Here is a 247,479-nt window from a genome sequence, read left to right as displayed (position 1 = left end):
CTTTCCATCTAGAGCTGGTAGGCTTACAGCTGATGTGAGGAGCAACAGAGTGGCTAAAGGAGGAACTTTGTGGTGTTTCTTAAGTAAGTTCTAAAGAAGTGTGCAGAGGAAATCAATGTAGTGGAAAAATGGTAGAGTATTGGGTTTTATCTGGGTTTTTTTCATTGATTTTGCGTCACACTATTATAAAAAAAGTGCAGAGTGCTCATAAGTTTTCCATTTTTATGGTTCTAGCCATTTCAATGAGATGGTTTGCAAAGTTTGAAACACCATGTTAAACATGAGCTCCATATCAATGTCCAGTAATACAAATATGTGAGTAACTATTGCTTCGGTAACTCAAATGTAGTTCAAACAGCACTCTTGTTTTTCAGCTAGAACCCCAGACTGAGAGGCACTCAGTCATAGCACAGACTCTTTAAGGGACTGGCTTAACTGGAGCTGAGCCAAGTCACCAGCTGGTGGCTGCCAGCAGCCACAAGCTCCCACTCTTTGCATTGCTCACCTCCAACCCCAGCCAGGGCCTTTTCATGCCTGCTTCATTGCTGGTCCTTCTCAGCCTTAACCGCCTTCCAACAACAGTCTCTATTTTGTCCCAGCAAGTCATGAGAAATGTGCTGCACCTGCAGTTGACCACATGATCCTAAGTGCTGACAACATGTACAGCCAGGTGATGGCATCTTCGTGTTCAGGGGCAGCACCAAGCACTTGGTCAGCAGCTTTATCTCTAAATGCTTGTAAAACACTCCCTTAAAGTTGTTGTCCTTAAATTCTCTGTCACAGGAGCCAGGTTATTTATTCCAGTGAAGGTTGGGATCCTTTGAAAAACAAGAACATATGGTAGCATAACAAGGAACTAGTTCCTAATGCAAACATATCAGCAAAAACAAGTTTAAGAAAGGCAAATTGATTCTGATGTTTCTTAACTGTTGATTTTGACCTCAGTTTTTATGTTTAATGTTTTATGTTTGTGTCCCATTCGACTTAGGAGAGGCATCATTCCTGTGAGAATTAAGAATACACTGGTTCAGCTGCCTTTGGCTAGGCAGCTGTCACTGGATTTTAGATTGCTTATCTGAAGGGCATTAATTTACTACAAGGTAAGTTGCAAAACATCAGTAAGCATCAATAAAATTATGAGTTTTAAGCATAGTGCTTGGAAGACCCAATTAAGGAATCAATTAGGAGGGCAAAATATGTATAGCATTACATAATGGAACACACTTGAATATCTGTGCTCTTTCTATGCATACTAGAAATCAAGCTCTAGCCATCTATTTCAGACTGAATTTATGTCAAAGAGTACCTTTGTGATCTGGAGTATGTGCTAAATTACCCAAGATAACTATCAGTGATAGCAAAAAAATTAAGCCTTTAAGATGCAAAAAAATGAGTTGCATTGTTCCATGCAGGTATGGCTGTGCTGAAATTGCCTATTCTGAAAATTAGATTTTAGAAGATTCAGAAGATTTGACTCCCTGATACCTGCCCATATTTCTCAGATCTCCTCCTCCTCTTGCTTTGCATCCATATTGTAGCCCTATCTGTGTATCTCCACACAGTGCAAAGGTTATTAAACGCCTGCATTTACACTCAGAGACCAATCTGTGTTTAAGGGAATCCGTGGCCACCCACGTCATGGATGTTATCATCAGGCCTGTAGCATAACATTGCTAAGAGAGAAAAAAAATTATAAAGCTGCTTCAAGCAGTTATTATTCTCAAATGTCATTACCTTATTTGTTTTTTATTTATTTAAATTTGAGCATGAAGGAATAGTCTCGTCTTTTTTTCCCCTAACTCTAATTAGTTGTGCCAGGTGATATTTGTGTTCGTATGATTTTATTGGAATACAATGATCCCTTAGAATAACTTGCAAAAAGTTGAGGGATGTTCACCCCAGAAATGTACTTGCACGATATTTTCAATAGAAGTACATACACCTCCAGGAAATAGGCATTTCCGGGGTTTCTTTTTTTTCTTCTAGAAATGTTAGTAACAGCAGAGTTAGGTGCCAAAAATCTATATCGTACAAAAGTATAAAGTTTTGCCCACCTGTGGCGTTAAAATTGCCATCAGAAAACTAAACCAGTCTTCAATATCAGAAAGAGGAACTATTGTAAAAAAAAAAAAAAGTTGGTGTATCAATAAATCATATTTAAATACAGCAGGGCTATTAGAAACACAAAGAATAGGCTTATTACAATTATTCTTGATCCTATGCTATACTTTTTCCAGTGTGGGCCACTTTGTGTTTGCTGCTACAAGCACCATTATGCTAGGGAGATTTCTAAACTGAGGATTAGGTCTAGCCTAAAACTGAAGTATAAAATTAATTAAATGCAAAAGCTGGCATTCTCACTGTTCCTTTAGCCCCCTTCTCTGCATGTAGGAAGTATTTCTTGTTTTTCTTGCTGAACAAAATTTAATATACTTAAATTTTTTTTAAAGTACCTACAGTACTTTATAAATTGGGGTTGGGGGCACTACAAAAATCTGTGTTCACAGGTTTCGGCGAACCTGTTTCTGCAGGTTCAGCAGAAATCAGCGCCCAGGGCAAATAAGTCTTTCCTGGCACAAAGATGATGTCCTGGACCTGCACTCAGCTGCCATTTTGGGCTCTTCCTGTCCTCACCCAGGAGGCAGGACAGTGCCATTTTCCCATCAGCTAGCAAAACGGCGAGGGTGGTTTCTCACTGAGCTCCCACGACTGGGGTGTTAAACCAGAGAAATGAGCGCTGACATTTTGTACCATCATAATTTTTGAAGTAAACCCCAAATGCCTGGATGCTGAAGCTTCTGGGGGATCATTGTGCGCTGCCCTTAGCCTGCCTCACCAGCCTGAGCTCCGTGCTCTCCGGTAGCCTGGCAGCTCCTCTCCAGCAAATGTGCCTGCACCCAAGGGAAGTGAGAGAGGAAGTGAGAATTCTTCAGGAGAGGAGGAGCTGGAAGGCCTTATTTGAAGGGGTGTGTAAAACCGCAACATTAATCTTTCCTAGTATTGCACACACATGCTGGAGCTCTTGCCACAGATGCCTTTGGGGCACAGACAACCAGCCACGCCGGGCGGCTGGAGTCCAGCAATGTCTTACCTGCTCGTATATTCACTGGCAGTTGCACTAAAGGTTGTGTAAAGGCCATTCTTGGCATTTAAGTCAAGAAATAATGACAGAATACTAAATCAGCTCTTGCTAAAACTCAAGTTTATTGTTTTCTCCCTACTGTAACCTAAGTTAGCAAGCTTTTCAGGTAGGAGCAAAATAAAGCAGCAAAGTCAATGAGCTCCTTTGTACAAGACATGCATTCGCTGCAACATTTGTTCCTTAAGTACATATTTTGTCTCCAAGTATATATTTTAGTAAGTATATATTTACAACGTGAGTCATGTTACACAGGTGACAAAAAAGTATTAGTACAAATAGAGGTTTAATTCACGAATACTGGACACGACACCACTGTTGATGAATTTTATATGTGAATGGATATTGAGAAGAAAGTATTTTCAGCCATTTTCCTTCAGCTTTGATTCCAGATTTCAGTGCAGTTAGTCCTTCCACAACAGCATGGTTGGGGTCTCAATAGCAAATGATTTAAACCTATTATCCAGTCAATACGAGTGAGAACTGACATGTTGGTATATACAGGAGAAGCAGCTTGCAAGCTGAATTCAACATTAGTGATCTTCCTGGCAACACATACATCTGGGGGGAAAATTAAGTCTTTGTATCCTAGGCTGCATTTTGATGTCATACAAATGCCAGAAATTTTGGTTACTTGTAGGTAAACTTTTTTCATCTGAAGGTCACTGTGCAAAAAGATGGACACGATGTCCGGGAAAAGTGCTATATTGGGGCTCAAGTACCTGCATTTGATGCAGCGCTTGAGATGTGTCAGTACATTACACTGTAAAACAGGAAGGAAAAAAATCACAACAAAAAAGCATGTCAGCCCCAGATGATTTATGGCCTGATTCAGAGCACCCTGAATTCAACAGCGAGAGTCCTTCTCATGTTTTCAGCGGGGTTTGGCTCAGATGGGTGCACTTTAAACTTCCAAACCGCAGTCAGGACAGCAGTGAGCTGGGGCAGATGGAACATGCCCGTCACAGCCGGGATGATTCAGGGAACAGATGGGCTCTGCCACGCTCCCGCTTTGTTTTGAGAGGGGAGTGGGAGAATGCACAGCCAACATCGGGTGGGAGGCTGCCTTTGCTCTGCGTGGATGGCGATGGCATGAACGAAGATATTAAGGCGAGAACAAAAAGCGAGGAAGGGAGCAGTCGAGGGGAAGGCTGGGTGGAATGTGCGGAATTAGCATGGGGTGGAGCAAGAGGCAGGGTTAAAAACAGAGGCAGACTTGGGGTTATGCAACTTGGCAGGTCTTAAACCTGCTACTGGCAGGGGAGGAATCCATAAAAAGCTCTGAGGAGGAGATGTGGCAACGGGAATTGCCAAGAAAGGTAACACCAATGGGATGGAGCCCAGGTGGTCTGCACGGTGGAAAGATGACCTACAAAGAGAGACAGAAAAACTGAAAGAGAAAATGAGATAAGCAGTAAAACAAGAGTTGCTGAATTATCTTGAAGAGTTCTGGCTGCCTTGTCCGTTGTATCCATGGAGTTTCTTTTTCTGCAGGTTCATGCAACTGAAAGGTTTTCTGAGCTGCACTGTCTAGCTAGGATGTCCTGTATCCTGAGCACCCTGTCTTGCACACAAGGTACAACAGAGATGCAAAAACTGTCTTCTCTCTGCAAAATCCTAATGTTATAGGACCCTCTGAGTGTGTCTCTGTAGGCAACACACAGCAAAACCCTCCAAATAATGTGCAAGTAAGTAACTTTTCTGTCTACGTACACATACACAACCACAATACACACAACCATAATCTGAGCTAAACTAACGCGGTGCTGGGAGGCCAGCTAAAGAGGTCAGGGTACTGCTCCAGCAAAAAACCCCCACAGTTCAATAAGTCATTTTGTCTAATATTGGTGCTTCTCTCATGGAAATGCTTATTAGAAACCTGGACTGATCATCAGGTGGCTATTTCATAGTAACCAGAAGTAATGACACATGCAAAAAAGCCCCATCAGCAGTTTTAGCCTAAGAGCATGAACCCTTGCCTGCTACGAGCAGAAAATGGGAAGAGATCTAATTGTGCTATGTTGGAACAAACACTAATATAATTTAAAACTAGATTCTGTCGATTTTGAACTGAAATTTGATGACTCACTGGTGTTTTGGTGAGTTTCAACGTTTTTTGTAGGTAGAAGACTAATACTTTCTAAATCCAGGGAGCATGCAACCTGGCTTCTCCCTTCTCTGAAAGAAGCTCAAGGAAGAAGATAAGTGGATCACTTCATTCAAATGACAGTGTGTAACCACCTATGGTAAGAATTTAGGGCGAGGCCTGAGAAACACTTTATCGAGATGGAAAATTGTAAAGGGTGTGTGTCTTTCATCACATATTGTATTTCTTCATTTTGTCTTGCTGATATAGTAACAGCCAAGATGATCTCAGACATTGCCATAATTAACAAGGCATTGGCCTGGATTCAAGATAAGAGTGTTTCAGACCTTTAAGAAAAGAGCTGAGAACCAAATGGGTAGCAGACTACTCACGGCTGAATGAAGACCTTCAAGTATTTAATTAGAGTGTGGAAAAAAATCAGGTAGAATTTCACAGTGGGCAGAGGCAAAGGTGGAGATGCAGTATTCTCCCTTCTGGGCTGCCAAATCTAGCAGGAAAGCCACTACTCAGGAGGAACCAACAGACAATATTGTCAAAAGCCGGGTGCTAATATTGTCTTGGTAAGACCGCAGCACCCTGTCTGGCTTTCCCACAGATCTGAGGAATGAAGGAGATTTGAATATATTTACAAATAACAATTTACTCAAGAAAAAAAAAAAGTAAGTATGTTTGAAAGGAACTCTAGATTTTGGCCTGTCTAGTTGAGGAGATGATTAAACAACAGCTGTTCCCACCTCCTACAAAGGTGTATTGACCAATAACCCTACCCACTTAAATCACAGTGTACAAATGGGTGTCTGGTCTTTTGTTCACGGTATGATAAAAAAAGAGTAGTGTGTCTGCTAAATCACTTCTGTACCTAGGAATATTTGCTGACAGATGTACTGCTTTCATAACCAAACTGTCTCCTGACCCAGGAGGGATTATTTTCTCTCTTCCTTGTTGTGAGAGTGCTCATAATTTGATGGATGGATGGATTCTCCCACTGCCCAAGCATGAGGGAGCTGGCTGCTGTTACGGCTCTCCCACAGTTTTTTTGCACAGATACTTAGTTTTTCAATCAGCCATGCTGCTTTCTGCTTTAATTAAATTATGTGGGCTCAAAAGACTAAATGGAGGTGTGGCCTCATATGCTGTGTGACAAAAGTGCCAGGGGCCAAATGCCTAACCCGTCATCTTGTGACCTTTTCTGAAGGCTTACCTCTGTGCGGGAAGTCTGCTGCAATAGGTATGAGACACAATTGGAGTTTAATAACTATCTAATACCTACCCTTTGCATGGACTTTCCTATTTTGCAATAAAAGCTGTCTTGAGGTTTACTATAGCCCAACACAGAATAACTTTTGCACACAAAACACCAGCAAGAGACTCGATACTATCACTTGGTACACAGCATATTTCTAGCACTTTCAGTTTCAGAGTTTCAGACTCTTCTTTCATGTAAACATGTTTGGTGGAATTTTTCATAACTTGTGCTCACCAACCAGTAATATTTCTTTCAGACACTTGTCATCAAACCTAACTAGAATGTTTGCTGGGGCAGTGGATGAGCAGTCTCAAACAAATGATTTATAATCATTAGACCACTTGTAAACACAGAAGGACTTACAGAGGGATTCAGAAACAACAAATTCAAGAGTGACTGAATCAAGACTGTGATGTCCATTTTAGGAAGGATTTTGAGGTGTTACATCAATCAGGGATTTGGTATTCACCCAGATAAAAAAAGGGATCCAGAACGCTCACTGTTTTAAAGGACTTTTCCTTAGAAGAGGAAGAGTGCACAAACCCCAGTCAGCAGGGTTTTTAAGTGTCAAAGCTCAGACACCAGGAAAAAATGCCCCATATGAAGGGGGAATGGAAGCCTAAACAGAAGATGCGCTGTGCGTATGCTAGCTGACACATCAGCTCCTAGATAGTGCTGTTGTTACTTACAGGAATTACGGACAGAAAGTTGAGGTGTGTACAGACACGGATGCTGGCCAGTGCCATCTTGCAGCCACAGGTAGTAAAGAAACACAAGGGGCATCCAGGCATCTCTGCTCTCATCAAAAGAACATGCTGGGAACAAGGCAATGATGGTAAAAAGGCTGCTCCCCAGTGCTGGTTTACAAGTGGGAATTAAATGTCTCTCTCTCTAGCTGGGGCTTTGTCCAGGTGATTCAAGGGGCTAAAGTACTCACTCACCTACTCCACCATTCACCTTCATCAATACCACCTCCATGAGAAGCGTGGCGTTACATAAGAGAGGGACACTATGGTGCTGTACTGCTCAGCTATTTCATCTCTTTCACACACAGCCCTGAACACCCCCAACTCGTGAATGCAGCGCTCAGAAGGGGCTATTTCTGCGTACCCACTCAACAGCTCGGATGGCTCTATGGGAATTCTCTTCTGTAAACACCATGACTAGGTTATGTGCTGAATCGACTTGTTTCCTTTTCTGTTTTGACTGTTCCTTTAGTAGTCAAGTACTCAAAAATTATGCAAAGGTAAAGGTTTGATTCTCCTTTCACATTCATGTGAATTCAGACTCAAATTTTATATATACACACACACACACACACACATATATACACACACACGTGCGCGCATGTATTTTGCTCATCATGACTGACAGCCCTGGAGCATGGAATTATTTGTCTGGAGTACATGTACGAACAGGCTGGTAGCAGTGTGTGTTTCACTACCCACCTTTGCCATTTTGCCTCAGCACTGAAGAGGCTGCAAGATGAAAAGGTAGCCCAGATATATTACAGCATCCTGTAATTTTATTATGAGACTTACTATATTTTGTGGTCTTCTTTTAACCCCAGAGACTGAAATCCAGAGATTTCCTCAGAAGCTCTGCTTTGATTTTTCCAAAGGAAAAGCTTTGAGGTCTTGACATTGCAAAGAAAGATTTGAAAATTGTGATGCAAGTTTGCCAAAGAGATTCAGAAGGAAAACACCAAAAATCATAAAATGCACTTTATTATCCAGGGAGGCCAACTCACGTGTTTTGGGAAATGCAATCTGCAGCATTGTGTAGGGTCACTTCTGCCCTACTTCAGCTATGCAATCACTCACACCCCCCAAAATTATAAAGCATTACTACTATTATTTTGTAATATCCTCTGGTCCCTGGTTCGGATGAGCTATGCAAAGGATAGCGCAATGGTCCTGTTGGGTTTTCTTGAACTTCTTGGGCAAGCCTACCGGTGATCTTAAAACACAGCTAGCCAATGCAGCTCTTCTTTGGGGAGATCAGAAGGGGTCAGAGGGAGCAGGTCAGAATATTATTAATTTGAAGAAATGGATCGTGCCTGTATACATTCAAAATAGTTGAAAGCATACAGAAACTCTGTGCTTAGACCTCATGTTCACACCTTTAGGTATTTTGGGGAGTATCATCTAGCCAGTGTCTTGGCGTGCACAGCTGACATCGCTGTTGCTATTTGCCCCTTCTTCAAAAGAGACAGAGGCAGGAATTGTTCAGAAACAGTGAAGCAATTTGGGTTGGATAAAATGTCAAAAGGATGAGGTATTTTTAAACCCACCAACCTCAGATGATAAAATACTGCAAGACTGGAATAGAGAGCAGAATTATTAAATGACATGGAAAATGAAACAATACAACAAATCTAACAAAATTGGCCAACAGTTTGTGTAAGCAAGGTTGCTTTCAACGCAGCCATTCTCTCTCCCCGTCAAAATGAATTTCAGAGTTGAAAGTCTCATAAGTTTCATGGTTATAAGAAAAACTGATACAGATCCTTAGATGGATTAAGTCAATCTAGCTCCATCCATTCATTCCCTTGAACCAAAATCAGTTTGTTACCGTTGAGGATCTGGCTTCTTCCTCCTCCACAACTGAGCATCTCACTTACAAAATGTGTGAGTTTATTTTAACTGTGTTAAAGTTCATTTTCTTTAGGCATGCGGTTCTGTTGCCTGAACAGAATATACGCAGCTATAATTATTTTTGTGACTAGTTTGCCCTCATAGTTGTGGGTGATTAAAAAGGCTTTGCCATATTTGGTTGGCAGAGTGGTAAGCACCTTTAAAAATATTGTAATTGGGCTTTGGGTCTTTTTTTTTTTTGTCTAGCATTGTTAAAAGTTTAGTTAACACCTTTGTTGGAGCTGACTTCAGGAACACGCAAATGAAAACTTCTCTGAGTTGTTTTGTAAAGCACAGCTAATTACTACAGTGAAGTATGACTGTAGAAGTACAGTAGGAAGTAGGAGAATCATAGCTCATAAATAAAGATAAGAAAATTATAAAAGGTGTGACTGATATGTATGTAATTACCTGCTTGGGAGACAGCCTGATCTGGAAGAACCAGAAGAGGTTTGGGAGGCAGGAAATCCTGTGTCGTAATCCTCATTCCACCTATGGCTCGTGCTGCTGTAAGCAAGTTGCTCTGCCTCTCCTTCCCCAAACGGTAGTCACTCAATGAGAGTCACGTAAGGATTTATTAATAGAATAGGCAAAGCACATGAAACACTTAAAGTGTGATTTAGGTACTTAAGTATATTACATGGCACAGATATTGTCCCAAATGAGAATTCTCTTGCACCATTCTCCATATCCTGTTCAGAAGTGAGGAAATGGAGACTCATCACTTCTCAGTGGTTGCTCCTTGGAAATTAAGCAAATCTGATTTTTGTTACTTTAAAGTAATGGATTACAAAGCAGACTGCTAGAAGGGATTTATCCCAGTAAGGTGCATGATCATCAAAAGAGTGCTGCCAAAGGGCTGCTGATAGCACAGAATCGAGACTTTGTGTCTCCTTCAGCCAGGAACAAGAAATCAGTGTCAATCCTCAAAAAAAAAACCCAAAACCAAACCAAAAACCCAAACAATGAAGTCTCAGTTATTGACAATTAATAGCCAATAAATCTGAAACTCCATGTTAATCCAGAATTTTACTCAAAAGCAATATTTATAAAAGGATCTCCTGTTTTGTAACATCTCACTCCTACAATAGACAGAGGGAAAAAAATCTAAAGATGGGGAAATCCAAGAGGAAGTAAACTGGAGGTTGAGTCAACACTGTAACCGTGCAGTCAGAGGGCAGAGGTAAAATCCTGAAATGCACACATCTGCCTCAGTGAGCTTTGTTGAACCAGATCCAGACGCGTTCAGACAGAGGGGGGAGATTCCAGTCATCTCCATCGCATTCCTCAATATTCAGATGCCATTGTGTGTGAGGCATCTTACAAACACAGCTGGAACATCTGTGTTTTCCCATGTTACATGATGACTGCCAATTTTTAGTACTGCCTTGTTTATATTGTCTCATTGGTAACATATAAGCTGTACATTTGGAGTTGTTTACCCACCTCAAGCCAGAACAGATCACCTTTTTAACCTGTTAAGGGTTAGCATGGGTCTGGTGAAAGGATTCCTGCACGAGTTCCTTCCAGACTATTGCCACCAATGCACAGGCTTTTAGGGCACAGGAAGAGGAACAAACCCATTCAGGTTCCTCCTAGGACAGTCTGTAAATCCTTTCTCTTTTCAGTATATATAATTCAAGGAGGATTCTTACCTCCACTAAATTAATGTAATTAATTTAGGCAAAGTCACCTCACATACATGTCAGATAGGCCACAGCACCGTGGCTTCTCTAGCCCCTATACCTCTGTAACATCCATTCACAGAGAAGTCTTGTGTTTCGTGTTGGGGTGGATAACTGCACCCTTACAAGGTAGAGAGACTGAAATATGTTGACCTCTTTCATACTTCTCTGTTCTGAGTCATTGCTGAGCAAACACAAACTATTGTGAAGAAAAGAAACTAAGAAAATGTCTGAGCAGAGCAGTGGAGGTGCATGTGGGTCCACTGGTGCTAAAAACAGCTGGAAATGTAGAGGGTAAGTGGGGACATTTTTGACCTTCATCTGGGAGGTGAAATCAGAGTGGTGCCAGCAAAAAAGACAGGCTAATGAAAGGTATTTTGCCTTTTTTGTTACAAAATTTATTTTGCCTGGGTACTTGGAAGATAATGACTATAACAATACTACAACTGCAGCAAAATGGAAATCAGCCAGGTCATAGTTTTGTTTCTGGCAAGGAGCACTTAATGTCTTTGATAGTGTTTCATCAAACCAGGCAGATGAATTATGAAAGAGTAAGTGAATTGAGGCATGTGAGAAAGCTGTTTTCATCAGAAGGTAGACAAGAGGGTGAAATACTGAAGAAGGTTGACTGATTTAGGGCTGACCGTTTTAAACAGTTGACTTGGGCGAGGCAAGACTATTTGGAACATAACATTCAGAACTGGAAAGCTGGAAGACGTGGGTTAAACGTTAACAAAACAATTAGAATTTGAGAAACAGAGGAAGTTACCTAGCTCAGCTGGAACGTACAAGAGGAAGGACAATAGCCTTGCACAGATGCCAACACAGAGATTTCAGAGCTCTCCAACAGAAAAGCCCAGAAGCAGAAAGACAAGCATGGATCAAATTTCAAATCCTTTAAAAAAAAAAATTAAGGAGCTATACACATTGTAACAAACAACATGAGCCAACACAATGTCTGGCATGAGGATGGTGGTGTAAGATCTGCATAGGATTACGTCACTGCAAGAGCTTGCCAGCAGTAGCAGGTTGCGCACAACAGGCTCAGAGGGATGACAGCAGCCCCACCAGCTCAGAGGAATGCTTTGTACAAGCAAGCATTGACTCTACAGTGCGCCAGGGGAACGAGCAAGTGAGTGAAGAAAGGAAGGAAAGAAGGAAGCATTGTTCAGAGAACAAATGGGATATTTGCACTCAGGTGTGCAAGCCAGCGTGATGCCAAAGGCCACTGGTACTTGGGAATATCAGCAGCAGTAAAAGGGTGGCAAGGGAAAAAAACCCGTTCTCACTCTGGCTAGCTGATCATCAGTAACAAGGGTGCACTATCTAAAGAGAGTGATTTGGCAGAGCCTAAGGCAGGACTATGGGATGGTTGTGGGGATTCTGAAGTCCCTCTGTGCAACAAGGACCGCAAACACTGAAAGGCTTTAAGCGGGAGACTACAGGCATGTCTTTTGATTCTTGCTGTTTGCTCTATCTCCAGGTGAACTGGGAGCCAAGCTAATTGAAGGGAAATGTTCAGAGTCACCCTAGTAAGACTCTAGTCACAGATTCCTGAAGATAAGTATTTAACATTACTCACTGCAGGTGGCTTTGCAAGCATCCGGAAAGCTGGGGTTGACGAGAGGGCTGAATCAAAAAATTGTAAAACTACAGCATTACCTCTAGCAAGCAGGGAATGCAGAAAAACCTGCTATGAGAAAGGTGCCTTTGTGAAGGATTGTGAGGCTACAGAATCAGTGGCAGGCCCAAGCCCTCAGTGTGAGACTAATCAGCCAGGCCTAGGATTGCTGTGGAATGTACAGGACCTCTGGCATTCCCCTATACAAGATGTGGCTTTTCCTGTACTTTCATGGCAGCTGGTCACTCTTGGGGATCGTCAGTAAGCAGCTTCTGCACTTAAATGGATAAACTGTACACAAGCCATATCTCCAGTACTGCATTCAGCCGACCCTGTGCGTGTGAATTGCATATCTGACCCATGCAGGTGCTGCAGTTAGATGCACCGTGGCCACATGGAACAGCTCTCCATCCCATGGCACTCATTGGCCAGACTTGATCTTCACACATGCTGTGTAGACAATCCACATATGCTACAAGGCAGAGTAGAAGCCTTCACTATACTGCCTCAAGACTCCAAAATCTTTATGACATCCTTGAGTACAAGGCTCAGCTCACACTGTGTGCATGGTGGGGAAAAATAAGAGGTTTTCATCCAGTTCTGGAACCTTCACTTTCTAGTGAAAGCCAAGGCTTGTCCCTCAGGAAATGTAGTAGCCCGAGGGGCTGTGAAAACGTAACAGATGCCACTCAGCCTACATCATGTCTATTTTTCACTAGTTCTGGACTCCTTTCAACAGTTTTGAACACTGTTCTTTTGGGGCCTAAAGTGTGTTACTGGAAGAGTCAGCTCTTAATTTCAATAAAGGCTGCCCTCCTGGTAACCATTACATCGCCTTGGAGGGCAGAGAAGATCCAGGGTCTTGTGACAGCATTCGAGTATGCAATATTTGCAGTATTTCAGTCAATCCTTCTTCTCCCCATTTCCAACTGGCTTGAAGTTCTGTGGAAATCACTCCCATCTACACCTTGACTTCCTTTCCTAAACTTTGTCTCACCCCAGAAAAGTAAGACTTCAAATACCTGCTGTAAGGGTTTTCAGCTGAGGCAGAAGAAAAATAATTCAAGGATATGCCAGTAATATTCCCAGAAGGAGAGAAGGGGAAACTTTAAGAGGTTATCCATGATAACATGATGCTAACCTGAGGCATTTTATGGCTGATCCTCAGCTCATCCTCCTGGTGCACAGGCAGAGCTCTGTGTGCCCATCCAAGCTCTGCCACCAGCCTGCGTTTGCAGAGCAGGTAGGAGGACTTTTGACACCCACTTCCCAGACATTACTCTTCAGCGAAGCCTCTCATGTCAGAAGCCAGTGCTGCTTTGGGAACATCCTGCAGTCATTACGTAGGCTATCTGTGACTCAGCGACAAGCCATTAGATAACTGTGTGCTGCCACCACGAACAGAACATTTCTGTTAATGTTTCTTCTTAATGGAGAAAAAAGAAGCGGTAAAGTTTTGAAAAGTAACACCCATGCAAAGTTGAAAATCTCCATTTCTTTACAAGTGCCACAGATTCCTGTGGTTATGAGATCCTTTTCTGTAGGGGAAGCCAAATGATGATTCAGTCTGCTGTGTGTACTCATATTGTTCAGGGTGGGAGCGCAAGCCCCCACTGACACCACTGGTGAGTTCACGTGCGCCAGAATCTGTGGGAAGAGTCTTTCAAAGACCCACAGTTACTGCAAGAAAAACTAACTTTTTGCCCTGACCACATCTGGATATGGATGTGGATGTGGTCAGCCCTGGGTTCTGTCCTAGTGTCGCCTGAAGCAAAATTATTTGTCCCATGAAGCCCTGTCTAACCTCATGCTATGGCAAATATGACAGCAAATATTTTAAAACAGTTATTTTAATTTCTGTGACATGCCCTTGGACTGCTGGATCAACTGCTGACAGAGTTAAGAACCTGACACCAGCCTGGAGGTGGGCTTTCTAGGTTGTTTTTTTTTTTTTTTCTCTCTCTCTTTTTACCATTTTAGTCGCAAACCAAAGCAGACATGATTATCTCATCTGTCACTGGGAAGGAAGTGGCATTGTAAATAGATAGGATCCAGACCACATAGCACTTTAAAGATCCAATTGCAACACGCCGATACACAAATAGTGACAAATAGGAAACCACTGCAGCCTTTCAAGCATCAATGAAAAGCTTTCACGAGGACTATCGCCATTGTCAGCTATTTCATTCATACCTCCGAGGACCATCTTACGTAGAGTGTGCTGCAAAAGCTCCTTCTCAAAGCTGCATGTTCAGCTTTAATGAGGAAAGGAAGTGGTAGGCAGAAATAAAGTAATCGAACTGCCACAATTCTGGCAACCCTTAATGAGAATCAATGAGAAGTGAAAAGTACATTATGGGTGATGTAGACTTTTGAAAGGAAGAATGTTACCAAGAAGGGCAAGGTTAGAAGCTCAGCATTAAAACTAGGCTTAAAGATATAAGCAAAGACTCAGCCTGAAATAAATTATCCTCACGCAATCAAGCATATACTTAACTGTACTTCTCATACAACTTAGCTTAAACAGTCTTCCAGTACAAGTAGTAGTTGTTCTTATCACAGCAGGTGTTTTCTGAAATTTTGTGTCAGCATCCATTGCAGGTAAACCAACCTGTCTGTGGAAAACAGTTCCTTTTACAAAATCTTGGGGCTTTTGATATCTAGAAGAATTAAATAAAACACGTTGTTGCCCACCGTTCTGAATTTATAAGTGACTGATATCCACAGCATATCATCTGTTACTGCCTGAATGGTTAATAATTTTATATTTGTAGAAATACTATTAAGTCTGATTCTGCTAGCAATTCTAATACCCTAACTTTAATCTTTTTAGGATTATTACCCATATTTTCAAACAAATATTTATAGTTCAAAGGGGGCTTTTCAGGGAGCAAGGTGCTTCTTGGTGTGAACAGAACTGGCAACACTGTTAAGGTAGACTTTAATAGTAAACAAAGAACTTAATTTGCTAGATTTCTCTGAATATTATGTGTTTGATTTGTATATGTAATAACCTATAGGAGCTTATTTTTATGTGTTATGCTCAAAACTGTAAGCTTAAATTCTGCTAAGTCTTTGATATATGTATTAGAACCAGAAATAGTTATGAATAGGGATAAGTCATTCTTTGACGCTTCCAGTGAAAGCTTATCTGCACCAGACTGTATTATATAAATACCCAAGTTTCATTTTACCAGCCAAATAATTGAAGTACATGTAATATACTTCAGAGCCTAATGCTACTAAGCTGTGCAAAATCTGTTAACAATACAGAGAATACTATTAATGCAAATACTGCCATGGGTAATTTCCCTTCTCTTTTTTTTTTTCTTCTTTTTAAAAGTAAATGAAATACAGACACCTGACCTGAGGAAGCCCAAAGACTACATGGCGAGGGTGTTTTGCTCATGTGTATTTCTGAGTGAAAAACAGAATAAGGGTTATTCCATTCTGCATCTCTGAATGAAAAGTACAATCAAATACATTTTGAAGTGTCAAAGGATGTTGCTACTCAGGAAGAGTTCAGATCACAATCCTGTGTTTGTCTTGCAAGGGGCACAGGTTATGTGCATTGTGCTGACCTCATTGACACAACTGTATTGACCAGAGGAGCTCTATCCTGTAATTTTACAGTTAGTTTTGATTGCATGGTGCAGACATATCCCATCAGTATCCTTGTCAAAGTCCAGTTTCACACTTTCGTCCTCGCTCAGGCTGTAGCTTGAGAGAGAATCTCATGTGGAACAGCTGTGGAGACAAAAGTTAGATACCTAAAAGATGGATATCCATATCTGTACCAGTTGCATTATACTTCCTTTAGTGCTGGTGGTAGGAAAGAGGCACCTCCAGAGAGCAATTTGTCTTACTCTAAGGTAAGTAGCTGAAGTAGATCAAATGAACTGCCCTCTGGAGATACTTGTTGCTGTTCCTCATCCATATAGTGGGCTTTAGGCAACAATTTAGGTGGTGAGATGTACCCCAACTTCATTGTCTACGTGGTTTTGAAAACAGAACTGAGCTGTTTGAGACATTTAGGCCTTCCCCACGTGGGAGGCATATGCAAAGGCTTTGGTGGGATCCCACAGTTACTGGAAATTTGCAGCTTTCCTCAAGGCTGTAGTGGTACACCTCCAGGACCTAGTGTAAACCCAGACAGCCTGACACCCCCTCTAGAGTACGCTAGCCGGCTATTGCTGTAGCCAAAACAGTCTTCTGTGCTGCTGTCTTAGGGTATTCTGAAGGGGCACGATGGGGCATTCTGCCAACTCTATGCCACCCAAAAAATACCCTTATGATAACAAAAGTCACAGATATAAGGGGTTTTGTTGCCCACTTGTATGAAGGCAGCTCACATAGGCTGTGGTAGAAGCCAGAATCTGAGTTCAGATTTTGCAGTATCCAGCCATTTACAGCAGGCTTTTCCTCAACATTTTGCACTGAAATGCCGCATCTGGCACAGCCCAGTGCCTCTTCCATGGTGTGCTGCAGACCTCATGAACTATTCTGCACTGGAGCTTACACCACCATTGCCACACCTGGAGCTGATAAGAGGTGCAGCTTATTTGAAGCTCAGCCCATGGAAAGGCTATGGGGGCTGGAGATCTGGCTGGAAATGACATGCTGTGACAGCAGCTGGTGGTCAAGGAAAGCTGCTAGGAATGATGTCACTGCAGGGCAGCCATGTATTGGTGCTCACACCCATGTTTAGGGAACTGACTGTTTGGTTTCATTAGGTCCTCTGGCTGCTGGAACATAATACTCTTTTGAGTGGGAAGGCACAGCCTCAGTTTTCTAGGACACCTACTTACACTGCTCTCTACATCAGTTATGCACTCTTTTCAGTCTAGCCTGACATAGCCTTGTGGACAAGGGAACAGTCAATTTTTGAAGAAGGTGACATAGGACAGGAGTTTTTCACAGGCCTGACCTCAAACAAAATTATATTTTTTCCTGTTGGATGAATTTGCTCTGTTTTAAGCTCATAGTTATAGGTACTTTAACCATTTACATTGGTTCTCTGCAGATTTATAAAACCCAGTGTGATACACTTTAAAAAATGCACTAAATTCAGATTTCAAGTTCATTTTAGCAGCAAGTAAAATGTTTGGCTTGCAAAACATGCCTTTCAGTAGGCTGAATGTGTTTCCGTGCTAGGAGTTTCCAGGAAACTCTTAGGTTACAATTACGAGAAGTTAAAACTGCTGCAGTAGAATTGTTAACTGGAAGCCAGAATTTCCTTTACACCATTCCTCTTCTGCTTAGTCCTAACTGGACATCACTTAATGAGCTGGCTTAAATACTTTGTTTCTTTTCTTCTTCTGTTACATTGTTTTGGTATTTGTGTGATTTTTTTTTTTAAAATCCTAACCTCTATTTGTTCTTTGGTCTGGTTCTTCTACGTTATACTGGATTATCTACTTAAACCAGCAGTGTCTCACAACGCTTCCAGGTTATGGGACTCGCTCCTTTAAATTTATTAGGGATATGCCCGATTTTTAAAATAGGTTAAAGACATTTTTTATATTCCTTTCCAGGCTTTCTAATTACATGGTCAGTAATCCAAAGAAGAATGTAAGCAGGAAAGTCTGTGATAAGAACAATAAAAACAGTGTTTGCTCTAAGGAATGAAGCTGAAGCAGACTTCACAAACTAAAGGAAGAGAGGAAAGAAGGTAATGGGTGAATTCAGCTGGAAGGCACAGAGATTTTTCCTTAAAAACAATTTAGACGATGAGAAACTATGAGTGAAGATAACTAGAGCATAATATAAAACCCGAAGAAAGAAATGGAAACGTGATTTAATAAGGCTCAGCAAACAACAAATCTAGGGATGATACTGCAAGACAGATGGTATCCCAAATATATCCCTGCTCCACACACTCAGATGACCCCTTTTCTTAAAATTAAGATGCAAGGAGATGACCCTGAGAAAGTGAGAAAGCAAGGAAGGACACAGCTGGAATGCTGGCTGGGAGAGCCACAGGGACAGAGGACAGTTTGTTTGATCCTATCTGTCTGTTTGCTACTTGAACATAGATCTGAAAGATGATAAAGCCTACTTTTCAGCACCCAACATATTATGGAGTTCTTGCAAAATAAATGCAAGGCTTGTTAAAAGCAGTAGCATTTGTATTTAGTTGGTTTTTACTCACTATTACCATGGGACTGAGCAAACACACTGAGAAATGGAAACAAAATTACCATCAGAAGAAATGACACACATAGCTTTATGTTTGCTTACTTATTGTATACATAAAATACAAAAATAATAGATATGTTTATATGGTTGTTTGTATAGCAAATGTGAGGTTTACAGACAACTTGTCACTGCTGCAGCTGCTGGAATGCACCAGTACATCTGTGGCCACGCATCTCCTTACAGCTGCTTTTATATTTGGAGTATAAGCCATGTTAGCTTCTGAAGGATTTATCAGTCTAGAGGACAGCTGTGGTGTGTTTGGGAGAGAACCTAAGGACAGGATCACTCTAAAATAAAACTGTGTTTGGCTACTCAATCTTCCAACATGTGAGACTTCTACAGAGAAGACTGCCAGTGGAGGAGATAGAGCCTTCCAGAGATCTCCTGCAGTTAGTTCCCCGCTCTACACCACAGGCTTTGAAGGCTTCTTTCTGTGTATGTTTCTTGTCTAACAGGAAAAAAAAAAATGATAACATGTGGATGGATGAATGGATGGAATATGTACTACTAGAAAAAAAAATCAAAACATTCCAGCAACCACACTTTTTTCCATGAGAAAAACCCCACGTTAGTCTCAATGCTTATTAAGCTTCTGGAAGGCTCTTAGATGTTCTGGTTGCTACATATAATACTGCCAGAACAGGGTAGCTGTAGCTTGCAAATAGACAATAAGCTGACCATTTTGTTCACACATGCATTTAAAATTAAATATAAGGACTGTTTGGTAGCTTTTGGAAGACAGAAGAGTAAAATCTAAGTGATATAAATCTCCTGGAGCAAGCAACACCAGTTCTGAATGTAAATGACTTTTCCTTTTGTGTATTTTCTTTTGAAACAACATAAAAACACGCTAAACAGCGCATCAGGAAAACCTAGGAAATCAAGTCTAAAATGACCTTTTTTCTTTGTCCTTGCAAAGGAAAGCTGACAAATGCTCATGAGCATCCATTCATCATGTTTCATAGGAAAATAGGAGACAGTAGTCATCCTGAGCCAGTCTGTATTGATTCATGCGCAGGGATCCTCCTCCAAGACCATTGTGCGAAATAGCTAAGCACATTCCAGTTGCCCTTTTAAGAAATCTGAGTTTTACCCTAAGTCACATTCATCATTGGTCACATTTGAAAGGTTTCAAATACTAATTTGAATTATTATTTAGGTTAGGAGATATTACTTTTAGGAAGTCTTGCACCAGGTTATAAATTCCAAAGTCTGTTGTATAGTCCAGGATTGATTATGAATCTTTATTTCTTGGAAAGATGTCCGACTTTTGCCCTTTCATTTGGTACTAGTCGTGATAATTTCAGCATTCTGTTTTACGATTTTCTTATTTACACCACTTCCACAAATTCACTCCTGCAGCTGTTCCTCATGTGATTATTTCTAGTAGTTTCATTGTGGTTACCCATGTGAATAAGGCTTATTGTTGTGGTATACCATCGTAGGCTACAAATATGAGAAAATTATAAAGGGACAGGAAACTTTCAAACCCTTTAAATGATTTCTTTTGGTTTTGGATATATATTCTTTTTTTGGTTTTGCTTGGGTTTTTGTTGTGTGTTAAGATTGCCCTGCAGCTATTTAAAAATAGCTTTAAAAAGTTTAAAAACTGCTTCCACTGGTTTACTTTAAGCAAGTCAACCACAGGATAGCAAGCAGTTTCAAAATCTGCCAAACCTTAAGCTGGTAGAAATTAGGCAATTATGCAGTTATTTTTATTAGCTGCATTTTTATTACCTATACAGTAAAATATTGTATAGATTATTTTATGACAGTCTATGACATTTATTTGTGACAGTATAACTGCTATGATTATTATAAATGACAGTCAGATTAACTGGCAAGGAAGAAAGCATAGGAACCAAAGTCTAGTATTTTGGAGTATATACTTATACTGCAGAAACAGGCTTCTAAACACACTGATGTGATGGATACTGGACAAGCATGCACTATACAAAAACATTCTGTTTTCCCTTTTTGTGAACAGCATATGGTGAAAACTGTTCCCTGGTGCCAGCATAGATCTCCGCTGCATCGGTTACTCTGCCATGGAGATAAGAACTATGAGCTTTTGGACTCGCATACAGTGTAAACAATCACCGCTTATTCACTTTGCTGAATACAGCTCACATCTACTACTTATTTCTCAGCTTGTGTCTTGGAACTGTATCTAAACTGACCTTGAAACAAGAAACACTTATCCAAATTCTTCGTGTATGAAGAAGTTACCTACTCAGAATGAAAGAAACATGAGTGATGCCAAATTAAGGGAATGAGCAGCCAAGTCAATAATGGAGGATTTGTAGTCATAAAGACCTCTTTGAATTACAGTGTCTGCAGGAGACCTTGCCAGTACTGCTATGTGTTAGGTGGTTATCAGCCATCTTGTCCATGGTGCTTTTAGTTTAAAGTGGGTTAGGAGTCACAAATATTAGCACTGCAAGAAATATATTATTGGTTTGTGTAGAAAGGGATGTAGTTTTATAATAATAAATAGTGCACCTGAACACTGAAGAATTGAAGTACCAGAATCAGTTTTAATGGAAACGTCTTTGACAACATCAGGAAGGACTGATTACAGATAAGAAATCCGGGAATCAGCATATGGTCCAGCTTAGCTGGAAATCTCCATCACTACTGAGCAGAAAAATCCTCTTCTAAAGGCTACAACCACCCTTATGTTGATAACAAAAGAAAGGTGTCCCCCATGGTATGCACTCAAGCTGCTGCTGGTGGTCATGACATGAGGCCTCTTGTAAAAGTGCATAGGAACCCTAGACAGCAGTTTAATGAGAGCTGTCAAAATAAACACACATTTAAAATTGTAGAAGTTAAACCTTAAATAATTTTAAAATCTGAGTTAATTGGTACAAAATCTTATGCATCCATTTTTACTTTTGTTAAATGTAGCCTTCATTACCTCAGTTTAACACAAATTATCTAGACTGAGTTTAGACAAACAAATAATCTAAACCAAATTCAGAGTAGCTACTGAGAAGTTCTGCATCAATTTGCTGTCGGGTTTAAAATCATGCAGTTGTTGTACTCCATTGAAAATAGCAGAAAATTATGTGGAATTCTGCTCACATTACATGACTAACCCCCCAAAAGATGTTACTAATACTCACATGTAAGCTTTTACAACTAACACTGAAGAAGGAATATCATCCCTGAAGCCTGAATTAAACTGATTGACTGATAAACAGAAACAAGTGTCATAATTGACTTGAGTCAGTGGAAAAGACAGAAAGTGAATTATTCTGCATCCTGCTGAACTTGCATAAGAATTCATTTACGTAGAACTATAGTAACCCTAGTTGGAGTTTAACGAGGACATGAAAGGTAACACCACCTCTGCTTTTAAGAAAAAAGAAGCTATATTTATGCTGTGTGTCAGTGCAGAGAAAGACTTCATTGCTTATGTCAATCCTGCAATACCTCCACTGAACATGAGAAATACAATTGGAAAAAAAAGCTTTTCGAATTGCACCTGAACGGGTACAAAGATTACAGCACATGTACTTGGTCCTTCCTCAAGTTTCTATTGGCAGGGTTACAATAACCAAAACACAGAGTTACACTGAAACTGATTACATCATTCTGCAAAGCAGGTAACGCATGTAGTTTTTTGAACAGTAACACGCTGGAAGTTACTGAGAAACTTCAACTAAAATTTCCTTCCTGCCCTTCGCCACATGATACACCCAAATTTCCAGGTAAGGAATAAAGCAGAATATTTTTTGCATTTCCATTTATGAGCAACAGAGACACACATACATGCTCCTTCTTACTAATATAATTGAAGGAAACACCATCAAAGTAATTTATAATGTATCTGCTCAGTGGAAATACACATTTCCTCTACCTTACACTAAATAGCTGGTTTCAGGTATTTGAATTTAAGATGAATAAAAGACTTTGTAGAGCTGGCGACACTGTCTAATAAAAAGAATGCACATTATGGATTTCATGGGGTATATCAGTGTTGTACAATCAAAGTAATTTGCAAATGTTTTTACTTTTGGCACATTGTTATATTCCACTGGGGGGTTGCATAGGGAAAGAACTAAAAGCTGCTATTCAGAAATATCTGTGTGTGCTGCTCACATAATATTTGGAAGGAGAGATCAGCTGTATCTGGGAAAAAGCCAGTCTTAGCCAGATGCAGGAAAACCACTCTATTATTCCTTTTGGCCATTGGGAGATTTTTAAAAAGGAGCTCAAATGAACCTGGTCCAGCACATCACAGAATGGGTTAGTATGTCTGAAGATGATAAGAAAACCATCCATCAGTGGTATGGTTTTACTTTAATTTTTATAAGTGTACAGAACTAGTAGCTCATGTTAAATTAAAATACTGATAAAATGCTACCAGAATGTAGCTTTCTATGCTTCTGCCTTTCAGAGCACAAAAAACTGAATGCATCTTCTCTGGATTTTAAGATCCAGTTCTAAGTTGTTTATTATCTGTAAAATCTCCAGACTGCCTGCATATCTAATGCTTAGTGAGTACTCCCTTACTTCCTCTATTCTTTTAGCACTTACTCCGACCACATAATTTGTCATGATTTGGTGGCCATTAGCTCATCAGCTCTTTTCCTAACTGAATGGATTTGCAGACTAGAAAGGTGGGTGGTTATGATCATCTAGCTTGACCTCCATAGCAATATAAGCCAAGAAATTTTATAACGTGAATTTTGCTTTGAGTGCATAATTTGAGGGATGACTTAGAGCCCAGGGTTTATAAAAGATATTGAATCTTAATTTAGAATTTGGGAGATAGAGTTTAGTGGGTCCTTAGGGGTATTATACCAAGCAACTCCTCTTGTGGCTAAAAGAAAAGGATCTTATGCTTATTCTAAGTTAGCATAATTTTACCTGCCAGTTACTGATTCTCCCTGGCACCCTATCTGACAGATTAAAGAGCCTTTTAATATTTGAAATTTTCTTCTCTTGCAAATCCTAGTACGTTATGACCAAGCTTTTGTATAAGCTAAACAGATTCTTCTTGTCTCCTACTGAAAGGTGGATTCTCCTGGCTTTTCCAGTTTGTCAGTTATTTGTGTTAAAACGCAATACCAGTATTTCAGTAATAGTTTGATGAATGCCATATATAACAACATTATTACTACTTCTTAATATTCCTCTGATTTTACGTCCAAGATTTGTACCATAAGCATGAATCTTTGAGTTGTTCATAACCACACTGTAACACCTCTATAATTTGACTTCATATTCTTTGTATTTAGATGCCTTTTCCACTCATCTGTATTCAAATAGAGTTTAGCAAGCCCCATTCCACATGCACACTTCCCCAGCAAAAACGCAGGCTCCCCTTCAGAAGTAACATCTCCCTATAAATATTTATGTCTGCATCTGTGTTATAGGGTTGGAATAAAACCAAATCCTTCTTGTACTTTGCTGAACAGGTTCCATTCAATGATGATTTTCAAGACACAATTTCAGATCTGCTGGGTAGGTTTTTTTTGTTCAGATAAATATATGTTGCAAGTTTTGTATACAAATATTTAAAAATAGAATATTGCATAATGTCTTCACAGAAGCTCAAAATTATACCATTTCCTTTGCCAGGTGAAATACTAATCCCATTAAACAACAGGCCTAAATTCCAGCCAACCCTGCTTTTAGAAACTACACATGTTCTTACAGTTGATTTTCATGATTTTGCCGAAGGTTCTCGTCATGTTATTTTAGCTCAAATAACCTTTTGCTTTACGTTTCTAACGGGTACCAAATCCAATCCTCTCTTTCATTTCTGGAACAGACATAGACAGGTTGATTATCACCATGAATGGTCCAGAACCCATAGAATTCCAGGACATGACTTGGTCCCAAAAGTTTAAATGTTTTTACCTTTATCTGTTACTTTTTAGCATCCTTACTAAGTACTGATTGAATAAAACATGTGCAATTATATCCATAAAGTATTACTGCATTGACCAGGTTTCTATCAACTAAAGAAATGATGTTGTATATTGGCATTGTTACTGAAAATGGAAATATTTCCAAGTAGTAGGGAAACCATGCCACTGCCAAGATTTTTTCTTTCCTGATCCTGACATTTCAAAAAACCATATTCCCCTTGTCCTTTAGGCCACAGGCCAAGACTTTTCATTTATATATTTAGATATTATTCATTCTCATTGTTTCACAACTGCTAACTTATCATTTTAGCTTATCAGCTTCCATTTTACCGTTAACTGTATACACATTTTAATTGTCACTTTCATTTTCTTTCTTTAACTGAATGTGTTCAGCTGAAAAGAAGCTCTGATGATTGCAGTAATGTCATCTTTTGGGTATCATATACAGTCTTCCTAAATAAAATACCATTTACCTATTTGATGCGTTTTTCTTATGTCCCTCTACCTATACAAGTACCATTCAGAGTTTTTTCCAGACTTGGAACACTGTCCCTTTTCTAGCAAAGCTGCATAATATATATGAGAAATATTTATATATAGCAAATATATAATTAAATTATACCATTTTACATTTAAGCAACCATAAATTCAGTAGATTAGTCTTTTTGATTTGGTCAGAATTGTCAGAATTCAAAGCACTCGAGTGCCTTGAAAATAAGATGATTTTATTTTAGAAAATGGTCATGTATTATTTATACAAAATCTAGGGCATGTTTACTTGTGGAGGTTTGAGAGCTAGATGCACCCTACAGTTTGAGATAGAAAAATAAAAAAGATGATCCTAAGATAGTTCATTCTAGCTACCCTACCTAAATGTTTACATAGCTGCTCATCCAGTTCTGCATTCAGGTAATCTGTCTCACTAGCATCCAATGTTCTGATCTGGTAGCCTAAACATTGACTCATCAACATACCAGGGCTTAGATTTGTTAAATCAGGAACTCTAGGTGACTTTAATGAGCCTGACAATTCTACCTCTCTGGGCATTTTGTCTTTCTTAAGGTATAAAGCAATACAAATGCTCAAGTTGTAACAGATGTCCTACTAAAAAACCATTGGTCACGCACTTGAATAAATGAACCTTAGATACAGGTCTGCAAAGTATCGGGGGAAAGATCCTTCACCGACAAAAACTCTGTCGGTGTAATCTATGCATTTGTGTATTTGGGCTTTTTGTTTGCCATCTTTCTGAAAGAACTCCCTCAGTTATTTGGAATCTTATTAGTTACAGATGTGCTTGTGAAGCATCCAAGAAAGTAGGCCCCTTCTCTGGCAGGCATTTCTCAAGCGTGTAGCCCCAGATACAACCCCTTTATGACCTTTTTTCCCCCCCCCGACCTGAAATCCCCCCCGCCCCAACGCCCACCTCATCCTCAGCACTCAGTCACTCCCTCCCTCAGTGGTAAGCTCAGCGTCGAAGTGTTCTTAGTTTATATAGAAAGGTGCCTAAAAAGCCAAAGGCGTCCACGCCCTAGCGCTCTCCAGAGCTCCAAGCGCGGGAGCGCAGCCACGAGGCGCCCGATGCCCGCGCTCCCTCCGAGCTCAGCAGCACTACTGGGTGGTGCCCACTCGGTGCTCCGGGGACCCCAGGAGGGATTCGCGGCAGTTTAGAACGCCACAGCCACGCACGCTTGCGGGGTTATGAGCACACGCGTGCGACTTCACCGGCAAACAGAAACTCTCCGTGACAGGAAAACCGCCCGAAGCAAAAACCTCAAAACCGACGCTCCGCGAGGACGCGCGAGCCGCGCCGCCGGCAGCGAACGCGCTCCTTCCCGCCTGTGGCCGCCGTAGCGTCAGCAGCCACCTCGCTAACTTTTTGACTTTCTCGCTGCGTCACGTGCTTGGACAGACCCACGTTACCTACGTGCGTGCGTACACGGACAGAGGTACGAACACGAAGGGAAGCCGCCGGCGCGGAGCCCAGGCGGCAGCCCGTGGCCCTTCATACCCGTCGGCTACACCCGCTGCTCCAGCGGCGCGGGGCCGAGCAGAGCGGCGCCCATCGCCACAGCCCCCAGGCCTGGGCCCGCTACTGGGACCAGGACCGCGACCAGGACGCCGCCGGTACTCATCACATCCCGCCCCGCTGAGGGCGGGGCCGGCCCGGCAAGGGAGGGAACTTCCGGCTCCAACTGACCCCGCCCCTCTCCTTGGCCTCGGGTCCGCGCTAAGCCAATGAGGGTGGGGATTCGCAGCCGGGCAGGTAACCGGGCGCCCAATCGGCAAAGCGCCGCCGGAACAGGTGGGGGCGGGGCCTTGGCGTGCCGCGCCCGCGGCCCCGCCCCTTCGCCCCGCCAGCGGCGGCGCCAATCGGCCTCGGCGGCGGCGCCCTGCTCCCCCCGCCCGGCGGCGCGCGGCTGGGACTGGCGGCGGCGGTGGGGGGGCCGGCCTGCGCCGGCTCCGCGGGGGAGGGGCTACCTGCCGGGAGCGGCGAGCCGGCTGCCGCAGCCTCCCGACCGCCGCCACCCGCCACCGCCACCCGCTGCCGCCACCCAGTGAAGGGCCGCCCGGCGGCCGGGCCGTGAGGGCAGCGGGCGGCCCGGGCCGGAGGAGTCCGGAGGCGGCCATGGCACTAGTGGCGGCCCCGGAGACTCGGAAGTTTACGCGGGCGCTGAGCAAACCCGGTACGGCGGCCGAGCTGCGGCAGAGCGTCTCCGAGGTGGTGCGAGGTTCCGTCCTCCTGGTGAGTGCGGGGGCGGCCCGTGAGGGGCGAGGATGTGGGGCGGGGAGCCTCCGCCGGGGCCTCTCGGGGCTGCGGGGCAGGGGACGGGCCCGTTGATCCCTCCTGGGCCCGCCCGGGCTGTCGCGGCGGCGGGGGTGGGGTGGGGGTGGGGGTGGGGGGGTGAGGCCGGCGCGTCCCTGTACCGGGCTTGCGGCTCTTCGCCTCCCCGGCGGCTGCAGCGGGCGGGGCGGGGCGGGCTGAGGTGCGAAGGCTGCCCGCGGCAGCCGCGGGACCGGGATGCGGGGCACGGCACTCTCGCAAAACTGTCGGTCCGCTGCAAACTTCTCCCCGGCGTGAGGCGTTGCGGGGCGGCCGGGGAGCGGCGGGAGCCGCCCCGGGCCGGGCCGAGGGCCCTGCGCGCCCCCGCGACCCTCCACCTGTGGAGCGGGTGCAGCGGGCGCGCCTTGGCCTTGTTTGGCACACGCTTTCCTCTGCGTGTGCGAAAACGGCGGTGCAAAAAGGGAGCTTTCATCTCGCTGCCGTCCGCACGCTTTGCAACTCAACCACGGTTTTTTAATTTATTTTTTTTTTTTGTGGTGGCATGCATCGTTACAGAATGAAAGATGAGCGCTGGCGGGTCTGGCGGGAGTGTTTTGCCAGGTTATCTGGCGGTGCTGTGCCAGCACGTGGTGCCTGTTCGTGCCAGCTCACAATTGGGCACGTTAGTTTAATTGAGACTGCTGAAAGTGGATTTATGTGAAGGTGTTAGGTGGTGAGCTGAGGCAGCTGGGACCGGGAGAGAGGGAGAGAGAGAGTTGGCTTTTTGGCCTGGCTGTACCCAGGTGACAGCATCTTAAACAGCCTCAGCAAGGTTTTTCAGAGCTTCTCTTGGGGCTCTTATTCACGATATGCGTTTGTTTTCCATGTGGTTTTGGTATCTCCAAGGGGAATGTTTTAGTAAGCGCATAACCCTGTGTAAGTAGAGAGTTTTTGGTGCTGGGGGTTCCTGATACTGGAAGCTGATCTGTCATTTGGTTCTCACGCTTGCTAGTGTTAGGTATGGTCTCACCTAACTTTTTAAAACTGCTTGTCAGAACACTGTTTATCTTGTTACAGCTATGTGTTGTGGGAGTAACAAATGCTGTAGCTGTAATTCAAAGACAAATACCTTTCCTTCATAAAACGAGGGCTCTAAAATTAAATTGCTCTTTATTTAACTGGGTCATGGAATATATAATAGAAGACCTAACATGCTGAATAGTGACAGCTGTCCACAAGGCACTAGCACATATATGTGTAATGAACATTGAATATACATTAACACTTCTCCAGGGATCAAGTCTTTCCTAGGAAGAGTGGAAGGAGGTATATGTGTGTGTGTATATATATATATTTAAAAGTATTTTTCACATTGAGGGAGCATGAAAGGGATTTAGGTATTTTCATAACATAAACAAAAGTTTCTTTTGTAGTAATTGGCAACCCTGCCCTGCCCCCCTTCCTCTTTACAAGTTTTTTTTCCTTAATTCACTTATGACTAGTGTCATTGAGATGGAAAATGAGAGCTGGAAAATATTTATCTGATTCTTTGGTCAACCTGAATGAATTAAACACATAGCAGGATGGTATTCACTAATATTCCAGGTATCTTTGCCACAACAGCATATTCTGCAGAATTTTAAGGAGGTGGAAGAAGTGATGGTGTGAAGTGGTGTGATGGTGTGAAGTGGCATGCTGGCTCAATCTTATTCTGAATAAGGTCTTCGATCACTGTCTTGGAAAGCAAAAGTAGTGACTTACCACTCATGGCAACTTAACAGTCATGCCAGATTTGTGATCCTTCTCCATTAGCTTGACGCATGGGGCAGAATCCTCACCTCTCTCCCCTACAGTCTTGTGCTGAAGTTCACCTTCCTGTTGGAGCCAGATTTTGCCCCTGCTGCTACGTCCTTCCTAATGTCGTTAATGCTGTTCATTTTATCTCTGAACTGATGTGTTCCTGCTCACATACTGTTTAAATAATGAAATAAAAGGCTAATGATTGCAGGTTTACCTTTACCTTTTTACCTTTTCTTCTTCCTTTGAATGCACTGTAACTGGAGTTTTTTGAGCACTCTAATGTTTGGAATGAAATTGTCTTTCCTTTTTTTTTTTTTTTTTTTCCTTTCTTTTTTTTTTCCCCCTCTCCTGTAAAAGACTTTTAGAAAATACTTAGTTCTATAAGTTTGACAGGTTGACCTGGTTCTTAGCTGTTGGAGTTTCTGAGCTTCATTGTCTGAAAAATCTCTTAGCCTGATCTGGTGAATGAAGGATTCTTACCAGTGTTACAGTAGCGTGGAATACTCTATTCAGCTATGTGGCTTTAAAGAAAAGACGACCCACTTTGTTTCATAAGGTGCCTCTCAAAGCTCCTTGATAGAGCACCCACCAACATTTTTTGAACTGAGTTGTCACAAAATGTCTTGCTTAAAACATTGTTCAGCATTGGTAACTAATGTAACTTACCGTCTTCACTTGCTCATGAGCAAATACTGAAGTTTTCCAATACTGAAAAAATACTGCAGCTGTTTTCCATTGGCTAGGCTTGCAGTGTAGAACCTGGAGACAGGAAAGAATGAATTCAAACTAACAGTTTTTGTTGGGTGATCTGTCCAGATATATGCAACAAATATTGCTACTGACTGTACATCTCTGCAGCAGAACGTACTGAGCAGTGATGCAAATCACCCAGTCGTTTTTTGCAGTAGCAGATAAAAGCGAACTGCTGATATTTCTAAGGTGGTATAGATTCTCTGACTTGTTTTTGTGGCTACTGTTTAACAGTTCCATCCATTTTTACCATCAACAATGTATTGCTAGACTTAAAGGCATTTCCCATCTTTAAATGACATTTATTACCTCATATTTCTAAAATATGCTTGTCTTATCTGCTATATAAATGTTCTTAGGATTATACTGATGAAAGAGGACCCAAGCCAGTATGTTAGTAGGACAGCATGGTATGCCTTAAATTTTCAGATTGCTCTTCATTGGAACTAAAAGTCAGAGACTGGCAGCCAACTGACAGACTAAATAGCTTGGCTGAGTAGTAAAAAAACATTAAGCAGATGTGGTTAGCCAAGCTAGTTTTCGTCAAAGAATGAAGCAAGCTATTTTGTTAGTGTTTGACATCTCATGTGTTCTTTCTGTTAGACTCAGTTTGCTGGACCAACGAGCACAGTTTGGATGCTGAACTGAAAACTACTTATTTGGCAATCAGCTTTTCACCATGGTTATAAGGCACATAATATGTGTCTTGATTATTTGGGTTCAGTTTTTGGTATTTTCTGCATGACAGTAGCATCTGAGTTGAATATGGTCTTGTGCATTCTTGATGATGTTTTGACTTCAGACTAGCCACTCAACTTAGAATCATAGAGTCACAGAATCATTAAGGTTGGATCATCAAGTGCAACCGTCAACCCAACAGTACCATGTCTCCTAAAATTTAATGTGATGTCTTTGGTCACCCAAATACATTTATGTCTGGGGAGGAAGACTGTGGGGATGATAGGTGTGTCTCTTAAACCAGCAATCTTACCAAGAGCAGTTTTCAATGCAATTTTAGTATTACGTGTTGTTGGAAGCGGTCTCTTTAAGTGGTGATGAGTGACCCAAAGCATGTTGTATACAGATCAGTAGCACTGCTGGAGGTATATGTGGTGTCTTATTCAATGATATGTTAATGATAATTTATCTCAGTGACAAAACAATGCGTTCTGCCCTATGTTAAATTAAGCTGACACTTAATAAGCAATTACAAGAATGTTTGATGTACCAGAGTTTGTTTGCTATTGCCTAGATGTCAATAAAATGCCCTTATCAAATATGCAGGTAGTGGAAGTGTTTAAATATACCAAATAATGCAGCAAGAGTTGTTTCCCCTATGTTGAAATTAACATTGTGCAGAAGAAACTGGAGACGTGGAAAACCAGGATGAAATCAGAGTGATTCCCGGATTGTTCTGTGCAGTTCTGCTTTTTGATTTGGACATATAAAATAGCTTCCAGTACTTGAAGGCTAAAATCATCATATCTTAATATAGTCTTGGCTTTATATGTTAACTTCAGGTACCTGGTAGAGCTCTTGAGTTCTAAAACTCTTGCAGAAATTCAGCCTTTCGGATGTGGAGGAAAATCAGTATATCATGAAGACAATGCTTGGATCTCCTAACCAGTCTTTGATCTCAAATTCACTGATGTTCATTTTTTTTTTTTTTTTTTTTTAAGATTACTTATTCTTGCTTTTAACGTGATGTCAGCTTTGTCTTTCTCTTTGTCTGTCCTGATCTCTGCTTTCTGTGAATCCCAACTCCATAAGAAAGCTGGATAGGTGCACTTTATGCTGTATTATTACAGTGTTTTTAACATAGTGTTTTCCCAGGAGTACAGTTACTGGGAGGATTACATAATATTCATTTTGGTTTGGTATTTTCCTTTGATTCACCTATCCTTTTGTGCATCCTGTACATAGAGGGCTTGTGCGCTTTTCTGCAAAGTGGCTTCTCTGTATATGATGAATGGGGTATTTGGAACCTCATTGACCTTCACTTGCAGTGTTTGCATGGAAAGAGAGAGCTGATGGCTTGCTTTAGCAAGCAAGCAAAAGTAGGAATTAAAAAGTGGTATGTAATGCTGAAGGGATGAGTGAGGACTGGGATCTTTTAGAGCTGATGGGTGCAGAAAAGCTGAAAAACATGGATAAGGCTTGAGCTTTCCATTAAGGAATGTGAAATTGTATATATAAGGAATTTGGAAGAAACAAATTGTTATGAATGGATGAGTGAAAGCAGAGAGATGAGAATTGCTATTCAAGATTTAAAAGGAAAAATCATTCCTGACAACGAACGTCATCCTAACACAACTCATCTTGGAGGAACTCGATGCGAATGGTATTGCTTATTTAATCAGTCTCTGAACTGTTGACCTTTCTCTTTACATGAGGGAGAAAACCAGATACTCAGCCCTGAAGAAGTTACTTTAGTTTATGGTACGTACCACTTACCTTTCTTAAGGAAATAAAGGTTGGCAGAGAATACGATCTTTTTGACAAAGGTGCTAATTTTATTTCAGCAAAGTGCGTGTAAAAAACTTTCTGATTGGACACAAAACAATAGGAGGTAAAGAACAGTAAGAAAACAATGTGTTATTTCTGGCAAGTCTGACACTGCTAAGACTTACTGGATGTGATAGACATTTCTGTGGTGGTGGAGATTCAGAGATTATCGTACTAAAGTATTAATAAGTACCCTTAAATGTATTTGAATTTTAAATATCAGTAAACTTCTTGCTCAGAAAGAAAACATGAGGGGAAAAATACAGGGCAGCTGAATTTCTGTGTGAACAAAAACACATTTAACCGTTCAACAACATTAGATCATTCTTGTTAGGTGCACCTTATTTCCTCATCAGTTTCTGGAACTTTTTCTATCCCACTAGATAAGGATAATTATCTTTAAAATAGAGGAGTAAACGCTTTAAAAATAGTTGTTTCTAATACAGCAAATATCAGATATCGGATGATGCTGAATTGAGTTTTTTGTCTATGGTGGCATCAGCTCTTACAAAGCATGGAATACCACAGCATACCTTCTCTTTCCTCTCTTCTTCCTACGCATGCCCTTTAATACTCAGTCAGGATCACATATTTGTATCTCAGTGGAAGTAGAACTCATTACACCTGAATTTAAACTTGGGAATTTCACAACTCCGTATTTTTTTTCCCCCTCCATATTGAAGGTTGTGTGCAATAAACTTAAAACTGTATATCCCACTTAGTCATTTGGTTATGCTGCATTGAGCTTCTACGCAAATGTTTCAAAAGGGTCTGTAAATACTAATTTTGAAAACTAGATCTTTAACATCATCTGTTTTTTTCTATTGCATAGGTGTAAATGTTCAAGTTATTTTTAAGTACGTGTGGTTATTGGACTGAGTGGTCACTTGTGAGTGAGTAGCGTCTGCCTGAGATTAGGTAACCATCAGGTATATGCAAGCTCAACAATTTGTGGTTTTGGCAGTTTAACCAGGTAGCTGTATTTTTTGAGGTAGCTTTAAGATTCTGCTAAATTCATGCATGTTTGCTTTGAAAATAGTAAGGAAAAATTACTGGTAAGTCATTGAAGCAAATAAGGGGAGTTCAATTTTCCAGATAGCAAGAAGCTTGGTTGTGTCCTTCTGAGAAATGTATTGGCTATATTGCTTTTATTTAAGAATTTCTGTAACTGTTAGAGGTGATCTGGTGCCAGTGGCTCTTTATGGAGATAAAGAAAAGGTGTAACATCTTTAGTGCGGGTATCCAGGAAACTCTTATTCAGACCTCAAATTTCTGTTGGTGGTTGAAGAACTTACCTAGTGCAGTGATATTAAAAATACTATACATTAAAAATGTACATGAAACTGCCTTCCTTAGCTAGTGTTTGTCTTTGGTTTTGAGATTGAGTGATCTCAAGTACTTCACTTGACTTCGATACTGAAGGGAAAATTCCTTAACTTGGAAGAGGGTAAAGAGAAATTAATTCTCCCTTGCCCCCCACCTTAGGTTGTCTGTGCCCATGAAAAGCATTAATTATGCAAGGCAGAAGAGGCATAAAGTTGCACAAGCAGTCAATGTTTTACACAATGCCTTTCTCATTGAAATATTTTTGAAATAACTTATATCTAAGGATGAGAGGATACTCCAGTAATTCTGACCATCTAGCATTCTAGACTTTAATTTAGAGGATGGATAGGTTTCTGAAGGAAGGCTTATGTTCTGTCTTAGTCCAGAGGCACTGATGTACTTAGTATCTTAAATTTAATAATCTATAAAATAGTGGTATCACATCATGAGAAAGCAATGGGATTTTTTTTCCCTTTATTTTTCTGTAAGGATTCTTAAAGTCCTTTTAACGAGAATGGAAGTGAGCATGTGTTATCTCAAAATAGAGGCTTCCTGTAATATTAAACACCCAAGAAATAACAGTCTCAGAGGCCTTAAAAAGCAACCTGTTAACACTGTGGACAAGATTTCCTGTACTAAGCAATGGCCAGAATTGGTACAATGGACTCTGCTTTGGAAAAAAGTCTACTAGACATCTAAAGGCCTTCAGAAAGTTGAGCAGAAGCTCTGAAGGTGGTTTTATGAAGAAAGCTGTTCTGGAGCACAAAGGTTTGGTCAGAGAAATCCAATATCTGTAGCTGAGGTCACCTTCTACTGCACTCCCACTGTGACTGGTTGAGAGAAATAGCAGCTTTGCTGCAGAAACTTTAAGAAAATAGAAATCTTAATCTGACTGCAGGGGTTGGGGGATGGGATTCTTTGTTGAATTGCTGCATCTGTTAGAACAGTTTGTCATCTCCTCATCTGTGCCCAGTGAATCAGATATGAGAGGAAGAATGGGGAATCCAGATACTGTCTTCTTGCATTCTCCTTCTCCGTGCAGAGATTGCTGCCTGTTGGAGACACAGGCAGTTCAAGTGAGGGGAAAAATGAGAAAGAAGAAATCAAGACCCTTTGTTGGAAATTCTGTCTGGATCCAGCACCTCAGACTGGTGAAAGTAACCATGCCTTCCTGTGAGTAGTGCTCTGTTTAAGGTAGTGTTGTTGCCTTGGGGCTACTGGTGAATAATCAGAATAAATAAATAAAAATAAGCAGCAGGAAAGATGTCTCCAAGGCATGTGGTGTGAAGGGGTGCTGTGGTTCTCTCACACAATCACAGGGTGGCTGGGTCTGGAAGGGACCTCTACAGGTCATTTGGTCCAACCCTCTCCTCAAGCTGGGCCACCTAGAGCTGGTTGCCCAGGACCGTGTCCACGCGGCTTTTGAGTATCGCCAAGGATGGAGACTCTACAACCTCCCTGGGCAACCTGTGCCAGTGCTCGGTCACCCTCACTGTGACAAAGTGTTTCCTGAGGTTCAGAGGGAACCTCCTGTGTTTCAGCTTGTGCCCGTTGCCCCTTGTCCTGTCACCGGGCACCACTGAGAAGACCCTGGCTGGGTCTTCTTTGTACCGTCCATTCAGGAATTTGTGTACATTGATGAGGCTGAACGTTGTCTGAAAAATCTGATTCACAGGAATTCTGTGCGAAGGCTGAATGTACAGTGGACCTTGTTATGTACATATTGTCAGTGCTGGTGGTTCTGGAAGAGGCGTCAACTTTATAATTCTGAGCAAATCAAGGAAATGAGGTTTAGGCTGGCTTCACACACACACACCCCCACACCCCACACACCCCCACACACATCCACACCCACACACACCCCCACTTCTGTAGTTCTCTTGAAAAGTTCTTCTGGTGATAATTCTAGGAAGGAATACTAGAAATTAAAAAACATGGGGCACTAAATCAACAAAACCGTTTGCTTCTCAAAATGATACCTCACTCTTCTAAGCTTGTTTGGAACTTCCAGTGGTGAATGAGTTTGTGCATAAACAATGTTACTGTCCCTACAAGTTGAAATCAAATAGTTGCTTTTGAAGTTTCTTCTGCTAAGAAACATAGTTGCTCATGCAGTGGGAATATCAAGTGATGCCACCTAAAATTAACTAAGCAACCAAAATACACTTTGAAACACAACCCTCCCCTAAACCCAAACAAAACAAGAAAAACAACTCCAACCCCCCAAAAACCTATATATATATATATATATATATATATAAAAAGCCCAGTAAAGGTTTATGTTTAGTCACAGCAAAGCTGAGAAGGGCTAAGATGCAGAGCTGCCAGAATACAGAGAAGCCTGTAACAGATCATCAGTGCAAATAAATAGTCCTTAGCTGCTGCTTTGTGTAGTTCTGGGTGATTTCTTATATTCAGTTGTAACTATTGACTTAAAAGGATATAGCATGTTGACAGATACTGATCTAAGTTTGGAAATTTGAGGCACAAACTGAACTGCTTTTAGTACTGCCAGGTACTCTGTGGATGGGAAGGAGTTATTCGGTGAATTCGGATAAGACGAGGGTTGATGTTTTTACTACTACAAAATAAATCCCCCAACAAAGAGTGACTGCACATTATACTCAGAATGGATAATGCTTGCATAATTTTAAGTAGAGAAAGCATTTAATTCTGGTTACATTGGTGCAGGATGTAATACATTGTAATTTTTATGTTATTGTAAGTGAAATGTAGTTGATTTCAGGAGCCTGGGGTTTCATTGTACATGTGCTTGTAGGCATTTCATTTGGTTTCAGCTTGCAAGTTGAGAGCCTCTACTGCCTTTGGATGTTTGTGTTTTGACATTAAGTGATATGAGCTCGCTACCTTATTAGTTGCCCAAGGTACAACTGCCCTTCATATGCTGAAGGGAGTACTGAAACATACAAGAGTAAGAAAAACAGAAACTCCACAGAAAGAGCTGGGTGTTTTCAGTGGGAGAGGCAAAGGCTAGTAAGATAGCTCTCGGTCCTGTTTTAACATTGCCAATGCTATTTCATGCTCTTTGCTCTTTACTGTTGCATAATGGTTTTTATAGCTTTTGGTTTCAGAGGAAGTACTGTTCTTCACCAGGGCACTGATACTGGCAGAGAATCTGCTTGCACTTCCCTTGATGCCTTTCTAGGCTTGTTTGTAGGCATCGTTGTAAGTGACTACAACCAGGCAACAGAATAATACCGAACCAAGGCTTTGTGAAAATGAGATGGAAAATCACCTCATCTAGCCTGTTCCTCACTTGCCCCAGAACGGTGATGATGACAGGTGGTATTTCAGACCTCTTTCTGCCAAGCATATATGCACCCGCTTGCACTGGCACTGATTTCCTGTGTAGCGTAATGTCATCTGATTTAGTAGGTGGTTTAGCTGAAAATCATGGCGTTATGTTTGCCTTTAAGAATGTTCAGGGAGGCTTCATTCTCACTGTTTGCTAGTCCAAGAGGGTTTTTAAATTCACATTGGCCTTCAAACGTCAGTGAGTTTAAAAAGAGCATTCAGGTTAATGAAGAGATGACACACGTCATAATTATTTGAACCGTGCTATTCTAGTTTCCTTCAGAAATTGTCTTGGGATTCTTGTTTGCCAGGCTTGCTGTCACCTGAGAGTTATTTGCCTGGTATTGTATATGGACTTAGATGGACCAATAATGTTATACACTAATTTCTTTCTAGCCAGAGCATACAGCATGATCCAGTAAGTTTTTCCTCACATGAAATATGAGGTTTCTAATAGGAAGAAGAAAAAAAATCCTGCTGTATACAGTCTTGCTGGTAAAGGGACAATAATTCTAGCATAATATTCTGGCAGCTAATGGTCTGCTGGAGGGGAAGTTGGAATCTGTTCCTGACTAAACTAGGAACAAAGGAAAGGACAAAGACCTGAATCTGAATAACCTCCACAGAGGGATTAAAAGTATAAAAGGATGTATGGGGCCCAAAGTTCCTACTACTCTTTGCTGAACACAGTATGGTAGTCAAAAACTGGGTTTCAACATATTTTTCTTTTCCCCCTAGTCTACTGTCCTGTTGACCATTATTTATTCTAGCATGGTTTCATTAGTGTCTCTGTAAATAATACCCTATAATTAATGACTTGTTCTGTAGCTCTCTAATAATAATAATAGTAATAATAATAATAGTAGTAGTAGTAATAATAATAATAATAATAATAATAATAATAATAACAACAACTTTCTGTTGCAGTTATCTTGCCAGTTATTTAAGAGCCCAGAATAATCACTTCAACTTCAGAAAGTGGAAAGTTATGTGACCACTAGATGGAGTCCAGTGAGCATATTTCAATACCAGAAATCCTATGGTATGGCTTGAAATATAAAACAGTGAAAAGGCCTGGGTGTTTTTTGTCTCACACATAACAATAAATGTTCATTTGTTCAGTTTTGATTGACTTGGACAACTTCCTAAAGTTCTTTGGGTTATTCTTGGAATGTCTGTCCCCAAGGTGTACTTGAGATAAGTTTAAACTTAAGGCATGTGGTTTACTGTCAGCTCCCGCTGCTCATCTATGGATGAAAATGTATTGCTGTTTATGTAAGAACGGACTTGTGAGAAGACTGACCTTTCCGCAGCTTTCAACTATGTGATCTAAAACTGTTAGCTGAGATATTTAGCGTTTTGTAACTAGCAGGGTTTTAAATTTGTGTGGATCTCTCCATCAGCACATACATAATACTGTGTATGCAAGACTTGGAATAGCATTTCCTGGGTTGTATCGTTTATGCCTCCTTCCCACTTCGCTAACTGTATAAAAGGCATAATAGACACAAACATTCCCATGTTTTTTGATTAAAAGAAACTTGTCATGTTAGCCAGCTATGACAGCTTCCTTGACTAGATAGGACAGAACTAAATCTTGCTCCAATTTTCATAAGCATTATTTTTGACTTTTGATATGATCTTTGACATTAGAGACATCTCATACAAATAATAAACTGCTTCTGGTCTTCAGCCTGGTGGTATACTTAGTATTTCTAATGTAACAGTAGTTTTTTGTTTCTGTTCAGTGCAAATCTCTTCTTAAGGTCTTGCTGAGTGTGCAGATTCTTGTTCAAAATTACATGGGAATCCAAGCATGCTATTCTCAAGACTAACTCCTGGAATAATTATACCTGCTTTCTTCTGAAGGATGGAATTCTCTTGGATCTTTTCTCTGTCTCTGTGGTTAGTGTGTGGCTATCCAGCGTAATGCCACAGATTCACGAAAACTTACAGGTTGAAAGGAAAATCTCTGGAAGTTGCCTAGTGCAATCCATTGCTTAAAGCAAGTCTGGTTAGAGCAGGTTGCTCAGAGACTATGCCAGTCTGGTTTTAATATCCACGAAGATGGAAATAGTTTAACTTCAATAGCTGATGACCCTTGTGGTTAAAAAAAAAATAATCTTTTTATGCAAATGGAATATTCTGTGTCTGCTGCGTCTTGTCCTCTGAATTCAAGAAGAGCCTGGCTCTATCCTTTCTCTGCCTTCCCGTTAGGTAGTTGCAGGCAGCGATAATATCTCACTTTACCGTTTACTTAAGCCTGAACTGTCCAAGGTCTCTTAGATTTTTTTTTTTCAACGATCATATGCTGCAGCCCTAAACCATCATGATGGCCCTCCACTGGACTCATTCCAGTATTTCAATATCGTTCTTGTACTGAGAAGCCTGCTCAGTGTGTTCAACTTGCTGTCCACCAGGATGTCATCCTTATCATCCACTCACTCAGACCACATCTGCCTAATTTGGCTACAAGGATGCTATGGGAGACTTGTGTCAGAAGCCTTGTTTTACTAACATTATTCAACGTCCACTGCTGTCTCTGTGTCTGCAGAGCCAGCCATATCACCACAGAAGGCAAACAGGGTGGTCAGGCATAACTTTTATGTTAAAATCAGTAAATCTGTGTTGTCTACTTGGGAACTACACTCTTATTCTTTATATGTCCGGAAATGGCTTCCAGGAAGGTTTGTGTCATAATTTTCCCAGAGACTGGAGTGAATCTGACCAGCCTGTAGTTCCCAATAACATCCTTCTTGCCGTTCTTGTTAGCGGATATGAAGATTACTAAGAATAATCCATATCCAAGCAGATGCTCTGCACTAGTTTTGACAAATCGGGTGCTGAAGAGGTTTACTCTGAAGACAGAGTAAAACTCACTGTTGTGCCCACAGAGCAGCTTTTAGTAGTTCCTGCTTTCCAAAGAAACATGAATTCTTGAAGAGAGTTACCTGAAAAAGCTCTTCTATGAAATTTGCATGAAGCAGTCATTGCAGAAACAGTCCTTGCATCAGGAACCAGCACCTGAATTTCCTTGTTCCTCTCCTCTAGGAATGTTTCTAGTACATATGACCTGTTGTATGTACACTTCTTTTCCCTCTTGCAGGGCTATTGGATCTTCAAATCTTTCCTATGATATAGCTTTATCAGGCAAAAGTGAGTATGTTTTCTTTGCTGTACTATCATCTGGTTGTTAAGGCATTCCAAAGAGTGGTAAGTGATGTTGATTTTAATCTTTTTCGGCTAAGGAGGCTGTAGGCCCACATCTCTAGCATTCTGGGCTGATATACAGGCCCCTGCCAGATGGAGGGTAGTGCTCCACCTACAGATACTGTCATGTTTTGTGAAAAGCTGAATTCAGTCAGGATGTGTTAAGATCTCTAAGGAACCAGATGTTCACTGCTGTCAAGATGGCAGCAGTCTGGGCATTTTAAATACCAAGGACAACTTTGTAGGTAAAAATGTAAGTAGCTACTTCTAATGTTTTAAGAGATTAAGCTATTGTGGTTCCTGTGCTAGGACCTAGGTGCTTGAATCCTGCCTGAATTATGTTCTCTTGCAGATATGGGCCTGTGTCTTTATGAAGTGCTTTGCTATAGTGATGGCATGTCTGAAGACAGAATGTCCACATTGCTTTTAGTAACACATTTGATTGGAAGGTCTCCCTAGTTTGATAAGTACTCTCTCAACTATTCAATATCTGCCTAGTTGCCTCTATTAAATTCTCATTTTGTTAATAAGAATTTTATAGGATTCCCTGAAGGTTTTATATAAACCCAGGTAATTGTTCCCTAAAGTCTTCTACCTCTGTAAGTGTTAACCAATGTCAAACTGAAACTTGTACACATTGGTTAGAACTGTCCAATGTCTAGCACGTGTGTTTACTCTGTACCTATGTGATTACGCTTGCTGGAACTTATTTGGTTGTCAGAGAGTTGCTTAACAAGTTGATTTGAAGTCCTCCAGTTCCCAAGTGAAAAGTCATCATTAGGCATTTACTGTAATCTGAGGAGGACTGGTGGTTAGACCCTTAGAGCAATTGTCTAACTGTACTGTTAAACTGTTCCCAGCAATTTTTTGGAGAGGAACTAGAGCTTCTTTATTAAATATCAAAGAGAGCCCATCTCAAAAAGATATGATTGTGAACAAGTCGGAGCTAACACAACTAATTAATCTTTTTGTCTTGGGGAATCTCATAGTGCAATCAGTACAGATTCAATGTAGTATACAGCAAGGAGGAGCTTGTTGCTCCCTGCATAAGCAGGCGGTTCAGCTAAGGGACGTAGTATTTGCAAAATATACTAACTCAAATAACTCTTCATAGGTCTGCATGCTTTCTGGCGCAGACCCTTTTTCACAAACCAAGAGAAGACAGACATTAGTGATGTATCCTCTTTACGACCTTCCTCTCCTCCCCACCTACTCTTCCTTATGGAAAAAGACCTTCTCATAACCCAGGCTCAGCTAAAGGCAGTTTGCAATGTCTAGCCTGCTGCTCCTGTAATGTACAGTCTGGTCTTGTTCATATGTTGATTTTTTATTTATTTATTTGTGTTGTGTTTTTTTTTTTTAAATTGGATTAAGACTTTTAGCTACCTTAGGCTGCCATTTAGCTCTTTTCAATTGGTAGAAAAAGTTCTGTCAGACCTTTACAAGAATTTTTCCAGCCTCCCGTTTTACTTTGAGATGTAATACTGTAATGGATAACATTACGTTGTGTCACATTTCTGTCTGGATGTTCACTGGTTGTGGAGGGTGGTTGCTCATTACAATTGCAGGAGTCTGCTTAGTTAAGCTGGAAACTTACACTTTGCACCAAGTTAACATCTTAGGAAAAGGTCTGCTTGCTGGCAGACTGCTTTGCACACCATTGAGATATCTCATAATATTAATCTATAAGCGTCTGGTCAAGCTGCTCCTCCCCATGGTTTCTTCCCACCCCTTACGTCCCCGTATTTATCTCCCTTTCAGGCTCCATTTGGAATGCTTTTTATGTCATTGTTGTTACCACTGTGTTGATCCAAGTCAGTTTCAGTTGCCTTTTCTAAAATAGTGTAGAAACATGATGCTAAATTTACTGAAAACATAGTCGGAATTAAATTTGCTCTTAATTGGTTTTGAACTAGAACGCCTCCCAGGGACACTTCCAACCTGAATTAGTCTATGATTCCGTCATCTGTTTGTTTCCAAATTAAATAGTTTGTCTTCCTGTTTCTCCACGTCCTACCTGGTGCTTTAAATGTGAGGTCATTTTCTAGGCATTTGAAGGAAGCGTCTAGTACATGGTAATTTGTTGTAAACTGACTTATTTTTCTCATACTCTCTTGCATCACAAGCTACTTTTTCTACTTTTTGCTAGAAACATTTCCAGTTATTAAGTCTTTGAAATTGCACATTGCTTTCTTTTAATGATCTCTTAACTTTTGATATCACATATGGAACCTGAACTTTGTCAGGTCTCTGTAATCCTACCTCCCAGATGGGAATGAAGTGGGCTCCTGCACCAGAAACAGTTAACTCGAATGTACCTTTTGGGGGTGCCTTCCATGGTAATTCCCATGGCTATTTTGTCCTCACATGTTTGCAAGGATGTCTCTATCCAACCTCAGTGAATGGAGAAAAACATGGCGCTCGCTGCCCTGCTTCTTGTTTTCAAGGAGGGTAGGGTAGGTAGAGAGACAGAAGAAGATGTGGAGACATTGCTGTGCAAGGTTTATGGTTATGATTGAATTATCTTTGCCCTTCAGAGTAGAATTTATGCCAAATTCTTCACCATTGCCTTCTGTATTGTCCTCCCACAAAAGCTATTCCTTGCTAAGTAAACTACCTTAACACAATTTGTATTTCTTACAATATGTGGAATGTATTAGCTGCTGCCTTTGAGAATATGGGACTGGCAGGAACTACTTGGATCACTGTCAAATATTTTATTTTATTTTTTTTTTTAAACAATGTGTCTGCATGTTTTTAAACAATGTGTATGCAATTTGTATTTAGGTTATAAATGTAATGAGAAGCATACTGAGATGTATTAACTAGCCAGATGTCAGGGAAAAAATGCTAATAAATCTTAAAGATTTCTTCTAAATGTCTGATTATAGCATGCAAGTATTTCCTTGAGATAAGTTAATTTGCATGGGGGCAAATCTGTAGCTGACATTGTTAATCTGCTTATTCCAACCCTTCATGCTTCACTTAAGTCCGTTTAACTTAGCTTATTTTAACTCTGTTGCAACAACTTGAGTTTTTGAAGTTTACTTTTTCATCCAGTTTTACAATTTGGTAAGAAAATAGGTAAAAACATCTCAGTGCTTTCAGTTTAGAAGAAACATAAAACTAATTAGCAGTCTCTGAGAGGGTGATCGATACTGTTATGGTATGGATTGGGACAGTTATTTTTTATAAATTCCTTGCCTTTAATAGTAGTTTAAAAATTTGACACTTCTCAGTGTCAAAGATGTTTACATACTTGTGTGACAGATACCAGTACAGTATGTGGAGTAGAATCCTGTAGTGATAAATGCAATCAATACAGGTGTGATTCAATACAGCAAGAAATTTGTGGTTTAAATTTCATGCTGTATTTTTGTTCTGGATGTGGATGTTGACCTGAACTAGGTAGTCAGCTGTGTTCTTTTTTTCCTTTTTTAATGACTATTGGCTATTTGCAATCGAGGACTAGTAAAAAGTCTGTTTCTGGCAGGTGGGAATTGACTGATCCACTTTGCATGCAAGGAAGAAAGGAAAAAGTAAAGACAGCCTCCAGCTCCCTCGTGGTTTGTCTGAACTGATAATAGCATGCTGATAACTTACAGATTTGGTTGAAGTAGGTTTATATAACACGCTGGGTTTTTTCCCCATAGCAGCAGTGATTTAAGAATTCTCCCCTCATATTTTGAGTTTTTTATTTTGAAGTTTTTTGCTTTAAGCACTAAAAAGCACATATAGGTCAAGCAAAGAAATGTTTGCCAGTACGAACTCTGTGCTAAGCATTCTGGGAGAGTGCTTTCTTGCAGCAGATGAGGATTCTTTGTGGCTGGCAGCAGAAACTGCAGCAGTATCTTTGCAGTTTGCTTTCATCTTTGATTATGTTCTAAGGATGTCTGAAATATAGCAGCTCTTTCCCTGACCCTCTGGAATATCTTTTCATCTCTGCTGTGGAGTATACCCCATGCTGAAAGCCTCCTGTCTTCTACAGTTGAGGTATCCTTTGCTTTTCATCACCCTCTGATTTTTGTCTTCTGCGGCTGGATTTTTGGCAGGATTTGGCTTAAGCAAATAGGATTACATTTCAGTAGCTGATGGTTTCTCGTCAAGGAATATACTAAATGTCAGACGTAATGAAGACTGTGCAAAGAAATATTTCGGCGAAGCACAGGAAAATTATTCGAGTCGAGCAAAGGAAGAAGACATTCTGCAAATGCAATCAGGGCTGCTAGAAATGCAAAATTCAACAGATTTGGAATGGGTTGCACTACAAGTGTGGTTCTGTTTAAAGGCATTCGTACAGTTTTCGAGAGGAACTGTGGTTATATTTGCAAACAGCAAGGGGAAAACAATGCCCTTGAATACACAGCATTCAGCTTGCCAAATGAAGATTCAGGAATATTGATTCATTCATCCCTGGTAAATACAAACTTGTTTCATTAATAATTTTATCTGCTAATTGAAAGCTAAACTAAAACCACGATACTATGTTTATTTAACATCTGCTATGTACAGACATGAATATACCTTGTCCTGATACTATAGGATGTTAGTGTATGTATGTGACATATAATACACATGTGCATGCAGCTGTAATGCTAAAGCTTAGGATTAATATTGATTATATCATTTTGATTTGTATTGGTAGCTCTGAAGAATTTGCAGTCCATAAACATGATTGTTATAGAAGATCGTCTGCTGTTAGGTCTTTCTAAACATACTCTTGGAATGTATTTGGCACTTCAGTTGAAGGACAACAGATGATTACGGAATTTGGAAAAACTAAGCAATGCATTGTTGGGAAACAGTAACCCAGGATTTAAGGTTTATTTTTTTCAGATGGATTTGAGTACATTTTTTTTCTTTTTTTCTTTTTTTTAATTCTCTCTGAAACTGTTCTATTTCATTTAACTTACTGAAAGGGATACAGGAGCATTCCAGAAGAAAAAAATGGTTAAAGGGAGTAATAACTGTTTTCTGAACCTGCTTTGCTCTCAAAGGCTTTTTTAGGTGTTGCCTGATGCAAAGAAAACAGGCTTTAAAGTGAGACTGTCTTCTTTGTACCCCCCAGGTTAATGACGCATTTGTGCGTCAGATGTATTGCATTTAGGCTTGAGGGGGTGGAATTGCAATAGCTAATGTGCACTGCTTGCTTCAGAATTGGGCTAGTTAAGGATTTAAATATTTACATTAAATAATTTGGGGTTACTTGTTAATTGCTTTGTCACTGACTAGATAGTTGGAATAAGAGGGGTGTGGTACACTGAAATAACTGGACAGATTTTGACAAGCTTGTCATGCCTGCTGGTGTACCCATGCTGTGCAACTGCAGTTATGGAAAACCTTTAGAAATTTCACAAAGCTTTGTTGTCGTTATGTTGTTTAGATCCTTTCTTGCTGAACTCAAATATAAGGAAAAAAGGGGGGTGTGTGTGGGTACCTCTGTGTGTGTGTATATATGTGAATGCGTGTGCGTGTATATATATGAATGCATGTGTATGTATATTTATATGCACACACATGTATATGTATGTTTATATACATGGATACATGTACATAAGCTTCCAGGAAAGAAGACAGAATGATCTGAACTGTCTTCAGATGCTTAAAATAACTTACAGTATGTATGTTACCCTTCATGATAATATTGCATTTTATAAATTCTTAGTAAGGTTTGATATTAGAAATAAAATGGCTTCCTCTAGGTGTTAGAAGCCTTTTTACACTGTTAGCCATTTTTAAGTTAGCCTCATACAGGTGGTTTTTAGGCATTTGTTAAACTCTGGACAACGAATACTTTCAGTAACTTTTGCACTCCATTGACTTTACGACCTAACATCTTTACTGGCCTTTAATTCTACGTATAGTTAGATGAGTGAGTGAAGAAACACTTTTTAAAACATGTGATACAAATTATTGTAACTTGGAGGGTGCAGTGAAATTTTTTTATGTTGTGTAACATTTTTTTTCCTCCTTTGTTTCATGTGGTATTTTTTCAGCAATAATTTCTTTTTAATTTAGCCCTACAGAATTGGTTTGCAAACTGGCAAGATTAAGCACACAATATGCTTAGTCTGCTCTTTACGACCAAATTTCCACATTTGTCACTAAAGGGTTTGGGGTTTTTTTTTGTCTTTTTTTTAAAAAAAAACTCCAAAATTTCTAGATGTTTTAAAATAATGATACTGGGTTTTATGATTTTCCTGTATGGCTTTGCCAGCTTGGTTTAACTGGAAGTAGTGGATTGAGATAAGTCTCTTCCTGGGATAAATACTTGAAGGTTAATATGGAAGAGTGTGTGGGATTGAGGGGTCAGAATGGCTTCCTGCTCATTGTACTGCACTAGTGTAGTCCGAAAGAAAAAAAGTCAGAATTTACAAGAAAAAAAAAAAAGGGACTTCATGAAGAGGTCATGCTCTTGATAGTCACAGCTGTCACTGACTATTGCTTTCTGAGATGCTGTGTGAGGCTGGGGAGCAGTTGCTACTTACTGACTTATGCCCCTGAAGGGTGGAAAGCAAGATTCTCTGAAGAGTGGGAAAGGGGGAAAAATGCTGCAGTCCTGGCAACAGTGACAAGATATTTTATGAAATTCATCTAAGTGTATACATGGAACTCTTAAATGACTTAATTTTTGTACTCTTTGCTATAAAATCTTATTTGGCCAGTTCTTCCTCCTCTGAAAGGTGGCTTTCAGGAGGAGAAAGTACCTTGCTTCTCATTGAGAAGCTGTGCAGGGAGGTGAGGACTACAGGAATACTCTTCCTCTGAAGAGAAGCTGTACAGCCAAGACCAAAAGAGAGCGGTAGCGTGTCACTTCCCTCTGTTCTCTTTAATTTTGGTGGATGTTGCAACAGATGCAAGCGTGGGTGTATGGCTTCACCTGTTTGTTTGTCTGTGCTGCAACACATAGTCGAGCTGCAATTTCATACCTCTGCTTTCCTGGCTGTACCTGTTATCTGGTCTATTTAGATATTTTGGATCAAACATCTCCTGATAGAGAGTTGTCAGAACACCAGTTAATTTAGGGAGTCCTTTAATTTAAGAATACATTGATTTTCTTACAAAGCCAGTGTTGAATATCTGTGAAAATTTCCTGTGAACAGAAAGCTCTCGGGAAGCATTTCTCCTGGAAGGGAAATTCCCCTGTTCTGTGAAGAAAAAAGGAAGCAGAAGTAGTGGATGTAGGGTACAGGTTTTTTTAAAATGTAACCTGTAATCCAGAGGTCTGGAGGTTATATTTAAAGTCTTACTAAATCTAATTAAAATTTTATCTTAAGCAGGTCTGCTCTTTTGCATGAAATAAGTCAAAGATAAATTGAAGCTTGGGTGAGAATGTCTTCTCTGGAGTAAAGTTTATTTCTATCCATTTTTCTATCCATTTCATGTCATTCAAACTTACAATGAAAATGCTATTTCTTATCTTTGGGATGGGAACATTTTGAGCCTGTCACATAAACTTTACCTTGCTAAAAGACAGGTTCTCTAAGGTCTTTAGGCCCACATGGGTGTAAAAATCAATATTTTAGTAAAAGACTATAAATTTAGTTTGGGATGCTATTAAAAGTTGCATCAAAATTAATGGAAATATATTTTCCCAAAATGTCCATCTAGGGCATGTTTATTTTCTGCAGATATTGAGGAAACATTCTAATTTGCTAAGTTTTGTAGTAAATTGAAGGATACACTTTCAAAATATTAGCTTGTAATCTTGAACTACATTACTTAGTTTGATTTTCCGATGATTTTTTAAAAAATCATTTTCAGCATGATGTTACATGTTGTTTCTGCCGTGTTGTAGTAGCTTTGAGTTAGGAGGGTTTTGGTTCCCCTCCCCCCTGCCCCTTATTTTTATATTCAAATTCCATTTTATTGGTAATCATTGTATAACCAATGCGTATGAGTGAAGTGTTACTGTACAGTTTAGGGCCTAAACAGCTCTTTCAGATGGTAGACAAAGATGGAAAATGAGCAAAGGACAATGATGTGGTGGCAATAAAACTAAAGAGATTTAGAAGTTTGGGTTTTGCTAATAAGCCTGTTTGAAATATTCGATAAAGGAAGAGGCTAGCTGACTGTACTAGCAAGACCAGTGGAGGATCTAGAAAATTCTATAGTGGGACAAATGGGGCTGAAGGTCATTAACTTTTTTCTTTCTTTCTGTCTGAAAATTCCAGAAAGCAACATGCTTTTTGGCCATACTTGAAATGTTTTTTCCGCAGTTCGCTTCTTATGGCCTATTCAACACTGCTGTTTCTCTCATTAAACTCTATAACCTTGTAGTTTTGTAAAGCTACTTCAGGTAGTTTAGTAGCTGTAACATGTGCAAGATGTGGCCTAATAATTTTAAGTAGTCTTTTAGTAAGTCTAATGTGGAAAATATCCTTAATTTGAATAACTGTTACTTAATTTATACTTACACTATTTCCAAGAAGAAATGCAGGGCATTTTGAAATAGCGTATGTCTAGCTTTTAATAGGATAAATTTAGGTATTTGCTGGAAACGGAACCACCAACCTTATATTTTAGTAACTGCAGTTTCTTAGTTTGTGTAACCTGTTGACACCCGCGCCATTGCTGGTGTTTTTGTGTTTTTGTGTGACTGCTGTTTCTGTGCTGCTCATGAGTGATTTGGTTTATTAATAAACTGTGACATCTTTAAGATATACCAGAGTCTGTGCATGTAGGAAGATTGATTAATGACAGCAGTGAACTATGTCATTCTGGAAATAACTCCACAGTAGACATTCAAGTTGCAATATTTTGATTTCAGAATAATTTAAAATTATATGTGTATGATTTTCAGAAGATTGTTTTCTTGATTTAGCATGTGATGTGTTTAAGGTAAATCTTAACACATTAATTTATTAAAAGGCTTTATGTTAAGGCCTGTTATTGCTGTCTGAATTAACAAATTAATATCAACTTGCTTATTTAAATTAGAAAATTTTAATAGAAATAAAATAGAAATATATGAAGGAGAAAGTTCTAGGGAAATCATTCTGCTGAGTAAGTGGAAGTCTTTTTTTTTTTAATGGGCTTAAACAGCTTATGCAGCAATTCTCTAATGGTGTGCAGATAATTTGTATGGCTTAGTTTGTTATTTCATTCTCATAACTTGCTTGAACTTGTAACTGTATTACAAGTGGCTTTTATTCTTCAGCTAGTGGAGCATTAGACCTCATTAGGCTACTTAATAAGGAAGAAAGAGACATGTTTGAGTACAACATCTAACTGTCGCATAGCTTTTCATGGATCACTTGCATGAGAGCACTTCTTTTATCTCCTTTCATCTTACCGCTTTGGGTGAATAAAAACCTGGTGTCTTATGTGCTGGCGTATAGTTTTGGCTAAATCTCCTGCTGGTTTCTGTATAATTTTTTTTGTTTTGACCTTTCATTAGACTCCTTTGTGAAGAATGCTCGAATGTCCATCTCTGGTATCCCTCTGCCCTCTTGGCAGGGGAAATTGCAGCACAAATTCACGAAACATGTTGTTCCTGCAGCAAATAAACTTATTGGAAAGATGCACATGAGAGGATCACCAGACATAGGTTGGCAGACACTGAGTGCACTGGCATGCAAAGGATAAGATTACATGTTGTATCTTCAGGAAAAATTATTTAAGACCGAAGGTGAAACCTGAGGATAGTTGGTCAAGCCAATATGCATAAGCCATTGTTCATCTATGACAAGATAAGTTGGACTAGCACAGAAAAACATCCGGGCCAAACAATATGGCATTAGGTTGCACCCAGGTAGAAAACATGTTCCCTTTGAATGTAGCAGCAGGGGCTCTTGGGGGAGCTGGATATTCTGCTTTGAAAGCAAGCAAGGTGTCTGGAGTTAAAAAAAAAAGCAAACCAAAAAAAACCCCAACCCAACACACAAACCACCAAACAAGCAACTTTGAAGTCTTATATGATCTTGAGGAATGGGAAGACTTCTGTGGTGGAGAAGCTGTGTGGGTGGTGCTTTCAAGACTAGAGTCTAGGCTTAGTGAACACACAGAAAGGAGCTGACTTCTCTGCTCCTTCCTAACACTTCCTTCTACCTGCTTTAGGAACAGCCTGAAACACTCATTTGAACCATTTGCAGATGCAGGTATCCTGTTCTGGCATGAAATTAAATGCAATTAAAGTAAAGCTGGTAGCCAACTGCTAACTCTTGCAATGTTCTTGTTTCTTAGAACTCTAGATTGTGAAGTCTGAGGCAGGTTTGTGTTTCAGTTTAGAGGCAAACCAAGATGCACTCTTACTTCAGGCCAAGGAGCAAATTGCTGCTGGAGAAAGTCCTGTAAGATTGGAGTTACACGGTGGGAAGAACCTTACCTTAGGCTTGCTTGGTGCAGAACCGCTTCAGTTTGAGACTTGGGGTTTTGATGTACTTTTTGTCTTTGGTTTAGTGTCAGTGCTGTCCTATTTGTTTCTGATAATTGTAAGGTTGTCTGGGTAGGAAAAAACCCCAAACATTTTTAGTCTAATACTGTTCTCACAGTCAGTCTGCTTGTTCATGTCCTATCTATAAGGAAGCATGTCAGAAAACCAGTTAAATCCTTTAGCAGAAGTGCAGTTTTAATCTTGAAGTCTTCTATCCTGACTACATTCTACTCTTTTTCTTTTTTTTCCCGTATTCTTTTCGTTCCCCTGGGACCATAAGGAGGTCAGTTTTTTCCTGAAAACAGAAAGTTATCTGTTTGAAATTAATTATCTGTATGAAATTAATTCCCAGTGAGTCAAGCAAGCGCACTTTAAGTCGATACTTCATAGATAACAGTATGCAAAAGTGTGACATGGGCAAGACTTAAGTTAATCTACATTTTGCTTAGCTCCACTGTGACTTCAAACTTATTTTAGTTTTGTATTTGTCACAGAGTAAGGGTGTCCAAAACAAGGTACTGTATCTTATCTGACAGATAGTAATGTCTAGCTGAGGGATATTAATGAGATATGCCATGTTGGTGTTAACAACTTTAGCCAAATTCTTATTCCATGAAATAGAGCTATTAAAAAAATGCATTGTACAAATACATTATGGACCCAATAGAGGCACTGACTGGGAGAATCCTTTACCGTTATGCTGCCACTAAAACAGGCAGATCAGTTTTTTATTCCAGCTTCTTGAGTAGTAATACAGACCTGTACGGTAGTGGTATCTTATTTCATCAATGCAACCTACTTATGATAGAGACCTCTTCTATGTGATATCTCAGCATCTTTGTCCTGCCCAGGCTACTTGACTGTATCCTTAAAAACAATGTTTTGAGAGTAATTTTAACTGTAAACCAAAATTTGAGATTTGTATGATGCATTTTAATATAAAGAGATGTCCCTCCAAAGAGGGCTTGTGATTGTACCGGTTCCAGAATGGGCTTAATTCTTGTTTTTACCAAGGCAAGTCAGTGAAATGGGAGTATTTTAGTTATAGTGTTGACAACATGAAAAGTTACATAATATGTAGTACACTCAAATCTGTCTTATACTTTTATCTTTCGTAAACCTTTTAAAAAATTATTTTCTTGCTAGAGGTTGTACTCCCTGTTGGTGAGACTGCAAGTTACTTGTTTGCAGCATTTGCCATAGGAGAAATGAGTCTTCCTAACTGACTTTCTTGTGACTTTTTGTATTTCATCTGAATGTAATGTGTATGGCAGGGAATCACCAGGAGAACTGCATGCTGAATTCCATCTGCTGTCAGCTGACTGAGCCTTTCACTTGAACTTGTGAATATATTCTTCCAGGCAAGCGAGTATCTGCTGGTCACTTAGGAAACTCAGCAGTATTAACATATGTGTAGCTGCAACACTGAATCTTCCACTGACACGTGAAATGGTATGCTTTTAATACAGCTGCAAGGCAGGCTGCCAAGTGTGGGAGGGCAGTGCTAGAATATCTCTTGCTAATACAGACGAGAGCAAGAAGTATTGGCTTTTAATGGTGCTTGTCATTCTGCTAAAGTGGGTCCATATTTTCATATGAGCTACTGCGTTAAAAATTCAACCCAAACCAAAACCCAACCAACCAAAAAATACCCCACCAAACCCCCACCAAAACAAAGCACCAAAACAAAGTATCAAAACCCTTCCGTCCATCCTTCTCATTTTTGAAAATTATTTTTTAAGAGATGCTGTGGGTTGCCAGGGAATTTAAAGAGCCACAAAGGAGTAGAGAATAGAGGTAGGGTTTTAGTAAACAATGTTGTCAAATCCTTGTTTTCACGTACACAGGACATGCAAACCTACAGCAGTGTTACTTCTTCCTCCCCTCCGCCCCCCGGTTGCTAGAGGTTAAGCAACAGTTGTTTGCTTAGAACAGCTAACAGACACAAGTTTGAAGGCTATAATTACAGCTGGTAGATTTAGTGAATGCCGATATTAGCCACTCAGGAGGGTTTAGTGATTTTGATGCAGATTGCAAGTGGGACTTGGGCAAAAGAAATGCCATTAAACAAAACTGCTCAGGTCTTAGCCTGTTCCTGCAGTGAGGCTGGGTAGTCACCCTTTCTTTCATCGAAGTTCAGAGGAAATTCTCATACACTGCCTATTCCCTTGCTATCACTTACTCTTCTTTATGTGGTATTGTGCATTAGGAAAGCAAGCTCTTGGAGTGAAAAGTGATTTGAAGGAATAATAGGGTGTATGTGGGGAACTTGTCTTTTGGGCATCAAATTTGCTGGATGAATCACTGAGGTATGCTGGGAATACTGACAACTTTTTTTTTACCTATGTAATTTTGTAATTACATAGGTAGTTCCTTAAGGGTATATGATGCAAGAAGAGAGCCAAATATTTGGCTATGGGAAGTAATATGAAAAGTTCTGTTGTTAAAATTACCATCAGAAGTCCTTCAAGCCTCTGTGTCTGTAAAAAGATGAAATGTGTATTTTCCATAATAATCTGAGTTGTTTTGCAGTCAGGTCTCTATTTAGCTAGTAATTTTCTGCAATTTTGGGAGCCATGTTGGAAATGAAGTCAAATAACTTTTGTGCAGTGACTTTCTTTTAGTATGTGCATTGTTTTCCTGGATTTTCTGTTGATCCTTATTCAGATAACTGCCTGTAACAAGAAACAAGAAATTTAGTAGTACAGGGTTTTTTTGCTTGTGTGGTTTTTTTTCTTTTAATTGCAGTTAAATGGCTTAAAACTACTACTCATGTAACAAGTTGATAGATTTTCAACATGTCTTAAAGTTCTTTTTTTTATCTTTCACTTTTTGAATCATACCTCTTTGATGAAATGACTTAGCTCCTTTGACGGTGTGGTGCCTCGCTAAGCAGTATCTCATGTTTTTGTGTGGTTCCCCTCCCTCCTCCCCGCCCCCTCTGTATTTTTTTTTGTGAATTAAATTATTGAGATAATAAGTAAGTCCTCAGCAGAAAATAAATTTTGGAAATCCACATCAGCTTAGTAATTAAGGTCTATTCCATGCAGGGTATAGCTCTGGAGGTACTGCTTCAGACTTTGGTTGTTGTTAAACAAAAGAATCTCCCTAATAGTACATGTGTGTTAATAAAATACAAGCTAGAAATTACATTAAACATTCAGTAGGAAAAATAACTTCAGTATCTTTAAGCTGATGTTATAAAGATGTTGGCTTGTTCGCTTTCTTTTCATCCTTCTTCATGTTTTGAGAAGAATAGGGAGAATGATGGGGAAAGAAAATCACATTTATGCTGAAATCAAGTAATCCAGATGCATTCAAGAGAAGTACCTGACCAGGATAAAACAGTGTTGCAGTTTAAAAGTAGAATCCTTTGTTAAGTTAACCAGGAGAAATACTATTTAAAGTGTGTAATATTTTAAAGTCTGTATTAGTGTGTGTGTTTGCAAGTGCCTTGTGCATAATAAGGTTGTGCACTTCTGGTTGCAGTTAAGTATAATTGCAGTCCATCTCAATGAAACAAATTCCTGTTTGGCAGCTGCATCCTCACGTAATGGTATAATTTAGTCTAAGCTATTCTGTACTTCCGTTTTCTGAAAACAAAGGGAGCTGGTGCAAAATAAAAGTGTAACTAAATGTTCTTGAACTATTGTCTACCTTGATCTACACAGGAAGATCTGTTTTTGTAAATTTGACTACACTGTTAGCTTCCTTCTGAACTCTTCAAGAAGCTTTATAGAGCAATGTTTTCTAGATTTCAGTGTCTCTATATTAGAGCGACTGCTTAAAAAGTAAATGGATTGACCTTGTTTTTCCTAGAGAAAGACAGAAACATAGTAAATCATTATTATCTTGACTAGTAGTTGATTTTTTTTTTATTTCTTTCAGTCCACTCATTAGAAATGTGCCTGCACTGTGGTCAGACCTAATTTCAAGATTGCAGTAAGCTGAAATAACAATATATTATGCAGGTGTGAGAGCAGAGAGAAGGGGAAGAGAAAGGGATATTAACAGCTTATACTAGGTCTGAAGGGTAAGCAACCTGTGCCTGAAGTTGTGCCATCTTAAAAATACTAGCAATAAAAGAGGAGAATTTGTGCTTCTCCACAACTTGATCTGCTTTCTGCAGATTAAGGTGACTCGCTCTTCTATTAGAGAATAGATAAAAATTCATGTCAAGTTAAATTTAGGATGTCAGTTATATTGAAGTGAGATAATTAGCTGTCCAAAGAAGTGGAGCAGAGGTGAGAATTGAATGAAGGTGGTGGCTTAGTTTCCACAGCTGTCTGGTTGCTCTAGTCAACAGGGGGTCTAAAATAGGGATGTGCTTCTCTGGGGAGTTAAATTTTCTCTCAGATGTATTTTTGCCTGGTAAATACAGACAATGAGGTTTGTACACTTGGAGGTTGCAACTCATTAGTGTTAAAAAGAAACAAAGGGAAAACCAAAAGACCTCTCTCAAAACCTGGAGAAAACTGCTCATCACAGTTCACTTTTTTCAGGAGGAATTTAGCATACAATCATATGCTAAAACTGCTGCGTGGGGGAGCTAGGTTAATCAAACACTCAAAATTACGAAAAATTCCAACTAGGTTGCATACAAAATTGCTTTGCACTATACTGAAGAACTGTACAGAAATGGTCCCAATAAAAATTGCCGCTTCTTATTTTGTGCGTGTGTGTATGCTGAACAAGTGTCTGTAAGTAATGATACAGTAGGAAAGTAGATCTGATTGCAAAAGCAAAGTTGAAGTATGACTTGAATTTATGTTGCAGTTAAGGACAGGAATGGAAGATCCTCACCACTGAGCACTGTGTAGCTTTGAATCATGAGGGCAAGAGACACTTCTGAGAACTGTTCATGAGACAGGGAAGACATTCCCCCGGTGCTTTGTACTGTCAGCAGAAAGAAAATCCTATGGAAGCCAAAGGCAGTGAGTGACAGCTGGCTGGTCATCATGGCTGGAGAGCTGAGGTTCTGCCAAGTGACTTCACTCAAGATGTGTGAAGACCTTGTGTTGTCATCTTGGTGGTTTTTGGGGGGGTGATCAGTGATGGACATCTGCAGTGCTGGAGGGTTCAGAGGAGAGAGGAATGAGCCGAGAGCACTAATAATGTGCAAGACAGAAGTGAGCTAACTGGCTCAAGCAAGGAAAGAGGCTGAGGGAGACTGGTTGTTTGCTTAAAAGTTGAATGTATAAAGAGGATTTTTAAATTTATTTTATTTTTGAGTTAGTATCTTTGTAGAGTATATAAGATTTTTACTGTGAAGACAATTTGATGTTAAGGTAAATTTTTAATGTGGATTTAGTACTAAGATTAAAAAGTGCATCCCCCACCCTACCCCCCCAAAGAGCAATGTATCTTCTCGGATACATTCTCCTGGAGAATGTACTTGATTAGTGGCCAGTTGTTGATAGTAACTGAGTAAGTGATATTAATGTAAAAAGAAAAAGAAGTAACACTTAGGGTTTTATACTTCTAAAGAGGCCCAGTTGTCAATAAGTGGCTGATTTTTACAATAAAAATATTACAAAATCAAGGCTTCAATATTTTAAAAGTTTTGTAAAGGACTTGGTCTGTTTTACGTGGTCATTTTGGAAATGCATGTTCTCTTTTGTGTTTGACTCATAACCTTAAGGCTTTAAAATGGATCCACCTTTTTTTTCTTCCTTTTTTTTTTTGTTTCCCCCCCAGAGGAATACAACATGCTTAGGGGCTGGCCTTTGTATGTCATGCATTCCCACCATGACAGATTTAGCAAAGTGCAGCTGAGAAGTTAGACTAGCCTGTACTTTCTGCTGCTTGTGCCGGGGAAAAAGCTATTGTTTTCACTGGATCACTGGCATGTTGATTACTTTCATGCCAAAAAGCATACGGTTTTGCTGCAGTTTGTATTTTCAATCAAAGAATGCAGGCAAGAACAAACAGAAATCCTAAGAAAGAGCTTATTATAGAGTCTCCACAGCAGTGCAAGGATGCAGGTCCTTGTGAAGTAGAAATGGAGAGTCCTGTGGTAGTGCTGGTAAGAATTGTTTAAACAAACTTTCTCTTCCCTTTAATGATTCCAGTTCTGCCTGCCAGTGGAAAACTGCTAAATCTGATGCTAATGAGAAGTTACAACATCCTTGCTTGTAAAGAAGGTGTGTTTATGATTTAGGTTTGTTTCTTTGTGTGTTGTCTACCTTTTTAATTAATTTTTGCTGCTCTGGTTTACCAAATCTTTGGTTTTCTCTGAGTGTGATGTTGGAATTTGGTTTTCATACTAGCTGCTTTTCAGTGTCTGTTCTGTCTAGCATAGTTGTACAGCTCTTTGAACCTAGCATGGAAACTACTTGTGCTTTAAAATACAATCTAGTACCTCTATTTTTTAACTGCCCAGCATATCTTTCAATTAAAATATATTTGAACTCTCTAAAAACTGTGTAATTGTTAAATATTACTTAAATGTTCTAAGAACTGTCTAAATAATTCTGGTGTACTTCTGTTAAAAGATCTATTTTTTAATGCCTTCAGTGCACATTATTTAGGAGTTTAAAGTTTTAAAGTAGCTTCCAGTGAGGGAAAAGGGAATATTTCTGTATGTGGGGGACTAATCAAATAAGAACTTTTTTTTTTTTAATATCGTTACACACTTAGTTCTGTTGGAATTTTAAGCAAGAGGACATAATGAGCAAGCTGTAATGAATCCACCAACTCTCTCCAGCTAAGACGATAAACCTTTTGAAATGAGAGAGGAGGATTGTTAAACTAATAACTTTCTATATTGGTAGAAAGAAGTACTTTGATAATTCTTACTAAAATTCCAGTTTTATTTCGTAATATTTCAATTGCTGAATTAAAGGATGCCAGTCTCCTCTTTATTTGCCTGGCTGTAGTTGAAGTTAGTCGGAGCTGTGATCTTCAAATTATGCCCCCCCCCCCCCCCGCCCTTTATCTGAGCTTCACGGTACACATTGAAGAATGAAATAAAACATTTTGGCTATCTATATTTAGTAATACACATCTGTAACGTTATGGGAATTGTTATGGCATGTAACTGAAACCTTACATGTGTGTTAGTAAGACAAACTTGCCTTTACGCTGTTTTCTTCAGTTTAATTCTATTCAGAGCAGTTGTTAGTACAATGTGGGGGTTTTTTTGTATGGGTGTGTTCTGATTTCTGGTCCAGATTTTCATCAGTACAATATGAGCTAATCTTGTGTGTGCTTTCCTGCCTTTGGAATGTTTAACTTTATTTAGAACTGTTTTTATTCCCCCATGAATACTCGGAGAGGATATTAGTGTTTCTGCAGATACTTAGAGTATTGCAGTTGATCAGCAAGCATATGAACTTACTTTAAAAAAAAAAGTATAAAACATTTACTTACAACCATTTATGAAGTACATCCTTATAATTTTAAGGTACTGCTTAATTTGATGCTCATGGATTAATATAACTCCAGTGTTTGCCCTCCCTTTTTTTCATTTGTAGATGAAATGGGTGCGTTCAAAACAAAGGTCAATATTTCAAGGGAAGAACATTTAGGTTCCACATAGGTCACATAAAAAGTGTCTTCGCTGTCATTTCAGTTGCTATTTTGGTCTTAATCTGTTACATATTTAGACAAGCATATATGTGGCATATAATTATAGGTGGTATAATATCCCTTTTTGCTTCTGCTTTTATCTAGTTTATTGAGAAAAAAAACTAGATGAAACGGTGCAAGAACACTTTGCACTAAGTGTACTGTGAGGCACAAAGCAAAAAGTAGGGTGCTATGTTTCATTTAACACCAACATTTGGGCCCATTTTTATTGCATTGCGTTGTGATGTTGCAATGGATTTTTACGGCAACAGTGAAAGTAAGTGTTTTCTCGTTGGTATAGGGTGCAGTAAGGTAATAAGACAGACTGGTAAGGTCGCTAGTTGGGGTGTAAACAGCAGAACTTTTCTTGGTTAGAAACTTCAGGATTTTATTAGATAGCAATCCTCCAACGCATTGGGAACAGGAGGTTTCTGGTTTACTCTAGCAATACTTCTCATTGACTATTGCCTAAAAGATTCTTTCAGCTGGGGATGTATTCCTTTTGTATGGGTAATTATGACATGATTTACCTAGTACTTGAGTTTTTTGAGTATTTTTAATAAAGATGAGGCAGAATCAGCTGTCAGGACTTCAAGGAAGCAACAAGTTTTTTGTGAGATTTATTTCATGCTTTTAAATATAGTTCACAGAGAGTCTGCTAGAGTATTAAGGGAACTGAGTATTTTATAACTGTAAGCACCCCATGTGATATTGAAACAATGTTATTTGATTGAGCACTGCAACTGAATTAACTCTTCCTGGATAGAGGTGGGTAGGTTCACAAAAGGAGTCATCTGCTGTTTTCAGTGCCAGTGCATCAGTACGTGTGCTCTTGTTTTCCTGCAATATGAATTAGATTGTGTCATAACTTTGCTTTTGAGGTTAACAAGCAAGAAGAGCCTGTGGAAAAAAGCATTTAGATTTTCTGGGTTGTGCACCAAAACCTTACTTGGGATGAACTGCTGTCGTGCTAGCCGTTGTAGAAGTTATCAAATTAGTACACGTGCTGCCCAGTTGCATTTCGGTAGTCAGAAGTAGCAACTGCTTATCAAATCAGCCATATGATTTGATGGTGTTTCTGGGAAGTTGGAACTTCTAGAGGCCATCTTTCTGCTTGGAAACACGCTGGCAGTATAAAATGAAAGACACCTGAGCTCCTCTGTCCAGCAGAGCATTGCCCAAGTCTGAGTGTAGTGTTAGAAGTTTCTGTGCTGATAAGAGAACTTAATAGGGCACAGCATGCTTGCTTTGTGTCTGAAGGTAAAGCAAATCACACAGGAGGCTAGAAATTACGCAACTGGAACTGCACCCATACTGGCAATACACAAGCTCTTATCAAAAAGCTTGAGCTCTGAAAAGTGTTCTTGTGTTTAAATGAACCTTGACTATCAACAATATACTTTTTACAAACAAAAGCACAATGCTTTGTAATTTAGACTGTGGTCACTGACTTTTGGAAATCCCCATTCTCTTCTGTGACAGCCCCCTGAAGACTTGGATGAACAACAGAGCAAGAGTTTTCAGGCTTTCAGGTTGAACTGAAAAAAAAAAGAAAAAAGTCTTAATTTTTTTTTTTTTAAGAAACACTGTGCAAAAAAAGCCTGTATAACTGTCTACTCTTTGTATGGCTCCCTCTTTGTACAGCTTGCTCTGTGTCTGTAGCCCCAGTGAGCACTTCTGGTCTGTTTATGTAAGCATGAGACCAGGTCACTTAATGCATTTCATTCTTTCAAGTCCTAGAGACTTAAAAGTTTTGAATGAAAGCATATTGTTGCTTAAGTACATGCATAGTGGTAGTTCTGTACATAAACTGATAGCAGCTTTTTCCCTCCCACTGCCCCAAAGTTTACATCACGAAGTTAACCATGCCTAAGAAAGGGGATACTGAGTAATGTAATATTTAAGAATAAGCTCTAGGATACATATAATTTTTTGAATGGATTTTTAAGTTGATTAAAAAATAACACAACCTGGGCAATTTATTTGGAGTTTATTGTGGTGGTGGGACAATAAGATACAGGGAACTGTTACCCATGTTTAGTATTAAATAGTCTTCTTATTTGTCCAAAGTGGCTTGCTTCAGGCCAATGTTGAGAAATTTGTAACACCATATATTCGTCAATTCATACGCTGTGTTGCCGGCTAGTGCTTGTAGCTCCATTCTACTTTTTATGGGGACTCGTTAATTTGCAGGTGTATGTGCTAAACAGGTTGTTATAAGGAAAATAATGTTTTGTAGCATGAGGTTAACAATATCCAGTGTGCTTAATCTGACCATCCTTTGTTTTGTGAGAAGACAAGAGGAAGATAACTTTCGCCTCGATTTAAACCTACAAGAAAAAAATGTACTGTATTGCTTTTTTCTGTAATATATCATGTAGGCAATCATTGAACTCCTAACTTAAAATTCCTTTTATATGATAGCTTTTAAGACCACTTGTCCAACTATATAAACTGTATTCTGGCAGATTAAAATGGCTACCATGTAGGTGTCACAGCTGCTGTTTTGAAATTATTCTTATTTCTGATAAGTTTCCATACCTATAATACATCAGCAAAACCCAAAGTGATATGCAGATACTTTGCTGTTTTATCTTCCTACAAATACAGCATTGGCTAGCTCGAGTGCTCTGGACCCCGTGAAGCACTATTCTCATAGCATTTTCTTAGATTACAGAAATAAAAATGTAGATTGTTGCAGATTAATAGGAGAAGTTAAGCCTTGTTTGAAAGACTGACTTGCAGTGCCTGTAAACTTGATTTTGCAATTTTTGGCTGGGCTGAGTTTTATCTGTGTCAGACGGTCCATAAATCATATTCAACACTACTGTAAGTACCCAGCGTCTTTTATATTACATGAAATAATAGACCGGAAAATCTTTTTTTTTTTTTCTGAAGAAGAGCTTGAGAGAATCTGCTTCCTTGTGATGTTGTAGTTTTGGCAAAATGCCAACATCATTGTGCTGTTTATTTTCTTTTTTCATATCTGGTTCAAACTGATAAAACATCCTCTTCCTTTGGAATCTGACAAATGACTAAGAAAGAAACGGGTAACACTTTGGAGAAACCTGGGGAAGAGAATTCTTAATGAATTTTTACAGAAATAATATTTCTGCAAATCAGGTACTTTACTGATTGAATAGGAAGATGGTGTGGTTTTCTGGCACCACTAACTACCTCTGTGTTCTGTTGACTTAGAGAAGAAGTGTATATTCAGGGCCTCAGCTCCAGAGAGCTTTAGATTCTTTAAAGCTTCTAATGAGGGAGGTTTCTTTTTTAATCTGGTGTTTACAGCATATAAACAAAATGTGAGCAAAGCTCATTTTCTTTTAAGATTATTTTTTTTTATCAATTTTATGGTTGTGGTGGACCTGTTTTGTGTCTATAGGGTAGAGGCATGCATTTGCAATGAATTGAATACTTTCTGAAGCTGCAGTATATGCATCTTTGGTTTTTGAATTAGCTGTGCCAGAGAAGTGGGGGGGGGGGGTGTGTGCGCGCGCGCGCATGCCCATGAAATAATTTTAGTTACGCTGTTTTTAAAAGTAATCCTTTTCCTCTGTTTTTGCTGGTGAAATGAGAGAAGCCAGAGCTAGCTTTCTTCCGGTCTTCACCTGATGCCTTCCCACAGGAATTAACTGGAGAATGGACATAGCTCTTCAGCACCAGGGAGAAAGGGATGAAAATGCTGATCATGTGCAGTACCACATCCATTACCCACCTGAGGTGACAGCTTTCCCTTGCTACCACTTAGTGGAATTGGTGCTGTGATCTATCTGCTTGCTAGTTCAGACAGTAGAAGTCCTGATATGTGAACCTTCTGACTGTATTGACCATGTATATGTTTCTTCTTTCCTTTAAAAGGCTTCCCAAATTGCATTCTAAGTATCTTAAAATACATAGCCTGGAATATTTTTTTCTTAAGGACATTTTAAAAATTGTGAGCTTCACTGAAGCTGAGTAACAGAATTAAAAAATGTTTTTTGCAACAGCTTTTCATAAGGACAGTGTTTCATGTTCTGTTTAGTAACCTGAATCACTGCTCCTTCTGAAAAGGTCCCATCAGCTCCCATCTGTTGGCACCAAGTGGTCATGCAGCCATCTGATCAGCATTTCAGAGAGCCCACCTGGCTGAAAGCTTGCTGGTTGGGTGGAACCCTCTAAAGCCAGATCACTCTTTATCTGTCTTGATATATGACTGTTCAGTTGCTGGTACAAGTGTGAGAAGGCTCAAGAACGTGCCATGAGAGAGAGGGTCCTTCTAGCGTCAGCTGGTCTTTCAATTAATTTAAGCCAATTGTGAAGCTGAATCTGTAGCTAACAGAAGAGGCTGACTGTATACAGAACTCAAATCATCTTTCTCCCCTGCTGATTTCTTAGAGCCAGTTTAATTTGGAGTATTTATTTTTGCTTCTCCTAAAGGTCAGTCATCCTGCACCACACTCAAATCAACCTGTCACTGCAGCACACTGCATATCATTTCTTATGACAATCTCTTCAGAAGTAATGGTCACAAGGTAAAGGCCAATTTGACCAAATGGACTGACTTGGCCATAGTACTGTAGTCGTCTCTAAACAGTGTTTTAACATAAGAGTATACTGCACAAGAGCTCAACCTCAGTGACTGACAGGTGAGCAGCTTACCTACCTGGGTAGGTAGAGAGAGACCTGTTACTTACATTGAAAGTGGGAGAAAGATGAGCAAAGGGTGTTTTGCTCTCTAAATGGTAAGTGTTGTCTTGTGTACTTCATTTAAAGAGCAGTAAAGTTTGAGGGGCTCTTCGCGCTCTGTGTCATCCCTGTCTCATGTGCTTAAGTAAGCAAATTTATACTGGACAGGTGTTGCCTTGGTGACAAATTGGAGAGAGTGGGTGAAGTTACAGGAGTTTCTTTGGGATCAGAACTTGATATGGCAATCCGGCACAGTGGGGCTGTTCAACCTGAAACTTTATGAAGGGTTAATTTGGTGGAGCCTGCATCTGGGAAATGCTTCAAATAATTGGGTGAAGAAGGTGGATCTGGTCTTCTGAGTACTAAGGAAGCTTGGAGCACACCATTTCAGTAGTTTGGGATTCACTGCAGCAGTCTGAATATTCAAAGGAAGACTTAACAAAGTTTTCTTGCAGCCAAAATATTTTGTGTGATTAGTACACTAGAGAAAACGTAACCTTCTCTTATGCTGTGTTTACATGCTTTTCTTATACTTTTCTAAGCTAAGTCAAAATGGTCCAACCACTTCAGCTACAGAAGCATGCATGAACATAAGCTTAAGCCTTTTCTCATGGACACTGGTGTTAGTTCTTGGCTTTGTGATAAGCCATGCTCATGAATGAGAGGAGAAGATGAACCACAGCTGCTGTTACAGGTGCTAAGCTCTCACAATATTTTGGCATACAGTATATAACGAACTGAACAGCTCTTCTCCATCTCTGAGGAGAAAGATGGCAAGCTTGGCATATATTGGCCTGTGCCGAGTGTGTTGTTAGATAGATTATGAACTTCTAATAAATTCTTCCAGCATGATTGTAAATGGTAGCTATTTTTGTTGACAAAGCTATGTTTTATTCATCATTTTTTTGCTAGACTTATTTTCCAGATTTTGCTTTTTTGCCCTTTTCAGCTGTTATGCTCTGTTATGTTCTTGCATTTTTCCTAACGGTAAAGCTACCACATGGTAGATATGAGGGAATCCCAAGTAACTTTTGAGCAGCCTGTGAACTAAGCCTGAAAACTTCGGCAACCTTCTTTGACTAAAGCTTTCTTAATTCCTTGAAAAACAAGTTTATTTGATTCACTTTTAGATAAAAAAAAGACCTGCATGATTTCTCAGGAATATTATTGATATACCAATGATTAATACAGACCAGACTGTTTCAGTTGGAAGGGACGTACAATGATCACCTACTCCAACTGCCTGACCAATTCAGGGCTAACCAGAAGTTAAAGCATGTTGTTAAGGGCACTGTCCAAATGCCTCTTAAACAGTGACAGGCTTGGGGCATCAACTGCCTCTCTAGGAAGCCTCTTCCAGTGTTTGAGCACCCTCTCAGTAAAGAAATGCTTCCTAATGTCCAGTCTAAACCTCCCCTGGAGCTGCTTTGAACCATTCCCACACGTCCTGTCACTGGATCCCAGGGAGAAGAGCTCAGCACCTCCCTCTCCACTTCCCCTCCTCAGGAAGCTGCAGAGAGCGATGAGGTCGCCCCTCAGCCTCCTCTTCTCCAAACTAGACAAGCCCAAAGTCCTCAGCTTGCTCCTCACAGCACATGCCTTCCAGCCCTTTCACCAGCTTTGTTGTCCTCCTCTGGGCACATTCAAGGACCTTCACATCCCTCTTAAATGGTGGGGCCCAAAACTGCACACAGTACCCCAGGTGAGGCTGTACCAATGCTGAACACAGCGGGATAATCGCCTCTTTTGACTGTCTGGTTGTGCTGTGTTTGATGCACCCCAGGATGCGGTTTGCCCTCTTGGCTGCCAGGGCACGCTGCTAACTGATATTGAGCCTGCTGTCGACCAGCACCCCCAGATCCCTTTCTGCAGGGCTGCTTTCCAGCCACTCATCTCCCAGTCTATACTTGCTCCCGGCAATGCTCCCTCCTAGGTGCAGAAATGGGCATTTTGACTTGTTAAATTTCATCCCATTAATCATAGCCCAATGCTCCAATCGATCTAGATTCCTCTGCAAGGCCTCTTGTCCCTCAAGACAGTCAACAGCACCTCCCAGTTTGGTATCATCAGCAAACTCGCTAATGGTGCATTCCACTCCTGTGTGTCCAGCTCATTGATAAATGTATTGAACAGATTGGCCTAGGACTGAGCCCTGAGGAACATGGCTGGCGACTGGTCACCAGCCAGATGTAGCCCCATTCACTACAACCCTTTGAGCTGTGCTAGACATAAAGATATTTCTTCTGTGCAGTACAAGTGGAGTTTGAAAAGTTTTAAACAGAAGTTACACAAATGCCTTCCTCTGCCTCCCTCCGCCTCCCTCCGTTGATCAGCTATAATGCTGGAATAAGCCTTCCTTGCTGCTATTGTTTTGTTTAATATACCTTACTTTGAAATTAGGACCATTGATCTTAATAAAGTATCAATTGGAAAGTGTCTTAATTGACACTTCATTTAAAAAAAAGAAGTAACTTCATGTCTGATACTGCGACACACAACTGTAGTCGCAGAGAGCGCAAGCAAGATTATAACTCCACCTTCGCATTAGTCTGCATGCTCCAAGGCAGTGCTGCTTCATTGAGAGCTCTCTCAACCTGCTTTGCCATCTGACCACTTAACAGAATGCTTGGCAAGGTGAAGGTTTTTCTCTGTCTGATTGTGCACAGCCAGATGTAATGCCTTGACAGTGGTAAAAGGTTTAAATGTTGAATCAATGCATAGTAACTGGTGAAAGCTACTCATGCAATTAAGAGGAAGCAAATGGCCTATGGGAGTTTTGAAAAAATTATAGAGAAGTAGGAAAGTCAATTAGCATACTCCCTACTGCAGGTTACTAGTGAATTATAGCAAAATTCAATCTTAGCTTTGAATTAAGATTGTTTTAATCCCTGTTAAACCCAGATCAGAGCTTTCTGGGCAGTATCAAGGAAAGGTAACCACCAATGTAAGGGACTAGTAATTTCTTTGCAATTTTTTTGCAGTGAAAGTACATGCACAATTATTCTGATAAGCTCTGATCTAGTGTGTTTTGTGAAACAAACGCAAACATGCACATAGTATGCTTGTCTCTTGTGATTATCAGTTGCACTTATATATATGGTGTAGTGTGACATAAAGTCTGCATTTTGACTACTATAAGTTTTCGGTGTACATGTAATCTCATTCTGAAAACTTTTTAAGAGTAACTTCTTAAAATGTGTCAACAATTGTAATTTTACCTCAATATACCTGAATTTATTTTCCTTTTTCTTTTCCCTAGGCAAAACCAAAGCTCATAGAACCAATAGACTATGAAAATGTCATCGTTCAAAGGAAAATGCAGATTTTGAATGATGCTTTACGTGAGATGCTACTGTTCCCTTATGATGACTTTCAGGTAACTTAATCCCCACCCCCATTTTTTGCTTAAGACATTTCTTGCAAAGAAACTTCCCATTTCTTTGTTCTTTAACTCTCTTTAGCTACAAAAAAACCTAAACAAACAAACAAACAAACAAAAAAAACAACAAAAAAAGCCCCAACCACACCAAACTTTGCCATGAGTCCCTTTACACCGCTTCATTTTTTTCTGTCAGGTTGCGGAAGAAGAAATAGCACAATTTCTTAATCCATTCAGATTATATGGTCTATTTATGCAACTCAGCAATTTTACTGCCATTTGCAGTAGGTGATCAGTCATTTTTAGATTTTTAAAAATCTAAATATTTAGAATTAAAATAAAATAATTTTTATTTATTTGTTTGTTTATTTATTTATTTATTTATTTATTTATGTGTTTTGGCAAAATAATACCCCCTGCATAACAGGGCTCTGACTTGATTAAACCAGACTTTACCAAGATTTGTGATCCTCTTGCTATATTGCGCTAAAATACCTGTGTTTACTAAATAGTGTATTTAAATACACTTTTTTGAATCTTCTTGTAGATCCAGTTATGATAACCACCAAACATATTAGAGACTGGAGTTGGTGTAAATAGTGAGGAACGTCTCTCACACACATGCCTATACCTGCAGTCAGAATGCCTACCTATATTGGAGTAGTATGCAGACATCCAGAACTGCCTGTAAATTAACTACTTCTGGGGGCTACATACTAGTTGAATACCTTAGAATTGTTCTGCAGAAACCTACCTGAAAAGCTGAGCACTTTATTCAGCCAAGTAGTTGAAGCTAAGCTTACATCTAATTATGGGGAAAGTTGGTGATGAGTTGGTATATTTCTACAGAAGGGCATATAAAGTCCCATTAATTACACACATTGAGTTTTTAATAAATTCTCTAGCCTATTAAAGTATTTACCTGGGAGCACCTGGTCTCTGTTTTTAATATAGTCTTATGTGCTTCATTATCACTGATTCTTGCATGAATAACTCTACTTGTAGCCTTCCCACTCTGAGCTAAAAATTTTTATTTTAGCAAGCTATGGGTGTTTAGAGAGCAGTTTGGGCTTCGTGTTTTCTCCACATGTGAAAAATTTGAAGGCCTCCAAGTAAGACTTCTTACAAAACGAAGTCATACTGCCTATGAACATTATCTAATGATACTAGTGTTCAAATGCTAGAGCACTCATGATGATGCCCTACACCAGGTATTAGCTTTGGAACTGAAAAGGGTGTGCAGGCTGTATCAGCCAGATCAGTATTGCAGCTCTTCAGTATCGCAGATCAAGAGGGATCAAGGATACTTCTGCTAAGCATACTCTTATCTAATTGACTAGTTCAATTACCAGGGGTCATTCTGGTGAACAGCTCTGAATTATCAATGGAGAAGAAACAAACCTGTCAAGAATACCCTTGGGCATTTTGTTTGAGCAGCCTGGGAGATGTCTGAAGTGTCCAACTGCTGTTTCAAGTGGCCTCTTTTGCAATTCTTAACCTTAGGCCTATGTGACTGAAGCTAGTGCATAGTTCTCAGTCTGATCCTTTAAAGGGAATGACTGAATTCTGTTCACAAACCCTAATGCCTGTTGTCATCCTTTGTTTGGATTCTATTGTCAGATTTTCATCGAGGCTGTCATTAAAGTGTGTGTTCCATCAGAGGATTTCCTTCAGGTAGTTACAAGTTTGGAATATAGTCAGATTTCCTGTTTCTTTATCCCTCAGCAGTGTAATATCTGAATACATTTTCTGGGTTTCCCCTATATAGTCTTTGGCAGAGTCTCATTTTATGCTTGATTTATATGAAGACTGGTTTGTACTCTCAAACTTTATTATTATACTATCAAACTTCTATTTCCTTCTGGCACAAACCTACTCCAAATATATTTATTGTACACAACTCTCCAATACTACTTTGTTCTATCTAGTTTGTTTTCAACAACACAATGCATTTACATCTGTCATTCAATAAGAAAATATTACCGAGTCAGAGAACAGATATCCCTTATGTGCTTTTTTTTTCAAGTTTAACCTTTTAACCCTGTACAGTTTTCCATAATCATATTTGCAGTTTTGAAACCATTAGTCTTGATATAGTTGCCAATATCATTTGCATAACTTATACAGAAAAAATGCCATTATTTTTGCCATTCTGCTTCACATATATTTTTTTTTAATTCCTTTTTCCTAACTTGTTGCTGGCACACAGTGTGTGGGTAGCTCTTGGGTAAGCCTCGGTTCAAAGGTTAGATACTGCTTTCATCCCACACAAGATGAATTTAAAATAGTGAGCTAGAGTGTTTGGAACTACCTGTATACACACTTAGAACAGTTTATAGGTGGAAACTCCTACCATTGTCTAAAAACCTGTTCAAGCCATTTCCTCTTAGAGCATTTAGTTTTTATTTTTACAAAGTTTTTCCTCGTGCTTAGGTTAAACTGATTACAATTTAAAAAACGCTTGCCTAAAAGGGAAGCCAATCCCTGATAATTTATAAAGACATTAAGAGTAAAGTTATTTTGTTACCAGTATGGCCTTAAAACTAGCACTTAAACATCACAGAAAATACTTACTTTTCAGCACTAGATATAAATTCTACTATTTTTTGGTAGATTACAGAAGTAGTTATGTAGTTTCAAAGAGGCAGACTGATAACACTATTGAATTTGTCCTAAACTTGAAATTATTTGGGGAGAAATTGGGGACAAATGATTGTGCGTAATTTGGATAATGTGTTTTTTTTAGGTAATGCAGTTAGATAGCTGAAATGTAATTTAATAAGTGTGTTTTTCATATAACTAGTAACAATGCTTGCAGGAATTCAATTTTTTGTAACAAATGTTTTGATATCTTGTTCTGTAGTCATGATCAATGCCACGTTCAGTTCGTAACTCTTACCACCTCAGAGAAGCTAAATGTTAAAGGAAAGCCAATACGAATTGTTAGTCCATATCAGAAAAGAAAGCTTGCTTCTTTGGACCATGTATAGCTTGCTTTTCTTTCTTTGTCCTGATGAAAGTTTTTTGCCTAGTGAGGGAAAGGGAAAAAGCCCCAGTAAGTCACCTTTTTCTGTTCAGCTATTACTGTTCTCCAAACATGCTGTCAGAAGGAGCTGTAAGCTCAAATCATTACCAAAGAAATATTTGAGAAAGGATGGTGCAGAAAATGCTCTGCTCTGGGAAGGCTCATAAAGATTGAAGGATTATTCTTCAGCCAGCTGATCTAGTTTCCAGATTTCCACATGAATGCATTTGCCATCATCCTAAACTTGGTTAGCTCAGGTTATGAATCCTGTTTCCTCTCCTTTCATTTACTTTTCAGAAATGCATTATTTTTGTCCTGCTTCATGCTGATCTTCAAATCCAAATAAGTAGGAGTGGTTTTGTTTTCTCTCTCTCTCTCTTTTTTTTTTTTTTTTTTTTTAAAGTTTCTACACTTTCCTTGATGCCATCATATCCAAATAAGAGACAGATTTGCTTTTCTCTAGTTTCCAGAAGAGCTCTTTATCAGCAACTTTCTCATCATTTGGGTCATTCTCTTAAAAAATGGGTCATTTTTAAAATTTACCATTTCAAGATTATTTCAAGATTGTTTCAGTGCCTTTTCACAAAGCTTAAGTTCTGAGTTCTCTGTGCTGAGTTCACTCATCAGGTTATTCCCTAACTTGTTCTCATCAAATTTACAGGGACAGTCATGTTGTGTTTGGAGTTCCTTTTTACTGTTAACATCAATGAGTTTGCTTTCATTCTTAATAAGTGGGATGTCTAAACTTTCAGTACCTTTGTGCTTTGCAGCCTGTTAATTTCTAGCTGCTCTTTTGTCATTGTTTTGTTTTCATTATTGTCCCTGTGTAATGTGTTTAAGATGATAGAACCACTCTCCTGCCACCCATTGGAACATCTATTAATGTTCTTGCTACTCTCAATTACAATGCTGACAGTCATTTAAGGATATACGTCTTCTAGACTCTTGCTGAGAAGAGTCTTCTCTTTGATAACCCTGAATGACTCTATCCATCCAATTTTGTGCCACTTCATGTCTTATTATAAATATTCCAAGTCACCTGAATTTCAGTATCTTACTCAGTAATGAAATGACTTCACAACTAAATAGCATTAGTTTATAACAGACCACCTTCATGGATCACATTAAAATCATATGCTCAATGACTGTGAAATTGGTGATGTTTACATTAACTGCATAGCAAGTAAATTATTAAAAGAAGCCTTAATCCAAAGCTATTCTAGTGATTACATTGCAATAAGACACCTTCTACCTAAATGCTTTTTGTTTCGAAATACCTAACTTCTGAGTATTACCTCCATTCTTATAGGAAATATTTTTCCCAATAAAGGACAAGTTTATTTGTAGCAAATACAATGTGGGAACATTCCTACCCAAAATAAATATGCCGTTACAAAGTTATCCCACTGTTATTTTGAAGGCATTTTGGTGTTTAGCTTAGACATTGTTTCACCTTTGTTACTTTTGGTTTTGAGCCTTGTGGATTTAGCACGCTTTCACACAAAGCTCTTGGCTTCTAGTTAATACGCCCTAAGTACCTCTGCAAAAAGATATTATGCCAACTTTGCAGAAATAAAAGTAAACCTAGGTCATTCCACAAGAAGGCACATCGTGAGTAGAAAGAACAAGCAAAAAAAAAAAATGTTCCAGTAACCTCTTCATTTTAGAGACCACAAAGTATACTGGTCAAAATAAAACAACTTACTTGAAATGTTCAAAGAAATTTCACTATGACTTTTTTCATTTAAAATGTTTTGTGTTTTCCCTTGAGTCTTTAACCAACTGTTCTAAATCAAAGCTTCAATTTAATTTGGAAATTATCTTACAATACAGCTTCTGACACTTCTTATACAATTGATACGTCTCTTCTGGCATGTAGCAGCTTTAAGGGCATGATCTAACATACACCATGCCATCTTTTCCATTGACTCTTTTAAAACAACTTCTGTTGCTGCTTCTTGAGCATTTGCCTCTATGTAACACCATCTAAAGAAAGAATGGCCTGGGTATGTGACTGTTGAATTGAAACCCTGTACTTTTCTTCCCATTTTTCCTGCCTTTTACGTAGTCCCTAATTTACCAGTAAGATATGGGGCTTTATTAATAACCTCCATTGGCTTGTATCAGGAATAGTGCGGCCAGCAGGAGCAGGGCAGTGATGGTGCCCCTGTACTCAGCACTGGTGAGGCCGCACCTCAGATCCTGTGTTTGGTTTTGGGCCCCTCAGGACAAGAAGGACACTGAGGTGCTGGAGCATGTCCAGAGAAGGGCAACGAAGCTGGGGAAGGGTCTGGAGAGCAGGTCTTATGAAGAGAGATTGAGGGAACTGGGGTTTTTTAGCCTGGAAAAAGAGGAGGCCGAGGGGAGACCTTATCACTCTCTACAACTACCTGAAAGGAGGTTGTAGTGAGGTGGAGGTTGGTCTCTTCTCCCAAGTTACTAGTGATAGGACGAGAGGAAACAGCTTAAAGCTGCATCAGGGGAGGTCTGGACTGGATATTAGCAAAAATTCCTATGCTGAAAGAGTGGTCAGGTGTTGGAACAGGCTGCCCAGAGAGGTGGAGTCACCATCCCTGGAGGTATTTAAAAGACGTGTATACATGGCACTTCAGGGCATGGTTTAGGAGACACGGTGGTGTTGGGCTGACGGTTGGTCTTGATGATCCTAGAGGTCTTTTCCAACCTTAATGATTCTATATATACACTTGTACACTGCTGAGGCTTTTTTTATTCCTTTCCCAATATTTTGAATAATCAACTGTTAAAAACCAAACTTTCAAGCACCCTAAGGGGATGTGGAGGGGGAAGTGGCTTTGTGGGGGGTAAATTTTACTAGCTCATATTCAACAGTCAATACTGGAAAAAGTGTGTGAATAAGAAAAATTATTTTTAAAACAGGTGTTGGCAGTGAGTATCTAGTATCAGCAGCAATATTTTGTACTTTCTCTGTTCATTGTAGCTGCTGAGATTTTGCATAGAGTAACAGTACTGTCACTAGGTGGGCATTGCCAAATTTACAGAGCAGGAAGAGAACCTTATCAGATGACAGAAACTGCTTGAACACCTCCAAAGTTGAGAGAAAAATGGAAAAAACCCACCCAAAAAACACAGGAGGGAGAAAGGCAAAAGCTAGGGAATAACAAACCAAAGTGCATACGCCTGAAGACAGGTTAAATGGACTTGAGGAATGTTGTGCGTTGGCTGGCTTATGTCTGTCACCTACATCTACTATAGTCCTTTCCCCTAAAATACCTGCATGTGGACCTTTTGTTCTGTGTAGAATTGCTGAGGAAGATACCTTCCCACACTAGACAAAACACTGGAAATTTAAGATCTGCTGTTATTTTTTGTATATAAATGTAGGCGTTGGCACCTTATTTCCCAAAATGAAGTGAATAATTTTGAGACCTATTTCTTTGTGTGTGATTTGGTTTTGGATTTTTTTTTTAAATTTTTGTTAAATATTTTTCATATGAACAATTTACACATGCTTATTTTTCATCTGATAGACCTGGAAGAATGATTTTTGTTGATTCATACTTTACAGCATTTACTTTTGTATAAGCTGTGACCACCATAGCTACACATTTATACATGCATTTTAAATACTTAGGTACGCATTGTGCTAAGACACCCCACCACATAACACCTGGCTGTCTTTTGGCAGCTCTTTAGTGCTGCCTACAAGCATGTTTGTCTCAAGAAGAACCCTGGCCATCTTGCTATTACTTTGCCCTAAAGCATGGGGAAGGGGGACTAGGATGACTCAGAAAATTGCATGCCAGATTTTAACATCAGTAAAAAATTTAGTTAGTTATTTTATTTATTTATTTATAACAGCAGAAACAGAGCCATTTGCTAAAACTGTCAAGGACATGAAAACACTTTCTAGTCTGAGTGAGTACTTCAGCGGTTGAGGCCTTCTTTCTACACCTTCAGTTTAACAGTCCAAGTCTCATTTTTTGCCAGCTGAGATCTGCAGATTAACTACTCTTCTTATTTTGGTGTGGGTTTGTTACTTTTCTCGAGTACTAGTTTTTTATATGTAGTAATAACACGTCTGTCTTCAAAATATTGGAGTTATATTGTCATGGTGGAATTGTTTTTACTGGAAGTCTCTTGCCCACGTTAAAAAAAATAGAGGGAAACACTTTTTCTATGGTATTTATTTCTTACTGATTCCAATCTTGCTCTTGCTGTGAAAGAAAGAACATGTTCGTAATCTTTGAAAGAAAGCAAATTCTCATTAATTGGGTATTCTGAAACAGCATATTCACAGGATGTTTTCTGCTGAGCTTCTGACTTAGTCATAGTGATATAGCTGAATGTTGCCCTAATGTGTCATCTTTCCTTTAATTGCAAGTTTCATTAATTGTTTTTGTTGTTTTATCAGACAGCATTATTGAAGCGGCAGAGTCGATACATTCGTTCAACAGTTCCTGAAAATGCAGAGAAAGAAGCTCAAAGCTTGTTTGTAACTGAGGTAATAATGGAATTGCATGTGGCTGTGTGTAATATCAATATTATACCTAAGTTGTTTTTCTTCTGCTTCATTTACCATTTAAAAACAGGAAAAAAAGCCCTGAAAAAAAAACATTTAATATTTATTGTCATTTACCTGTCAATGATTTAAAGGGAAAATGTCCAGGAAAACCTACTATTACAGGGTAGCTTTGAACTGTTTTGTTTGTGTAATTGGCTTTTGCAGATGCTTCTCCCCCACCTCCTTTTTATGCTTTTGGCTTTCCCAGCTGAACATGGGTGATTTCCATAGGTAATATTGGGAGCAATAGTAAATCTGGAATTAATCATTATGACTTGTTTTTCCTGATGAATTTTTTCATACCAGTCGTTCTTAGTTTGTTTATAATACTCTTGTACAGTTTGCTGGCATACAGGTATTCATAACTGTAACACTTGTAGAGGCCAAAATTCAGTATGACTGTTCAATTTGTATGCTATATGTAGAGGAAACATCCTCAAACCTGAAGCTTCTGGTAACTGTTTGCTTATGTTGGCATTCCCTTTGTTCTGATTGTGATGTTGCATTTCATTTAGTGTCTCGTTGAAGCCTTTTAGGAATGAAAGGTTTAAAAATTTTGTCTTTTTTATTTGCCTACTGATATACTTGAAGCTGATATTTTAACATCTGAAACAAGTAAATGTCCATTGTAATTCCAAGAAAACTGAAGGAGTTCCAAATAGCTGAATCTACCTCAAAGTGATATATCCACAGTGATAAATACCCTTAATACATAACCTAAACAGTTCGAAGATAAATTTTAAGTAGGTAGACAAGGAGGGAGGAGTGTTATAGGTAATTCACGAAGGTTAATGAGTTTCTGCAGAAACAATTGCTTGACAAGTATCAACTTTGTATTTTGAAATATAAAGAAATTATTTTTGAATTATTAGGTGCTTTGTTTGTGTACATGTAAGTCTATTCATGTCAGATATAAAATTTTGTACTGTATGGTTTCTGGCAACAGCTTTTGTCAGTTTTATGTTACTTCCATCAAAGCCAAGATAATCAGTACTTTTATGTTGTAGCAATATGGGTGGAGGAAAATGGTATTTCCTGTGATCTAGACCAGCACTTAATGACATAAATGCTTTTCAACAGCTGCAAGCATGCAGTTTAAATTTTAACATTAATTTAATTGCCCTAGAAGTATAAATTTAAGGAAAAGATGTTTTTAGTTTCTCTGTATTACTATGTGCAAAGTTGAATATTCTATGTTAATCATGTATCTGTATTTTAATGCTGAGTTTTCAGCTGCAGAGAAATGCTGCTTTAACTCTTCAGACAATTGAAGATGGTAATCCAGATGCTAAGTATATTCACCGTTTTCTGGTTTTATAAAATACACGTCTAGCAGATGAGAACATCCTATTGAAACGTATCGCTTGTTGCAAAAAGCTGTATTGTACTAGACTGTATTGCAAAAGAAGGGGAGTGTACAGGGTTTTCTGAAATCACCGTGTATAACTATAGTAGTTCGTAAACAGCCATATATTAAGAGCGGTTTTTTGTGTGTGTCGAGGGAATGCTGTTAATCCTCTTCCCATTAATACTGATATTTGCATTTCATTAAAACAGTGCATCAAAACCTACAATTCAGACTGGCATGTTGTTAACTATAGATATGAAGATTACTCGGGAGAGTTTCGACAGCTTCCAAAGTATGTATGTTATCTAGTGGTATAATAAAGATTTTGAACTTTTGAAGGAACTTTAACTGAATTTAATATAAATGTATTTATTACAGAAATGTATTAATACCTGTAATATGTAACTCAAAATATGCTATGTCAATGTTTAATAGTCAGTAGAAATGATAAAGGTTTGTTGGATGGAATTTATATTTATGAACTTCAAGGTGTAAATTCTTGTTAAACCATTTTGTGGAAAGGTAGCGTAGTAATGCTGCCTTATTAATAGGCAGGTCAAAACAAGAAATTTTATCATTGACCATGTGAATGTAAGTACGATAACTTAAAACAGGCTAATGTTTAGATGAAACTAAAATGGTGATATCCTGTTTTTGTAGCTTCAGAGGCAGCTTTTGGAACGCTCTTTAGGAGCTTAGGGAATAGAACCTAACTGAGATGGTTAGAGCAAGTGTTTGAACTAGTGCAGATTTTCACAGGATGATTCAAAGCAAAAGCCTAATCTACATCTATTACAGACTTTCTAAACCATCTGCTAGAGAAGCCTTTTCCAACTTTTTCAAATTTTTTTAGGGAGAATATAGAGATTAGACTCTTAGAATATCTGAGAGTGGCTGAATACTCTGAATCCCACAACTCTGGAAGATCCATGTCTTCCCTACTCACTCTCCTGCATCTATTAGTTAAGAAATAGCTTTCTTTCCCTGTGAAAAGTTCTGATATACTCACAGGTTTTGAAAGGTCAATGCCTGGTTTTTACTTGCTCTGAAGAGAAACCACATTAGTCAATAGGAATTTAAATAAATGTGTTGTCCTAAAAGGAGCCAATAGTTGCAGGTATGAATTCCTGCTCCTAAGATATTAGGAGTGTAGTGAATTAGAAGGTATTTGGTTCTCTTCAGTCTCACGTAAGGACAGTGACAAGCAGAATAAAACAAAGACTGTGGGCAGATGTGCAAATTAGGAAAATTGCTGGCAAAGAAATATATTTCATGAAAAATAGTGCTTTTACTCAGTCATTCATGTGCTTTTTCTTCTTCGGTTAGGAAGATAACATCTTTATTTTTGCAGCTATAAAATATGTAACTAATCACAAAATTTGTAGTATCTTAGAAGCTTTTTCTTTCCTAGTAAAGGGACAAAATTGGAGAAGCTTCCAGTTCATTTATATGAAGTGGATGAAGAAGCAGATAAAGATGAGGTGAGATAATAGTAATTCCTTACTTTCTCTTGCTTTCAGTAAAGAATGTTGGGTAATGAGAGGTTACAAGTTGGGTTAAGTGTTGATGTCAGTAAATGAACACAGATTAGCTTGAACAGTCTGATGGGGAAACAAATATAGTTATTTTACCTATCTCCTTTCAAGTAGCCTTGTACTCCAGAGATCTGTCATGTGAGTAGAGCAAGTTTTGACACATTGTGGAATTGAAGTTTTAATACTTGGTGACGTATAATCCTTCAGCATTCATAAAATCTGTCTTGTCTTATACTGCATCTGTGTAGATGGGTATATAGAGAGGAATGTTCAAGGCAGTTTAATCTCAACATCAAATAAAATCATAGGTGAATCTGTTCCAACATGACAATACACACGCTTAAGCATGTATGACAGCATAGCATACAATGGTAGTTAAAATTAGTTTGCCACAAATTCAAGTATAGGATAACACCTGGAGACCCATCATGGACACTAAAGCTAAAATAATTGACTAAAACTCTGAAGTAGTTTCTTTTTTTTTCATTGGATTAGGGAATTTAGAGATCTATAGCCTGAAGCAATTTTCAAGTATGTTTCAAATGTCAAACACTTTTTTCAGTAACTGCTTCTGTTATTTGGGTGATTTGTTTAATTTTTACCACACCCTATTTCAAAATGTGGTGTTCAAATGCCATGTTTTCTTATGAGAACTTGATGTCTTGCATCACAAAAAAATTTGTTTTATTTTAATTATTACTTTTTGTGGTTTTACCCTTTGACAGTTACTTTTCTGCTGAATTCATTGTATTCAGATCTGCTGCATATGAAATAAAAATAGTTCCTTACAAGTTTTCCTGGATTAAATGTGAAAAAGTATTTCAGGAAATGCATCTGAATAGGTAGATTCCTGGACAGATAGTTTCAGGATGCCATTTCTCCAGCACTGCTATTAATCTGCACTGTGATGCTTGGGCAAATAATTTCATGCATCTGTATCCAGATCTTCCTATTTGTAAAATGGGAATAATTATGATTTCTACTATACGGAAATAAAAAAGACTTGGCATTATTTACTGTGATAATATTTCTGACCACAGAAGTGTTTTAGAAAACAGTGAGTTAAGCATGAAAAAAAATAAACGGAGATAAAATTGACTGATTGTTACTAGGAAAAATACTTATGGCTAGAGTTAAACATGTAAAAACTATAGCTTGGCTATTATCAGATGGTATGTGTTTTACTAGGAAGTGTAAGTGGGGGGGACTTCCTGGTCCTTCTGCCAGTTTCCTGTTAGAGCAGGCAGGAACATCGTATCCCCTTCAGAGGTACAGTCACAGGAGAAGAGGTCTGCTGCTCTTTGAGGAACTTAAAAATGTAAACACAAGAAAAAAGCATGCTAGGAAGAAAAGGGAGTTTAATAGGATTGGGGTGGGGGGACGGCCATAAAATCTTTCCTCAAAGGAATAATTAATGCAAGAGGTTTTTCTTTCAAACATTAACATCTTTGTATGCCAAAAAGCATATATGCAAATCGTCGATTAAAAGCTGTTTGGCCTTCTTTTTGTTTCATTTTTGTTGTTTGTTTGTAGGGTTTTTTTTTGTGTGGTGTTTTTTTTTTTTCTAAGAAAGCTGATTTATTAAGAGAATAATAGAAAACAAAAAGCTGCAAGTGATTAAAAATTGGAAGAAAACCAGATAAAGATTTAGTTTAATCTTGCATCATTAAAAAGGAAAGAATTACCTTTCCAAAACTAATTTGGGCTATCGGGCCATCAGGTTGATGTTTGTAAATGGAATTTTTAAATCAGCCTGGGGTATGGGATCAAGATAAGGAATTGTTTTTGTTGAAACAGTTGCTGTTGAAGTAAACTTTGGAGCCGAGTTTGTGGGAAAGATCGTTAAAAAAAGTGAAGCACAGTGTGCAGCAGTAATAATAAAAGGGAGGAAATTAACTTACCAGTTGGAAACAGGAAGTATGTTTTCCAGTGTGAAAGTCATGTGTTAACAACTGGGTTCTGGGTTCCTTTGTATTAACAGATGGTCAGCTGTAAAGATGCAGTAGCCTTTTGGCTCTGTAGGCAGGAATTCCGCCTGACAGAAAGAAATGATATAACTGGAGAGGCCCAAATGACAGTCAGTTTTATTGTTAGAAAACAGCATGCAGCTCAACAGAGTTGGGAAACAGTGCACCTCAGAGACTCAGAATTGGAAAAAGTCTTAATAGAGCTAAATCTTAGTTTTTGTTAACACAAGTAATGAAGGAATTCTTGTCATGTCAGGTGATCCTATGTATGGTTTGTGAAATTGCAGAATAGCATCGGTTGTTTTGTGCGAAGTTTTGACAAAAACCCATCATCTACTCATCATCTTACACCTGTAAAGGTGGTTTTAAACCATCCTTTCCTTGGGGATAACTCCCACCAGTGGAGGTGAAGAATCATAGTTGAAAACCCAGTGATTTAAGTTGTCGTCTCTGTATCTTGATTGTTGTACAAGAAAAGTGGTTATCTAGGTAATAGAACAGGGGTGGGAGCTAATGACTTGAAAACCTGAAACAAGTCGACTTTATTGCTTGGACAGTGAGACTCACTGGGGCATACGAAAATTTACTGATGATTTCTGGTCTATACTTCTGGGGCATTATATTAGATGCTCTGAAAATTGGTGACCATGTTATCCTTACTGGGCCTACCTTCCATAGTATCAAGCTGCCTAGAATTTTTGAAGGAACAGATTGATTCATCTTTTGCCTTCTGCTTGCAGATTTTTGAAGTTCACTTGTGCATATGCATATGAATATGCAAGCTAGACAGACTAAATAAGCTGTAAATAAATTAACTAGTAACTCTTTACAGAATGTTTCTTGACTTAGTTCCAGAAACTAATTAATATTATTCCAAAAATCTGGTTTTAATTTTCAGCTGTTGAACTAATGACTGTCCCCCATATGTAAGAGTTTTTCGTTGTATGTTCTCTTTATAGCTGAGAAAAAGGAATTAGAAAAAGTAGTTGAGGCACTTGAAGAAGTTATGTAGTTTTGTTTTCAACTGGATGCTCAGCTAATTTTGAGTGTTTGGATAATAGATTACCAGGAGTATTTCTCCTCTAGATGGTTGAAAATCTTCCTATGTCTAATTCATTCTTGCTTTTGTTGTTTCAAAATGGGTTATGTCAACTGGAAAGACAGTTTGGTACTGCCTTAAAAGATTACTTGAACTGGTGATTTAATATTCATTCTGTGGCTATTATAAACCTGTTATTTTGATCGATTTTGATAGTAGAGTACTGCTTTTTGGTAGCTGTTAACATCCTATGGGTTTTAATGTAGTTATTAAGTTCCATCAACTGGCAGATAGAAGTGGTATACAGGCAAAGGCCATGATGTGTGATGCATGCATTGGATCTGCTGCGCGTGAACTTGCTATTACTGCCACATATAGTCTTGTTCTCTTTAGAAAGCTTTGATTCTGATCTGTAAAAGGGCAGATCCAAATCAAGAATTCAAGGCTTAGTTCTTTAAATTCTTAAGTAATGTCTTTGAAGTAATACTTACAAAGCAAAATGGTTTGAGAGATCTTGATTTTGGATAAGCATGAGTTTGCATTGTTTGTTTGGTAATAGAAATAGTAAAAATTCTGTCACTGGAAGATTAGAATATATGAAAAAGCTTACAAAGTAAATGTAAGTAAATGTTTTGAGTTCTTCCTCTTTCCCCTATTTCAGTGGCATTTATACTGACTAATGCTTAGCTATCTAGAAGTTGGATCATTCTGGTGGCCATAGGGAAAGCCTGTGTAAGTGGCTAGGTTACCTATCAAAAGTTAGATGAGGCCAATATCATCCCTGGTCTTTAAATAAAATAATTGGAAATAGAAAGTTATAGAATTTCAGCAGGGACTCATAGTGTATTATTATCATTACATTATGAGCATAGCTTTTAAAAATTACTTCTGAAATTCTTTATAAATACAACAGTTTCCGACTGTGATGCAAAATCCCCCCCCCTTTCTTCACCTCCAGGATGCAGCATCTCTTGGGTCTCAGAAGGGCGGAATAACAAAACAAGGATGGCTGTACAAAGGCAACATGAATAGTGCAATCAGTGTGACAATGAGAGTAAGTTTAAGAATGTCTTGCACATGGTAAAAACTGAACACCAATATTAAGTATTACTGTGGCTTTGAGAAGGCAATCTGTATGTGGTTTACTTCTAAATAAAATAGTGTGGGATGAAAGGCGGAAGCTTGTGTGTCATTTATATCTGTGAAATCTTACTTTCCTTTTGTCCTACTTTAAATCAGAAAAAATGCATTAAAAATTCAGTGTGTGGGAGAAGTCCAGTGTTTTAAATAACTTCCTTAACTGGACCCTGGTGTCTTGTTAGTAGAAAAGGGTCTATGTAATATGAGTTTTTATTTGAATTGCCTCTTTATTTAGAAACAAACTTAAGTTATTTTTATGGTTATCACAATAAATATCTATTATGTATAATATTGTACAGTCAGTTTTAAATACCTTTCAGTGGCTCAAGAATACTTTCCAAGAGTATACTACAAACTTGCTGCAGGTTTTGAAGTTTAATTTTTAATGTAATGATTTCTGGTTTATTTTCTGAGGATACTGATTAGGTTATGTGTAAATAAAAGCTTTTTTCTATAAACTACTGTGTAAATAGCACTTACGGATTTGTAGAATGAAGCTGATTAATACTAGTGTTGTTAATTGTTTTTCTTTCGTCCTTTCTTTCACTAGTCATTTAAAAGAAGATTTTTCCACTTAATCCAACTTGGTGATGGATCCTATAATCTCAATTTCTACAAAGATGAAAAAATATCGAAAGAACCTAAAGGATCAATATTTCTAGATTCATGCATGGGAGTGGTTCAGGTAACTATAATTATTCTGCCTGTTCTTCAGTTAATTCTGTATTTGATAGCCAATGGATTTAAAAAATATATAGATAACTTTTGTCAGGGTAGGTAAGGACCTACTATGCAGAGGAACGATTAGACACGCTGCATCCTGCAAAAACAGTGAACAAGATTTTAGAATTGGGAGGCAGACGTTTAAAAATCTTTCTGGAAAGAACATAAATTACTAGTTGATGTCGAGTATTTATCAAAAATATCAAACAAACTTTTCAGGCAAATGCACAAAAAACCGCAACCTTAGATCATGGCAAAGTAATGACAGCATAAAATTAAAGTTCATTTCAGTAACATTTAGTGCTTACATGAGCTGTTTTGCATAGCTGCTTGTGTGGGATTTTGTTGTGGGAATTGTATTATATTCAGTCACCCTTCCAGATGCTTTCATTTGACCTTTATAATGTTACTTTTATGTGCTTTTCTTTATTTTAAAAAGTTAAGGGCTTTGGTAAAATGTTTGTCAGTAGCAAGTGCCAAAGAAAAGATAATTATTTTTTTCTTGTGATTCTGTCTTGTATTTACAGTACAGCATGTAACTGTTTTGTTAGGCACAGCATACCTGGAAAGAACTCTTGGGTTTTAGGGTTTTGTTAACTTGGATAGAAAGAGGCAAAGTTTAATAAAAAATTATTTCTTCAATAATTTTTTCAGTATAAAATTGTTTCAAGATTTATGCAGAGAGATACAACAGCTTTACAGAGGATTATTTTTTTTCCCAAATATTGTCATAATGTTTTTGGATACACATTTCATAGATACTTCACATGGTAACTCTTCTAACTATAACAAATTTAATCATATTGCAAGTTCTGTATACAGTTTTACACAAATTGTTTTGCCTTAGGGGCACAATTCTGGCCAACTCCACTGAAATTAGTTTGATCTGTGTATTTAAAACATACTGACAAAAAAAGTGGTTCATAATCACAGTTGTAATCTTTGCCTTGCCCTTAAAATGTATCTTCCCTTCTGCTCCTCAGCTTCCTCTGCTTTGGTGCCCCTCTCTCTGATAATATATATTCTCCATCTTCTGGGCTGTTTCTGGCCCCTTTTGTTTCCCCCTTAGGTGATGGCTTGTTTCTGGTTCTCAGCCTGTGGTTCTGGTACAGACTTTTGTGGGCACTACAATATCAGTTTACATGATCAGAAAACATTGAGATTTTCAGAAGTTACAAATGAAAGAAAGGCACCGCAGCAAAAGGAAGTGCTAAGTCCTACAGCTGGGGAGAACAACCCCAGGCACTGGTACATGCTGGACAGGCCACCCAGCTGGAAAGCAGCTTGGCAGGAAAGGACCTGGTGGTCACCAAACTGAACACGAGGCAGCAGCGTGCCCCTGCTGCAGAGAAAGCCAATGGAGTCCAGTGCTGCATTAGAGGGGGTGTTGTGAGCAGGGTGAGGGAGAGGTGATCCTTCCCCTCTGAACATCTGAATAGCACTGGTGAGGCCACACCTGGAGTCCTGTGTCCTGTTCTGGGCTTCCCAGTAACAGAGACATGGGCATCCTGGAGAGAGTCTAGCAAAAGTCTATGAAGATGATCACGGGATGGAGCATCTCTCTTCTGAGGAGAGGCTGAAAGAGCTGCGACTGTTCAGCCTGGAGAAGGCTCAGGGGAATCTCATCAATGTTTATAAATAAATACCTGAAGGGAGGGTGCACGGAGGACACAGCCAGGCTCTGCTCAGCAGTGCCCAGTCACAGGACCAGAGGCAATGGGCACAAGCTGAAACACAGGAGGTTCCCTCTGAACATCAGGAAACACTTTGTCACAGTGAGGGTGACCGAACACTGGCACAGGTTATCCAGAGGGTTGTAGAGTCTCCACCCTTGGTGATACTCAGAAGCTGCCTGGACATGGTCCTGGACCAACTGGCTCTAGGTGGCACTGCTTGAGGAAAGGGTTGAAGTAGATGCCCTCCAGAGGCCCCTTCCAACCTCTAACCATTCTGTGCTTCTATGTTTTTGGTTTCTTAATCCTGAAAACCCCCTTTTTTTGAAATTGTGTTTTCATGAAGTACTGTTCCATGCTTTCTGTTCCATCAGTTCAATTCAAGTAACCTGAAATTTCCTCAGACTCTGTCAGAAACTTTTTATTTTATTTTTTATTACTGTTCCTTTGTTCTACGGCAAGTAAGGTTTTGTGCTGATATGGTAGTCTTTAAGTAAAACTGTACTTTGCTTAAAAATTTATAGTTGGCTTGTATCTTGAACGTTATACTGTATTCTACAATACCATCAGCATTCATCTTGGCATCTGTATATTCAGAACTGCATGTCGAAATTTGAGACTAGTTATGGATCAACATCAGGTGCAAAACCAAAATCAGTTAATGCTCACTTCTATGAAGTCAAGAAGTCATTCAATGGCTAGAATAAAGGGGTTTGGAAATAGCTATTTTCTTTGCTTGAATGGTTGGTGAGGGGCAAGTAAATGAGATTTTGAACTATAAAATATTATACATAATGGCCCTATTCCAGATATGTGATTTTATTATTTTATGTTATGTTCTGTATCCTCTCTGGCTGCTCCTATTTTATTAGGGTTTTTACTGTTGCTTATTGTCGTTGTTGTATTAGCATCTAGAAGCTCATGGGGAAAAAAGTGGTCTCTACATAGTAGAAATTACATTTCCATTTAATGGAAGGGGAGAATAAAATAAAAAATTATGAGGACCCCGGCCACTGTACGTTGCAGTAGCCTGCTTGGAATTAATAGAAATGGTGGTTGTTCTTAGGTAGACATGCTTACAAGCTTTGGTTCTCAGAATCAAACTACTTGTTTCAGAGTAAGTCTTTCTGGTGAGGGGGGATTAGTTCCTATTGCATTGGCATAACATTTCTCATTTCTGGTTTGGGTTCATTTAGTACATATGCACACCTGTTTTTCAAAGGCAGTAGATACCCAAGAGAGGAAAATGCTGGCTTCACTAACAGACATTAAAGATAAAGCAGAATATGCTCCTTCATCAGTACTTGTATAAGACAAATGCTGAATATGTGCAATAGGGTTTGGGGTTTGTTGTTGGGTTTTTTTTGTTGTTGTTGGGCTTTTTAGGGTTGGGGGTGTTGGTTTTTTGGTTGGGTTTGGTTTTTTTTTGGTGGTGGTGTGTGGTGGTTGGTGTTTTGTTTTTGTGGGTTTGGGGGTAGTTTTTTCTTTTTCTTTTTTTTTTTCCTTCTCTTCCCCCAAAACTTATCTGGGTTTTTTTTTTGTTTTGTTGGGTATTTTGTTTTGTTTTAATACTGAAGTGTATTGACTTTTCTGCATCACGGAGAAGTGCAGTCACATAATATATGCAGTGTATATATTCACACATACAGACATATATATAGGCATAGTTGCTGTAATTCAGTGATTTGTGAAAACTAAGTGTGATATGTACCACCTGTGTGTACTTTCACCATACTGTGAAAGTTAAAGGTTACTTTTCTTAACATTTTTCATTTACTGCAGTATTGGTTTTAATTGGTAAGACTGCCTTAGATCTGGAGTCCATACATTCATTTGTATCCTCCTTAAAAGAAACACATCTTTGCTAGAATGATGACTGTTTTGCCTAACAGTCTGTCAATTGAAAAACCTGAGGTATAGGGAAGCTAAAAGGTAATTTGTTATTTAATTTAACTTAAAGCAAACAAACAAAAATTTCCCCAACCATTAAGTCTGTCTTATTGTTTATTTTAATGTTTATCTAATGAATTATCAATTTTTAAAATTAAATTGATGATCATATAGAATTTTCATTTTAGACTTGTGAACTCATTCCCGGGAACATGAGTCAAGTTGGTAGCATTTGGAGCCTTAATTTAAATTGTGCAAAAAGGATTACAACAGTGGTTGAAGAACAAAGGAGGAATTGATTCCCCACTTCATGTATATTTAAAGGACTAGCACTATCAGGGCATTCAGGGTTGAGGCTGGTTATGATTTAGCCTCTGGTGTAAAATCCCAACATGCAAATGATTCTTACTTAAATATTAATAGTTCCATGCCTCTTTTTTTTTTTTATCAGTAGACCTTAGCTTCAATTCTAGATGATCTGAGTACATGAAGACTTGGTACTTGGAACTTGGATTTTCTTTGTTTTTAAAAATTATTACAAACAGAATGCTGAGGGGAAACTGAAAAATGGGCTGTTATTTCACACTTCCACCTGTTACGGTGGTACAAGTAACTTCAAAAGGTCAAATGTCAGAGAGGAGAAAATGTAATTATAATACACTTGTTCAAAATATTGACCTGTATATTTTTGTTAAAAGATCTGAAATCCAAATAACTTCATTTACATACTGTCTACTTGCAATCAAAGATATTATGAAAATCTTTTATTTTCTTATAGAACAATAAAGTCAGACGTTTTGCATTTGAGCTCAAGATGCAAGACAAGAGTAGTTACCTTTTAGCTGCAGACAGTGAGCTTGAAATGGAAGAATGGATAAACACTCTGAACAAAATCCTTCAGCTTAACTTTGAGGCTGCAATGCAAGAAAAAAGAAATGGAGAGTCTCATGAAGGTAAGCAGGGTTTCTAGCAATGCTAATATAGTTATGTGACGTCTGCATGCATGCGTTTGGAAAGAAAGGCTTTATTGTGGCTAATTTTTTTGTTTGTTTTCTTTGGTCACAAAAATTACAGGCCTTTTCACTGTTTGTTTGAACTGATGAGAGTCTTGACCTTTTGGCATTAAAATAGCACTGGTTTGTATTGATTCCAATTAAGTCCAGAAGAGAATAATGAGACTGATCAGAAGTCTAGGAAAACAGAACCCACAATGAAAAATCAGGACCTAGGCAGTTTAAGAAACAGAGAAGATGTAGGAGGGAGTTGTTTTGAAATGTGTGAAATGCTGCCGAAAATGGAATCATCTGTTCTGCGGTCACTGTAGGTAGAAGAATTAGAAATTGTGGTTGCAGCAAGGGGCTTAAATTTAGATATAACTCCCTTGACCACAAATATTTTCCTGAAGTACTGAAATAGATTGCTTGGGTGCAGAATCTTTTCTGTTGGAGCCCTTTAAGAATAAATAGGTAAGGCAGATATCTGTAAGGAATGACGTAGGTGCAGTTGATAGTTTGGTGACAAAAGGATATTCTAGAAAAGTCCTCTCATATATTTTTCCTCTTAAGAGTGGATGGGGAGGGCAACTGGTGTGAGACCAAGCGAATGTATATCTAAAAGAACCTGGAAGATGTTATAGAAGGTTATTCTGCTTATAAATAGCACAGTATACCAAAAGGGATCATTAGAGTTTAAAATGAGATATCACAGTCTTTGGTGAAGATTGCCAGACTTCAACATGATGCTTGCAACAAAAGCAAATCAGAAAAAGAGAAGCCTGTAGCTTTGCAAAAGACATTTTAGTCAGTGGTCCCCAACTGATCTTAGAACTCTAAGATGTTTATAGCTCACTGAACGGTTGCTTTGTAAATCCAGTAACCGTTGGAGAGTAGAGCTGGGAACCTAATGAACAGAGAGGGAAGTTGTTTTGAAATCAAGTTACAATGCGTAGTAGAAAGAGTAATCTAAACTTGTGCGTAGAGTATTCCCTTTCCCTATGCAGATATCAAAATTAATATTAAAGCTGTTTTCTAGGTAAGATTAGAAATAACTGCTACTTTACCTACTTATGTAACTGGTCACATCCTCCAAGAAGTCACTGCATCAAAAAGAAATTATGGAGGTGTTCACATGCTGTTTATTTAATAATTGTCATTTTTGAGGGAGTAGCAGTTAAAAAAGAGAAATATTTTTGCTAAGGAGTTTTGTTTGTTTGGGTTTGTTTTTTTTTTTTTTTAAAATGTGGTTTTATAATTTCAGATGATGAACAAAGCAAAATGGAAAGCTCATCAAGTAGTTTTGATAACTACTATCCTGAAATTGCCAAGGTAATATATATTGTAAATGCCAACTCGGGATATAAAGTACTAAACATAAGTTAGCCACATGAACTTTTAGTAAAGGTAAGGTATTGGCTTCCAGTCAGTTTGTGGTGCTTTGAAAGCTTAGAAGCTCTTTCGTGAATAAATGTGGTTATTGAGCTTCTTCATTATCTGCTGCTGGAAGCAAACTAGCTACTGTCTTAAAGTTGCTTCTGTAAATCTTGACCCACTGTTCAAAAGCAGCGTGTTTTATTATTTCATTAGTTTATTGTATTTTACATGTTTTGTATTGTCTTACTACATGCAGGTAAGTGCTAAAGTATTAGAATATAAATCTAGTTATGCTGAAGTCAAGTTTTATTTTTATAGTTAGAAGTCCAGAGGAGCTTAACAGCAGTGATTATGTCAATGTATTTTAAGATGCTTGTGTTTGTAATTAGATGGCAGGTTCATGGACACTTCCTGTATTGCTGTAGTTCTTGCTTTTCAGTTTTGTTCTTACAGAGGTGTGGTAAAAATAGAAATAAGAATAAACTAAATAGAAAATAACAGTAACACTTCCTCAGCCCATTTGCAGACTTTATTTCAGTTAAATCAGTGACTTTGTTTCAATAAGTTTTTTGAATTCTCTAAGGGAGAAATTTTTGCTAAATCACTGAAGGACCAGAGCTGGTGACCTTTTTCTATTGAAGTCGCAGAATCCAAGCTCCTTCCTGTGACTTCCTTAGTCTTCTGTGTGGCACAGCCTGCAGTCTGAAACTTTTCTGCTTGACCTTGTTCTGGGATGCTTTTGCCTTCCTTTCTGAGGAACTGTCTGACCTAGTAACTGCTCATGAACGGAGTGTAGCTTATAAACTGAGAACAAGCAGTAAAACAAATTGTATCTGTGACAACAGCTAACATATCAAAAGATACAGTCAGAATGCATTAACAGGCTTTTAGCACCCAAACTGGTTGGCCGACTTAAATCTTTCTGTTACTACCTTGTAATCAACTCAGCACATGCATGGAAAAAGCTATTATGTGACAACCTAACTCCAGCTACAGCTGTATTTGGAACTTAATTGGGATTGTGGTGCATACGCTTAAGTTTTCCTTGGAAGAGCTGTAAGCATCAAACAGCGTACTTACATGAGGCTATGAAAATGTTTTTCAGAAACAAATATAAACTTGGATGCTCTTACTTTATGGAATATTTTTCTTTATAGTCAGAGTTATTGGAACGCTTAGGCTCCATATGACTTCCAGAGGGGGCTTTCATTCAGGGCTGCAGCACCTGCATAGAGTTTTAGTTCTACAAATGCTGCGTCCTGTGTACATAACCTTCTGACTGGAAGCATGCAGCTCTTTAAGCTAGGTATTTTTCTGGTGTGTTACTTTTCTCAGCTCTTTCAGCACTGGCTTTTTATTATTATTATTCCATGGTTAGAACCCTTTTAAATTTCTGTTTCCTTCCAAATAAGTTTTTTTGTTTTCCTGTTCCAGTTCATCTTTACTGAACCCTACCTTTCAAAATAATTTGCTCTAGTGTATTTTTCTAGCCTTTTTTCCCTGAGGAGAAGTACACAGAAAAATCTGCTCATTTGCGTTAATATGCTATTTGTGGCTTAGCTTGATTACTTTATATGAATGCTGTTTGTTTTGAGGATTTTTTTTTTTTATCCTCTGTGCTTTCTTGCATTGTCTTTCCAGCTGTGGTTTGGGTTTGGTTCTTTTTTCCCCAGTGGAAGACTTACAAGGCACTGAGCCTTCTTTTAGAAAAGTTTGTAGCTGCTCTATTATTTTTGTTGGTTCTAGGAGATTTTCACAATAGCTGACCTCATATCCTTATGAGGAAAGAGTAATTCCTTCAGGGGTGATTGTAGAGCACCTGACAATAGAAGAAAAAACAATTTTCCTAGGAAAGGTTTAACCCTTATGAGTACATCTCCAAGCCTTCATTTTTTTTTTATCAACAGCTGTTAGTTTATAATAAAACTAAGTATTGTGTGCTTCAGTGTGCAGATGTGCACACATATATCTCTGTCTGTCTGTCTGTCCTGCCTACTTCATGTTCCTTTTATCTGTAGTTGTACCAAGAGTGAATGTGGGCTTTTTTGTTTCTTAATCTTCAGAGAAAACAAGTTAGACCTGTGTCTTAAATAACTATGTGACTGTCATGATCAGCGTGCCCAAGGGCATTATCCCTGTTTTGCAGATGAGGAAATGGAATTACGGAGTCACTGCCATGCTGTAGTCAGGGTCAATGACTACACACATTTTCAGTTCTTGACTTCTGACCAACTGCCCTTGATCTGTCAGTCAAAAATGTGTATTTTTGTCTTGTCTTGCCTTTAGTGCACAAAACACCAAAGAATCTAAAACTATTCTGGGTGCTTTAGCTGAAACAGTTTCTGTCTTACTCCTATGACTAGATCATCTGCCTTTCAGTTCTTTCCACTGACTCTTCCCTTTCCAAAACATACATGCAACCTTCTAGCCGTTTTTAAACTTCTTCGCAGTTTAGTCCTGTATTTCTCAGTCATACCGGATGTTGAACAAGCAAAGTCTGCCAATACTCTGCTGGTATGGAGTGTCTGGGTCGTGTCTTTCACAGCGACTCTTGTCTTTTCTCCTGTGTGTGTTAAAGATAAAATAAAATAAATTAAATCCATCTGTGCTCAAAATCACACCTCAGAAACTCCTCTTCTGTAACGCATCCTTTAAGTCAAATTCTTTTTTTTTTTTTTTTATTATTTTCAGGCTGAAATAGGATTTAGAGCTCCTAGAGCTGATAGTTTTTTGTTGTTTTCTTTCTTTTTCTTGAGACATAGTAGGAGTTTCTTCAACATCCAGCAAAGCAGATGTAGACAGTAGATCACTTTCAACTGATGGTCAGTGATGAGCATTTTGGGTTGGTAACTTCTTTTAACCCATACGGGCTGATCCAAAAATAGACACCTGTCTGTAATGTAATGCTTTGTATCCCTGTTTAGCCAGCTGCTACTTTGGGAATGGCAACTCTCCTACATGGGTAATTTTGGTGCATGTGTATGTCCATTTGTCATGTCCTGTGACTTTAAAAATCATAGAATACTCTTTAAATAATACCTTTTTTTTTTGAAGAAGTAACCTATGTATACCATCAGTTTTCACATTCTATTTTGTTCCACTTCACTTTTGTTTTACTGTTAATAGGTAGGTATCCACAAATCCCAGGCAGGATTAGTGTACAGTATACTCTGTAAAGTAACTTTTAAGTGTGAGGGTTTTATCTTTTGGAATTTTTTTTGGGTTTTTCCATCTACCCACAGGAAAACCACATCTTTGGCTGTAGAGCTCAAGAATAGCAAAAAAAACCCACAAAAAACCCAAAACCCAAGAAAAATAAAAAAGAGAGCTGTGATGGTATTTCTTAATTTAGGTAACCTGTTGTTTCCTGAGCAATCTTATGGTCTCAGGATAGCTCTGAGCTTTAACCTATATTCATACTTTTTTCTTTTTCTTTTTTTTTTTTTTTAAATAAAATAGTGTTATGAAAGTAATTGTTTAAGGAGGCAAAGTGCTATATGAGCTACACTGGAGTACACTTCCTATGAGCTTGGAAGGTTACATGTCGCTGATGTAAGTTTTTGTGTTTCTAGGCTTAGAAAAGCCTTTAGAGGAGAGGAGTCTTTTACTTTTTACTCGGACATGATGGAACAATTTAAACTAAGGAGTTGCAGAGCTCAGACAGGGAGAGAAGAGTGCATGATTTAAAAACATGTAAAGCTTTGAACACCACAGTAAAAGGAATTAAACTGAAAACTAATTTAATATTGTGATACTAAGACTTTTTTCTTATCTTGGGCAGAGCACCAGAGAAGCAGAAATCAAACTGAAAAGTGAAAGCAGAGTTAAACTTTTTGCCTTGGATCCAGATGCACAGGTTAGACTTCTAACAATGAAGCATGTTATTTCTTTTATGTTGATCCTTTTGAGATTAAAACCAACTTACCTTAATTTTCCTTTATCTTTTAAAGAAACTTGACTTTTCTGCTATTGAACCAGAAGTGAAGCCATTTGAAGAGAAATTTGGAAAAAAAATTCTTGTGAAGTGTAATGATTTATCTTTTAATTTGCAAAGCTGTGTTGCAGAAAATGAAGAAGGACCAACGACAAATGTAAATAATGAATCTAATTACTTTCTGTTAATATGGTAATGAATGTCTTAATATATCATTGGCACTATTCTGAACGGCAGCAATTCCTTGCTGTGATTGAGAAACTTATATTGTGGGTTTTTTTCTACTCCTTTAAATCAAAATGAGAGCCTAAATCCTATGAAAAGTAACTTTGCTACTAATCTTTTTGTTGAGCTCTAGAAAGTGGAATTTTTCTTTTACTGTCTTTTACATCTCATCAGTAATATCTAGAGCGATGTCGTATGTAGCTGTTCATAAAAAATACTACTCATCTTCCTTTTGTACACGTTTTTACTGTAATGTAGATGCCAGCAATGACATTTGATTCTTTTTCTAAAATGTCTAGGTAGAACCTTTCTTTGTCACATTATCACTATTTGATATTAAAAACAACCGGAAGATTTCAGCAGATTTCCATGTTGATTTGAACCACGCCTCAGTAAGGCACATGATATCCAATGCATCTCAGCAAATGATGAATGGCAGTGGTGATAGCTTACACAGAATTCAAGACGTTCATGAAGCTATGTTACAATATCCAAAGCAGGTAAGAACTAGTAATGTAAAGAATTAGTAGGATTTTGGATACAAGTAGAGAGTTTTCCTACATGTTTCAGATGGCTTTCTGTTATGTGATGTAAAATGTATGCGCATTCTCCTTTTATGTTTATCTCTTTTTTTATTTCTAGGGAATATTCTCAGTCACATGTCCTCATACTGACATTTTCCTCGTGGCTAGAATAGAAAAAGTATTACAGGGAAGTATTACACATTGTGCTGAACCATATATGAAAAGTTCAGATTCTTCAAAGGTATGTTATCTTCTGTGGTTTGGAAAAAATGCTGAGACAAGTCAGATTGATTTCAAATAAATAAATATCAGCCAAAAGCATAGTTCTTTTATAGGAAATAGAGATAACTGGATGATTTGATATAGTAAGTTGTAGTTATTACTAATTATTTATTAATTGAAATGTTATAGGTAGTCTAACATATGGGGAAACATTTATTTAGCTTTTTGTAATTGTGACATAACCTATCATTTTCATAATGGCTTTAAATAAACTGATTTGACAGAAGAATATTAGACTTGAATATGAAAGTTGAGCTGAAAATTGTTGAACAATGAAATATTAAATATAGGTCAGAAATTAACCGTATGTGTCTCTTTAGTGCACCTTGCTGTATCATTGTTGTTGACTTTTCCTTTATTTCACTTTTTGGTGACCATAGTTTACTGTAACTTTATCTGTACTCTTGCTGTTTTTTCCTTCAGAACATTGAGGTCATTAAGCTTCTGCTTTTGTGTATAAAATGCTCTGCAGGTTTCATAGAACTCAAAATCACTTTTGGAAATCAACCACTGAAACATCTTAAATTTGCAGGAGTCTGGGATGACATAACATTTCAATGTTTTCTGAAACGTACCTACAGGAATCTTTGTCAGTTGCTGCTGCTTGTTTGTCACTGAAGAAATAGAGTTTTGATTTTGTTGATTTACAGTTGTGCTTAAATAGTTGGACCAGGATTCTAGGAGAAAAGTTTTTTCCTAAGCAATGTCAGCTGCTGTTGACATTCTTCCTGTTTTAAGCTAGTGAAAGGGAAGAAGGAAGGATTAACTTTCAGTCTCCGCAGAGGAATGTGTTCTTTCCTGCTGCTTTAATGCTGGCTAAACTACACGTGAAAAAAAAACTGTATTTTTCACTTGGTCTTAATATAGATCAGACTACTGATTTGCTTTTCCAGGAATACTTGAGATTTTTTTTTTCAGCTGTCATTGGAAAACAGCAGCTTTGTGTTTTAGGAATCTACTTTTGAAGTGTATGCTGACTGTTACTGAGTTAAAACAAACCTGAACTGAGTAACTGATTTTGGTGGTCTTGGGTCTGAGCCACATGGGAAGGTTAAATAAGCTCAAGTGTTCCCAAATTTGATGCTGAGTGCTAGACTTGTGTTGCCCTGTACTGCAGGAGTGGCCAACAGGAACATTCATGGTTATATTAACTTACGCTGTGCATTTCTGGTATTCATTTGCTTATAACTTTATAAAACTGAACACTTAGTTTGAAATTTTTTCTGTTCTTGTTCTCTGGGCTTATACTCTATTAATCTGAAACTAAAAGAGAACAGTACCAGCTACACAGGTCTCCATGTGCATCAGTGCAATGAGCAAGTTCCAGTTCCCTGCAGAATCACTACTCTGGACAAGAAAAAGGAAAAATGGAAGCAGCAAATTCTGTAGCCGAGAGATCACTTGTTTTCCCCTTAAACGTTGAATGCAGTGAATTAATTATGATTACTCATCAAGGTTCTATGCTTCTGAGTGCAATTTCCCCCTTTTTACAGGAAAGGATAATGGAGAGTTGGCTCAAACAACACACTAATAGAAACAGCTCTTCATAATATCAACAGCGTAGATCAGGGGTAATATTCAGGCAGGTTTACTCTGTGGTTTTTTTTGCCTCTGGCAAATAATTTTGCTCTGTGTAGGCACATAGAAGAAGCTGGTTTCTGGAAAAGAGAAGCCCACTGCTCTGTCAGGAGCTTCTGCTTTAGCTCCAGTGGTTCAGCTCGGTGTTGAACATTTCAAACCAGTGGGTTTCTAGCTCTGATTGTTATACGTGTTGGTCCCATATAATGGAATTGTTCACTTAAAAGTTAACAAAACTAAAAATCAAAGTTTTAATGAAAACAATGTTGCAATGTGCATGCATAGAATTGTCCATGTGATCTTTGTACAACTTCTCTCCATATTCTGTGTGTACTTGTAATACAAGTATTGCAGACTATTTTACTATTTACTCGGCAGGAAAGTGTTCTGGGACGTAGAGTGGGTGGTTGAATAGGGGAGCAATTGCGGGGTGAAAAGTTTTTATCTAAAGACAATTTTGTCCTAAAAACTAGTTGAATTTTGCTCTAGCTTTTGTATGAGTTTTGAATAATTTTTTTCCTTGCTTCATTAAGTATGTATTATCGGGAGTGTAGATAGATCTGTGTTTTCACCAGTGAAATGCTATGAAATCCGCAGGCACTGCTTAACCCGAAATGAATTATTAAGAGGTATTTTCATTTGTCTTTCACTTGAATACTTAGGATTAATATTCCAAAGAAGATTTTCCAATTCATATCAGTGCCAATATGTGGTTTTTTTCTTGTGTACTAACAGTGCAAAAACTGTAGCTTTTAAAACATGGCTATTTATTATGCCTCTGCAGGTTGCACAGAAAGTTTTGAAGAACGCTAAGCAGGCATGCCAGAGATTAGGTCAATATAGAATGCCTTTTGCTTGGGCAGCTAGGTAAGGACAGATCTTGTCAGTCTGTATTTTTTCCTAACTTTTCTTTAAGTTATTTTCTGCATCTCCCTTCTTTGTAAAACCTGATGTTCTATGTAAATTATTTTGTGTTTTACTTTCAATTAACTGAACATTTCTGACAAACAAACTTCCACTTCAGCTCTGTGGTAGGAAAAAAGTTTTAAATGTTCATTATATTATTATTCAAACCATTGACTATTGCCAACTGTTTTCTATTGTCAATATTTTTTATTTTACTAAGAATGAAATGGTTCACATTTGATTTGTTAGACTGAGCTGTTTATATGTTGAAACTCATCCTCAATGACAAGAATATTAAATGCTTAATATGAAGGATGGTACAGTATGTTCTAACTTGTAGTAAAGAAATTTCCTGAAGCAAATTTCAACACTTTCTTAAACTCATCTAAAGGAAGATTTTGACTTTCAGGACACTCTTTAAAGATGCCTCAGGAACGCTGGACAAAAATGCAAGATTTTCTGCTCTCTTCAGACAAGACAGTAATAAACTTTCAAATGAAGACATGCTGAAATTGTTAGCAGACTTCAGGAAGTAAGTCTCATTTCCCCACTTTAAAAAACAAAACAAAATAAACCAACCACACCCTAACACCCCACCAACCCCCACCATTTTTTGCTATGGTCTTGAACTGGAGCATCTAATCTTTTGATGTATGTATTTATATGTTTCTCACTTCAGTTATAGGAGTTGTATAAATGCAATCAAGGCCTTCACACAAGCTACAGATCTTTCCTTTGCAGCGTTTGGGGGCTACAAGTGAGGCTGAAGTATTTTGCCATGTCTAACATGCAGTAAGCATCATATCCTGGAATGGCTCTGTTAGGAGTTATGCTTGCACAATACACTCTTCTGGTTCTCAAAAGAAAACAAGCGTGACCATAAATCATATGTTCACTGACCTTGGACAGAGAATGCTAGCTCTCAGGGATAGGGATTCAAGCCAGTATCCAGTCCACCTTCCTTGGGAGTGCATGTGGCTCAGGATGCCTAAATAACAGAACATTGGTCATCCTTTTTCACAAAGTATTCCTAAAGACTGCATCAGTTTGTGCAGAAGGCTTAAGTATCTCCCACTGACAGATGACGCTATTAATAAACTAGTTTTAATCCCCTTTCTTATTAAATAGGGTGTAAAATAATAGACTGATCTTTGATGCTTTGTGAAGGCTCTTCTACTTCTGTTATGGTACAGTTACCTGGAGATGTATTCATCTGAACAATCGCTAATCGCAAAAGGCTTGTGCTATAGTTTCTTTGTTTTATTCTTGCTTACCAAATCTGATAAGGATATGGGGCTTGTAATAGATATTTTAATTCCATTTCAGCAATCTGCTTAAAGTTTCATTTAAGTTTACATAGCATTGAAATTGCTGTGTACTGATATTCCTTGCCATAAACAATATTATTGAAACTGAAGCTAATATAGTAAATTAGCCTGCCACATCACTCTACTTTGTGAGTTAAGGAGATGCTTGTGGTTATTTCAGCATCCTGTTTGTGGAATCGTGTACAGTATTTCACAGGAATTTTAGTAAGAAAGATATTGTAATGCCTAAGGCTTAGCTACTGGAGTTAGAATCCAGACTCCAAGCAGAAAAAGTTGTTTGCTTCACAGTATGGGATTGCATTTTGGGAAAATTTTGCATCTGCTTCCTCTGCAATAAAAAAAATCATGCTGACTATCTTTGCTAATAGAGAGTTCTGCACTGGTCTTTTAACATGGAAAATACTCCTACTTCAAATAATTTCCGAATTAGCTACATGATAATACCTAGGCAATTTCATAGTAGGATGGTTAATAGTAAATATTTTGCAGGGTGAGTTATTACCCTAGAAAAAGGAGGAAGTAGGAAAAAAATTACTGAGTAGAATATGCATTTTGTTAACTTACTGATTTCTCTCACCCTTTGCTTTTCCCCCAGGTTTACACAACTACTGTAAATGCTTATCATGGTCCATTGAGATTTAAAAAACTTATTTATAGGTCCCCTCTTTGCTGCAAATTATAGCGGGTTATTATGTGGCAAACAAAACCGGACTTTAACAAAGCTTTTAATTTTGATTTAATGAAAGAAAAACATCATGCTTTTTCTTAACCTTTTCAGAGAATACAGCCTTACAGGTTGGGTGTGGTTGTGATTGTGTTTTTTTCGGTGGGTGGGTGGGTTTGTTGTTTTGGGTTTTTTTTTTTTTTTGTGGGGTTTGATTTTTGGTTTTAGTTTTTTTTGTTGTTGTTTTGTTTGTTTTTGTTTGGGTTTTTTTTTTTTTGAGAATTTAAAGGAGAAGAAAACTGTGAATCTAGGCAGATCAGTCATCAACCCCAAACCACCTTTCCTCTCATACTCATATTTCAGGATATTACTTTTGCCTCTGTTTCCTTTTATCTCTTTCCTCTGGCATCTGGTAGTTTTGCATTTAGCCTGACTTTGAGGTTTTTTTCCTTCCTATAGACCTGAAAAGATGGCCAAACTTCCTGTTATTTTAGGAAACCTGGATGTTACAATTGATAATGTGTCACCAGATTTTGCAAGTAAGTATTAATAAACACCATCAAATGGACATTCAGGCTTTTTCTCTTCAGTTTTTTTAATTGGTTGTTTGTTTTTTTTTAATGTCCTTTCAGATTATGTTAACTCATCATACATTCCCATGAAACAGTTTGAAAACAGTACCAAGGCACTACTAACATTAGAAATAGAGGAATTTGTTCCCTGTATACCAAAACACACTCAGCCTTTCACCATCTACAACAATCATCTTTATGTTTATCCAAAGCACTTGAAATATGACAGTCAAAAGTCTTTTGCAAAGGTGAGTACAGGAAAACTGTATATTTCTTTCTCAGGTTTGGTTAAGGTTGTTTACATCCTGTATTTCTGTGATGATCCTTATGATTTAAGTGTTTGGGTTTTTGTTTTTCAATGCTGCTTTAGGCTAGAAACATTGCAGTGTGCATTGAGTTCAAGGATTCTGATGAAGAGGATTCTTTGCCTTTAAAGGTTAGTCTTTTGACCTTTTGTGACTGGTAAAGAAAATAGTGAACAGTTAGCTAAGTAACACAGCAGTATTAGATTCATTTATCTGGTTTGGGATGGTGGCTTTCTGTCCTCCTTTTGCATTGGGGATAAGAGTAACTTCTAGAAGACTAGCTTGTTTTTGATATAAAAGATTACTAAAGAACCCTCAGAGCATTTAATTTCTTTACATCAACACATATTCCAAGAATAAACTTGTTGCAAACAACAGTAGCTTATGCCTACTCCACTGGAAGAATTCTTTAAGTTAAAATAGCAAAGCTTTGGATCAACTGCAGAGCCAGGCTCTGTGTTTGCTTATGAGCTACCATAGAGTATGTGGTGCCTGGAAGAAAAGAAGTGGAAAAATGTATAGGAATACTGAGGTAAAATCAGAATACCAGCTCTACTGTACAGCAGGCAGACTACAGGTCATGTAATCCTCTGTGTGCGCAAAGGAACCAAGTTGAACACTAGTTAAAATATTTCAAATTCTATGTGAAACAGATTCTAAGCCAAGAGTGAAAAAGGATCACGGGGTTTTGTTTTATTTTTGTTCTCTGTTCCTTTTTCTGTTATTAGTGTATCTACGGTAGGCCAGGTGGCCCACTATTTACTAGAAGTGCATTTGCTGCTGTTCTGCATCACCATCAAAACCCAGAGTTTTATGATGAGGTAAGCTACCTTTCTGAGGTGACTTTTACTGGTTTAGATATTATGTAAGTTTTGGAAATACAAGAAAAGATTTGAGGATTGCAACTTTCTTCAATTATTTCAGTTAAACCCTTTTCACTCTAAGTAAATTTCCTTAAGTTCTGTGCGTGTGATTCTTGATCTTGCTTCAGGTAACATATAACCTGGAGTTGCTTTTTAAGCATGCAGCCAGTAAGGCATGTCACTGCGCTAGCTGGACTTCTACAAAGGTTGTGATTCTTTGCTTTTCAGATTAAAATAGAATTGCCCACTCAATTACATGAAAAGCACCATTTGTTGTTCACCTTCTACCATGTCAGCTGTGATAATTCAAGCAAAGGGAGTACAAAGAAGAAAGATGTTGTTGAAACACAAGGTTTGTATGCTAATGCTTTACTTTCAGCAACTACTGCGGTGATTTTATGAAATATGCTTATCTGGTAACCCATGATTTTTGTGATCCATATAATGCTTTCTAATTACATTATAGTGACTGAAAGATTTCATTAGATATTTCTTTTAATTTAAATGTTTCAAATGTTGTTTTAGAATGTCCATCAAATGTATGCTGTTTTCAAACTCAGTGACAGTTTATTTGCCTTTTAAATTATTTTTAATTGCTTGAGTTCATATCATGTGGACCTTACAGTAATGTTTTCTGGTTTATGAATTTACGTATCAGAAGTGTACATAAGACTTTTGTAAGGGTTTATTTAAAGATTCATAAAATATTTAAAATTACTTGCCTTTCATGTTCCATAGTTGGGTATTCTTGGCTTCCTCTGATAAAAGATGGAAGAGTGGTGACCAATGAGCAACACATCCCAGTGTCAGCAAATCTGCCGTCAGGCTATCTTAGTTATCAAGAAGTGGGGGTTGGAAAGGTATGTGATATAAAATTGCTCTAATCTTTCAAAAAAAAGATGAGGAGAGAAGGTTTGGTTATAATTCTGCAGTCGGATAAGATTTAAGTAATTTTCTATTAGAATTTTTTTCTTTTATAGTTGAAGTGCTTTGCAAAAGTTAGATGTCTGACTTAGAGGAAGCAAAGAAACTCAAATAGTAATGGGAGACAAAACTTTTGACTAAATTCTGACTTTTACAAGAATTTGAATCAACCTGCCCTTTAGTTTAAATTGTTAAGTGTTTATTCCTGTTATTATTTAGCTGATGTACTTAGGAAATATTTAAGGTTTTTTTTACAGCAATAATTAACTAGAAGTTACAGTAATTTTAAAATATGTTAAACTATTTTGAGTTTATGAAGATATGCAAATAATCTGAAGTCCTTTACTAAATTTTTTTTAGCAATTCATGCTGTCTCCTTTCAGTAAGTCTTTTATTCCTGAAAAAGTCTTATTCTCACATCTTGATTTTTGTGATCTTTATACTTCACTGGTAAAATCTATGGTTGTATTTTTCAAAGCAGAAAGCTTGCAAAATTGTAGTCATAAAAATGACACCAAGGAAGATACAAAATGTAAAATGTGATAGGGGATTTGACTAAAAGAATGAAATGGAGAGACAAAATTGACTCATTTTGGAGGAAGAGGCCTAAAATCAACAGCAAAGAGGTGCTTCTTTCCTCCTATTCTAGCACCTTTTTGTTTTTTAAACTCTGCTGTAAGCTTTCCAACCATCACCTCCTTCACATCTTTCATCTTTTTGCATTGTAGGTGTATTCTTTATGCCTCTGATGTTCGTCTCTGCTCATGCCCATGGGTAGGAGGTTAGGGCCAATATGACTACTTGTAAATCCAGCAGTAAAGTCTCTCCATAACTGGTTGTGAAGGTAGACAGCTGAGCATTCCCATTCTCAGTTCTTTGGAAATGGGATGGGAAGGAAGCACTGGCTGCTACCTATTGGTGACCTCTCTTCAGGTTTAAACTGTGGCAGTATATGTAGAAATTCTTGTGTTATTTTCCTCAGAAAAACTAGTAGATAGTTTTCTCTAGTCAGAAGTTTCTTTGCAGACTTGTAGGGGAAACATGAAATCTGTGACCTATACAAAAGCAATCTGTCAGCCAGTGAAGAAACCACTGTGGGACTTTAAAAAACAAAAAACAAACAACAACAAAAAAACCACAAAACCCCAACAACAACAAATCACAAACATTTTAAACTTCATAAATGCTTTTGGTAATATTGCTGTCATAATTTTCCTTTTTTATGACTTTATTCATTGCACACATTTCTTCAACCTGTTTTAAAAAAAAAAAGTGTTGTTTGTGGTACTACAAACTAATTGTTTTACTCTAGTATACCGTTATGTTTTTTTATTTTCCCTCTGCATGTGCGCATGCAGCATTCTGGTCCTGAAATTAAGTGGGTGGATGGAGGCAAACAACTGTTAAAAATATCCACTCATCTGGTGTCAACTGTGTATACGCAGGTGAGTTATAAAACAAATTAAATTAGAGAAAGTTTTATAAATAATGTATGTTTGTTATATCCAATATTTGGGAAGACTCAAACTTGGTATGCTTATCTCTTACTTTTTTGTGTGTCTGACACTCTGCATGGTATCTCTCTTTGACATCAGCTGTGAAAAACAGCAGATCTTAAATGGAAGCTATTAAAAATATGAGACTTCTGTCTAATGTTGTCAACCATTCCAATCTGAATTTTCCTGTTAGATGAGAGGTCCTAGTTCTCTGAAAGCTATTTACTGGCATGTCTACAAAGCAATGGGTCCTGCTGTAGCTGCTCATAAAATACGTATTATAATCAGTTGGGATAACTAACATTAAGTATGTTATTTTCTGCATGTCAGTTGATTTGAAGGAAATATATGTGGTGTTTTGTATAGCGGGTATTCAAAAATCACTGGAAATTTCTTATGTGGGTTAAAAAAAGTCAATGTTATATGTAGACTAAATTAGTCTTCGGAGCAGTGCACTTCAATTATTTTTTTGAAAATTGAATCTGTGGACATGTATATGGATTTCTATGTATAGGTATTTTTGATGTGTTCTGGTTTAGATTATGTATAGTAATGTTCAATATTGTTTAATTTTTTGGGTTTTTGTCTTTGACAGGACCAGCACTTGCATAATTTTTTTCAGTACTGTCAGAAAACAGAGTCTGGAGCTCGTGCACTAGGAACTGATCTTGTAAAATATCTTAAGGTATAAAATGGCAGTGAATAACAGATTGTACTATTTATTACACTTTTGCAAAACCTAGGAGCTTCATACATTCTAGGTCTCATTAATGGAATCTACAGTATAAAAAGATCATTCTTGCCCTAGATAAATTTGCAATTGCAATATAAGAGGAAACCATGAAGAAATAATGAGATGGTATTGGTCAGCCTTGTGAGTGATAATTTCAGAACACTAATAGCTTAGTTTGTCAAAATAATAGGATTGAACTGCACATGGGTACGGTAAGGAATGATGACTCTTGATTTTCTAAAATTTTGTTTAGGAGGTGATCATTGTCATGTCTACAGTTCTCTTTCAGGAATTTGATCAATAGAGTGCTTGGTTTCCACAGCAATTTTGTCTTAACCGAGTAAGCCAAATTTTTAATATGAAGCTCAAAATTCAGTCACCTTAAAATCTATGTAAGATATCACAAGTAACTTCTGATTGTGTTAGACTCAACAGAGTTTGTTGTAATTGAATGCCATCAATTAATAAAACTGGACTGTCTACTCAGGGCATTTAAGATGGAACTCAACCATTGAATATGGCACACTTCTGAACAGGACTTGCTTGGTTATGTCAAAAACATGGCTCTGGGTCATCTTCTTTGCTCCAAGACTTCTGTGATCAACTTTGGTACAAACCAGGACACAGTACATTAAGAGCAGGAAGATAGAACAAGTGCTTTTGGAAATACATCTTTTTTTATCACCATTTTTTACTGACAAGACCGGTTTCTCACTGTTCTACTTGTCCATATCTTTCTGAAATTTTGCAATCCCAAAACGTTCTGGCAAAGCATATGACAATAATACAAACCCTTAGAAGCGATTCTGGCCACGGTAGCTTCACATCAAAAGGGTAAGGCGAAGAACAAATAGTCTTGTAGCTGAACTTCACCGTCCCTGGTGGTTACTTACAATGAGTCACTAGAGATGCCTCTTACTTGGCTTTCTGCTACTGACATTCTTGATTTGATATGTCATTTCTCTGTGTTTCTTACTTAAAGTATCTGTTTTGAGTTCCTTGATAATTTTGGATTTGGTGCCATCCTTACTTCCACTGCTTTCTGCGGCACTAATTGTACGAAGCTCTGAGTATCTGTCATCATGAATTAGAGGTCTTAGACTCTGACCTGTGGCTCAGTGAACGTCTTTAAAATTGTCAGTATCATTTCCATCACTTTTTTTCAAGGGGTGTAGCGTTCTTGCTACTTGAGGTGCCAGAGAAAATGGCAGATATTTTCTGGTATCAAAAAGGGAAGGATTGCTGCCCATACTGGACCTCAGGGAAATGAATATCTTTGTTGATAAGTTCAGGTGAAAAGATAGAATTTGCTCTTTCTGATGCTGTAATATAAGGCAGTTAGTCTGGGAAACAGTCAGATGTTACATGAAAAGAACCATTATTACTCAAATCTCTGCATACATGACAAGTCTAAATCACTACTATCAAAAAAACCAGCTTGCTTACCATGGAGAAAGTCTTTACCAAGGTCCTGGCAGCAGTGACTGCTCGCGTTACGAGGAATGGAACAACCCTGTATTTTGTGGGCAGTTGGTGGATCCTTACCTCAGGAGCTTGTAAACAATCCTCAGTCAGTTTCTTACCTGTTTTATTCATCTGGATTCACAGTACTTTGAGAAATCCCTCTGTTTCTTAAGTTTACCAGAGCTCTACTTGAATCTGATATAATCAAAATCTTTCAGGGACTAGCATAGCAATTTCAGATTCAGATCTTGCTACCTGCTGACCATCAAAAAGGACAGTAGGCTGGAATCAGAGGCTTGATTCTCATCTTGATATTAACAACTCTTGTTAGTCTGGTAGAACAAAGTGGCCATCAGGTATTTAAGTATCATTTTAGGGAACGCTCAAAAGAACACTTCCTCAGATCACTCTAAAATCACATCATTTACTTAAGTTTTATATGATCACATATACTGTAATATATTTGGGTAGATTATTCCTTTGCTTAAATGCTTTATTTATATTTATATTACCTCCACATTAGTAAAATCTTTAGGTTCAGTGACAAGACCATGTCTTGCCAAAATCCCTGGGACAGAATAATGCAACTGCAGAGCAAGAGCTTGTTGTCAAACACCAGAACATTCTCACCACACAGTACGAACAGGTTCCACACCACTAGATTAACGTATATTGATTTTATTGCCTTGCTTCATGGTAACAGGAAACAAATGCTGTCTTCTGTGTCAGCTACAAATTATGGCTATTTTCAATTCCATTGGGCCAAACTCCTGTCTAACTAGGCCTCGCAGGGACCCAAATACTTTTTATACTACTTCTGTATATTGAGAGCTTGCCTTCTGCATGTCAGCCTGGCCTGTACCTACCTGTGCCAGACCTGGCCATCCTGAGTGCTAAATGTTCTCTAAGGATCAATGATTCTGGTTGCTGGTGACAGTTTTCTGTAATAATATCTATGCTGTAATGGCAATGACACTTCAAAATACTTAGGTGTTACTTTTCTCCATGTAGTCAGTTTGCTTCTGGCAGAGCAGCTTGGGTTACTGAACATGACAAGTGTTCTCCTGTTCTCTCTTCTTTCTGCTCTTGCCCTCCCTAACAGGATTTTGTGTAAGCACCATCTGACACTTCTAATTAAAAGTTTTCTGGGACTCACCTGACTCAAAGTGTTTGTATACTCTCCTTCATGTTTCATGAGCCCAAGCATCACTTAGCACCTCATAAATTGAGGTATCTGCTTATAGTTACCTCCATTTCTGCCTGTTTGATCCAAGGGCACAGCTACTTCTGGCAGTCTAAGTGTAACTTAATACTCAAAGGCATCAGAAGCTGGATTAGGAGTCCACTTCAGAGTCCTACTTAAAACAGCGCCTGTACCAAAAAATGCCTGCGTCCTGGACAAAAGTGTGAGCTGAGGTTCCATTTGCATATTTACCCAATGCTCTGATGTTCAAGGCTTATAGGAAACATGCTGTAGCATATGACTGCTGTTTCCAAGAAAAATCACAGATCGTGTAGAAAGGAAGACTCTCTTGAGTCCTGAATAGTGTGAATGCACATACAGGCAAACATTCAAAGACCAGACAGCTAGTTAATGCTGAATGGAAATGCTTGAAATTTGTTGCCTGTATGCATGTTCAGCAAATGTTCTCTTATTTTGTCAAAATCCCTTTAGCTCCAGGGAATTTTGCACTGTAAAACAACGTAGGATGAAACTCCACACACTGCCTTCTATGTCAGGGTGGTTACGTCTATATCTTTTGCAAGGAATGGAATGCAAAGGCATATCATGAAGTAGTTGAGTGGTTAGTAATTCAGTGTCTCCAGTTTCCAGCATTAGGTAGTTAGTGATTTTAATTCCTTCTGGTTTTTAACATATTAGTTTTATTGTTTTGCAGTAACTAGTATAACTAGTATTGCACTTACCACAGGTAAGCAATCTGTATGCTTTTGTGAAACTTCTGCTTGCTAAATGTCTGCGTTGGTGGATGAAATAGCAAAGCATACCAGAGCATCTGTCAGCTTACAGGTAGTGTACACAGGTAGTCTTTTCACTGAAAAATTACCTAGTATGCATTTCACTGGAAAAGTACAAATAACTACTTCTAAAATGCTTTTAATAAAAGCTACTTTTTATCCCTAATTTAACTTAATGTAGAAAATATTTACCAAATAGTTATGTTGGAAACTATTCTCAATTGCGTTCTGTGAAGTATTTCAGGTAATTAACACCAAATAGTGCAAGCAGTGTGTATTTTGGGAAAAAGACTTGCAGTAAATTTTATCGTTTCAGACTCGTGATTTAAATGCCATTGTTTCAAGCGAGTGACGGTATTACTGCTTTCTTTTAGAGCCTTCATGCTATGGAAGGCCATGTGATGATAGCTTTCCTGCCAACTGTTCTAAACCAGTTGTTTAGAGTTCTTACTAGAGCAACTCAAGAAGAAGTTGCAGTCAATGTGACAAGGTAAAGAATTTTAAGTGCTTCATAGAGTGATGACTGGGTTATCACATAAATCTAACTAAGTAGCATTTTTGCTATGGCAATCATAGCTTTCTTTGTAGGCTTACTTGGTTTCTGACTTCTGCTTAGGGTTATTATCCATATCGTCGCTCAGTGTCATGAAGAAGGCTTGGATAGCTACCTGAGATCTTATGTCAAGGTAGGTAAAAATAAATTAAATGTTTCTGGTTTTTATTTCTCTAAAAAGAGTATATTTAAATTCAGTTGCATCTCTTTAAATTAAATTCTTTCATGTTATGTCATAGTTTCATATTATATTCTGGTTTTCCTCCCCAAGTATGCTTATAAAGCTGAACCCTACGTTGCTTCTGAATATAAGACAGTACACGAAGAATTGACAAAGTCAATGACAACAATTTTAAAGCCATCTGCTGACTTCCTTACAAGCAACAAGCTACTTAAGGTATATATTGAACTATACATTCTACTGTATGTTCTTATCTGGTCGTAACTGAAGAATAGGAACTGATTGTATTGAAATAGCTGTTGAATGCACGTGGCAATTTTACAGAATGTTTTCTTTTCTCTGCAGTATTCGTGGTTTTTCTTTGAAGTTCTGATAAAATCAATGGCTCAGCATTTGATAGAAAACTCTAAAGTGAAGGTATGTCAACTTTTGAAAAAAAAAAGTTATTCTAAAGAGAATTGGTATAGTATCTTCTTTCTCCAATAATATCTTTATTGCATATTAGAAGAAAAAATATATACATGGTTATGATTTATATATAATAACTTTATTAATAAGAAAGGGAGGGAAAGAGCAAAGCAGCAGGAGAAAACAGTTGAAATATTAGAAAAAACTACAGGGCTAGAATCAATATTAGTATAAAAGGATAGAAAGCCCTTGAAATTCATACAATAGAGCAGGCTGTGTGAGTCATCGTATTCTCTAGTAAGATTTCTTAATACTTATGGTACAACACAGCTGGAAGGAACAGATAACACTGGACTTTGAAGTAAGTACTACCCAAAAATACATGAGCTTTTTCCTGAGCAGTACAGTAGCTGTGATGTAAAATTACTCTGAAAACAGTGAATCATGCAGTTTACGGTCCTTCTGTATGCAATAAGTATCAATATTTAATTCTGTGTTATTTCCTATGCTGGAAGGAGAATGATAAAATTTTAGAAACAGGCATTTTTCTGCCAGCTTGGCCTAAAACCAGTATTTTTCTTACAATGGTGGCAGCTTTTTAGTTTGTTTACTTCTGTATTAAAGCAAGTCTTGAAAGTAAAGTTTCAAGTATACAAAATAGTCCCAGCTGAGCAACACACCAGGTTGTTCTGAAATCTTTATCAGTATTTTCACTGTGTATTTAGAACATAACTGGAAGTCTGAAGTACGGGGGGGAAAAAAAATAATTGGACAGTGATCAGGAAAAAAGCTTTAGAGTGCTACACTTAATACTGTTCTGCTGTGGTATGATCAGTAGAGTTGGAGTCCCAGTTCAACTTTGAGTATCTGGGCTTTTCTATTTCAGTAGATTTAATCTTTAAAGAAGTAATTGATTAATTTTTCATTTAAGAAGCATGTGAACTCCATGTGGTAATTGGTCAAATTAATTTTTCATCATTAGATATTCTCTAAAGTATTGTGTCTGATGTCCAAATCTTAGTAACCACCACTTTTACTTAGAATACTAAGAGAATAAAAATATTTTCCTGTTCATGTTACTGGTTTACTTTTAGTTAGAATTATTGTATCACCAGACTGACTGCTATCTAGTAGTAAATAATTAAATCTGCCTTAATACAGTATTCAACGGGACTAATTTTAGCACTAATTACTGATACATAATTTGCAGAATATCATAATATTAGAGAAGAGGAGCATGATTTATGGATTCAAGTCGAATTATGAATTCTGCTGAAATACATCACACAGTGAAGATGCCAGGCTTCAGCACTTGCACCCTTTGTAGAAATAAAAGGAATGGGTTTTTTAACACTCTGAATTAAATATGGAGAAAAATCTGTAACATGCATAACTATTTTTTCCCACTGTTCTGGAGTACATGAGGAGCTTAGTCAGTTTGTAAGGCTTCTCGTTTAGTAGCAAAACTGATTGTGTATTTTAAGCTTAACTTCCCCCCGCCTCAGTCTGCCCAGCTATGTTTTATTCTGACTTTCAGTAACAAATACTGTTAATTCAAACCAAAGAAAGAAAAATATTCAGATGAGCTTTTCTCTGTTCATCACTTTTTTTTCCTGTTTCATAGTATCTGCTCAGATAATTCAGGATCTTTAAACTTGAATTTCCATTATTGATTTCAGGTTCCTTGAGGAAGGAGTTTGTGCTTCTTTTCACTCTGTGAATGGGCTATTTCTTATTTCACCTTGCTATTTTCAGTGTATTGTAATCAGTTAAATTAATTGTATTAATTAAATAAATCAATTCAACTGAAATTAAGTATAATCTTATAAAGCAGAAAACACTCCTTATTTAAAACAAATTTTCTAGAGACTCTGAAATTATATTCAAATTTTATAATTTAAAAATTATATTTAAAAAAGGAAGAGTTTTTGTTGGTTGGGTACTTACCCCACAGTGCTGGCAGTATTCTTTATTTTACAGTATTCAGATCTGTGAGAAGGATACAGTTTTTCTAATTACGGAATGTGGTGCATCTGGGCAACGTTTTCAAAACATGGTGTCTGTGAAACTTGCATAGCTTGAGGAAGTTTTCTATTGGATTTGGTAGGCAATACTCTGAAAAACAACAACATGCTGTTTTTGCTTGGCTAAACAAAGTTTATAAAATTTTTTCTGATTACAACAAACCTACAGACGTCCTCACAAGTTTGGAAACAGCATATTGGTTTAAAAAAGCTTCAAAGAAACCACTAACTTGCTGTCATGCAAACCCATTTCCTTAATTTAAGTATAACTTCCTTACAATAGGGCTTGCATTTTTAAATTGAGATCAGATGGTGGATAAAATAAGTACAGTAGAATATAATATTTTTTAAAGCAGGAGTCTGTGTAAACAAACAAAAAAACAAACACAATTTACTTTTCAGAATGAGTCCATCAGTGTCCATGCTTTTAGTATTCTCTCCCTTATAATCTGCATCTCTTGTATAGTATGGCGTACTTCCATTGATGAGCATTCACATTACTACTAGCTCTTGATAGTTTTTTAAATTTCTGAATTATTATTTCTTTCCTCCAGAAGTGCTATAATGACTCATTTGCTAAAACCTAATGTATCTTTACTGGCCAATGTAATCCAAGTAATAAATTATATTTGGAGAGCACCAGCACTTACGTCTGAGGAACAAATTCATTTAACAAGACTTTTAGGGAAAACAAGGTCAGTAAAGGAACAGTGTGTCAGTTACAGATGCTGAAGACTGATTTGGTTACCTGGTATTACAGAAATACAGTGTGAATTGGGGCATGCATAACCATTACTCAGAAAGGCCTCCATCTCTTTGATGTCAAAGTGACCTAAGTACCTCTAAGAGAAGGCACTGATTATTTTATTTTTTTAATAGTAACAATCAGTAGCTGAGACCTAATGGCCTCAGGTTTTCTGTCCTTGAAAGACTGAGCAGTTAATTTTGTGATTTATTACATACTATAAATCGCACGCTGTCAAACTCTGGTCTTCTGAGATGGATTTCTAAGGGTTGTTATAAGTAAGCTTAGGATTTTCATTAAAATGCACTAAAAGATGGAGGCAGGTGACAATTCAGTGTATGTTTATATTTCTAAAGATTGGTCTAGGAATTATGACCTTCCTTTAAGTAATATTTTACATCAACTTGTTGCATCAAATTTTGTCTATTCCATGGGTTATATGATAGTATAAATTCTGAAAAAGTCTTGTTCATTTTAAGTAATCTTTCTGCCCTATGAAATTCTTTAGGTGGGCTAAAAATTTATATAATTTCATTTTAATGAATGTTTGCTCTACCTCATAACAGCATAATTGTAAACATGCATTTTGTAGAAGGTAGGCTGAGAAAATACTGAGCACAGAAAGAGTGTGACTCTTATTTCAGAAATTAAGGATGCGCAGTGAGGTTTTTTTGTACATTTAGTAGGTTTTGTAGCCATAAATCTTTCTAAGATGATAACGGTTCATGCAGAGGTTTTCTTATTCAGCACTGAAACTACCAAAATGTTGCCACATTTTTTGTTAGGACTTACAGGTGTAGGAACATGTAGTAATTCTACCTGAAGAGGAAATAAAAAAAACCCAAACTGAACAAAGAACTCTACCCCCAAAACCCTAAGCTTGATGCTGGAAAATACCTGTCTGGTTTCTAATGAGTAGTGTGTTCTGTGTGCTGGGTGTACATTTCAGGTTACTATTTTGTTTGTTTTTAATAGTATCTTCAAAAGCAACACCCAAATATGAACTGTCCAATTGTACAAAGGGAACAAATTCTTTTAACACGCACCTTTAGATTCTAGTACTTTGCTGTGTGTCACCCTGAATGGCTGTTCTTTCTCATTCTTCCCCTGCAATAACATGAAGTAAGGCTCATAGCTTCTAAATTACTGGAGTGACTTTTTATGGCAGATTTTTGCTGTTGTCTCCACATATCATGTAAAAAAAGATACTTCCACTTTTAGAACTAACATTATTGTCATTTCCCCTGTGACATGAAGGAGAAAGGAGCAGAACTCACCTGTTATTTACATCTATCCTTGACCCTGAACATCGCTTCTTGATTTACAAGCCCCTTAAGTATCGAATAAATTTTTTTACTAGCTTTTTTCTGTCATACTGGGTGAAGTAATAAATGGAACATGCATTCAGATATTTCCTACTTAGGAGATCTGATAAAAAGATACATTTCTGGGTACAGCAAAATTATTTCTATAGCAAGAATTTTGTAATGTTTTTGAAAATATTTAATTGCTGTCTACTAAAGACTGAGTTACAAGAATATTGTAGGACACTGACTGGCATACCTACCAACAGAATTTTTAATCTTTAAATGCTGTTTTATTAATGAGTACTACTGGTATTTATATAGGTTTCTTTTTCAACCTTAATATCTATTTTTTCAAAATATTTTTTTTAAAATACAACTAGGGACTTTGGAGGACAGTTCAAACACAAAGGGAGCAGATTGTGTAACCATTGATTTATGCAGGGTCTTGACAATGACTTGTTCTGCCTAGGAATGCTACATTCCATATAGTTCAAAAAAGTGTTTAAAAAAGAAAGTGTTCAGAGCACTCAGATGTTTTGATTTCAGTTTTCAGACAGAAAAAACATAATGACTGTACAGTTGAGACAGTTTTTTCAAAGTCAACTTCTTCACTTCAACCTCACACCACCTGTCGTTACATCCCTTCAGACAAAAGACAGAATCTTTATTAAAGTTTGTAAGATGTCTAGAAATAAGAGGCTCTGCAGTGCCAAAAACCTGAAGAGAACTTCCTGACCAATGGTCAGAATGTACAAAGTCATTGATGAAGATAATATAGATGGTGAGTGGAAAGGAAGAAATTGTGAGTGTAAAGGAAATCTTTTAAGCTAATTGGCAAACTACCTAAAAGTAAGGGAAAATAGTTCTGATTGTGGAAACTTAAAAACATGGAGAGTAAGATTCTGAAGCCTGAAAGAACTGAGATTTGGGGTTGCTAATGAGCAAGAAAGAAGAATGTCTGAGAACTTCCGCAATGGCAAAAGGCAAAGGAGTTATTTAAAATACAGTTGCAGAACAGCAAACACTGTTGTTTTTGTTTTGGTTTTTTGTTTGTTTGTTTGTTTTGTTTGTGTCCGTGTCCCGTCCCCCCCCCCCAAGATGGAAAAGAGAGTCTGAGAATGCAGTTACTGTATGTGAACCAGCTGGTGTGTCTGCTTTGGAAAGGAAAATAGATAAAATTAAAGGATTCCTTTTATTCTTAGCTTCTGTCATCAAATTTATTGTTGTATAGAAAAACGTTGATGCATTATACTTAAAAACTTCTATACATGTGTTTTTTGATCAAAGATTGCCTTGCTTGAATTTTAGTAACAGAGGTTAGTGCATGCTGTAATATATTCTATTAATCAAATGTCCTTTCCCCCCCTCCCCAGTCTAGAAAGTTCATGAATTTAAAGAAAATTTAAAGAAAATTACAAATGAGCAAATTTTAAAACTTTCTGTGCCTCCCCTCTCCGTCAGTTTATCTATATGTTATCTAAAGTAAATTTTCTGATCAATTTTGTTATTAACCATATTAAATATTGGATCTGCATTTGTTTCTAGCTGTTGCGAAACCAGAGATTTTCTGCTTCCTTTCATCATGCAGTTGAAACAGTTGTTAATATGCTAATGCCACACATCACTCAGAAGTACAGAGACAATCCAGAGGCTTCAAAAAATGCAAACCATAGCCTTGCTGCCTTTATAAAAGTAGGTACACAAGCGACTTGGGGTCTGTGGTTACTTTTTCAGTAATACTCCTTCTTCATGGGTTTTAAAGAATCTTAAAGCCAACTCATAAAACTGAATATGCATAATTCTTTTAAAATATAATTATATGTCCAAGTTAAAATGCATTGAAGTATAATTTGCATCTTCTGTAATCAAGAAGACATCTGTTCCAAAGTTGGATATTTTTTTAAATTAACCGATACTTTATCAAAATAAATAAAAATTTATTTTGATTTTTCTTTTTTTAATTTTCCATTAAAAATATCATCTAGGTTACCTTCTAATCCTACAAAAGGATTAAGTAGTGTTTTATTTACATGCATTTTATGTAGATAGTCTTTCAGTGTCTTTCCTTTTTCAGCCAATAAGATCCAGTAGGGAGAAAAAAGGACAGGAAATAAAATGGTAGATAAAGCTGCTAGTAGCATGTAATTTTCATTTCTGACAATATAGAGTTCTTATCTTCAAACTGCTTTTTATTTGCAATTTGTTTACATTCTGCATTGTAAGGGGGAATTTGGAAACCATATGTGTATACATATATTTATTTTACTTGTTTTATTGGTTTTTATATTCAAACTGAAATACCAGTAATGTGTTTGGAAAATATACTTATTAAATACAGAAATATTATTACTGAGCACTGAGACAATACTAAATCAATTCCATCTTGGTTTTGCTTGTTTTCCACAGAGGTGTTTTACTTTTATGGATAGAGGCTTTGTTTTCAAGCAGATCAATAACTACATCAACTGCTTTGCCCCAGGAGATCCGAAGGTACTCACTGTTTTTCAACAAACTGTTTTTAGGAGTTGCCTCCTCTTGATGCCTGTAGATAGAGTCCTGAATTAAGTCTTCAGGCTTCTTCCCGGCTACGTTAGAAGTCCCTGTGCTGTATCCAGAGCATTTTTTTTCCCATCAAATCACTTTTTCATATTTTGATTCCCATCTTCAGGTGCAAGTGCTGGGGGCTTGGGGGTACAACACTCAGCAGAAATTTTAAACATGAATGTGAGAAAGGCTGAAGTTGGAAGAGTTGATATCTGATAAGTTTCTGTACATTTACTGTAGCAGTGAAAGCATGTACCAGATATCCAAAGAATTTTTTCTGTGGGTCCAAACTCTTCTTACTTCAATACATAATATGTTAGTAAACTTAAATAACTTTGGACAATAGGAACAGTAAATAGAACTATATCCAGTTGTCAAGTATGTATTGTGGTGGAATTATTTTATATGACGTATGGAACTTTGACAGGTCTATATCCCTCACACTGCATGACTGAGAGAAATCACCCTTTTGTGTTAGAAAGCTGTTTTTAATGTGCTATTCAAATCACTGCATCAGATGTTTAATTTAGACTTTAAAATTATTTTTTTCAGACTCTTTTTGAATTCAAATTTGAATTTCTCCGTGTACTCTGTAATCATGAGCACTACATACCTTTGAATCTACCAATGCTATTTGGAAAAGGCAGAGTTCAGAGATACCAAGGTAAATTCTTCTGAAGAAGTGTATGATATATTTCTTAGATGTCACCTTTTCATTATTAGACATGTAGACTGTGTGACTTCAGGTCTCTGAGATGTTGGCAACCTCAAAATTGTTAAATGTAAGCCTAAAATTATAATCCTTTCATTTAAACTTAAAGGTATAGTTTAGGTAGCAGAGTAATTTATTCATAGTATCTAGTCATTGAAAGATATGATAAACTCCATCCTTGACTCTGCTTCCCTTGCCTGCTATGATTATCAAGTTTGGTTTTTTTGAGTTAGCTTTTTGTTCACTAGCTGTGGAAGCCTACAACACCCCTGTAGGTAGATGTGCAGTGTGAGGCTTGGTGTACTTGTTACTTTTTTTTCATATACCCATTCAGGTTAAAAGGGACTTCAGTAGGTCTGTAGTCCAACCTCCTGCTCAGATCATCTCAGGCCTTCCCTTCTCCAGAGGGAACAAGCTCAGTTCCCTCAATGTCTCCTGATAGGGCATGTGCTCCAGCCCTTTAACTGCCTTGGTGGTCCTTCACTGAACTCACTCAAGTTAAGATCCTTCTTGTACAAGGCCCAAATACTATACATGGTATTTAAGATATGTCTGACAAATGCCAAGTAAAGAGGAATAAACACTTCCCTTGATATACTGGCTATGTCCTGTTGATACAGCCCAGTACGCTGTTAGCCATCATTGTTGCCAGGATGCCATGCTAACTCCTATTAAAACTACTGTCCACCTGGACCCCTAGGTGTTTTTTAGCACGGCTGCTCCCAAGCTAGTCTTTCTACAGCTGGTACCATCGCAGGAAGTTCGTCCATCCCAGGTGCAGAATTTTGCATTTGTCCCTGTTGAATTCAATTGATGTTTCTGTTGACCCATTCCTGTAGAATCTAGATTCTTCTGAAATGCAGCCCTGCTATCAAGCATACGGACTGTACCCATCCACAAACTTGATGAGGGTGCACTCCGTCTCCTCTTTCAGGTCATTGATGAAGTAGTATTAAATAGGATGGACCCTGGGAAACTCTTTTGTAGTTGGTCTCCAAGTAGAGTACCACCAATTAACCACCAACCTTTGAGCCCAATGATCCACCTAGTTCTTTTGCACATTTAGGTGTCTATTCACCTAGACTGTAATTTCCCAGTTTGGACACAATGACCATGTGGACTTCTGCTATTCTCTCCTTATCTACTGATCTAGTGAGTTCATTGTAGAAGACAGGTTAGTCAAGCATGGTTTACCCTGGGTAGATCTATCCTGGCCTTTCCCAATCACACTTTTCTCCTTCATTTGCTGAAAAATGGCTTCCAAGAGGACTTGCTCCATGACTCTTCCAAGGACCAAAGTGAAGCCTGTAGTTCCCTGAATTATTCATGCCCTTTTTTGAAGATGTGTGCAATGTCTACCTTCAGTCATCGCAAGGTTATGGGAGACCCCTGATTACCATGGCTTAACAAAGGTGGTAGTGAGTGGTCTTCCAATGATATCAGCTAGCTCTCTCAGCATCTTGTCTGGTGCTGTGGATTTGCGTGACTGGAGGTCTCCTGGGAGATGCCTGACCTGATCCTCATCCACTGCTAATAATTCTTTTTCTTGAAGCTAGTCTCTAGACTCTTAAGGCCTGGGAACCATGGCAGTGAATGATAAGGCAACGAAGGTATGGAGTACTTCAGCCTTACCCAAGTCCACTTTTTCTAAATCACAGTTCCCATTCAGCAGATATCCCATGTTTTAGGATATAAAAGCCATATTCAGGCTTCTAATGCTAATGTAGTAGTAGAAGCTGTTCTTGTTGACATTGATGTCCATTACCAGTTTCAGCTGTAGCTGAGCTTTGTCTTCCCTGGCACTATCCCTGCATACTTGATCAATGTTTCTATACTTCTCTTCTGTAGCTTATTCTTGCTTCCACCTCATGTGTGCTCCACCCCACCCCGCCACTTCTTTTTCTCTCCACTGGAGCTCAGTCATGAATGCCCTGTTTGGCCCAGCTGGACTCCTGGTACATCTAGCCTTGTGCCAAAACAAACAGTACATTAGCTATTGTATTTGTGGCTGTGAAGACATTATTAATTTCTTCCAGACATTGAACTATAGCAGAAATCAATAAGCAGAGGTGAGGAAGGGTGCTTTTACAAGTACCAAGCAAACCTGCCTAACATTTATATTTTTGTAGATTAGGTTATTTTTTTCTGAAATATATGTTCAGTAGAATCTGCTGGCTTAGTGGAGTATAATTAATGCTTTCATCAAGGTGGTGACAAGATCTGAGACTACAAGCTGGACAGCTGCATAGAACTTGTTTCTCCCTTTGGCTTTTTCAGCCTTCGGGAGTGGCTTGGATAAACACTGCATGAATATTTCCATAGGAAAGGAACTATGAGTTGTTGGTTTAGGGATCCTAAGAAAAGAGCAAAACCGGAGAAAACAGTGTTTCTGATTATACAATAAAGAACAGTGTAAAATGCTGCTCCCTGATGAACTAGGAGTTCAGCCAGGAAAGAAGACCTTTATTGGAAGTGTTTCTGGCTCTGTTTTGCTGTCTCAAGCAAAAGAGATTTCAGGTGATGTGGTTGGCTTTTAAGTCTTAAGTTCTACAGGAAGGCCTGTATAGTATCTGTGCTGACTTATCCATGTTTCTTTCTGACTTAGTGGATTCCCTTAGTGGGAGAGTCCTTTGAAAAATGAAAGTGCTTTGAGATTAGCATCTGGTTTTTGATTACTGTATTGAACAATGACAGTGAATATGAGAAACTCTTGAACACCTCCTGAGCTGAAATTTTAAACATAAATACATTCTAATAAATAAGATCATCTGATTTTTAAACATAAATTTTATTTATGAGCTGAAATTTTAAACATAAATACATTCTAATAAATAAGATCATCATAGTAAAGTTTCTCTTAAGCTGTCATATATTCAGTACATAAATGAACTGGATTATTTTATTGTACAAAAAAATACTTCTAAAGGGGAGTAGTTTGACTTTGCTGTGTCAGATATGCTGGGCTTTTGTGTATGTATGTGTCTATATAATAGCTATATATCTATATGGGTCTTAGTATAGGTTTACAGTTAGCTGCTACTAGAAATACTTCATGAAATAAAATTGCATTGCAGTGGTTTAAGCACAAATGTTCAAATAAGATGTTTTTTCATTCCAATTCTATTGTAATTAACACTGAATATAGAAACATTTCTGGAAAATATAGTAATGTTTAATTGTAGCACAAAATTGGCTATTGTCTTACAATGTAGATCTCATTTCCGTAGGTTCATTTAAGTTATCTTGTTTAAATATTATTGTGTCCTTTTGTGTTTTCATATATTGAGAAGAAATTGCTTAATTTGGACATGTGTGTTGCAAATGCAGTCTCTTCATTCCACTTTTGCTACACACTGCAAATTTCTGGGACCATTTTATTAAAAAATATCAATTAACCAAGATCACAGTTGTGTTAGCAGGGTTTAGAGTCTATAGTCATAATAGATATATGTGTAAGGTAATGAAGAAGGATCTTAAGACTGCAGTACAGAAATCTAAAACTTCTTAATCCATGTTTTGCTTTCAGTCCTTCAAATTTACTAACTTAGCACTGAACTACAGACTAATAATTAAATTCTACTTCTACCATACAACTAAATTCCTGAAAGATCGAATGTGCAAAACCTTTGTGCACTGGCTGTATTTTCAGTGCCTGAATATAGATTTAAAATTTGAATTTGGAGTTGTAAGATGCTGATCCAGATAAATTTAATAACACTTTTGAATATTGGACAGTATTTAAAATATTAATTTTTAATATAATGTATTTAGATTTCTCCAGCATCTGCTGAGTGTGTATATATCATCGTCTGTTTAATAAATGCATCATTATGCAGTGAATTGGTCTGGGGATATATGGATAACAATGATTATATATTATATAAGCTAATATATATGAGTTTGTCAATAATTTTGGGAATGTTTTAGGTCAGCCTTAAGGTAATTGATGAATTGATTTAAATAATACCATTCCTTACAAAGAACTTGTACTTTGCTTCCAGACCTTCACCTGGACTATTCATTAACTGATGAGTTCTGTAAAAATCACTTCTTAGTGGGACTGCTTCTAAGGGAGGTGGGCAATGCATTACAGGAGTTCAGAGACGTGCGGCAGATTGCTATTAGCGTGCTCAAGAATTTGATGATAAAGCATTCTTTTGATGATAGATATGCTTCCAGGGTAAGTGTATTGCTATGCTAGTAGTACACAATAATAAAGATTAAGTGTGCACAGATAGTTTTTTCTTTGACAAAAAACTTGTTAATTTGTAGCAATGCTATTTCTGTTCAGACTGTGATGAAAATATGTATAAAAATTGTATCAAAATCAATCTGCAAATCCCATATTTTTACCAAATGAAAGCTCAAAGCACCTTTTAACATAATTACTTGTGTTTATTACATTTTTAGCACAGTATAATCCAACTCCTGTTCTTAATCAGATTTTTGTGAACATTTTTAAAGCTCTTATTTGCATTAAACATTAGCTCTTAATATTTGGCTGTTGTCCTTCCGCTATCTGTTATTTGTTAAATGAATATAAGAAAGTTACAACTCATAGTAGTAAATTTTGAGTTATTTTAATTTTCCTGACTTTTTTTAACATCAGCTTAGCTGCGGAGAAGCCATAAAATTTTAATGGAAGGTATCATTAACTTATCAAGCTATGTAATAGTAATTTACTTGGTTGGTTTAGCTAAAATCACATTAATTTAGGGGGTTTTCTGCATTATGGTGAAACAGTAAATAAAATTTAGTGACCTGCTGTAAATTAGACTGAAATACAGTGATGGTCACTGCTTTTACCATTTATGAACTTATGAATGTGGGCTCTGGCTTGGCAAATATTTATTAAATGCTCTTTTTCTGTAATTTAGGGGTGAATAGCTTAAAAAAAAAGGCGGTGGTTAAAAACTAAATCTGTAATTTGTTAATAAACTCTTAAAATATCTAGAGCCATCAAGCAAGAATAGCCACTATGTATTTGCCGCTGTTTGGACTGCTCATAGAAAATGTTCAGCGAATCAATGTTAAAGATGTGTCTCCATTTCCTGTTAACCCTTCCAGCAATGTGAGTGACCATTTCTATTTGGTGTTCTGAATTATTTTTATCGCAACTTATTGGTAACCTGTACACGAAACACTGCATGCTTCCGGCAAACAGAGTTTCATAAGCTTCAGAATTCTGCGAGTTTGTTCTTGCTTCTTCTGAGCTTAACAGCTTAATTAACCTTTACAGTTTTAGCTGCAGTTTCTCTTTCCTAGCTAAGTTGTGTCTAACATGATAATTGGCTAGTTTGGTCCTACATACAGGTTACAGTACCCTTATTGTTCTCTACTGGAACCTCTGAAGATTTTTGGAGAATGCTAGGCCACACAGATTGCATGTGAAAGTGAATATTGATGTAGTTGCATACAATTATTGAATCTAAGAGTTAATTATTAATGTATTTTAATTTTGTCTGTATCTTGCTGTGTACCATTTGGTATTAAGAAAGAAATTCACGACACCCTTCCAACAAGAGAAGTGTTTGGATGTTTGAAGTAAAATAATTTGCGTCTTTTGGAAATAACTGCTTATAGTGTTTAAAATTCAATGGAATATTCATTTCTTTAACGCTTCCTGAGGTATCTTAAGTTTTAGGCTATCCCAGGCTTGTGTAAACACTTGAACATCTCATTTGAACATATTTAATAAAAATTAAAATTTAAGAAATACATAACAAATACTGCTCTAGAAGATAAAGTATGTCATAGTCACTAAGTCCATAATGCTGGAAAACAATAATCACATTTTCCTCTTTTTCCGAACAGAGTGCAAAGGATGATGCACTTAATTTGCCAACTGCAAGTCAGCTAGTAACACCACAAAAATCAGGAAACACATTGGATAACAATCTTCCTAAAGATCTATTTGGTGTTATCTCTGGCATTGGTAAGCACTTAAAAAATAAAATAACTAAAAAAGGAACCAGTTTCCTTTTTCATTTGTTACCAGAAATAATTGTGCTGTGTTCAAATTTGGTTGCTTTCTGCATACATACTTGAATGTTACTGCTACTTTCATTAACAGAACCCTAATGCAATCAGCTGTTCAGCGTGGGTCAGAATTCACCGTCTGTACACAAAATATTTTGTGACCTTTTTGGCTTTGGTTTTCTATTTGAAACTAAAGCTATTTGCTTGAGAGAGCTGCTATTTCCTCTGTCAAACATGATAGTTTTTGTCTTGCTGAAGAGAAACAGGAGTCACTTATGGCAAGAGTGCCATAATCCACAATTTTGTACATTATGTTAGAGACCCCTGTAAATGGAGTGCTGCTCGTGCACTTGTGGGCATCCTAATGTCTGTTGTCCTAATGTGTTTTTCTATTTGTTGTTGTCTGCTGTAGTTAGTTCTGTCACTTCCTCGTCAATTAAAAAAAAAAAAACCAACCCAAACTGGGGAAGGGGAAGTTTTTAAATATATATGCTTCTTAATGTAAGTGTGTATGTATTGCTACGTGTTCTTTTAAGCATGTGTGTAGTTGTACATAGTCTGTGTGTAGGTACATAAAAATACTTTGCTGAAATTCTAGAATAAGTTTGTCTTCATTAAAAGTAACTTAATGGAATTAATTATTTGCTTTCTTAACAATTTATGCATATAAGGTGGGTTTAGAAGTCTAACTAAACTATGGAGTAACTTTTTCTGTATATGTATTGTTTGAGACTTTTACATTGTTTTGGGTTTTTTTAGCTTCCCCATACACCACGTCAACTCCAAATATTAATAGTGTGAGGAATGCTGACTCAAGAGGCTCTCTTATAAGTACAGACTCGGGAAACAGTCTCCCAGAAAGACACAGTGAGAAAAGCAATTCTCTTGACAAGGTAAAAAAAACCAAACCAAAATAAAAAACCCAAGGTGTATACCTAAAATTGCCTCTTAATTCTCATAGGAGTTAATTTCTCTAATCTCCATTGGGAATGAGCTTTTTAGAATAACTGTAGAGCCATAATTTACAGAAGTTTTTCGTTTGCAAAATAATTATCATATATAGTCTTTTTGCATTGCATTTATTAAGATGTTTTGGAGAAAATACAAAGAGATTTTTAATGTAGAGATATAAGCAATTGTTTTCTTTGCTAGAGAAAGGCACTGGATGAAGTGTATTGAATTTCTCTTGAGAGAACTGAATTATGGTTAGGACAGCTTCTTTGATTTTGTGGAGATCTCTGCTCCATCCTGTTCTATACACCACGTGCATATCATTTTTAAAATGTTGAAAAACCAGTTGCTGTGCTTTCTTTAGGTGATTCCTTTTATATTAGTTTGACTTTTCTAAATCATTTCATTTTAAAGCTGTTACAAATTAGAGGCTCTGGCTGCAGTAGCTATGAGGCATTCGATCATGTCTTTCTAAAGCTTGTGTTGATACTGATCACATTTCATTTTCTTAGATCTTGTTGTGCAAGTCACAACATGTTAACTTTTTCCCCTTGACTCTGACATGCCTTCGTGTGGCAGAGAGAGAAGCTTCTCAGAAGGCACTCTGCTCATGCTATGCGCCCTAATGGAGAAGAAGAAGAAAATTCTCACCCTGCAAAGAAAAACCGTGTTACTATGGATTTTTCACTTCTGACAGTTCCAGCTTTGCCAGAGAAAATTTTGCATGCTGCTTTCTCTCTTCAGTTACACGAAGTATTTGGGTTTTGTGCTTGGTTATAGTTCAGCTTCTGAGTGAAGTGTGTGGTTGGTTGTTTTGCCACTTCTTTGCAACAGTTGAATCTCAAGCCAAATACGTGGAGTGTAACCATGTAAAATACCTTTGAATGACAAACCTGGAATAGTTCATGTATATGATTTAATTTAAGCATAAAAATCCAATCATCTTAAATACAAGCAGAATTTGAGTCTTAGGGTTCTTTAATGTTAATAGAACTAAAAAAACTTCTTTGTCATTGACCAAGTAAATAAAGAAATACCTGGTGCATACACTGTTGCTAAATGGCAATGCTGTCATCTATTACTTAGTTGTCATGTCATTAATTACTAATGTGTAGTGTTTATACCAAGTAACAGGGTTTTCAAAGGAGTCAACATCCTTTGAAAATTCTTCTCTGGTCTGCCAATTTAGGTAATACAGGATTTATGTTCTGCATGCTCTTAATATTTTCCCCGAGTAATACTTAATCCTGGCTTCTTATTTATTACTTTCCAAACTTTCTTTCTAGTAGATCAGTTGTTCAGTGCACGTTATCTTCAAATTTTTGCTCATTGCTTGATATCATTACTGAAGACCCATGTTTATGTTCTAATTTTCTTTCAGAATAACTGTAGAACCATAGTTGTGGAATCAGAATTGGCTGGAAGTATACCAGTTTCTATTCTAATATATGCATACTTTATGGGTTATTGACATGATTTTAAATTCAGCTTGTGAGTAACTGTAGTCCTAGTTTTATCCATGTACATGTTCAACTATTTTAGAGGGAATATTATCTAGTACTCTGGGCAGCATCTGAAAGCCTAGGAACCTCAAATTCTGTTTCTGGTCTACAACTCATTAATTGCCTGCTCTATTTCAGTATCCATAAAGCTGTATTGTAGCACCTCCTTGTTCACCATAGATATTTCAAAGATAAACAGTTCGTCAGATCTTTAGAGTCTACAATAATCAGGCGTATATAGTTGTCCATTTCCTCCTAAGTTACAGTAACTTCTGGCAGGTATTATAGTTTCACATTCAGCTTCACTGCGCATTCATTCAATGGCTAGTATGTGACAGATTTATACAGATTATTTTAGGACAGCAATTCTTCCCTTTCACACGGAGTGCATTAAAGGGCTCAGCAGTCCATTGATGTGTATGCTGTGATATGTTCCCTCATGAATTAGCATGTCTCCTGCTTTCAGTGAGGAGTGTTCCTGGAAGGGTTGTTACACCCTTGAGGTATTGGCACTTCTCGCGTTGTTTGTGAAACCAAGTGCTTTTCTCTCTTCAGTCTATGCTTTTGTTTTTATTTTTTTTCTAATTTTGATACGAAGGATTTCTTCTGACACTGGTATGTGTCTTTAAAAAGGTCATGGAGACAAGATGATCCAACTTTCTTGTAAAAACCAAGGAGTTGCACAGATCAATTGTGCCAGACTCTTGACTTTACAGAAAACTTTCTAATTGTCCGGTTCATTTTCCATCCATGTAAGTGTCCTCATGTTGGAAGTGAGAATTAGGCACTAAAAAGGGCGTAATTTATCATTTAAACAAACATTTATACAGTGTGTCTGTAAAAACCTCAGACTGAGGATTTTGTAACCCTTGATTGTGCGGAAATTACTCTTTTGCAGATAAGTCTTTGCCTAAAGTTCAATTTATATATTCTCACATTTTGAAAGATTAGTTATTGGGTTTTTTTTATTTTTGGATAGACTTTAGTATTGAACATTGCTGATAAACTTCCCACAAGTGTAGGAATTGTATAAACAAATGAAGCAGGGAGAAAGTTTTTTGGTTTATTTTTGTGGGTTAATTTGGGTTTGTGGGTTTTTTTTGTTTTGATGGGTTTTTTGTGTGGTTTTTTTTTTAATGAGGCAAGGGTAAGTTATTTATCAGTAGTTAATCTTCCAGAACGTGTATTATTGCCATTCATGTATGTTTTCCTTGAGGTTCTTACATCTTTAAATGGAAAGAATTTTGTAGAGGCAGGTCAGTCTTCAGTTCAGCATAAAGTCTCTTCAAAAGCAGAGGAGCATATGTGTATCACCTAACACAGTAGCATTTATTTTTAAAGTGTTTCATCTAAGGAGAAAGGGCATACCTAATAATCACTATTAGGTAACTTATCCTCTTAATCCTCCCTCTGGAGGGGAAAAAATTCATACAAAGAAGGAAATAGAAATAAACAAAGGTGAAGAGGCTTAATTTGGTATACTTCTTGTGTGCAATGTGTGCGTCAGTGACCCGTCTCTACATGAAGCATTTTTGTCTCCATTCTGAGATCCTTTTTCTGTTGCAGGAATTAATAAGGCAATTTAAAACATTTTAGTTTATTATCAGTTTAAGAACTCTTCAGCCAAAATATGTCTGTTTTCTTTTCAGAACCAACAGAGCAGCACTCTAGGAAGTTCTGTAGTTCGATATGACAAACTTGACCAAGCAGAGATCAAAAGTCTGCTCATGTGTTTCCTTCATATTTTAAGAAGTATGTCAGAAGGTAGGTAATTCCACCTATTTTTCATAAATTCAAAATAATTTGTTGTATTTATGCCTGGGATTTTAATATCTTTCTAAAATCAGAATATTTCAGGTGTAGGTACCATGTTGTGCTGCGTTTTACAAACATGTGATTGATCAAATTAAACTCTGACTGAAACCTTGTCAGTGTTAAATACTCATTATTCCTTCAAAGTGTAAGGGTAACTAAAGGACTTGATAGGAAAGTGAATATTTGTGTGTGATTGTACAGCCCGGTTTGGAAGATGGAGGTGAAGAACAATCAGTAGAAGAGTCTTGGGCTCGCTGGTTCCTCCGTTCTGCAGAGCTTCCTGTGTGACAGGGAACCAAAGAATTTGATTGCTGTGTATATTTCCATTTCTGGAATGGGGATATTAGCGCTTCTTCATTCTCCTGGGATGTTTGTGAGATGATCCATTGAACTTTTGAGAGTCTCATTATCCTGGAGAAGGTTATGGAGGTATAGAACTGGTGCATGAATGGCAAATTTTTCTTTTTTTTTTTTTTTACTAGGATCATACAGCTCAGAATCATCCCTATACTTGATGAATATTTTAAAAAGAGGGCAAGTCCCTTTTGGTAAAAACATCGCATTTTTCAGTTTGTACTAAATATATCAAGAGGAAATTATTTATTTTCTGTGCCTCTTTTGATATTAATTTCAAAAAATCAAGTTTATATAGTACTTGAACTAATTTATTACACCACTTAATCAAGCATGAGAATTGAAAGGTTAACAAGTATTCAATATCCAGTCGCACTGTTAGATTTTTATGTAATTACATTGATATTACTTTATGTATTTTAGTTACAAAGAATAATAAAAGTAAAAAATACCTTTTCTGCTATATTACATTTTGAAATATGTAAAAATGAGCCAGAATTTCTAGGAAATTCAAGTTAACATTTACATAAGCACAGTGGGGATTTTTTTGGTGTCAATTCTTCTGGAGAAGAACAAGTATTAAATAAACTTTGCCACACATCTTTGTCATAATTTTGAATTTGTTAGCTAATTTTGAATGTTTTGGCAAAAGAGACCAGGTCTTGGCTATGTAACTACAAACTTTGTAAAAAATTGCCATTTTTGACATCTATGCAAATAAAGAAAATCTGGAAGCTGTGCTGAAAAAGTAGCCAGAGTAAAGCATTGTAAATTAAAAAATAAATAATAAATTTTAATTTTAAAAACGTTGAGACCAATCTAGAAAGAAGCAGGTTATAGGACTAAGCCTGAAATATTCTGGCGTCTTCCATTTTTAGAACACTGTAGTTGCTACTGTCTATACAATTATTATTATTTAAAATAGGAAATTGTATGGGAATATTATGGATTAATTAAAAGCATATTGTAGAAACTCATTCGGAGAATTGATATGTGTATTTGTATAATCAGCCTCAGGGAAAACTTTAAATAGGAATAGCTATCTGTACCCCACAAGCCTTTTTTAGTTGCTCTTGAATCCTCATTATCTGAAAACTAAGAACAGATGTTAACTCTTGTACTTAATATTTTTTGTGTTTTCTGCCTTTGTCTTGTTTTTAATATTTTTCCTTTTCCTAGACGCCTTGATTACGTATTGGAACAAGGCTACAAAATTTGAACTCATGGACTTTTTCACAATTACAGAGTAAGATTTCTGTTGAGCTTGTCATAAAATCATATGTCTTGCTATGCTGGTGAAAACATGAGTGTGCATATAAGTGTGTAAATATGGTTTTATTTGTTTGTTTGAAAAAATAATGCCATCTTGGTCTGTTTAGGGGTCCTTAACTTGACCTGCATTATTGCGTGTCTGTCTGGTTCCATGATAGTTTCTCGAATTAGGCTATACAGAAGTTTCTCATCTCAGGAAGTTCCTAAACAGCAAGTAGTGCTCAGAATATTGCTATGCTTATGGAAGAGGAACCACCTGTGTTGTTACCTATCTGCATTAAAATGCATCTTGTAATGTGAACTGCTGAAATTGTGTGGTTGCATATCAAAATTGATTGAATTTCATAACTTCAGAAACAAAGGGATATGAACGGTTCTCCTAGCATTCCTCTTGCGTCTTCTGCCTTACTGTAAGGAAAAAGATATAGAATGCATGCAGTATTTGTTATCAATGGCTACACTCCATCTATTTGCACACTTAGTATGTTTGTTCATGATAATTGACTGATACATTAATAAAAAATGAAGAAGGTGCTGTTTGCTTTAAGCGGTGCACCACAGAGGCCTTTCTGCTTGCCTTGCTTGTTTCACTGGACTACTTTCCTTTGTAACAGAGGCTCAATCAAAGTAATGCCAGTTGTTAACTGTGTTATGGAATACGCTACTCAAGGTCTATTTTAGGAATGTATTTTAAAAAGTGTTTTAACTCATTTGAGTGCATCTGGCATGATGTTGATTGTACCAGAGGCAGAACTGAACAAGTAAATGAGCTGACTTAGTAGATTCTCTGAAGTCTGAGGTGTAAACTGTACAGATTCAGTGGTGAAGAGTATTTTGCCATTAGATGCTTCCTATTTAAGGGCTGGATAGGATTGGTTTGTGATCAAATCAGTAATCTCAAATTTCTAATTATCAAAGATTTCCTTCACAACAGCAGTGTATGGAATACAGAATAAAATTTCCATCTTGTTAGCGCAGTGGATGATACCACAGTTCCTTGAACTAGAGCGGGAACAAGGTTCACAAAAGTCTACATCTTCTGATTCTAGGAGTATGTTGCCAATGCAAATAATGTTCGTTTTGATGACAATTTTTATTAATACAGGTCACTACAGTAGTTTCTCATTACCTCAGTAAGACAGTGTTTCTGGTAGGTAGGTACTCACCATGCAAATAACTTTTTCTGAAAAAATTAAAAACTAAAAAAGACAAGAAGATACCAGAAAGGGGAACTGAGGTTAGTTTGCAAGTAGAGTGACAAGTTTGGGTGAAACAAACACCATTCTGACTCTGCAGTTTGGAGACAGCTAATCTATTTAAGGTCTGAGAACAAAATGGAGCTGAGCTGAAGAGACTTTGCCAGTCTTCTCCCTTGTTCACAACTGGCACATGGAAGAGAAAGACTGAAAACTGGCTTTCAGTTTGGATTTACACTTTAAAGAAGAACTTTTAGAATATTCTTACCTGAAGGACAAGGGAAGTTGCATTCAGTGTTCTGAATTATCAGGATAATTATGTACAGTGGGAACAAAGTCAAATAAAATCATTATTGCAGCCTCCGTTCACACCATTTTTTCTTGCTTTGAAAGTATGACTTCTATTTATTAGTCACCAGAGCTGTGTACTTACTAGTTGTGAAGACAAGCAGGGGCATCTGGCAAATTAGGTTATACTTTCAACTTTCTTGCTGGATCTGAACCAATAGTGTTATGATTCTGCAAAATATAACATCATATTGAAGTATGAATTTTTTTAATGAAAAATTATTGGGCGGGGATTTGCCTTTATCATCTTCTTATTGTAAAAGCAGATTCCCTTTAGAAAATAGTTGTCAGAAACCCTGTTGTTGTTATCCTGGAGACCGTAAAAAGAACCCCAACAAAACAAAAAAACTCAACCTGTAACCAAGATAGTTTAGACTAAAGGGAAAAAAGCAAAATGTATTGCCCTGATTTTGAACCCTTATACATGTTTTGCAAAATACGTGTGTATATATGTAATGTCTAGTTATATCTTTCCTTCCATCCTTCAACTGTAATTGTGGGCCTCATTTCACATAATGAAATTTTGTCTGTGATAGTTGAGGCTAAACGCTTCTTCTCTATAAATACTAAAAATCTATGTAAGATGAAGCACTTGAACTTACTCTTTACAGTTTTCTAAGGTGTTTTGGATTTTCACCGTTTAACAGTGACAATGTAGAAAGGCCAGACTCATACTAGCTGTTTTGATTTGGAGTGCTGAGATAGGTGTCCTCTGGAGGCAGCTTTATGTGCCTTTTGATGTTAATCCCAATTTGCCCAAACCAACAACCATCTGTGACTGATTTCAGAAGAGCCATGTTTACCTTTACTTGGCTTGGGGACTGGAAGGGAATATGAAAGTGGGAGAAATAAAGAAGTTTTGTCACGGAAGAGTTTAAAGTTTAATAAAAATAGTAGTTTAATAATTCCAATGTACATAAATCTAGAAGAGGTTGTTTTAAGTGTTGCTTCTCTGACTTATGTGTTCTCTACAGAGTATGCTTACATCAGTTCCAGTACATGGGAAAACGATACATAGCCAGGTACTGTGTGGAATTTAAATTTCACTGTCTTGTTCACTAAGTGTGTACAATATGCCTTGAATCTCTATTACAAATAAATTGCATGAGTAGAAGAGTTATTGTGAAATGATACATAACAGTTTGAAATAACTAGTTACTATATTAACAAATCTGTATCCTGTCTGAAAATCTAGTATCTGTTTAAGTATGATGTGTTTGTGTTTTATTATCAATTACTTTAAAATACATCCCTTAAATGCTGTCTTTTACAGCATTTTTTCCCTTGAAATGGTGTCTTTGGGGAAGAAATGTTATTATTTAATTGTTTTGTTAATTCACTGGGCCATAAAATCATGTCCATTGAAATGTTTTCGAAATTTTATATATAGTGTTTATGCTGAAAGGTGAGTAGTGAACATTCCAACCCTGCTGTTTTTCCAATTTGAAGTCCAAACTACCGTTAGATACCTGTACATTCCCATTGAAGGCTGTTTAGGAGAAAATCTGTGGGAGACAGAAACATGTGCTGAATCATTTGTGTATCTTTGCATTAATGTGGTTTTCAATACAAAGTAGTTTTTTAATAAAGTATAGCAACTTATTTAGGCCTTACACTGTGGTTGACATGGTAATACTGTTATAACTAAACTTGTGGGGTTGAAATCCTGGCCCTCTTGAACTCAGTGAGAAAGTTGTTGCTGACTTTGGGTGGTAAAGCATTCTAAATAAAACGTTAAATTTTTTGTTTTTAATTTAGATTTAATGGTATGTGATTCGCTTTCTACAAACAACAAACTTAAATATCTCCTTGGAGACTTTTCAGAAAAAAGATCTCATCTCTCTTCACATACCCTAAAAGAATCAAAGGCCAAAATAAATCTGGCTTTCTTAAGGTTTTGATTGTAACCTTTGTGTTTAAATGTACTTCAAACTCTGGATTTACAGGAGTCTGTAATTTTCAGGCTTTTTCTAAAAATTCTTCAAACTAATTTGTTTGACTAGTTTGTAGAGAAGACTACCACACTTCCTTTCTGTTTATTGATCAGTTTGTGTACTGCATGTTAACACCAAAAATGTTGAGCTATAGAAATCATCTGGTGCTCTGCAGAGAGATTGAATTTTCCCAGTAAATATAGCTTTCTAGTCTTTCACATTATCGTTACACTGAAGTACGTCATAATCAATGCATGTACTCTTAAAATACACAAGTGACAGAGAATTAAAGGGAACAGGGAATTCTGTAATTCAAGCACTGGTTTTCATTTTTCATCAGCTCTGGTGGTGGTACACAATAGGAAGTTAACCTGTACTGATTGCTAACACAGATCACTTTTCTGTTTTCTTCACTTGATTGCTGCAAGTTTAACAATGTACATGGCTCTTCTCCCTTCCTGCTTGGGTAAGACGTACATGATAACAACTCATTTAATTCCTGCTATGCTGTTGCATGTATGCTTTCTAATTTTACCACTGTGTATCCTAACTTTTTTCTAAACTTTTTACAATCAAAATAGAGGATTTGGCTTTGGGTTCTGAATATTTTTCAGAACGTTTATGTTCTCAAATACTTACGTTTTCGAAAGCTCTGAGGTAAATTTAGCACTTCAAGAGCAACTGCTTGTGTGCTTTTGCTTTCATTCTTTGAGGTTTTAAGAAAGTTTGCTGTGATGCTTTTTTGATGCTACCTATTTTTGTTTTAGAAATAAAACAGTAAATAGGTTGCATTATATTTCTTTCTACAAAACTTTTTGTGCTTAACTAACGCTTCCTGTCTTGCTGCAGTTTGACATGTCTAACTTTTGCTTCTATCCCATTTCACCCATCTTGCAGGAACCAGGAGGGGTTGGGACCCATAGTTCATGATCGAAAATCTCAGACATTGCCTGTTTCCCGTAACAGAACAGGAATGATGCATGCCAGATTGCAGCAGCTGAGCAGCCTGGATAACTCTCTCACTTTTAACCACAGTAAGTCTCATGACATAATAACATTCATCATCCTCAACCAGTACCACAACACCAGAGACAGGTCCCAGAGCCACACCAGTGCATTTCCATGACTTTTATTGTTTTAGGTCAAACAAATAGGTGGAATCGGTCGATGGTCTGTTCCCTGCCTTCCTTATAACAGAACAATCAGTGCTCACTGATGCCATAGCATGGAGCATGGTTAACTACAGCGTATTTTAAAATTGTATTTTAATTATATGCATTTGAACTTTGTGCTGCACATAGTTACCAAATTTACTTATTTTTTTCTATTAGCTTTATTAAGCTTCTTTCCCCCACCCCCCCAACTTGGTCTTATAAATGATTAGTCTAAAAGTGAAAATACGCGCTCTGACCATATCTCCATGTTTTGACATCCCCTAAGGAGAAATAAGTTTCTTAGAGTTTCTGTGGAGATTGTGAAGCCCATGATTTGGTTTGTCTGGAAGTGAAAAAGCGTCCAATAATGAAGTGATTTTTCTGTTTTCAGTGTGAGAAAGATATCAAGTATTCTTGGAATTTCTGTAGACAATGGTAAGATTTAATCAGGTTGAAGTCAGCTTGTATAAGACTACTGTATTGAAAACTAAATCTGCTTGTGGCCTATCTTTTAAACATGCTGCTCTTAAATTGCAAAACATACCGTATGTAAAGTATTCTGAAACACCATTTTTCAATTTTCAGCTTCAAAAAACAATGAAACTAGTTGACTAATCCAGTAAAATACAGCACTGGTACTTAAAAGAATTGTGTGCAGTAAAGCAATTATTTGAGTTAACTGTATGTTCACTGTGTTCATCCTTTTATTTCCCAAAACATCTAACTACCTTAAAATCTTTTAGCTTGTTATCTGTAATATAAAGCAACAGCTAACCTAATTGCACAAGACTTACCACATAGCTTTGTGAAAAACTGAAAAAAAACCCCCACCAAACCTCTCTGTTTATAAATGCATTCTCATGCCTAAGTATAAGAAATGCAATTCTTTGATTTTAAAAATGTCAGAAAACTATATAACTGTGCAAATTGCATCTTTTTTTTTCTTGTAGTCTGTCTGCTACTGCTGTATCATAATAATTTCTAGATTTTTTTAATAAACAAAAGGAAGAGCTTTTAGATTATGTTGACCACACATTCAGTAAGGTAAAATAATATGTAGATAAAGACTGATTTTAAAAAAAAAATCTCCAGGAAATAAATAACATGGCTATTTCTGGGCCCTATACAAAGAGATTTTTTTATTTCCAGAACTTGGCAAAGTTTAATGATTTTTAGGAAACAGTAAGCTGAAAGATTTTAATAAATGCACGCTTATGTAAAAATAAACTTTCTGTTCTTTTCCATCTGAAGAATGTTGTGAAGGAAGGCATCTCATTCAGATAACTTTGTGGAAAGTGATGATAGGGCTCTGGTTTTTTTTAATGTTGGACATTTAATGAATATCTAGTATTGACCAAGGTTTTACAAAAGGAAAATATGTTGCTGTAAAAACCATGTCAAATGTGAAATTGATTTTTATACCTTTGGTCTTGGCCTTGTCTAACGTATAGTTTTGTTCAGTTGTCAGTCTGCCTGTATTGTATATCCAAATTAGTTTTCAGAACTTGAATAAATCTTGTAGGTATCCTGTAGGGGATACATACAGGAAGTATGTATCTGGTGGAAATAGTTGCTTTACTTGTTCCTAAAATCATGATTCTTTGGCAAGATAGTTGTCCATAAAAGTAAATTATAAACTTTATTTCACTCTTTCTAATCATTTAAGCAAGGAATAGAACTGAAGTAATGGTGTGTTATTTCACATCTCTGAGGAATTTCAGTATAGTTTTGTACTGAAGAATGAAAGAAATGAGGCCCTTTGTTCAAATGTCTAAAGCATCTCAATACAAACTATAAGAATGTAGATTGATGTGTGTATTGTTGGGGCTGGAGGAGAGGAGGATGCTCAGTAGAATAGTGACATGCAAATGTACCGAAATACAAGAGAATATACCCTGATCTGTAATAGCAGTATATGATCATTCTCAAGCTCGTAGTCATTAGAGATTACCCCATTTTCACTGTTCTTAGATGGTTTTAAATCCAGTTAGTCTGTAGTAGTGTGAATGTATGGGTGCATGTTCACGTGCGTGTCCAGGCAGATGACGATATTATATGTGGTAATTGTAGTTCCGTGGTTTCTTTTTAAGTTACATGTGAAAAATAGAATCAAGTATGTCAGTTATACATGAAGAATACAGTATTAGGTTCTCTAAAATAATAGCAAATTGAAACAAGGATAGTTTTTAGCATGTATATGGGAAAAGCACTGCTAAATCAGTCTTTTAACTCAACTGAATTGAGTGTTCGTTTAAGTTTACATCCTGCCCAAAATTTCAGTCTCTAGTAATAATGCAGGGTAATCAATCAATGACCTAATTGTTTGTTTGTTCTAAATTATTTATGTGAAGAACAATATTTGAGCTGTTTGAAATCCTGTCTATTGACTACAGTTTTTACTTAGTATTTATAATAAACCTTGCACCTTTCTTCTTATCTTGAAGATCAAACTAATTACTTCTTTAAAAAATATTTCCTGTCCTCAGTGCAGTTCTCAAAATAGTTGTCATCTATTGTGATCTTCAACATTACCAAAACTACAGGCTAACGCAAGGATTTCTGGTCACTCAATGGTGATTCCTGTGAAAAAGGATTTTTAAAAAAAAAAAATTATTTGAATGTGGCAAATGTTAAAAGTTGCTTTTAACATTTGTTAAAACTTGCTTCCAAATGCCAGTTGGGCCTTCGTCATTACAGAGGTGAAGGGGGTAGTTGGATTGAAACCACAAAGAAAATACACGGGAGGATGAAGAGGTGGAAGCAGAGAGAATGCAAAAGATTATAGGAAAGAAGTGTACACTTCCCGACAGAAAGGATGTATGAATCTAAAGAAACTGGTGATTATGGGTATGCATGCCTAGTTCAGCTGGGGAAGCAAGAAGGTGCAGAAGGAAGTGGCCAGGTATTCTTATAAAAGAATATGTAATTTCTTCTTTTCTTGGTCTAACAAGATTGACATTCTTGTCATTGATTTAGTGGTACTGAGCTGAATGTAAATCTAACATGATCCAGATGAAATTTTTATAAAGCAATCAGGGCACGTTTGTCAATCTGGTTCTTAAAGGTCAATGTTAGGGAACATAAACGATATATTATAACCAGTGATAAAGTAGGATATGTTTTCAAAATTATTTAAATACAGCATGGGCTAGAAGCAATAAAATATTTTTATTAAATATGGAGCTATTGCATGGTATTGCTACAGAGCAAAATTAATTACTTGGGTCTTCAGCTGCATATAAGTACATTATCATATTCCTTCAACTCTTAGCGTTTTGTGTTTTTATAATGGTTGACTTATGATTGACTTTTAGATCATTATAACATCACTAAATTACCAATACATGTTTTCAGCTGTAACTCCATCCTACTGCAGTACTTATTTTAAGAATATATGTGTGTGTATATATAACTGTGTATGTTTCTATATATATACGTGTGTGTATACATACATACACATATATATGAAACATCAGGCATTTATTGTTTTAACTGCTGTTTAATGCTTCTATTGTTGACATTTGTACTTAATAGATTTTATGATCTTGTGCGAATTATGTTAGAATAGTTGTATGCACATATCTGAAAAATATTTAAGTGCATATTTTTCTGTATTGAATACTAACTTCTGTCAGGCTTTTTACTTGTTAATCTTTTCCTAGTTTGGCAAGTCTTTTGGAAATAAGAAACATTTAAATTAGTATATCCGGCACTTACACTTCATTTGGAATTTCTGTAGGCTATGGCCATTCAGATGCAGATGTTCTCCACCAGTCTTTACTTGAAGCAAATATTGCCACTGAAGTTTGCCTTACGATTCTGGATACGCTATCGTTATTCACAATGGCTTTTAAGGTTTGTTCTTGACTTGGTGTTAACATCTCCCATAATTATTTTTCATTAAAAATAATTTTTAAAATATTTTTTAAATTATATTTGTATTTTGTAGTCTAGTAATATAGCATTGTATTTTTAGCATTTCTAGCACTGTATTTCATTATTGTACCATGTAAAGGCTGATAACCTCTTGCAGCAAAATGCTTTGGCTTCAGTTACAAATTGCACGCAGACTCCTTACTGATCAGCAGTAATCTGTGGGAAAAGCTCCCTTCTCATCCTGACTTCCAAAAATATTTCTAGAAACTTTAGTGTCTACTAATATTAGTGGTAAAACTCTTTTTAAGGCCATGTGGGGTGAAAGATCTATTGTATGGCAAAACCACAATTCATAATTGGACACTATCAGACTTTTATATTGAACTTGGTTGCTTCTTATATTAAGTCACTCATTAATGAACAATAGTTTGTGTGTTCCTTTTTGTGTAACTTCATTTCAATTTGTCCACTAATAAGACTTCTTTTTAGTTGTATCAGTTACTGTAGCTCTCCTGTGGAATCTTTTTTTATAGCACACCCACTTGCATACACCTCCCATCTGGTTTTTTTGCACTCTTCCAAACATTAAAGGTGAAGCTATAAAAAGGAGAGATGATAGATCTAGCTTGTTTCTCCCCGAAGCAGAGCATTGGATCCAGATCCTTGATTGAAGTTCAGATTTTGTGTCTTATCTTTAATCTAGTTATGCAAACATGAGCTTATTCATAATGAGAATCCTTTTATTACTAATTTAATTACATAGAGATTAGAATCAGTTCTGTCCACAGACTTCACGACAGAATTGAAAATGAAAATAGCTAGCTTTAAAGATTTAAAGAATAAACACTAATCTTTTAGTTATCAGTTGCCTATCACACTTGGAATGAAAGTGCTTCAAGGTTATCTGTACGTAGCATGTTGAGAAAGTAGCTAAGAGTATACCAAAATAGTCTACAAGATCAAACAAATCAGGTAGGAGAATCAGGCTATTCAATCAACTGCACTAAAATACATAAAGGGACCTTTAGAGATCATCTAGTTCAACACCCCTGCCATAGGCAGGGACATCTTTCACAAGGTCAGGTTGCTCAAAGCCCTGTCCAACCTCACCCTGAAAACTTCCAGTGATGGGGCATTCACAGCTTCTCTGGGGAACCTGTTCCAGTGTCTCACCACCCTCATTGTTTAAAAAAAAAAAAAAAAGAATTCCTCCTTATGTCCAAACTAAATCTACCCTCTTTCAGTTTAAAACCATTAAAACCATTTCCCCTTGTCCTGTCACTACAGGCCCTGGTAAAAAGTCTGTCCCCATCTTTTGTGTAAGCACCCTTTGTATCTTGAAAGGCCGCAGTGAGGTTTCCCTGGAGCCTTCTCTCCTACAGGCTAAGCAATCCCAACTCTCTCAGGCTTTCTTCATATAAGAAGTGTTCCAGCCCTCTGACCATTTTTACAGCCCTCATGTAGACCGGCTCTAACATGTTCGTGTCTTTCATGTACTGGGGGCCACAGAGCTGGATGCAGTATACCAGCTGGGGTCTCATGAGAGCGGAGTAGGGGAGGAGAATCACCTCCCTCGACCTGCTGGCCATGCTTCTTGTTATGCAGTCCAGGATACAATTAGCTTTCTGGGCTGCAAGCACACGTTTCTGGCTCATGTCCAATTTTTCATCCACCAGTATCCCTAAGTCCTTCTCCACAGGGTTGCTCTCAATCCATTCACCCCCATGTCTGTATTGATATTGGGGATTGCTGCAACCCAGGTGCAGGACCTTGTGCTTGGCCTTGTTGAACTTCATGAGGATCACATGGGCCCACTCCTCAAGCCTGTCAAGGTCCCTCTGGATGGCATGCTACAGGGAAGCCTCTAGTAAATCAACTGCACCGCTCAGCTTGGTGTCTTCTGCAAACTTGCTGAGGGTGCACTCGATCCCACTGTCTGTCATTGATGAAAATATTAAATATTACCGGTCCCTTGAGGGACACCATGTGTTACTGGTTTTCCACTTGGGCATTAACCTGTTGAGTGTAACTCTTTGGATACAGCCATCCAGCCAATTCCTTATCCTTCTAACAGTCCATCCATCAAACCCTTATGTTTCCAATTTAGTGGCAAGAATGTTGTGGGGAACCGTATCAAAGGCCTTACAGAAGTCCAGATAGACAACATCCATAGCTCTTCCCTTGTCCACTGATGCATTCACTCCATCGTAGAATGCCACTAGATTAGTAATACTGATCTGCTTCTTTTGGGAATAGTTAGCATACTATATAGAAGGACAGACAGCTTTTTGTCTTTCACTACTGGGGATCCAGACCTCTGTTCTCTGTTACAGCAGGGAAATCACAAGTTATGTCTGCCTCTTGGTAGAATTTTAACTGATCCTGGGTGAATTCCTACTACTCTAGAAGGTTTTAGTGAACTACCTACCTACCTACCTCTGACGCTGGGACATCTGAAGAAAGGATATTGTATCAATTTCCTCATTAGGATAGGGGTTTGTAAGACAACATTTTGTTATTTTGCTATAAACCTGGAAGTAGTAAGCCTTACCATCTTTTAGAACTTGCAGTTATGTGTTTAGCTTTGGGTCATCTACAGAGATCTGTATACTGCTCCAACAGATAAAACGTTTTCCTTTAACCAAATAGGCTGACTGGCTTATATCCAACCATTTATGTCTAGCTTCCTCTAAAATGGCCTGCCTGTGGCTTCACTGCGTAACATTTGGAGATCTTTGGCCTCCTGCAAGCATTGTTATCTATTCATCCACGAAGCTTGAAACCACACTGAGTTCTTCTGGTCTGCAAGTCATGTTATCAGAATGGCTTTAAATGGAGGACTGTCTCCTTCAATTTTTTTAATATTGAGGAACACCTGAAATGCCTAGGGCTATGCTGAAATTCTTTAGCCTGAAGAATTTCTTCTGCATCTCCGTGAATAAAAAAGGAGACATCTGCAGTTAGATATCTCTTCCATGTTTGAGAGAGCTTAAGGCATGCTACAAGAGCCCAGGTCTATACTGGGAATCAAGAATCTTTTTTAAAAAAATGTGTTAAACTAGATTCTTTCAGTCAAGATTACCTTAAAACTTACTTGAGGTAGTAATGGAGCTGCCTTGCAGCTTGCCGTTTGGATGCCTGTATATAGTAATGACTAGGAAGAGCGGAGTGTGTAGAGGTGAGTTGCAGAAGGTGCAAGACCTAGTAGAATCATGTTGGAGGGCCAGTGGAGTCAGAGGGAGCAACTTAACATGGTCCTCTCAATTCTGGACTCCCTGGACTGGATTGAGCAGACCCTGAATTGATTAACCTATTTTGGTGTTTTGTAAAAGAAGAGACCTTGTTGTTTCATCCTAGAGTCCCATAGGAACCTAGCGCATATGCTCAGTGGACAAAGGGAGAAAACAGGTCCCCAGAGCAAAACAGAAGCAATATGAACTGTTAAAGATGCACAGTCAATACCTGTGCCACAGAAATTGGGGGGGACAGGATTTTTTTAAAAGTTTGGATGGAAGGCAGCTGTTAGTGATACGGATATCAAGAGTGTAAGCCTGTGTATTGCATACCTCAGAATGAGTTCCGGAATATCGATGCAGCTAAAACTCTGAAAAGTAACTAATGTCTTTGTCCTTAAGAGCACTTCCAGTTCTAGGACTGTAATGAAAGACGGTGAGTGGGTGGGTGTTTGGTTTGGGGGACATTTTTTTTCAGAGCATTTTAGGAGGAGTAGCTATGAGAAAATTCCACTGTCTGAGCTGCTAAAGCCCCTGTAACCGAAGTGTGTTAATACTTTAGTGTGCTTCTCAAAGAACTGTTAATAGTAATTGATTTAATTAATAGCTGTTAAAAACAGTTGTTCTGTAAGTCTATTCAGAAGCCAACAATTTCTTTATAAGCAAGGTTAATGAAGTGTTAGAAATATCTTATGAAAATTCAGATATGTTTGAATTATTAAACATCTTGGTAATACTGTGCAGGTTTTTTTTTTTTTATTTCTTGCTTTTGGATGATCTGTGTATGTTCTTAGAATAGTATAAATACGTCACTGTACAAAACTCCTAAATTCTCACTATCAATTTAAAGAACCAACTACTGACTGATCACGGGCATAATCCATTGATGAAGAAAGTATTTGATGTATACCTCTGCTTCCTTCAAAAGAATCAGTCTGAAACAGCACTGAAAAATGTCTTCAATGCTTTAAGGGCACTTATTTTTAAGGTAAGAACTTTAAAAATAATTAATCTTCAAGTACTTATCCGGTTCTTTAGTTAACAATATACTAAGTAAAAATTTAAGAACTAAAATCCCAAATTCAAACTGGTGCGTAAGGACCAATCTGACCCCAACAGTGTTGAATACTTGTCCTTTGAATTGCTGTAAAAATCGTTTTGTGTCATGAACTGTCTATTTTTTCCACAGTTTGGGCATAATAATATATTTGTATTTTTCTTGACATGCTTATTTTATCAAGAACTGGAGCTAGTTTTAAGGAATAATTTCTTTCTTTTCTACTTTTTCCTCAGTTTCCCTCTACATTTTATGAAGGTAGAGCTGATATGTGTTCTGCGCTGTGCTACGAAATTCTGAAGTATTGTAATTCCAAACTGAGTTCAATTCGTACTGAAGCTTCACAGTTACTGTACTTTTTAATGAGAAATAATTTTGATTACACAGGGAAGAAGTCTTTTGTTAGGACACATCTGCAAGTTAGTATACTTCATTCCTTCTTTTTTTAAATGTTTTATTTGTAGATGTGCAGTTGCATACCAGTGTGGAAAGCCCTGTCAGATAAAAACATGAAAGACTTTATTTGGGGTTCAAGCAAGGCTGGTACTGTTCTAAGAGTAAGAAGATGGCAATAAAAGTATGTTCAGTACAAGGAAATACTTAAAAACAATTGGATGGCCCTGTGTTTCGTAGGAAATAATTTTTCTTTGTCAGCAGCAAATGTTTGTTTTGTAGATGTTTTTCTGATTGTTAAATGGCATACCCTGTGGCATCTGGAAAAGAGAAGAAAGCAGCAACAAGCACGTAAAAGTCTAAAATAAATATGTAGAAAATTGTGTGTTGTGACAAGGCTGGGGCAATAGTTAACTAGTTTACTACTTTTATGACATCTGGCTAGTTCACCTAGCAGTCGGTCTTCAGAGCAAAGGATGCATGTGCATTAAGTTTACATGTCTATTTTTTCTTGCCTACGTTATTGTACAAGTAACTTTGGGAAAAAAATCAAATATAATTTTACTTATGGGGATAATCTTTCAATTAAAAAGAAAAAAATTCCTTTGTAATTGCTTCATAGATACATCTCAAGGGTATTTCATGAAATATGCACTAACAAGACATTTGTTTCTGTCAAGGTTATTATTTCAGTAAGCCAGTTAATTGCTGATGTTGTTGGAATTGGAGGAACTAGGTTTCAGCAGTCTCTTTCCATCATCAATAATTGTGCCAATAACGACAGAATTATAAAGGTCTGTTTTCATTCTCTTTCCATACTGTAAAAGGATGCTTAAACTCTTTCATAGCATCTTTTGCAATTAGGTGTCAACTTTTTATTGTGCAAAGAATAGAAAAAGATATTAGTTAACCTAATTTTTCCATGTTTTAGCACACTACATTCCCTTCTGATGTTAAGGATTTAACAAAACGAATTCGTACAGTACTGATGGCTACGGCTCAGATGAAGGAGCACGAGAATGATCCAGAAATGCTTGTAGACCTCCAATACAGTTTGGCAAAGTCTTATGCTAGTACACCTGAACTAAGGAAGACATGGTTAGACAGCATGGCGAGGATCCATGTTAAAAATGGAGATCTTTCAGAGGTAAGAGGAAAAAAAATCAAACTAGTTTGAGCTTTGTAGTAAACTTTAGTTTATCTTTCTTGAAATGGAATGTACTATATGTAGTTGTTAGTGTGTTAATAATAAGCATTTTTAATAAATTTTGAATTGTTAGAAGATTAGTTTCAATGGCTGATAGGTTTTTGTCCTTTGCAAGTATATCTGTAAGTCGTTTCTGATTACTTAAGTAACATATATGTTTAACAACTGTAGTTGAGATACTACTAAGCCAGGAAAGCTAATGCAAACCATGGAAGCCACAGACCTTCTATTTAAATGTATCTTTGTTATCAGTTGCCAAAACACTTAAAGCCACTCCTTGAATTCCTCTCCAGTTGCCTTTACAGAATTAGCTTGATTCTGTTCCAGAGTGCTTACTAAAAACCTCCTAGTGCTCTTAAAATTGACAAATCGAAATTTTTTCGTTTGAAAAAAGAAAGCTATCTGATTTCACTGTGCTGTTAAAATATTTAATTCTAGCAAAAAGGAGAGTTGGGAGTGGGGATTTTTATATGTCTTGATGTAAGTATCTTATCAGCATACAGAATTAATTTTGAGTCTTCCTTCTTTTTCCGTCTGAAAGTAAATCATGTTGCATGATGTAATTGAATTTCATAAACATGTCTGTTAAACTTAGCGCCATGTAAGCAAGTAGAAATAGCAGCTGCTATCTTTCTTACTCACGTCTTAGTACTAGAATTCTTTTCTTCTATATCGTAGCAGCACAGAAGGCATATGCGATACCCTGTTATTAGCTTGTATTTTGAAGGAAACAACTTCAGCTCTCTAGGAAGACAAAAGCTCTTTTAGTCCTTTTTAGGTCTGTTTTTAATTTTTTGTTGAAGATTTAGAATCTTTGACTGTAGGACTAGATGAGGATCTCTGCAAATCACCAAGCCCAACCCCATACAAAATATGAATTAGAGAGGATTTCTAATAGATACGTACCTTTTTCCTTCGCGTCCAGAGTCTAAGATTCTGCAGCCTGCGTATGTAAACTGTTCAACTGAGAATTACAATTAGAATAACACTTTACTGTAAGCCTAAACCTTTTTAGTAAAAGAAGAGTATTGAACATTTTATTTTTTGTCCTTTCTGTGGAGAAAAGTCATCAGTGTCAAGTTGATAAAGTATCTCAAATGTTTGAAGACAACTCTTGTCCCTCTTCTTTTTCTTCTGTTTCCAGACTACACCAACCAAATTCCTCCCAATTCCATTTGTAGGTCAGGCCTCTTTTCTTCTTTTGCTGCTTTCAAATGATCTGTCACCATTTTTGGTTTTCTACATTTTCTTGGTCTAGAGCCAAAAGCTGGACAAAACAGGTTAGCAGAACAACCATCAAATGTTGAGCAGAATAATTAATAGCTCTTTTGTTTCACATAACACTTAAATCCCAAAAATAGGTTGGCCTGTTTTTATTATAGCGTGGCATTCCTATCTTGTAATTTGTGATCTGTGGTCACTCTCAGGTTATGTCCTGCTGTCTATGCTACTCAGTGCTCTGGTAAAGAAGGGGTGAGTGCTCTTGCACAGTTATTGTTTTGCATAAATGAGGTGGAGAATTTTTACCCCAATCATAGGGCATATCCTGCAAATCAGCAAAAAGGAAAACCAAAGAATTATCTCAGGCTAAGCGTTCTCTTATACCTTGGTTTTAGTAGTTCGATTATAATTGTAATTTATAAGATTGTTACTATTTCTGTTTTAGGCGGCAATGTGCTATGTCCATGTAGCAGCACTGGTTGCAGAATATCTCACACGAAAAGGTATGATTTTGAAATCTTACTTTAATACTTATGTTTTTTCATTATAGTTTAGGAAAAGCAATAGTTTCCCTGAGGAAGCTGTAGGCATTTCAGTGTTCACCAAGGAAAAAAGTCTGACCTAACCAGATAGCATACTTACATATTTAAGAGTATACTTGCATATCTAAGAGGCAGCATTTCAGATGAAGGTAAAGTACAATTTTTAGGAAAGTAAAAATTTTAATTTTACACCAGAGCTGCTAATAGCTGAAGTCAGTCCCTTTCTAAAGCAAACTTATCAGTGAATATTGTTGTTCAACAAGTAGTCTCTCACCTCATATAGGGAAACCTGGCATTGTCAGAGAAGTCAAAATAAATATGTACAAATTTTCAGATGCCGAGTCAGTGATAATAGTGCTCAGAATGCTTCACCTGTCTTGGTGTCCTGTGCTAGCAGCTGTCTGTAAAAGTGGGTTTCTGATGACCCTTGAGATAGGGTAGAAAATTACCTTTCATCTATAGGATCAAAAGAGTTCTCAGTCAGGGATCTGAGAAAAGATTATATGGCTTCTATTTAGAAAAACAGATCTCTAGAAGAAAATTTCAGAAACCTGTTGGGACTGATTATGATGTTGAGCTAGTGTTTTGGTTTGGTAGGCAAATCCATGTGTGCAGCTTTTTAGCTTTGCCTTTGCATGACAGTTCAAAATGAAGCGAAGTCATGGGTCTACAATATGCCTTTTTTCTGTTCCTTTTGTGTCTCTTGCCAGATACTTATGTAGTGTATAGGCTATCCCCTCTGCCCCAATGATTTCAGAAGCTTCTGAGCCCAAATCTGAAACTAAGTTGCTTGTCAAAGTTACTATGCCCTCTTGAAAGTCTGATAACAACTAACTGATAACTGGTGATAATCTGTATGGATTTGTGATTCCTTTGGATGATCTGCTATTTTTGTTTACGTGAAAAATTGAACTGCTGCGTTGCCAGAAAGTGTTACTCAAATATTGATAATGTTCTGTACAATGCCTTTTTTTTTTTGGTAGTGGGTTGAAATCTCAACATTTTACTGCATAATGTTTTTACAGCAGCTGTATTACAACCATTTGCTTTATGTCTTGTTGGATCTTTCCCATTCCACAACACAGTGCTGTAAAATGTAGGATAAAATAGAGATTTCACTACTGTTGAAGTCTGTGGAAAAAATGAATTGGTTGGTATGGGAGTAGACCAGATGAAGAGTCAGAGATATTGGGCAAATGAGACTTTGCTGTACAAGTTAGGCTTATTAAGTCTTGCTTTCCATGAACAGTAACGCAAATCCATGGTATTTCAGGGAACAGTAAAACCTGTGGTCATCAGACTCCCACTTGAGCAGAAAGAATCTTTGTAGGAATGAGCTGTAAAATAAATAGGCGCAGGTCCTTGAGCTTCTGTAGTATTTACTGATTGCTCTAGAGGCTTTAATTAAGAGAGGTTTTGGCCAGAAATCCTTATTTCTTAATTCAGCAGTCTGATATGATAAGAAAAGATCTAAACACAACGGGTAAAAGACGTAGGGTTTGTGTCCGAAACCTCATTTTTCCGAAATACTTATTTCAGTAAAGGAAGTTAGAGCGCTGGGGTGTTTTTCTTGCTTGTAGCCTGACTTTCTGTACCTACAGCTGAATAATCTGGTTTGCCATCCTTCGATCATTTTTGTATGGTTGATGTCAGTCCATTCAGATTGTTCAGACTGGGGAAGCTCATATGCCAGGGCCTGTTCGTGTATCCAGTTCCAGCATGAATTCATGCCTGTTTAATTAAATACTGTAAAAGTTACCTTGATTAACTTAGACTTAGGGTGGGGTAGATTAGACACTGGTTTAAGATAAAATAGGAAGATTCAGACACTACTTATTTTGGTAGGTAAGAGTACAGATACCAACACTTGTGTTTTTTAAAACCTATTTATACTTACACGGTAGTGTGAGGTCTAGTATTTTCATCATGTAGTGGGAGGCTGGATTTTTTATTTATTTATTTACTATTTTGGTGCTAAGCGTGTTTAAATATGGCTTCTGCCTTATCCAGTGTCACAAAATGACCTAGCGATATCCTGATGGAGAAAAGTTAATTTGTCTGTTTTTCTTTTTGAATGACAGGGATGTTTAGGCAAGGATGTACTGCTTTCAGAGTAATCACACCTAATATAGATGAAGAGGCTTCAATGATGGAGGATGTTGGAATGCAAGATGTTCACTTCAATGAAGTAAGTAAACATAAGAGTGTTAGAATTGAAGTGCTGTTTGTTTTTCCAAGTTTTGCGTTTCAATCCGGAGGCTGACTAACATGATGGATGTTATAATTGTTTTCTTAGCTGTTGTTCTTATCCTAAAACTGAAAAAAACCAAACCTCTGTGAGCTGGCCCAGCTTTAGAGAATTTACTATATACATATATTTTAAATAAAGCAATAGCACATCGACTCAACACTGCTATTGGAATAAAAGTAAACAAAATGGGGTTTTAAGCTAGTTGACAGGATGAACACTAATGTGGCTTATTTATTAGAGTTAACAAGATCTGGGTTTTTTTAAAACTGACTTTGATTTAGATTGTTACTACACCAGCAATCATGAAAATGTATTCACTGTTTTTTGCTGGGTTGCAGTTTCCCTAAGCAAATATGCCATAACAATGAAAGTGGTTTTACTGACACCAGATTTGCGTCAATGTTTTTTTTTTTTCTTTTTTTTTTTCTTTTTCTGGCTTAAGTTTCACTCCTTATGTCTTAGCTGATCCATCTGCGCTGGCTGTACAGTAAATTTTACTATTAAGAAGCCTATATGGAATGATTATGAATACTCTTACTCATGAAGAGCTATGTCTATGCTATGTATTTGCCAGTATAGGTGGGGGAGGGAGGGGCAGACCACTACTTCCAGTAGCTGTGTTAGAAAAATTCCTGGTGTGTAAGCATAATTGTGCAACAAAAAGTACTTTTCTTTCGTGTTTTAGTTTGTATATGGTGAAGGTGTATGACAAAATTATTTGACTGTGCAAATTGTGGCTGTGCCAACAGACTTAGGGGGAACAGATGAAAGACTTGGGGTCTTAAGCCTGGGTTTAGGCTCAGGGTACCTGTGTTTTACTCCTAAGATCTGGTACTGCTTTGCTCTATAGCTTTAAGACAACAATTGTTGACTTGCCTTCTTCTGGGAAGGCAGAAGTTGCAGTTACTTGAAATGAGAAATATGGTGCTTTTTTTTTCCAAAGGTGCCCAATAGCAGATTGCTTTTTTGGAATTTATGTGCTATATTCTTTAAATCACTGATTCTCCTGATCCAGCGTGGAACTTAGCATGTTACTCAAAGCAAAGTGTAAGCTGCTCTGAGTAAGCCTAGAGTTGTGTTTCTAGTGACTACTGCTGATGGAAACTTCTGTTAGCAATTCGTGCCAGTGTCTACCTGACAAATCATTTGTCAGAGCTAAATTCTTTTGTGTTTTTTAAATTGGAAGGTCTTTATTCTTTTTCTCATTAGTCAGTCCCTGCAAAAAGAATATACTGCTTTTTCTGGGTCATTGAACTCTGCGCAAATTTATTTCCATCTCTCAGTATTTCCATGGAATGGAAGTAAGCCAAGAGGGAAATTATAAGCCCGTGGAGCTTGCAAATGGATCAAACCTTGCCAAATTTAATTTTTCCCTGCATGCAATCCTTTTTAAACTTAACCATGTAGTACTCTAACTGATTAAAAATTGAAAAAAAGTTACTATTTTTCAGATACCTTCTTACAGTTCACCGAGAAAGAGCGATAATAGGGAAGAACTGTTTGTTTTTTAGTAGACTAAAAATCATGGATAAATTAAGATGACTAGTAATTTAAAGAAATGTCAAAACAGGTAGTCTAGTTGTTACATGGATAGGAACATATCCATATATGGAGTGTTTCCTCAGTACGTTCTTATGTAAGCAAAACTGTATTAGCCTAAGGAAAAAAATCGTATGACAGATCAGTTAGAATCAGAAAGCAGAACGTATCTTTCAAGCTGTACTTTACTACTAGTGAGCAAAAGGATATTTTGATGGGAATTCTTCCTATACATGGTAACAAGGGTCATGTAGAAATTCTTTCTCAAAAAATTGGGATTTCCCTTTATGCTAGTTAGTTTAGAGTTAAATCTCCAAAAGAGTAATTACAAGTCGGGGGGGGGTTGGGGGGGGGGGTGTCAAGGGGACCCCTACAAGTTTCTAAAAGGGGCAAAATGTCTTTTATATTCTCCAGTTTATATAAAGTCTTCCTAATTAAGTGAAATTTGCTTTAAGACTTTGCAGTTTCTCATTTAAACAATTGAATTTTTAAAAATTCTCTGTTTAATTCTCATTTTTAAAAGAATTCTTTCTCAGGCCAGGGTTACCCTGACTCATTTCCTAAACCAGGCAGTTGGAAAAACAAAATTTTGTTGTGTGTGTGGGTTTTTTGTGCATTGTTTGTTAAAACAAAAAAAAAAAAGTTACTCTGTGTGTTTCATTAGAACAGTTGTTTACCCAGACAGCCTATTCAGCAGCACAAGTCAAAATTCTCCTTGCAGAACTAAAAATCTTCTGGGTGTCAGAAATAGGAAGGTAAAAGCCTGGAACCTGATATCCTTTCCATGCTAGACTGCTGCAAGCAGCCCATCTGTGAGAGAACTGAGCTATGGCTAACAGGCCTGTGGCAGGTGCCAGATTCCACCCAGATTAAGGTTGGAAAGAATTTCATTTAGAAGTGGTTTTTTTTTTCCAAAATAAACTCTGCCAGAATACAGCTCCATCACAGATATTACATCAGTCTCTGCCTTCCTATTTCTCTTGTTAGCTGTGGCTTTCCATGAGAGGAGTTATTCTAACTTGCAGATTGGTAAATGAAAGAGCTTCACAGCTCAGATGGTATTGACATGCAGTGTAATTCAATATATTAAAGCACTTTATGAAAAACAGAAAGAGGTACTTAACCAAACATACAAGCTACTTTAAGTATGGTGGTGAAGGCTGGTGTTCTTCATGGATACTCAGGCTGATGTCGTTCAACACCTTCATTAGCAATGTAGGTTATGGGATACAGTATATCAAGTTTGTGGATGAAACTAAATGGAGGGATCTCAGACTGAGGGAACACAGAAGCATCTCGAAGTTCTAGGTAGACAAGTGCAAAGCCTTGCATCTGTGAAAAAAATCACCCAATGTGCCAGTATGGGCTGGGGATTGACTGGCTGGGCAGCAGCTCTGCAGAAAGATCTGGGAGTTGTAGTGGACAAGAGGTTGAATGGGAACCAGCAGCATAGCCTTGTGGTAACACAGGCCAACTGCATGCTGGGTTGTATTAGAAAGAGCATAGAGTCAAGAAGTGGAGGGAAGTGGGTTTTCCTGCTTCTGCTTGGCATTTGTTGCGCCCCATCTGTAATCTTGTGCCCAGCACTGCCCCTCCAAAGTCAAGAGGGATATCAACAAACTAGAAAAAGTCCAGCTCCTAAGGTGGTTAGTGGAAGAATCAGACTCTTCTAAGAGGCGTGCCTTAAAAGAGCAAGAGGCCGTTCTCACAGGTTACAAGGGAAACTCTGATAGAAAGAAGTTTTTTCCATATACCCAGTGAGGATGGATAAGCATTGAGACTGGTGGCACAGAATGTTGTGTTCTTTTCCCCCTCCTCACAGCTCTCTCACATGAAGCTTTTGTTCTTCATATTTTTTTCCTGTGTGCAAACAAAATTTTACAGCTTTGCTGCATTTGGATGCCCTCTGGCGTCTGAGTTAACTCTTGTCATAAAAGAGTGTTTGTGGACAGCCCTCGTGGTCCAGCAGTGACACTGGTCTTTCAGTTCTCCCACCTGGTTGCTGAGGATGGACATACTGGGGAGTCTATACAACCCCATAATGATTTGGGGGAAGGAGGAGATGTTTTAGGGACCATTGCAGGACATGGATAAAGGTAGCATTTTTCAGTCTTTTTGCTCTTGGTATTAAAGTTGTTTTTTCTTAGTGATGTCTTTATGCTGTCTTAGTCCCCTACCAAAGGGAGGACAGGACTAGAGTAGCATTGGATCCCTTCTAAGGGTAAAAGGAGTTATTTCCATCTTCTGGCTTCACTAATACAGTGCAAGAGTGGTACCAGAAGGTCTCAAGAGGTAGAAATGTCATGTCTTCTGACACCTCTCAGTCTTAGACTTGGATTCTTGTGAAGATTCTTGGAGCTCCAGACATGTTTGAAGAGGACTGAGGTCTGTTAGGGTATGTGAATGTGAATGGGCTTCTTCACCATAGTTCTGTCACACTCAGACCATGACCAAGTACTTGACAGCTTTGTCACAGGAGCTCTAAGCTGTTCCATAATATCTGTAAAATTGTTTGTTATAACTGAGTTAATGGGGTTAGCCAGTTAATTTTAAATTTATTAAAACTAGAGAAAAGTAATAATGCTATCTTAGTTTTGTTACGCTTATTGAAGTAGAAGAAATTAAATGCATGGAAAACAAAGAATTATGACAAACTGAAGAAAGGGACATTATAATTATGATGTAACTGCTCTAATGCTAAATGTATGCTTCCATTCTAATGTACAGGTAAGCATAGCTCTTATTTAACATTAAATAACTATCTTTTTGTGACAAGGATATTAAGATCAAACGCAACAAAGCCAAGGTGTTTTTCTTCTTGTAACTCTGTTTTGACCCTTCAGGATTTCTCAGCTTCTCTAACTGTTGTTATATGTCTTTTCATTCTGGGCCAAGTACACCAAATTCTACTGTTGTACCTTGATAATTACTTCTGAGTACAGATCTTGGTATTGTATCTTTTTGCGTTATTGTTGATGTAATGTGTTTGATAGTTTTCTCCAGAACCATTACAGTCAAGTGTTTGTATAGCTGTCTTTTAAAAATAATGTTCTTTGTGCAAAACTACAAAACCCCAAGGAAACAACACTTTGACAAAACATGTTACAAGGTAAGACAAGTTTGGGTTCTCATACGGGTGTCATCTGTAGACTTAAGAGGTCAGGAGTATCTAAAACAAAAATGCTGTTCCTGGTAAATACAAAGGGTACAGGTGCACACTCAGACCATTCTGGTTTGTTTTGTTTCCTTTTAACAATTTTTGATTGCCACGATAATTTAAATTGCTATGTGTAGATAATTTTGTTCTGAGGCAGGATCTCCTTTTTCATTGGGAAGAACTTTGGTATAGTTATTTGCCATGCTTTTCATAAGTACTGAGTTGTTTCACTTTTTCAAACGTGTATCCCAATCTAGGATGTGCTGATGGAATTGTTGGAGCAGTGTGCTGATGGACTCTGGAAGGCAGAACGCTATGAGCTCATAGCTGACATATATAAACTTATAATTCCCATTTATGAAAAACGGAGAGACTTTGAGGTACTAAATTCATCCTAAGTAAATTTGAACAAGAAAAAAAAAATCCTAATTTTTCTAGTCTAAGTGTGCAACACACTGCACAGGAGTATTACAATTGTAACTTAAATATCAATGTGTTGAGATTTTTGCTTTAATTTTAAATAGTTAATGTTTTTCTGTAACTTTTAATTATTTATATTTATTTAATCTTACATATTGTCGTTCTGATACAAGTGCTAAATCTATTACTATTGTTCAATAATGCGATGTCTTTAGTTGTTACAATGACATCATTGTTATTTTAAGATGGGAAAGCTCTAAGTTATTCTTTTATCCCATTATATGTTTTCTTTCCTTTTTTAGAGGCTTGCTCATTTATATGACACACTTCATCGAGCATACAGTAAAGTAACAGAAGTTATGCATACAGGCAAGAGACTGCTGGGAACTTATTTCAGGGTAGCGTTCTTTGGTCAGGTGAGTATTATTTAACTTTCATTTGTCTGCTCTATGCAGTGAGGGAAACCTGAATTGGTTTTACAAGGTATACTATTTCATCACCTATCTTGATACCATGACATAAAACGCACAAGAAATACGGTCTGTAAGAAATAATTAAACACCATCAATAATTTAGTTTAAAACATTGTTCAGTTCCGATACAATTCTTCCTTATTTTCCTCAGTAAATTTTTTGCATTTTTTTTCTTTTTCTTCTTTTATTTACTACCTTAAGGCAGCGGTAAGTTTTCTGTAATGGCGGTTCTTAGCAATGTATTGACTTAATGTCTGTAGTGCTACTTTGTTGTTTGCAAGGCTGCTTCTTAGATTGGTGTGCATTAATAGCCATTGCAATTAAGAAAACCCCATTAAGTTCCATTTAGAGAACGAATCACTTTGCTATGCATCAGTATTGCATGCTTCAAACAAAAGTTCTGGCTGTGTATTGGACAGCTTCACATCCTCTAATATATGTCTAGAATGCATATGTATCAGTATGGTATCACGCAGTATCAAGTAATACACTTTCTACATGCATAGCCCAGTTGCTAATGTTCAGCCGAGCATGGAGAATTGTAAAATACTCTGAGCAGTATAACTTTACATGTATTCTGTTGTCTTTTATAACTTTATAGCAATACCAGTTTACAGACAGTGAAACAGATGTTGAGGTAATTACAGTAACTGCTTACAAAGCAAGCAATGCAGTAACAATTACTGCATTTCACCTTAGTCTGATGTGGGTATTTTTGTCAGTCTAGCCTGTGTTTATACATGATATGTTGTGCTTCTCTATTTTGTCTGTTTCGTTTATGACAAAAATATTTATTTTCTGATTTCAAACATGAACTCAGACACGGCTTGTTGTTTTACACCAATGACCTGTTTCACTTTCCCTGCACTCTATATTGCATTTAGTTATGGTTTTAAAACAAATGCTTTATGTAATAAAAATAAAGAAGTGTATGCCAATATTGTACAACATAAAATTAAGACTTTTACATAAATTAAATTTCATTTTCTGGAATTAATTTTTTATTACCACATGAAGAAATTTTTCAGATTATTTTTATGTAAACCATTGCCAAAATACTCACTTGTGAATCAGATAGCCCTGTTGGGCAACAAGATGTCTTTTTTGGCAAGTGAAACAGTGCTAAAAGCTCACTTTTAAATAAAAGTGAAGAAAAGCTATCCCAAAAGCTTGGCACACCATAAAATTACAACAAATCTTTAAAACTTTAACTATGTTTCCATTACCTTTCACTCATTCTGTAGTACATAATTGTATTTTTCTGTTGGTTTTTTTTTTTATTCTCTTAGGAATCTTTTTAAACTTAGATTTTAATTTCTCTTTCTTTATGTTTGCTTGAATCCTGATGTTAAATGTTCATACTTGCTTTGAACAACACACATTATGTTTGTCTTAATCATTGTCCTGTGTGTTTTTTTCCAAGATTTTGATTACTTTATTCTTTTACAGGGATTCTTTGAGGATGAAGATGGAAAGGAATATATCTATAAAGAGCCTAAACTCACACCTCTCTCAGAAATTTCACAAAGACTGCAAAAACTGTACTCTGACAAATTTGGATCTGAAAATGTCAAAATGATTCAGGATTCTGGCAAAGTATGATCTTTATTGTCTCTAAAAAATTCTAATATATTACTTCCACTAAACCACTTGAAATACTGTGGGACCACTGTCTGTTACTCATTTGGTTCACAAACATATGTGTCTAAAAACTCTACTGGTTGAAGGGAGTGAGAGAACTATCATCTCCTATTAAATTTTTTTAATTATTCTTAAAGGTAAACTTAATCTCCGTAGTGTTTCCTCTCAAAATAATAACTGCATCTTAGAACAAATTTGAATTATGATCATATCCTGTGTTACCTTTAGCTATATTTCTTGCCAGTTCATGCACAGTCATTCTTTGGAAGTTTTTCCCATTTCTGCACCTCAAGCACAGAGTCCAAACTTTCTTATGAAGTAAGAAACAGAACATACCCCTCTTTTGAGAAAAGTACCGTATGTAAATAACATTTTAACTCTGTGTCAGTTGTTCTTGTTCTCCTTTGCCTATGTCTCTGAGTCTGTTCAATTTTATAAATGCTTGAACTGCAGGAAAAAAAAATGCTCACACAAAGTCATCTGGTTAAATCTAGATTTTTGTCATACGAAATGCTTTCCTTTGTAACTGAAGGTTCCAAAACCAGTGAACTGAAGGAGGGCTACAGTATCCCATATGCTGAGAAGAACACATATTGCACAGGATGCCTCTCTGCATTCCTTTCATTCCCTTCCTCAGATAATTCTTAACTTTTGTTTGGAATCAGACTTTATGGTGATCTTCTCATATTACAATTTCCTGACTCCTCTGTTCCTTGATTCTCCCAGTAAAATCACAAAGTTCTGTGCTTCTCAGCCTTAAAGCACTGCAATGGTGGGCTTTTCAGTATTGGAACTTTAAAAGGAGAGGAAGACTTATGCAAGAGCCAGATTTCATGCCATGGAAGGCAAGAGATTTATACTGTAATCTCAGTTTTTCACAGCTCTTCCGATATACTCTCCTGAATTCTCTGCAATTAATTATAATGCATGTTTGTCAGCATTTGTAGGGAACATTTTCTATCAGCTATATCAGAATGAGCACATAAATTACCACTTAAGTTCCAATCCAATAATCCTGAAAACATTGCAGATTTAAAAAGAAAAAAAAATTCAAGCTGCATGTTCCAATAAAAATGGATAACAGCAGGGAGACCTTAGCTCTATTCCCAGTTTGCTTCAGGACTTACCTGGTGACTTCATGTGTGTATTTGCAGTGGTTTTTTCCCCACTTAGTTTACAGAAGTGAAATGGCTCAGAGGCAGGCAGAGAGAACATGAATATTTGGCATGGGGCAACAACTTTTAGAAGGATGCACAGGTTTATGTTACCCTCTTTATCCCGTGGTTGGGGGAACTTAAAAAAATAAACAAACAAACAAACAAACAACAAACCTTCATCTATTTAGGGACCCTGTTGGGCAAAGACTTTTGGAAGCCTTACCTATTAGTACTAGAGACTACTTGCTGCTTTTGCCAGATAAAAGATCTGCCAGTCCATGAGTCTCTTACTCATTTAGTTCTAGAAACGAAATGACCTGAATAGTGAAGCCTTCAGTTTGCCCTGCTCTCACCAGTACCTTCTTTGGGACCCTCATACGGTGTCAGAGTTGACACAGACAGGTTGGGGAGTGCCTTCTGAAGGTGATAATCTGAACTATTTACAATGTAGAGTTTTATTATTAATTATTAACTTTTCTTATCACTAGCAATTTTTGGTCTCCTGTCTACTGTTGTATCGGTTGTCATGCAGAACAAGTATTTGTTTCTTGGTTTTCTGTATCTGTGCCTTCCAGTGTTAATCATGGGTACAACTCTGGTTTTGTGTGCAGTTCTGCATATAGCAATTACCGATAATGAGTGTTTAAAAAACCCAAACAAACAAACAAAAACCGACAACAAAAAAACCCCAAACCAACCCCCCAACATGTTGTAATGCATCTAGCTGCATTGTCTTCCTAATACTTAGAAACTGAATGCAGAGAAGCCCAGTGAGAGCATTAATGTTTCCTGTGTTTTCAGTAATTTACAGGTCGAGAGACCAAATTTAATATCTGAAAGTTGTGTGACTACAAATAAATCCACTTTATTCACAATGTAACTATTTAAATTGTTTTCATGTTTTCAAGGTAAATCCAAAGGATCTAGATTCAAAATATGCATATATTCAAGTTACACATGTAATTCCATACTTTGAGGAAAAAGAGCTACAAGAAAGAAAAACAGATTTTGAAAGGACTCATAACATTCGTCGCTTTATGTTTGAGATGCCTTTTACTCAAGCTGGTAAAAGACAAGGAGGAGTAGAAGAACAGTGTAAGCGACGGACTATTTTGACAGGTACTGCTTGAATGGAAATCTCCTTTAAAAGAAAGCTGCTCTTTTATTTTGTGGGGTTTTTTTAATATTTAATTCTTAATACTAGGTTTTTCTATATGTTGTGTATTTTGTCAGAAAAAATCCTTCGGAAGACTTCACACATGGCTGTTAGAGGCAACAAGAATTGGAAAGTATACCAAAATACTATTAGACAAAGCAGCCTTTCAAAATCAGTACATACTTGAAAATAAATTGTATTCGAACACTTATAAATGACCATCTGAGAATACCTATATAATTGCGTGATTTCTTACCCCCTAAGCATTGGAAAAAGAGAGTAAAATCTCATATTTGACTATATTCTAATTACCTTTAACTTTTAAATCATTCTGATTTTTTTTTTAATATTGGAATGTCAGCACCTCTCCTTTCATCCTTCCCTGTGCTCACTTCTCTTTGCTATAAGACATCAGAGAATGGTGGTATTATGCTTGCTGGTTGGGGTATGGGTTTTTTCAGCATTCTTTCAGTCTGTGGACCTGGTAAATGCAGCATTGGTTCTTTTGCCTAAAAGCAGCTAAAAGAGCCCAAAGGCAGGTTCTGGTTTGTTTTCCAGCCTCTGTTTAGTTGTGACTTTAGAGTAATCACATGTTTCTCATTTGTTGGCTTTAGAAGGGAGAGTGAGTGCCCATCTATCTCCTCATAGGCTCCATATTTAAAGATGTTTAGTTTAGTGATACAAAACATTTAATTATCTCTCTTAAAAGTATAATAAAAAGTTATGGTGTGTTTGGTGATGTTTCTGGAGAAGGTGTAAGTCCGATTTTATGAAATAACAAGATGCGCTTTGACTGGAAACGTTAATTCAAATGGTCTGAGTCTCTGTCCTGTATGGATTTTTCCATTTCACTTACTTAAAGCTCGTTTTAGCTGTCAGCTAAAATACTTTTCATATTTTTAGCCAAAGCTGAGTTTCAAATTGGTTTCTTCAAGGGTTAATCCTCAAATAATTTGGGGGGTTTTTTCCTGGAGCTTCAAGAATTGTGAATCTGGAGTCAAGCTTTCCTTGTTCTTTGGAAAAGACTGTTTGGTGTTTTGTCTCCGTTAAGTGTAATCTTCAGTATCACTGTCTTAATATAGTAGTAAAAGCAACTTAAATTACTTTATATGTTAGCTGTCCATAAGTAATACTTGTGAGGAAATAGAAAATACAACTTTGCTGTTTTTGATTCTTCTCCTCCTTGAGATATGTGGATGATAAGCAATTACTTTTACAGTTCTCATATGAATTAAGTTCCAATCATTTATTTCTTGGTTATTATTAGTGGCAGTAATGACAATGATCTTTCTTTGCTGTAATACATGTAAATCTATGCATATTTACATTTTCAGTATTCTGTTTCCTTGTACGTTTGGTAGTATTTCTAATTGTATAATGCGTTATTAAATTGGGCAACTAATTACATCAAAATGATATTTTTAGCATAAAATTCTATCCAAACACACCTTATTCAAAAACCTTTTTCTAACTGTATTAAACTTGTTTCTGTCCATAGCTATACATTGTTTCCCATATGTGAAAAAGCGCATTCCAGTAATGTACCAGCACCATACAGACTTAAACCCAATTGAAGTAGCCATTGATGAAATGAGTAAAAAAGTTGCAGAACTTAGACAGCTTTGCTCTTCAGCTGAAGTAGATATGATCAAATTGCAGCTGAAGCTACAAGGAAGTGTCAGTGTTCAGGTAAGACCATATACTTTGCCATTCAGCTCTTTCTTTTGCTTCTGTCTCTGATAATTATATAAGAAGCATGTTGTCATTAGTTTCTATGCTGTATATTCAAGAATGTCCTAAATCAGAAATATGCTCGCTGTTTGCAGTTATTTCCAGAACAGGAAAAGCAATAAAAGTATTTCATATAAACACTGATCATGGACAGTTACATGGAAGGATCAAGATTAATCTCTGGAATTTCTGGTGGTATGAGCCCCACCAGATTTGGTATAAAGCTGAAACTACCATAAAACAGTGATTTCTCATATGAGGATGAATGAACATATTCTTGCCTAGATGTAGGTCTGCTCACAGTAGGTTCAACATGGTCTTTATTGCTTTTGTATTTTAGTCAGGTCCCTATGGAGATGAAGAGGGAGTGACAAAATATAGGAGGAGGGTAATAGCAGAAAATCTCACTGTGCAACATTTCGTTTTGCCTAAGGCAAGCAAGAACTGAATGTATAAAGAAACCATCAGATTCACCAAAATAGGATACATAAAGCAGTTGTAGCATGTACAAATCAATATGGTAAGGGTCTTAAGAATGCAATGACAAAAGTGCCTCTCTATCATTTTAACTGATTCAAATCAAAAGAACAGTAAATACAGTTATCTAAAATGAACTGTTGTCATATTGAAATTAAAAAAAACAAAAAAAAGAAAAAAAAAACCAAACCCAAACCACCAAGGTTCCAAAATCAGAAAGTTGTTAAGATGGCATTTAGGATGAGAAGGGAGGGGCTCTTACTGTTAATATAAAAGAATAATAGGGATGAGTCAGAAATCATTGAATCCACTTTTCATGTAGGTGCCATAGTAGCGCAACTAAATTTCTGCTAATTAGTGCAGAATTTTCAGCTTGGAAGAGTGTTTTCAATCGATAGGCAGACCAAACAGTAGGAGATGTAACTTATTTTCCTCATTTTCCCACCCTGATTTCATAAACAGAGATGACAAATGGGCACTATCGCCAGTTACTTTGCCACATCATCAAAGTGGTTTCTTTGTGCCAGGGCAGGCTCGTGCAGAGTGTTATGGAGACCTCTCGTTCTTTTATGTTCTAACCGCAGCAGTCGTCTTATTTCATAAGCCCAGCTTATCTGAAATCAGTATCTTCTTCTAAGAAAAGCAAATCAGACAGACACCTGTAGTATCTGTTACTGATAAGACAATATGTCAGAGAACTGCCTTTATTTTGTATTTCTTGTCCTTTTAGGTTAATGCTGGTCCGTTAGCATATGCAAGAGCTTTCCTAGATGATACAAACACCAAAAGATATCCAGACAACAAAGTAAAGCTACTAAAGGAAGTTTTTAGGTATGTTTTTTGGAAGAGGAAAAAAAAAAAAAACAAAACACTTTCTCCAAGATGTATATCCTAAGAATTTTTTAAGAACTTTTAACTTTTATAGTGTCCTGACTGCATTAAAAACATACTTTAAGCTATCATTTTGGATTAATCTTTTGGATTTTTGTGTTCCTGATTGACATAATTTTTTTTAATTATTATTTTATCTACATCAGGCAATTTGTTGAAGCTTGTGGGCATGCCCTGGGTGTAAATGAACGACTTATAAAGGAAGATCAGTTGGAATATCAAGAAGAGATGAAGGCCAACTACAGAGAAATGGCAAAAGAGCTTTCTGAAATAATGCATGAACAAGTATGTGCTGAAATTAAATTATACATACCAGCGTTCAGAATATAGCTGTAATGTGAAACCACTAGGAGAACTGTGTGTAATGCTTTACACAAAATGTTTGTTTCTTTTCTACCCGCCTCCCCTCCCCCCTCATTGGACCCTAAGCATATCATGGAGTTGTGGAAGTTCCTCTTTTTTTTTTTTTTTTTTTTTTTTTCTCTTTGTGCATTTTCTGCAGATCCTTTCTTGACCTTCAGAATTAAATCTTCCTCATTAAGAAAGTATATCTGGTTAGCACCAGCCTATTTTTTTTTGTAGGAGAGGAAGACTACAGAAAAGATAAAACAAATTTAATTACATGAGTATATATATATGTCATTTATACTTCATAGGTGTAGTAGTCACAGGGGTCTCTCTTCAGTGGCCCAAAAAGTTCATTTTAGTCCATACTTCCTGGTAACTGCAGGGGGATTTGATCTGCAAGCTTAGCCCTTTTTCTTCAGATTTTGGAGGTGTCAGCATTTACTTTTGCAACAAAGAGTTAAACATCTTTCAAGAGGTATTCCAACACATTTTCTTGAGGGGAATCCACTACAGGGAAGCTGGAGATATGAGAAAAGGAAAACCAGAACTCTCGTGGAGTGAGGTGTAGGACCTTGCATCTAGGATCTGTGGTAGAAATGTCTCCTGACTATAGAGGCAGGGATATTATTTCCGGGAGGAAGGAAGGGCTGAAGGTTCATGCTTGATCCCTGCCTTCTTGACATTTTTGTTACGATATTCATCACTTCAGGTTCCTTTTCTTTCATCCACTGTTATTTGTATAATCTTTTCCCAGAGCCATGGAGTGGCTCATAGTTCTTAACCCTTGAGTCTTGTATTTCTGGCCCACAAGAAATACCTGTGTTTTCTGATAATATTTTACCTTACAAATACACATCTGTGAGACTTCCTTAGATGTGTGAGCATAATAGCAGCTTTTCTTAGTCTAGGAACCAATGCATTCTAGTCTGGATAACCAGCTGATAAAAAGAGAAGCTCTGAGTTTCTCTTGTCCATATGAAAACTATAGGCTGTACTCAGAAATGAAATTGTACAAGAAAAATCAAACTTGAGACCTACCTGAGGTGTCCAGCCTAGCAGACATTTAAATGCTCTGTTAATCTTACAGGGTTTTTTTGATTGCATCCTTTAGATGTACAGTGACTTTATGCATTTACTATTTTCTGACATCTTTAAATTATTATTATGCAAGAAGTACTTGCTCAAACAGCTAGTCAGCTTGCCAGCGTAACAGCTTATCCATAGACTTCTCTAAGAAAGATGTGCCTTTATTCTACCCTTGCTTAGATGGTATCCAAAATTTTTATGGTGATTTTTTTTCTGTTAAAAAATGTGTCAAGTGTCTAAAGTTCATTTCATATGCTTTCTTGCTCTCTGTTATTTCCTGAAGTGGTTTTCTCAGGTACTGTGGTATGAATAGCTCTGTGCTATAATTATGGTGAAGCACAATAATACAGCAAGTGCATAGCCTTTGTTTTCATTCTCTTATTCTTTTGTTATACTATCACAGGGAAAAGCTTATCACAAAACTAACTTCTTTTTTTTAACCACCAATGACAGAGAATGTTATGAAACAAAGTTTGTAGGGACTGACCTGCTCAAGCAGGGGAGTTGGACAAGATGATCTCCAGAGGTCCCTTCCAACCCCTACCATTCTGGGATTCTGTGTGTGATGCTATCCTGTCAGAATCCATGTGTTGGTTGTTGTTTTGGTTTGGTGTTTGTGTGTTGTTTGTTTTTTTTTTTTGGGGGGGGGGGGGAACAACAAACAAACAAATAAAAGTACCCAGCTAAAAAGCCCCCCCAAAAAAACCCCAGTGTCTTTCAGATATGCTTGTAGAGGAAAAAGTTTTGAAAGATCCCTGGAACAGGAAAAGAAATTGCTTAGCTGACAAAAATGGGACAGTTTTTATTTCAATGTGATATATTGAAAAGCAGAAAGCAGTGGAGGGTTTTAGAAAGGAGGGTAACAGCTTGGACAGCTGATCAAGACTATTTAGTTATATGGGAGAATTAGACAGCTGTACAGAAGACCCCTTCAGAAAAGAGAGGAAAATGTTTTGGTCAGATAATTTAATGATAAGAATAATAAATCAAAAATTTATATTCCCCTGGCATAGGAAAAAGTAAAAGGATATAATGACAGTTTGTACACAAGAAAAAAATACTTTGAACTCAATGCAAGATACATACGTTTAAAAAATGCTCAGGTGTGTGAGTTTCCAAAGGCTGACATAAGAAGACGCATGTAATGCCTGAAACTTCAGGAGTTAATCATATTGTCTAAAAGTAAAAAAAGAGAAGAAAGGGCAAACAACTGATACCTGTTGAGGTAGTGTGAACAGAATATGAAAGTACAGTACTGACTGCAGTAATGTGTACTATTAGCCTACCGCTGTGTTCTTTTTATATGAAAGTAATTAGTTGTAAATAATTAAAACATCCTATGTTATTGGGATTTTGTTTTAAATTAGATTGGTCGCTCCCCTGAAGGCTTAGAATCATGAGGCTTTTCACTGAAATGTTTAAAAATGTCACCTTTGTATGCCTGCCTATCGCTGTATTTGGAAAAAAGAGCTTCTCATAGTATTTGTTCTAATGTCATTGAAAGAAAACCCTGTTATCTGTCTTATAACTGTGGATTTTAAACAATTACCAAAAAATTGTTATGAAAAATACAGAAATGAATCTTAACAGATTTCTCTTTTTTTCTCCTCTGCTGCTTGCCAATATGATCAGATGGGATGGTAATTAGTTTTCTTTACTTCTGCTCTTAGTTTGTCTAATCTTTACATAATTCCTTTCTTTCTGATATTTCTAATATTAACATCAGTAAATTTATAGCTGTTAAGAATGAAGTCTTTTTGGTGCTTTGATAGCTTTTGATAAGAAACGCTCAAATCATACCTCCAAGTCAAAAAAAAAAAGAAGCAAAACAAACAAAAAAGAGGCAAAAAGAAAGCCTGCTGTCCTCGTGAAACTCCTTTTGAAAGTTAACAAGAGAAATGAGAGAAGCTCTTCAAGCTTCCTCTAGAGAGGACAGTGTAATACCTAAATTGGGAGAACTGATGTTGGAGCAATAACTGCTGCCATCCTAAATCTAGTAGAGGATGGCTGAGAATAACCATCCCCAAAAGGAAGTTCTGTGCAGAAAGTTCTGTGAGAAAGTGCTAAAAATTTGAGCTGATACGCAGCACGTTATGAAATCGGTTAGCCGTTTCATAAATGCTTGTGTCATTTAGTAACATTTTGGTAAATACATGTTTTCCGTTTTAAGATTACTCCGGTTGAAGAGAAGGCCAGTGTTATGCCCAATTCGCTACACATTTTCAACGCCATAAGTGGAACTCCAACAAGCACAGCAGTTCATGGGATGCCCAGTTCTTCTTCAGTTGCATGATCCTTTTGTAAAGGAAAGTATGTTCGTTTTATCTGAAGTATGTGGATTTGCTTCATCGTGTGGGAACTCAGGATTTTGAAGCTAAATGTTGGGCACGTGCAAGCTGCATAATTCGTACGAATGTCTGAGCACACTTAGCAAATAGCAGTTACTGGTGATAGTCTTTTAGAGTAAGGGAGGCACACATATTTTTTTAATCTTGCTGGTAACATTTCAAAGTATTCACAATGTCATTGCAGCGGTGCGTGTTGGAAAAATATAAAGTTGAAGTTAATTTCTCTTTCATTAGAAAGTATTACTGAAATTAATTGCACATAACAAAGTGTTGTGGGATGTAATTTTGCAGATATGTAACATTCAGGTGTTCTTTTTGTGTATGGCACATAGAGATTGATTCCAAGTACAAGAACTATTTTGGGGCTAGACAGAGACACTAGTTTTTTGGGTTTAATGGAACTGACAATAGTAGTTTTTGTACCATTTGGCAAATTGTTGTGCTTTATTTTATACCTTGTTGCATTTTGAAGGTATGTGAGCTTAGATCTTATTAAACAACTAAATACAACCAAAGGTCTGTATTAATGAACACTGAGCTATACTAAAATATCATAGTAGTAAATTGTTATGTACATATGGTTTGTTAATACAGTCCATACAGTCTGTACATAAATGTATTACATTTCTAAGCATTTTTTAATATTCATACCAGCTCTTACCTTTCTGCTTTCAGTTTATTGTGAAAACTTGCTCATTCCAAGTACATGCAGACTTTACAGTTCATTTATTCCTGTGTATAAATAAGTGCAATATAAAGATGTATACAGTCTTTGCTATGTTAGGTTTATATGCAGTTATTAAAAGAAAAAAAACTTTTTTGCCAAAGCAATGGAGTATGTAATTGGTGATCATGGTTACTGTGGTAAATGGTGGTATAATTTAAAGCTTTTTCCATATTCTTATTCTTTTAAGACATTAATTTAGTAATTTTATATTTGGGGAAAATAAAGGGGTTTAATTTTATTTAACTGGAAGCACTGTCCTGCTGTAATTAAACATTCTGTACTACATCTATATTAAAAAGGAAAAAAGTAGTTACTTTTTGCACTGTGTGCTCTGGTTTTTATTTCAGATTTGTCCCCGAGACTGGGGAAAGATGAAAGCTTGATCAAAAAAAAAAAAAAAAAAAAGAAAGTAATGCTTTTTGCAGCTTAGGTATGAGATGAGATGCAGACACTTCTAGGGTGTGTTTCATATTCCCTGCCAAGAAAGGGAATTTAGGTTATTAGTTAAGACATCCGTTTTGGATCCATCACATTTCACTCAGGTAGCATGTTACAGTAACTAAAAGTTGTTACTCACTGGTACAGTTAATATTAGGAATTCTTCAGAATTTTTCATCAAATGACAGCAGAAATCATATCTTCATTATGGCATAAGGTTTACTGTCATTTTCTGTAGCATAGCATGAAACTCATATGTTGTCATTACTCATCAAAGATTTTTCCAAAACAGCTCATCCTGGCAGTGAAATGCTGGTGAACTCTGCTTTTTCCAGTTAGGTTTCTGAAACAAAATTCCTGTTTGTTGAAAATTCTTTTCCTTAAAAAAAGGGGGATAAATACTTCTAGACAGTGAACCCATAATGCTGTGATAAGAGACAGTCCCCTTTCTCCCCCTCCACCCTATATGCTTTCAGTTTGTTTGTGGGAAAGGGGTACAGGAGTACTTTTTTACATATCAATCTAGTTAGTCTCAAAAAAACATTTCATTATTTGCAGGAAATATCCTCTAAGGTTGTTTTGCCGTTCAGGAAGATTTCTGTATCAATATATTAATAGAAATGGTGTACATCGTGGTGGCTTCTTGTAATTACCCCATTTTTTCTAACTTCCCCTTTGCCCTTGGAACAGAACTGACAGTTTCCTACAGTTGTACAACACCTTTTGCACTGACACCCCAATTTGATGTAGCTGTATCTGCTAACCAACCTATAAATGTAGTATGTATTCATAATAGAATATGTAGCTATGTATATTTATATACATGTAAATATATGTGTAACTGTGTTGATTATTTGCTGAAAGTAAGCAGTTGAATGTAGTTGACAAAAGGTTGACGTAGGTTTACACAGTATTAACGATTAGCACATATTCAACTCCAAGTCTACAGTGTTTTTGTTTATAATCTTACATGATGCATTTATATGAGAGAACACACCCTCTCATGTATTGTTTTGGTTTTAGATATGCTAAGATTGTAATTGTTGGGTTTTACCTCCTGAATAATTCATTCTGCACCAGCCTCCCTTTTCTGCTGCTACTTCCACAACATGCAAATTAAGTATCTAGTATGTGTTTTTCTTTATTTATGAAGGGTTTGAGATTTGACAACAGTGTGTTAGAGGGAACTTAAAATTATTATCTGTTTAACAGTTGCTGGTCGCAGTGTTGACTTACTTGTTCTTGGCACTGGTTTATCTGATCAATGCCATACACTTTTTTTTTTTTTTTTTTTTTTCTTCTTCTCTTCTTTTCCTCCTTTCTTCCACCCCCTCCCCCCCTCCAATGAAATTTGAGAGCTTGTTAAAGTCTATATTTGACTTCTGCCATTTGCTGTGCAGTGTAGCACTTGCTTGTGTTTTGCCTGGGAGAACTATGGTCAAAGCATTGGCCTTGAACCTAATCTGGTATTTGGGTGCTGCGTTGTTGCCTTCCCTTTACTTCAGGAACCATCTCATGAAGACAATTACCAATTACACCTTTTCCCTTTTCTCCTCTGAGAACCAATTGGTGGATGAAAGGAAAAATGGCACTTTCCCTTTCTTCTCCTGCGGGGTAGATGTTTTCTTCCTTTTTTACAATAACTCTTCGGTATCTCCAACATCCTTGGGTAACCAAAATACTCCTATTAGCATGTTTCAAGAATACGTTTCCAGATTTTCCTAAGGTTAACCAACTATTTAGATATATCACACAGGGTTATGTCCCAAGGCAGTATGGTTATGGGTAGCAAGGCACGTGCGAGAACATGGGCAGGTACTTAGAAGGGTTGTTATTTCTAATGGTCTGGGACTTTACCCCCAGACAGTTGCAGGATCTTGATAAAGCGATAGAATGTTTGAAAAAAGGATGCCTTGGCTATGCCAGAGACACAATTTATCGCCCTGTGCTGGGGCCTGGCATAGACCTACCAAGCACTATTGAGCACGCTCAAGGGGAAGAGGAGGTTCTCTGTATCTGAAGACATACAAACAACCCTGGCTAAACCAGAGACCCAGCCCTTGACTATATCAGTTGCCCCGATAGTCAAGAAGAAAGAATGGAAGCTGAACTCAACTCATTTATTAAGGGAGGAAGAAGCTTCTGAGAGCAGCGGGGACAATCAAAAGAGGCAGCCTGTTCTGCAGCAGAGCAGTCACAAGAACAGGAGGGGGAAGAGGCAGAAATCATCAGTCAGAAACCACCTGATCACTAAGTGAGGTGCAAGATAAGCAAAAAGATTCCAGCCATCATCCAGGCTGTTTTTTCCCAGTGCTGGGATACTGCGGTAGTCAGGAATTAGAAGGTCCTGAGTGACTACCGTAACCAGATGGAGCCCTAAGTCATGGACTAAATGAACTAATGGACATTTTAGGGACATTTCTCAGGGGGGTCCATACACTAAGGGAATCATATCTGTGTATGTATCTGTAACACACATTTTTAATGTCTTATACATGAAAATATATAGATATTGATTAGCTAAAGCGAAGCTGTCTAAATACAGTTGCTTGTCTACCTTGCCTTGGTTTCTTGTAATTTTTTTTGTCTATACTGTACAATAATTGTGTAGTTTCTTGTTTATGTATCACTGTATTCTAAACCACTTCTCCCTTATTTCTTATTAAAAATATTTAGGCTGCTCTGGGTGATCATATGCATTGGTTCTTGAAGTTTTAAAAATTTCAGTATGCATTAAACATTTGCACAGGCGAGATGTTTAACATGGGCACAGTTTCAGAAAATTTGGGAAGAAAACTTTCTTGCATACTTCACCAGCAGATACTGTGATGTTTTGTTTAATTTTTCAGGTGATTACTATGATGTAGGTTTTTTGCCTACCCATAAGATGTGGAGATATTTTTAATTCTTCTTCCTTTTTAGCCTGATTCCTTAAGAAAATTCTGCTTATGCAATTCACTCTATTCATCCAACAATTTTTTGTTCTCCCAAGTAACTTTTGAAGCTGTTGACCAGTCTTGATCTTTGCCAAATTTGGCTGAAGAGTTTCTACGTGCTTAATGAAAAAATTGGCTGGCAAAGGTGATAGGTTTAAATTGATAGCATTGCTTATGGAAGCACTGCAGTGTGAACATGGCTTGCTCTCCAGCTGGCCGATCAGTTTGTACAGGGTGGCCAATAAATTAGAATCAGTTTAACTCAAAATAAGTGATAATATGGCTTCCTTGCCCAGATGACAGTAAACTCTGTAGTGTACTGTGGAAAGGAAGCCACATGTACTGCAGAGAGGAGGGAAAATCACAGGAATGAGGAGGCTAGTTGGGCTTAAGGCAAGTAGAAATGAAGGGGTGTACAGACAAACCAGGAAACCGGGCCCCTCCGATACATGTGCTACAAAAATCTTCTTTCAAGATGCCAAGTGTGCTCTGTTTTACTGTTGCCGCAGTTACGTATATGATAGCAACTTGTGATGTGGTCTTCGGGGTCTTTGCAGTTAGTTCTCAGGCCGGACATGGTAAACATAATGTTAAATGTAACCATAATGTTATACTTTTAATTAAGTACTACTTTAAGTGGAATGATTTCAAATAAAAGTGTATTTAGACAAACCTGGCTTTTAATGAAAATGCCTAGTCTAGTAAGTCAGGAATGCTTTTTTCTAATACTTTTCTTTGTGAGAAGACTTATTTTCAGTAAATAGAAGACATGTAATTCATTATTTGTCATGAATTCTATCCAGTGAAGTTTGGGAAAACTAGTGTTCTGTATTTTTTGTGAGCTGAAAAACTCTGTATTTAACTGTGCCCAGACTAGGGGTCTTGGGGCTTCTTGGACAAAGGGCAGAAAAAATGGAAACATTAAGCAGATAATGACTAACTTCAACTGTCTCAATGGTATTTGTAGAAGCGACCATTTTAACACCTTTAAAACCTTTTGATGGTGGTTTTTTCCTTTCTGAAGTATTATAACAAATGTATAATGAGTTATTTAAAAGCCATTTAGACTCTATCTTTTTGTCTTGACACAGTTGATTAATTTAAATACTATCTAGTGATTAGGCAGTATTTCCCTTTCAAGTTAACTGTAGCAGATATTAGGGGTTTTTGCTGATATTTTTTGCTTAAGGAGGCATTTTATAATTTCTCCTCTCTATGCAACACTTGTAATTGAAATAACACTTGTATTTTTCTGCAAGAACAAGGTGTAATTGATATTAGTAAAGTACCTTGGGAATGCTACACCTTGTTTAATTGATACATGTTGTGAATGATGAAAAAGCACGGAGACCTTTGCTAGCAGCATGGTTCTGGTTTGCTGTTTGGATTATGCTATAAAAAAATTAGCTAGCTGGAAAGACAGAAAAGAGGAGGCGGAAGGGATTTAGGTAAATAATCTTTCACTGTGAATCCTCAGAGCATCTTTCTTTTTGTATGCGTGGGTTGATTCAGCTGTTACTTTGATCAAGCTTGAGGGCTTGCATGACTTCAAAAGCCATGTAGTTGTGGCTAGAGGAATACCACACCTTTTAAAGCCAACAACTGGCTGGAGATCTTCCCTTCTATCTTGGGTTGACATGTCTGTTATTTCTTCCCCCCCAAATCCTGGATAGTGTAGGCTTGCTGCATCCAATTTAATACAATACTGCATTAATTCAGCGAATGTGTGCTTGGTTTTAAATTGCCCTTTTTTCTTTTTTTCTTTAAATTTTGTCTCTCTCTCTCCTGTAAGATTCATTGACACTGGATACCTGAACAGCAAGTGTAGCTTCTTAGGATGGTGGGGGTTGTAGCTAGTGCTATATAATTTTTTTCATGTTTCTGATATCAGACTGCCAAAAATGTCAACGTTTGACTTGACTTGATGGGGGACATGAAAGTTGTGAACAAAATTGACAGAATGCAGCTGAGATCTTTAACACAGACTCATGTGCCAGAATAAATATTCTTTTAGGTTAGTTTAGTTTCCGTTTAATATTTTAAGAATTGGTATAAGGTTTAACCAGCTTTACACAGAAATAATTTTCAAACTAATGAAAGTGAGACATCAGATTTTTTTTCAAGTGTGTGAGTTAAAACCAATGTCTACCAGTCTAGAACGGTTATCAGGCTATATACACGAAAATGCTGGTAACCACTGAATAAATAAGTTTGAGCTGGAGTTTAGAGTTTGAAAAAATGGAACCTGAAGCCTAGAGGAAACGTGAGCAGGAGTTGGCTGCACAGTTTTGCACTAGTCAACATTACTAGCAAATCTACGAAGACAGCTGAAACTTCTGATAAAGCTGTTAAGTAACGTGATTTTTTCAATGGCATGAACTGTAAGTGGAAGAGATAAGAAGTTCCCAAGGGCATGCAGATAACTGTAAGATAAAAACCTTAGTTAAGCATAACTTTTCGATCCATTGCTCCTTCCGTAATTCTGAGAATTCTGTGAATGTTGCTTGGGGAGAGATGAGTCCAGAGCTGTATTTGAGTTAGTGAAGCTTTAGTAGCCACCTTAACCGTAGTAGTCAATAACAAGGCATGTAAGGGGACAAACACATTTTATAATTAGTCTCATAAAGTGGAAGAACTGTCACTATTTAGGCTTTTAAAAGGCCTGTGACAAAAGAGAAAATCAGCAGCCTGTTGAGAGGAAAAAGTTTTAAGCAATCTGAAAAAAAAAAACCCAAAACAAAAAACCTCATCATCACCAGCGATGGATCCTTGTTCTGCATCTATAACTTGAAACAGCCAAATATTTTCTCATCACAGTAGACTGTAAAAATATATATTAAAGCCTTGAAACAGTGTATTTAAATACGCTTAGAGTAATTATGTGACGGAGCTATTTTTTTTTTAATCACTACTTTACTTAAGAAAGATAAAACAGGGGAGGTGACACCCTACACTAAAATTTGTTGTTGTCTGTTTTGGAGACACTGGTAACTCTGAACCATAGGAACTGAAATAGAAACGAAGGAACGCACTGGCTGGTAAAGCATGAGGCAGCAATGTGGTGGTGAAGAGTTATGTTGTTAAAGTTCAGAACGGGATGATTAACTTGCTCTGCACATCTGCAGGGGAAGATAACTCACAGCCAGTAGTAAAATATGCTTATTATAATATGCTTGTAGAAAAACATTGTATCTAAGAACACACAGCCAGCTTGGATTATAGATTATTATAACTAAATAATTACCATACTGCGGTTTGGTGCATGTCTAGGAGCCAGTGATCAAAACTTGACAATATTTGTTACCAACTGGCAGAGAGAACCCTAAAATGAAATTTACATTTTATTTTAAAAAAAATAAATAAATCTGTTCAGCTTGTTAATTAAACAAATTGGTAAAAACTAGAAGCTTAAAAAAGAAATTGATGGGATGGGCACAAAGCTATGACAGCAAGAGAAGAAGCGCTTTTGGTTTTTGGCAAACTGAGGATAGCAATGAAACAATGACACTTAAAAAAACCAAATATTTAAGTGCAAACAAGAGGAAATAGAAATTAAAGTACAGAAAAATTCTAAGGAATTTAAGAGGCTGATTGGAAAAATCTACCTCACAGAGATGAAGATATTAAGGCATTTTGCTGAAATACTTACTAGCTGCAATATAGCCTCATAACTAGGCAGGTGGCCAAAGGTCAAATTGTTAAGTGTGGAGATGTGTTCAAAGTGCTTATGTTCTGTCTGTAGAAACAGTGACAAAACCATATTTTTGCAGGAAGATAATGATATATTTCATAGCTCCCTTATAATCCAACAGGAAGCTTATTTCATTAGGTATTCGGTATCTACAGACCTGAAAACTGACACCAGGCTAGTAAGAGTTGACCAAAAGGTGCTGGCCTGCTAACGTTCCTTCAAAAGAGATATCTGAGCACAGAAATTTCGCAATAATGCTCACATTCTCCCAATATTCAGAGAAAGCATGTGGGATGATGTTATGCTTGTTGCCATGGTACTGGTGTGAAACACCACACTTGGAAGGTCTATTATGAGATTCAAATAACAAAGAACTAAAATAGGCTTATACAGAAACTAGGCCTGGTCCTCCTCCTTTGCAGAGACTATAAATGGAGACACTGTTTTGTAGTTCATTGACTCTGTGCTGTGAGAAATTAATGTGACAAAGTTCAACTCAATACCAGAAGGAAATGGAAGGCAGTATTTACTTTAAACAAAACCAATTTCAGTTACTCAGATTGACTTTCATAGATTTTACCCAGTCATATTCTCACGCCCACATGATCATGAGCACTAACAAGGCCACGTCCAAGCGGCCTGGCAGGCTGGAGATCCCCATGGAAGACAAGAAATAGTGGCTCTTGACTAAATGCCATGTCACTGGGCATCTTCCTTGGCAATAGAAAACTCTCAGTGTGCTGGTTTTGACTGGGACAATGTTAAATTTCTTCACAGTAGCTAGTATGGGGCTGTGTTTTGGATTTGTGCTAGAAACAGTGTTGATAACACAGGGATGTTTTCGTTACTGCTGAGCAGGGCTTACACACAGTCAAGGCCTTTTCTGCTGCTCACCCCACCCCACCAGCGAGCAGGCTGGGGGTGCACAAGGAGCTGGGAGGGGGCACAGCCAGGACAGCTGACCCCAACTGAACAAAGGGATATTCCATACCACAGGACATTGTGCTCAGCAATAAAACAGGGGGAGGGAGGTTGGCCGGGGCAGTAGTTGCCTGGGGACTGGCTGGGCATCGGTTGGTTGGTGGTGAGCAATTAGGCTTTTGGCAGCATTTATTTTTCTCGGGTTTGGGTGGTTTTTAATCTTTGTTTTATTTTTAATTTCTTTTTTTGTTGTTTGTTTTGGGTTTTTTTTGGTGGGGGTGGGTTAGTTGGTTTAGGTTTTGGTTTAATTATTAAACTGTCTTTAGCTCAACCCCCAAGTTTTTACACTTTAACTCTTCTGATTCTCTCTCCCATCCCACTGGGTGGGGGATGAGCAAGCAGCTCTGTGGAGCTGAGCTGCTGCCTGGGGTTAAACCACAACAATTATGCAGCTATTTATATCCTTCAGCTATTATACTGTGACTTTCCATGATAATCTTGCTTACCTCGCCCATAAACTGTAGGGAAGGTTGCTACCTGTTGCTTGTGTTTCCTCATTTGGGTATGTTTATGGCTATAGCCTTTCCTCCTGCTGGGATAACAAGCAGTGGAGTGGCACATACGGTGTACTGCAGTGCAACCCTGCTGTCATCCTCCTGTTATCAGACCTCAGGTCTTCTGCTGACAAGTCATCCTGCTGTGGCCTTATCGGAGCCCAGGCCTCCTGGTCTTCACCTAAACAAGCACATTCCTCAGTGTTTACCAGTTTAATTGCTGTTAATCACATCCTCGATTATCAATTCATGCAGTTCCTACAACCTGTGTTGCCCCTTGTGCTTTCACAGAAATAATTCCCACTCATATTTATTTCAAACCAATCTTAATGTTTCTGTTTCAGCCCTCTGCAGCACCACACGATAGTTTGATCTGAGTGGACCCTTATAACAGAGCGTGTGTGGGGATGCTGAAGTGCAGCCTGGCAAGTGCTTTTAGAGACCATCAGTGGAAAATCAAATGGAGATGCTTTCTAAAAGACTTCCCAAAAGTATTGGTGTCATAGTGGTACTATTCAACATTTTCACTGGTATTCCAGAAACAAACTTAAAAAAAAACCCAAACAACTGTCAATTTAAATTGGATGAAAACAAAGGTCAATCTCTCTGATTTGAATTGCTCCAAACTAGGACCTCTGAAAACAGTATACTACTGTTATCACCTATAAAGTGGTCCTTCTAGGAACAAGAACTGAGAATTAAATTTACACATTGTCTCTTGGAAAATGACATCAGTGAAAAGGATTTAAGGATTGTTCTCAACATAAAGCTTCTCATAAGCAAACTCCTAAGGTAATTCTGTGGTAAAGAGGACTAATGCAGCAAGTGGATGTAAACAGAATGTATCACGGTACCTACAGCACCTGTGAAACCACTATGAAGCCACTCTGCTACTGGGCGGACACTGGAGCTAAGGTTTTAAAATGTTGAACTGAAGGATTTATACAAGAGTCACAAAAACCCAGGGTCAAGGAATAGTGGAAAATCTTATATGGTAGGAGATGCTGAAGCCAGGCAAATTAGATTAGAAATTCGAATCAGGCTTTTAATCCTGATGCATGCTACTGATGGTGCTGAATTCCAAAGGTCTTGGCCGTCTTCTGTCAGATATATTTTACAGTAAGGGGATGTTATTTATTTAATTACTTCTTTATTTCAGGTATAGGTAACCTGTGGTACAAAGCTCAGTGTGTTAGTTCAGAGCTAATGGTACCTCTTACGTTTAAATGCTGAAGCCAAAATTTGAAAAATAGTATTAAATCATTAGCCGTCTTAAGCTAATGTTAGTTACTATTAACTTACTCTGTTTCATGGCTATTTTATAACAACATTCTGGAAAAATAAATGTGTGCGGCCTGTAACAATAATTTTAGGAAGTAGTTTTATTGTTGGCTGGGTCTTCATTCAGGACAGCATGTTGTTACTTATCAAAAGACTTGTGTTCAGCTGCCAGATTTGAACCAGCTGTTAGTCACAGCAGAAGCTTGTACTGCAAGCACTAGTGAAGCAGTTGACAAGCAATTATATGCTAATATTTCTAGTGTTTGAAGTGATTTGAAATGCTTATAAGTGAAGAAATGCCTGGGATGCTTGTTGGAGAGAACAGCCAGTGTCTTGTATGAATGACCTAGAACTTTAGCCTTGTTCCTTTCCTCTGCCTCCACCTTTCAGATAGCAGTGAAAAAGTTAGTTTATCTCAGTTTGGGGTGGTACGTATGAGCTTCTACAAGACAGTTAAACCATTTGCTCCGTGCAGCATGAAAGTTGGATTTTGTCTAATTCCATTAAAAGAAACAAGGCCCGGCGCTGAAATTCTTAGAACCTGGAATTCCTCAATCCAATTTCATACACAAAGTGTCTTGTGTCCTAATTTTACGTTTTTAAACTGTTCTAATTTCATATAGCCACTTCAAAATGCACTGGGAAGAGCTACAGGCTTAAACTTTTTCCCATTTCTTGGCTGACAGCTGTTCTCGCTCAAGTTGCAGATATCTGACTGGGGCTCTACTGAAAACTGAGTTAATTTAAATTAATATGCTTGTGAAAAATTCCTCAATATACTTTATTGTTCTCTTTAAATGTAAAACTTATCTATTGAGCTGTGGTCCTCCTGGAGCTTGTAAGTTTTTCATTTTGGCTTTTTTTTCCTTTCACCAAGTTGCAAGTCACCTACATATGATTAAATTACACACGAGTTATTCGTCAAACAGTTAAATATTTGATAGAAAGCATTTCAATTTGACCTGTTTCAACCTCCTCTTCTTAATCTACTTCTCTTGTTTCTCTATTCTAATTAATTTTGATTCCTTTCCATTAAGACATTAATACACATCAACTTGATCATTAGCTAAATTCATCACAATGTATAAATTAAGAAATGACCAGATCTCCCTCTTTTCCTAGCAGGATGTGTTTTATTGCCATTGAAGCTTATAAATTCTTGCCCAAAACCTGCACTAAACTGTCCTTTCCCTTTTTGTATGTGTATTGTATGCAATTTATATGTACAGTTGTCATCATCACCATTTTTCAGATCCTGTACTTAACAATATTCCAGGTTCCTGACCTTGCCTCGGGCCCAGCTTCTCCCTTACTGAAATCTTGATTCTTGAGGACCTCATCAGTAGGAGAAACAAGCCACTAAATAAAAAATTGGCTGTATTTTATAGTCTCTGTTCTTTCTGTCTGTCCTGATTATAAAATATGTCAGGCTGCTGTAAAAAAAAAAAAAATTTTGAGTTACTAAATAATGAAAATTAAATAGCAAGTTAAATAACATCTCTCTACCCCAAATAATTTTAAAAAACAATTCATATGGTTCCAACTTCACCCCGATACAAAATGTGGCAACACCTGTTATGAGGATGTGGCAAAGGTTTCATAATGTACAACTGCATAATAGCAGGGGTGAAAAACGCATGCTTGATCATGAGAAGGGAAAAGATAAGTCAGGAGCAGTATATCCCTTCTGCCAGGACTAACCTTTCAACCTGACTTTTGTGCCAGTTAATTTTCAGCTGTTTGACTACTGTGATACTGTTGGTGCTTGGTTCTGTCCTTACCATAGCTTCCCTTAGATAGGGTCTCCCTTTAGGGAGATTGCTCTTTGGTCTTTCTCCTCACCAGTGCATCTGCAAAGCCCAGTCCCTCAACACTCTTTTTTGGCCACTTTCCATCCTTTTCAGGTCCGGTGGCCTTGTTCCAGCCAAAAAAAATACAGTTGCCTTCCCTGCAAATAAGCCATTTAGCCAAATTCCTTTGCTGTGTTCAGCTCCTTTTTCATAGCACGTCAGCAGTATTCAGGCTCAGAAAATAGTCATGGTCAGCATCAGACAGAACCTCTTCTTGACCATCATTCCCATGTCACAGTTCAGCTCATCATGTTTAAAGTGAGCCAGACACAAATATGTTGAACCGTGCATGTATACTACAACGGTGTCCTACATCTCAACTTAATCCATCCTTACGAGGGTTGTCTTGCACCAGAGATCTGCCTTCCTGCTCATTAACGACCCCATGCAACAAGGTGGGGCGTCACTGAGGATCTTTGGTGGGGCAGCATGTGTCTCTGTACAAGCTTTCTGAAGATACTGGGTTTTTTCTGTAGTAGGCAACATTTGCCCTATGAAAAATCCGTAGTCCCAGCTGAGTACAAATAGACGCCTTTTCTGGAAGGTTTTGCAGGGCTCCAGAGAAGCTTGTCAGGGGTTACTGGTTGGAGTATTTCAAGTCTCAGGCAGATACCCAGCGTCAGCTGTTTCCAACTGAACCATAAAGGAAAGTTCAGTGTGAATATTAACGAAACCAGCTATAGCTGAGAGGCCTCATTAGGAGTTTGTGTTATCTGATAGCAGAAAGCAAAGGAAGTCATTTTAGTAGGATGCAAAACCAGGAACTGCTCATTGTCTCCAGGCACTGTAGGTAAATGGATGTGGGAGCAAGAGGATGACACCTTGTTCTTTGACTGTGTTTTCTCATCCACTTTTAGAAAATGTTCTCGAAAAGGGAATGAAAATAATCCTTTTCAATATAAGGATTAATATATCTGTGGATACCTCTTATTGTGACACAGCAATAAGTATTAGACAGGTTGTAATAAATAAGCAACTTGATTTTATCCAAAAGGAGGTCACAAAGTACAAAGCTATTCGATATGTACACCATAATGAAAGAGGCATTCCTGTTTCTTACAGAGAGGATGCAGATAAACCTTTTCTGCTTGGACAGACTTGATTTTTTACCATAAGCAAAAGACAGGTATTACTGCAGCAGTAGCAGGACTTGGTAAAGAAAACATTTCTGATTAATATATCATTTGTAAAAAGGAAGGTGATAATGTACTAGAAACTGGTATTAATAAAGAACTGCTTTCTAATAACGGTATACAAGCTTAGCTTTATATATATAGCTTATATATATATGGCTTAAATGTATATAAGTTTAACTCCAGTATTGAAACAGATAAATGTGGGCTCTGTCCTAGTACTTGCTTCATCTGAAGCATCTGCAGTTCTGGAAGGATAACCCTAGATTAACTTCTGATACACAAACTGATTCTCAACCACTCCAGTCAAGTGATTTGTGTAGCTTATGCTATATTTGTTCTCTAGAATATGATTTTATAGCCTGTTACTAAAATGTTCAAGTGTCTAAGGCCTTTCCATAATAAGAAGCCCTTCCTTTATTTTTTTTTTTTTAAGAGCATTTACCTATAACAAGCTAGGAGTGTTTTAAAGAGCTTTGCTCTTAGCCAGATATAATTGCCAAAAGAAAGCACTACATTGCAGGCTAATCTGTTCCGCATCAGCTTCCAAACAAACAAAAAGTAATTTGTTCTGCTTGCATGCCCTTTCCTTTTTTTCTTTTTTCCTTTTCTTTTCAACATAGATTGTAGGAAAACTTTGCTTTGCATTGGTTTTGCATCATGAGGGACTGTTTCCTTTGTAGAAAAGGTTTCTTGTGCATATAGTGTATCTGCTGTAAAGGTTGAGCAATTTGAAATCTTTTTAAAGAAAGGTTTTCATGTAGCATGTGTGGGATCTCAAGGCTTCCAATGTGCTAACTCGATGATCTTATTATAAGAAGACTTAGACAATTTTGAATGTAAGGTATCATCATATTCTACAGCATTTTAAGGATAAAGAAGTAGAAAATTTCCTGTGTGAAAATCTGATTAATATCTACAAATGTTCATAACTGTTATGTTTTTACAGCCAGAAAAACATGTGAGAAGTCTAGATTATTTACTGAAGTGTCAGTGGGTCAATAGCAAAGAAGGAATTAAAGCTGTGAATTCTGAATCCCTGTTTCAAAACCATTAGACCTGTTACCCTCTGATTAATAACAGCTCTTCTGTAAAATTAGCTCATTTACAAAAATTTGCAGTAGAAAAGTAACTACAAACTCTGCAAGCTTTAACAGCTAAGAAAGCAGGGAAAATTAAGTATTGATCAATATATTGGGCAAGATATAACCTTTGATTAGACAACATAATATTTTTAAACAATTTCATTTTTTGTATAGCTAACTGCAGGTGATTGAATAACTTCTAAGTTCTCCTGAAAGTTCAGCTATATCTTCAAATGTCTTTTTTTCTTTTAGCACTGGATAATCAGAATTCTCAAAATGTTATGTCTGTGACAACAAAAAGCATTATACGCTGCTGCTATGGTTATATTCGGTGTTTACATTTGATTTGATTGGACACTTCTTCCATCACAAGACAGTAAGTGAATTATGAGTGGCAGAACTTGATTTGCTTTTCAGTATCATATTTACTGGGGTTTAAACAACTGTAAACACAAGATGTAGGGTTTGCGATCCTTACCTTTTCCATACATAACGGCGACGCTTACCAGAAGAACTGGAGACTGCAAGAGCTCAATCACACGTTATAGCCTTAATTTTTCTTTCCACTGCAACCTTCCCTCAGCTACAGGATTTCAGGAAGGAGGCTGAGGGATGGCAGTTTGATTCCCAGTCTCATGAGAGGAGGGAGCAGAGATGAAGCAGAGGGTAAAACGTCCCACTCAAGGAAAATGACCTGCCTCCCCGCATTACTGTTCTTTAAAACATTAGCTCAGATGTAGATATCAATGATGTTTTCTGTCTAGAGCTGCTAAAAAGTGAGTCTTTTCGTTCACTCTTTGCAGGATAATTTTCAGTACCAAAATCGCAGGCAATTTAATTACAGAATTAAAATCTCTGTATTACTGGTGCTGCTCCTCTGATGATGACAGTGCTGGAAGGCCATATACAACCTTTTTTGTTAGTAAATGGTCAATTACCTTTCATTCGGTTGTTGGGATCTCCAGAGGCCACTTCAGACAAACGGGGTATGCTTCAACACATAAGAAAAATGCACACTTAAAAGAAAGAAACGGCTCGGTGTATTGCAACGACGAGTATATCCAGAGCAGGAAGAACTCCTACCATTTTGAGCAGCACTTGTTAAACTCCCAGCCTTTGCTTTTGGCCTGATCTGAAAACAGGGCAATGTGCTTCTTCCTTTCTATGTCTCTCTGGATCTTCTCAGAAGACTATCATCTCCTGCTTCTTGGAAAACTCATTAAGTTGAGGGAGGCAGCAAGTAACCCAGCAACACGTTACGCTGACATGTAGGACTAGGTTATTTATGTGCTGCCATTTCAGGTTAGGAAATACATTGCGTAATTTTAGGTGGTTTATATACTGTTGTATTGTAACCGTACCTTTGTACTGAATGCATTTTACCCAGAAGCCTTTGCAAGAAGCAAAAAGGTGTCACTGGCTAGTTTATTGTTGTTTGGGGTTTTGTTTTTGTTTTTTTTTTCTTTCTTTCTTTTCAAAATCTCCTCCTCCCTTAAGGGGAAAATGGGCTGAGCTATTAGCAGGAAGAGTAACCAAATCCAAGTAACAGCAAATCCTGGGCTAAGAAGGTAAGGGCACATCCCTTTTTTAAAAGCTGAAAGAACAAAGTAATTGAATGGAGTTGTGCTGCCTGCTGGGAATCAGTTGCTCAAGAGAGTGCCAAGAACAAAGGAAATACGAACATAACTGCATAGGTGAATAGTAACACATTTTTTTTCTAATTTGGACAAGTATTAAAAAGATAAGGAGGCCAGCTAAAGAAGGTTAGAGGTGCTGCTGGAAAAGACCAGAGAGAAGTAGTGAAGCAGGGAAGCCCTCTGAGATACCGCAGTGTCCAGGTGATACTTTTGTTCCTTCACAGGTGGATCCATACTGTCGAGCACCATCTCAGTATTTCTTGCTGCTGCAGACCAAACTTCGTTTTGGAGGAGTGAGGGTCCAGGTGAGGACCTGAGAGTGCAAAAGGAGGGGTGAAAGGCATTTGGAAGGCGGGAGACACTTCACAAGGGAAGACGATGGGGCGGGTTTGGGGTGGGTGTTCACAGCTGATGAAGGACCGGGGAGGTCTCAAATGAATTCCATTGAGGTTGTGGGCAACAAGAGCTTCTCTCCTTTTAAGCATCTCATTGACCACCTACCCAGGTTAGCAAGCTACAGGTGTTCCTGCCCCTGAAGACAGACCCTGCTGTCCTTCACTGTTGGACCCCCACCATGAAACCCTCTTCTAGCCCTTTCCTCCACTACACCGTCCCTTCTGTCTGCCCTCTCCTCCCACAGACCCCTCAAAACACTGTGGGCTGAATTAATCCTACTGAGCCCTGGATGCTTGGATCTTTCAGTAGCAACAAAACTGACCAGGATTTCTAAGATGAGATACAAGAAATAATTTTATAATGACTTCACAAGAGAGCAGTGAGATAAATTAATCCATTGAAATAGAATTACGTATTAAATTGTCAGATACTGTTGCTAAAGTTTTCATTTAAATCTCAGTGAGATGCAGTAGAGCTACAGGTAATGGAAAGAAGGAAGCTTTGTATCCTATGGTGAAAAAATGAATGACTGTAAATAACATGAAAATGCATTTCAGGAGGGATGAGCCCATCTGCAAACTTCTAACAGGGCTGCAACAGCTAGATGATGTCAGGTCTTGGTCTCCAGTTGCAGGATTTCAACACCAGAAAATGCATCTCTAGAAAACAATATGGTCTTGTTCTATTACCTGAATTAAAGATGTATTGTTTCCACTGTGGACATTGATGTAATCTGAAGTCATGTATGTTTTGTATAACAGCACTGCCTCTCCCACCCCAAAAATCACGTACAGTCAGATGATGCTTTCCCTTGAAAATGTGAGCGTCCAATCTTACAAGATGATTTATCTGAAGGGGGGGAGTGGGGGGGGAAGTGTGCATCACAGAAATAATCATCTACCTGTCTCTGCAAGTTAAATACAAATCACGCTTCAGTTCGTAAATATTGGGTCAGTTTAACTCTAGCCTTTTAACATGTGCTTGAGTCAAAACACAGATTAATCAAGAGGTGACACTTGTTGCCTGGACAACACAAGTGCAACATGATTCATTTTGCAGGGCTGGTTGCGTAAATTGACAAGATAATCCAGCCAGCCCGAGCAGCTGCTGCGCTGCTGACACACCGATGTGCTGTCCTTAATGAAAAAGCTAAATACGGTTTGTCTGAAAACAAGCTAGTGGTGAAACTTCAGCAGACACAATGACATGAAAAGCTAAAAAGTCCACTCAAATATGTCAGGTCTTGCAACATGAATCTGAAGTTTTAGAAGAAGAATATCAATGTGGAAGTACAAAGAAAACAATCAAAGAGAAGGTTGGGTGGTTTCAGTATGCTTTGAACAACATTCAGGAAACTTGTATTGCCTTAGGTGAGAGAGGGTGATGCTGGGTGTCGGGCAAATTCAAATCTAGGATGAGGAAAGGCAGAGGTACATAATTCAGAATAAAAAAAAAGGCTTTCACTACCCAGTGAAAGAGTTAAATCCTAGCTGGGTGCAGGGTACTTACACCTTTGTTGTTATCTTTCTTCTTAAATAGGGTTACATGCTTGGGTATATGTTTCTCTGTGGTAGAAGGGAACACATAAAGGCTTTGAATCAGGAACTCTTCTGTGCTGTCCTACTTCCCTTACCAGCTGCCCTTAATACTTGTGCTAACACTCCTATTTGTCTACCCCACATACCTGCTGGGAGTGCCCTTGCTTGGCAGGCGAGAATCTCCCAGCCTCAGGGACGGATTGCACAAGGTCTGATGGTAACTCAGTACCAAAACTGGGAGTACTATGTGTGTTTCTGTTCTCCCAGTCTCACACCCGATGTATTGCACAGGTGCAACACGGTGTGTGCTCTCTGTATTGACTGCGGCGCATGGTACAAAGGTTAAGGCTGAAGCCTGGACCCACAAAGGCATTTCAAAGCTGGAAGGGATGGTCGCATCTCTAAGTCCAAAATCAAGATTTTTAACACTTCCTTGCAACTGTCAGCGAATGCTGGTTTCCATACAGACCAGCACTTCCAGAACTGAAGTTCCCTATTAAATCCAGGCTTTGCAAAAAACACTGTCCCTTCAGATTCCCTGAGGGAAAAACTGGAGGAAAAAAGCAGCAAAGATGTTGTCATGATGGATATGGATGCAAACAGGAAGTGGGCAAGGGGTAAATCCCAGCTCAGTGGGGACATCCCTTGCTCCTCAGGGACTGTTTTTGACAGCTATCTGTGTCGGGCTGCTTCTCCTCATTGCCAATCCATCCCGTGCTTTCCTCACCAATAAAAATACAAGTGAATGTGACTGGCTGCACAGAGAAGATAATGTTCTCAAACAGAGTAAATGAACTGGAAGTAAAACACTCTGAGTTACTGACCTCAAGTTATGTTTTCAGGAAAAATAAAAAAAAACAAAACCACTTTTTGTTAGAAGTGACTTCATGTATCATGTACCATTAACTCATCAGCTCTACTTCTGTTAACTTCACATGTTGCCACAGGCACTGTTAACGAGCCAAAGGTTTTTGGCATCAGTCTGGGGCAGCTCCAGGTAAATAAAGTTTACGTGGTTAGTTCCTTTATGTACAAGTCTCTGTTCTAGTTCCTGCTCCCCTGCTTCCCCCTCCACCCACATGTTCAGTGTGTGTACAGACAGACCTGCCAGAGAAGCCAAGTCCCTTCTGGGCCACAGAACATGAACTCTTTTCTTTTTTCTGGTATGGAATACCTGCCAAATGCTGCTGAGCTGGGCTGACAATGCTGGGTTGGTAGAAAACCCCTCTTTCTCTGCATGTCCCTGGTCTGGTCTAGCAAACTTCTGAAGTAGAAGAAGTAGCCCCATCTATTTTGGTGCCAGAGTTGATCTTTGCATGGAAATTAAGTGAGCATCTCAAATACCAAACCTAGTGTCACTTATGGAAGTACGCAGCACCTGGCAGCTGTATTGCAGGTGGTTGAATGCAGCTGAACTGCTGCAGGCCCCTTCTGAGAGACCCCTGGCGCCCTCCCTCCCTGTGGTCCCCATCTCCTCCAGACCATCACACCAACTATTTGCCCTGCTAGCAAACCGTGTCGTCAATAAACAAAACAAGACGCAGTGCTATGAGAAAGGCCACAGCAAACAAATTCTGTTTTCTTTGTTATCTGAATGGTCATGGTTTTAGCGGGATGCCTCAGCTACATTAGAAAGTGCAGCTCCTCTGTGGAAAGCTTTCACCAGCTGATTCGCTAATCACTTTTTTCCTCAGATTCCCTATCTGGAAGGTGGGGATAAACTTTTCTTTGAAGGACGTATTATCTTAGGAGGAGTAGTTGCTGGGAAGGGACTAGTGTTAGTGTTTGGCTGTAACCATTGTGGAAGCCAAATAAATTGTGGTTATAGAGCAAAATCCATTAGTCTTTGTCCATAATGGAATTAACACACTACCTAAATCAGTTTTCAGCATCCTGTGCAATGCTGGCCATGCCATGATGAGCTGCACACCCTTGCAGTTTCTTTATGCTTGTTAGAATTTTTCCAATCTAAAATACTGAGTCAAAAACGTCTGTTAAGATTTATAAAATAAACATATGTGAAATAAATAGTAATTTGTCTTCATTTTTCTTTAAGAAACTTCAATATTAATTCAGGTTGTTAGTCCTTAAATAATAAATAGCTGTTATTAGCTCTTCCATATTATGGATTCACCTTACCAGCTCCTCTGAAATGATTGTGTTCTTCCTACCTAAAAGACATGAGGAAACAATCTTCCCTACAACCTTTAACTGAGCAACATTTTGTGGCATTTAACTAATGACAGAGTAAGGTACCCATCAGTTAAGATTTCCACCTGTACAGCCAAACAGTTGGTGCTAGGATATGGTCTTGGAATAATGTGTCATTTTAACCTGCACAGTTTACAGAAATCACATACTGTACTTTCTAATCACCAACTGTGGTTTATACTTCATTATTCAAAGTTACGTTGCCTGAGTTTTCTATTCTACCTTGAAAATGCACTCCTGTGAGGTCGGAGCTTTGTAGAAGAAAGCAGAATTACACCTTCATCTTTGTTCGCGGAATATTTAACAGCCCTGCTGTGCTCTGAGATCTCCTAGAAAGTGAGCCTCGATAGGAAACTCAAATCCCCTGAGAACAAATTCTGTCCCTACAACAAGTACAACCACAAAATAGCCCTGCAGAGGTCAACCTTGTGGCACCGGCTTACTAAGTGAAAGCAGAATCCAATCCACCTCAGAAGGAGCTGTGAAGCAACTGTGTGAACCTTTATCTCTCCGTGGGGCAAATCAAAATATTTGTCCTCCTCAGGGTGAATTCTTTACTAGTGTTGTTAGGATATTTCTGTGATATTTTTTTTTTCCATTTTTGGTGTAAGAGAGACCTTGAATATTGAAAGATAACATGACCAGAAGCCAGGGTAATCCAACTGGCCCATTTATCTCAAAGCACTGAGGAAACAGGTGCATTTTTCTTGATTTCTCCTTCCTACTTGCATGTCTCTTTCTAGGAAGAAACCTTTCACCAAATGCACGGGGGTATATAGGATGTGCTTGGGTACAAACTGAAATTCCCATTCTCCACTGCCATTTGTGTGAGAGGAAGAGAACAAACATTCAGGGAAGAACTCAAGTATTTCATTTCAAGCTTTAACAGTTCAAAAATGGTAGTAGTATCTCAACTATTTCTCTACGTGAATGAGCTCTCAGTGATTTCAGCTTGCGTTGCTACATTACAGACTGCTTGTTTTGCTGGAGTAACCATAATAGAGGAACGCAACACTGCCTGTGCTGTGTGGCCATACATATCACGGAGCAGTGATATGTGACTAGCATCAGCTGTGGTAGTGGAACTTATACAGCAAGATTTGTGTTTCCTACAGGAATACATGCTATAACCACACACTCGTTGTTTACCTTAAGAATTTATTAGTGAATTTTAACAAGCAAGAATATGAGTAACCGATAAGAGGGTACAGCTCCTTTGAACAGATTACCCCCATATTAACACAGTTTAAGAAACCTGGGTTCAGCTGTAGCTCTGCATCACAGGTCAGAGCAGCCTTCTTTAGCACCTGAAGTGCTGACTGTAGATATTCCACATTGCAATATATTGCAACGCTTGTTTGATTCGTACCTAAGAACGAATCAACCTGTTTAGCAGCCAGGTAATTATTAAGTGCACACTGTAGGCGATGCCATTGGGCTGATTGCATAAACCACAGACCAGTGGAACACAGTATCAGCGAGACTCCAAGGAGGGTTTTATTCTTTGTTCAGAAATTTACTTTTTTTTGGCAAAGCCTACTAATATTTTTCTGTTTCTGCATTCTGAGTGCACTCAAGTCTTAGCATTGTGCAGCTTCCCCAATCTGCTCTTCTTGTTGGCCTCACAGTCTGGTGATTCTCATGCGAAACTTCTGATCCATTTATTTCATGTATAAATCTAGCTGAGTAAGGTGCAGGCATTGCTACAATTCAGCATCAGCATTCTCCCAGCTTTACCTGTAGTTTGGCGGCACGCACGGCACTCCGGGCGGCTGCCTGCTGCAGACAGACTGAAGTGATGAGCAAACTGGGTTACAGAAACATAGAGTCACAAGTGGTTTGGGTTGGAGGTGATCTTTAGAGATCATCTAGTCCAACCGTCCTGCCATGGGCAGGGACTTCTTTCACTAGGTCAGGTTGCTCAAAGCCTTGTGCAACCTGACACTGAACTTTTCTGGAGATGGGGCATGCACAGCTTCTCTGGGCAACTTCTGAGAAGCACCAGTTCATGGGAGTCGCAGGTCAGTCATCCTGAGAAACCAAGTGCCGGCTGGCAAACTTGTGTTTTCTCTTGCATTTGGCAGCAGCAGTCAGGAGAAGCTCCATCTCCCTGGCTGGAAAGGAGGGACCGAGGCAGAAATCTGCCCTCCACGCAGCATGTAGTCCTCTTCCTCACTTTTTCCATCATGCCGTTGACATCAAAGGGACAACGTTTGGCGTTACTATTGTGCAGCGCTCGATTTCGCTTATAGCATCGGCTCTGTGTTTCCTCATAGCCACCGAAAGAAAGAAGAAAAAAAAACCCCAAAATGTTACGCTCCTCATTTAAAAGCCGAAGGGGCAGAGGGCGGCGAGAAGGGCTGGGACCGGCCATCAAACCCTCCCCGGTGCGTTTGCGCTAACGCAGCAGGGGTCGGAACGGGCGGGTCAAGGGCGGCTCAGCCCAGCAATCGCTCCCCCGGCGATAAGCTCCGCCACCGGCACCGCCCCGGAGCTGCCGGGGCCGGGCGGGGCCCCCCAGCCCTCCCTCCTTAAAACCCGGCCGCTTCCAGCATCCTTCCTCTTTCCCTCCTGCCCCGAACACCTCGCCGGGACCGTGCCGGCAGACATGGGTAGGTGCTGGGGGGTGGGATGTGGGGATGTCGCTTCTGGGCTCACCACCGTGAGGAGGGGGTCCTCAAGTCACCTCCCTCCAACCTGTGTGTCTGTGCTGGGCTGTGGGGAGCTGGTAGCATGGCTGAGGGGTCCCAGGACCCCAGGGCTGACTCTGCTACTCAGTGCAGGTTTGTGGGCACCTTCAGGTGCCTTCTGTTCCTCTGGGCTGTCCCTAGCTATTGCTTCTTCATCCACCCTCTTCCTCCAGGGCAGCTCTCCCTCTGGCAATGCTGTAGCCCAGATTGTATGAACCTGCCTTGAAACCCTAGCAAAAGCCAAGCAGTGTTGCCTTGGCCTCTGTAAGCTCTTTGAGGTGAACCCCTAGCTGGTAAGGTTTACCTTAAATGTTTAAGGCACATGGAGTTTAAAAACCTAGTGTAGTTAGGTGTGGTGTTCCTCATAGCTCTTAAATAATGCTTTTTCACAAGAGAGTTTACTTACCGTTGACCTAATCAGTGTTCTTTAAATATGCAGAAACACAGCTGGAAGATTCAGATGAGGACAGAGCCCATTTAGTTAGTTAGAAGATTCAAACTTTACAACTCAGAAGACCAAGTAGTAAAGGCAAAAAAGATGCTTTGCGGTGGTGTAGTTCTCCATTGCCCTTTGCTGGACACTTGATCCTGTAGTGTCTGGGCATGTTGCTGTGCCTCTCCTAGCAAGAAGTTCCTGAGCTGGGGAAACCTTGTCTTGCGTAGAGGAGGAACCTGAGGTACCTTAAAAAAATGAGTAAGTACCACTGCGTCTTCAGCAGGCAAATCTGCGCTCTCGAGACAGGCAACCATAGTGACGAGCAGGCAGAACTTGGCAGTGCTGCTGCCCAGAGGGGCACCAGGGTCTTGCTGGCTTGGGCACCCAGCTGGGAAAATGGTGATGGCTCTGGGAAGAGAGGGAAACCTGATGCAGCTGGGTCTGCCCATGTAACATCAGGTTTGCTCTGAGTACCTCTGAGCAAGGTGTGAAGCAGGGACTCCTGGAGTCACTTGTCCTGACAGCAGCAGCATCATCCTTGTGTAGGTGCTGTAAGGCTGCTTCAAGGAGCAGTGGCAACAGGCTTGCCAGTGCCATGAGTGAGGTGGCAGGACAGCAGGCTTGGTCTGGAGCCAGGAACATCCTGGTGATTGTGTGGTTGTCTACAGATTTAGCCTGGCCACAGACATGAAGTATTTCAACCAGGTAAAGTTGCCATGGTGGATGCATGGAGCAAGGCAATACACTTCCATCTCATGACATGGACCATGAGCTGCAAGAGCTGCAGCACCCCTGTGACTGCAGGGAACCATACTGGTGGGAGCTGCTGGGGAAGGGGTCAGAGCCATAAGCCTGTCCCCCACCTTGCCTGCAACTGTGGGAAGGAGAGAATGACCCACCGATAAACAACTTCTTATATTCAGTGCTCAGGCTAAGAACTGAGTGGCTTGTGTCTTTTCATTGCTTAAAAAATTTTAACATCTCAAGAGAGTACAAAGTGCATAATTGTTCAGAGCTTTATTTTGAAAAATGCGAAGTTCTTCAGTATTTTGGGGTGAAAATGAGTAGTTTTGCACGTTACTTTTTGTGGGGAGAGAATGAGAGGTACTGAGGATTGCCCAAATGAGGGACTGCTCCAACATACCACTAGCAAAGCCCAGATTTATCACTGAAATTGATGCAAAATGATGGGTTCTCTGTGCTTTTGAAGGGCTAACCCTGAAGCTGCCCGACAGTGGAGTTCCTCAGACAGTTCAGGTGCTTATGTTGAAACATCAGCTTTAATGCTATCAGGAGTTTCCCCACTGTTGATGTAAAAGGAGAATAGAGGGGGAAAAGTCAAAGCGGTTGAGAAATAAGTTTGTCTTTCAAACACTGAAGTCAGTCAGTGTTGTCTGGAAAAAATGCCGCTGCAATGTTCTCTGTGTAGGGCTTCTTGCCGAGGTGATACCTTTACCCTCTGGAAAGTGGGGAAAGGAACCCCAACCAGCTACAAGTTCCTTGGTATTTTATCCCCCAAGGCTTAGCTAACAGGGAGGGGTGAGCTGCTCATACTGATGTTAGGAAAGACTGGCAGTATCATGGGTATGTGCTGGAAAGGCCAGCAAGTGGAAAGAATCAAGAAGCTGTTATGAAGACAGTGTATCAGTAATGTCTTGGTATCCTTCAGCATATCTGCTCACATGAGCTGTGTAAAGGACATTACCAATAACTTTAACCACTCAGGTATCTGCCTGTGCCCTGAAGTTGGTGTGTTAGCACGTTCTGGATGTTGCTTATTTTCTAGGAAAATATATTCTTGAACTCCCTGAATCTCTTGAATTCTTGAATGTCTCTATTGTGAAGGTAGCTGTCCACAGCAGTGAAGGAAAGAATCAGATTCATTTGTTTTAATAACTTTTGAAAGTGATTTTATTCACAATTGTGTCAGATGCTGAAGTATAGCATTGCTGTCAGCTGTTTTCCTGTGTTGTGAACTATGGACTAAATAATGATCTTGGCAAACATTTTTCTTATAGAGATTTATTATGGGCACACTTCAATTGCAAGTGTGGATTTCAAAGCTCACATCTTGTACTTGGCCTTATCTTAATGATAACAAACTTGCTCATGTGGTTTTATAGGAAATGCTGACATCTACCCTGTGGGCACAGGGCCTTTATCTGAAATGGTGCAAGCTCAGCCTTCGAGCCTGTCCCCTGAGCCAAATAAGCCCTGCAGGACAGTGCTGGGAGGGCTGCCAGGGTTAGCGAACCTGCCGTGAGCAGCTGGAACTGACTTTGGGGCTGCAAGCAGCTGTCTGCTCTTGTTGACCTCACTAGGACTCCTCCTGTGCTTCCAGGGCTTCCTAGGTTCATCCCCAGGTTATGGGAATGCCTGCTAATGTGGATCACTCCCTTGGGCCACGTGTTCAGCTCTCTTTAAGTCTAAGCCATGCAAAGTTTGTTTCTTTTCAGGACTTGACATTCACTCTGTCGGGGTGTCTTCAGTCTGTTCCTTACTCTTGAACTGCCTTTAGGGTAACATCCATGAGAGTGAATTAAACCAGGATTCATCTTCTGTGCATGGTAGGGTGGTCTACCACCACCTTGAATGATGTGTAGTGAGCAGTCGTAGTAGGATGGGATGCTTTGTCTCATCAGACCTTTTTGATTTTTTTCTATGTATGTGACCTATGCATAACCTGAAAAACAAAAGGCGATCAAGTGAAATTTTTCCTAGTGATCTCCTTGCACCATAAAAAGTTCCCCTTTAACAAACTGAAAATCTACTCATCGTGAACAATGTGTGTTTTGTGATTTGTTTTGAACTGAACTTTTCCCATGGTTCCTGTTGTTTTAAAGGAATGTTACTTAGTAGTTTCCATTAATTTGTGTTTTTTTTTCCCTCCACAGCTGCAAAAAGTAAGGGCACGTCGGTAAGTATTGTTTTCTCTTATAAAAATTTGCTGTACTGACTCTTTTCGGGTTATGTTGTTTGGGTAACTTTAGCAGTGCACAGAAAAAAATCATCCTATAAACATACTTTAAAAAGTATAAAATAATGAGTTACTGACCAACACACACAAAACAGACAGGTAGCTTATAAATCCTAGCTAAGCATTAGTGTACTCACAACCCTGATAAAATGTCTGAAGAGCCTTTGACTGGGCAGACATCTGTTGGGATGGGCTCCAGGGACCCTGCTCCTCCTTCGTGTGGCTGAGTTGTCATCACCTGCTGACTCTCCCTTAGGACCCTTTTTTTACCTTCTGGTGTTAGTGTTGTTCCTCTTGTATCTTTGAACTGTTAATGACACCTGTCTCAGCAAACCTATCTGTCTTTGCTTGTCTTATCTCTCAAGGTTTTACTCAAGACTTTCCCCACAGCTTTCTCACAGCTTAGAGGCTTCCTCAGCAGCCAAAGTCAAAGCTGTGCAGCAGGATGGTATCAGACCTGTGCCTGGCATCCCCAGGGCAGGGGAAGTTTGCAGAGAATTATAAAATATAACCTTCAGGTTACCTCTACTGTGGTGGATCCAGTGCTTTTTGGCCAATAGGGATCATAACAGAAGATGTTTCAATAAAGGTGTGTGTATGTACATGTATAATTTACCAGAGGTTTAAGAGGACAGTGTAGTGTAAAACAAGAACTGTATAGGTCATATTGTCAAGGTATAACCATGTATTCCTTTCTTGCTTGTATCATCTTGGAAACATAGAAGGTCTAGTAGACCTTGGGAAAGACCCTGTAGCTTTCTCCTGCGTGCTCCTGTTCATGCTCAGCCCCAGCTGTGACGTGAAAATCTCCACCAGCTAGGGGCAGGCAGTAAAAACCCACCCATGGGTGCTGTGCCGGCATGTGAATGCAAGATGTCTCCACCAGGCACATAAGTGCTAGTGGCTTAAAACAGAAACCCAGCCCTGGTGGAAGTTTGTTACCTCCCCAGATCAGCACATAACACAGCTTACCCTAAAAGCTGTTGGGCAGCGTGATGGTGTAACACTGGAGAGGTTTGAAAACCCCAAGAAGGATGAAAGGTTTTGGTGACGTTTTGTGAATTTCTAGTGGGGATGGGTCCTGCCAGGACTGCCTCATCCCCTTTTTTTCTCCGTAGGCAGGCCAGACACAGGAAAGGCTGTCTCCTGCTTCAGCTGGGGCATCTTCTCCTCCCCAGCTAGGTTATACCCAAATACACTGGCAGAAATCAGCTGCACAGCGTGGGTTTCTGTTTTAGGGTCTGACCCAACAACTGCTGAAATAAAAACATTTTGGTTTTGATCAGCATATATGAGTGCTGAGCCAAACCTTCAGTGTGCTTCCCCCATCCACCTCCTCAGGAGCATGAATGTTTGCATGGTTTAGTGACGGTGCACACACAGGGCTGTTCTTCTGTATGAACTCCAGTCCACCAAAAGCTGTGTCCAAGTTGGAGCTAGTCATCTAGAGCTCCTTCTATCTTCAGCTGAGAGAAGTAGGCACATTCAAGTGAATTTTATCGAATTTTGGGATACATGCGGATGGTCTTCCTTTGGGCGCACTTCTTTCTGCCCATGGAGGATGTGATAAATCAGGAGTGACAAGTTTCTATTTAGGCCTCTAATGTCTGTTGCTCTAAAGCTAGATGAGTCCCACCTGGCACTCACCTCAGCTGAAGTTATTCTCTTTCACTGAAGCTTGCGTATCAAACCATGGGTAAGATGTGCACTATGTACTTGGTTCAGCCGATAACAAAGATCAGAGCTGTTCAGGTTGCTTGGACATCCTCATGCCTGAGTCAGACTAAGTCAACAATACTTTTGCCACTTTCTTATTTTAATTTTTCTTGCAGTATTCACAAAAATCTTATTGTAGCACACAAGTCTCATGAAGTGTTCTGGTGTTCATTAAAGACTCTGGCCAGAGGCTTGCTGGTGATGTGGGCTCTCCAATTTACTTGTGTCAGGCAGGGTTTTCCCACGTAAGGTTTCTTTCCTTTTGATCAAAAGAGTTAACTTTTTTGTTTCACCTGGAATATGGATTGATTTGATTCTTTAACCCTCACAACATGAAGGCAAACTGCCATACTTTTTTCTTGTCCATGCTTCTTAAGTTTCAAAGCTGTTTTACCTCTGGAACGTTCTGAGGCTTATTAATCTGATTTTTGTAATTTGCAGAATTAAACCCACAAAAAGGTAAAATATGGAGGATTATTAGGTGATCAGAAGTTAAACTTCCAGTTCTATGGATCATGACTAATTTGCACCTGATGTGTGCTTTTTCCCATTGTCTCAATGGCAAGAGCCATGCCACAAGCTGTGCGATGGTGACCATGGAGATGCTTATTGCAGCAGGTGAAGGCTCAGTAAATCTGGCTGTTAATACCATGTGATTTTAGGTTAGGAGTAAAGTCAGTTTTATCAGCAACACAAGAAATGAAGGATTCTTCATCAAGTATAGTATTTGTAAGGATAGGGGACTGAGAGATTTGTTCGGATGAAGTATTTAAATGTCTATCTGTCCTAGCTGGAGGTATTTGAAAATAGTCCCAGGCTTCTAAGCTTGGTGTGCTGTGGGGATTTAGTGTGGTGGGCTTTTTGTTGGATTTGGGTTTTAATTGCTTTCAAAAACCATTGGTTTTTTAAATATCTTTGGATACCCATCAAAATTGCTCTAAGGGTTAAATGCTGAAGACTTCAAATACAGCTTTCCTAAAGATCTCTTGCAAAGGGCAGATGAGAAGTCTGTAGAACTCTGAGGCCCAAGAGGGGAAAGTAAGAATTGACTCTTGGTTCAAATAAACCAGCGTTGTTCCGCAGAAGCCTGTGCAGCCAAACCCCTGAGTACCTACTCACTCCGGCTGGGCCTGTATTGAGCTTTCTCAAGCTGTGGGCTGCAGTGAGCGATGGTAGTCTGTTGCACAGCTGTGGGCTCATGTTGTCTGTCTCTTGCCTCCAGCCAGGTTGCTTTGGCTACCCCTTGAGCATCTTCTTCATCGTCATCAATGAGTTCTGCGAGCGATTCTCCTACTATGGCATGCGAGGTACGTCCGGAGTCCTGTGTGTCCTTGTGCCTACCATTACTCACCCAACCCTGACTGGTTTGTAACCCATTGTTTTGCTCTTCCTACAGCGGTGCTCGTTTTGTATTTCAAATATTTCCTGCAATGGGATGACAACTTGTCTACAGCCATCTACCACACATTTGTTGCTCTGTGCTACTTGACACCGATCCTTGGAGCGCTCATTGCAGACTCTTGGCTGGGGAAGTTTAAGTGAGTGCTTCCTCAGAAAACAACCAAAACTCATGAAAGCTCACCCGAGATCAGTGTTACTTAAACGATCACCTAAAGCAGGAGCTCAGAACAACAGCTTCAGAGCTGGTGTTGGCTACTCCAGGATTGTCTTTGGGCTTTTTTTCTCCAAAGCTTGAGGTCTTAATTGATTTAGTTCAGACCTGAAACTGCACTACAAGTTAACAGGTGTTACAGTTCTGCTAATCAGTGAAGGGTAGTAGCTTCCTTTCCAAGCATGCAGCATGTTTTTCCTCTCATGTGGACAAAATGTAACCTAAACTAAGGAAAGTATTCACTAAGCTGTGAAAATGGATACTGGAGGCTATAATTACCTTGAGCTGCCTCTTCACCTATTGCAGGTGGCAAATGAAATACTGAAATACTGTGTTATCTGGTATTAGCTGGGCCTTAGTACATATTCTAAATTATTCTATGATTTCGGTATTGACTTGACAGCTCAGTGGGAGGTTTTATGGAGTTGTAATGCTTTCTTTAAATGATGTATTCTGGGTTTTCCCCTGTGTGTTAGTTGCTCAGAAAAGTACTGCTGAATGAAGTGCTTTGAAACGTAGACAAATTATTTCCAGCAGCCTGATCTTACTCTCTTTTACCGATGATGTGATTCTAATAGTGTTTACTTTGCCTGAAAAAAGCACAATAAAGATTTTATGGAGGGATATGAGTCAGGAATGTTAGCTGAGTTGTCAAAGGTCTTGCAGAGATTAGAGATGAAGCTGGCTGTTGTGCAGTCAGTCAGCTGAAGGCTGCACCATCTTCCGCTGTGTTGACAGCCTCTGGGAGACCAGGGCTGCAACCACTGTCAAGTGTGCTCTGTGGAGCTGGCCTGAGCACCATAAGCCATTGCAAGTAGCTTGACATCTTGCAGACTGAGTATATATGCACTCATTTGTTCAGATTTTATGATCTTTTTTAGAACTATTTTGGCTTCTACATGTTTTATTAGATGAAGCTTTGCAGACCTTGCATCCCTTCTCCTCTGGTACTTGTGTATACCAGTGCCACTGTTGCAAGCCCCTGGCTGCCAGACCCTTAATAGGAGCTTGGTAGGATGGCTCAGGTCTTAAAACCAGAACTTTAAGCTTGACAAGAAAAAAAAGCATTAAATAATTTGCTAGTTTAATGTGTAGATGCCCTAAAATACACCAAGGTGCCATGAGGAAGGTTTAAACAATAATTCATTAAAAAACCTATGATGACAAGAAGAGGAGGTTACCCAAGTACGGTTAAGCACTCTTACAGGAGAGACTCAAATCATGTACAGTCCATGTACTTTGTGAAATGTCTGCCAAGGAGCACCCTGTGCACATATTGTTAGATGCAAAGTTCTTGGGGAAAACAGTACAGAAGTTAAATTTTCTTAACTGGGAAATATCAATGCAGTACCAATTATGTGCAGTATGCTTTTGAGCTTCACCAGTAAAAACCAGAAGTTTCTCTCCTGGTCAGCTCAGGTTTCATCTCCATTGGAAACTTCCCCTAAAGTAACTATACAGAGGTGATATTTCTAAAAAGCTCATTTAATTTTGTCTAATAAATACCAACAAATAGCAGATTCAGCTTCACTTATGCCCTACTTGGTATAGACTTTTACCCTGTTACAGGGAAGAGCATTTTTTAAATTCAGGAAAAAAACCCCTTGTTTTAAAGTGAGAAGAATTTGGTCAATGGTGTAAGTGATGCTTCCTCCACTGCTCTTGTATTGGGGTGCTCCAAACTTGCTGTGAGGATCTCTTGCCTTCCTCAGATTCAGTTTGTCCTAGGTCTTCTAGCCTTGTCCTTCATTGTCACGGGCTGCGCTGAGTTTGGGACTGCTGCTTCTGCAAACTAGAGTTTTAGACTTCTCATCATTGCATCCTATTTGTCCTGCTTTTCCGCCAAACTAGAGACCTGGGTCTGTGCCTATTGAATGGAGCCCCAACCAAGGAAGCAGATGAACATGGGGTAAACTCTAAACAAGTACATAAGCGCCAACAAAGTTAAAATAGAGTATGTTCTTACATACAGGAAAAAGGAATGGACCCTAAAGGAATGGCAGGGAGGGGCTGGTAATTCTGTAGTATTACCTTCCTAGGCACCTCATGGCAGAGGAGAGTCAGGCTGAAAGCCTGCAGTTTGTACTCTTACCGATATCTTTAAGCTCAGATCTGAGTACACTTTAAACTGAGGGAGTGGGGTAATAGACTTGTTCACAACAGTGTTTCTGCAGCAGTTTCTGTGTTTAAAATAGATAGAAAAATGTTTTTATTTTTTCACTCCTTGCAGCTAAAATATAAAAACATAAAGAATGTTTAAACAATATCAAAATAAGTGTGAATTGCATATTTCAGTGTTGTAGAGTAGTCCATTTCAACTTTACCATATATGAAATATGATAATGGCATTCTCAAATTGGTTATTAAAAAGGCAACCACTGAGATTATTCAAATATCTCCTATGACCTGGCAATATCTACAGAACCCATTTGTCATCTTGCCTTGTTTAAATAAACAAGGCTAGCTAAAATAATAAAGAAACAGAATAGAAATACTGTGACGGAGGTATGTGGACAGCTTTTTTTACAGCAGCTTGTGATAAGTTGAGTCCATAAATTGTCATATCTCTTAATTATGCTTCTTTGCTGAGCATCTTTGAAATTAACAGAAGTCTGCATTATCTGTGTATGTATATGTGTATAACTCTGTTAACATATCTGAAAACTTATCACCTCTCTTTATAACAGGACCATTGTCTACCTGTCCATTGTCTATACAATTGGGCAGGCAATCATATCTGTGAGTTCCATAAATGACCTGACAGATCACAACCACGATGGCTCTCCTGATAATATAAAGCTTCACATGTGAGTTGCCTTGTACATGGGTTTTCTCCAGGTTGATGAAGGGTGGGACAAAAATTCACCCTAAATTTACATTACTTGAATGTCAACTGTCTTCTAATCAGCCTCTTATGTATGCTTTAAAAAAGAAAGCAAAGTGATCCCTTGCTCCCCCCCCTTTTTTTTTTTTCTTTTCTACTTTGTTCCAGTGCTCTGTCCATGATTGGCTTGATCCTCATTGCACTTGGTACTGGTGGGATCAAACCTTGTGTGTCAGCATTTGGTGGAGATCAGTTTGAAGATGATCAGGTAACAATGTCTTTCAGATTTTCAATCATACAGATACTCTTAATAATGTTTTACTATTATAATGCTCTAATATACATACTTAGACATGTGCATCACTGCAGTGTTTCCTGAGTAGTTGAAGAAAGAGCTAGACAACTATTTGTCTTGAACTGTGCAAACAGAGCTGCAACTGTTCAGTCTAGGCTGATCAATGTGGTTCTGGCTAAGCCTTTCTAAACATATTTTTTTTTTTTCACTGTAGGAAAAGCAAAGAACTAGGTTCTTCTCCATCTTCTATTTGTCCATTAATGCTGGAAGTCTCCTATCTACTATAATCACCCCAATCCTCAGAGGTAAGGCCACACATTCTTTTATAAAATAGCTAAACATCACTAGAAGATGAGTGTTGGATTGCAGCCCAGTTAGGTTTGAATGAATGGTCTGTTATCTGGCAAATGGTCTTCAAGTTTTCAAGTATGTCACCCAGCTTCTCACAGGTGAAGTACTGTCAAAACCAAGCCAGTCTGAGATTTGAATGGCCTTTAGGATCAGAAGCGCTAGATCTGAAGAGACATGCTAAAGACACCAACTTGTATGCGTAATGCACGTTTTAATTCCATGGAGGCACAAATGTGGTAACTCTTCCAATTACTTTAAAACCATCACAGAAGAAAGAGTCGTACTGTTCCCTGGGAAGTGAAGGGGGGAGAGCGCCCTCCACTCTGGGAGCGGAGATTATTCTAAAGTCTGCTCCTAAACAAAAAGCAAACAATTTGCTGATCCATATGTGTACGGATTTTCATTGCAAGCTTACACAGATGGTACTGTATGGATGTGCTTGGCAGGAGTTTGAGGAAGGCTGTTTTTTTTTCAAAAGAAAGAAATCAGCATGGGAGTTCTGGAGTAACCCTAAAGTGCTGGGCTGAAATTCTGACCTCTGGATTTCTTGACTGGAACAGACTGTGTAGAAGCAGTTCAGATATTTACTTAATGCAAATTCTATCTTTTCCTAAAATGGAAGGAGATATGCATAAGGCACAACATGCAGCTTGCTTCCATGCTCATACAGAGTGAAAACTACCTTGGGAAAACAGGCAAATTCAACTGAGCAAAGTAATACCAGTATATCCTGTAAAGGCTAATAAAACCAAACCAAGACATTAATTAGCTGCAAGCTAATTTTTTTTTTTTCAAATCAAACTCTAATTCTCCTTTTAGAAGAACTATGGTGAAAAGGCTAATTTTGTTTAGTCCTTTACTTTTTTCTGTTGATAGCTATGTCAGCACTCCAAGCATCATTTCAAGATGTATTCATGAAGTTTAGAAAGTCAAATCACTGACTACTGCCAGCAGGTGGGGGGGAGGAGTGTCTGAGAATTTTTTCCACAAGCTACACTTATTGTGTTACTTATCTTTGTTTATGAATTTGTCCCAAAACTTCTGCAGTCTTGTTCCTTTCTCACTGAGAAGGTGCATTTGACCATCCTAGTAGGATTCTTCTCTCCTCAGTGTAAAACCAAATATAATCCTGTGAGGAGAGAGCTGGGACTGTTCAGCCTGGGGAAAAGAAGGCTCAGGGGGATCTCATCAATGTCTACAAATACCTGAAAGGAGGGTGCAAAGAGGACACAGCCAGGCTGTGCTCAGTGGTGCCCGGTGATAGGATGAGGGGCAATGGGCACAAGCTGAAACACAGGAGGTTTCCTCTGAACATCAGGAAACACTTTGTCACAGTGAGGGTGACCAAGCACTGGTGCAGGTTGCCCAGGGATGTTGTGGAGTCTTCGTCCCTGGAGATATTAAAATGCTGCCTGGACACGGTCCCGGGCAACTATTTCTGGGTGGCCCTGCTTGAGCAGGGGGGTTAGACCAGATGACCTCCAGAGTTCCCTTCCAACCCCCACCATGTTGTGATTTTTGTGATACGTAATTCTTCTTTTTGATGATAATTTGATACTGATTATCCACTCTGTCAATAACATCAGAATAGATTGGTTTTTTTTTTCCTTGAGTCAACAATGAATACAAAGAACAGAAATCCTCTGTAAAACACTGTCAGTGCTGACTCTTGTCTAATGTTACTTTGTACTTCAGCTCAAGTGTGTGGCATTCATAGCAAACAGCGATGTTACCCATTAGCTTTTGGAGTTCCTGCTGCCCTCATGGCTGTTGCCTTGGGTAAGTGGAACTGTTTCCATTTTTCTGCTTCAGTTTCAGATGTGATTAGGTGACAATGATCTCAGAATAATGAGAAAGTAGTAGAAATAATCAGGCATCAACCTCTACTGGTACCTGATAGTTTCTGCAATTTTTGACTTAAACTTTTTCTTGGGGGTCTGGGGATGGGACTAATGTGAAGTACTCCCTTTTACAGAAGAGACTGGTTTATAAGGAGAGACTGACGGGGCTGAGGAGGGACACAAATATGCCATTAAATTCTGTACATTATGTAATTCATTGTCCATATGTCTTGGACTACTGGGGTGTATGAATAAGATCTTTGGAATGCAGTGTGAGAGTTCTGAGAAAAAGTAGGTTTTCTTGGAAACTACCTTTAGTCTGGGAGAATGAACTGCGTAAGATAGCTGTCCTTGCACTGGAGACATGCTATACTGGTGTGTCAGTATTTCTCAAACACCTGCATTTTTCCTAGCTATGCTATGGGTCACTCAGTCTTTCTGCTGCAGCACAAAGACCAAGAAACTTGGGGGGGGACACAGATGGGACACGCACAATCTTTTTTTGAATGCTGTGGCCAGCATGTACCACAGTATCCCTTGTGGTCCTGGCCCCTTGTGGTCCTGACTGGGAGCCCACCCAGGGTGGGCCTCCAGCTGCAGGAGACCCCATCTTACCTGATTACCCAACCCAGGGCAGACAGCAGCTGTGAGGGTTTGCCCATGTCCTGCCCTGCATGTGGGAGGGTGAGGCCGGGGAACGTGCCTGGGCGTGGGAGCTGAGGACAGCTCGGTGAGTCCTGCAGCTCAGGCAGAGCCTCACGTGTCCCTGCGTGACACGAGCCACAGCAACCTGGACTCCTGAATAGGAGCCTGTAAAGCTGTCGTAATCTAGTACAGCAAGGCCAGAGCCAAAGTCCTAAGTGGTCCCTGTTTTGACCATACCTCAATTAAACTGATATCCCGCTGAGGACTTCCCCTAAGAGTTTACAGATTTAGTCCCTTGCCTTAAATAGTAGCAACCTGCTGGTATTAATCTGATTTCTTTTACTGTATGATAACATGCTATTAGGCATGTTCTTTGCTCCTTAGGAGGCTTGTGCTCACCCTGATGTAACCCCTTGATTCTTATGGTTTCCATACCAAATTTGCCATGACTTTCAATTAATCCTAAGTTGCTTTATGTTTGCATATTGTAGTTGTGTTCATAATTGGAAGCAGGATGTACAAGAAAGTTCAACCTCAAGGCAATATAATGATTCAAGTTTCCAAATGCATTGCAGTAAGTACTATTTGTATTCCCCAAAACCCTGAGAGCAATTTTTAAAAGTGCTCAGTGCACTCGCCTAGACCATAAATCTCTCACAATGAGGAAAGCTTCTGAAGTTTTTTGACTTCTTCCTTACAGCAGGCTTCTTACTGAACCCCTCCAGATTTACAGACTGCCTTTTTATTTATCTATACCTTGGTTTATATCTGAATTTATACACAAGGGAAACAAAAGAAGATGTCAGTGATGTGTAGAAGCTTATCCTAACTTCTGGGAATGATTCCTTCCTCACTTGTGTACCTTCGTGCAGCCCTGTAGGATGAGATAATCATGCCTTGACCTGAGTCAAGAACAAAGCTACTGGTAGCTCTTATCAGCAAAAACTTATTGTTTGTTAAAAGAATGTTATTTACAGTGCAGAGGTGTATTGATCCCTACTGGATTAGGGGGGACAGGGAGGTTACATGTCAGTGCAAACCTTCAAGGAAGGGTGCTAAATCTTCATGAGTAGCACTGTATGTCCCAAATATGCAGTGCCTCAGCTTTGAGATCAGGGGATATTTTTTTTTTCCATTTATGAGCTGTTTCATTCTTCTTGCAGACCTGCCAGCTTGTTATAACCCAGATCATTGCTTGTCTTGTAAGCACTGCCAAAGCCAAATCTCTACAGGTGACAGGTAGTTGCTTAGAGTGATGCCCCTAAGGCCCAGCTCAGCCTTGCATGTTTTTCCATGCAGAAAGTCTTAAGAGTTCTTCAGGACTTTATTTGTGTATATTCAGTCTCATGATATGAGGAATATCTACAAGATGCAGCTTCTTATAGCAAAATGTACTCTTATAGCCATTCAGCTCTGAAAACCTGTGCATGTGACATCCTCAGACATAAATAAGTCTGAGGTAGGCAGGTCTTCAAGTTCCTAACAGCAACCCACATTGAGAGAGAGTACTCTGAGCTGTTTGGTTCGCCTAATCCCAGGCGCACACTCTGCTGGATATAGTGTGAGGCCTTGAATGCAATATTCCTTTAGATGCCTAGAGCAGTTAACAGAAGCAAGTCACCTCTAGCACCCTCTAAAGCAGGAATGTCATCTTTGATGACAAAAGAGCTTATAGCATTACAAATATTTGTAACACCATTGAAAAAAATTCTGTTTCTCCTCAGTTTGCCATCAAAAACCGGTTTCGGCATCGCAGCAAGCAGTATCCCAAGAGAGAGCACTGGCTAGACTGGGCGAGTGAGAAGTATGATGTAAGTACTGCATGAGAATTCCTGTGCCATGACACCCCCTGACCCTCAGCTTCCCTTCTGTCTCCTCTGATCCATTGCCTCAAGTGCTGGGCAGATAGTTTTGGGCCTCTCAGTCATTTAGAAGCTAATGGTCTGGCCAAACCTCAGTGCTCCCCTGGGACTGCAGGTTACCACCCCAGCTCCGTGTGATCATAGGTTGCCTGGGGAAATTCGAGGGAGATGAAGAAAAGACTATTTCCCATGTTGAACAAACACAATCACCTGTTAGTTTTTTAATAAAATAGCAAGCATTATCCCTGTCAACTTTTTGTTTCTCTCAGTAAACCAACTTCAAACAAAACTATGCTGGTTTAATGACTGCAGAAGGGAAATATGGGCATGGTGTTGGCTGTCATGGTTAATGTGTGGAGCCATAACACTTGTCTTGGGATCAAACTGCAGAATTATGCTTAGGAATTTCAGGTTAAGCAGGTAAACACAGCATCCCCCCCAGCCTCAGTACAAGCTCCTTACTGTGACTCTGAAAGCCTTGTGTCGCATGGTCCCCAGCCTTGTCTCTTGCCTCCTATCTACCCTGCCCTGTTGTCAAGAGCAGCACAAACTTTAGCTTGTCCCCTTTATTTTCCTTTTGCCTGTATACATTTTTCATGTGTGAAATGCTTTCCTCAGTCACCTGTTGTTCAAACGCCTCCTTCCTAGAAACACAAAGCAGCACTAAATGCTAAATCTCATGCTGCCATCAGTAAACATGCCAAGAGATGCAGGTTCTCCGATATCAATGTCACCTTCAACTGGCAGCCCTTCCCACACACATAGGCACACCTTGTGCTTTTTAACAGAAATCAGCAGAAGTACCCACAACTTTACAAAGTTCAGGATGTTGGTAAATATTGCATGATGTGTCTTTACCTGTGGCTGTGCTGCAAACAGCAGGCTGCAACTGTGTCTTTCTTTTTTTTTCCCCCCCAACTAATTCTGCTTGTGTAATTCTTGTTTGCTGCAGAAACGACTGATTGCTCAGATTAAGATGGTGTTGAAGGTGCTTTTCCTTTACATCCCTCTCCCCATGTTCTGGGCGCTTTTTGACCAGCAGGTAAAGTAGAAACTATTTAGCTTATCAATTAGGGCTGTACCATGTTACTCTATGTACTCTGAAGTCACCAGACATAAGACACCTATACGAGGGTGGAAACTAATTCTCTGCAAATTTTTTAACCTATTCCTAATGCAAAGGGGTAGTTATTGGGCCACTTTATTATGGAGTATTCTGTAGCCAGGGCAAACTCAGTGTATCTGGACATGCCCAGGACTGATTCAGTGACTGAGGCCTCTCAAAACCTTATATCAGTCAGGACTCAGAGGATGAAAAGTAATTTAAAGCTTTCTTAGTTCTAACTCTTCTTTTCCTGAGTTGAGAGATGCAATGTAGGGTCCTTGTGTAAATGCTGTGGGGAAATTGGGGATGAAATGAGCTGGATGCCGGTTGGCTTACTCACTCAAACTTGTTATAAATACCTCACACCTTCAAGCTTAAGTATAAGCCTATAATTCCCCTCCACTTGGTGGAGTGAGTGCTCAGGTCTCATGAAAGTAGGCTTTCAGAGTTAAGTGTTGAAGGATGAATTTATGAGGGTATTTGAGAGAACCAGGGGCTGAAGGCTTTGTCCAAGGCGGAGTGTAGAAGGTTTGGTCCAGATTGCCTAGGTCGTGCTGCTTTAGTCTAGTACCACCGAGCTGTATCTGTCAGTGTGACCTATTACAAACAGGCAACCCTGCTGTGAAATTCAGAACTAAATATTACATGAATAATAAGTATCATATCTCACAGTGGCACATCACAGGTGGTTAAAATCTCTTCACCAAACATGCAGTGATGAATGTTCTTGTCTCACCCTGGGCCCAGGTTGAAAGTCAGCCCTGCTTTACCCAGCTCTAGGCAGGTTTTCTGGACAAAAGGCTCAAGGCAGGTCCAGCCCTGGCTTGGCCACTCACTGCTGGGCTGTGTGAAGGAAGGATGGGCATGTTAGTGGTGTGGGGCGCTCAGGCAGGCGGCACAAAGGTGCTCGGGTGGCTTCCGTGCACAGCACACGGCAGTGCTCTGCGCAGGATGTCCCTGTTATCTCTCTTGCTAATCTCTACATCTAAATTATTTTCCACTCTATTTCACAAAACCAGTAAATAAAGCCAAATGGGCCATGAGAATCACTTTGTTCATATATTTATACTGCAGAGTAAGAATATTACTGTAGCAAGCTAGTTTTATTTTTTATTATACTGCATGTCTCCCATCACTTGATGTATTAAAAAAAATTCAAGAAGAACTCCAGAAGATTGATTTACTGTGGCATTTAACACTCTCTTCTTTTTTTTTAAGGGGTCAAGATGGACACTGCAAGCTACAACAATGGATGGGAATTTTGTAGGTTACTTTTTATTGCTTTTTTTTCTTAATTAACATTTAGTTTTTATTTGTCATCATAATATTACAACCTATTTATCTTTTCTTCACCAGGGAGCTATCCAGATTCAGCCAGACCAAATGCAGGTACAGTAATCTTCTGTCTGACGATTCTAAGTACTTACCAAAGACTATATATAGACAGATTTTTATTATAAATCTTTTAATTTAAAAAAGGACTTTGAAAAACACTTAATTTTTGCCTTCTTATGTTCATATTCAACAGACTGTGAATCCAATCCTGATTGTTATAATGGTCCCCGTTGTAGATACTGTGGTTTACCCCTTAATCAAGAAATGCAAGATCAATTTTACGTAAGTTGACGTACTTACCTGACATCAACAGAGGCTCATTTTAGGGGCTTCTTTAAACTGCTCTTTCAGCCCTAACGTAACAAGAGCAAGTATTCAGCTAAGGAGAAAAAAGTGTATTTAAATTGGAGTTAAGATTTTAAACAAATGAAACTAAAAAAAAAATATATACCACTCTGCAAGTGGTATGTGCAGGCACCACAGACCAGAGGAAGAGAATCTAATAGCAAAGAAACAATATTTTCCAGTTATGGGTGAAATCTTTTGACTGCAAGAAAGATGCTGTTTACAGTTTTCCACCTCCTCCATGTCTACATCCTCTCCCTCCCAAAGTATAAGAAGTAGAAATACAACATACATTCTTCGCGAGTGTCATGTTTTAAGCCCAAAACTACCTGAGACAAGATGTGTTTCCTCTTCAGTCCCAGTGAGGAGCCTGGCTTGCTAGATACTTCTAGGTGCAGTTTCAGAGGGCATTGCATGTTATTCTTAATGTTGGTAATGAAGTGGCTAGCTCTTGCAAGATGGAGGGACAGAAGAGAATATAGTTCTTAAAACAATTTTTATAGGGCTAAGATGCAATGCTTTTTTTCCATCTAGTTATGAAAAATCTGGGGAGTGTGCTGTGCTGGACACACTGTCATTCACTTGTGGACACTACATCTGACAAATGACACCATAAATAAAATATCTACCTTAAATTTACCCTTGCAGCTTACCTTGAATGTCTGTAGCTGTCTCCTAACTCACCATATTTCCCTGACTTTTTCTATTCAATATTGTTTTGATTCAAAAATAGCAATGTAGACACAAGTGTTTATCCTTTTTAAAAGGCATAACTTCTTGTCTTTTTATTGGTTTAAAGCTGACAACCATCCTGGGTTGGCTGGGTTGGTTTGTGGGGTTTTTTTGTTGTCTTTTCTTCCTGCAGATCAGACTTTTCCATAAATCTAATAATTATGTTCAGCCAATGTTTGAGCCCAGCAGATGCAGAGTTAACAGGTTAAGATGCTGCAGGAAAGATTTCTTTCCTGATAGTGTAACTATGAATTGAGGCATCCAGCTTAGCAGAACACTTTCTGTAACAGCAGCTGCCCTTCAGGTGGTGTTAACATGCTAGTTGTGGCCATTTGAGTTTCCCACTGGGGAAAGAAAACAGCTAACAGCTGAAGCTTTGAATTAGTATTTGTCTTAACTCACATATGTGTTTTGTTGCTGTACTAGGCCCCTGAGGAAGATCACTGTTGGTATGTTCCTTGCCTCTTTGGCTTTTGTTGCTGCTGCCCTTGTGCAAGTGCAAATAGACGTAAGTTCAGCCACATGCAAGTATTTACTATTTAGTTGTTAATACAGAACAAACTGTGTTTAAGGTGAAAATGAGCCAAGACTCCTAAATTCGGAAAAAAGCATATAAGCACAGAAGTAGAGGGAGGAAAATATTATGCTAATCACACTATCACAATATACTTTAATAAAATTCACTAGCTATGAATACCATCCTGCAAAAAAACAATCATCAATCTCATCTGCCATTAACATAAATCACATACTAAAGGCAACCTTAGGTCTTCAAACTGAGATTAAAAGCTGAAAACCAGCTTGTTTGTTTAGCCTCCCAGGGAGCTGCTTCATGTCTCTGATCTCTTCTGATATTTAGACTGGAAGTGAAGTGTGACAGGCCACAGTTTGGGAAGCATCATCGTAGCATGAGCAAAGATGATACCCATTTAAGGCAGGGTTCATCACACCCAACTTTCCTTGCCCAAAGGGAGGTATCATGCCTGAACCAGATGTAGGTTTTCCCTGTAGCTGGGGAGTCAGCAACACCTCTGGGAGGTGATTCATTGCATCCCAGATCTGAATAGCTATCTAGAGGTACCTGCCTGTCATCACACACTATCAAGGTGAGACACTCAACTCCTAAATAACTTCAGTTAGGATTGAGGGATTTTCTCCTTAATGCCTGGATCTGCCAAGGAAACAAATTTTATATTTGACTCTGCCTCTTGAAGCTGAAAGTAAAGGATCTGGCCTTCAGTTGGTACAGACGCACCCAGGCTGACTCCCTGAGTGTCCTGTTCAGAAGGCCAGAGCTGTGCATGCACACCTACTGGCACTGGGCAGAAGCTTCATCAAAGCTGGTAATTTCCCAGACTGTTGCACAAGGATCTCCTGCAGACAGGTAAAGATGGACCTGGTTTTGTTATGTGATGTACCTAAAGAGACTGAAGCAGACAATAGTATGGGAAGGGAGGAAAGATTGAGGCAGAACTGAAATAGACTCCAGCCTTGCAGCTTTTGATGCTCTGCAAGAGCAGAAGCTATTTACTGTTAGATCTGGTGGGAAGCAGAATCTCCAGGAGTTCAGTTTCTCTGGGCTGTCATGCTGGGCAGTGCCAATACATGCTTCAGCCCAGTTCAGCAGCACCAGTGCTGAGGGATAATGAGTCAGAACATGGTACAAAGAAACTCAGGAACCCAGGCTGCCATAGTATGTGGGAAAAGCCCATTTCCTGAACTACAGAGTGGCCTTGGTAGTGGCAGCGTGCTGCAGGACATGATGAAGGGGAACCACATCTGGCCATGGAGGCATTGTGGATAAGAGACTTCTTTTGTGAGGCAGCAGTAAGGCAGCTCGTGAGACTAGTAACAAAACCCATTATTGAAGTTGCATCACCCTGGCAATCACAGATCATCAGGCAAATACTAATCTTCATTATGAGATAACTAAGATCACAGTAATTATAGTACTTTTTCCATATGACTTAGGATAGGGCACTGATTTTACTTTTTTCTGTCCTACAGAAAACTCTTCCAGTTTTCCCTGCAGCTGGGCAATCCCAAATCAAAATAATAAACCTAGGTACTAAGAATGCAACAGTTTCATTTGGGTCTTCAATTTGGAATGAGACTGTAATGCCTATGCAGTCGGTAAGTAAGGGGAGATGGGGAATAATGCCAAGCTTAAAAAAATCTAATGGAGTAAGCTGAAGTGGTTCTTAACTAGTGGTTCAAAATCGATTCTTTTCTGTTTTTTTTTTAAATACAGGAAAAAAATATATTTTTTTAATTGAGGAATTAATTGTTACTAAAACAGTGGATGAAGGTGTGGTAACTATTTCAATATTTGAAGTAGTACTAGTTTGTTTCGGCAAGAGGTTTTTTCAAGAAACTTAATGGTGATTTTGAACTAATTGAAAATTTCACTCTTGCTAAAAAGGTGCCACTTCTTAACAGCAAGAACACCCCTTCCTTCAATAAAATTCCATTCAGCTCTAGTAAGTCACCGCTCTTACTTTGAGTGATCGCTTACTTGAATAAGAAGCTTTTTCTGTGGCTACATCACATATATATAGCTTCAGGTTTTGCTGTCAAAAAGCCTTTTCAGGTTCTATTACAGCACAACCCTGACAGATCTATTGACAGAAAAATGTGGTGGAGCTGATGGACATTTTTAATAATGGATGGTAGGAAGTGTGGTGTCTGATAGCCTGCAGTCCTATTTCTGTGTAAGAGGGGAAACCCTATTCTACCCTCCTTCAAATTTGCCTCACATAGAAACTGAGCTGTGAGGAGAAGAGAAAGACACCCAAATTGTATGCTGATGTGGAACTGATATAACTGATGCATGCCTGAAAATGAAGGGCATAAAATGCTCCACTCCCTACTACAGACATCTTACAATCCAGATATTTTGGATTATAAAAAACATTTTATAATCCTACAAAACAAAAGGGTTATTTTAGTACTACATTAACATGTTTATTAATGTCTTAAGTATTTTATGCTGATGAAAAATATTTAGAATATTTAAAATGTGTCCTGGTAATAGTCACTTCTGTTATGCTGAAACCATAAAGATGCAGCTTGCATTTGCATCTCTTAGGAGGTGTTGCCATTTGGAAAAAGCTGCATCTTATGCTAGTGCTGTCTCTGTAGCTAAACAGAATTTTACTCGGTGTGGTAAGCCTGATCTATCTGGAGCAAGAAATACGCTGGAAAATATAACAGCTATTCCATAATGCTTGTGGGAAGCTCACATTACTTTGAAGCTTGTGTAACAAAGGAATTGATGAAAAATAATGATCAAATGAAATTTGTGCTTATTGTAGAAAACCTAACAAAAACGAAAGCTGGGAGATGTTCAAGATCTCTGGCAGTTCAGGAGTAACAATCCTGTAAACCGCTGACCCCCTGAGTCCATAACATTCCCTCAAAGGTGTAGACAAATATGCAGTTGCATGGAAATTCATAGCCATTCATTTGTCTTTGTAGACAGGCTACATGACACATGAGACTTCTCAGCTGCAATCATTAATCGTAACCTCTGAAAACGAAACTGCACATGTCAAGCTCACAGGGGGAAACCGCCATACTCTTGCAGTTAAATACACTGTGGGAGGCCTTCAGACTTCTTTGGTAAGTCTGCTCAATTCCCTTAATGTCTTGGCAACTATTTACGTGGAGTGTGTGAAGCTGAGAGGACAAACTCTGGGTAGCTTTTCCTTTATCTTGTTTTCTGTCTCTCCCCCTCTCTGCTGTATCAGTGAGACTGGTGAGCTGTAGAGAGCAGGGCAGGAGGCTGTTTAAAAAACAAAAGTAAAATATGATCTTAGTATTTAACTTGACAATTACCCTTTCATCAGAACTTAAATATGTGGTTATACAGTGTTTTCGAGTAGACGTGTCTTAGTAGGATCCTAAAAGGAAAGATCTGGAGTCTTGCTCTGAAGCCTCTGTTAATTTTCACTGCTATGTAATAGTGTGCACTTAAGCTGTTCACTGATGTCAACAAAGTATCTTGATAATGGTTTCTTCCACCAGCTGTTCGACAATGTCACATCAAAACCAGAAGAAGGAAATAATCTCATCAGGTAGAGTTTGTTTTGCTCCTAAATTTTGGCAATAGTGTGATTTCAGTCTGCCTTTTGAGAGGGCTCTTCTTGTTTAACGTAGCTTTCTATACTGTAGGAAATCTCTGCTTGCTGGACACCTCACTTGATGTTTAGGGGGTGTGGGAATTTCTGGGGCATGATTCATCTGAACTATCTTGCATATCGACTTTGGGTGTAATTTAGCTAAAACTGGAAGTGCATGTTTTGTTTCATTGTCTAGACTTTGTAGACAACCAGCACAGATTACATGCCTATATTCCCTTTTTAATTTTGGGTAAGGAGTATCCTACCGCTTCTGGTTTTCTTCTGCATCTTCCATTTGCAGATGTATTTGTTACTGGCTATAGTGTAAAGGCTGGCGTTTGACATTCTCCTAAGCAGGCAGTGGGCTGATGTGGATCTAGTTTGCTTTTTGCATTAGCTGCGTTTTGAGAGATTTAGAGTTCGTTCACAAATGTTAACTGATTAAAAATGAAAGGGTAAGACTTGATACTTGTTGTGCTGCTGGTATATAATTAAAAGTAAAACCTGTATTCTTTGACTTATGCATGTTTTGTTTAGTATTTCATAACTTGCATTTTAAAGGTTCATAAACAATTTGCCTGATGCTGTCAACATCACTATGGGGGACACTTCTTTTGGAAAAGTGATGCCTCTTGCTGCTAGTAATTACAGACTTTTTCCAGGAGGACAGTAAGCATTTTCATTTACCTAAATCTAATCACTCAAAGACATACTTGTCCTTGGGAAAAGGACATAGAACTCTTATTTTATAGAATACACCCAATTGTCTATACCTGTGGTCTGAACTGTGGTCTTCTTTTTTCAGAAAAGATATTATTAGGGTTCAGTTTCTAACTTCAGAAGCCAAATCTTGTTCAAATACTTCACAAGCATTTGGATTTGGCAGTGCCTATACAATTGTACTTAACGAGGTGAGTTCCCAGTGCTGTTGGAGGGACAAGACAGAATTACTTTTCATGTCAATGTTTTCTTTAATTTTAAAAAAAACCCACCACTTGTAGAATTATCCCTCTTGCCTGTAATAGTACATACGGTAGAATTATTGTATATTAAACAGAACATAAATCTGTCATTAGCTATAAAAATAATGATGGCTACGATGGTGATACAATGCAAGAATTCCTGTTCATCTCTAATGGCCTTAAAGCTTTAGCCCTATTAGACACTAAGGATTTCCATGAAGTCTGCTGTAAAAATAACTACTACTTCATAACTATGTATGCAGTGCTTCATACACAATATTTCTTACTTAGATCTTTGTGTATATATGATTGTAGAGAATGATATAGAACTCCTTAGAGTGCCTTTAGTGCACAGACTATCACTGTTCCTAACGTGCTATTTTAATTTCCAGTGTTCTAGAAGTAATCTTACTGTAATATATTCTGAAGATATCGCACCCAACACAGTCCATATGGCTTGGCAGATCCCTCAGTATTTTATTCTCACATGTGCAGAAGTAGTCTTCTCTGTCACTGGGTTGGAGTTTTCATACTCACAGGTAGGTTTCGCTCTTCAGAGCTCTCATTATGTTAAGAATCCTGGTACAAATTAAAATCTTCTGTGACTTATTGTTTTTAAATGTTCAAACAAAGCAGCGATACAGAATTGCCAATTATGTCCTTCAGAGCTCCCTAGCAGGACTACAGGCTAGCGCAAGTTGGCCTTGCTTCACCAGCATTCAGTATTTTCCATGAAGCAGTGCTGAGTTACATCATTTAAAGACTTAACTACTGGCCCTCAAATCTCCTTCTCATATGTGACTTTCCACTGAAAATAAGCAGAACTGTACTGCTGCTGTAAAACCAACTTGGAGAGCCCTCAAATATAAAATGACAAGTACTGACACCCTGTCTCCACACCAATTTCCTCCATACAGTCTTTAGCAGCAGTTTAATGATACACTCTTAATTCCTTTGTGTTCAAACTCCAGTTTTTGTTATTAGCTGTGCGCATTTGTTGCCTTAATTCTGAGTCTATAAACTGCAGTGATGGGGACACTGTCAGATGTGGCTTGCTAGACTATGATGCACTCAATTTCTTGATTTAACATGTACCATGTGCAACTGAGTCAGATGTAAAATGTGCCTGGTAATTACTCAGTGTGTACAAAGTAAAGGGTATTATAGTCTGTACTAGTAACCTCTTGCTCCTCAAAGCCTTCCCCAGGTCTGTTTAGCTCTCTAGCAATTTTAATTAAAAAAAAAAAAAACCTAAACAAGAAATTATCCCTCCTCCAAAAGTAAGTGTTTGTTATAATGTAAAGAATACAGTAAACATCAGAAAATAAGTGATAGCAGTGTTGGACTAAAACTTAAGTGCCTTTTACTTCTACAGGCCCCATCCAATATGAAGGCGTTGCTGCAGGCAGGATGGCTGCTAACGGTGGCTGTCGGCAACATAATTGTCCTTATCGTGGCCGGAGCATCCAAACTCAGTGAGCAGGTAAGCACACAAGCTGTTGGTGTGGTTTTTATATTACACTGTGAGAAAGCAGCTCTAATACAGGGGGGGAGTCATGGCTGATAATCCTCAACTACAACTTCTGAACACTGGTGTTATGGTGGATTTGCATATAATTGGAATGTAGGAGGTTAGTGTTAGCTGGGAGTGTACCAGTCAGTTGTAGAACTAGTGCTTGGCCGAATGTCATTAGAATACACAAGTAATGGAGTTGTTAATCTTTACAAGCTATCTCTATTAAAACTAGAGTTGAAGGCTGTGACAACAGGGTGGTAACTTGTCTTCTGGAGCCACTTCTAATGCTTCTGTGGTCTTTTCTCCTCATCACTTCCCCAATGTGTGTATACATGTACATACACAAATTTAAAAGTTCTAACAAATGCTACTTCAGCAAAGGTTTCTACCTCTTATCTGCTGTTTGCCATTCCTAACTCTTGCTCTGTCAGGCTCCTTCTCTTGCAAGCAGCAGTTTCTAGCATCTCTACAAAAAAAATCACTTCTCATAGTGTAGAAATGCTTTGAACTTCCAGGCTGAAATCATAAACTAATGGGATTAAAACCTACCAAAATTCTGTTCACTGCTAATGAACCTTCACCTGCATACCTCAGCCTTGCCGTGTCTCTTCTGGCTCCATTGGTTTCAAACCTCACTCTTTAAGGCATGAAAGCTGTGGCTCTCCTGGTGAAGAGCACTTGGACAAGACTTTCTCAGACTACTTGTGGCACTCCCTAATGACTCAAAAGGGATATCTAAGAGAGGGGAGAGCCTGTCTTTGAAATGGGTCTGGCAGTCCTGGTTTCAGCTAAAGTAATCAGAAAGAGCATGAAACAGCTGTTGAGGCTTTTCAGGTGGAGATAGCACTTTGGAACCAAAGTTCATCTCTGCCTAGATCTGTGGTCAGTAGAAACTTTACTGCTGACTGAAGTTGGAAGCAGGATCACTGCTAGTCTGGTTAAAAATGAGATTACCTGACCAAAAGGAGAGTCTGAGTTGCCTTTTCAGGCTTTCACTCCATTCCCATGCCTCCAGGAAGAGGATATTGTAGAACTTTCCAGCATTCATAAAACTTTTGTCTCTTCATTGAAGACAGAACTGCTGAAAGGGCCTCAATTCTGAGTTGCTTTATTGTGTATTATACACATCTAATATTTAGTCCTTTAAGTCATGTGGTACTTGTTATATGTGCTTAGTTTCACATTCTGAATTAACTTCATTCCTTGCAAACAGTAAAAAGGTGGAATTCTTTTGAGGAACAAGTACTGATGGATGATTTTTTTTTTTACAGTGGGCAGAATATGTGCTGTTTGCTGCCTTGCTGTTGGCAGTTTGCATAATTTTTGCTATCATGGCTTATTTTTATACCTATGTTGATCCAAATGAGATTGAAGCCCAACTTGATGAGGAAGAAAAGAAACAAATTGAAAAGAATCAAGAAGGCTATGAAAAGCAAGCTGAAGCTGACTCTCAGATGTGAAAGGTGTATTCAAGGAGTGTTTGTAAATCACGGTATCCTGTTAACTATCCCTGCAGTAAGAGGAATCAGGGTACCAGTAACACCTCTGGATAATATGTCCCATGGGAGAGGTGAAGAAAAACTGATTTAACTTAAAATGCAGCTCTCTTGGGAAGCAAGAGGAAAAGATTAGTCTCTCTTGTACTGAACATGGTATCCTGAAGATAATCCAGCAGAATTTGCACTCTTAATGTACCTCAAGCTTAAATACTTAAAATATTGAAATTGCACTTGGCACTATTAGACCCTGTGAAAAGATGTATTTTTATACTGCATTTCAATTTTATATCATGAAAGAAACAAGTATTGCCAAGAAATAGTAATTGAAGCCAAACTCTCAGCATCACCCCTCTAGCCCCTCACTGTTACTTGAAAGCAGCAGGTCACATGTGCCTTAAATTCTTTTGTACTTCCTTAGGAGCAAAGCTCTGGCATTGTTCAGGTTAAAACACTGTCTTTGCTCCTATTGGCAGTAATGTGGACTTGCACTGTAACATAATGTTTTATGTGCCTGTTAATTACCCATTTAATTCCTGTTATGTTTTTAAATGTATTAATGGAGTGTCCACTCAGGTAAACAGACAATGGCAAATGACATTTGGCATAAGCAACAGCAATAAAACTTTTGTTGTAACAAAATATTGGAAGTGAAGTAAGAGCATGACTTCGTTACGGGTTAGCAAAACTTTGTACCACCTCTCTGCTGCTTCTTCATACATGCTCCATCACCTGAAGATAATGGACCGGTGTAAGTCTTCTCTATCTAATATACCTGTAACGCTCATCAAATTTATAGAAGGGACGACTAAATTTTGCTGCTTAACAGGATTCTGTAGCCCTGTGGACCATGTTTTGTAGTGCCAGCAGTCTGCATATGGTTTTGGAAATTCCTGTTTTTAGATCCACATCCTATACTTTCTCCAGCAGCTGGTTTGGACTCCCTGGCCCTTCCAGTAGCCTGGCCAGACTTTTAGCTGCTTTGATACCTGGCTTGCAATACTCTTATCCTATTTTACAGCAAGTGCAGCTTGTATGTGCAGGTGGTCAGGCAGACATACATATTCAATCAACATGCATGTTGCTGGCATTGCAGATACATGGGCCCCTGTGACCCCTGGTTCCCAGTCCAGTTGCTGGCCTTTAGACCTCTGTGTATGCATGTGCACATAGAATACAGTCCCTCACCCATGAAAACAGATAAAAATTGAGTTTGATAAGGCAAGTTCAAGGTGCTCTTCCCTGCATCTCAGTTAATCCTGTACCCCACAGGCATGAACCCCTATTGGTGTCTCAGGGCATCCATGGAGTCAAGATGTTGGGTGTGTTCTTGTCAGTGTTGCTGTGACTGTGTCTAGAGGCCATGTGCAGGGAATTGGTCTTTGGGCTGGAATCAAGTGTTTTCAGTCCCTTACTTTCGTGGATTAAAGAGGTAAGGTTAATGTCTAAATCTGACAGTGTTTAGTTTTGGATGCTGCTATCTAGACTACCAGACTGCTGAGAGGGTCTTTTGCATATCTTTTTCTGTTACAGAGAAGAGACCCTGAAATCAATCAAATTGACAGTTGATCATTCTAACTTCAGTTCTTACTTAAAACTAACAAACATTTTTAAAAAAATGCAGGAATGGTCAATTATGAAATCTGTTCTAGCAATCGAATTTGCACTCATGTCTGGCCAGGTAGATACAGGAATGTATATGTTTGTATGCTTATTAATATTACAAATATACTGTACAGCTTCCATGTTTTTCCTACTGCATGTTAGCTCAACCTAGTGACACTTGACCAGGGCACTTAGAACTGTTCAAAGTCTGATTCTGTGAATTACATTAATCCAGTCTCTGCCATTTGCCCTTCTTGAATAGGGGCCTACAAGCAGCACAATCCTTTCAAAGACTTCTCTACAGTTTTAGGCAAATATCTATACAAAGTTGTTGGGTTTTTTAATTCCTGGAATTAAATTCCTGGAAGCAATTGCAAGCTACCTATATATATATACTGTTACTCTACAAATTACTGTTAATTTTTTCATTCATACCTTGACACACTGCTTTAGCATAATATCACTGACAGTCTTGCAGAGATTAGAATAGCGATAATAAAATAGAGAGTGAGAGAGACTAAATTATCAAAGGGGAAATAACAACTCCGGGATCATCCTACTCCACCAGGAGCTGGTTCAGGACAATCAAGAATGCCCCATTTCCAGCTTATTTTGATCACTGCTATTCTTCCTAGAGATACCACTGCAGGACAGGATTTTGTGGAGTTTAGCACAGTTGGAAGGTAAATTCAACGACTCTCCATTATTGTTAAATTTTTATCACCTTCCCATGCGCATTCCTAATCTGAGTCAAAGCTCTGCATAAATACCTAATGCCCCCAGGTAGCTAACAAGTCAGAGTCCATGTCCTGGGGAGTTTAACAGCCACATTAACTGCATATGGGGAAAAGGGAGCACCTGTGTTTTTCAGAAAGTAGCTATATGCTTACTTGAATAGGTTCAAATCGCAAATACATTTTAGGGGGTTACATGAAGATCAGCAGCCACCTGCTGCTGGCACCTACCCCAGCACTTGGAAGCTCTCAGCAGCATCCTGGTGCGGTGACTCTATGGGACGGTGAAGGGGGGCAGTCAAGGGGAAAATGGGCAGGGTGTGGGAATCGGTTTGTTGCCTTTTTTTGGCTGGGGTATGTGTTTCATAAGGGTAGAGGGCTTAATGGAGGGCTGGGAGAAGGTCTCTTGCAGCAGGGCCTGAGTGAGCTTGGACAAAAGGTGTGGTGTAGGCAGTGCACCCTCACAGGTGAAGCCAGTGCTGCAGCAGGCACAGTTGTTCCCTGTGTAGCCTTCATAACCGCTTTCTTAGGTAGCGGCTGGACTTAGCCAAGCTACCTATGCTTTTGTAAAGGGTCATTTTCAATGGGATGCAGAACCCAACGCCTTTTTGGCAATGGGACAGCTCATACATGTACCTCTTTCCTTTGTACTGACATACCAAACACTGATTTGATGATCTTAAGCAGCGTTGCAACTGTTACTGTCTGCATCCTAAAGGAATCCTAATCGTTGTAGAAGCTAATCTGATAGGTTTGCCTTTGCCAGCAGATGTACTGGAAGGAAAAATCTGCCTTTCCCTGCAGTGCCAAAATGGCCGTAAGACCTTCTGAAACACTCATAAGGAGATTATCTGCTGTGAAAGTGGCTCTGTCTTGGTAACACTATTGCTGTATTTTGGAGGTGAGGGGGAAATAAAAGTTAAAGCTGTGGAAGCTGCATAGCTAAATAAAAAAATGAATTAAAATTATGCAAGAGCTAGGCATGAAATTGAGGCACTTTCACAGCCCTTGCTCTCTAGCTGCTGTTGCAGCCCCTCGTTCAACGCACTTCTGCTGTTAGTGGCAAGTAAAACTGTCATGAGATTAAGATGAAATCTCAGCTGTCTGCTCATGTGAAATTGTTTGTCCTCCTCCTGTGAGATTCAGCTGACTGCTGTGTATTTCGCTGTAAGAGCTTCTTTCCATCATAGTCCATATAAGGCTTTTTTACTCCAAATTGAATATCCAGTCCTTACAGCTAGGAAAAATACTTTATTCAAACCTGATAAAAAAAAAAAATTAAAAACAGTGCTCCTGCAGCCATGCCATACTTCCTTGATAGGAAAAATTGGAAATGTCTTCTACTTAGGTGGGAGTCCTATTTCCTAAGGGTCTTACCTTACAAAAAACGTTTCAATTAAAGGTTAATTCAATTGGTGCAACTTCTTCAGGCTGGTACTTTACTTCAACAGAGTGCCTGAGATCAGACACAGATACAGAATAACCACCTAACTGAATTAATGATATTGAATGCATTTTTACTGAAATCTGATCCCAAACATGGGCGGGAAGAGGGGCAACACTGCTGCATGAGTATGCTAAAGTTAGAGCCGTTGATGTTCCATGCTGGCAAGGCCTGGCTGAGTGCTGAAGCTGTGGGGGCATGGGGAAGGGGGGGCTGTACTTGAGAAATGGAAATGAGCATTGAGGGGAGAGAGGTCCTCCTGGTCCTCTACATTTGCACCCTGGACTTCTGTTGCTCTGCAGGGAGCAGGAATATGAGGCTGACAGTCATGCTATTCTCTGCCACAGCAGGGTAAGATGATGTTGTTGCAGACCATCTCCTGCCTTCCCTCTTTTCTGTGAGAGAAACTGTCTGTCTGGGATCAGGCTGCAATCACCATCACATGCCTGATTGAGCTACGGAAACCCATGCTGGGGATTGGGGTTTTTTGTTTGTTTGGTTTTTGTTTGTTTGGTTTTGGCTCTTTATTTCATGCATTTATTGCAAGTGTGAGTCATCATTTCTCTACTACATCAGCTTCAGAGCAGATGCCTGCCCCAGCACCCAGTGACTCTGTGCTGATACACTTGCCCCCTCTCCTAACTTGCTGCCACCCTGGCTGTGGGAGGCAGACCCAAAGTGCTGCTCTGTGCCACGTATTTCCAGCTCAGAGAGCCTGGCAGAACCAGGAGGAATCAGAGAAGCCCCGAGCCATCTCCAACCTGCCTTGAGGCATCTTGCAGAACAGGAGGGATTTATTTGCTTTGCCCTGATCGGGCCTTTTGCAGCAAAGCACCAGTCTGTGACTATAGATTCCAGGTAATACCAATAGGGATTAAATATACGACGCTCTCTTACCTTTATTTAACCCTTTATTTTCGCCAACTCCAGGCTCCTTGGTCAGGCAAAGATTCCCTGCCAGCCCGAGGTCCCCAGCAAATCCGCCACCCTCCCCTGGGAGCGGCGGGTCATTTCCCACCACCAGGTGGCAGAAAAATACACTACAGAGGCGGGAAAAAGCGGTGATGGCGGTGATGCAGGGGAGCTCCCAGAAAGCCCTCTTGCATCCTTGCCTTAATGATTTTTCCACTCGTATTTATCACAAGCTTCAGGTTAGCCTATGAAAATACTTCATGCATAGCTCAGTACCGCTTTTGAAGACCGTAAGGGCTGCTGTATGTTTAGGAAAAGAAAAACATCTGGATGGATTTAAGCAAGAGAGGGTCCCTGGCAGCGCTGGTGGAAGTTCTCTCTCCTTAAAACTTTTAAAAACTTGTTAAAACTGCCAAAATCCTATGTGCTATTATAAAAAGATATTTGATATTGAAGAATAGTAAAGAACAAGAATAAACCTGACTCTGCTGTAGCACCCAACATTCTTACACTAAAAGTTGATAAAATCACTGGGTACAGGGTCATGTTGTGCTTAATCCAATTTAGCTGCAGGTCTTAAACCCCAGGCATGAAACTCTGCCCTAAGAAGCAAAGCCACAAACAGGTTTGGGGAAGTTTTTGTAACGGAGCAGTGCATCAGTCAGACAAAGCAAAATTGGCTCCCGTGGGCACAGCAGACTCGTCCCCAGAGAAAAGAGCACCATGTTAAAAACCGGGATGTATAGACACTCCAGCAAAAGATTGTTTGTAAGTGAGCAGGGGATTTGGGCTGAATCTATGCTGGGTCCTGACAGACTAAGGATGCACTGATTTCAGAATCTTGCCTCCTGGGTGACTTCCCAAGCTGTTCATCTGTTGTACAACCACTCAGTCCAGTCCCTGTCTTTAAAAAGAAAGTCACAATCACCACATTTGGTAGGGGGTCCCAGCTCTCTGAAGTGGCATTTGGTGAGGCCGTGCCAGGTAGATACAGTCCTTTTGAGGGATTTTGCTGGAATACCATCTCATTCCTGAATGACACTCAGTTTTAGACCTCTCCTGAACACCGCACTTTTCACACTGACATCTTCTCAAGCGTATACAGCAGAAGGTTTTTGAGCTACTCCACAAACTTTTGAGTCAAACTCAGACATGCTTAAGAAAGAGCTTTGGGTACAGGGCTGTTACAGTCCTTGGGAGGGCAACAAGGAACCTCCATAGCCTGTGGGGCTATGGGTGCTGCTGCTGCTGCAAGGGTTGAGAAGATTGTGAGCAGGGTCTGGATGGCCCCTCAGGCAACTGGTCTTGAGGAGGTCTTCAAAGCAGAAGGGATTTGCAGTGAGCTGTGACTTGGGTGGGAGAGCTTTGGGAGGCAGGACTGCTAGGAGGAGAGATTTGGATTACCCTGGTGTTGCATGCTGAAATAGTTTGGGAAGGGCTGATGTGGGAGAGTTTGGGCTGCTGGGTGCCAAAGCTTTGGGATGGGAGGAGTTAGGAGAGTCACTGGATGGAAATTCCCGAGGCTCTTCTAATCAGATCTTCAGGCTGGAGCCAAGGACCTGTGTGCAAGGACTGCTGCACCCTGATCCCTCTCCCCAGAGCTGCTCTGCCCTGCTGTCCTCCACTGTGTCTGCCCTATGGAAAGAAGAAGAAACTTCAGCTTGGGATCACTGTAGGGGAGAGGTGTGATTTCCAGCTCAGATTAAGTTAATATGAAACATTGCCAGTGCTGAAGAAGGAGGTGGTCACTGGGAGAGGTGGTCTTTCAGCAGTTAAAAACCCCTAATGATGCTGCACTCACGTCCTCACATAGACTTCTTGGAAGCCTGGCATTTAATTTTAAAATACTTTTGAAATAACCTCTACAGAAGTTGGTTAAACACCCACATCATTAAATACAAACACTTTATGTATATAAAAATCACAGATACACATAGTTTGAAAGTGCTTCTTTCTTTGTTTAACAGCCAGACCATAAATACCCAGTCTTGTGTTTCTGCTGGAAGAATGACATAAAAACACAGAGTAAAACCTTGAGCTGTAATAAGGAACGGGTTAGAATTTTTTATTTTATTTTCATAAATACAAATAAAGGCAAGCATAGAACTGCATTACATTCTTTGAGAAAATTGCTTATGGAAATAAGTTATAGTGTCATCCTCCACACAAGTGAGAAAGGCAGATGTGCCATGGGCTGAGGAGCCTATGTACTACCTACAAACAGCAGAAATCAAAAGCCCAGTAAAGTTGATGAGAATCTTTCCACTGATATCAGTATATTTTGCCTGAGGCCTCAGTGCACATAACTACAGCACCTCTTCATATGTGATCCAGGTGGGTAGTGCATTGGCACTGGAGAGCTTCTCAAGAGAAGGGTGGGGAAGGTCATGATTTGCACCAAGGGAGTTTGGGAGGAAGGTGCAGTTAGAGGCAGGATATAGTCTAGGTACAAGACGCAGAATGATCAGAACTGAGCATAGGTGTGTAAGACAATTGCCATATTAAGACAAGAAACTAGAACCTGACCCAGGAAGAACAGACTGTCTAGGTGAGTTCTGCACACTGACTGTAGCAGAAATTTGCATTTAGCCCAAGTAAGTCTGTATACAAAGTGCCTAGTAGGGTCGTCTCTGTATTTCTTGCTGTATTCAGAAGATACAGAGACAGTACAGATAATTCTTGGTAGCAGATTCAGAGGCTCATCCGTGTATTTCTCACTTAAGCCTCATCAGACAATAAATGTAGATTTGTGGCCTCCTGCAGTTCCCTCTGATCACTCCTTCAAGCAGCTATGGTGCTGAGGCAAATCCCTCTGCTATCAGGAGACAGTGGGATGGGAATTCTGTGCAGCTCTGCTACGCCATTGCAGTGTTAATATGAGCCTAGATCTCATAACTGCCCCTATAAATTTACTCTGAGCAGGGAAGAACACCGGTGCTGATGTGGAGCAGCAAAATCAGATTTTCTTTTCAAGTAAAGCATCAGGTACCACCTATCTCAGCTGGAAGAAGAGATATGCTCAGTCCAATATCCCTAGGAAGCCCACACTCATTAAAAAGATGGGAGGAAAACTGAGCTGGCAACTGTAGACGCCAAAGGATCGCGAAGCTTTGGGATCTAGCCAAAGGTCTGCTGCAAGTGGGAGGTTGCAGCAGATTTTTGTGAATGAAAGGTCTGCAGGAGGAGGTGGAAGATGGTTGCAGTGTGTCAGAGCACCCTGAGCACTAGAGGAGCTTACTGGGTAACTACTTTTAGAAGGCTGTGGGATGGGAATGATGGGGAGGGTGGGAAGGCACATGCCCAGGCCCTGCATTTTTGTGAGGGTGCAGTTATTACAGGTTGTAATTGTCCCACACACACACTTAGTGGGGATGATGGTAGGTTCAAATGTTAGAAAACACCTTACAACCTGTAATTTATTTTCCTAATAGAAACTCTCCTAAAATAACAAACTCAGTTTTGGGACTATCTGTAATTTCTGGCTTTTTACTCTTGGATGTTAAATTCTGGGGCTGGTAAGGCTGCAGGCTGGTGTTCCTAACTACTGAGGCTCTCTGATTACCTAGCAAAGAAGTTCAGTGGCAGCAAAGTCATCCCTCCACTGTTTGCTTCTGTACCTGCTCTGCAAAGACCGACCACTCTGGATATGCAGCCCTGGGCTTAAACTGTGGGCAGGACCATCCATTGCTGCAAGCTGAGAGGGTGGGTTTTGTGGTATGAAAGAGCTGGAGCCGCCATCCCACTCCATCCAGGACATTGTGGATGGAGTTTCACCTTCTATCTCCTCTGAGCTAACTGCGGGCTACCAGTGAATGGGATGTGCTGGCCTCCCTCCCTCCCGCACACATGGTCTCCCTGCTGTGTGACACCCAGAGGCTGCTGCCACAAAAGACTAATCCAGCAGGATGTGGATGCGTTTCCGTGGGATCAGTGAGCTAATCCAAATCACCATGCGGGTGCGTGATTGCTAATGCGGGGATGGGAGAAAGGAAGAGCAGGATCAGCACTTTGGCAGCAAACCGCAGTTAAACTGGATTAAGCGCAACATGAAGGTGTACCCTAAAAAACCCATCACATCGCAATGATTTCCATTTGTTACCAACACCATAGACTGACAACCGAAACTTGCAGGAATCCGTATGGTCTTGTGTTTAATGGATGAATACAATACAATTCTGTCAATATAAGATTTTACAGGTAGCTTCTGGTATATCATGAGATTAATGAAGGGTAAAATGTGATAATTATTGCATTAAAATAGTGAAATAATGCAGTCGATTTTAAGACCACTACTTATCATTTATCAATAAGGCATAGTGCAACTTTTTCTGCTGGGACAACTGTAGCCTGCAAGCAAGCATTTTAGATCTGTGATGACATGGACTGTCTGGGGACATAGTTATAGGTTAGAGCGTCTCATCATGATTACACGGTCACCCTTAATGGATCCATTTAGTCTGGAGATTTTGCTAGTCTGCTGTGTACATAGACATTAATCTGAGATGAGAACTGATGTCTCCATTATAAAATGTGAAATGTGAAAGGAAGATAGAGAAGGCATGTTTTCCTCTGTTTGCGTATATTAGGTTGGCGTGACAAGGGACTAAGAGAAAGGTTTATAAAAAGCGAGATTTAATGAAATGATGCTTTTTGGGGGCAGAGGCACAGTGCAATGTAATCAGTCTCATGTTTCTTAATGAGGTCTAGGTCCCCATCTAATTTTAATTGTCTGCCTGGAATACTAAAATACTTTCAGGAACTTATATTCTGCTTATTGTTAACAAAGGGCATACAACACTCAAGACGGTTCTTCCATTTCTTGCCTCATCCCACCTTATCCATTAGGATTCTCAGTACTACAAGAAAGTGAATTTTCTCCCATTAATAAGAATCTCAAAACCCTGCAGTTTTCTATGAATGATACTAAGTACCTCACTGTAGGAAGCAAAATATATATAAAAGAGCATGTTTTATACAAACATAGCAAAATACTGGCTTTTTCTTTGGGGAACATAATTTAATCGTCTTTTTTTTCCCCTTCAGCGTTCACAAGACCTAAAGCAGAATGTAATTGTTTGAACTTCAAACTCTGCTTCTGTAATAGACAAAATAATTTTATGACAAGATGGCTTGTTGAACCAGAAAAGTACACAGCTGAGTCTTGTTGTAGAAGGCAATCTGTGTGCTTCCTCTGCTGGCATAAATTCATGGCTGCAGGGTTACCCCTGGCACGTTGAGAGGAAAAAAGGTTCCAGCATGAGCTCTGTAGAAGGGAGCCCCCTTCCACCAAAAACAGAAAGCCAAAATTTTCAAATTTTGGTGGAAACAAAGAAAACCCCAATATTTTGAAGGGGTATGATCTGCACACAGTTTGAAAGCACACTAGACACTAATCTTGTAGAGCAAACACAATTAAAAGCAGGGAAAATGTCAGTCCTGGACAGCACAATAATATTTTTTGTTATTAATAGGGAAATGTGCATTTATCCTTCAGCACAACAGAAGAATGTCAGAATATGGGTGTTGTAAATTTTCTTAACAAGGCCTTACAGAACAGAAGCTTTCTGGACAAACTGTATAAATATGAAATAGCTAAACCAGTGGATGAAAACCCACAGATATAATTATAGTTCATTCCTGCACACTGAGTCATCCTGACTATGGGTTCTCATTTCAGAACAATGCCCAGTCCTTTCTGCTCTACTTTTGGAGAGGTTTGTTCAAGCAGGGACTTACTCTTCCATGGATGAGCCAAGGAACTGAACATGGGTAAGATATTTTTTTAAGATATTTAGTGCTAAAAAATGTTTCCAAAACACTGCTGGAGGATGTAAATTCCTGTACCTCAAAGGCAGTTGTGGTTCAGGACCTCATAAGTAGTCTCACACCATAAAGAGTTAGGCAGACCATTTTAAGTCTTGGCTGTAAAATTAATGATGAGAGTGTAGTAAGAGTGTGGAACAGCCGGTGGGTCATTTATGAAGTGCAAGAATAAAGATAAAGGGAGCAGCACGGGGAATACGCCTCTTACACCTTGCGCAGCTGTAGGGGAGGGAAGAGGAGGAGCCTCATATAGGGACTCCGTTACCTCATCAGTCTCCCGGGAGGGTCAAGGCTGCTCAGAGTTGTGGCTGGTTGACCTCTATATGCTGTTCCAGAAGAAGGTGAGCCCCCCAGGCCCATGGGGTTCAACTGTGCTTATTTCTTTTGCCAGGCTCTAGTATGCCCTGCAGGGAGCAGCAGGGTGAGCAGGGAGCCAAGGGTGGCAGCGGGGTAGGACTCCTACCCACCCGGCGCAGACCCACGGCATCCAGGCAAGAGGATCAGAGCAGTTCTGAGGGCAGTCACCTGCGTGTGCTGAGAGTCCAGACTGCCAGGCTGCAGGGATGAGGCAGGGCTGAGGGCCCCAGCACAGCTTCACACAGCCCTTTCCCACCTCACTCTTGCCCAGCAGGCCACTGCTGGGATTTCAGAGCAGCCCTTCAGCCAGGCTCTGGAGGGTGACGGGCTGCAGAGCCTCTGAGTGCACCCGAAGCCCTGGCACCAGTGTGGGGACAATTCAGAACAGGTAACCAGTGGTATGCCCCAAGGCTCTCTTAGTCTTATTTACTGGAAAGGATTAGCATGTTTTCTTTCCATCTCAACAAATATTTTGGCAGAGGAAAAGGAGAGATCTTGGAATACGAATGAATAAAACAGTCTTAGTTCAAGCACTACTATAACTACATACCCTTCAGCGGAGCTCCCTTCAGCTATGACTAACTCTCCGTCCTGGCTGAGGAAATCCCACTCTGCAAGAAGCACTAATGACAAGGGTGAAATACGAGCCAACTGCTGTTTCCACTTCTGCGTAGCTCACTAGCAGGCCCTATACACAGCCCTGTAGCGTACAAGTTCTAGTGCAGTGTTCCCTACCAACCCTTCGTCACCGAACAAAAGCCTTTCAGCCATGTCCTATTTAACCAAGGGCAAAGTAAACCCAAATAAAAGTCTTCAGTGTCAGACACGCAGCATTTCTACCCAATTCAGAAATGGATGCACAGTTTTGTTTCTGACCTTTAGGTAAATAAGCCTTTAGCATGCAAATACATACTATTTAAACTTTAAAAAGAAAGTTTCTAAACAGTAATGTGCCAATTCAGCTATAATTATGGTATCAATTCAGTAATATGAGGGTTTAATCCTGTCCTCATCTAAGTCAAAAAAGCAGATTCTGCTAGCTTATTTCTTCTCATTCACAGAAATTCCTGATGTCAATACAAAACCACATGAAAAGGGCTGGGACCCATCTGGCTATGTGGGTAGGCTATTTGATTATTTCATTGTTCAAACACTGTACGTGACGCTTAAAGCCTGATGTTGCCTCTTTGATTTTCATTACTCCTTAGTGGGCTCTCCAAAGTCTGGTTGTTTTTTTCTTTTCTAGTACTCTAATTTATCAAAACTTAATACTCTTTTTAATTTGTCTTAGTAAGGACTATAGATTGACATTGGGAAGCTAGGAGCAAGTTATTTATAACATGTTGCTGTTGTATTAACAATTCTTCCATGAATTTGTCACTTTTTTAAATACAAAAAATTATTTTTGGCCCCCACTACATCTCATGGTGGGGACCTCCATTATTCATTTTAAAGTCTCTGTCTGATAGCTCTTGTTCAGAGAAAAAAGTGTACAGTTGTCCCTAGTCATCCTCTCCAGGCCATTTCGGAGACTACAGAACTCTCCTACCCTCATGAAAAAATCTCTTTCCTACACTGAGGAGTCATCATGTGTTTCATTTCTCCATCTAGAGAATTTTTTCTGAATCTTTGGTCATGGTTTTCTTCCCTTTCTGGTACCTTTTTTCTATGCTAGAGTATCATTTTGGAAATGGAATTTAGACAGTCTATAGGAGCAGCACGGATTTATAGTGAGGTATAACAATGTTGTCTCCTTTATTATTTACTCCTTTCCTAATAACTCCTAACATAGTTTTATCTTCCAGCTGATTTGAAATCAGTGACAGCCAAGATTTCCTTCCTGATTGGTAGCAACTCAAGTATGTGAAGTTAAACTCTTTTCCTGTATGCTTCCCCCTGTATAGTTGTCAATGCTGAACTCCCATCTGCCGGCATGTCACCCAGCAGTCACTCACTCCGAGATTCTTCTGCAACTTCACGATACTTGGCAATGTGAGACTATGTTGTAATTTCTCTTTAGTCTCTTTTCTAGGTAATTCATGGATACGCTAAGCAAGATTGGTCCCAGATGGATTCCTGTGATAATCTACTGATAACACCCTCCCCTCCACTGTGAAATGTTTTTATTTTCTCTTTCCTCTCTATCATCAGTTACAGACCCATGTGAGGACTTCCCCTTTTATCCCCAGGACCACTTCAATTCTTTAAGGTCCATTCGTGAAGAGCCTTGTTAAAGCTGCTTTGCATTATATGATACACTCAGGTGTCATACATTTAAAATGTAAGTATTCAAAACGGAGCTTTACTGACAAACTATTGAGAATTTGAGTACGTAGTCCATCAGGCTATTAACAGGGTAATTAAAAAGAAGTATAAGACTAAGAATCTAATACACACAGTTAAGAGAAGAAATGCCACATTCCTATACAGGCTGTTAAAACAGTTTACTAAGAAAACAATCAGTCAAGAAAGTGTAGAAAAAGGAAAGACAAAAGATAGTGGTGGATCAAGATGATAAGGAAGCGAGAAAAAAAATCCAGCAACAAGCTGAGCCATGACCAGTATGGTACTGTGGTTCAGTAAATTGTTCTACAGCCCCTAGGTCAAGGATGGCAGGATACCCCTGCTGCCGTACAAGACGGACAAACTCAATCAACCCTATCTGCATGGGAGTCTCCATAGTCCCGTAGCCATACCTTACTGCAAGCAATATTGTCAGGTATTCAGCCCCAAGCTCTTCTCTCTTCCCTAGGTAAATTTGTGCCTGTGAATTATTCAGCAATACATTTCTCATGCACTATATTTTGTAGACAAACGTCCTCCCTGTTACAATCCACGGTGCTTTTTCTGTAGTGTATTTATTTAAAGGTAGGATTAATTATTTATATATGGTATATTACAAATTCTAAAAGACCTAAATTTCTGGTGCACCTTTCTTCTTAGAAAACATCAGCAGCCTTACACTGCATGTTCGAGAAGTTTCAGTCTTGGTCAGTCAGGAAAATATTTGTTCTTCACAGTTTATAAACAGAAGTTCACAGCCACCGCCATTACAATGATGTAATCACGTTTTTCTTTTGTAACTTTTTTCTTATATAGCCAGCAAAGCAGAAAATCTTTGCGCATTCAAAGGGTCATTTTAAATTGAAAGCAAGCCAGGTATTGAGAAGTCTACACGTAAAATAAACTGAATCTTTGCATGCTGGAAACACCTGGCTTCAGAAAGATACCATCTTAATGATAAGAACTATTTATTTTTTAAGTCTCTGTCATTGTATGGGTATGGTGGGCAATCATAACATATAATCATTCTATTTTTAATAAAGATTTCTGCAAGAGTAGCCTTTCTTTGGAGTATAATACACAAACTAATTTTTTCTCAGAAAAGGATAAGAAAAGGAGAGGAAAACTTGCAAGGCTTCTGTTATTTAGCCTGTGGGGATGGAGCAGAAGTTGAGCCTGAAAGATTAGCATTTACAAAACTAACAGTTAACAGAAACGCATTTGTTATTTTAAGATTACATTCAAAACTATTTTGGTTAAGATTTCTTCAAGTCCAAGAGAGAAATTGGAAGTGTATCAGAACATAAGACACAGTATACAATACAGAAATTGACGGAATTTAGACATTCTAATACATCATTCTGACTTCATTAGAACTTAACTTAGACTAGTGTTATTGACATAGAGTTTGTCTTTTGAATCTTCTCTTTTGTTTACATGTATTTAACAGGTAAATCTGCTCATAGAGCTTATTCCACTGGTTTAAATGATCATTTTTCAGGCACAGCCTCTTGTTGAAGACGTAATGCAGAACTTTGAAACCCTGAGATGAAATAGATCCATGATCTTCACTCAGTGATAGCTTACAAGCAAGAGGAAGCTTACATGGGGAAAGGTACTTCAGAGCAGCTAGCACATGGTGACTTTCTTGTGCTTGTGAGATGTGAGCTAGAGAATCTACAGACTAAACGTAGAGAGGGAATTAGCAAGATAAAACATAAACAACTCTAGCAAATTAAGTATATGCTCCTTATGAAAATTATTGAAGTCCCAAATAGTATACTAATGGACAGAAAATAATAGCTTTATACCTTTCATAATACAAAAGACAACATTTATTTTTATACTTTTTTTATTTTCACTCTGCACTGAATGCGCAACTGCAGAAAAAGTAAAGCGGCTGGTAAAATCTGTATCCTAATGGCTATATAGAAAAGAGTAAAAATAAAGCTGCACAGGCAATGGTAAACCTGACATTTTCTCAATGAGGATTTTTAATGTTATGTGAGGTAGCGAAAGCTCAGTGGTATTCATGGGACAAAGGAAAAGGTTCGCTTGTGGCCCACTGACAGAATTTCTCCCTTGCAAGCTAAAAAAATTTACTGCAAACAGTGGAGCAACCGTGGAGATAGTAAAGCTCTACTTTTTTTAAAAAATAAAGACAACTGCAAAAATGCTTTAGAAAACAATCTAAATGGAAAGTTTTGATACTGATTATTGTGACTGTTTTTTAATTTGACTTTTGACTGAGGTAAAACTCAAATGAAAGCTTTTTAGGAAAATGAAGGTTTCTTAGAAAATTACATGCCAGTAAACAGTAGAAACATTTTCATATTTCCTGAAGTTAAAAACCCCATAATTTAAACTCTGTTCCAGCATTAAGAAAACTAGCAACTCCTTCATGAACAACTAATAAAAAATTCCAATAGTTCAATTTGCTACTCCATTTCTATCCATCATCCTTTCCATGTTTCAGTGTACTCAAGAGCTGGTATATTTAGCCTAAGTTATGAAGGAAACGACCAGTGTGTGTGTACATACGCATGCTTGCATAAGGCTGTTAGCTAATTTTATGAGTTTGACTAAAGGGTAGAAATCTTCAAGACATTTATGTTTCTACAAGTTTCAGGAAAACAAGATTTTGTAGCATTAGCTCAGCACATATTAGACGACAAAGAATATCATACCTATAGGAGAAACTCCAGTGGGAGTTTTTGTCTAACAATGTAAGACCATTTTATATTTTAAAGTGTTTCCTGCAGTTAAGAGATTTGCATGAAATCATAGAATAGAATCATAGAATCATCAAGGTTGGAAAAGACCTCTAGGATCACCAAGTCCAACCGTCAACCCGACACCACCATGCCTCCTAAACCATGCCCTGAAGTGCCATGTCTACATGTTTTTTGAACACCTCCAGGGATGGTGACCCCACCACCTCTCTGGGCAGCCTGTTCCAATGCATGACCACTCTTTCAGTCAAGAAATCTTTCCTAACATCCAATCTAAATCTCCCCTGATGCAGCTTGAGGCCATCATGTCTAGTGAATTACCTACTGAAAAAGCAATTTATGCTGCAGTGGATGCTCATCCCTTTCAGTTGAAAAGACAGTGAACCACCGTCCTGCGGATCCCAGACCCACAGGCTGCCAGGCTTCAGCAATTTTTATACTCATGAAACTAGCTAGCTTTTTGTGGGGGGAAAAAAGGAGAGAATCTTAAGGCATTCCATAGCACATTGGAAATGGCAATGGAGCTCTTGAATCTTAGCTTAAACAGGCCAAATACGGGGAATATAACATTGTCAACTTCTTGAGGGTTTTGCATGGATCCAGGGTTTCTCTTGTGTGGGGGAGACCTGATCGCTGACCCACTCTTCTTCCAATTAGGAAGTACTGCAAGAACACGAGAGTCACTTTGGTTTCATGCTTTTGCAACTTCTGACAGGAAGTCAAGCGCTTCCTGAAACCATATACCTCAGTAGATCCATGACAGCAGTACAGTGACCTTTCTTAAAGCACCCAAGTGAAGGGGGTGGGGTGGGGGTGAGGAGAAGGACATGCCAGAAAACGGCTAGGGTTTCGGCCATCCGGATCTATCGCCTCACCCCGCTTTCCTTATTTTAAGCGAGCAACCTCCGAGCCTGACGCTCGCCTCGCTTCACCTGTTCTGCCTCACCAGCAGCCGGGAAGCCGCTCTTCGCTCGGGCTGCGGGAGAGGCAGAGGAACCGGGGCTTTACTTGCGGGTTCTCTCCACCGAAAAGGCCGAGGACGAAACCCACCACGACCCGCAAGGCCGCCGCCGCCCCGGTGCGGGCCCCGCCGCCTCCCGCCCCGAGGAGGAGGACGATGCAAGCCGGACGCCCGGCAGCCGGCACCGCCTGGGGTGCTCGGGGGACTCCGGCCCGGCCCGGCGGGTCTCCCTACCCCGCCGTACGTACGGCCAGGCTGGCGAGGGCCCGGCGCTCGGGGCCTTCCCGCTCCCCTCCCCCCCTCCCCCGCCGGCCGTTAGCCGGTGGCAGCGGGTGGGGTGGTGGGAACCGGGCAGGGCAGCGCGTGCAGGTAGCCCGGTAGGAGGGGAGGGGAGGGGAGGGGCGGGGCGGGGCGGGTGCGCGCGCTGCCGTTGCCTCCCCCTCCTTTCCCCTCCTCCCCCTCAGGTTTGTCATCGTGTCGCCGGCAGGGCCCTGCGCGACCGCACCAGTAACGGCCGCCCTGCGCGCGCGGCCGTGGGGGGAAGGAGAGGAAGAAGAAAGAGGAGGAGGAGGAGGAGGAGGAGGGATGAGGAGGCCGCTGCATCCGTGACGGGGGCCTGAAGAGCGCGAGCTTGGGACGGCCTGTTTCCCACCGCTGGCGCAGCGGCGCTGCTCGCTCGGGGGGAAGGGCGAGGAGGAGGAAGAGGAGAGGGAGGACTCTGTGTGTGTGAGAGCGAGGAGATGAGCTAAGCCCTCTCCTCTAGAGTCGCCTGAGGAGACCCGGCTCCCCCCCTCCCACGTCCCCGCTGCCGCCGCCATGGCTCGCTCCCCAGTGCAGCCGGGCCTGCCGGGGATGCAGGTGAGGACCCACCGCCTCCCCCCGCCCCGGGCAGCGAGAGGGGCGAGCCCCAAGGGCGGGCACGGACACACACTCCCGGTGGCGGCGGCTCCCCCGGGTGGGAGAGCGAGGGGTGGGCTCCGCCGCCTCTCCCTGCGAGCTGGGGTGGGGCGGGCAACGGCGCGGAGGGGTGCGGTGCTTGTCGGTAAGGGGGTTCCCTCGGGTGGGGGTTGGGGAAAGGGAGGAAGACACCTCTTCGCTCTGACTGGGCCCGGGGGCCGGGCGGGGGGGAAGGAGCGGGATCTCGTAACCCGTGGAAACGAAACGTGCTGGCTTCGCGCAATGCCTAACCGAGGTGCCTCCGGCTGGCGGAACCGTCCCTCCCTCCCTCCTGCCTCAGCAGCCTCCGTTTCGCTGAAAGCGTGCGGAGCGGAGGGGTGCATGGTTTGTCTCCCCCCCGTCCACTAGTTCTCCTCGGTGTTTTAATTCATGGGGCGAAGCGTGTCTTGATGGGCGGTTTTCGGTCCCGTTATTTTGACGTGATTAGGGGAAGCATACATAAAAAGAGGGCCTGGAAATGTTGACCTTCAGCGCGTGCTGCAGTGCCCATCTCTGTGGTGCTGGCTAGTGGGAGTGCTGCCTGAGGTGGGTGTTCGGGGAGCGCGTTTGGCTCCAGGAGTTGGTTAGCTGCTGCTTGTTATACAATGGAATTTGCTGGTTCTGTGTTGTAACTATATTTTGAAAATAACTGGTGTGGTTTTCTGGTGGCTGAGCTGGCTTCCCCGTGCCTCAGCCCCCGTGTTTTTCTTAGTCCAAATGCAAACTACTGCTGGAAAAACATTAAGGTCATTGGTATCTATGTGTTGTTATTCTAATGTTTGCCACATCTTATTAGACTCTTCCCTACCCCAACCTTGAAAAGAAAAACTTATGAACGGCATGTGGAGTTTTTTTCCAATTTATCTCCTGGCTTGAAAGTTTTTGTCCTTCATTTGGTTTAAGTATTGATTTACTCTGGTCCATTGTTCCATGAGTCAAGATTCTAAGTCATGAATCTTTTTTCTTTGCATAACCTGAGGATTTGGATTTGAAATGTTACACGCTTAGGCATGGTATGGATTATATGCTCAGCCATAGTACTGGATGCCAAATAGAGTACATAGGCCTTCACTCTGAACTGATTAATTCATTGCTCGGTGTAGGTACTGCTGTTGAGTGCTCAAGTTCACCTTCCGAATATAAGCAGTTCGCTGACTGCCAGAGACAGAGAAGTAAAGGTTTGTTGCTTTGGGTAGGGTTAAATTAATATTGCATTTTTATCCTTTCAAAACATGTTAGAACCAAGGGCACTATTTGTATGTACTTTGAAACAGAGTCTGTAATATTTTAGAATTCAGTCAGATCTGTAGCTGCTCAGAAGTGAGAGAATGACAGTCATTCCAGCAATATGCATGTACTGCTTTTGTGTGTCACTGCGTGATCTCTCTAAGGACCTACCTGCATTTTTTATTGACTTGATTTGTTATTTAGTTTGTAATATTGTTAGCTGTACTAAATGGGTAGATATTTAAGGTTTTTGTTAGTCCACATAATTTAGTAATTTGGGAATTTACTTCAAATCCTTTTTTGTTCAGGGCAGTGTTCTTTTTCTCATGAGATTTTATTGTATTATATGAGAGTTTCTCAAGTGTGAATTTTAACAGTGTAAAACCCCAAAACATAAAAAAACCTCAACCACCAAATTAAAGACCTGCTGATATGTGGAGGCATAAAGTCTGTTGGCACTGTGAATACTACTTGCTAATTTTCTCCACCTGGTTCAAGATATCTACATCCATTTCCATTCTGTCAGAGTATATAGCAATTTTATAGTGGTCTGTTTTCAGTACAGGGTTCTCTTTGATTTTACTTGCAGATAAATGTTCAAAGAGTAAGGGACATAAAATATGTGACATCTACTTAAATAAGACAAAGGTTATGGTTTGGGACTTTTTATTATGTAAAAGAGAGAGGAATAGAGCTTAGTTCTTTGGGTTATAATTAAATTGCCTAAATCACGGGACTATCTTTTCTTTTTCTGTAGTGTGATCCCTCCTCCCCACCTACCAGCTTCTGCAACAAACGGTGTAAGCAATGTCAGTGAGAAGTTATGCAGCTTTCTCCTACGTTCTTTGCTGTACTTATACAAGAGAGCAGTCGGTATCCCAGTGTGAGCACAAGTAACTTTCTTGATCCCCCAAAAAATCACATGCAGGGACAAAACTTTATTAATGCTGTTGAGTGTGAGCAGAGTAGTGTGTAAATAGAGCAGCGGAATGAAGGATTAATGTATTTCTCTCTGAACAATGTATCTGATTGATGTTTGAAGAGTGATGCATGAAGAGTGATGCATAAAGAGTGAGTGGGTAGAGAATGAACCAAAGGAATGAAAAACTGTGGAGGAAATGTAGGATGGTGTTGGAAGGTTGTCAAAACCTGAGATTTGCCGTCTGCTGCGAAGCGGGCATGTTGTAACCTGAATAAAAACAGAGTTGGGTTTTGACCTAAATTTTTGTGCATGCAAATAAGCTTGGACTCAAAAGTTTAGGCTGCCCTTGGTTTAAGGGCTTTGTGTAGATATGAGTTTGAGTGTGTTGCATGAAGGTGCATCATTACTAAACTGAGGGTGTGTTGTCTTCTTTCTTTATTCTTTATAAAAGTGGCCTAGGGAAAAATGCTGTTTATCTGTAATGCATGAGATTTCTGCAGGGCTGGCTTGGAATAAGCGTATATGACCTTGATTTTCAGACTGGCCTGCATTTCAAGGCTGTGATAAGCTCCTACAGCTTCTTTATGGAAGCTATATTTTAAATAATAAAGTACTGTGTTTATAAATTTATGGTAAAGGTGCTTGGTGAACTGTAATATATTTTGAAGCATGTTAGAAGTGTGTTGGACCAAAAAGCTCAGGAAACAGGCTGGCAGAGAAAATCTTAAGGGATGAAGCTGCAGAACACAGTACTGCAGTACGTGAAGCTGTTGGATGTGTGGCAGCAGCCAGTTTTAAGGTACTCTTTAACAATAAAGTGTTAAAATGAATAGTGATTAAATGTCTTTCTCCACTCTTTCCCCACTTAAAATGTTTTGGGGTTAAGCTGCGTCTGGTTTGCTTGTATTTTTCTTTGTTTCTGAAGTTGGAGAACCAGAAAAGCAGTTTTTTACCCTAGCTTTTCTGTCTACTTCTGTGTGAAATAACTGTGTAGAACAGGTTTTATTACCCTACTTTAAAATGAGCCTTTTATTATGGTAATAACAATAAGAATACTTTAAGCTCCTCCCGAGGAAATGGCTCTTTCAGCTTCAGATCCCAGGGAAGTTAGAAAAGCCCACAGGTAGTTTGCCTTTTTGAAGTTAGCTGTGTTCAGGCAGTACAGTCGCACAATTAGAATGTATCTAGGTGTGACCTCTAGTTGTAATGCTAGGTGCTTCCATAGTAAAGGTGATTAAAAGATTTAGGTGAATAAGCATTTCAAATACACTTCCATGGCATAATGAGCACTGATAGGGATTAGAAATAATTCTTGTCACCTTCTTTTTCCTGTTTCAGTCTCCTAAGGGGCGGGGGGGGGAAACAACCCCCAAAAAACAGCCTAAATGCCCTAAACCCCTGAACTCTTTTCTTCCTCCCCAGAAAATAATTTTCTGAGGTTTGTTTGTATTTTTAGGTGTACCCATATGTCAGCTCCATAAAATTCCTAAGGTGCTTTTAAAATGCCATCATCTTTAAGCCATAGTGTCATAAAAACCTTTCTTTATCCTCCTCCCTTTCATTTTTTTTGGGTAACAATAACAGTGTTTATGCAGCAAGTTATTTTTATTCATTCTTCATTGCTATTTTCAGTACAAGAGCTACAGGTTCTTCATCCAAAATGTAACTAAGCATTGACATTCACACTGTCTTGGTTCAAGGAATGTTAACAGTTTAAATTTAAGTGGCAACTTGACAAATGAACAGAAAAGAAAGGTTGTTAAGTATAAAGGCACCATTTCTGGCTCAGAAAGTGTCTGAAATGTCAATTTGCTGGAGACTGGAAGGGTGTTTTGGGAAATACTGCTGTTTATTTGTCTGTTCGTGCACTTTTCCCAAGATTTTCTGCTTTTGACTGCTGTAGGAGAAATGTTCTGGCCTAGAGGACCCTTTGTTCTGATCCAGCATGGCTGTTCTTTTGTTCTTACACACGATATATATTACTGTCTTACCTATTATAACCCACTCTTTTACAAGAAACTGTTGTAACTATTTTGTGTGGGCTCTGTTTTTGGTAATTGCAAAACATTAGGTTGTTAAATCAAAGGCACTGGGAAGGTCAGGTTGCCTCTGCTGCCTTTTATTTGCAGCTTCTGTGCAGGAGATTAATTTTTCCCCATTTTGAATTTTTTGAAAGTTTGTGCTCACTGTTACTGTTTGAGTTAAGTTTGATAAATAGTTTGCAGTAACTTACGGCACTTAATTATTTGAAAGATCCTTGGACCGTTGCGATCATGGCTAATCTCTTTTAAGATATCCCAGGGATAGGTGTCATGATTCTGTGGCATATTACGAGCTCAGTCCTCAGGTATGAGGACAGAAGAGTTTTAATTTTTGAAAACGAAGTCTGCATCTTTTTGACCTAAAGAACAAGGGCTGTGTCAGGCCTATGTAAAAGGTGCATGGAGATGTTTTAGAGAAGTCAAATCTTATCAACGGTGGAACTATTGGTACTGGGAAGTCATGTATCTTCTAGTGAATATGTGGATACTGAACTTTTTTTTTCCCTCATACACTCGCAAAAATCTTGCTATTAAACGTGTGAGGAGGAGTTAGGGTTCCTTTGGAGATGCTGCTGTGGGTGATTTCTTGGTGTTGTGCTTTACCTAACTTCCTAGGAAGTCACTGTTGCAGGGGAAACCTTCAATTTGCATAATGTTATTAAATCCTAGTGCTGTTAACTCAGACTGTCCAGTTAAAATGACTGCTGTTCTGTTTTCTCAGTCTTCAAGCTTTGTTCTTTATTTTTGTGGTCTTTGCAGGTCCTTTTCTGTTAGGTGGAAAATAACTTATAATTAATGTTAAGGTATAGGCAGCTCTGTCTTTGGGGAGGAGTTTGAGGTACTCAGTCCTTTAGTCTTTGGGTTGAGCTCATCACTTCATGAATAGCTGAAGAATTTCTTAGGACAGCTTTTTGGAATAACGATTGAATCCTTATTTTTTGTGAATCCCTGTGTTACATTGTTTCATCCCTTCTGTGGTTTTGGAGCTATGCTTTTTAGACATGCTTTCCAGAATTCTATTTAATTTTAAACGTTTATGTAGAGGTTAGGTGGGGTGTATATACAAAGTCAGAGGAGGTAAAGAAAGGTACTGTAACTTCCAAAGGCTGAGCTTAAAAAAATCTAGTTTTGGATGCATATGTTTGAAGAATAAAAGAAAAGAACAGTCGTGTTCTTTTTGATCATTGACAAATTCTCAGTGAAAGAGCTGGATCTTAGCTGGATCTTAGTTTTACACCTAGTTAGTACAGATGAACGCTTTCATTGTAGACTTTGTACCTTTCATTAAATGTTTTGCTGATTAGTCTTCTGAAAAGTAAAATCAGTTATTGCTGTTCATGATAATTATCAACTGGCTCTCCGAGTTTATCTGATTTTACTTTATTTTTGACAGATGAAACTGAGAGAGCTCCCTTTCGTTCAAATTCGAAGGCTTCTTAAAAATGTCTTTTTCCGCCCCCCCCCCCCCCCCCCGCCCCTTGTTTTGATAAAAGTCCCAGACTATTAAAAACCCTAATACTTTAAGATATTTTGTCTTTTTGGGTTAGTTAGCTGCTCTTTCAAAATACAGGTAAGGCTTGATACAGTGCAGTAAAACTGAGCAATTTATTTTCTGCATACTGCCTCTGTTTTATTTCAGTTTCCCACCAACTGCAGGAAATAATCTTGCATATAGTGTCAGTTATTCATATCTGGTATATATATATCTTGCTGAAAATAAAGGCTTGCCCACTTCAGAGAAAGGTAAAATGCTGGGTAGCAAAATTTGAGGCTTCTCATTCCCAGAAGTACTTTTTCTGGATGTGAAACCATCTTATATGGGTGTTTTGGGGAGTTTTGTTTTGGTTGTGGGTTTGAGTTTTTTGGTTTTAAGCTTGAAGTTCTCTGGGTACTTGAGAACATTGCCTGCATGATCTTTTCTGCTAGATTTCTGTTCTCTGGTCTTTATATAAATTAGTTTAAAATAAATAATTCATGTGCAGCAATGATATCTCTTTTAAAAGAAAATAATGTGCAGTAAATTTAGCAGTAAAAATAATTCTTGGTGTGATAGAAATAGTGTACCACAGGATAGCCAAGACTGGAAGGGACCTCTGGAGCACATCTAGTCCATCCCCCTGCTCAAAGCAGAGTCAGCTAGAGCAGGTTGCTCAGGACTGCATCCAGCCTAGTTTTGAATACCTCTAAAGATCCACATCCTGCCTGGGCAACATATTTCAGTGCTGAACTACCCTTACAGTAAGAAAGGTTGGTTTTTTTCCTTTGGAGGTTTTTTTTTTTTCTTTTCTGAAGTTTAAATGGAATTTACTATATCTAAATTTATGGCCATTGCATCTTGTCCTGTTGCTGGGCACCACTGAGAAAAGTCTGGCTCTGTCTTTACTCCTTTCCATCAGGTATTCACACATAAGATTTCCAGTCCCCCAGCCTTCTCTTCTCCAAGCTAAACAATCCTCACTCTTTCAGCCCTGCCTCATATGTCTGATGCTCCAGTCCTTAACCATCTTTGTGGTCCTTCACAGGTCTCGCTCCAGGATGACCATGTCTTGTGCTGGGGAGCCCAGAACTGGATGCAGCACTGTAGATGTGGTCTCACCACGTCTGAGTAGAGGGGTAGGATCTCCTCCCTTGACCTCCTGGCAATGCTATTCCTCTTGTAGCCGAGGATACTGTTGGTGTTCTTTGCCACATTGGCACATTGCTGGCTCATGTTCATCTGGATGCTAAGGGCTTCTCTTTAAACCCACTTGCCAGCCAGTCTGTCCACAGCCTGTACTGGTGTATGGTGCTACTACTCCACAGGTGCAGGCCTTTGCATATGCCGTTGTTGAATTTCATGAGGTTTCTGTTGACCCATTTCTCCAGACTGTCAAGGTCCCCCTGAATGGCAGCACAAACCACTAGTGTATCAACCACTCTTGCCAGTTCTTTGTCATTGGGAAACTTGTTGAGGGTGTGTATTACTCCACTGTCAGGTTATGAGTGAAGATGCTAAACACTGTTGGCCCCAGTATCGACCCCAGGTAGTTCCTGGCCTTGATCTGGGCTTGGTGCTGCTGATTTCCTAGCCTCACCTCTGTACCCTTGGACAACGTCTCTATATTCCTCCTGGGTCACTTGACTCTGCCTCTACCTCTTGTATGCTTCCTCTTTATGTCTGAGTTTAGCCAGAAGTTCCATGTTCACCCATGCAGTCTTCCTGCCACCTTTTCTTGCGTTCCGGCATGTCAGATGGATCATTCTTGAACTTGGAGGAGGTAATCCTTGAAAATCAACCAGGTATCCTTGATTACTCTTGTCTCTAGGACTGTTTCCCCTGGAATTCTTCCAAGCAGTTCCCTGATCTGTCCACTCTTCCTCAAGCCCTTCACCAGTAGGAACCACCTGGGCCCCTGTGCTCTTGACCCTCACCTCTAAGGGCTCATGAATGGGTGGTTTAGAACACTTAAGGAATCACTGACAAAGGTATTAGCAAAAGTGGTCTTAATATGATGTGGTAAAGGGGCAACTTAACAAAATTCAATGGCAAGGTTCACTCTAATTCCTGCATGGGAGAAACATACAAAGAAAAATTGAGTTAGACTCAAGTTAAAATGATTCACAGAGAGACTGTGGATGCAAAAGGTTAAGGAGGACCCTCCCATTGAGCCACGAGGTTCAGAGTAGATCCCCTTTCTGAAGTCCTGATGGAGCTCAGGTGCTACTAGGTCCAATCTTAGTCTCAGACTTGGACAACGGTTTACATCTAAGGGATTGTACATGCAAAGTTTATGTAATGTTTCATTAGCATCAATTCAGCATGCAGTCAAAGTTATCAAAACAAGATCAAAGTTACCATACTACAAGGTTATGCATGATATTGGTTGCTTACCAAAGATCTGTCATTGGTAGAAGGTCTCTCTGCATTAAGGAGCAACATTGAGAGGTTTCCCACCTCACAGGGAGATCACTGCCATACAGCCATGTTGTCTCGGAGGGAGAGCTCCAAGAAGGCTCACTTAGGCTGTCATATTTATGGGATAAATTGGTTGGCTTGTAGTTAAATTACATGCAATGGAAAAGGTATGCATGAAACTCCCTGTACCCATAACTTTGTTCTTTGATAAATGAGTCTTGGAAAAGCCATCCACCATCGACATGTCAATCGCATGATAGGTGTTCTAAGCTTGTATACACTGATACTCGTGGTGCAACTCTGCTCCTTTGTGGGTTTTTAGAGAACAGATTGAAACTAGAGGATTTCATGGCCTGGCTATGGCTGAGGCCTTTACCTCCTTTGGAGCCTGTACCAAACAACTGCTTGGTTGAGTGCATCCATCACAAAGGGCCATGTAGTCATGCTTGATATGTTCCAGGTCTCTCCAGGCTATTTTGGTCATGCCTGATGTGGAAGAGTAGCGTGAGGTAATAGTCCAAGCACTGAATAGCTCAGCTGAAAATGCTTGAAAGCCTTAGAAGTGTCTCCAAAATGTCCTAGATTGAAGTCCTTGGCAAGCACCAAACTGTCCCAGACAGCAGGTCACACCAGCAGGTTGGGACCTCCATCCCTCACAGGGAGGGAGTCTCCCACTGCTACCACTTGCAGCTTCCGCCTGGTGTTGTCACAAAACTGATGGTTTGTGTACCCTGTTTCTATATTAAATAGATTTACTTGTGTAAGTAGTACAAAAGTTAGAGCAAGAGGTTGATGCCCCTTCTTGTAGAAGATAGAAGTTGTTTTGCTCCTTAATGCGGTAGGTTGCGCACCTAACGTGAGATGTCCAAACTTTTCAGTTGCTTCTGATGAATACATATATAGTGGTTGGTGTTTCTGTAGGAAGCTGGCATTTTTGTGTGAAACGAACACTAGATAATTCCCAAATGTTAACAATGAACAAACCTGTAGAAGTGGTCTTAGAAATGATGTCACGCCTCTCTTTTCCCCCTGTATTTTTATCTTTCGTTTTTGTCAGTTGTAAGGAGTCTCAGTGTCTTGTTTAGAATGTGAAAGTGCGCTGATGTGCAGTAATAGGGCAGAGGAAGAAACCATGAAGGCAATTCCTTAAATGACAGTGGCCTTAAAGTCTTACTCTCTGATTTCAAGTGTTCTTAATTTTGTACTATAACGTGCATTGACCATACTATAAAATTTAGTTTGTGTTTGAAGTTCTGACTTGGATGCAAATAATTTGAGAACATATCAGCTGAATGGGGGCAGATCATAGGGCTGTCTAGTCATGTTTTGTGTTTGACAGTGGCTATTGGAAGGTGTCTACAAAAGACTGTAAGAATACAGTAACTTGTAGTGCTTCTGTGGCATAATGCCACAGCTTTTGCTAAATCTAACTGCTGAAGGATTTCCAGAGCCAGAAGTGATTATTTTGATGGATTTTTTTTTCTTTTTCCATTAGTTATCCAGTCCTTAATGATTTTGTAGGGCTCACTGTCTGCAGTATCTTATTACAGCGTGGATCTGGTTTTATCTGCATGCATGTGAACAAGGTTCAGAATACATTCTTTTTATCTCCAAGTATGGTAGCAGACAAGAGTAATCACCAACAATCACAAACCAGTTCACCATGTGATATTTTATTTTCACCAGAAATCTCTGAACCTCTTCAGATGATGATATTTTGGGCTCAGCCTTGATAGGGAATGAGGACTGGGTTAATTGGAAATTGGTTTGGTGAAATGAAAAGTATACAAAAGGAGGTGTTGAAAGGTGATTGTTTACTTCAGAAGAGCAGGCATAGTGAAATTAGAGATCTGCAAGTAAAATCAGTTGCCCAAACAAAATTGAGAACTCGAATACAGAGATGGCTTGTAATTCTTGTAAGTTAAAGAGAAAAATAGGTTTTTTAACCCTTTCCTACAACAACATGATGAATAACCCTTCATAAAAGGAGGTTAGAAATAAGAACTGGAATGAGATACAGAAAAAGACTCGGTTAAAGCTATATCTTAGGTGAGATCTAAGTAGTCTGAATTTCAGTAACATTTCCTGTTGAGTTAATGCAGGTGAGAATTAGAGATTCATAAAAACAAATGTTTTAAGATTTGTATAGTTCTGGCTATGAGGAGAATACTGGAGAGATGTCTGGTTTTCTGCAGCATTGTTCTTGACAGTTGGTGACTGAAAAGTCACCTTAGCATAAAAAAAAGTGGATGCATGCTGTTGAACTTTGCTGATGGTACAAAATTCAAAGGCACCCGTTATACTTGAGAAGCCATTACTAAAGAACTACATGACCTCGAGGAATTGAATGCCTGAACAAAATAGCATAAGTGTAAGGTGTCATAAGTACGAATTATTACAAAGAACCTTTGCAATAGGCTGGGACCTCAGTTTGAAATGCAGAGGACTAGGAAGAGGTGAGTGGGTTTAGCTGGTCGCAGCTGAGCTTGAGCCATGGGGCCAAATTGAACAAATAGTCTCTGATAATGTATCAGACTATCTTTATTCTGTAGATGTGGGCAACAGTGATGTTGGGTACTGAGAAGAGTTCATTTTAAGCACAGTATGTTTTTCAGGCTGATTAAGGTCAAAAGTAATGAATCCAATGTGGAATGTATAGAGAGCTGACTCAAATTGTTGGGTGAATGGTGGCTCTGCTTATGGTAAAATGTAGAGGACTTTGTTCTGCATGGCTAAACAGGCTGAGAACTGAGACGGGATGGTTGTTATTGGTGTTGAGGAGTGTGAGAAACTATTTAAAACAAAATCCAAACTAAATCAAGTGGTTATGGAAATAATAAATTCTGTAATCAGTAGATCTAAACATTCTAGAATTTTTCTGATTTGCTACAATATGCATTCTGTGACATACTCTGAAGGAAACGTTTTGGTGGAGATCTGGCTCCTTATCAAACAAGGTGATTAGCTTTATCCTTTTGCAGCAGATGTTGCTGTTCCATTCTGCTCTTTCTAGCAACATTGGTGTGCTTAGTTACATGAAGGGTCTTTCATCAGTTCCTTTTATATTTTCATATTAGTAGAAAAATGCTATATGCTAAGTGAAAACTTGCAAAGAGTGGAGTCAGCGAAGTTGTAGTGTCAGACTCTATGGAAGACGTTTTCTATATTCAGTCATATAGAGAGAATATTTATAAGGCTAATTGTTTATTTTGGGTCTGTTGGAAGTATTTGCAAAAACAAACAATTGGGTGAGAATCCTTTCCAGATGTGATCTTATAAAAATGAATGGGAAATGACCACTCATGGAATTGGAATTCAAGTAGTTCATTATGTATCTGGAAGCCTGTTCTGTCCATTTTTGAAATAGATCAGGTTGTTAGAGAGAGGCCAGCAGGTGGTTTTCCAAAAAACACAAGTTGACAGTAGTTCAAGCCTCTTATTTCAAACACGTGGTCTCTTGAGAAAAAATTTCAGACCTTCTTACAGAACAAGGGAGTTTGTGTTTTTTTTTAACTACCACTGCCTCCTGTTGCTCAGAACAAAGTTGAAAAATGAAAGTGTTTGAATTTTAAAACTAAGACACGAACTTGCAAAAGTACTGATTTAGGAAGGAAAAGGTTTTTTATAAGTAGTAATTTCACAAGGAATTTGGAAAAAGAGCTATTACTAAATTTAATTATATTAATACCAGCTATTATTGAACAATTAAATTTTTAAAATGGCTACAAAAATTTGATTGTAAAAAAGTGGGAACAATTCTCCCCCGCTTCTCACAGATTCCAGGAACAGCCATCTTCCCTGCTTTTCTGTAATTATTAACACAAAATGACTGTGAAGATGTTCTACTGCAGTTGTTTTTAAAACTGTCGGCCTAGTACCAGAATCCCAAGTGCTTGACACTGTAGAAATGAAGCTTGTGAGAGTTCTGCAAGTTTCTGGAGATTGTGGTGTCATAAAGTAATTTTAATATATGATCATAATGGATGTTTGAGGGATTGAGGGACAAAGGGACAATAGGGGGTGAAATATGTATGGCCAACAGCTCTCAAATAGTTGCTGGCAGGTCACTCTCATACCCTTAGAATTTTTCCCCGTATGAACAACTGCAGTATACTGCCACTTTGAGCAGTTCTGGCTTTTTAGTCTCTGGAGGTGAAACACAGAATTTTTAGGCAGCTGTAACTAGGATTGGTTTGTGACTTGTCCACGTGTCTTTGTAATGATGTAATGCTTAGATTCCTGTGGCTAGTGAATGGAACCAGAAGGCTCGTGTGGATGGATTAGGTGTGCTCAGCTCTCTACAGCATATCATCTCAAATTGTAACACAGTATGTATGAAAACCTAGCCTGATAATTGTCTTCCATAAGGGAAAATCTTATGCAAGTGTTAAGGTTATTTTTATTCTAGAATAATTGTCAGAGAAGTCTGTTTTGAATATTGACAAAAGAGCATTCTGTGGGGCATGAGGGGAACCACCACAGCATGATTTGGTGCCTCGTTCTGTGATCTTTTATAAATGATCCCTGGAAGCATCGGTAGGGGCTATTGTATAGCTAAAGTGTAACTACAGTTGCTGGGAAACGTGAAGTGCCCTGGTTTGGTTTCCAACTGGGAGATATATTAGCACATTATGTATGTAGTATTTAATAGTGTGTAATAGTATGTCATTCTCGTTACACTGAAATTAAAGGAGAACAAACTTTTTTTTTGTGGAAGGGACTTGGATCTCTTGCTCTGTTCCTTTTAATGGCAAAAGGGTGATAAACCTCATGTCCTTCTGTTTGTTTCTGGAAACTGACTTTGGATAGAAAGATGAATTAATAAGACTTAAATCAAGGGGAACTTCTTGGGGCTGGCGAAGTCTTTCAGTGTGTTTAGAATGACAGAATCCAGGATGTTACACAGACACGCTGCCTGAAGAACTGAGTTGGTTTATCTCTGGGCTCAGCCAGTCACAGCTACCTGGTTCTCAAAACACATAATTCAGCAGTGCAATTCAGATACCTCCAGATAAACTAAAATATGTTCTGGACTATCTTCCTCTTGGGGCTGCATGGGTTATGTAAGCTTTGAGATGTGAGAGCAGAAATAGATGGTATAGGTGGGAGATGCTGTATAAGTTAAATCTAATTTTTAAAGAGAAAATGTTGGCTCAGTGCTTGCCAGTGGCAACTTAGAAATTTTCGTTCATCTCTTCATGCTTCTGCAAAGTTTGGTGAAGTATAAACTGTGTGGTATTATGCTTATTTAGGCATTACTGATTTTTTTTTCTTGTATGAGCGTTTTCCTATATCAACAATGTATTTTTGCTTAGTTAGTGTAAACCTCATCCTTTTAAGAACAATAACAAGTCTTTGAAGTGTTTGTTTTATTTCTTAAGGGAAAGATTCTAAGTACTCCTATCCTATTTTTCTTCATTTCATGACTATTCCCTCTACCTATGACATTTCCAGTTTAATTGTAATTTGTATATATTTTTGTTAGCTATAAAGGCTCCTTGCTGTTAGATTAAGAAGGTACACAATGGAATTTACCATCCGTGCACTGAAAGTGAGAAGCCGAAGAGCAGCAGTAGCTAGCTGCTTTTCCGCTTGACAGTGGGGAAAAAACCCAAATATGGCAGAGTGGTCTGCATAGGTCTTATATCTGTGTGCTTATGTGAGTGCTCGTAGTTTTCATGTGGATGTTCAAATCCAGATAACTGGGAACAGGATGTTTTTTAGGAGTGAATGAGTTTACCCAACAGAGAGAAGAGGAAAAAGAAAAATAAATCCTGCTCCAGAAAACCCTGGGGTCGGGGGTAAGGAAGAAGCATGGAAGTTTGTGACAGTGATCCTTAGTAGGAGAAAATTGAAGAGGATTGCTTGTCACATCAAACAAAAGGAGGTAGTAGTCTGTGCACTGAAGAGTGGGAACAAAGTCTTTAAGAGGATGAGATATGTGAAAAGTTCAAGAGAGGAGGAGCCTGGGTTCTCAGGAGGAACCAATTTCAAGAGAAAAGGGTAGACAAAAGGTTTACTTTTGTTGGTAGTGGTGTTCAACCTGTTTTGGTTTCGACAGAAACAGTCTTTCTAAGGAGCTTTCATTCTTGGTGCCTGGGTGCAGTTTATTGGCAAAGAGAGAAATTGAGGTAGCAGCACTTTCTGATGCCAGATAGAATAAAACCCTGGCACAGAGATGGTGTTAAATTTGTGCTTTATAGACAGGAGAGCAGAAATGTCGCAGTGTGTGCATATAAGGAATGTAGGAAGAACATGTTCATTATCGAGATAGAAAAAGAATGGCTGGATAAATAGGAATGTAGAATTTGAAGTGTTTGTTGCCTTTAAAAATATCACTTTTCATTTTAATGTTACAACTACTAAGTAACTTTTCTCTTATTTTTAACAGACTCTGAAGGCAGATCCAGAAGAACTGTTTACAAAACTGGAAAAAATTGGTAAGGGCTCTTTTGGTGAAGTTTTCAAAGGAATTGACAATCGGACCCAGAAAGTGGTTGCTATAAAAATTATTGACCTAGAAGAAGCAGAAGATGAAATAGAAGACATCCAACAAGAAATCACAGTGCTAAGTCAGTGTGACAGTCCATATGTAACTAAATATTATGGATCCTATTTAAAGGTAAGGCGCTCACAGATGATGGTGATTTGATTTTATAAGTAATTCCTTTCCAAGTTAGCCAGTCGCGCCTGTTTTCGTTGGCAAGGTTTCATTCAGACCTCAGTTGAAGAAAAATATACTTTTGTCCTTTCAATTCTGAAGAAAGAACAAGTTACTAAATTTTGTGAAGTATGTGACAGGACTTAATAGAAAAAAAATTGCACCGGTCTTTTGCTATTTCTGTACAAAAAGAAATGAATTTAAATAACATCATTTTATTAAGCTCTAAGTAAGATGTGTACATTCTCTTAATATTAGGAGAATGTAAGTTTAACTTGTTTAAATTCAGAAAATATAACCTAAGTCTGCACTGGGAGTTGTCAAAACACTAAAAACAGTGTAGTATCAGCTGTTTTGCTAAGCTTGAAAGTTTTTGTCAAGGTTTGGTTAGTGGGAAAGCTTAGGTTGCTTTTCCAAGGAGACTGAACCTAGCCTTGATCTGAGTGATTTAAAAATTAAAATAGAAAAATTAATTTATTTGGACATTAGCAAACAGCATATTAGCTGTAAGTGAAGCTAATGGAAGGGGTTTCCATTAACTGCCTTCAGAACCTGTTTCCCTTCCCTCCCCCTGCCATATTAATTAATTTCAGAGTTCATTTTAAGTGTGCCAGGTAAAGGTGGTTTTTTTGGTTTTGGTTGTTTTTGTTTTGTTTTAATTGGATGGATATAGTGATTTATTACCTCTAGAAAGTAGTGAAAATATCTGGAAGCTTTTGATACTACTTTATTTCTTTGGTCAGGCTTTGTCCCCATCTGGACAGCTTTCTTTTGTGACAGTGAGATGGTAATCTAGGTAAGAGATCGTTCTCTTGACAGGGTTTGGAGTTACAAGTAGGCAGAAAACACCTTAAGGTTAGTTTTCAGTCTGCTTTTGGTTTTGTGGAAGCATTCTATTTCATCAGCAAAGGCATGAAGATTCTGAAAGGGACACCCTGTTTTATCTCTGGATTTCTGAGACTGCCAGTTAGTTTACCAGGGAAAAAAGGACTTTTTCCTAATCTAGGAGACACATTACTGAGGGGACAGACAGTTTTTCTTTTTTCCCTTGTGCTCTGAGCGAGTTTGGTTGGACAGCTTGTCACTGAAGGCTTTGTGAATGATTTCAGACCTGGTAAGTTGTCATCAGTACCGGACTTAGGAGTATAGTTTAGGTCTCAGAAGCATCAGGAGGCATGTAGTTGAGCACAGTAAATCAGATAAATTTTTCATTGTGGCTTTTATGTCTTCTTTTGAAATTTCCTAGTCTAGGTTTGGTAGTTAAGTACGGCAAAAAGGCAAAAGTGGGATTTCTCTCCTGGACTGTCTCTCTACTTCAAATCTGTTCATTTTAGAGGAGGAACAATAAGATTTGTAGCATAAGTGAAATAGAACACAAAAGAAATAGTTAGAGCTTTGATGGGAATGCAACTTAATAGTTTTTAAAACGGGTACTAGCAATGTGGCTGAAAAAGAGAATCCAGTGTCCAAATTCGAACTGAGTGAATGTCAACGTCTTGTGAAGATAGTATGGCAACTGTTGCTTTTCCTAATTGAAGGAGAGAGGAGACTGTAGGGCTCCGTAGCCTGAATGGGTTTGGCCGGATGGGAGTGTCATTAGTGATATTTGTGCTTATTGTTGTGAGGAGGACCTTCCGAAAATACTTGTACCTTCCACACCCCTTCTGTCAAGCGCAGTAGCCTGTGAATTTCCCAGTTTGTGTCAGTTTTCTAAGATACTGCACTTAGAGTGGCTATGTATACTTTCCTCCAAAAGTAACCAATTCATAGCTCTTTCTACATCTAGTTGAATGTACAGCTAGTCATGTTTATTCATTACTTCAGTTCTTTGTGAATGTATGTGGTTTTCAAGACGCTTGGTACTACAGAACTTTTGGTCCTCAAGACAAAAACTTCACTTCTTTACGCTGGTAAAAATAAACGTGGTTATTAGGTGATGCTGAAGTGACAGAATCTTTGCAAAGGAAACATTTTGCAGTTCTGTTAGCTTTCTTAAGTAAGGGTCAGGTCTTGTTATTGGATGGTAATAATGTGTCATCATATACAAACACACTTACTTAAAAAGGACCATATTAATGTTTAAATGAATTGGTTAATATTCTTGGCTAAGAATCCAGGTTTATTTGCTGCAGATCTTTGTTATATTTGCAAGCCAGGACTGCCATATGCAGTTCTAAGGGCCTGACCACCTTTTAAGTCTATTTCTGACAATGTGATAATCCATCACCAAGAATGTTCAACATAATTAATTTCCCACATTTTGAGTGATTAGGAGACATAATTTCTTCCATGATTGGACAGTTTAGCTCTAATTACAAGAAAGGTATTAATGTTTTCCTCACACAATGAACTTCTTTGAAGTAAGCAAGTGGGAAAATGATAGGATCTTAGGTTATATTGCCAGCCACTGCAGCCATTATTATTCTCTAAAGCCTGTGCAGCATGTCGTGTGCTGACCATGTGTCTGTTGGATCTTGGATAGAAAGAGGTACTGTTTATAGAGGACTCCTAAATCGGTTTTCTATAAATTATTTTTGGCAGACAAATAGCAATTCCAATAACAATTTCAATCTCTCATTTTTTTCCTTCTAGCTCTAGATCAGTCTTTGTTTCCCTAGGTTTCTTGCGTGTCCTTTTGTGAGCTGAAGAGATGTCTTATTATGTAATAACTTTTTTCCTAAGTACTCCCATGTCAGTTGTTAAGTAACAGTATGTATCTTTTATGGCAACTCTTTGGTATTTATTTTGCTAAAACAAGTGTCAGGATACTGGAAAAGAAAAATTTCTATCCCATTTGGGACACTGGCAGACCTGATGATTAATATTTCATGTCCCTTTCTAGAAGTTTATGTAGTTGTAGAATACCTGCTCTGACATACTTTAAAATATTTGACAGATTTTTAAGAGGCATACTGTATTTTCAGCAAAGATGGTTGTTGGGCATTGCCATGAAGACTTCTATATTTTTGAAGATTTTCTAGGTAGCCAGAATGTCTTGGGGTTGTGGCGGTTTTTATTTTGTTTGTTTGTTTGTTAAATATCTGAATCGTCTGTCTTTTGAGAAATCCTTGTGGTGTTCTTCATTCTCTGTTATTCCACACCTGCTTCAATTAAGCTACATGATTATAAATGCCAGTGTGTTAAGGGGCCTGTTGCTTGAAATTTTAGCAGGCTTATATAATACCGCTGTACTTGCCTGAGGCCTCTTACTGTCTTCAGATGATGTTTGCGAGAATAGCTTGTCAAGCTCTTGGTGTCTACACGCATGATATACATGGAAGTACAGCTTGAAATAAGTATTATCATTCAATGAGTTAATGGCAGTTACTTTGTCTTAGAAATCTACTTTTTTTTAAAAAAAGTTAATTTTTAGCTACTTTTTAGAATAGGGTGGTGTACCCAAAGGCCTTGTTAAATTTTCTTACTCTAAGATTTTTTTTGTATTCCAACTTTATCTTTTCAGAAATGTTTGCTTTATAGCAATTTTTTTTTCATATCCAGAGACTAAGCCATATCTGTTCATGTGAGGTATGACTGCTTTAACACAGTGAGTCTTAAAAAAAAGCAGCTTATTGCTTGCATAGAGCAAGTCTTCTGTTCCCTCTAGACTTTGTTTGTGGTGGTTTGTGTATAACTGCTGTCATCAGCATTCACTGAAATAGTGCAATAAGCAGTAGTGAAGTAGGTACCAGTTTAGGTTGTCATGCTGAATATAGTTTAATTTGCAGAACACCTGTTTGTCAGAAACCCTAAGGTCTCTATATAAAACAGAAAACCAAATACTCCTTTCTAAAGCCACACTTTTAAATATGTCATCTTCATGTTCCCATTCTATTGGGGCAAAGGGCTTTTGTCTGCTGTAGGAGATGGTAAGTAATCGGAATGTTGCTCTTAAATCATGTCACTGAAACATGCTTTATATGGGTGCATGTATCCAGAGAGCTTGACGTCCCTTATCTGCCATGGCATGTTAAAACCCTTTATCAACGTTCCTTAATGAAGTAAGCTTAACAAAATAGGTAGTGACTCCATTATTTCCCTGCTCTGCAAACCGTATCTATTCTTGCTGTCTTCGAAATGAAAGGTTCATCTGTTCCATCTGTGATCCAGTTAAATGATCTGTAGTTAGAAGAACTATAGTTCTTTTTAGATCCGTGTAAAATTAATTCATTAAACTTCTCTGGGACTGTTTACTACTTTATATTTTAGGTGACAGCATCCTCTGCCTCCTTTGTGGTAGAATAGGGATTCTTTGTGGTTTTTGTTAGATTTATTTTTTAATTTTTTCTTATAAAATTGTCTAAAGTTGTTTACTGTTTCTTCTGAGTTGTACCATACCGTAACTCTTCAAAAGTATTGCTATGCTATTTATTCTAAAAGTTTTTCTATTTGGAGCTTGTCAGCTCTGCTTTTTACATCTTACTCTGCTTTACCAATTTTTCAAGTGCTTGGTTAGATTTAGTTCTGAAGTTGTTTCTCTTGCCTTTTTTAGGCCAAGTTGTCTGGAATATGTCTTATTTCCAAGATTCAGATGCCTCTCTGATAATGTTTATTCAGTTTTGTTAATAACTTTAATTGCTGCTTTATTATAACTTCATAACATTTTCATATTTCTTTGATCTTGGATTATTATTTAGAAATATAAGAGGAAATTAATTTGTCTTTAAATGGTTGAAGAACAAAATTTCTTGGCGCTTTTACATATACATATATACATATGTATGTGTATACATATACACATATGTCACTCAAAGCTGAGGTTAATATTTCTGTATGGACAAAAGCAGAGATCCATATATTATGTATGTATGCATATGACATTAAGAATTTTAAATCTTTAAATTCCCTTAGACTTCTTTACATATGAATATAATGGTAGAGCAAATGGTCACTAAGTAGTTTCAACATCCAATATAACTAGGTACAAGTGATATTGAACTGGTATTGAGCTAGTACATATTTTAAAAAATATTACTGTCTCTAAACTCATGTTTCTTCATCCCTGAGACTCGTATCACTATAGTGTAATACTAACAGTGTTTTTCTGGCACACTTTGTAGCTTTTGAGATACTCTCTTTTGAACTGTTTAAACTTTTTGACCCAGTGAGACTCAGACTTCTTTGTTTACCCCCTTCTTTTACCCAGACAACTTCCCATTCCGTAGAATTATTTTTAAAATTCTTTAAAAAAAAAAAAAGTCTGTTAGAAGAGCTGATGCTTATAAGGTTCATAAAGGATAGCTGCTGATACTTTCATTTTAGTCTTTATACCTGTATGGGGTTTTATTTCATGCC

At 38.7% G+C, this 247,479-nt stretch overlaps 3 protein-coding genes across 13 annotated transcripts in view; all 3 read left to right on the top strand.

Moving 5' to 3' along the window:
• The first annotated feature begins 26,827 nt into the window (after positions 1–26,827).
• DOCK9 (dedicator of cytokinesis 9) lies at positions 26,828–161,436 on the top strand. Of its 10 annotated transcripts, XM_075089969.1 has the most exons (54): positions 43,990–44,603; positions 66,062–66,178; positions 73,600–73,689; positions 75,307–75,389; positions 76,509–76,578; positions 80,597–80,692; positions 81,329–81,463; positions 85,843–86,017; positions 87,321–87,388; positions 91,215–91,289; positions 91,384–91,524; positions 91,892–92,092; positions 92,235–92,357; positions 94,761–94,843; positions 95,292–95,414; positions 97,334–97,413; positions 97,507–97,694; positions 97,817–97,882; positions 98,480–98,572; positions 98,843–98,966; positions 99,353–99,474; positions 100,897–100,983; positions 101,630–101,719; positions 105,583–105,698; positions 105,825–105,894; positions 106,033–106,158; positions 106,288–106,359; positions 111,972–112,118; positions 112,833–112,916; positions 113,523–113,634; positions 117,684–117,862; positions 118,637–118,753; positions 119,497–119,617; positions 120,421–120,554; positions 121,192–121,365; positions 123,764–123,878; positions 125,463–125,529; positions 128,074–128,121; positions 129,931–130,067; positions 133,927–134,042; positions 138,147–138,284; positions 138,590–138,772; positions 139,427–139,540; positions 139,678–139,893; positions 141,620–141,677; positions 143,798–143,904; positions 148,921–149,043; positions 149,386–149,499; positions 151,006–151,152; positions 153,263–153,473; positions 155,009–155,199; positions 156,449–156,549; positions 156,756–156,894; positions 160,214–161,436. In XM_075089969.1, exons 1-54 carry the CDS (start codon positions 44,442–44,444, stop codon positions 160,334–160,336), a joined length of 6,492 nt encoding a protein of 2,163 aa, XP_074946070.1. In that variant the 5' UTR covers positions 43,990–44,441; the 3' UTR covers positions 160,337–161,436. The 10 variants fall into 10 exon arrangements, with proteins under 10 accessions (XP_074946065.1, XP_074946057.1, XP_074946046.1 ...); XM_075089964.1 differs by lacking the exons at positions 43,990–44,603; positions 121,192–121,365 and adding an exon at positions 26,828–27,263; XM_075089956.1 differs by lacking the exons at positions 43,990–44,603; positions 121,192–121,365; positions 129,931–130,067 and adding exons at positions 26,994–27,263; positions 130,579–130,622.
• A 21,902-nt stretch (positions 161,437–183,338) lies between these two features.
• On the top strand, positions 183,339–210,289 carry SLC15A1 (solute carrier family 15 member 1). Its single transcript, XM_075089908.1, has 23 exons — positions 183,339–183,401; positions 186,810–186,832; positions 189,831–189,915; positions 190,005–190,146; positions 192,908–193,027; positions 193,213–193,312; positions 193,554–193,644; positions 195,386–195,469; positions 196,668–196,750; positions 197,901–197,987; positions 198,991–199,080; positions 200,362–200,406; positions 200,500–200,532; positions 200,672–200,760; positions 201,982–202,063; positions 203,563–203,688; positions 205,033–205,176; positions 205,582–205,631; positions 206,238–206,345; positions 206,482–206,587; positions 207,031–207,177; positions 208,014–208,121; positions 209,426–210,289. The coding sequence occupies exons 1-23, from the start codon at positions 183,398–183,400 to the stop codon at positions 209,612–209,614; spliced, it is 2,136 nt and encodes a 711-aa protein (XP_074946009.1). The 5' UTR covers positions 183,339–183,397; the 3' UTR covers positions 209,615–210,289.
• A 16,150-nt stretch (positions 210,290–226,439) lies between these two features.
• The window catches only part of STK24 (serine/threonine kinase 24), a 61,318-nt gene continuing 40,278 nt past the window's right edge, over positions 226,440–247,479 (top strand). The window contains exons 1-2 of one of the 2 annotated variants that reach the window (XM_075089902.1): positions 226,440–226,741; positions 241,915–242,145. In XM_075089902.1, coding sequence (XP_074946003.1) covers positions 226,658–226,741; positions 241,915–242,145 — 315 coding nt within the window. In that variant the 5' untranslated portion in view covers positions 226,440–226,657. Of the gene's footprint in view, positions 226,742–226,958; positions 227,360–241,914; positions 242,146–247,479 lie in introns of those variants that run through there. The other variant, XM_075089901.1, reaches the window with a different exon arrangement.

This window comes from Phalacrocorax aristotelis, chromosome 1 (genome assembly GCF_949628215.1).
Source record: "Phalacrocorax aristotelis chromosome 1, bGulAri2.1, whole genome shotgun sequence".
Taxonomy (NCBI): Eukaryota; Metazoa; Chordata; class Aves; order Suliformes; family Phalacrocoracidae; genus Phalacrocorax; species Phalacrocorax aristotelis.
The sequence above is the reverse complement of the archived record's forward strand: the minus strand, read 5'-3'. Positions and strand labels throughout refer to the sequence as shown.

What these genes read in the sequence shown, in the direction of transcription:
- DOCK9 (XM_075089969.1), top strand. Translation starts at nt 44,442, where the DNA reads ATGGGTTGCACTACAAGTGTGGTTCTGTTTAAAGGCATTCGTACAGTT. An exon ending in TAGAAAACTCTAAAGTGAAG is followed by an intron (nt 106,360 to 111,971) that starts GTATGTCAACTT and finishes ATTTGTTTCTAG; the next exon opens with CTGTTGCGAAACCAGAGATT. An exon ending in AAAAACGGAGAGACTTTGAG is followed by an intron (nt 149,044 to 149,385) that starts GTACTAAATTCA and finishes TTCCTTTTTTAG; the next exon opens with AGGCTTGCTCATTTATATGA.
- SLC15A1 (XM_075089908.1), top strand. An exon ending in ATACAATTGTACTTAACGAG is followed by an intron (nt 206,588 to 207,030) that starts GTGAGTTCCCAG and finishes TTTAATTTCCAG; the next exon opens with TGTTCTAGAAGTAATCTTAC. An exon ending in CATCCAAACTCAGTGAGCAG is followed by an intron (nt 208,122 to 209,425) that starts GTAAGCACACAA and finishes TTTTTTTTACAG; the next exon opens with TGGGCAGAATATGTGCTGTT.